The 213,502-nt window shown below is 46.3% G+C and overlaps 4 protein-coding genes and 1 pseudogene across 22 annotated transcripts; 2 read left to right on the forward strand and 3 right to left on the reverse strand.

Annotated features, from left to right (window-relative positions):
* Positions 1-7,283: 7,283 nt before the first annotated feature.
* TPX2 (TPX2 microtubule nucleation factor) lies at positions 7,284-75,055 on the reverse strand. 11 transcript variants are annotated; one of them, XM_078371144.1, is made up of 19 exons: positions 75,008-75,055; positions 74,735-74,804; positions 65,284-65,381; positions 60,794-60,966; positions 57,975-58,097; positions 48,652-48,763; positions 44,863-44,991; positions 43,661-43,783; positions 39,306-39,427; positions 38,076-38,227; positions 36,386-36,557; positions 33,099-33,240; positions 31,492-31,708; positions 20,451-20,546; positions 19,225-19,401; positions 18,714-18,860; positions 16,405-16,516; positions 14,757-14,944; positions 7,284-11,857 (listed from the first exon to the last, which is right to left on the reverse strand). In XM_078371144.1, exons 4-19 carry the CDS (start codon positions 60,894-60,896, stop codon positions 11,747-11,749), a joined length of 2,226 nt encoding a protein of 741 aa, XP_078227270.1. In that variant the 5' UTR covers positions 60,897-60,966; positions 65,284-65,381; positions 74,735-74,804; positions 75,008-75,055; the 3' UTR covers positions 7,284-11,746. The 11 variants fall into 11 exon arrangements, with proteins under 11 accessions (XP_078227270.1, XP_078227273.1, XP_054111121.2 ...); XM_078371147.1 differs by lacking the exon at positions 74,735-74,804 and having other exon boundaries at positions 14,757-14,923; XM_054255146.2 differs by lacking the exon at positions 74,735-74,804.
* A 15,250-nt stretch (positions 75,056-90,305) lies between these two features.
* On the forward strand, positions 90,306-149,047 carry BCL2L1 (BCL2 like 1). Of its 7 annotated transcripts, none has more exons than XM_035298176.3 (3): positions 90,306-90,534; positions 91,937-92,626; positions 147,433-149,047. In XM_035298176.3, the coding sequence occupies exons 2-3, from the start codon at positions 92,063-92,065 to the stop codon at positions 147,568-147,570; spliced, it is 702 nt and encodes a 233-aa protein (XP_035154067.1). In that variant the 5' UTR covers positions 90,306-90,534; positions 91,937-92,062; the 3' UTR covers positions 147,571-149,047. The 7 variants fall into 7 exon arrangements, with proteins under 7 accessions (XP_035154067.1, XP_035154068.1, XP_008993823.1 ...); XM_035298177.3 differs by having other exon boundaries at positions 91,955-92,626; XM_008995575.5 differs by having other exon boundaries at positions 90,306-90,405.
* Positions 149,048-159,273: 10,226 nt separating this feature from the next.
* On the forward strand, positions 159,274-165,391 carry LOC128932005 (keratin, type II cytoskeletal 8 pseudogene; annotated as a pseudogene). The gene has a single exon (XR_008481162.2). The product of XR_008481162.2 is annotated as a keratin, type II cytoskeletal 8 pseudogene (transcript).
* A 712-nt stretch (positions 165,392-166,103) lies between these two features.
* Positions 166,104-179,515, reverse strand: COX4I2 (cytochrome c oxidase subunit 4I2). Of its 2 annotated transcripts, none has more exons than XM_008995580.5 (5): positions 179,419-179,515; positions 177,928-178,009; positions 174,321-174,485; positions 168,453-168,584; positions 166,104-166,358 (listed from the first exon to the last, which is right to left on the reverse strand). In XM_008995580.5, exons 2-5 carry the CDS (start codon positions 178,007-178,009, stop codon positions 166,222-166,224), a joined length of 516 nt encoding a protein of 171 aa, XP_008993828.1. In that variant the 5' UTR covers positions 179,419-179,515; the 3' UTR covers positions 166,104-166,221. The 2 variants fall into 2 exon arrangements, with proteins under 2 accessions (XP_008993828.1, XP_035154070.1); XM_035298179.2 differs by lacking the exon at positions 179,419-179,515 and adding an exon at positions 179,073-179,131.
* Positions 179,516-203,932: 24,417 nt separating this feature from the next.
* ID1 (inhibitor of DNA binding 1) lies at positions 203,933-205,155 on the reverse strand. Its single transcript, XM_002747356.6, has 2 exons — positions 204,631-205,155; positions 203,933-204,391 (listed from the first exon to the last, which is right to left on the reverse strand). Exons 1-2 carry the CDS (start codon positions 205,054-205,056, stop codon positions 204,350-204,352), a joined length of 468 nt encoding a protein of 155 aa, XP_002747402.1. The 5' UTR covers positions 205,057-205,155; the 3' UTR covers positions 203,933-204,349.
* Positions 205,156-213,502: the final 8,347 nt, after the last annotated feature.

Raw genomic sequence — 213,502 nt, forward strand, 5'->3', positions numbered from 1 at the left:
AACAGCAAATCCAAAAATAGCTATCTAATGACGTCAGAGGAACAAGGTCATCTGAAAATTGCCCACAGCCACTGGACACCTCCCTATAGGATCAAGTAGCAGGAGGGTACCCCAGGCTGGTGCAGCTGTTCCAAGAACAGGAAATGTCCCAGGAGCAGACTTGGAAGCACCAGCAACCACACAAAGGCAGAGGCAGTCGGGGAGAACCACAGACATACCAAAGGGTAGAAGCAAGACCAAGTGCAGAGCATACGCCCAGGAGACAAGAGTAATTCGACTTCATCTGCACTAGAAGTCGCTCCCATCACCCGATCCCAGGAAATGGCTCAAGAAGCAGGGAATGCATGTTCTGTCCTCTTGCACAGGACAGCTTCCCGGCCTGCCATTGCGCTATTTATAAAACTTCAGGTCCATTTGCTAAACTGGGCTACCATAAGATCCAGAGGGTGCATGGCAAGCTCTGAGCGGCTGCTGGGGGAAGAAGACCCTGCCTGAGATGGGGAGGGGCCTCCAAATAAAGGATGAGGGGTGGGCTGGACAGGACACCTCCTGGCTGCAGTCCACTTGGCATGGTGACCACCTTGGCTCTCAATCAGGCCTGCTGAGGCTTGTGACTTAATTGACTGGCAGCTGCCACATCCCTGACAGGATCCAGCACAGTCTGAGATGCCTGCTCTGCTGACAGGGTGAAAGCAAGGAGAGGACCTGCCTCCCAGTGTCTGGGAAGCTTAGCTGGAGGTTCCCACAACAAGGTCAAGAGTTCAGTGAGGGCTCCAGCTCAAATCCAGAAAGAGCCAGGCCCTACCCTCCTGGAGCTGGTTCTGGCCAAGGGATGCAAGTTGCTGTGGTAGAAAGGACACCTGAGGGCAGATGGACCTGAGTCCAAATTCTGACCCTGCCACTTATTAGCAGCATGACTTTGGATGAGTAACTTAAACTCTGAGCCTTGGTTTCCTTATCTGTCATATGACTTGTTGGAAGAACATATAGAAAAGCATTCTTCCCTCCATCTTCATTCTGGGAATGCAGTCTTGGCTAAGAAGATAAATATCCACTCAACAAACTCAGGCAACTCTCCTGTGTAACTCAGACTGTACAAAGGTGACCCCCCAAGGGGCTGTGGAAGGAAAGAAGGTGTTCTCACCCTGAGATAGGCTTTTGACTGGCTGGGCACTAAGGTCACAGGAGAGAGTGGCTGCCAGTCCCTGGCCCATGGGTACCTGTGTTAGGAGACCTGTGGTCTATCGGGATTTGCAGGTCCCTCTCCTGGCACAGTGGTTCTCACACTTGGGCATGCATCACTGTCCCCTGGAGTGCTTGTCAAAATATACATTGCTGGGCCCCACCCTTAGTGTGCCTGACTCAGTAGGTCCAGTGTGGGAATAGAGAATTTGCATTTCTAGTCCCTGATGATGCTGACCACACTCTGAGGACCACTGTCTTGGAGAATCAAAGTCCCCACAGGCCAAGACGGTGACCTTCCAGTTCCTACCCATGTGCGTGAAGCCTCTGAATAGCTCACAAGAGTAGTGTTTTGGTATGTGTGGGGAAACACAGAACACTGAGACCCAGTCATCAGTACAGTGAATGTTCCCAGGAGAGAGAGATGCACAAAAAGTGAAGCTATGGCGGGGAGCGATGGCTCACGCCTGTAATCCCAGCACTTTGGGAGGCCAAGGTGGGTGGATCATTTGAGGTTAGGAGTTCAAGACCAGCCTGGCTGACATGGTGAAACCTTGTCTCTACAAAAAATACCAAAAAATTAGCTGGGTGTGGTGGCTAGCACCTGTAATGCCAGCTCCTCAGGAGGTTGAGGCTGGAGAATTGCTTGAACCTGGGAGGTGGAGGTTGCAACAAGCCAAGATGACGCCACTGCACTCCAGCCTGGGCGACAAAGAGAGACTCTGGCTCAAAAAAAATAAAATTAAAGTGATTTTGTGAAGGGGTGGCACACTGGCACCCCCTCCCAGCTCCTGAGTGACTGCTGCTTTATGTTGCTTCCAGCATTCATTTTCTATTGCTGCAGTAACAAACTGCCATGAGGGAGAAAAAGGCTCTTGCACAAACTCCCATGAGCGTCCTCCCCTGCAGAGATGTCTCCCAGCTTCTTTTGGCCAGCTCTTAACTAGAAGCTGCTGACCCTGTCCTGTCAGGTTGTTAGCTAGGGGTAAACAGCACGGGTTTCTGGCAATCCCTGGTGACACACCCACTGACAACACTGAATGTCACTCAAGCACAGCCACACTGAGTCGCACTGGCCAGCTGGGTGGGTCAACAGTCACCATTGCTGCCCAGAATGCCTTTGGGGCATGTTAAAGCTGGGGGAAAATTCCTCTCCACTGCACTGGAGGAAGGGTCCTTTCTACAAAGATCATTCTAACTTCTGTGAAGAGACTGAGACCCAGAGAACATGTTCAAAGTCACAAAGTGAGAGCAGCTCTCCCAGTTCCCAATCTAGAGTTTATTCCATGAAATAATTCTGTATTCCTCCTGAACCCTGTGCCAATTATCCAAAAATAACCCAGGTCTCCTTGACCATGAACACATAAAAACCGAATTGCAATGGAGAGAAATAGAAAAGGGAACAAGGTGAAGTGTCAGTTTTATGGTGACGTCCTTAAACCGCCTCCAGCAATAGAAGGACCACTTCCAAAATACTCAATCTTTGGGAGGAAAAAATCACATCTTGGCTTGGGAAGGACTCCTTTGTGGTAGTCTCTAAGAATTCATTGAACATTCTGTGCAGTCTTTAACCAGTTCCAAGGTCAAGAGAAACATCAGAAAATATGTGTGTGTCAAGGGACAACATTATTCAGGGATTAGTTCCCTGGAGTGATCTGGGCTAGATTTCCATTTCCAGAACAACGCTTGGAAAGTCCTCAAGAAGACAGAACACTGGTCTCCACCATACTTCATTGAAGTCCACACGGAAACCCAGGGACAGGAGAGTTTGCTAGAGGTGCCCTCTTGCAGGGATTAAGCAACTGGGTACAGAAGACATATAAATGCAAAAGTAGGGCTGGTTCAGCTTTAATAAAACTGCCTAGAAAAAGAAATCTAAAAATATTTAAGCTAAAAGGAGCCTTATTAATTGTTTCAGCTCAATCTTATTTGACAGATGTGGAAACTGAAGCCCCCTAAGGAGGAGTAACTTGTTAAAGGTCACCCATCATTTCACCGACAGGCGTTAGATTATAATCCCCACCCTTCTTCCCAAAAGACACATCACAGCTCCAGGTAGAGGTTTGGTTTTGTTTTGTTTTTTGAGATAGAGTCTTGCTCTGTCATCCAGGCTAGAGTGCAGTGGCGCAATCTTGGCTTACTGCAAACTCCACCTCCCAGGTTCAAGCAATTCTCCTGCCTCAGCCTGAGTAGCTGGGATTGCAGGTGCGTGCCACCACACCTGGCTAATTTTTGTAATTTTAGTAGCGATGTGGTTTCACCATGTTGAATCAGGCTGGTCTCGAACTCCTAACTTCGTGATCCACCCACCTCAGCTTCCCAATGTGCTGGGATTACAGGTGTGAGCCACCGCACCCAGCCTCTAGGTAGAGTTAAAGACAAAGAGCTTTCTGTTTTCAAATCTGATCTAAAGTAGAGACGACAAATCGACTTGAAAACGTGGCATCCAAGACTTTAGAGAACATAACCAGAATTATCTCCAGAAAGGCTTTGCTAAATGCCAACGAACGTTATCTCCAGGCATGGACATCAGTAACACTGACATCACATCAGCCAAAAACAGCCTTCCATTCAGCAAATGTGCAAGCCACGATAATGTTGTTCTATGCTTTTGGGAAGGGCTTCTATTCTCTCTCAAGCTTATATATTAATTACAAACATAGGCTGGTAAGTGGTTTGAGAACAACCATTTAAAGTTAAGAGATAGCAGGCACCAGGACCCCACAATGGCATCAGTCATACCAGTGAACAAGAAACTCATGGATGTCAAATTAAGGGAGCTGCCAAGCTGGATCTGGGTGCTGATTTTTACCACCAAAGGCATTGCTGAAGCGTTTCAAAAAGCTTTGCTGTATTTATTAGTGCTTATGGTACTATTAAGAAAGGGAGTGTCACCGGGTTTCTATGGTGCTCACAGCTTACATGCCTTTTGGCCACTGCCTTTCTTATAAGGAACTCAAACATAGGTACCACTGAAGAACGGCCAGTATGGAGAGCACACTCCACACTCCTGACCATGACCTCCTTGGCCCAGAACCCTTCCATGAGGAAGGTGATCATTGCTAAATCTTTTATATCCAAATGTAAATAAACCTCCAAATAAAAGATAACTAGTAAACAATAATAATAATAACGTTTAGAGACAAACATGATGTGTTAGGGGAAAGCAAACACAGACAATTCTGTCCCATAAATAGAGCTCAGAAAAATCCTTGAAAAACAAGCATTTTCAATGTAGAGAAGCAAACTCAGAACAATGGAATAGCATCCTGCTGTTAAAAATGGTATTTACAAAGTATGCAAAAATATAGGAAAAATGAGTTACTATTATGCTAAATGAAAAATAATACCAAATATATATATAGAGAAAGGCTCTACTATGCATAAAACCAGACAGAGTTTTACACAAAAGAAAATACCTACTCATCCGTGTGATAGGGTGTCCCCAAGTATGGTGATGGAGGTATGTCAGTGCAAGGCTAGAGCCTTCTCCTCTCTCTTTACCACTAAGCAAGCAGGCTGCCCCAGACTGCTTTTCACATTACAAGTTATGACCACTGACTAGTATCTTGACCCACTGGAAATTTCTCCCACCCTTGCTCCCAAAAGAAGATCTGAGACCATCAGTGCCAAAACAAGCTGGGCAATAGTACTTGGATGCAACTCTTCGCACCTTCACACACCTGCAATGTTCTGGGACACCAGTCCCATGCTACATGTGTCTCTTCAGATCTGACAGGTCTCTATTTCTTCTCTGTCCAATAAAGCTTAAATTTAAAAACATTAAAAAAAAAAAAAAGGCTGGCGTGGTGGCTCACGCCTGTAATCCAAGCACTTTGGAGGCCAAGGTGGGCGGATCACTTGAGGTCAGGAGTTCAAGACCAACCTGACCAACATGGTGAAACCCTGTTTTAATTAAAAACAACAACAACAAAAAACCCAGGGAGGGCAATTGAGGCCATCAGACCAGGTTTAGTCTGTTGAAATCATTCTTTCATGATAAAACCTAGTATTTGCTTAAGTCTTTCCCCTGCCCTCCTGGTCTGAGTGAAATGTCAGCATTTGTGAAGCTGTTTCAGGAAGCTGATACTTTTAGCACATTAGAGCCATGGTGTGGCCTGAGCCCAGACTCTTATTCATTTACAAGGAGAACAGCAAAAATCATCAGACATTTCCAATGTCAGCAACCTTTACTACAGCGCTAAGAAACAGTAGGTGTGCAAGATGACAAGGAAACAAGGAAAAAGCATGTTTTTGTCCCCAGGCTTTTTGTAGCAACTACACTGGCTTCAGCTGGATAACAAATTGTGCTGGAATTCTTGGCTTTGGAGCAAACATGTCAGCTCCCTGGTTACGCCTTCGTCATTGCCCAAAGTACCACACACTTTAACCTTCCTGCTCTTTCCATAGGCCTGGGTTTGTCCCGTATCCAGGAAACTTTATATGTTGTCTAAACTGAGCATCCCAGCAGGCTGCAAGGCAGATGGCAGCTCAGGATTCAGAATGTTGACCAATTCCTACCTGGATCCACACCACCGAGCTGTAACTCAGCCTGCCTGTGCAGAAATAGGAGCCCAGCCACGTGGCTAACAGCTTTTTTAACTGCTACTCTCAGCAATGAGGAACTTCCCCAGCAGACAAGATTCAGTAAGACGGCCTTCATCGAGAGAACTGAAAAGGAAGCAATATCAAGACTGACCCAATAGGAGACACAGGTTCAACCAAACACTCAAGACAATAAGCAAACCCCTAAAGCTCAACTGAGCCAGGAGATGAGGACCAGGTGCTATCTTGCCCTCTAGTCCTTGGGACCTTAGGTCACAAACCCAGGACATCATGCAGAAGTTTGCCTCCATGTTACTACATTGTCTGTCATAAGAAGCTTCATTCTTCAGTCAGGAAGGAAGCCAGGACATGCCTGAGGTAACACCTTAACATCTTTTTTTTTTCTGAGATGGAGTCTCGCTCTGTCGCCCAGGCTGGAGTGCGATGGCACGATCTCAGCTCACTGCAACCTCCACCTCCCAGGTTCAAGTGATTCTCCTGCCTCAGCCTCCTGAATAGCTGGGACTATAGGTGCATACCACCATGCCCAGCTAATTTTTGTATTTTTTAGTAGAGACAGGGTTTCACCATGTCGGTCAGACTGGTCTTGAACTCCTGACCTTGTGATCCACCCGCCTCAGCCTCCCAAAGTGCTGGGATTACAGGCATGAGCCACTGCACCCAACCTGAACTACATTTTTTTTTTTTTTTTTTTTTTGAGACAGAGTCTCACTGTCGCCCAGGCTGGAGTGCAGTGGTATAATCTCGGCTCACTGCAACCTCCACCTCCTGGGTGTAAGCAGTTCTCTGCCTCAGCCTCCGAGCAGCTGGGATTACAGGTGCGTGTTACCATGCTTGGCTAATTGTATTTTTTAGTAGAGACGGGGTTTCACCATGTCGGTCAGGCTGGTCTTGAACTCCTGACCTCGTGATCCACCCGCCTCAGCCTCCCAAAGTGCTGGGATTACAGGCGTGAGCCACCGCCCCCGGCCAGACTACATCTTTTAAATGCACAACACGTATGAAGAAACCAAGGTACAGAATGTAAAGTATGATGCTGTTTGTGTAAAAAAAAAAATAAGAGGAGGAGGGTAGGTGGAATGTATAGGAAGAAACCGTGTCTGCAAGGGAACTTAAGAAACTTGCAGCACTGTCTCTGGGGAGGGGAGCTGAGCAGCTGGGAGGAATAGGATGAAGACTTGATGTTTGTATCTTATCAGTTCAGAACCATGTGAATGTATAACTTTTCAAAGAACAAATTAAAATTTTTTAAAATGCAGAATGCGGCCGGGCGTAGTGGCTCACGCCTGTAATCCAAGCACTTTGGAGGCCAAGGCGGGAGGATCACCTGAGGTCGGGAATTCAAGACCAGCCTGACCAACATGGTGAAACCCTGTCTTTAGTTAAAAAAAAAAAAATGCAGAATGCTACTGTCTTATTTCTTCAAAAATGCTCTATAAATGTGTGTGCTCATAGACAACATTCTGGAAGAATCCTATTGTGAACTATGGGTTACTCTGGAACATGGGAGTTGGGGAAGAAAGGACACTTTCATGTTTTATTTCATACAGTTAGTAGCATTTTAATTGTATCCAAAAGGCAGTACTCCTTGGGCAAATTTTACTTTAAAAGAAAAAGAAAAAAACCTTCTTTAAACTGCAACCTCACTTTCAACAACAATCCCTAAACTCTCACAGCACTCTGTCTCACGCTACTGAATCACATCTCATCTTGTGTTACCATTATTCGTGTCCAGGTCTCATCTGTTAAATACTGGAGCAACTGCAACTGCGGTCTGTGTACCTCACTGGCTCCACTTCCCAGGGACAAGACTCTACAGAAAAGAACTGGTAAGGAATAAAACAAGCAAAATGGTAACCAAGCAATTACACAAGACAAAACAATCAACCAAAGTTAAGAGTGAGCAGTAATCTTATGTGTATGTTAATTAGTACAAGAATATCAGCAAGAAGAAATCATCGCCAAGTTAAAAATGCACTGAAAATAAAGCATGCTTCCCAGAATTGCAGGAATTCTGACCATCTGCATGTGTGCATGTGCTAGGAGCTTTGCAACATAGCCAAGCAAAGGCCAGGAATCCCAGCACTTTGAGAGGCCGAGGTGAGCAGGTCTCTTGAGGTCAGGAGTTTGAGACCAGCCCGGACAACATGGCAAAACCCCACCTCTACTAAAAATACAAAAAAATTAGCTGGGTGCAGTGACATGTGCTACTCGGAATGCTGAGGCAGGAGAATCACTTGAACCTAGGAGGCAGAGATTGCAGAGAGCCAAGATTATGCCTCTGTACTACAGCCTGGATGACAGAGCAAGACTCTATCTCCCAAGGGAAAAAAAAAAGGCAAGCGAAGAGTGGCAGTCAAATTTCTTAAAATTCAGTAAATTCTTATCTCAGGACATGTTCTCTATTTAGGAAAATTCCTGAGTGACCTATGAGTGCGGAAAGATGATGCTCCTATTAGCACATAGCCTGAAGGGATTAAAAAATAATTTTTCTGTAAAATGAAAGCAGAAAGTTTGAGTTTCTGGGGAAAATAGGAGAGTGTGCTAGAAAAATGAGTGATATGAGGTGGTCCAGAAAAAGAGGGCTGAGTACTAGGCAAGAGACCATGCGGTGCAGAAGCAGATCGCCACTGGGAAGCTGAGCAATTCTCGGAAGGAAGAGGCACTGAATGCTGATGTCTCAATGTTAAGCTACTTTCTCTAAAGTAATGGAACTCTTCTTTGTGGCTTCTAACAGACTGTCACTTATTACCACTGACATGAGTTTGCACCGGGGATTATCCAGAATGGAGCAAATGGGGCAGAAGAATCTCTCATGGCCATAATTCTCAGTAACACTCCCCAAACCCTCAATCTGAGGGCCGGATTTATTCCCCTACCTGAAGCGAGAACAAACAAAACTAGACAAGATATATGAAAAAATGATACCAGACAGAAATACATGAAAGATCGTGCTAGAGGAGAACTGCTGATACCAGTAGAGAGAAAATCTACATAGAACAGACACAGAGATCAAGAGATGAGCAGAAGCGGAAAAAAACAAAACAAGAGATAACCAGAAAAAAATGAATGCTGCTGTGAACCCACAAGAAATAAAAGAACTGGGGTAGAACTGACTTCTCACAGTACAAGAGACGGACCCTGTCTCTGTTTGGGGCTGACACCTGGGTGCCCTCTATAATTCCCTTTCTTTCACTGTCTACAACCAATCTGTTAGGAAGTCTTTCTAGTTACAACTTCAAAACATACTCAGGGCCAGGCATGGTGGCTCACGCCTATAATCCTAGCACTTTGGGAGGCTGAGGCGGGTGGATGGCCTGAAGTCAGGAGTTCGAGACCAGCCTGGCCAACATGATGAAACCATGTCTCTACTAAAAATACAAAAATTAGCTGGGCATGGTGGCAGGGGCCTGTAATCATAGCTACTCAGGAGGTTAAGGCAGGAGAATCATTTGAACCCAGGAGGCAGAGGTTGCAGTGAGCCAAGATCACACCATTGCACTCCAGCCTGGGCAACAAGTGAGACTTTGTCTCAAAAAAAAACCAAAAAAACACATTCAGAATCCAACCACTTCTCCTCTCTGCCACTGCTACCACCCTAATCCAAGTCACTGTCAACTCTTACCTGGACCACAACCAAGAACCTCCTCACCTTCCCAATTACAATCTCAAATGCCCCCCACACTCCCAACCCATCTATTCACACAGCAGTCAGCATATCTGTCACCTGACACAAGAGCTTAAATTATTTGCTTATTGTCTATCTCCCCTACTAAAATGTGAGCTCCATAAAGGCAAGGTCTTCTTTTTGTTGTTCACTGCTGTATTCCCAGATATGAGAACAGTGCCAAGGCAGTCATCCCTCAGTATCCATGGAGGATTGGTTCCAGGATACCCCCTCATTCTCTACCTCCACACATCCGTTTACAGGAAAGGACCTGCAAACCATACTGGGAGAAACACTATCTTGCTTTGTCAACTAATGCTGAGACTGCAACGGCTTGCACATAAGAGATTCATAAATGCTTACTGAATAAAAAAAGGAATATAAAATAAATTTCAGGTCATATATGGAACCTAGGACTAGCCTGGGCAGAACCTGGATGCTTTTGTATTTCCTAGCACAGGTGATAACTGATGGAGTCGATACTCAAAAATGATGTGAATTCTAAAAGAAAATACATTGTTTAACATGGATCTAGGCCAATTCTATGCCAGCCACAAGAAACACAAAGATGGTATGGCAATTCTTATCTTCAAGGGACTTACACATCTGTATCTCTATTAATTTGTGAACAAGTTCAAGTAACTCAGGTATAATTGCTCTACTAAAGATGTATATAAGAAACCTTTGGGAGTCACAAAGAAGGAAGTGACCATCTTTACCTGAGGAGGTCAGAGGGTCAAAGATTTCTAAAAAAGATTTAACTTAGACCGGGCGCAGTGGACCATCCTGGTCAACATGGTGAAACCCCGTCTCTACTAAAAATACAAAAAATTAGCTGGGCATGGTGGTGCATGCCTGTAATCCCAGCTACTCGGGAGGCTAAGGCAGGAGAATTGCCTGAACCCAGGAGGCGGAGGTTGTGGTGAGCTGAGATCGTGCCATTGCACTCCAGCCTGGGTAACAAGAGCAAAACTCCGTCTCAAAAAAAAAAAAAAAAAAAAAAAGATTTAACTTAGGCCAGGTGCGATGGCTCACATCTATAATCCCAGCACTTTGGGAGGCCAAGGCAGGTAAATCACTTGCGGTCAGGAGTTAGAGACCAGCCTGCCCAACATGGTGAAACGCTGTCTTTACTAAAAATACAAGGATTAGCCGGTGTGGTGGCACACACCTGTAATCCCAGCAACTCGGGAAGCTGAGGTGGGAGAAGCATTTGAATCCAGAAGACAGGAGGCTGCAGTGAGTGGAGATCGCACCATTACACTCCAGCCTGGGCAACAGAGCAAGACTCCATATCAAAATAAAAATTTAAAAAAAATTAACTTGAGCTGAGTCTTACAAGGAAGAATCTAACAGATGAGACTAAGCTCTTTTAGTGAAGATGGTACAGTCTGTGCAAAGGCACAACATATGATTAAGTGGTTACTGAGAGAGAGTTAACAGAACATGGAAAGATATTCTGACATAAGACAGAAAAAAATTACAAAGTACTTTAAGGAGAGAGCCTGTGCTTTTAAAAAAAATTCCTGGACCCACCTCTCCAACTATCCATTTCCCAAATAAGATGTGACCTCCAAAAGGGCTTAACAGGTTTAAAAACATCTAATAACAAAATCAGGGAGGGAAATACAAAACATATTTATTCCACACCAGGTCTTAAAATGAACACTGCACTGTGCCCTGTTGTTATCAGCACCAACAAGTTGAGAACGTGTGTTAATAGCAGCTCCACCCAGAGCTAGCTGCGTGGCTGCTATGAGGCTCCCCAAGAGTCCATGCAGTCTTCTTCCTCACTGGTACAGTCAGTGAGGTTTTCTACCCTCACAGCAAAGGGATCCTTAACTATAAATTCACTGTGTGCAGAGAAGAGGACAGATTCTGATGTGCTGATTGCTTCTCATTTAAACCATGACTTATTCTCTATCTCAGGATTTAACTATCTTTATTTTCTGATTAAAATTTAAAAAAAAAAAGGGAAGGGGGAGAGTGGTAAGGGGCAATGGCAATAGAAATACACTGTGCTGACACAGACTAAATTCTAGTCAGAGTGAAGACCCATATAAAGGGGCCAACTGATGGTTTAAAGGAAGTAACTACATGGAGTCTAATCGAGACATACGGGTTATGTCTCGTCATTAGCCTCAATAATGTAAGAAAACAATTCTCAACAAAACTGGAGTCCACAGTTGTCAAGTATGCTCTCTGAGGCATGGATAGGTAAAAGTCTGGAGAAATGGGTTCTCTCCACACAATGACAAAGCAAGACGGTCCCAGGTTTGACATCCAGAGGGGGTCCCATTGCCAGGTGGTGTCCGCAGCTCACAGCTGAGTTTAGCAGTGGAATCGAGTGGAGAATTTGGGAGATACAGGCACAGTCAGAGGCTGGTCACTTGACTTTATCTCCAGACCCTGGTACTTGCGTATTGGATTTGCCTTATGCACCTGCAAAGCAGGGAAAATAAAGTTAATAAAGTTACCCGTGAGAGGGATGTCAGAGAACTACCCTTATAGCTGCTGTGACTTTTTCTTCTTGAGGTAAAACACCTGTAGAGTTTTATAGATCCCAGTCACTAATTTAAGGTGTGGGGAATGGGGGCGGGGGCAACACAGTATAATGGAAAAGTGCATGTCCTTTGGAGCCCAAACAGGTTTCTATTCAGGTCTCTATTGGGTCCCTCAGCTTGCCATTAGGCCACTTAGTCAGTCTCCTCAAGTCCCTCAGCTTTCACTAAAGAATGCCAAACCTGGCCAGGCGCCGTGGCTCACCCCTATAATCCCAGCACACTGAGAAGCCTAGGCGGGTGAATCACCTGAGAGGTGCTTGAGACCAGCCTGGCCAACATGGTGAAACCCTGTCTCTACTAAAAATACAAAAATTAGCCAGGCATAGTGGCGCATGCCTGTAATTCCAGCTACTCAGGAGGCTGAGGCAGGAGAATTGCTTGAATCCAGGAGGCAGAGGTTGCAGTGAGCCAAGATAGCACCACTGCACTCCAGCCTACGCAACAGAATGAGACTCTGTCTCAAAAAAAAAAAAAGAATGCTAAACCTATTACCTGTGTGATTTACTAGGGTATAGCAGGGCTGTACTCAAGTGTAGGAGAGAAGTTACAAGTTAAGAATTTGCCAGAGTACAGTCTTAAGCTTACTACTATAAATATTCACCAAAAGCCTGAAGCCTAGGGGGAAAAAAACGAAACAACTATACCAGGAAGGATGGCTAGAGAAGGGCATGGTCCCATCCATCCTTCAGGGTAGTCTAAAATCAATCCTAAATCAAGCCAGATTAATAGAGAGGTAACCAGCATGGACTGAACTGTGCTTTAGAATGTTGCCATCAGCTACACTGAGAATTGCTACAACAAACAGTTCTATAATGGCAGCAAACACAAGAGGCAGGTACCAAGTGCCAAAGAAAAATCAAAGTTGAGGCCAGAAAAAAAGCTGATTGTATGAGTGTATACAGAGCGGGGATTACACTATTTTCTCATTCACTCAGCAAATGGTAGTTTAGATTTTGTCAAGAGGCTAGTCTCTTGAATAGTGCGTCCATGGAACCTTCCTATGGGCATGGTCACCTATGCCAATCGCTGTTTCAACTGCTAGCCTAGCACTTTATTTATTTATTTAAAATAGAGATGGGACCTTGCTATGCTGCCCAGGCTTTTCTTGAATTCCTGGCCTCACAAAATCCTCCCACCAAAGTGTGAGGATTATAGGTGTGAGCTGCCACACCCAGTAGTCTAGCACTTTTAGACAAAACCTCAACAACTTAAATGCTTCTTTCTTTTTTTATTTTTATTTTTTGAGACCGAGTCTCGCTCTGCCTCTCCTAGGCTGGACTGCAGTGGTGAGATCTCGGCTCACCACAACCTCTGCCTCCCAGGTTCAAGCAATTCACCTGCCTCAGCCTCTGGAGTAGCTGGGATTACAGGTGTGTGCCACCACGCCCAGCTAATTTTTGTATATTTAGTAGAGATGGGGTTTCACCATGTTGGCTAAGGCTGCTCTCAAACTCCTGATCTCAAGTGATCCACCAGCCTAGGCCTCCTAAAGTGCTGGAATTACAGGTGTGAGCGACCACTCCCAGCCTTCTTTCTTTTTAATTGTGTATGTGTGTGTGTGTATTTTTTTAAAGACAGGGTTGCACCATGTTGGTCAGGCTGGTCTTGAACTCATGACCTCAGGTGATTCACCTGCCTTGGCCTCCAAAGTGCTTGGATTATAGGCATGAGCCACCATGCCCGGCCACACTGTATATTTTTATTGTGTTCCATTGATGTTTTAAAGTAGACATACATAATGGAATAGTTACATCTTGCTAATTAACAAACACATTACCTCACATAGTTGTCTTTATTATAGTATCAGAACTTAACATCCACTTTCTTTACAGTTTTCAAGAATACAATATGTCATAACAGTCACCTTGTTATATAATAGATCTCTTGAAATTTACTCCTCCCATCTAACTGTAACTAAGTAACCTTTGACCAACATCTCCTTATACCCCTTTCTCTTTTTATTCATCATATGAAGTTCCATCTAAAACTGTCTTCTTGGCCAGGCGCCGTGGCTCAGGCTTGTAATCCCAGCACTTTGGGAGGCTGAGGCAGGTGGATCATCTCAGGTCAGGAGTTCAAGACCAGCCTGACCAACATGGTGAAACCCCCGTCTCTACTAAAAATACAAAAATCAGCCAGGCATGGTGGCACGCACCTATAATCCCAGCTACTCAGGAGGCTGAGGCAGGAGAATCGCTTGATCCTGGGAGGCGGAGATTGCAGTGAGCTGAGATCATGCCACTGCATTCCAGCCTGGTAGACAGAGGGAGACTCCGTCCTTCCCTATGTATTCTTGTCTAATTATAAAACTGAGAGGTGCTTCTTAAGCCCAGAAGTAAATAAAAATGTTACATAAATAAAATAAACAAATAAAAGAAGAGTCCTAGGAAAAACATCACTGTACATGGTGATACCACATGCTGTCCTCCTTATGAAAACTTCTGGAGGAAATTATGTCTAAAAATTCACCCTCACACAGCTAAATGTTATTTTCTGAACAACTATCTTACGTCTCATGAACACTGTAAGTTTTGTAACTGACAGGTTGGTTCTACAAAGGACCAAAATTACAGCTCCTACTTAGATCACAATGTATCCATCTTAAGCTTCATTCACAACTCAACTTCACCTCCACCCTCAGTCTGTGCAATTCCCCCTTTCGCTTTTTGTCGTTGGTACAGTCTTGGGGGCTACCTGACATCCTGTCTCGAACAAGGTAAGAAACAGGTAAAATAAAACAGAGGCAAGTCTGAGTTAGTACTCATACTCCCAATTACCAGTTCTTTCCGTAGCCTGGCCAGCTCCTCCTTTTCCTGCTCTTCCTCCAGTTGCCTGGCCTCCTCCAATTGCTGGGCTTTCTGGGCTTCTACCTCAGCCATTCTCTTCTCCAGCTCCTGACGCTCTTTAGCTCTCTTCTCAGTAGCCAGCTGGAAAGGTTCCTGAACTAGAGAACCAGAAAGGCCCTCTAAGTACAGAAACAGAAAGAATATTGATGCACAAGAAAGACTTGCATAGCCGGGCGTGGTGGCTCATGCCTGTAATCCCAGCACTTTGGGAGGCTGAGGCGGGTGGATCATGAGGTCAAGAGATGGAGACCACCTGGTCAACATGGTGAAACCCCATCTCTACTAAAAATACAAAAAATTAGCTGGGCGTGGTGGCACGTTCCTGTAATCCCAGCTCCTCAGGAGGCTGAGGCAGGAGAAATGCCTGAACCCAGGAGGCGGAGGTTGCGGTGAGCCGAGATCACGCCATTCCACTCCAGCCTGGGTAACAAGAGTGAAACTCCATCTCAAAAAAAAAAAAAAAAAGAAAGACTTGCATAAACCTATGCCCCTTGGAATAAGCAAGTGGCACAGAAATGCACACTAACTGGAAGACTGTGCTCTAAGCAAGCCCCCATTGGGAGAAAGGTACAACAAACCACATACAAAAGTTTTAATTTTTTTTTTTGAGATGGAGTCTCACTCTGTTGCCCGGGCTGGAGTGCAGTAGTGCAATCTCAGCTCACTGCAACCTCCACCTTCTGGGTTCAAGCAATTCTCCTGTCTCAGCCTCCCAAGTAGCTGGGACTACAGGTGCCTGCCACCATGCCCAGTTAATTTTTGTATTTTTAGTAGAGACGTGGTTTCACCATGTTGGTCAGGCTGGTCTCGAACTCCTGACCTCAGGTGATCCACCTGCCTCAGCTTCCCAAAGTGCTGGAATTACAGGCATGAGCCACTGCACCCGGCCAAAAAGTTTTAGAATTTTAAGAGTTCAAAGGGCCCCTGGAAATCATCTATAGTAAATGGGAAAAAAGCAAAGAGGTTAAGTAGCTTGCACAAAACTATACAGTGATTGATTTTGAGGCAGACATAGCAGAAAAATCCCAATATTCTTTTTATCCCTTTTTGGAAAGATTTTTTTGAAAAAGAGATGGGGTCTTGCTATGTTGCCCGTGCTGGTCTCAAATCTCTGGGCTCAAGCAATCCTCCCGCCTCAGCCTCCCAAAGTGCTGGGACTAGAGGCATGATACTGGCACACCCAGTGGAATCCCAGTATTCTAGCACACTGCCCACTATTTAAGGAATCAAATGTTTTATATCTAAAGTTTGCTTCAGAGTGAATTCCAGAAAGCCATACAGGCTCTCCCTTCCTCATTTACTTGTTTCTCCATGGGTGGGGAAAGCCTATCATTATTGTTGAAATACCAGCTGCTTCTACTAAGGTTCATCTTAAATGAATCTGGCACATCCTGGAACTCAACATAGCTGCTGGGTTCAATAAAGGCAAAAGACTGGGTCTAGGGGAAGAAAAGCTACCATCTGCTAAAGTCAAATGCTTCTAGTTGACACAGCATTGTGCTGACACACTGAGTCCCAGCATCCCACTGGGAAGTCCGACAATTCTCCCCCAGTCCCACCAGAGTACATATAATACTACCAGCAACTGATTTCTTCTCTTTCTTGGGAACAAAGGGCTCCTGAGAGATGACGGTGTTAGGACGAGCCTTGAAGCAAGCTGCTTCTTTCTGCTGTTTCAGTTCTTCTTCCAGCTATTAGAGAGAAAGTCTGTCAGATGAGCGATGCCACAACTTTACATGACTACTACCTCAATAACTTAAGTTCTAATGTCTGAACTGTTTCATCAATAAAAATAGCAGGTTTAATATAAAACTTAGTAAAATATCTCTCATGCAAACTTTATAATGAACAGATTAGTCTGACAACATTTGAACTGAGAACTAGAAAGTGTTATTATTTTTTGAAACACAGTTTCACCATGTTAGCCAGGATGGTCTCGATCTCTTGACCTCGTGATCCACCCACCTCAGCCCTGCCAAGTGTTGGGATTACAGGCGTGAGCCACCATGCCCAGCCAAGAACTAGGAAGTATTTTTAAGATACTTTTAAGATTCCCAACACAAAGAAATGATAAAAGTTTGAGATCATGTATATGTTAATTACCCTGATCAGATCACTATACTCTATATGTATTGAAATATCACTAGGTACCCCAAGAATATGTACAATTATTATTTGTAAATTAAAAAAACAAAAAGTTGGTTTTTCAGTTTTTTTCCGAGAAGGAGTCTTGCTCAGTTGTCCAGACTGGAGTGCAATGGCACGGTCTTGGCTCACTGCAACCTCTGCCTCCCAGGTTCAAGTGATTCTCCTGCCTCAGCCTCCCAAGTAGCTGGGACCACAGGCATGCGCCACCATGCCCAGCTAATTTTTGTATTTTTAGTAGAGACGGGGTTTCACCATGTTGACCAGGATGGTCTCGATCTCTTGACCTCGTGATCCACCCGTCTCCAGGCGTGAGCCACCAATTCAGTTTATTTAACAAATAAAATGCAGAGAGACTTGGCACAGTGGCTCACAAGATTTTTCAGGTTTTGATCATTAAAGAACCAGGTGATGGGTTCATGAAAATTAATTATACTATTCTACTTTTACATGTGTCTGAAAAACTTCTCAAAACAATTGTTTTTGTTGTTATTTGCAGAAAATGCCCTACACAGACATTCTGTGCCTTAATCATTGAGAAGGGGAAATTCACTATTTCCAAGTCAACAGTCCTAAGGTTTCCTAGAGAACCACACCAACAAGGGACCAACGTTCAGTCATGTAAGTCATTACATCTCTCAGGCTTCAAGAGGGGTAATTCCTTAAAAAAAAAAAAAAAAAAAAAAAAATAGCCTAGAGCTCCTTTTGGAAACAGTCCAAGATTAATGATGACATAAAAATCCCAATAAATTTAGAAATTCAGGGAAACTTTTTTCCAGCCTGGTAGAATTAGATCCCAATTAAATCAGCAAATAATCAATTAATTGTTTTAAATCACCTGTCACTTATAAAGAGCAAATAGCACATCATGCTGAGAAAATAGCATTCTATATTAACAATCTATTTTCCCATACTGTTTCTTACCAATGCATCAACAGAAAGGAATAAACACAATGAATGAGTCTAACAGATGGAATAGATAAGATCTTAAAGAGACTCCTGACTCCAGAAAAGCCTGTCCATTCCCACAACCCCCCATTAATCACTTGGAGCAGGGGACATTCCCCAGGTGATCACTTAGAGCAGGGGTCAGCAAACTCTGGCCCACAGGCTAAATCCAGCTTGCAACCTGTTTTAGTACAGCCCCTGACCTAAAAATGGTTTTTACATTTTTAAAGAATTGACTGGGCACAGTGGCTCATGCTTGTAATCCCAGCACTTTAGGAGGCCGAGGCCAGTGGATCACTTGAGATCAGGAGTTTGAGACCAGCCTGGCCAACATGGCAAAGCCCTATCTCTACTAAAAATACAAAAATTAGCCAGGCGTGGTAGTGTACACCTGTAATCCCAGCTACTCAGGAGGCTGAGATGGGAGAATCACCTGAACCTGGGAGACGGAGGTTGCAGTGAGCTGAGATCACACCACTGCATTCCAGCCTGGGTGAGAGAGTGAGACTCTGTCTCAAAAATAAAAAGTAGTTGAAAACATGTGTGTGTGCAAACACACACACAGACATGCACGCGCACACACACACTATGTGACAGAGACCATATGTAACTCACTAAACCTAAAATATTTCTTATCTGGCCCCTTTACAGAAATAATGTGTTGGCCCCTGATTTACAGTGAGAGCCCCTGAAACAATCTAGTATATTAACTCAGATGATTTCAGTGTAGTGGGTCTGCCTGTCCAACCAACCAACTAAGAAATTAACATTTTGGGTGCTCTCCCCATCCCCTACCTGGTGCTTCCAAATCTGTGCCTTCAAAGCACCTCTTTTGTCAGTCTCCAAGCAGAAAGGTTCAATCTGGGTCACATTCTTTACCTTCTTCTCTGGCAGGTTAATGGTGTCAAAATGAGGCAAGGGAAGTGCCTTGAACTTGGGTATCTAACAGAAAAAACAACCCATGAGACTAAAGATAAAGACTAGCTGGAAAGCAGTAGCTACTCCAGAATATTTGGATGAATCTGAAAAATAAGAAAGGACAATCAGTTTTCAAAGTAGCATTCTCTAGCAGAAAAGAATAATGGGTTCAAAAGGAAATCAAGGCTTTTCTCCTAATATTGCCTGTAACTGGCAGTGTGATCAGAGGCAAGTCACTTAACCTCCTTGTGCCAGAAGGATTAAATTACTTGTTCTTGTAAAGATCAAAAGAAGTCAGTGATTTTGTAGTTAAAAATACTATAGAAAAGACGATCTTTGAGGGATCAAAGAATAGTATTCTACTACTTGCAGAAATGGAAACACCTACCTCTCCTTTCTGCAGTTCTTTTATTTTCTTCTCCTTCTGCAACTGACGTTCTTTGTCTCGAGAATCAAAGGAGAAAGGGCATATTTCCACGGTTCTTGCCTCTGGGATTGGGGGCTTAAAAGGCACCCCAAAATATGGCACAGGTTGAGCTTTTATCACTACTGGTTCATCCTCTTCCTAAGGAAAAAACTGCAGTTTAGAAATAAGGTTCCTCACTCTCTTCTACTTCCCCAGAATGTGGACTCAGAAGACATCATATTAATATGTGGCATTAATTAAAACAAGTCACTCAGCCTTTTAGGTGTCTTAGCTTCCTTTTCTATCAAGAGAGCTGATGACTTAGGTAAGTCATCTACCACCTCACAGGGGTGAAACCAAGAGAAAGCATCTGGTAAATGATTAACACAATTACTCTGAAAAGATCTAGTTTTCCACAGGAATGTTGTAAAAACCAAATAAGATCTAACACTATGAATAAAATGACATCAGAAGATAGGTCCCAACCAAGCATATACCTTAGCCTCTTCTTTGGCCAGCCTCCAGACTTCCTTAAAACATGTGACTGGGACTTAATGATTGCCAAACCCAGAATAGTACCAAGTTGTTTGGGTTCAAACTGGTAACACAAGATTACTGCATATTTTAGTTTCAAATGAACCTATAAAAAGGCTTATGCTTGAGATCTGCTATAAAATTACCCTAACTCTGGATATTTATAGATAAAATGGGAGATGTAACAAGAAACTGGCCTGATCAATGACAGTTTATATATTACAGTTCCATAAACCACCACCACAGTCAACTTTGCAATTCCTGGGTTAATGGAGATAGGACAAAGTGGATGTAATTACTTAGTATGAATTTTCAAAGTCCCTCACTGAATAGTGACAATCTAAGGCAAAATCAAGTGCAGGACTTAGCAACTTTTGATCCATGTTACAAAGAGCAGCTGATTTTCAATGCTACAGCAGACAAGCCTCCAATGCTTAACTGTTCCTGTTTCCATAAATTAACTAGTTTTCACCAAGAACAGAAAATTCATACCCTTACCAATTATTGTGTTCTTGGAGGAACAAAAGAAATGAACAAATGTTCATACCCATTCTTAAAGACAAGTCCAGAAAAGAATGGTTGTCTCTGAGCTCCATTAAGATTAATAAATGGTAAGGCTTAGATTGACTGACTATATCGAAGGACAGAGAACGCCTCTACTCCCAGGGAATCACCTCATCTTCTTTGGTGGGCATTCGAATTCTGTTCTTCAATGCAAAGGCTGGTGACTTGGGGACGGTAATTGGAAGTATTTTCTTTTCAGGAACACCCTGAAAGAAGTAAGAAACTCAATTAGACGTCACAAAACCATCTCCACTAAGCTGTATGACAAGATTAAATCCTCTTTTTTCCCCTTTGGATAGAGACAGGGTCTCAAACTCCTGGGCTCAGGCAATCCTGTCTCGGCCTCCAAAGTGCTGGGATTACAGGCGTGAGCCACAGCACCTGGCCTAGAATGGTATTTTTGAGTTTTTAAAATATAATTAATCTAAGCACAGAAAATAAAAGAACATCAAAACTGGAAATACCAAATTGTCAACTCTCATATTTCTTTGAGGATGGATAAAGGAGTTTAATTTTCTACATCTCGTAATCCTTCTGTTTGTTTGGTTATTTGTTTGTTTTGAGACAGAGTCTCACTCTGTTGCCCACGCTGGAGTGCAATGGTGCAATCTCGGGTCACTGTAACCTCTGCCTCCTGGGCTCAAGCGATCCTCCCACCTCAGCCTCCTGAGTAGCTGGGACTACAGGCACTCACCACTATGCTCAGCTAATTATTTTTTGTAGAAATGGGTCTCAAATTCCTGGCCTCAAGCAATCTCCCGCCTTGGCCTCCCAAAGTGTGAGGATTACAGACATGAACCACTGCATCCAGACTTATATCTCATAATTTTAATACATCCAACTGCTCTGAAGATTTTTCCTTAATGATTTTAAAAAGTTACTAATATTTCAAATCATTGTGGAATAAATAACATGTGTCATACTGTGTACATAATTTAATACATTTTAGAAAGTTGTTCCATAGCATTTTTTGATTTGAACAGAATTTATATTCTATCACAAATCTGGCAATTAATCCTAACTGCAAAATGGTATTTCTTGGCTGCTGGGTTTTTTTTTTATTTTTTTGTTTTTTTTTCTTGAGACAGAGTCTTACTCTGCTGCCAAGCCGGAGTGCAGTGGCATGATCTCAGCTCATTCAATCGCTTGAATCCTGGGTTCAAGCAATTCTCCTGTCTCAGCCTCCCGAGTAGCTGAGTACAGGCAAGCACCACCACACTCAGCTAATTTTTGTATTTTTAGTAGAGACGGGGTTTCACCATGTTAGCCAAGATGGTCTCGATCTCCTGACCTTGTGATCCACCCGCCTCAGCCTCCCAAAGTGCTGCAATTACAGGCATGAGCCACCATGCCCGGCTGCTGCTATTTTGAATGACGTATATAACCAGATCAATTAAGAACAAAACAAAACCTCAGTAATTCCTTATTTGTTACATTCGTGTCCACATCCTGACCCCATTAGCTCTAGTCTCCTAATAGTATTTCAGCTCTGCATCCCATTCCTCCAATTCATTGTTTGCATATCGTCCAAATTATTACTCTAAAGCACATTTGATCTCATTACTTCCTGACTGAAAATTCTTTAACGGTTCCTACTGCCTACCTACAACAGCATAACAAACTGATTCCTGGGCATGAAATGCAAGGCACTTGCTTGAATCTCACTCATAAATACCTCCCCTTCACAGCCTGCTTAGTAGTAGCATTAATCTGGTACCCTGCCTGACTCTCCTGCCTTACCTCTCACCCGTTCTCACACATCACGTTCCAACCATGATGAACACTGGTCACTCTCCACATGGTTCCTCTCTTAGTGACTTTGCTTATGCTTTCTCTGTCTGAAATGCCCCAGCTGCTTGAGAAGCACCCAACTCATTAAGCATTTCCTTTTTCTTTCCTTTTTTTTTTTTTTTAAGACAAGTCTTGCTCTGTTGCCCAGGCTAAAGTGCAACGGCGCAATCTCAGCTCACTGCAATCTCCACCTCCCAGGTTCAAGCGATTCTCCTGCCTCAGCTTCCAGAGTAGCTGGGATTATAGGCATGCACCACCATGTCTGGCTAATTTTTGTATTTTTAGTAGAGATGGGGTTTCACCATGTTGGTCAGGCTGGTCTCAAACTTTTGACCTTGTGATCCACCCACCTCAGCCTCCCAAAAGTGTTGGAATTATAGGAGTAAGCCACTGTGCCTGGCCACATCTCTTCTATTATAAAGGCTTTAAATAGATCTCTCCACTCCCAGGATCTACAGAACTGACCCCTTTTTCCCACTGTAAATGGTTTTATCACAGTCTATACAAAATTTAATTGTACTTATTATTAATTGTCATTTCCCCCTCCTAGCCTGAGTGCTTCAAGGCTGTGGACTATTTTACTCCATCAATCTCAAGTAGCTAACATAGACCTTGGCAAGTATAAAGCATTCAGTAAATGTTTGTTGAATGAATGCAGAATGAATGGACACATCAGGAATAGAATTTATACCTTGGACTCTAGGAGGATACCTTGGGAGCCTTCTCTTTAATCCCAACAATGCTGCAACTGTTCGAAACATGTTTGGAATGACTTTCTTGGAGTGGCTTTCAAAGTCACTTTCTGGACCATGCAAAGACAGTTGCTCAACCTTTACTGTTCACTTAACAAATAGTTTCCACCTCTATTATGTTGGACTACTCAGAAGTTTTAGTTCCAAATAACCTTAAAGTAGATTCTAAAAGCAAATTAATGTTTAAAATACATGTGAAGAGTTGTCAACCTGGGAGGGATCTAAAAGGCTCATCTCAGGATTCAAGATGAATGGCTTTTCCAAAATGCTTTATGCAAAATCCCTTCAATCACTGGAAGGGATTTATAGTCTGTCAAGGTGACCAATGTGAAAGGAATGGTCATTTTGCTGTGAAATTTCTTAAGTTTTCTAAAGAACGCTAGAATCATTAGCATAATGAAATCTGATATAGATCTTGTAATGAGAGTGACAAAAGTCCAAGAATTGGGTTGTCAAATGATGTTTACCATAAAACAGCAACAACAACAACAAAATCTGCTCTTCTCTAGACAGGTGGACAAATAGCCACTTGCACGAGGGGCAAGTGAAGAGGGACAAACAGTGAGCAAGGAGCCAGGGGTCTGTCTGTTCTAGCCCAGCTCTGCTTTTAATCTGTATAACCTTGAACACATCAGATAGCCTTCTAGGCCTCAGGGATTTTTAATAAAATAAAGTAACTGAAATAAGTATCTGAGGATTAACTTAGATCTAAAATAATTCCCTCTCTCTGCATTCACCCAACAGAAATATCTGCATTTTAAAAGAGAAGCAAGGGAAACCTCTAGTAAGTAGGCCATAAAAGAGTTATTTATGAGTGAGATCAATCTCTTAATTAGTTGGGGGAGAGGAAGAGATGATTTATGAAAATCATCTTTGCAGCAACCATCCACTCAGACCTCACCTCCCCTGCCATCAAAGTTAACTAGAAGCTCGATTTGAAATAATAAAAAGAAAATTGGGTTTCCAGGAACAGAGAAGGCTTCTTTTTTTTTTTTTTTTTTTTTTTTTTTTGTCTATTTTAAGTTTTTCAAATTAGAAGCTCCTTGAGGACTGGAATATTGTCATTATTTGCATTCTTTTATCTTCCCACATCACCTACTAGAAGACCCAGTAGTAACTGTTCAATGAACATGTTAGTTAAAATTACTGTATTTACTCATTTACACGTCTATCTCCTCTACTGGACTATGAAAGCTTTGAGGACAAGGGCCCTATCTTATACCATCTTTGAATTCCCAAGTGTCTAACACAAGTTAGAAACACAGGCTGGTGCATGTCAGCTTATACTATTACTCACTCAGTTATCCAACATCAGAGTGCTTGTGCTATGGTGGTCACTGTGCCAGGTGCTGGGGATACAAAGTGAATAATATAGATATACAGGGTCCCTGCTCTCGGGGAGCTCACATTCTAGTGGAGGAAAGAGACAATGAAGAAGAAACAAATCAAATACTTCCAAATTTTCACAAAGTGCTCTAAAGAAACCCAGCAGAATATGGAGCTAATGGTTATTAGGAGGATGCTACCTCAATGAAGGGGAAGGTATCTCTGGAGGTAATATGCGGTTAGAATGGGGCAATGTGGGTGGACAGATGATGCACTGAGGAAAAACAGCCAGGACTGGGGATGGGGATGGGGAGGTGAATACTTCTCCCTAAGACAGGATATGTCCTCCAGGTACCCTGGAACAGGATCTCAGGCCTGTCCCAGGGCAGTTAGGAAATCACTCTGAAGCAATGTTACCTTGGGAAGTATGCAAAAAAAAAAAAAAGCCTGCTGGTCTCCCCAAGTTGCCCCCTAAAGTATCTCTGCTAAAATTGCTCACTGGCTTTGCTGACCCACATCCACCTCCATGGTGCCCTGGTTGCCAAACAGAAGTCAGCACTAAGTTCACATTTCACACCCTCATGCTCAAGGCTCTATCACTCCACCTCTGCCCCAAGAACCCTTTTCTTACTTCTGCCTCACTTGGGCCCACTGCTGCTTAAGCCCATCTTTCATCAACCCTATTGTCCCTTTGCTGGTTATCAACCACAAGTGGAAGTACACAGGAAACACCGTAAGGACACACAAAACAGCTTTAGCACTTGGGGGGGACATGGGTGGGGAACAACAGCATCAGACAGACAAGCTGTATCAGGCTCTGGAAGGTGGGCTCTTAAATTCTGCTATAAGAGTCCAAGGGAAAAAAAAAAAAAGGCTGGGCACGGTGGCTCACGCCTGTAATTTCAGCACATTAGGAGGCTGAGGCCGGTGGATCACGAGGTCAGGAGATCGAGACCATCGTAGCCAACGTGAAACCCCGTCTCTACAGAAAAAATAAAAATAAAAAATAAAGAGTCCAAGACTAGAAGTTCAAAGACTTACTCTCTCTCTTTTTTTTGAGACGGAGTCTTGCTCTATTGTCCAGACTAGAGTGCAGTAGAGCAATCTGCTCACTGCAACCTCCACATCCTGGGTTCAAGCGATTCTCCTGCCTCAGCCACCTGAGTAGCTGGGAGTACAGGCACCCACCACCATGCCCAGTTAATTTTTTTGTATTTTTAGTAGAGACAGGGTTTCACCATGTTGGCCAGGCTGGTCTCCAACTCCTGACCTCAGGTGATCCACCCACCTCAGCCTCCGAAAGTGTTGGGATTACAGGCATGAGCCACCACACTTGGTTGACTTACTCTCTTTTAAATGTTCTAAATGTTTTTTCTGTGGGCAAGCTACATTCCATTGTGAAAGGAAAATAAATTTCGGGACCCCCAAATTACTAACCCAAAGAGAAACGTCAAGCTAGGAACTTCAACATGCAAACCTATCTCCTGTTCAAAGATGAAAAAGCTACATATCTCCCTCACAATTTGCCCACTTGAAAATCTCTTGTGAGCGCCAAGATCTTCACTCTAAAATAGTTCTGTTGAATTTCACTCTGACAATATAAATTTATAGCTCATTTTCACAGGTACAGGACAAAGGACAGAACTCAAAGTCATCCCTTGGCTCACCTGAGACAAATGCATATCTGATTACATCATCTGCCCTAATAATCTTATGTAAAAATGCAGATTCGGTCACGCACGGTGGCTCACGCTTATATTCCCAGCATTTTGGGAGGCCGAGACGGGGGGATCATGAGTTCAGGAGTTTGAGGCCAGTCTGTCCAATATGGTGAAACCTGTCTCTACTAAAATTACAAAAATTAGCCAAGTGTGGTGGTGTGCACCTTGTAGTCCCAGCTACTAGGAAGGCTGAGGCAGAAGAATCGCTTGAACCTGGGAGGCAGAGGTGGCTATGCTTCTCTAGAAACCAAGAGTTGAAGTCAAATCACTGGAAATTGCAGTGAGCCAAGATTGTCCCCCTGCACTCCAGCTTGGGCGACAGAGTGAGATTCTGTCTCGGGAGGGCGGGGGAGAAGTAGATTCACTAAATTACAGGAATGCATAAGTGACTATTCCTCTACCTGCCTCTCACATGGGAACTACTCAAAGAATGTAACTATTTCCCTCTTATCTACTCACACCTTTTAAAAACTACTTCCTCTTTCCCCGGTATCCATACTTTTCCCTTAAAATACTGAAGCCCTCAAAATAAATCTTTGGAGAAAGGCACAGACCTGTCTCCTGGGCATGCGCCCTTAACCTTAGCAAAATAATATCTCTAAATTGAGTGAGACCTGTGTCATACATTTTGGTTTGCACCCCTTTCAAAGCCTCCCTTTCTGAAAAGTGAAGAAGAGGGTAGAAGAGAACATATCTAACATCTCTTCCTATGCTATGCTTCTCTAGAAACCAAGAGTTGAAGTTAAATCACTGGGGATTTCAGTAGGGAAACCTGCAATTGGCCAGTATCAAACTCAGAAACCTCACTTGCCAAAATAAATCATGATAACAGTAAGCACTGTGGGGCACAATAATCCAGTGTTTAAGGAGACGATGGGCTCAGATTCTGGTTCTGCATACTAGATACTTCTACGTTTATCTCCTTGTCTGAAAAATGGGGATAACAATAGAATCTACCTCTTAGAAATGTAATAAACAAGACAATCTACACAAAGTACTCAGGACAATGTAAGCACTCAATAAAATGACCATTCCTATTAACAATACCCCTGGCTTACTGTGTGTCAGGCACCATACTCAGTTCTTTACCTGGGCTCCCTCTATGCTGTACCCAACAAATCTGTTTATGTAATAAGAGCCCCAGAGTTTTCTGAGAACCAAATGGATTTGACAGACACTTTCATTCTGCAAACTGTATCAATTCGGTCACACCTTACCTAGTGCTTTGCAGATTGGTTTACACAGAATTCTCAACAGGTATAACCTGCCCAACTACTCTTAGATCTCAACTAACTCTTCATGAACTCTGGTCACCCTTCCCCACTTAAATACTTCACCCTAGCATTTCTAGAGTACATACAACTGACAAACCAATTTCCTAATCAGTGTTTTCAAAAAATGTAGTTCAGCTGGGCACGGTCGCTCATGCCTATATCCCAACACTTTGGGAGGCCAAGGCAGGTGGATTCCTTGAGGACAGGAGCTCGAGACCAGCTTGGGCAACATGGTGAAACCTAGTCACTACTAAAAATACAAACCTTAGCTGGGCATGTGCCTGTAGTCCCAGCTACTTGAGAGGCTGAGGCATGAGAATTGCTTGAACCTAGGAAGCAGAGGTTGCAGTGAGCTGAGATTACACCACTATACTCCTGCACTCTAGCCTAGGCAACAGAGCAATACCGTCTCAAAAAGAAAAAAAAAAAGCAATAGTTCAGGTGTGACTGATGCTATGGGAAAGGATCTTCGGTGAGATGTAGACTTTTTTTTTAACAAGCACTTATTTCCTAAGAACCTTCTATTTTTTTTTTTTTGAGAAGGAGTTTCGCTCTTTTTACCCAGTTGCTAGAGTGCAATGGCGCGATCTCGGCTCACCACAACCTCTGTCTCCTGGGTTCAAGCAATTCTCCTGCCTCAGCCTCCTGAGTAGCTGGGATTACAGGCACGCACCACCATGCCCAGGTAATTTCTGTATTTTTAGCAGAGACGGGGTTTCACCATGTTGACCAGGATGGTCTCGATCTCTTGACCTTGTGATCCACCCGTCTCACCTCCCAAAGTGCTGGGATTATAGGTGTGAGCCACTGCGCCTGGCAAGAAACTTCTATCTTAAAAAGTAACCTTAATCAGCTGTGGTGGTTCACACCTGTAATCCCAGCACTTTGGGAGGCTGAGGTGGGTAGATCACCTGAAGTCAGGAGTTCAAGACCAGCCTGACCAACATGAAGAAACCCTTTCTCTACTAAAAATACAAAATGAGTCTGGAGATAGCATCAGATAAAACTGAAAAAGGAAAAAGAAAAAAAAAAAAAACAAATTAGCCAGGCCACGCATGGTGGTACATGACTGTAATCCCAACTACTTGGGAGGCTGAGACAGGAGAATCGCTTGAACCCAGGAGGCGGAGGTTGCGGTGAACCAAGATCGCACCATTGTAGTCTGGGCCACAAGAGCAAAAATTCTGTCTCAAAAAAATAATAATAAGTAACCTCTATTTTCATGTAAGAGCATGTGCCCTGGAATCCTATCACCTAAGATTCATATGCTAGCTCTGCCACGCCCTAGTTTGTGATCTTGGGAAAATTATTTAACCTTTATATGTTTCCTAACTGTATAATGGAGTGATAAAGTACCTACGGTGCCTACCTTATAGGACTGTTGAGAATTAAATGCATTATTATATAAATGCAAAGAGCTTAGAATAAAAACCTGGCATATAATAAGCATTATATAAGTATTAGCTATTATTCCTATGTTATTTGTGGCAAAAGGTACTAGTCTTCCATTTACATAGTTATTTAAAAGTTCCCTTTAAATTTACATTATGTTACAAAGTGAGTTGATTTTTTAAATAATAAAGTCAATATTGGTATGCAAGGTTTTTAGAGAGTAGTACATGAATTAAATAAAAACAAAAACTTAGGTAGGGGGAAAAGCCAGGAGCTTAGAGGAAAAGATGTTATTAAAATCCAGGTGCAGTGGCTCACGCCTGTAATCCCAGCACTTTGGGAGGGTGAGGCAGGTGGATCACCTGAGGTCAGGAGTTTGAGACCAGCCTGGCCAACATGGTGAAACCCCATCTCTACTAAAAATATGAAAATAAGCCGTGCATCATACCTCACCCCTGTAATCCCAGTGATTAGGAGGGATTACAGGGGTAAACTATAACACACGGCTAATTTTTGTATTTTTACAAAATTAGGAGGCTGAGGTGGGAGAATTGCTTGAACCTGGGAGGCGGAGGTTGCCATGAGCCAAGAAGCAAGGTGCCAAAGGAGTGTTATAGAAGCCCTGAAAAAATAATTCCTCTTATTTGGGATTCTATTTTCTTGCGTATAAAACTAAATGTTAGCCCTCTGGCTCTAGGACTCTGAGGTTTGCACATAACCTATTTTTCCCTTATTGCATTCACAACATTGTTTCCTCAAGGGGTAAAGACAAAGAAGGCACAACCCTTGGAGATTAATCACTTGGGTGGGGGAAGATTTCTTAAAAGTTTGTTGTTACAGAGTTTGGCATATAGTACATGTGCTTCACAGCAAGAAAGAAAAAGCATTGTGAATAGAAGAGAGATCTCATGCAAAGAGCTCTCAATTGAACCATTTCTAAGCATAATCATGACTTTTTATAAAGCCTGGAAAATATAACTTCAATTGCTTCTGATTTATTGCTAAGAAAATAGAATAAACAAACTAGGTACTCAGTCAAAGGTAATACAGTAGTACAGTTTCCGCTAAAACCATGGTGACTCTAAAGCAAGCAAAAAGAAAGAAGATAGGAAGGGCTGGGCGCAGTGGCTCACGCCTGTAATCTCAGCACTTTGGAAGCCCAAGGCAGGCAGATCACCTGAGGTCAGGAGTTTGAGACCAGCCTGACCAACATGGAGAAACCCCATCTCTACTAAAAATGCAAACTTACGTAGTCCCAGCTACTCGGGAGGATGAGACAGGAGAACTGCTTGAACCCAGGAGGCAGAGGTTGCAGCAAGCCAAGATGGCGCCATTGCACTCCAGCCTGGGTAACAAGAGCGAAACTCCGCCTCAAAAAAAAAAAAAAATGCAAAATCATGGTGGCGTATGCCTGCAATTCCAGCTAATTGGGAGGCTGAGGCAGGAGAATCACTTGAACCCAGGAGGCAGAGGTTGCAGTGAGTGACCCAAGATCTCGCCATTGTACTCTAGCCTGGACAACGAGAGTAAAACTCCATCTCACAGAAAAGAAAAAAAGAAGATAGGAAAAGAGTGCTTCTGGTGTTATCCCGGACATACATCAGTCCAAACAATCTAAAGCAGTGGCAGCAGGTGAGGTCCCCATCTACACTGAAGTGTAACTAAAAGCCACTTTCCCATTTATGCAGGTGCTTAATTCCATTGCTTATTCTCTGACTGTAGCCTTGCTTTCTGATTACACATTTTCTCTAAAATTGTGGTTGTGACCCTATTATCAAACTATAACACATTTCTCTGAAAGTTTCTAGTGGCTCTTGATAAACTTTTCTCCAGCTTAACTGACCCACTAACAGCTCCCAGTAGATGCTTCATGTTTCCCACCATCAGGCTTTTGATCATGTAATTCCTACTGCCTGGAATGTTCTGCCAGTCCAGTGCATTTGCATTTCTGCAAGCCCAAATTCTGTCATATAATGGAGAAGCAATACAATGAACTATGAGGATCACAGACTCTGGAGCTAGAGTGCCTGAACTCTTACTTGCTCCACCACGTACTAGCTGAGTGCTCTAGGAATATTACATAACCTCTCTGTGCCTCAGTTCCCTCATCTGAAACAGGTGATAATTAAAGTAACCCACCTAAAGGGGTTGTTGTCAAAACTAATGGGCTAATATATGAAAAGGGCTTAGAATAGTGCTGGCAGATAGTAAAAAGTGTCAGCTATTATGACAACAATAGCAACACAATGACAATAATTATTATTACCCATTGTCAAGGCTCAGGTCAAATGGTGCCTCTTCACAAAGCATACCCTGAACTTTCTATCTGGAAGAAACCATTTTCTCCTCTGAATTCCTATTTTAACTGTCATCTCTCTCAGAACACTTCTGTCCATTTTCTATTAATTCACACATATATTGTCTCCCTCACTGGACTTTAATTAAGAGCAAAATCCACTTCTGACATGTCTCTTTTTTTTTTGAGATGGAGTCTTGCTCTGTCTCCAGGGTGGAGCACAGTGGCGCAGTCTCGGCTCACTGCAACCTCCGCCTCCCGGGTTCAAGCGATTCTTCCGCCTCAGCCTCCCAAGTAGCTGGGACTACAGGTGCATGCCAAACGCCTGACTAATTTTTGTATTTTTAGTAGAGACGGGGTTTCACCATGTTGACCAGGATGGTCTCGAACTCTTGACCTTGTGATCCACCCACCTCGGCTTCCCAAAGTGCTGGGATTACCGGAGTGAGCCACTGCGCCTGGCCCTCTGATATTTCTCTTTATCACCAGCAGCTCCTAATAGGATGCCCTGCTCATATCTGCCCAAACTTTTGTGTGAATGGGTGGATATTTGGCCCTGAGCAGAACGCTTCTGCCAACACACACAGCGTCAACCTTACCACAACATCTTCCAAAATCTTAGTAGGGCAAGGTCTGGAATGAAATTCAAACTGCTCATCCTCTGATTTCTTCTTTGACTCTCGCTCCTGGATTCTTTTCTCAATTTCCAAATCAAAGCCAATAGGCTGGGTGGGTGGCTTCACAGGTGGTTTCTTGGGCAAGATGGGCCCACCTTCAAGTATTCTGGGATCAAGTTCACGTGCTTTGAATTGGTATCTGTAAGGTGAAAATTTAAATAACCACAAAAAATATTTTAATAAAATAAAAATTTCACAAACAAAGTGAGCCAACAACAAAGAACAGTAAGCATTAAGATTACCCTCCCATTGACTGGACAACAGAATAAAATAAATAAAAATGAAAAACAATGTGCCAGGTACGGTGGCTCAGGCCTATAGTCCTTTGGGAAGCCAAGGCTAGGGATCACTTGAGGTCAAGAGTTCAAGATCCGCCTGGCCAACATGATGAAACCCCATCTCTACTAAAAATATAAAAATTAGCCCAGCATGGTCGTCTGCACCTGTACTCCCAGCTACTAGGGAGGCTGAGGCAGGTATGGACTCACCTGCCTGAGTGAGGTGAGTCACTCTGGCACTCAGGCAGGCTGAGAAACTCTTGAACCCAGGAGGTGGAGGTTGCAGTGAGCTGAGAGGAACCACTACACTCCAGCCTGGGCAACAAGAGCAAAACTCCATCTCAAAAAAATTAATAAATAAATAATAATAAAAGAAAAAAGGATTACCCATCACACAGTAAAATTTCAACTCTCCACAGCACTATCTTTACCTGTAGAACAAAGAATAAATGAGACAGTCCTAACATCCCCACTACTTTAAGAACTGGGGCTTCTCTTCAAAGAGGAAGCACACAAGGGAACGTGTGGTTCCCTCCTCAAAAGCAGCACACAAATGAATGGAAGGATACAGGAAATAAACTCCAATACTACAAACCACACTAAGTTTCCATTTCTCTCCACTAATAATAGCTGTAACAATCCCTTGGGGAGTCACAAAAGGGTGGGACCTACCTAACCTAACCTTAGAGGGCACTGTGTGTGTGTGTGTGTGTGTGTGTGTGTGTGTGTGAGAGAGAGAGAGAGAGAGGGAGTTAGTCTCGCTGTATGTGTGTGTGAAAGAGAGAGATTCGCTGGACTGTAGTGGCATGATCTTGGCTCACTGAAGGGTTGACCCCCTAGGTTCAGGCTGTCCCCCTCGTAGGTGGGGCTACAGACGTGTGCCACCATGCCCAGATCATTTTTTTTTTTTTGTATTTTTGTAGAGATGGGGTTTCACCATGTTGCCCAGGCTGGTCTCAGACTCCTGGACTCAAGCAATCCTCCTGCCTTGGCCTCTCAAAGTACTGGGATTACAGGGTGAGCCACCACACCCAGCCTGGATCGATTTTTACCAGTTTATACTCCAGGACATCTCCATATTCCCACTTTAGTCCTTTAATCATAGAGGCAGGGGTGTAGCTTGCTGAGCCTACTACTCAAATGCCATAAATTTTCATGGAAAAGAAAAATAGCAACTGTCACCCTTTAGAACTGAAAGGAAAGTAGGCAGGTTCTTGGAACTCTTCCTCAGATACTGCCAGTGGGACTTACTGTTGCAGTTTCTCGAGCTCCTCAGCCTCCAGCTCTGCTGTGCTTTTGCAGGTTACAGGCCGTGCACGCTGTTTAGTTAGCAGTACAGGAGTCTGTGGATCTCTGGAAATCTTGGTCACAGAAGATTTGGAAGGTAACAGGTCTGTAAACAGAGATGACAGCCATTCATCTAGCTCTCCAAGACCCAGTTTACTTTTAAGTGCCAATTCACCGAGGTAGCCCAGCGAGGGATAAACCAACCACAGAGTGGCAGGCCCACCACACTCAGCTCAGCTTACATCAGTTGAACCAACCAACATTCAGCTCCTTTTCTCCTATTCCTCTTTTATTGAGTGGTATGACTAAGGTAACCTTTGGGTAAACCCTACTATCATCTTCTGAACTGAAAATCCATCTATGTCTGATGGGCTCCTTATCACGGCATGGGCCTAGACTGACTGACATTTTTCTGAAACAGGGTCTCCCTCTGTTGCCCAAGCTAGAGTCCAGGGGCATGATAATGGCTCACTACAAATCTGACCTCCCTGGACTCAGGTGATCCTCTCACCTCAGCCTCCCAAGCAGCTGGGACTACAGGCAGGCACCATCATCCCCAGTGAATTTTTATATTCTTTTGTAAACACAGGGTTTCACTATGTTGCCCAGGCTGGTCTTGAACTACTGGGCTTAAGCAATCCACCCACCTCAGCCTCCCAAAGTGCTGGGATTACAGGCATTAAGCCACTGTGTCTAGCCAGGCCTAAACTTTCTGTTGACAATACCAATTACTGTGCTTTGTTATTAACACATAAAATGTTTGTTTATTCTACCTTTAAGATATAAGGCCTTTCTAATGACCAAGTAAAGCCTGAACAGAATGGCTCCCACCTGTAATTCTAACAATTTAGAAGGCCAACAAAGCAGAAGGACTGCTTGAGGCCAAGAGCTCAAGATCAGCCTGGGCAACATCATGAGAACCTGTCTCTTAAAAAAATATAAAAATTAGGTGAGCATGGTGGCATGCACCTAGAGTCCCAATTACTTGGGAGGCTAAGGCAGGAGGATCACTTGAGCCCAGGAGTTGGATGCTGAAGTGAGCCATAATCATGCCACTGTACTCCATCCTGGGTGACAGAGCAAGACCCTGTCTCTTTTAAAAAAAAAAAAGAAAGAAAGAAAGAAAGAAAAAAACAAAACAAAAAAAGTGAAGACTCCCAATTTTATGAAATCAATATAAAAGCATCAAGACCACCTCTTATAGAAAATCAAATGGAGAAAGTAAAGAACTATGTTAAAGCAACAATATTAAGGCATCATCACCACCACTCATTGAAAATACTAATTTAGGGCCAGGAACAGTGGCTCACACTGGTAATCCCAGCATTTTGGGAGGCTGAGCTGGGCAGATCACAAGGTCAAAAGTTCAAGACCAGCCTGGTCAATATGGTGAAACCTCATCTCTACTAAAAATACAAAAATTAGCCAGGCATGGTAGCAGACACCTGTAGTCCCAGCTACTCAAGAGGCCGAGGCAGGAGAATCACTTGAACCCGGGAGGCAGAGGATGCAGTGAGCCAAGATCAAGCTACTGCACTCCAGCCTGGGCAACAGAGCAAGACTTCGTCTCAAAAAATAAAAAGAAAGAAAATACTAATTTACATGGCCAATTAAACCTTGTCAATTTTCGTGATTATGTAGAATAAATCTTTCAATTTAGATCTTGTCACATAACAGTGGGAGATCAAAATCAAATCTATTTTACAAATAAGCCAAGTTTCAAAGATACATACAACCATTATTTAGCCATAACCGTACAAAGTTTTAAATAAAAATTGCATATCTTTCCATTTGCCAGGACTAGTTTTCTAAAAGCAGGACATATCAGAATCTGAGTCATATATTATTTGAAAAGTCATGTTTAAGATTTAAATTTCCATTAGAATAAAGAAGAATATTTCATTATTTTCACACTATAAAATGTAACAAAATCATTTTGGCTACTAGAACATAATAGCAATATTAAAAAATAATGTCCTTGGCCAAGTGCAGTGGTTCATGCCTATAACCCCAGCACTTTGGGAGGTCGAGGCAGGTGGCTGACTTGAGGCCAGGAGCTCAAGACCAGCCTGGCCAACACGGCAAAACTTGGTTTCTACTTAAAATAAAAAAAGTAGCTGGGCATGGTGGCACACACCTGTAATCCCAGCTAATCAGGGGGCTGAGGCACAAGAATCACTTGAATCCAGGAGGTGGATGTTGCAGGGAGCCAAGATCGTGCCACTGCACTCCAGCCTCAATAATGACAGCCAGAATGAGACTCTGTCTCAAAAAAAAAAAAAAAGCCTATTCGAGGATACAAAAATTTTAGAGATCCTCAGAGGTAAAACAATCACATTCTGCTTTATCCAGAATACTATCACGATACTCCCAACAACTATTTTATGCCACCCCCACCCCTCAAATTTTATCTTAAGACCTTGTCGTAGAAATTATTTCCATAAAGTTAGAAACTATTAAATTAGAATCCACTCATCTGTTCACCACCAAATCTACAAACCCCCGTATCTGCACCCATTCCTCCCACTTTTCCATCCTCCTTTTAAAGAACACTTCTCCACCTATGCTAAGTATTTCTCCAATACCTGCCTGCTCAGGGACTTAATCCATTAATTCTCTCCTCTCTCTCCTATACCTTCAGCTTCTTTATCTCTGACTCAACTCTTCAACCTTCAGACATGCTCTACCTATCTCTCACCTCCTTTGACTTTTGTATCTCCCTCCTCCTCAAAAGCCCTTACTATAATTTGTAGTGACCTATTTATCTCTGTCACCAAATTAGAAACTTGATGGTGAGTAGCACCAAGTCCATTTTATTTACCTCTACACCCCCGACACCTAACCAGTGTGCCTGGTTAGTAGTAGAAAAAGTTTTGGTGGACCACTGAATAAAAAGCACACGACCTTGAATGAATGAAATGCCTTCATTTTCTATAGGTAACTAAATGCAATGTGATACTTGGACACATGGCAAAAATGTCCATTAAGGATGTGTAAATGGCATCTGAGGTTACCTTAATTCATTCTCCTTGGCCAATTATTGATGAGGAAGATCAAGATGGTTGATGGGTATAAGAGATAGCTGGGTGGTTCGAAAAATTCTGAAGGATGCATTTGTTGTCTGTATAGTCACATGCCATACTTTAATTGAAAAACTAGCATTTCAACTAAAGACAAATCTGTGCCTAAGATGTAAGCAAAGGGAATATAGGTGGGGTTCCATCCAACTGTGATGCTGATAGGAAACTTACTAGTATCATCCTTCTTGCTCCTCAAATGGTATCTGTTAGGGGTTCGCTTATGGAAGTCTTCGATCTGCTGTGCAAGGGGCACATACGTAGAAACTGTTTCATCAAATGTTCTTTTCTTTCCTTGGGACAGGTTGAAAGGCTTAACAATGGTACATCCTTTAGTCACTCGGGCCTGTGAAGAGAAAAGTTGTTCCCCAAATGAAATGTCACGGAAGAGCTCATATCTACCATAAGCCACATATTCAGCACAGAGGATCCAAAAACAGGCCTGTGTAAAACAAAGATTATTATTCTGAAGTTTGTCAGTCTTTGAGCAAGGGTTATAACTAGTCTATTCTCATTTTTTAAAAAAGGAAAAAAGGATCTAGCACTTAACAAATCATCTGTTCTGGAACAGTACATAGGTACTTTTCCCCAATCATGTCAATGTTTTGAAAGAATCCAGAGTAAGCTAACTCAGAATTGAAGATGAAAAAAGCCGCAAAGGAATCTCACCCTCAACTCCATTTTACAAAAATTAATTGGGGCTATGGGTCTGCATCAGGTCAAGTACCTTCCTGAATCATCGGAATCTCCATACAGCCCCTAAAGTGACTAATGAAGAACCCTATTCCTATTCCCTGGACGACTAAGTTTAATAAAACTGGTCTCTAATTGGAAGCAAAACCCTTCAAGGACCTGCATCTCAAAGAAAGAAGCACAACCTCAGGGTTTAAGAATGCAAAGAACTAATTTCCAAAAAATGATGGGCCGGGTGTGGTGGCTCAAGCCTGTAATCCCAGCAATTTGGAAGGCTGAGGTGGGTGGATCACCTGAGATCAGGAGCTGGAGACCATCCCGACCAACATGATGAAACGCTGTCTCTATGAAAAATAATAATAATAAAAATTTTTAAATGATGATATGGACTACAAATGCAAGTGGAGATTATTACTACCAGAATTTTTACTTAAGATAGTTACTGATTTTGTTGGTGCTTTGGTAACAAAACTGCATGGGATATGACTGGTCTGCCCCAACCCTATTTTTCCTATAAGATCTGTTATATTGGCCGAGTGTGGTGGCTCATGTCTGTAATCCCAACACTTTGGGAGGCCAAGGCAGGTGGATTGCCTGAGGTCAGGAGTTCAAGACCAGCCTGGCTAGCATGGGGAAACCTTGTCTCTACTAAAAATATAAAAATTAGCTGGGTCTGGTGGCAGGTACCTGTAATCCCAGCTACTTGGGAGGCTGAGGCAGAAGAATCACTTGAACCCATGAGGCGGAGGTTGCAATGAGCCGAGATCGCGCCACTGCACTCCACCCTGAGCAACAAGAGCGAAACTGCATCTCAAAAAGAAAGATGTTATATTTTATATAACTTTATAGAGACAAGGTTTTTTTCAAGAATTTTGTAACAGTAGAAATACCTGTCCCTATAATTTGTCACACATATTAATAATTTCACGTGACTTATGTACATTCTCAATGCAGTTTTCATAATCACTTCATAAGGTGGTTCCCAGCGAGGTCGAGTGATTTGCCCAAGAACACACAGCTAACAGAAGGTAAAGTGAGGATTTAGATCTATCTTAATTTCAAACATATGCTTCTCTCAATTATGCTATTATAAACAGTGATCGCAAATGCTACACCTAAAATCCTAAATGAATATTAGTAACAGAAATGCTTATTTAGTCCATCAACTTACAGGAGATGAAGGATGCTTTCGTAGTTCAGACGTAAAGTTCACTTCCTTATACTCCTCCTGGCTCTTAGGATGTTGTTTGATCCGCTCATCTGTGCGGAAGTGGAAGTCAACTGATTTGGTGACCTGGCTCACTGTTTTCTTCACAGGTTGTCCTGAGTGAGGAACAGAGTAAAACACACAGATAACATTAACATAGGGAACACCAGTAAGTCCCCTTTATTCCAGTCCTTTTGCTATTTCTATTACCACGGGTCTAACTTTGTTCACTATCTACACATAAACCAAAACTTGAAGTAGTCCTCAGGGACACTAATATATTTGTCATATTCATTGAGTACTGTTACGTTTGAGGCCTTTCAGTCAGATGCAAACTATAAAAAGGTAGTAGCACAGGGAAGAAGAATCATCTCCCAGCTGTGGTCATACCCATGGAGAAAAAGAATAACTGCAATATTTTTGATAGGAAAAGCTATGGATTGACTTTGAAAGTACAGTTAACTCAGCATCTCTAAGGGGAAAATTCTAGAAACTCCAGGGGTACTTTTTCAATCCAGTAAGGAGAACTTTATAGTTACGGCCCAAGCAAAGCAGAACTGTGACCCCCCTCAGCTGTCTCAGTTATATTTTTACTTCATAGATGAATTGGATTTGACTCAGCTTTCTTTTCCTCTACCTTTAGGGAAAAATAGGAAAACACCATCAAACTGGCCTGCCCAATTACTTTATCTTCTGTCTCAATCCTAGTTCCCTTTTTTTCCCTAAGACCAAGATCAGACTTAAAGAAAGTACCAATGGGCCAGCACTTTGGGAAGCCAAGGTGGGTGGATTACTTGAGGTCAGGAGTTCAAGACCAGCCTGGCCAACATGATAAAACCTTGTCTCTACTGAAAATACAAAAGTTAGCCAGGTGTGCTGGTAGACACCTGTAATCCCAGCTACTTGAGAGGCTGAGGCAGGAGAATCGCTTGAACCCGGAGGCAGAGGTTGCAGTGAGCTGAGATCTTACCACTGCTCTCCAGCCTACGCAACAAGAGCAAAACTCTATCTAAAAAAAAAAAAAAAAGAAAGTAGTAATATATGTAAAAAAGTGCTAAGGAATAAACAAATCTTTTGTATGCTGACTGATAAATGAGAAAGCCTTTTTATTTGCTTTGAGACTTCAAAAAACCCTACCAAGAGTGTAAGAACCACCCCTCATGAATCAGACTCAACCATCACAGCCATGCTTACCTATTCCAGCCAGAGCAAGTTTCTTGAATTCTTCATTCTTTTTCCGCATCTCCACCACCTCTTGCTGCATTTTCATACTCTTCTCCAGCTCTTGCTCCTCAGTACTTTTTAGAACCTTCTGCCTAAAGAGAAAATCAGTAAATGAGAAGAGAGGAAAGGAGAAAGGGGCTCAGTGACTCAAAAGAATCTACAGGCATTATATATTTTTAGCTTGTGATAAAATAGTCATCAAAACCAAAAAATATCATCTAATAAACAGATACTAACTTAATTAGATTACAACATGAAAAAAAATGAAAATGCTCACTTTGGCTGGGTGAAGTGGCTCATGTCGGTGATCTCAGCACTTTGGGAGGCCTAGGCAGGTGGATTACCTGAGGTCAGGAGTTCAAGACCAGCTTGGCCAATATGGTAAAACCCTGTCTCTGCTACAAATGCAAAAATTAACCAGGTATGGTGGTGCACACCTGTTAATTCCAGCTACTCCGGAGGCTAAGGCAGGAGAATCACTTGAACCCAGAAAGTGAAGGTTGCAGTGGGCCGAGATCGCACCACCACACTCCAGCCTGGGTGACGGAGCAAGACTCCATCTCAACAAAAAAAAGGAGGTGGCACACTTTATACCAAAATACTGAAAAAATTTCAGAAGAAAATAAGTAAAATAGACTAGAATATATTACAAAAGATCCACAAATATGATCATAAATAACTAGATTGGGCTGGGTACAGTGGCTCATGCCTGTAATCCCAGCACTTTGGAAGGCTGAGGCAGGTGGATCACCTGAGGTCAGGAGTTCAAGACCAGCCCGGCCAACATGGTGAAACTCGGTCTTTACTAATACAAAAATTAGCTGGGCATGGTGGTGCACACCTGTAGTCCTAGCTACTCGGGAGGCTGAGGCAGGAGAATCGCTAGAACCCGGGAGGTGGAGGTTGCACTGAGCTAAGATTGTGCCACTGTACTTCAGCCTGGGCTACAGAGTAAGACTCGATCTCCAAAAACAACCACCACAACAACAACAAAAATTAGGTTTTACAACACAAGCAAAATTAAAAGACCAGTAGAAGCCTGGCGCAGTGACATGCACCTGTAATCCCAGCTACTTGGAAGGCTGAGGTGAAAAGATTGCTTGAGCCCAAGAGTTCAAGGTCAGCCTAGGCAACACAGCAAGGTTCTGTCTCAAAAACAAAGACCAGTAGAATGAGGAAAATATCTACAACATAGGGTTAATATACATAAAACACATGTAACAGAGGAAAGAAACTTAGAAGTAAAGCCAACTAAAATCCCAACCTGTCATTTCATTTGCTGACTATAATGACCTTGAGAGAACTATTTAACTTCCCTGAGCCTCAGTTTTCTCCACTGTGAAATGAGAGTGTAAATACTCATGCTCACATCCTATTTGTGACTGTTAAATTAAATAATGTCTCTGAAGTTCTTGACACATGGTAATGTTCAATACAGAGTGGCCATTCTTAGGAAAATATCACTAAGAACATTTATAGGCAAATAAAAAAGGTTACCAATAAGAAAAAAATTAAAATAAAAAAAAACAGATAAATCACCCAAGAGAAAACATGAAAAAAGTGTTTACAAAAATCACAGTAATACAATTTTGTCAGAAAATTACTAAAAATTAAAATAATTTGATGCTTAGGGAAATAATTTGACGGTTGGGGAAAAGAGGAGATGATGGTCAAGAGGAATAAGATTTTTCTTTTGAGCTACTGCACAGGGTGGAAGATATCATTAACAATAGAGAATAAATTCCATTCAGATGTAGTTGGCTCATGCCTGTAACCCCGTCAGGAGTTTGATACCAGCCTGGCCAACATGGTGAACCCCATGTTTATAAAAATACAATAATTAGCTGGGCATGGTGGCAAGTGCATGTAATCCCAGCTACTCAGGAGGCTGAGGTGGGAGAATCATTGAATGCAGGAGGCAGAGGCTGCAGTAAGCTGAGATGTCCCCACTGCACTGCAGCCTGAGCAACAAGAAACTCCATCTCAAAAAAAAAAAATACTCAAATGTTCCCCTACAAAAAGTCATAAGGATTTGAGGTGACAGATGTTAATTAACTGGATTTAATTATTCCAAATTGTGGTCATGAATCATAACATCACTTTCTATTGCATAAATATATACAACTATAAATTATCAATTTACAATTAAATTTTTAAAATAATAATTTGATACCATCAATATATGAATTTTAAAAACTGAAATAATATTAAAAGTTAATAAGCAATGGAGATGAGATCATAAGGAAATTAAAATATTCATTCAAAGCCAATGGCACTTCAGGCCAGGCATGGTTGGCTCACACCTGTAGTCCCAGCACTTTGGGAGGCTGAGGCAGACAGATCACTTGAGGTCAGGAGTTCAAGACCAGCCTGGCCAACATGGTGAAACCCTGTCTCTATTAAAAATACAAAAATCAGCTCGGTGTGGTGGCAGGTACCTGGGAGACTGAGCTACCTGGGAGACTGAGGCAGGAGAATCACTTGAATGTGGGAGGCAGAGGTTGTAGTGAGCTGAGATCACGTCACTGCATTCCAGTCTGGGCGACAGAGAGAGACTCCGTTTCAAAAAAAAAAAAATTTAGCTGGGCGTGGTAATGCATGCCTATAATCCCAGCTACTCAGGAGGCTGAGGTAGGAGAATCACTTGAACCCAGTAGGTGAAGGTTGCAGTGAGCCAAGATCACACCACTGCACTCCAGCCTGGGTGACAGAGTGAGTCCATTTAAAAAAAAAAAAAAAAAGCCCATGGCACTATAAATTGGTTTCATTTCAGAAGTAAAATTAGCAATAAATATCAACACTGACAAAACCGGTCATACTCTTTGGGGAATTTCTCTTTCTTTATTCTAAGATCACTCAAAGAAAAGGCTCTGCCTATAAAGTTGTTCACTGATTACTTATAATCATGAAAAACTGGAAACTACATTTTTTCACCAGAAAATAGTTAAATATAATTTGATAGAGTATTAACTATCTAAAAAGGATAAATGTGAAGATTTTGTAGCAGCACAGAAACAAAAAGTGAAATAGTTTCATGGCAAGTCAATAAAGCAGAATCCAAGGTTTTGTATTAACTGATTGTGAAAATATGTATGCTGGCTTGGGTAAAAGCCAGCAGGGAGGTTGGAAGAATAAAAAATGTTCAGTTTACATGGTGAGAACCATTGCTAACTTTCTTCTTTTATATTTCTTTAAATGTGCTTCAACAGTATATTTTTCACACTGTTTAAGATCTGAGCACCAGCCAGGCACTGTGGCTTGCACCTGTAATCCCAGCACTTTGGGAGACCAAGGCAGGAGAATTGCTTGAGGCCAGGAGTTTGAGACCAGCTTGGGCAACGTAGTGAAACCCCGTCTCTACAGAAAAATTTAATAGTTAGCCAGGTAGGCTGGGCATGGTGGCTCACGCCTGTAATCCCAGAGCTGTGGAAGGCCAAGGCAGGCAGATCACTTCAGGTCAGGAGTTCAAGACCAGCCTGGCCAACATGGTGAAACCCTATCTCTACTAAAAATACAAAAATTAGCCAGGTATGGGGGTGCACACCTGTAATCCCAGCTACTCGGGAGGCTGAGGCAGGACAATTGTTTGAACTTGGGAGGCAGAGGTTGCAGTAAGCCAAGATCACACCAGTTCACTCCAGCCTGGGCAACAGAGTAAGACTCCATCTCAAAAAACAAAAAAAAAGTTAGCCAGCCATGATAGTGTGTACCTGTAGTCCTAGCTACTTAGGAGGCTGAGATGGGAGGATCACGTAAGCCCAGGAGGTCAAAGATGCAGTGAGCCCGCCTGTAAATCCCAGCATTTTGGAAGGCCGAGGTAGGTGGATCAGGAGGTCAATAGATCAAGAACGTCCTGGCCAACACGGTGAAACTCTATCTCTACTAAAAATACAAAAAATTAGCCAGACATGGTGGCACATGCCTATTATCCCAGCTACTTGGGAGACTGAGACAGGAGAATCACTTGAACCCAGGAAGCGGAGGTTGTGGTGAGCCAAGAATGCACCATTGCACTCCAGCCTGGGCAACAAGAGGGAAACTCTGTCTCAAAAAAAAAAAAAAAAAAAAAAAAAAAAAGATGCAGTGAGCCATGTTTGCACCACTGCATGCCAACCTAGGCAACAGAACTAGACCCTGTCTTTAAAATTAATTGATTAATTAAAAATTTAAAACCCTGAGTACCCTCCAGGACACATGTAACAATTCACCTCACTGTGGTCAAAGCTTCAGGAGTTTCCCAACCTCCAGGTATACCAGATTGTAGATGTTAATCTGTAATTTTATACTATTCATTCTGAAGTTTAAATTCAGGAAAAAAAACTTACTTTATAGGTGGCATACAAGGCACAGTATGTCTACCCTTGGCTTTCTCTGGGGAAGATTCATTCTTCTCAGAAGTATCTTGATGAGCACTGCCTTCTTCCTCTGGCTTCTTTTTGTTGTTAGAACTTGAGTTCAAAAGGACGAAAAATATACTTTCAATTCCCTGAAGCATATCCCGCACCCTCCTCCCCAAATCTACTGCATACGAATTTAATTTTCTCATTCTATAGGATAACAAGCATACTTCAACCACATGATTCCTCCAATAGTATCATTAGATCATATATTACTAATGGCTTCAATGAGTAAACTTTAAGAAAGCCACAGCTATCCAGGTAAGAGTTACCTAATGGTGGTTCAGGAGAGTAAGGAGGGACTCTTAACCGCTCACCATCAAATGATCAAATGGCAGAGTTAATTGCCATCCCAATACCTATTCTGTCTCTTATTACTAAAACCCCAATTTCTGGAGGAGCAGCAATGCACTATGCTACAAGTATTGCACTTGCTTCAACAGCCTCTGCAACTGTAACTAGGGGATCCACGCGACACAAGTCTAGGGAAATGAAATAAAATTTAAGGGTTGCTGGGAAAGACTTAAGTTTCCTGATATAGATAGATGCTGTCCTTTTTCCTTTACCATATTCTTCTTCTCTTAAACATGGATATAACACTAGACATATAACAGCCATCTTGTGCCAATAAGGCAACAAGCAAAGAAAAAAGCTAAGAAACACAGAGCAGCATCTTGAATAGCAAGTATGAAAAAAAAAAGCTAAATATCAGCCACTGAACCAAAGTCAGCAGCAAACTACTTTTAGACCTCTGTGAAACAAGTAATTCATTGTTCTTTAAACCACTCCAGTTGAATGGACTATTACTTGCAGCAAAATACATTCTTAATAAAAATATGAACAAACATCATGTATGCAGCCTGTTATTAACCATAAAAACAAAAAAAAGTAAAACCTACACCAACTAAGATTTAAGTGCTTTCCGGCGAACATACAACAATTCACCTCACCACGATCACAGTTTTAGGCATTTCCCAAGCTTGAGGTGCACCAAACATATTGCTGATATAACATTTGTAATTTTTCTCTATTCACTCTGAAGTGTAAATTCAGAAAAGAAACTTACTTTACAAGTAGTATACAACGTACAATATGTCTGCCCTTGGCAGTAAGAAGTTGTGACTACTCACACTTTCATTTTCTTAGAGGGTAGAATTTCATCGATGATTACAGGAGTGGCACATCTCTTGGCTTTCATTTTTACATGATGCTTTTCTTTCTGTTCCAAATCCTTCTGAGCAGAAAGCCTAAGAGATTTTCTATGGTATAGAAATTGACAAAATTTATAATAAATATACATACTACAGATATCCAAATCTTCCTCAGAAATGTGAAAGGATGGTGGCCAGGCGCAGTGGCTCACACCTGTAATCCCAGGACTTTGGAAGGCCGAGGCAGGTGGATCACAAGATCAGGAGTTCAAGACCAGCCTGGCCAACATAGTAAAACCCTGTCTCTACTAAAAATACAAAAATTAGCCAGATGTGGTGGCAGGCACCTGTAGTCCCAACTACTTGGGAGGCTGAGGCAGGAGAATTGCTTGAACCCAGGAGGCTGTGGTGAGTGGAGACGGAAATGTGAAAAAATGTCAAACTACATAGGGCAAGAAAATGGAGTACTATCATCTCCACTCTAAAATCTAATCTTTCTTGTTGATAGTTTTTGAAATTCAACCATAACATTTTAGTATTTAAATACATTGGTGTCTGTAAATGGGACCTCAATAAAGTGATTAAAAAGGAAAACTTGGCTGGGCATGGTGGCTCATGCCCGTCATTCTAGCACTTTGGAAAGCTGAGACAGAAGGATTGCTTGATGCCAAGAGTTCAAACCCCCATGGGCAACATAGTAAAACCCTGTCTCTACAAAAAAATTTTAAAAATCAGCCCCACATGGTGGTGCATGTCTGTCATGCTAATACTTAGTAATCTTGGGCAAAAGAATCACTTGAGCCCAGGAGGTCAAGGCTGCAGTAAGCTGTGATTGTGCCACTGCAGGCCAGCCTGGGCAACAGAGTAAGACTTTGTCTAAAAATAAATAAATAAAATGAATTACAAAACAAAGCGCATAATGGCAGATCCAATACATGCCAAAAAGTGCACAAAACAAAAATAGTTAAATGACTACAAAGTGGAAGACCTTATGAAATCACCACCTAGGCCAAGATATAAAACACTGACAACCACTGCCGTCTTGACTTTTAAAGTGATCATTAGATAATTTCTTTATTGTTTTACTAAATGAGCATGTATTACACAAACATAGTATGCAGTTTTGAAGAAAAACAAAAATTTTATATAATGTAAATCAGACTACTGCAAGTATTCTTTTCTGTCTGGTTTATCTCACTCAACTTTGTTTCTGCGATTCAATTACATCAATTCACGTAGCTCTAATCACTGACTTCCATTGCTGTATAATATTCATTATAGGGATGTGCCACTGTTTATTCAGCCTATTGTTGACGGGTTATCTCCTCATTTTAGTTATTAAAAAAATAAGATTGCTGGGTCATAGGAAATTAATGTGCTCTTCTCTGATGATCAGTGAAACTGAGTACCTTTTCACATGTTTATTGGACATTTGGTTGCCCTTTTCCGTAAGCACTAGTTCAAACTGTTTGAGTGTTTTATACTGGCTTGTCAATTCTTTACTGATTTTTAATTCTCTGTATACTCTGGATATAAGCCCTTTATAGGACTTATGTGTTACAAACAGTCTTTACCACTCTAGGAGTTGGCTTTTCATCTCTTTTATCTTTTGATTAGATAAATGTGCTTGAATTTATCAACCTCTTCCACCCCCATTATGGTCAGTGCTTTTCTGTATGTTGTCCTGTAAAGAAATCTTTCCTGGGCTGGGCGCAATGGCTCACGCCTATAATCCCAGCACTTTGGGAGGCCGAGGTGGGTGGATCATGAGGTCAAGAGATCGAGACCATCCTGGTCAACAAGGTGAAACCCCGTCTCTACTAAAAATACAAAAATTAGCTGGGCATGGTGGTGCGCGCCTGTAGTCCCAGCTACTCGGGAGGCTGAGGCAGGAGAATTGCTTGAACCCAGTAGGCGGAGGTTACGGTGAGATGAGATCGTGCCATTGCACTCCAGCCTGGGTAACAGCAAAACTCCATCTCAAAAAAAAAAAAAGAAAGAAACCTTTCCCTACTGCAAGATCATGAAGATATTCTTCTATATTTACTTATACAAGTTTTATTACTTTAGCTTTCACATTGAGATCTACAATTCACCTAAAATTGACTGTTCTATATGGAGTGAGGTAGGTGTCAATTTTCACAAGTTTTCTGTTTGGATACCCATCGTCTAGGCATTGGTGATTGAAAGCAGAGGAGGGGGGAAAAAACCCCTCTCCCCATAGGTCTGTAGTGCTATCTTTGAAATATATTGTGTCAAAAAAACAAAAAAACTGGCCGGGTGTGGTGGCTCACACCTGTAATACCAGCACTTTGGGAGGCCGAGGTGGGTGGATCACCTGAGGTCGGGAGTTCGAGACCAGCCTGATCAACATGGAGAAACCTCATCTCTGTAAAAAAAATAAAAAACAAAAACAAAAAAAGGCAAGGCACATGCCTGTAATCCCAGCACTTTGGGAGGCCAAGGCAGGTAGATCACTTGAGGTCAGGAGTTCAAGACCAGCCTGGCAAACATAGTGAAACCTGTCTCTACTAAAAATACAAAATTAGCCAGGTATGGTGGTGGGCACCAGTAGTCCCAGCTACTCAGGAGATTGAGGTAGGAGGACTGCTTGAGCCCAGGAGGTTGAGGCTACAGTGAGCCATGATCATGCCACTGCACTCCAGCCTGGGCAACTGAGCAAGACTCTGTCTCAGGAATAAATTAAATAAAAATATGTCTACTGGCTGAATGCAGTGGCTTATGCCTATAGTCTCAGCACTTTGGGAGACTGAGGCAGGAGAATCACTTGAACCCAGGGGTTCAAGGCTGCAATGAACTATGAGCTTCTGCACTCCAGCTCCAGCCTGGGTGACAGAACAAGACTCTGTCTCAAAAAAAAAAAAAAAAAAAAAATGTAGATGAGCAAACTGAGAAAAAAACAGAAATTTTAAATAATACAGAAGAACAAAGAGAGACATTTGACATCAGAAAGATGTAACAATTCTATCCATACAAGGCCTTTGGAAACAGACTGATAAAGGTTTGAATCTTGGCTCTGAAATAAACTTCTCTTAGTATCTCTGAGCTCTTATCTATCAGTTAAACATATTACCTACAATTCATAAATGTTATAAGGATTTTTTTTCTTATTTACACCAACTACACGAACCCGTTATGAGGATTTTAAAGGATAACACAGCCAGGCATAGTGGCTCATGCCTGGAATCCTAACACTTTGGGAGGCAGAGGCGGGTGGATCATCTAAGACCAGGAATTCGAACCAGCCTATCCTTTTGGTCTCTACTAAAGCCTGGTCTTTTATTTGTTATTTATTTATTTATTTTTTAAGATGGGGTTTCACCATGATGGCCAGGCTGGTCTTGAACTCCTGACCTCAGGTGATTCACCCACCTCAGCCTCCCGAAGTGCTAGGATTACAGGCGTGAGCCACCACGCCCTGCTAAAGCCTGGTCTTTACTAAACCTTGTCTACTAAAAATGCAAAACTTAGCCAGACATGGTGGCGTGCACCTAAAATACCAGCTACTAGGGAGGCTGAGGCAGGAGAATCTCTTGTACCTGGGAGGTGGTGGAGGTTGCAGTGAGCTGAGAGGCACCACCACTGCACTACTCCACCCTGGGCAAAAGAGCGAAACTCCAAAAGAAAGGTAACCTAAAGGTGTCCATAAACACACGCAGTATGGATACATAATAGATGCTCTCTCCAGTAACTATCCTTTGAACATTATTATCATAACCACCATTTTGAGACTGCAAACAGTCTTACCTCTGAGGCTTGGCTGCAGTTTTTCTTGATATGGCTGCCTCAACTTCCAGAGCATTTGACAGAATGGATTGTTCCACAAGATTTTCCTTTTCTGCCTCTTTGTAATTGTCAACTGCGGGAGACCAAAAGCTAGTCAGCACTCAAATCCCAAGGAAAATAGTTGGAGTTGAGACAGACACAGACACACACACACACACACACACACACACACACACACACACACCGTCTAAGGCACAGAATCCTTAGTTCCAGTTAAATCTTATACAGAAGATCAGTCTATAAAAGTAATTTAGTTGAAACAGAAATGTTGTATCTGGGGACTTGCCTATTTGCCAGCTTAAGGCACTACCTTTAAAAAAAGCATCCCAAACACAGCCTCATGACATTTCAGAACACTGATAAATATACAATTCTAAAAGCTTCCATAGAAAAGAAAAAAATCACTTACAAAATAAGAAAAAGTAGATAAGCAATGAATTTTTCATCAGTCATACATAAAGATAGAAGATAAAGGAACAATGTCCTCAGCGATAAATATAATTTGCAATCTATAACGCTGTATTAAGATAAATTTTCAATTGTATATGATGGTAAAACAATGCCATTTTCAGATATGTGAGAACTCAAAGTTTTCCTCTCCTGCACTAATTTAAGAAAGTTTCCTGAGGATGCACTCCTGCATAATGAAGGCGTATACCCAGAAGAAAGACATAAGTCCAGGAAACAGGGCAGCAAAGATAGTAAGAATAATAATGTTCTCCCAAAAAAGTGGTAATAACTTCCAAGGATCATTGTCCAATATGAAGCAAGATAAAGTGTGGCAAAAATGTTAAGAAATTGATGAAGTTCAAAGAAAAGCAAATCCACTGATCGTGATGTCAGAATCATCTTTATGTGGCTTTAGTGTTTGTGACAAGGCAACCAAAGACAGCCAAAGAGAACCAAGAAGGAATGCAATTGCCTCGCACTTACTGACCTGGCATTGAACAACATTTACGTAGTCATAATATTGTAAATACTAATGATGTCATACTATCGGACATTATGAATGTAACCACAGCACAATTTAAAATAGTGAGTTAAAACAACTACTAGGAAGGCTGAGGTAGGAGGATGACTTAAGCCTAGGAGTTTTAGACCAGCTTGGGTAACACAGTGAGACCCTACCTGTAAATAACAACAACAAAACCAGTAAGAGTTTGACAAAGTGGACAGGGAATAGGGATGGGAAGAGGAAGGGGGTATTTTAACATAAACTCTTAAGTATTGTGATGTTACCATGGCCATGTCTTACTTTGATAAACTTTTTTTTTTTTTTTGCTGTTCAATATTATATAAATAGACATGGGGGTCTCATTATATTGCCCAGGCTGGTCTCAAACTCCTGGGCTCAAGCAATTCTCTCATCTTGGCATCCCAAAGTGCTGGGATTACAGGCATGAACTACCATGCCCATCCTTGATAAATATTTTTAATGAAATAGATAAATATTTTCTCAGTATTATGGGAACACTGAGAAAATTAGCCAGGCACAGCGGAATGCGCCTGTAGTTCCAGTTACTCAGGAGGCTGAGGCAGGAGGATCACTTGAGCCTAGAAGGTCAAGGTGGCAGGGAGCTGTGATCATGCCACTGCCCTATTGGATGGGGTGACACAGTGAGACCTGTCTGCAAAAAAACACACACAAAAAACCAAAAACAAAATTGAACAAAAAACCAGAATACTGAGAAAGAAACAATCAAGTAAAGGCTTTGTGGAAGAAATAGCATTTAATCACACAGCATATGAACTGACCCCTGATAAAGAATTAAACTGCAACAAGATGACAGGAAGAAAAGACAGGCCGTGAACACATATTTTAGGCATTATTCATTTCACAGAACAATCGTTTGGGTCATCTCCTAAAGAAATACTTTTGAGGGGGAAAGACACAGACACACACACACACAAAATGATAACATAGTATGTAAAGGCTAAAATAGATGTATTTATTCCAATTAAAATGCAGAGACAATAATGTTAAATAATAAAGCACGACACAATTATATGGTGCCTACAAAAAAATGCACTTTAAATATAGACACACCACGCTAACACCAATCAAAAGAAAACTGGAGAGGCTATATTAATATCAGGCAAAGCAGGTTTCAGAGCAAAGAATTTCACTGGGGATAAAGATCATTTCAAATTGTTAAAGTGGGGGCCAGGCACGATGCGTCACACCTGTAATCCCAGAACTCTGGAAGACTGAGGTGTCGGGGGCGGGGGGAGAGCACTTGAGCCCCAGGAATTCAAGACTAGCCTAGGCAACATGGCAAAAACCTTTCTCTACAAAAAATACAAAAACTAGCTGGGCATGGTAGTAGTATCTGTGGTCCCAGCTACTCAAGAGGCTGAGGCAAGAGGATCACCTGTGCCAGGAGGTAGAAGCTGCAGTGAGGTGTGACTGCACCACTGCAGTCCAGTCTGAGTAACAGAGTGAGACATTATCTCAAAAAGATTATATATATTAAAGTGGCCAATTCATCTAGAAAAGACAATAATCCTAAATATTTATGTATCTAATAGTAGCTTCAAAATATATGAAGCAAAAATTTTAAGGATAAAAGACAAATCCATAATTACAGTCTGAAATTTCACTACCTCTCTCTCTAATTGATGGAACGAATGGAAATAAAAATTAGTAAGACTATAACAGCCATAAATAATGTATAAGCAGGCCGGGTGCAACGGCTTACACCTGTAATCCCAGCACTTTGGGAGGCTGAGGCGGGTGGATCACCTGAGGTCGGAGTTCAAGACCTGCCTGAACAAAATGGTGAAACCTTGTCTCTACTAAAAATGCAAAAATTAGGTCAGGCGTGGTGGCTCATGCCTGTAATCCCAGCACTTTGGGAGGCCGAGGTGGGGGGGATCACCTGAGGTCAGGAGTTCGAAACCAGTCTGGCCAACATGGTGAAACCCCATCTCTACCAAAAATACGAACATTAGCTGGGCATGGTGGTATGTGTCTGTAATCCCAGCTACTTGGAAGGCTGAGGCAGGAGAATCGCTTGAACCCAGGAGGCAGAGATTGTAGTGATCCAAGATCACGCCACTGCACTCCAGCCTGGGCAACAGGGCAACACTCTACCTCAAAAATAAAAATTAAAAATTAAAAAATTAGCCAGGCGTGGTGGCAGATGTCTGTACTTGAACTTCTCAGGAGGCTGAGGCAGGAGAATTGCTTGAACCCAGGAAGCAGAGGTTGCAATGAGATTGTGCCACTGCACTCCAACCTGGGCAACAAGAGCAAGACTCCTCAAAAAAGAAAAAGAAAAAAAAATCCTAAAATTCACATGGAACCACAAAAAAAAAAAAATCCTATATAGCCAAACCAATCGTAAGCAGAAAGAACAAAGCGGGAGGCATCAAACTACCAGCCTTCAAAATACATTACAAAGCTATAGTAACCACAACAGCACGGTACTGGCATAAAAACAGACACACAAACAAATGGAATAGGATAGGGAACACAGAAACAAATCCATGTATTTATAGCCAACTGATTTTGGACAATGGCACCAAGAACATTCATTGGGGAAGGGACAGTCTTCAATAAATGGTGCTAGCTTTGGGAGGCTGAGGTGGTAGGATTGTTAAGGCCCAGGAATTCTGAGACAAGCCTGGGCAATAGAGTGAGACCTTGTATCTAAAAATAAAATTTAAATTTGAAAATTCAGTAAATATCAAACTAGATATTTATATGCAGAAAAATGAAACTAGACACCTATTTCTTACCATACACAAAAATCAACTCAAAATGGATTAAAGACTGATATGTAAGACTTTAAACTATGAAACAACTAAAAACATAGTGGAGGCCAGGTACAGTGGCTCAAGCCTGTAATTCTAGCACTTTGGGAAGCCGAGGTGGGCAAATCACTTGAGGTCAAAAGTCCGAGACCAACCTGGCCAACATGGCAAAACCCTATCTCTACTAAAAACATAAAAATTAGCTGGGTGTGGTGGTATGGGCCTGTAGTCCCAGCTACTCGGGAGGCTGGGGCAGGAGGATTGCTTGAACCCAGGAGACAGAGGTTGCAGTGAGCTGAGATCGCACCACTACACTCCAGCCTAGGCAACGGAGTGAGACTTTGTCTCAAAAATAAAAAAAGAAATAAAATAATAAAATAAAAACATATGGGAAACACTTTAGGACATGGTTCTGGGCAAAGACTCTATGAACAAGACCTCAAAAGCACAGACAACAAAAGCAAAAGTAGACAAATTGGAAGATATATATATATATGCATATATATATATATATATATATAAATAAATGTATTTTTTAGATTGAGTTTTGCTTCTCGCCCAGGCTGGAGTGCAATGGTGTGATCTCAACTCATTGCAACCTCCGCCTCCCAGGTTCAAGCGATTCTCTTGCCTCGGCCACCTGAGTAGCTGGGATTACAGGCACCCACCACCTCGCCCAGCTAATTTTTTTAAAAAATATTTTTAGTAGAGATAGGGTTTCACCACGTTGGCCAGGCTGGTCTCAAACTCCTGACCACAGGTGATCAGCCTCCCAAAGTGCTGGAATTAGAGGCATGAGCCACCATGCCCAGCCTGGCATTATATTAAAAACTTTCTGCAACTTTCTGCACTTTCTGTTGTAGCAATTTCTTTTCTGCACAGCAAAGGAAAACAATCAACGGAGTGAAGAGACAACCTAAAGACTGGGAGAAAATATTTGTTAACTACTATTCATTCAACAAGGGACTAATGTCCAGAATATACAAGGAACTCAAATAACTTAACGGCTGAACAAATAAGCTGAATAAACATCTTTCAAAAGAGCACATACAAATGGCAAACAGGTATGTAAAAAAAAGCTCAATATCACTAATACAAATTAAAAATCACAACGACATTTCCTTTCATTCCAGTTAGAATGAATACTCTAAAAAAAAGTTTAAAATTTCTCTGCATCTATGAGGATGCAGAGAAAGGGGAACCCTTACATATTGTTAGTAGTAAAGTAAATTAGTACAGCTATTATGGAAAACAGCATGGAGGCTCCTCAAAATATTAGAAATACAATTACCATACGATCCAGCAATCCCACTACTGGGTATATATCCAAAGTGAAGGAAATCAGTACATAAAAGAGATATCTATCGGCACTCCCATGTTTATTACAGCACTATTCACAATAGCCAAGATACAAAATCAACTGAAATGTCCATCAACAAATGAACAGATAAAATGTGACATATATGTACAATGGAATACTATTTTTTTTTTTTTTTACATGGAGTTTTGCTCTTATTGCCCAGGCAGGACTGCAATGGCCCAATCTCAGCTCACTGCAACCTCTGCCTCCTGGGTTCTAGCGATTCTCCTGCTTCAGCCTCCCAACTAGCTGAGATTACAGGTGCCCACCACCATGCTCAGCTAATTTTTTGTATTTTTAGGAGAGACAGGGTTTCAATATGTTGGCCAGGCTGGTCCCAAACTCCTGACCTCAGGCTATCTACCCGCCTCAGCCTCCTAAAGTGCTGGGGTTATAGGCATGAGCCACAGCTTCCAGCCTACAATGGAATACTATTTAGCCAGAAAAAAAGAAGGAAATTCTGTCATTCATGGCAACATGGATAAACCTGAAGGACATTATGTTAAGTGAAATAAGACAGGCATAGAAAGATAAATATTAGCCGGGCGTGGTGGCTCACGCCTGTAATCTCGGCACTTTTGGAGATCAAGGTGAGCAGACCACGAAGTCAGGAGTTCAAGACCAGCCTGGCCAATATGATGAAACCTTGTCTCTAAGAAGTACAAAAATTAGCCGGTGTGGTGGCACATGACAGTAGTCTAGCTACTAAGGAGGCTGAGGCAGGAGAATCGCTTGAAACCATGAGGCAGAGGTTGCAGTGAGACAGGATCGTACCACTGCACTCTAGCCTAGGTGACAGAGTGAGACTCCATCTCCCCCCCACCAAAAAAAGATAAATATCACAAGTACTTACTCCTATGTAGAAGCTAAAAAGTTTATTTCACAGAAGTAGAGAGCAGAATAGTGTTTACTAAAGGCAGAAAAGGGTAGGGAGGAAGGAAAGGTAGCCAAAGGTTAGTTAACAAATACAAGAAGTATAGCTAGATAGGAGGATTAAGTTTTAGTGTTTTATAGCACTATAAGATAGCCATAATTAATAACAATTTACAGTATATTTTCAAATACCTAAAAGAGCGAATTCTGAATGTTCCCCGGGCAAACAAATGATAAGTGTTTTTGAGGTGATGGATATACTAATTACCCTGATTTGATCACTTTCAAAATAGCACACTGCACCACATAAATATGTACAATTGTTAACATAACAGTTAAAAATAATAAAGCAGGCCAAGCGCTGTGGTACATACCTGTAATCCCAGCACTTTGGGAGGCCAAGGCAGGTGGATTGCCTGAGCCCAGGAGTTCAAGACCAACGTGGGCAACATGGCAAGACCCTGTCTCTACAAAAAAATACAAAATTTCATTGAGGTGGTACATGCCTGTGGTCCAGCTACTCAGGAAGCTGACACAGGAAGATTGCTTAAGCCCAGGAGGTGGAGGTTGCAGTGAGCCAAGATCATGCCATTGCACTACAGGTTGGGCAACAGAGCAAGACTCTGTCTCAAGAAAATGAAATAAAATAATAATAAAAGCAAAAAGGGCCAGGTGCAGTGGCTCACACCTGTAATCCCAGCACTTTGGGAGGCCGAGGCGGGTGGACCACGAGGTCAAGAGATTGAGACCATCCTGGTCAACTTAGTGAAACCCCGTCTCTACTAAAAATACAAAAAATTAGCTGGGCATGGTGGCGTGTGCCTGTAATCCCAGCTACTCAGGAGGGTGAGGCAGGAGAATTGCTTGAACCCAGGAGTCGGAGGTTGCGGTGAGCCGAGATCACGCCACTGCACTCCAGCCTGGGTAACAAGAGCGAAACTCCATCTCAAAATAATAATAATAATAATAATAAAAGCAAAAAAATTAATTGTATTTCTGTATACCAACAACTCAATGAGAAATTGAAATTAAAATAGACGCATGATAGGTGCTTTGAGAACAGAGATAAGGGGAATCAGTTACAGAAAAAAGGATATTTGAGCTGGACTTTGAACAATGAGTAGGTGAGTAGGTACTTCTCTGTTAAGGATATTCAAGGCATTGGGAATAGCATTAATGGAGAGGTGAGAATGTATAATAAGAATACAAAGACCAGGCACAGTGACTGACACCTGTAATCCCAGCACTTTGGGAGGCCAAGGCAGGTAGATCACTTGAGACCAGGAGTTCAAGACCCTGTCGCTACTAAAAATACAAAAATTAGCTAGGCATGGTGGTGCATACCTGCAATCCCCTCTACTTGGGAGGCTGAGACAGGAGAATCACTTGAACCTGGAAGGTGGAGATGGCAGTGAACTGAGATCATGTCACTGCACTCCATCTTGGGAAACAGAGTGAGACTGTCTCTCAAAAAAAAAAAAGAAGCCAAGCATGGTGGCTCATGCCTGTAATCCCAGCACTTTGGGAGGCCGAGGCGGGCGGATTATCTGAGGTCAGAAGTTCAAAACCAGCCTGACCAACACGGAGAAACCCTATCTCTAATAAAAATACAAAATTAGCCAGGTGTGGTGGTACATGTCTGTAATCCCAGCTACTTGGGAGGCTGAGACAGGAGAAGCACTCAAACCAGGGAGGTGGAAGTTGGCGGTGAGCTGAGCTTGTGCCACTGCACACCAGCCTGGGCAACAAAACTCCATCTCACCGAGAAAAAAAACAAAGACTTTGAGGGGCCTAAGGGGCATGCATATAAGTAGTGTACATGGTGTCTGCCACATCATGGTCCCAGCAAACTGCCACATCATGGTCCCAGCAAACTGCCACATCATGGTCCCAGCAAACTGCCACATCATGGTCCCAGCAAACGTCTCTTACTTTGATGCTTGCTGCTCTATTTGATGATAGAAACCACTGGATACAAACAGTCTTAAACTGAATGTAGTCCAGACAAACTAGGTAACATTGCATTCTCCTTCAATTCAAGAAGAGCGCAAATACCATCACAGCAACAAAAAATTCCCCACACGGAACGAACTAATAAAATGTGCCTGAAGATATAGCACTCTAGGCCACCAGCATTCCAAGTATGTCATGTGAATCATGCCACATAGTTATAACCCCTTGTGCAAGAAAGATAGACGCCAAAGTTCAGGTTCCTTGTCCAGATCCCAAATTTAATAGATAGCACCTATACTCATGAATTAATTATTTGAAACTCAGCCTAGTAGCTCAGACTCTGCCAACTAAACTAAGCTGAAAATACATCTACTTAGCTCTGACAAGGCCCTTCCAGTTAATGGTGTGATGGAGAACAGTTTCAGATTCACCCATGGAATATTTTTCAAATGTTCTAAACTGACAGGATGATGGTTGCACAACTCTGTGAATATACTTAAAAACACTGAAATGTTTGTCAAGTGAATCATATGATGTGTGAATTAGATCTAAATAGAGCTGTTTTCTTCAAAAGAATCATTTTCAAGAGGGATTTTATGACCACTTAAAAAATGCTTCTTATGTTCTGACCAAACAGATAATATTCTGCAGATTTAGTACCCACCAGTTTAAATGCCAATCATCTTTTAAAATCAGATACATAACTCAAAGAATTCTTGTAAAATGACAAGCAGCACACTCTTCTTTTTTGCTGTTTTATTTCCCAGCCAGACCCAGATTAGGTTACGTTAAATCTTGTCATAAAAGAAAGTATCTGGCATAACTGTATCTGGCAATAAAATTCTGTTAGCCTCTAGGCACAGTAGCTCACACCTATAATCCCAGCACTTTGGGAATCTGGGGTGGGAAGATCACTTGAAGCCAGGAAGTCAAGACCAGCTTGGCCAGCAAATATTCCATCTCTACTAAAATTTTTAAAAATTCAGCCAGGCATGGTGGTGAGTACCTATAATTCCAGCTGCTAAGGAGTCTGAGGCAGGAGAATCTCTTGAGCTCAGGAGTTTGAGGCTGCAGTGAGCTATGACTGTGCCACTGCACTCCAGCCTGAGTGACAGAACCAGACCCCATCTTAAAAAAAAAATTCTATGTTAGTTTTAGTTCCAAGAGTCTTTTTTAAGTGTAGCACATCATTAGTTTTACACTCATCATTCAATGAATTAGCCCGTTTCACCAATAATAAACAAAGTGATAGAGCATTTAGGTAATTTTCCCAAATCCTCAGGCTTCTAAAACACTGTCCCACCATTCTGCCAAGGAGCTTTTTTCTAAGATATTTTCTTACCTGGCTTCAAAGGTGTGACAATAGCTTGCTGAAGATGAGTCTTTCTCAAAGGAGTTTTGCCCTGAAAAAGCCCTCCAGTTCCATTCTTCCCCAGTAACTTATTCTCCAAATTGGCCTTCTCCTCTGAAAAGGGAAGATCATCATTGTCCAAACAATGAGCAAGGAAGCAAAACAAATCACTATCATGCACTTAAAATGCAAGCTAAAGCTCCCTACCAGTACACTTGGCAAGTACAAGCAAAGTTCTAGCAATCAAAACAAAAAGTACACATTACACGTCAGAGATAGACTATAAAAACAATCCCTAAAAAACTGCAACATTGAACAATGTATTATAAAAAGGAAAAGTACAAATTCTGCTCTGTGAATAACTCCTTATCTTTGTTCGGTACATATTTAGGGTCATACAAGCATGAACTGGCTTTATCTACCTCCTAAATACATCATGTTCCTCTTGAAGAAAACTGTAACCATCAGGAACTGTAGGGCTTACAAGAGATATCTGTATTTTTTTTTTTTTTTTTTTTTTTTAAAGACAGGGTTTCACCATGTTGGTCAGGCTGGTCTTGAACTCCCAACCTTGGGTGATCCACCTTGGCCTCCAAAGTGCTTGGATTACAGGCGTGAGCCACCACGCCTGGCCATCTGTATAGTCTTACAGAGTTTCCTCCTCACTGGGGTGGTGGGAGGAATAAGGGGTGTGTGAGGGTAGAGCAGAGCTAGGTTCTTTGAAGAAATTTTATCTTAGATTCTACTGTGCCCAGACATCAGTACAAAGAAGGGAAGGGTGTGTTCCACCAACAGCCTAGTGATAAGAGTTTCAGGAATGCAATGAGACACAGCAACAACCACCCTGTGCATATATACTCTGATTGCAACTGTGTAAAAAGATGTGACTATTTGGGGAAAAAAATGGAAAGTAATATATTAAAACTGAGGTCGTTTTGTTAGCCAAAAGAATTCTGGCAAAAACAAAAAGAAAAATAAAGGAAAAAAATTTTAAACTAAGGTGGTTTTGGAAAAATAGTGGGGTCATTTTTTTTCTCCCGAATTGTATTTAATTGTATACTTACACTAATTTTTTCTTTTCTTTTTTATTTTAAAGAAAAGCTTAAAAAAGAAATCTTGAGACAGCCCAGCCATTTCCTTAGGGTTCCAGTGAAGCAAGGGCACGGGGAAGATCTCTGCAGGACAGCTGGCCCTTGTATTGACCCTTCCTCCCACACCACCTCCAATGGACTCTTCCTCTCAGGATCCCCAGTGGATGCCATTAAAGTCCTTTTCCAAAAGAACGGTACCTGCCGTTGTTTGGCAGGTGTCATTTAGACAATGCATTATAGGGATAAGTGCACACATTTGGACAAAGCATTATACAGGTAAGCATAGCTGCAATGGACTCACTCCTGCTCCCCACCAAATATTGATAGTGATTTCTCTGGATAAGGAGGATGGAGACATGAGAAAGAATCAAAAGGGCCTCATCAGATAATATTCCAAAGTAACGTAAAAATATAACCACATTCTTATTTATTGTTGGCCAAGCAATGCTATCTCTTTCTGGGATTGGGTTCTTAATAGCATAATCCTTCCATTTAAAAATGAATTGAGAGCTGGGTGCAGTGGCTCACAGCTGTAATCCCAGCACTTTGGGAGGCTGAGGCGGGTGGATCTCCTGAGGTTGGGAGTTTGAAACCAGCCTAACCAACATGGAGAAACCCCTTCTCTACTAAAAATACAAAATTAGCCAGGTGTGGTAGCACATGCCTGTAATCCCAGCTACTTAGGAGGCTGAAGCAGGAGAATCACTTGAACTGGGAGGCAGACGTTGCAGTGTGCCAAGATCACACAATTGCACTCCAGCCTGGGCAACAAGAGTGAAACTATGCCTCAAAAAAGAAAAATGAATTGAGAGCTGATTACAACGAATCACTATTACAAATCACTATTTGTTTTGCTCACGCCTGTAATCCAGCACTTTGAAAGGCTGAGGCGGGCAGATCACCTGAGGTCAGGAGTTCAAGACTAGCCCGGCCAACATAGCGAAACATCGTCTCTACTAAAAATACAAAAATTACCCAGATATGCTGGTGGGTGCCTGTAATCCCAGCTACTTGAGAGGCTAAGGCAGGAGAATTGCTTGAAACCCAGAGGCGAAGGTTGCAGTGAGCCGAGACTGCACCACTGCACGTCAGCCTAGAAAACAGATCAAGACTCCATCTCAAAAAAAAAAAAAAAAAGAATTGAGGGAGGGGTGGCAGGAGGGAAGTGAGAGTAGTTATAAAAGGGCAATACAAGAGATCCTCGTAATACCAGAACTGTTCAGTATCTTGTCTGTGGTGGTAGATACATAAACTAATACAGATGATCAAACTGCAGAGAACTTAATACACATACCTTTTAAAAAAGTGAATACAAGTAAAACTGGAGAAATCTGAGTAAAACTGGGGGACTGTATGAAGGTCAATATCCTAGCTGTGATATAATCTATGCCCAATGATAACAGAGAAAGTTTTTATGTGGCTGCCATCACTACAGACATATTTGAGCATGGAGTTTTGCTGAACCCTGGTTCATCTGAATTTTCCCATACATCCACATAAAGCTTAAATCTGACATTCTGAACTACAAAATATTAATTTGCACTGATGGTTCCATTCCCCAAATACTGGGCATTTCAATTATTCCCATAATATCATGGATGACAAAATGTCTTGGTGCAGAAAGGAGTTGATATTTATTTTCTTACAATCCCTTCTATTTTTGAAAAGTCCTCAGCAAGCCACTAATCCTTAAAATTGCCAGAGAAAGCAGGCACTTACCAAACCATGAATCTACATTTTGAGTATCTCCCTCATCCAAAGATGAAAAATTGATGAAGTCCGAGGGGGCATCATAGGAATAAGAGCGTCTAACTTGTGACATTGTCTCCCACTTAGTGCAGAAGGGCAGGTTTTTCCCAGGATTCGTACCGCTTTTCTCAACAGGTCACCTTCTGAAGAAAGAAATGGTTGCACATAAATCTAAGTAAATTCCCCAGTAATTACTTTGGTTTTACCATCACGTTTGTAATTTTGCACACCACCTACAATTTGCTGAAAATAGTCTTACTCTGGGCTAGGCCCAGTGGCTCACGTCTGTAATCCCAGCACTTTGGGAGGCCAAGGTGGGTGGATCACCTAGGTTGGGAGTTCAAGACCAGCCTGACCAACAGGGAGAAACGCTGTCTCTTAAAAAAAAATAGCCTTACTTTGTCCAATCGATGTAAAAATTAGTTTCTCGGGTAACTTAAAGACACTCCTTGAGGTAAATATGTTTGGAATTAGAAAGAGGTGGGCCAGACACAGTGGCTTAGGTCTGTAAACCCAGCACTTTGGGAGGTGAGAAGACCACATGAGTCCAGGAGTCCAAGTCTAGCCTGAAAAACATAGAGAGACCCTGTCCCTAAAGAAATAAAAATTATCTGTAAGTATAATAGTTGATCTTGTCTCTAAAAGAATAAAAATCATCTGTAATTAGTTGACTCTGTCTCTATAAAAATTAAAATTAGCCAGGTGCAGTGGCTCACGCCTGTAATCCAGCACTTTGGGAGGCCAAGGCGGGCAGATCACGGGGTTAGGAGTTGAGACCAGCCAGCCCAATATGGTAAAACCCTGTCTCTACTAAAAATACAAAAATTAGCCAGGCATGGTGGCAAATGCCTGTAGTCCCAGATACTCAGGAGGCTGAGACAAAAGAATCACTTGAACCCGGGAGGTGGACATTGCAAAGAGCCAAGATCGCACCACTAACACTCCAGCTTGGGGGATGAAGCAAGCCTCCGTCTCAAATAATAATAATAAAAGAAAAAATAAAAAGTATCTGTGAGTAATCAGCAAATATAAAGAAAAATTAAAAATTAAAAATTAAAAATAAATAGCCAGGCGCAGTGGCTCACGCCTATAATCCCAGCACTTTGTGAGGTCGAGGCAGGTGGATCACAAGGTCAAGAGATCAAGACCATCCTGGCCAATATGGTGAAACCCCATCTCTACTCAAAGTACAAAAATTAGCCGGGCATGGTGGCAGGTGCCTATAGTCCCAGCTACTCAGGAGGCTGAGGCACGAACCTGGGAGGCAAAGGTTGCCATGAGCCAAGATCGGGCCACTGCACCCAGCCTGGTGAGAGAGTGAGACCCTGTCTCAAAAAAACAAAAAATATACTGCTAAAGCATCATCCTTGTAGCTAAATTTTTGTACACATCCATAACTCTTCCCTTAAGATAAATCCTAAGAAGGGGAATTGCTGGGTCAAAGGCTCTTGACACATACCGTGAAAATATCCCTCAGAAGTAAAACACCCACTTACATTACCAGGAGTGTGCCAGTTCCCCAAACCCTCCCCAACTCTGGGCACTGCGGTGCTCATTTTCTCTAAACTATAACACATAAGCTATCCACTGAGATAAATCATGAGATTAGTTATCCCCAACCTGCATCTCCACTCAGTGGTTTGCCCAGCATTTCACAGCTTCTCTCTGTGGACTAGGGTAATTCAGAATGTACTTCTGGGGGCCAGGCACGGTGGCTCACGCCTGTAATCCCAGCACTTTGAGAGGAGGCAACAGGGCAGGCAGATCACTTGAGGTCAGGAATTTGAGACCAGCCTGGCCAACATGGTGAAACTCCATCTCTACTAAAAATACAAAAGTTAGCCTGGCATCGAGGCATGCACAGCTACATGGTAAGAATCGCTTCAACCCTGGAGGTTGCAGTGAGCCAAGATCGTGCCACGGCACTACAGCCTGGGGGACAAAGCGAGACTGTCTCAAAAAAAAAAAAAAGTACTTCTGGTCCTTATAGTGTCTCAGAAACATACAGGCTTTTTTGTTTGTTTGTTTGTTTGTTTTAGAGACAGGGTCTCGCTATGTTGCCCAGGCTGCAGTGCAGTGGCTATTCACAGGTGCAATCCCACTACTGATCAGCATGGGAGTTTTGACCTGCTCCATTTCTGACCTGGGCTGGTTCACCCCTCCTTAGGCAACCTAGTGGTCTCCCGCTCCCTGGAGGTCTCCACACTGATGCCGGACACCCGATTGGCACAGCACACTACAGCCCAGAACTCCTGGGCTGAAGCAATCCTCCCACCTCAGCTTCCCAAATAGCTGGGACTACAGTCACGCACCACCATGCCCGACTGTTTGTTTTTTTGAGACCAAGTCTCACTCTGTCACCCAGGCTGAAGTGCAGGGTTTACCATGTCGGCCAGGCTGATCTTGAACCCCTGACATCAGGTGATACACCTGCCTCAGCCTCCCAAAGTGCTGGGATTACAGGTATGAGCCACTGCACCCGGCCAGAAACATTTGTTATAACAAATATTTGGTTTATACAGTGACATCTTTCAAGACACCAGAGAATGTCATCTTCCCATGGTCTCTCCTATGCTCACTGCAGCCAGAATTCCACAAGTTATCTTTATAACAATGCTCTAACTGAAGTACTTAGTGTAGAAACATGACATTTTAGAATTGAGAGGAAACTGAATAACACCTAACCTTTGCAGTCCATAGACACTAATTTAAAGCAAAAGGGATTGTCTAAGCTCACACAACAAATATCTTAAGGATCATAGTAAAAACAGTTACCAGAGGTGTTCATTACATGCCAGGTGCCATGATATACTAAATATATACTATTCTGATACTCAAAACAATCCCGTAAAGCAGCAATTATTCCCATCCTAGAAGCTGAAATCAGAAAGGTTAATGACTTGTCCAGTATCACACAGTTATGTGAAAACAGAGCCAGATCTAGACCCGAGGCTCCTGGCTTCAGCACAATGTTCTTTCCACATGCTTCTACCCTCTTACTGTGTGAATTAAAAAAGTGTGTGAGTGGACCAGGCGTGGTGGCTCACGCCTATAATCCCAGCACTTTGGGAGGCCGAGGCAGATGGATCACGAGGTCAAGAGATCGAGACCCTCCTGGTCGACAAGGTGAAACCCTGTCTCTACTAAAAATACAAAAATTAGCTGGGCATGGTGGTGTGCGCCTGTAGTCCCAACTACTCGGGAGGCTGAGGCAGAAGAATTGCTTGAACCCAGGAGGCGGAGGTTGTGGTGAGCCGAGATCCTGCCATTACACTCCAGTCTAGGTAACAACAGCGAAACTCCGTCTCAAAAAAAAAAAAAAAAAAAGTCTGTGAGTGAGGTTAAGCTCTCTATTTGCATGGAAAACAATACTATATTTATTTCCAAGTAAATCCATTCTCCACAGTCTTCTGTCTGAAATAAGGGTTCTTTAGTATTCCCATTCTAAATTTTTCTCTGTCCTCTGTTTCTACTTTCATTATTCTGCTTAACCCAATAAGCTTTTTGTTAGTGGTTCACAATAGTGTGTAATTTGCAAGGGACCATAAGCTGTGGACTTAAAGATACCTCGGTTCGTTTCTCCGTAACAAGGATGACACTCTATATCCTCACACAAAAAGTAGATCTAGTCCTGGACACAAAGGAACTTAACATTTACATAGATGCTAAAGTCCTATCATACACAATAAATAAGATAGTTTGTTTAAATTATACAGTATGAACTCTAAGAGAATTCGAAATTAACGTGGCTAAAGTCAAGGTATGATTAAATATTTTTCATTGACCATGACCTAAACAGTAGCGAGTACACTAAAATGGAAGTTACCTCCTTGACAGCCACTTTCCAAGCTTGGGGTAGCCAAGGGACAGTTTTGGCCAATGAAAACTAAGTAAGAATCTGCTGAGGGATTCCTAGAAAAATGATTTATTTCCTGATAACTGCTATTGCCCTTATTCTGCCCTTTACCTTTATCCTTCTTGCCTTGAAGGCAGATAGAGCTATGGCAGCCATCTTGTATATATGAGTAGCTGGCCCAGAGCATAACAAACATAGGCCTTAACATCAAAAATCAGCTACTATCTACCTTCAGACTTCTGGTGTTTTTTTTTTTCAATTTTCCATGACTTGCTAAACAGACTTCTTATATTAAAGAAAAAATAAATAAATAGGCCGGGTACAGTGACTCATGTCTGTAATCCCAGCACTTTGGGAGGCTAAGGCAGGCAGATTGCCTGAGGTCAGGAGTTTGAGACCAGCCCGGCCAACATGGTGAAACCTCGTCTCTACTAAAAATACAAAAATTAGGCTGGGCGCAGTGGCTCATGCCTGTAATCCCAGCGCTTTGGGAGGCTGAAGCAGGTGGATCACGAGGTAAGGAGTTCAAGACCAGCCTGGCCCACATGGTGAAACCCCAACTCTACTATAAATACAAAAATTAGCCAAGTGTGGTGGTGGGCACCTGTCATCTCAGCTACTCAGGAGCCTGAGGCAGGAGAATTGCTTGAACCCAGGAGGCAGAGGTTGCAGTGAGCCAGGATCACACCATTGCACTCCAGCCTAGACAATAAGAGCGAGACTTCATCTCAAAAATAATAATAGTAATAACAAAAAAAAAAAAGAAATAGCCAAAAATTATAAGAATAATAATAGTAATAACAATAATACTTTTTATATAAGTCATTATAGCCACATTTTCTGCCACTTGTAGTCAAAAGCAATTCCAACTAACAGAAGTCCAGAATGCCCTCTCTGGCAATTACCACATGTATATGACAATAGGCAAGTCACTAAACTCTCTGCCTACCTTCTTACCATAAACAAATAAGAAGGTACTTCATGTGCTATGAAATACACTATTGTAAGGTATGATCACTGCTGATACCTTTCCTCTCCTTGACCACATTTCTATTCAAAGGATTCTTAGTGAAAGATTCCTCAGTGACTGACAGTGGTTGAAAACGCCTTGCTGCAAGGAGGAAGTTTTTCTTTTCTTGTGAACAAATATACTAGAAGACATGGGAAAATCTTGGATTCCCATGATCTTAATGCCTAACTCAGGTCCTGGGAACACGTCCCAGGCATGAATGTAATGAAGGCAATGAAAGCTGGGGGAAGGAAGAGGCAGGAATGTAATATGTAGCCTCAAAACCATGATTTCACCAAAGCATGATGCTGAAAACTACCTACCTGGAAACTATTCCAATTTAACCCTTCACATACATCCTTTTTTTTCTTTCTTTTTCATCTCTGTTTTTTAAAGACATAAGGTCTTGCTATGTTGTTCAGGCTAGACTCGAACTCCTGGACCCAAAGAATACTCCCTCCTCAGCCTCCTAAGTATCTGGTGGTGTGTGTCTGCAGTCCAGCTAGTCAGGAGGCTGAGGTGGGAAGATCACTTGGGCCCAGGAATTCGAAGTTGCAGTGACCCACAATTATGCCACTACACTCCGGCATAGGCAACAGAGTAAGACTCTGTCTCTTAAAAGAGAACAACAACAACAAAAAAAACAAGTTAAGCAGTATTTATTTCCCTAGATCTATGTTTGCAGCCCAAAAGAAACTAAGCTTTCTGAAATTTTTATTAAATATTCTTAACAATATTTCTGAAAATCAACAGCAATGAGCATCTAATCTGTTGATTTTCGGAAATAATGCTTCCCATCACATGGCCTATAAACTAGCTATTAACTTACCCAAATGGGCCGGTGCAATGGCTCATGTCTGTAATCCCAGCAATCTGGGAGGCTGAGGCCGGCAGATCTCAAGGTCAGGAGTCCGAGATCAGCCTGGCCAATATGTTGAAACCCCGTCTCTACTAAAAATACAAAAACTAGCCCAGTGTGGTGGCATGCACCTGTAGTCCCAGCTACTCAGGAGGCTGGGGCACAAGAATCACTTGAACCCAGAAGGCAGAGGTTGCAGTGAGCTGAGATGGTACCACTGCACTCCAACCTGGGCAATAGAGAGAGACTCTGTCTCAAAAAAAAAAAAAAAAAATTTATCCAAATGTAATATATTCTCTTCCTAATATTTCTATACAGAACTACCAGCCTGGCCAACATGGTGAAACCCTGTCTCTACTGAAAATACATAAAGTAGCTCAGCATGGTGGCACATGCTTGTAATCCCAGCTACTTGGGAGGCTGAGGCAGGAGAATCGCTTGAATGCAGGAGGCAGAGGTCACAGTGAGCTGAGATCATGCCACTGCGCTCCAACCTAGGCAATAGAGTGAGACTTTGTCTCAAAAATAAATAAGTATATTTCTATGTAGAACTAAAAATGATTCCTGGGCAACTTAATAAAAGGGTATATACATTTGAAAAAGTAAAAATAACAACAGCTATTAATTTTTTTTTTGAGACAGAGTTTCACTCTTGTTGCCCAGGCTGGAATGCAGTGGCGCAATCTTGGGTCACTACAACCTCTGCCTCCCAGGTTCAAGCGATTCTCCTGCCTTGGCCTCCCGAGTAGCTGTGATTACAGGCGTCCGCCACCATGCCCAGGTAATTTTTTGTATTTTCAATAGAGACAGGGTTTCACCATGTTGGCCAGGCTGGTCTCTAATTTCTGACCTCAAGTGATCCACCCACCTCAGCCACCCAAAGTGCTGGGATTACAGGTGTGAGCCACCACGCCCAGCCAATATCTACTAATTAGCACTTAGGACATGAAAGACACTGTTGGCAGTGTCTTACTACATTGTATTATCTCACTAAAGCCTCACAATAATTCTATAAAGTAGGTACTGTTATTATCTTCATTCTATAGTGAGGGAACTGAGGCACAGAGAGATTTACTATTTATTTGCAGTCATGCAGCTAAAAAGAAGTCAAGTCAAGATTCCAAACTGAACAGACACTGAAGGTTGTGTTCTTATCCACTGCTTCTCATATTTATTTAAAAATAGACATTTAAATAGATAAATAACAAATGTCATGGAGTAAGAGACAAATTATAGATAATAACTACCAAATGCTATCTCCTGTAAGCCAGGCACCTTACCAGACACTTCACGTAAATCATCTCATTTAAACTGCATCAACAGCGTAGATGATAGATAGATGTCTTTATAAATAGATGCTACCACCATCATTTTATAAATAAGGAAACAAGCTCAGAGAAGTTACACTATTCCAAGATCACTGAATTAATACATAGCAGTGTTCAGTTTTAAAAGAGCAGGTCTGCAGGATTCCAAAATCAGGGGTCTCTCTAATACACAAGTTTTCCTGTAAACATAGCTTCAAAAAGGAGATAGGTAATCAAATCAGATGATCCTGTTCGACAAATACAAATTCTGTTCTTTACGAAAACTAAGCATCACTAATATGCTCATAATGAAAACTTTAGCAAATTACAAATCCTGTTCTAAATATATTTGGAAAGCTCTGATCTCAATCTTCCCATAAAATAAAATTTTAGAATCTCTTGTTTCCTCTTTTTTTAAGTGTGCTTTTACATATAAAGTTTTTCCTCTATGTAAGATGGAGGTTAGTGAAAACTTCTTAGTGATATTCTAGAGGAAAGAGACTATGAAGAGGATTTTCTTTTTTTTTTTTTAAGACGGGGTTTCACCATGTTGGTCAGGCTGGTCTTGAACTCCTGAACTCAGGTGATCCGCCCGCCTTGGCCTCCAAAGTGCTTGGATTACAGGCATGAGTCACCACGCCTGGCCTAGAAGAGGATTCAAGCAACAGAAAACAGGCTGTCCTCTGAGGTCTAAGACTACATTTGATTAGTGGGGGATAAAAGGTGACGGATATAAACCTAAGTACATGTAACCTTTAGGTGAAATTTTAAAAACAAAATCTTATTTTCCTAACATGATCTGTTTTTTGAAAAAGCTTCTTTTGAGCTATATTTTGGTATAGAACGGCCAACTCAGAAGACCATCCCCTCTCCCTGGAAAAAGAAAATAAATAAATACATATCCATTGAGAAGTCTGACTCTTTTTCACTCTTTTCAATGAAAGCTGATAGCACAAGTACATTAAGAAAATCAAAAGTTAACTACTGGGTTATTTCGGTTTCACGACACTACCTGCTCCAGAAACAATAAATATTAGGATGTGAAACCTTCAAAAATTAAAGTCCACAGGGCCTAATGGGAAATGGAACAGGCCAGAGCCAAAGGCAGCTGTTTAAATGAGAGAGCCCCAGGCACGGTGGGAACTGGATGCCTTCCTGCACCCCTTAATCAAGATTGAATTTCTGTCAACAGGTCTCACTAAAAAAAAAAAAAAAAAAGGCACATGCGTCAACCACATTCCCCCAAACAAATCAAGCTGCCAAGAGAGAGAATCAGCTTCTCATTTCAAAATTATCTGAATCTACCACAGCTTCAGATCCTTGCAAAACTTTAGAAATATTCTGGATAGAGAAATAGCTATTAATGACCAATAATCCTACAAAGATCCAAGAAAAAAGCCTATCTTGTATGCTATGAACCAGTTAGGTTTCTCTCAAAACTGCCTATTCAATACCATCCCTTATATCTTTTTTTTTTTTGGAGACAGAGTTTCGCTCTTGTTGCCCAGGCTGGAGTGCAATGGCGGAGCTCGGCTCACCACCACCTCCACCTCCAGGGTTCAAGCAATTCTCCACCACAGCCTTCCAAGTAGCTGGGATTACAGGCATGTGCCACCACGCCCAGCTAATTTTGTACTTTGAGTAGAATCTGGGTTTCTCCAAGTTGATTAGGCTGGTCTCCAACTCCTAACCTCAGGTGATCTGCCTGCCTTGGCCTCCAGAAGTGCTGGGATTACAGGCATGAGTCACCTCACCTGGCCCATCCCTCATATCTCATATCCCATTTTTGTTTACAAAAAGCGAAGACTAAAAGGATATATATATATATACATATCAGCCAGGCACGGTGGCTCATGTGTGTAATCCCAGCACTTTGGGAGGCCAAGGGTAGTGGATCACGAGGTCAGGAGTTCAAGACCATAGCCAACATGGTGAAACCCCATCTCTATCAAAAATACAAAAATTAGCTGAGCGTGGTGGCGCACACCTGTAATCTCAGCTACTCAGGAGGCTGAGGCAGAAGAGCTTGAACCCAGGAGGTAAAAGTTGCAGTGAGCAGAGATCCCACCACGGCACTCCAGCCTGGGACTGGGACAGAGCAAGATTCCATCTCAAAAAAAAATTTCTTCCCTCCAAGAACGCACAATTGAATGGGAGAATGCAAACAATTACAATACAGGGCTATCTGTGCTGCAAGAGGGCATAAACAGAGAGCACTCTGGAAGTGCAGAGAAGAACACGGTAAAGGAGGATCAGAGAAATTTTCCTGATGGAAGTCATACCTAAAAGATACAGACAGACCTTCGGCGTTCTACAGGCTAAGAATGAACATTGACTTTTTCTAGTGTAAGAGATAAATGGAAGGGGAAGACAAATACAAATTAGGAAGAGTGCAGACAAAGCAATGTAACCTATTCCCACATTCATCTGAAATTAACCTCCCATTGCCTCCCATCTTTCTTCACTCTCAAACCAAAAATAACTAGTCTTGACAAGCTCTATAAATCAAAAGGTACAGGTTCAGAGCGGGTGGGGGAAAGCTGCAAGGGGGTGCATTCTAAGCAGGGTAAAATAGTGGACTACAGCTCCTCAGGAAAACAAAGACTTTGGTGTGATAGATGCTCTCAAACACCCTGCTATTGAGCCTGTGAGATGTGACTTGCCTATTTCTATTAAAGTCATGGATTCTACTATTAATGTAATAAAATAAACAGAGTAAGTCAAGACTTCATTAGAAGTATAGTTAGTTAAGATGGTCCCATCCAGGCAGTGCCATTTCCCCAGGCACATCCTCTCCTGCTTTCACAAGGGAAAAGAGATCCTGTTACATTACCACAAGTAAAATGGAGTGGAGTTATTTTCATCTTACCCAGGGAGAAAACAGCTACATTTTTTTTTCTTGTATATAAGGGATTAGCAGCAGTCAGTAAATGGCAACATAATCCAGCATGCAATTTTAGCTGTTAATCAAAGTCACAAACTAAGTCTGAAAGAAGTTTAATGGACTGTGTTTCCACATTTATGTTTGCTAACTTCTGTGTTGAAATTGGATCTGTTTACAGAAACAGATCTATGAAGCTTCCAAAATTGGGTCAATTTAAAATCCAATGACAATCCCTCACTGTCCAACACTCAGAAGTCAGCACAGGACACGTGGACACTTGTTCTAATTCATCACTGCCCAAAAACTTCAAGCAAATATTTCCTATCATTTCTCTCCCAAACTTGTATGTTTCATTTTGCCCTTTTTTAAGGATTACAAACTCAATTCTGCTTTAATTTATCCATAGAACCCAACAAACCATAATCTACCTATAATTAATAGGACCTAGACAGAAATCAGTGATGCTGTTTACTTCTAGGACCAATAATGACACAGAGCTTTGCAGAATACTAAAAGGAAATCTCAGTAGAATCCCAAGTGATCTGATATTCCAATGGTATGAAGCTGAAAAAGTTTGTAATGGTTGACAATGGGGCTGCAGATTACAATCCTAGTCAAATACCAGTTATTTAATTTTATAGAGATATCTACCCTTCAAAAGGTATCTGGTTTGGGGAATACACACAAACACCCAAACCCAAGAACCTAATAAAAGTGTTTATTAGGTGGCTCATGCCTGTAATCCCAGCATTTTGAGAGGCCAAGGCAGGTGTATCATTTGAGGTCAGGAGTTAAAGACCAGCCTGGCCAACATGGCAAAATCCCACCTCTACTAAAAATACAAAAATTACAGCTGTGGTGATGCACCTGTAATCCCAGCTACTCAGGAGGCGGAGGCAGGAGAATCACTTGAACCAGGGAAGCAGAGGTTGCAGTGAGCTGAGATCATGCCACTGTACTCCAGCCTGGTCAACAGAGTAAGACTCTGTCTCAAAAAAAACAAAGTGTTTACCTATGGATGGTGAGAGTGAAGAAGAAAGTAACAGGGTTGGAGGAAGATTTTAAACTATGATGCTTTTTGTATTCTTTTGACTTTTGTACCATGTAAATATATTATCTATTTTAAGATTATACATTTGTGTCTATGTGAATATAAACTGTTTTAGTGGGTATGAAAATCAGCATAATCTTCCTATAAGGCACTTTGGTGTTATGTGTCAAGAGTCTTAAAAATATGCATTCTTGGGCCGGGCGCGGTGGCTCACGCCTGTAATCCCAGTGCTTTGGGAGGCCGAGGCAGGTGGATCACGACGTCAAGAGATCCAGACCATCCTGGTCAACATGGTGAAACCCCATCTCTACTAAAAATACAAAAAATTAGCTGGGCACGATGGCGCTTTTCTGTAATCCCAGCTACTCAGGAGGCTGAGGCAGGAGAATTGCCTGAACCCAGGAGGCGGAGGTTGCGGTGAGCCGACATCGCGCCATTGCACTCCAGCCTGGGTAACAAGAGCGAAACTCCATCTCAAAAAAAAAAAAATATGCATTTTTTTTTTTTTTGAGATTGAGTCTCATTCTGTCACCTAGATTGCAGTGCAATGGCGCAATCTCAGCTCATTGCAGCCTCCATCCTCCCAGGTTCAAGCAATTTAGCCAGGCTGGTGTTGAATTCCTGACCTCAGGTGATCCACTGGCCTTGGCCTCCCAGAGTACTGGGATTACAGGCATGAGCCACTGCATCCAGCCAAAAATATGCATTTTTTGACTAGCAATTGCACTGGATAAAATAATATAAAGAACCAAATAATGGAATACTATACAGCCATTAAAATTATGTTGTAGAAAAATTTAGCTGGGTACAGTGGCATGAACCTGTAGTTTCAGCAACTCAAGAGGCTGAGGCAGAAAGATGGCCTGCGTCCAAAAATAGAGGCTGCAGTGAGCTGTGATCACGCCACTGTTAAGTGGACACTCCAGCCTGGGTGACAGAGCAAGACTCCGTCTCAAAAAAAAAAAAAAAAAAAAAAAATCTGTCTATCTAGTCAATTCTGCTTCCTAACTTTACCCATAGCAAAGAAAATTAAGTATGTCAAAGGGTATTTAAATTTCCCCTCCTCTTTCTCCCAGGAATTCAAAGAGAAATAGGGAAGAGACCCAGAAAAGGCTGAAGGAAAATTAACCAGGAGATGTAGAAAATCCCTGTACATCTCCTGGTACCTAAACAAGAAATGACAGACTTTCACATAATCCTGGACAAACTTAATAAATCAATTATTTATTTATTTAATAATTAATTAATTAATTAATTTTATCAAGGTTGGAATACACAGTTTTAACCATAAGGTTGGCCAAATAAACCCTATTTAGATAATTTGAAAGTCTAAACAAATTTACCAACCTAGTTGAATACAGCCCAGTTTTTCATACCTGCAATTTTGTTGTCAATTCAGATAGTGCTTTCCTGCCTACTCAATTCAACAGGTATTTAGTGGGTGATTCCTATGCACCAGGATTGTTTTGGTCCCTGTCTAACCAAACTGTGCTTATCAAGATTCAGACAAGGGGGGTTTTGTGAAGCAGAGAAAGACAAACTGGCTCTTGATCTCCCTCACCTCTAAACTGTCAGGACACTTACAAAACAGTAGAGCACTCACATGGTGTCCTGTCTTGTTCTGATTCTCACTGTCGATTTCAAACCATCTTTTTGTCCCCAAACATACCAGTAAACCTTTGAGTACGTCACACATCTGTATACCCATAGTATCTCATGCCAATCTGAGCACACAGTACCCTCAAAGGTCAACTAAATGGCTGAGTTAGCTGGGAGCCACATAATTTTGATACAAGAATGCCAGCTTCATATTGAACTAACTCACCCAAACCAACCAGGGCAGGGGGTGGTAATAATACACTAAGGCTACAATACAAGAACATTCTTACCACAGCAGCAACCAGTCCTTTTTTTTGAGACGGAGTCTCGCTCTGTTGCCCAGGCTGCAGTGCAGTGGCACAATCTCGGTTCACTGCAACCTCCCTCTCCCAGGTTCAAGCCATCCTCCTGCCTCAGCCTCCCTCCCAAGTAATTAGGATTACTGGCACCCTCTACCACACCGAGCTAATTTCTGTATTTTTAGTAGAGACTGAGTTCACCATGTTGGCCAGGCTGGTCTCAAACTCCTGACCTCTGCCTTGCCTCCCAAAGTGCTGGAATTACAGTTGTGAGCCACCGCGCCCAGCCTAAATAGTCCTATTTTTGACAACATCTGATGAATGAGAGAAATTCAAAGAGAGGCCATAGGATGCCAAGACAAGGTAAGGGTGAACCAGGAAGTACGCCAAGAGTTGGCCTTAAAACAAAATCTAGGAGTCAAAAATCCTTTTCAATCCTAAGTAGGCCTGATCTGGGGGAGTCCCTGTTACTGAAGTACTAGAAAAAAAATTGTGTATATTTTTTCCACTACTGAAGTAGTGGAAAAAAAAAAAAAAGAAGAAGCTATATGTCAAGAAAACAGGGGTTAAACCAATTCTATAATATTATAACCTGGTTTGGTTTTCCTTCCCCCAGTCTATAAATGTTATGAGAAAGGAAATGATAAAGGGAATAATACCTGGTGATTCCATACAAAATGAGAGGGCTGGACAAATATGGATAACATCGAATCAACTTTAAATGCCAAATAGAAGACAACTCCAAGTGGAATTAAACTCTCCCTCAATTATGTTCTCACACCATCTAATTACCTTCCTGCTTTAGACAAAAGTTTTGAGATGTACTTGTTTGTGACTACCTCTGTTTTCCTCCATCAAACGCCACACTTCCTAAAGGCAGGGCTGCTATTTCACCCATTTCTCGAAATTTATCTAGATTCTAGGCCTCGGTTTCCTCCTCTGTAAAGTTGGAACAAGAATAGCACCAACTACATTGACTTTGCGAGGAAATGAAATGAGAGTTCAATGCTTATAAGATGTTAGCATGGTAATAATAATTATCGTTACCGTTATTAGCCGACAGCCTCCCGCAACTCCTTTCTCCCTCGGTTTCCCGGACGTCCTTCACAGCAAAACCCTGTTGCCAAGAGAAAGGCGGCCCTAATCCTCCGCTTGCACCCTGCCCTGCCTGGGCGGCGACCGAGCACCGCAACCGCCTCAGAGGCCAGGCCTAGCGGCGCGAACGGCACTAAAAGCTGGAAGGTGAACTCCAGCAGTTCCAAACTCCGGGATGAGGGAGACCCAAGCCCTACTGCTCCCTCTTTTCTTCCCAAGGCTCACCTAGAGTCGCCTCAGCTCTGACAACGACGCGCCAACCAACCCTCCACTGGATTCATTCACTATCGTTGAAATTTTGAACCCCGGCAGCCTAGTCGAATGCACCAATCAGAGCGCCGAGAAGGCAATTCCTGGCTCCCTATTGGCCCCACAGAGCGCGGCAATACCGGAAGTCAGAAGGAGGCCCAAGTGAACCACGCCGCCGGCTTCTCCTGGGAAATGTAGTCTCCTGCGCCTGCGTGAGCCCATTTGACCAGCCCTCAGGAGTACATTACTACAAAGACCGGAGTGCTCCGCCCGAAACTATTTGGGAAAGGTGGTACCAACTGAAAAAGTGGAGAGTCAACTTAGATCATAGAATGACGGGCATCCTGGAACTCCCCAAGCTTTCAGGGAAGAAAACTCTATTTTTTAAAATAATTCTCGCTATGGTTGTGCATTATGCCTTGAAGGTTCGTAGGAGTCCACTTCGTCTTAACATGGAGTCTCCTGCATGCAACATAGACTCGCCCGTAGCGTCCTTCCCATTCTTGCTTGAGTCTTGCAAACCCTTTACCCAGTCCCTGCCCTGACCTTATGAAACCCGCGGTTCGTTGGGTACTTTATCCGGTTTTATTCCCTACTGCATCTCAGGCTTTATGATCCCCATGTCGTAAAAAGAAAACAAAGGCTCGGAGAAGTTGAAAAAACATGTCCAAAAATCACATGATAGATGGAGAAGATGGGATTAGAATGAACTGTTCTTTTTATACATCACCAATAATTAATTAGAGGCCCTGCTTGGTGACGCTGTCCTGTAATCCCAGCTACTCTGGAGGCAAAAGCAGAAGGATCCCTTGAGACCAAGAGTTCCAAACCAGCGTAGATATTACAACAAGACCCCCCACACACACACAATCTTAATTTTTAAAAAATCAATTAGAAAATAACAACAAGAACAACAAAACAACCCCCTTTATAGTAGCAGCAAAAACTAAAGACCTCAAAAGCCTAGGCTGGGCGCGGTGGCTCACACATGTAATCCCAGCACTTTGGGAGGCCGAGGAGGGCAGATCACTTGAGGTGAGGAGTTCAAGACCAGCCTGACCAAAATGCCAAAACCCTGTCTCTACTAAAAATACAAAAATTAGCTGGGCATGGTGGTGCGTGCCTGGAATCCCAGATACTTGGGAGGCTGAGGCAGGAGAATCACTTGAATTCCGGAGGCGGAGGTTACGGTGAGCCAGGATTTTGCCACTGCACTCTAACCTGGTCAACAGAGTCAGACTCTGTCTCAAAACAAAAAAAAAAAGGTCAAGACAATTGCAATGAAAATCCCAGTGGGTTCTGTTCTGGAATTTGCCAAGTTAATTCTGAAGTTCATATGGAAGAGCAAAAGCACAATTAGTGACATCTTGAATTTTGAAAAAGATTGGGGGGAACTGACATACCAGATTTCACACATATTAACATGAAATTATAGTTTGTTTGTTTTTTTTTGAGACAGAGACAGGGTTTTGCTCTTGTTGCCCAGGCTGGAGTGTAATGGCTTGATCTCAACTCACCCCAACCTCCACCTCCCAGATTCAAGCAATTCTCCTGCCTCAGCCTCCCAAGTAGCTGGGATCACAGGCATGCAGCACCATACCCAACTAATTTTTTGTATTTTTACTAGAGATGGGGTTTCTCCATGCTGGTCAGGCTGGTCTCAAACTCCCAACCTCAGGTGATCCACCCACCTCAGCCTCCCAAAGTGCTGGGATTACAGGCGTGAGCCACCGCGCCCAGCCTGAAATTATAGTAATTTTTAAAGTACGATGCCAGGCGCGGTGGCTCATGCCTGTAATCCCAGCACTTTGGGAGGCTGAGGCGGGCAGATCACGAGGTCAAGAGATGGAGACCATCCTGGCCAACATGGTGAAACCCCGTCTCTACTAAAAATACAAAAAATTAGCTGGGCATGGTGGTGCGTGCCTGTAATCCCAGCTAGTCAGGAGGCTGAGGCAGGAGAATTGCTTGAACCCAGGAGGCGGAGGTTGCGGTGAGCCGAGATCGCACCATTGCACTCCAGCCTGGGTAACAAAGGCGAAACTCTGTCTCAAAAAATAATAGTAATAATAATAAAATAAAAATATAAATACAAAAATTAGCCGGGCATGGTGGCATGTGCCTGTGGTTCCAGCTACTCGGGAGGCTGAGGCAGAAGAATCACTTGAACCCAGGAGGCAGAGGTTGCAGTGAGCCGAGATTGTGCCACTGCACTCCAGCCTGGCGACAGAGCAAGATTCCATCTAAAAAAAAAAAAAAAAAAGGATTAAAGTATGGTTTAGTTAATTCACACCCATGGAGGTGCAGTCAGCGAAATCCAGTCACAAAAACCATAGGACAAAAGATTTAGTTTCTTCAAAACATAAACTGTCAGAGTTTTGTTTTCTTTTCTTTTCTGTTGGTTTTTGTTTGTTTGTTTGTTTTGTTTTTGAGATGGAGTTCCACTTGTCGCCCAGGCTGGAATGCAATGGAGCGATCTTGGCTCACTGCAACCTCTGCCTCCCAGGTTCAAGCGGGTCTCCTGCCTCAGCCTCCCAAGTAGGTGGGATTACAGGCACGAGCCACCAGACTCGACTAATTTTTTATATGTTTTGGTAGAGGCAGGCTTTCACCATGTTAGCCAGGCTGGTCTCAAACTCCTGACTTCAGGTGATCCTCTTGTCTTGGCCTCTCAAGTACTGGGATTACAGGCATGAGCCGCTGCAGCCAGCTTTTGTTTTCTTTTTTAAGAGTCCTTGTATTGTAGAGATACATATAGATATGGGAGGGAAGAAATTACTCTAGCACCTGCTTCCAAATAATTGGGAGTAGGCAGTGAAGAGAAGTAGGTGGGAATACATACATATACTCATGTATGAGTTTGAAATTTTCCACAATTGACAAGGAGTGGTTGCCAGGGTAGCGGGGAGGAGTGCCTCACACCTGTAATCCCAGCGCCTTGGGAGGACGAGGCAGGTGGATGATTTGAGGTCAGGAGTTCAAGACCAGCCTGGCCAATATGGTAAAAATCCATCTCTACTAAAAATACAAAAAAATTAGCCAGGCGTGGTGGCAGGCACCTGTAATCCCAGCTACTTGGGAGGCTGAGGCAGGAGAATTGTTTGAATCTGGGAGGTAGAGGTTGCAGTGAGCCGAGATCACCATTGTACTCCAGCCTGGGCAACAGAGCAAGACTCTGTCTCAAAAAAAAAAAAAAAAAAAAGCGGGGGAGGGGTTGTTGCTGTGGTGGTGGTTTTGTTGTTTTGAGATAGGGTCTTGCTGTCAACCAGGCTGAAGTGCAGTGGCAGGATCACGGCTCACTGCAACCCCAACCTCCCAGGCTCAAGCGATCTTCCTGCCTTAGCCTCCCAAATTGCTGGGACTACAAGCATCAGCCACTGCACGTTGTCTAAAAAGAGGTATTATTAAGTATGGTATTGTCGTGGAAGTTAAAGGTGGGGAAATCAGTAGAAGAGTTTAAGAGTGCAGAAACGGACTCAGCTGGTCGTGATTGCTCCTGCCTGTAATCGTAGCACTCTGGAAGGTGGAAGTGAGAAGATTGCATGAGCCAGGAGTTTGAAATCAGCCTGGACCACATGGCAAGATACAAAAAACTTTTAAAATTAGCCAGGTGTGGTGGCACATACCTGTAGTCCCAGCTACTCAAGAGGCTGAGGTGTGAAGATTACTTGAACCTGGGACATCAAGGCTGCAGGGAGCCATGATACTTCAGCCTGGGCAACAGAGCCGGATCCTGTCTCTAAAAACAAAAACAAACAAAACATTGCAGAACTCATGTATATCAGAATTTAGTAGGCCAGTGCAGTGGCTCATGCCTGTAATCCCAGCACTTCAAGAGGCCAAGGGGGGGCAGATCATTTGAGGTCAGGAGACCAGCCTGGGCAACATGGCAAAACCCCTTCTCTACAAAAAATACAAAAATTAGCTGGGCATAGTGGTGCTCACCTATAGTCCCAGCTACTCCGGAGGCTGAGGTGGGAACATCATCTGAACCTGGGAGACAGAGGTTGCAGTGAGCCTAGATCACACCACTACACTCTACCCAGGAGACCCCATCTGCCCCCAAAAAAGAGGAAGAAACAAAATTGTCCATCAAACACATGAAAAGGTGCTTAGCCTCACTATGATAAGGGAAATTTAAACAAGAAAGTACCATTTTTCACCCATTAGATTAACCAAAATTAAGAGTTTGATAGTATCAAAAATGTGTAAGGTAACTCAGCAGGTAGGAGTATAGATGGGTGCAGACAACTATTGACAACTTTTTTTTTTTGAGACAGAGTGTCTCTCTGTCACCCAGGCTGGAGTGCAGTGGCACAATCTGAGCTCACTGCAACTTCCACCTCCCAGGTTCAAGCAATTCTCACGCCTCAGCCTCCCTGTGTAACTGAGATTACAGGCACCTGCCACCATGCCCAGCTAATTTTTTAATTTTTAGTAGAGATGGGGTTTCACCATCTTGGTCAGGCTGATTTCCAACTCCTGACTGCAGGTGATCCACCTGCCTCAGCCTCCCAAAATGCTGGGATTACACACATGAGCCACTGCACTCAGCCTACTGACAACTATTAAAATGTCAAGTATTCCCTGTGCCATAGGACTTCCATTTCTAGGTTTCATTCCAAGAGATACGCTCATCCAGTCACACATCCCCAGTTGCTGCAGCATTTATTGAGCACCTGCTATGTGCCAAGTCACCATACTAAGTGTGGGGATACAGCAGTAAAAACACAGACAAAATTCCTGTCCTCGTGGAGCTGTCATCCTAAGGGAGAAGATGGATGCTAAATGAGATAAATAAGTCAATGACCTGGTGTATTAGCAGGTGATAAATGCAAAACCGTTTGCTTGCAAAGCCCTGAAGTGTGGATGGCAATAAAATGACAAAGGCAGAAGCTGGACAGAGGGCAGGGGTCTGCCTGGGCTGTGGCTGTCTCACTTTCAGTACCCACATCACCTGACCACCAGGCATGAGCCTGCCAGCCACGGGGTAGACAGGCTTGTGTCAAGGTGGGGGTGAAGGTAGTTTGCTTTATGTTAGGCAGGAAGAGGCATCAGGGCTATTGTCCTCTGAGGACTACTGGGCAGAAGGTAACTGACCGAATGAATAAATGAATGAATGAGGCAATGCCAGGAGGCCAGGATGTGTGCAAGAGCTTCCCAAGTCCTTCCAAATGAACAGGAGGTAAGCCTGATCCAAGAGTTTCCTGTCCTGTCATTTTATCTGCTCATTTTAGGCTGAGCTTCAAGTTCTCTTTCTCTGTGAATGGGAGATTATGTGGTCTGAATCACTGAAGCAGAATTTTAGAGCTGGAAGGAAGCACAGACACATCTGGCACACCCTAGCCACAATTTCAGTTATCACCGAGGGAAGGGGACAAGAGTGGAAATAGGGAAATCAATTAGTAGTTCATTGCAATGTAGTTGTGAGAAAATGGAAACCACCTAAATTTTCACAAATAGGGGAATATTTCAATCAGCTGCCTACAGAATGGAACACTAAGCAGCAGGTTTTTTGTTTCTTTTTTAAAGATGGGGTTTCATCATGTTGGCCAGGATGGTCTCGATGATTTCTTGACCTTGTGATCCGCCCGCCTTGGCCTCCCAAAGTGCTGGGATTACAGGCGTGAGCCACCACGCCCAGCCTAAGCAGCAGTTTTAAAAAGTTCCATTGATCTGGACTGACAGGAGATACATTTTTGAGTTAAAAAAAAGTGAATTGCATGGCCGAGTGCAGTGGCTCACATCTGTAATCCTACCACTTTGGGAGGCTGAGGCAGGCAGATCACCTGAGGTCAAGAGTTCGGGACCAGCCTGGCCAACATGGTAGAACCCTGTCTCTACTAAAAATACAACAATTAGCCAGGCGTGGTGGCTACTTGGGAGGCTGAAGCAGGAGAAGTGCTTGAACCTGGTGGGCAGAGGTTACAGTGAGCCAAGATCGCAGCATTTCACAAAAGCCTGGACAAAAGAGCGAAACTCCATTAAAAAAAAAAGAAAGAAAAGAAAGAATTATTGATTGACATAAATTCATTTTGACAACATTACGTTTTTTTAAATACTCAATGTTCCACTTTTCCCATGGGTGTGTATAAGTAATAACCATTAGCACTTACCACATGCCAGCCACCATTAAAAGTATTTTACATATATTAACTCATATATCCTAACAATAACTCTATGAGATAGTTAATGTTACCACACCCATTTTATAGATTGTAGAAATTGAGGCTTAGAAAGATTAGACCACTTCTCCAAGATCATACAGCTTTTGTATGACAAAATCAGAATTTGGCTGGGCCTGGTGGCTCATGCCTGTAATCCCAGCACTTTGGGAGGCCGAGGTGGGTGGATCATGAGGTCAGGAGTTCGAGAGCAGCCTGGCCAACATAGTGAAACACTTTCTCTACTAAAAATACAAAAATTAGCTGAGCATGGTGGCAGGTGCCTGTAATTCCAGCTACTTGGGAGGCTGAGGCAAGAGAATCACTTGAACACAGGAGGTGGAGGTTACAGTGAACCAAGATTACACCACTGCACTCCAGCCTGGGTGACAGAGCAAGATTCCGTCTCAAACAAACAAACAAACAAACAAACAAAATCAGGCTTTGAACCCAGGAAGGCCTACTCCAGAGACCAACCCCCTAACCACTGCTCTGTACTGCCTCTCCTACGTGGATGCATATATGGAAAGTTATGGAATGCATTGGAACCAAATTATTTTTAAAAATTCTAAAAATAAATAAAAGTTATGGGAGAATTCATAACAAATTAGCAAGAATGGGAAATTCAGAGGGGAGAAGGTTTTTTTTTTCCGAGACAGAGTTTCACTCTTGTTGCCCAGGCTGGAGCGAGTGCAATGGCTTGATCTTGGCTCACCACAACCTCTGCCTCCCAGGTTCAAGCGATTCTCCTGCCTCAGCCTCCTGAGTAGCTGGGATTACAGGCATGCACCACCACACCTGGCTAATTTTGTATTTTTAGTAGAGATGGGTTTCTCTATGTTGGTCAGGCTGGTCTCGAACTCCCGACCTCAGGTGATCCGCCCATCTCAGCCTCCCAAAGTGCTGGGATTATAGGCGTGAGCTATCGCGCCCAGCCAGAGGGGAGAAGTTAAACTGGATTTATACAGACAAAGGATAGATAATTTTAGTCTTTAATTAAAAAAAAATGTTTCTGGTTTTTTGTTGTTGTTGTTTTTGAGATGGAGTTTTGCTCATGTTGCCCAGGCTGCAGTGCGATGGCGCAATCTCTGTTCACCACAACCTCCGCCTCCGGGGTTCAAGCCATTCTCCTGCCTCAGCCTCCCGAGTAGCTGGGATTACAGGCACGCGCCACCATGCCCAGCTAATTTTGTATTTTTAGTAAAGATGGTGTTTCTCCATGTTGCTCAGGATGGTCTCAAACTCCTGACCTCAGGTGATCCGTCTGTCTTGGCCTCCCAAAGTGCTGAGATTACAGAGGAGAGTCACCTTGCCCAGCCAATTGCTGTGTATTATTTGGGTGATTTGAATTTATTATTTTGTAACAGTAAAATTGCAAAGGTGAGAGAAGGAGGAGCCAGTAAAGTAGAAAGTTATTTAAGCTTTTCAGGCCGGTCATAGTGGCTCATGCCTGTAATCCAAGCACTTTGGAGGTGAAGGCGGCAGATCACCTGAGGTCAGGAGTTCAAGACCAGCCTGACCAACATGGTGAAACCCCATCTTAAAAAATAAATAAATAAATAATAATAAAAGAAAGTTATTTAAGCTTTTCAAATTCTGGGTTTTTTTAAATTTTTTTGAGACAGAGTCTTGTTCTGTTGCCAGGCGCCAGGCTGGAGTACAGTGGCACAATCTTGGCTCACTGCAATCTCCACCTCCTGGGTTCAAGCAATTCTCCTGCCTCAGCCTCCCTAGTAGCTGGGACTACAGGCGCATGCCACCACGCCCAGCTAACTTTTGTATTTTTTTAATAGAGACGGGGTTTCACTATGTTGGCCAGAATGGTCTCAATCTCTTGACCTTGTGATCTGCTCACCTTGGACTCCCAAAGTGTTGGGATTACAGGCGTGAGCCTCAAACTCTGTTTTTAAAAAGTGAGAGATTAGCTGGGTGTGGTGGCACACTCCTGTAGTCCTGCCTACTCTAGAGGCTGTGACAAGAGGATTGCTTGAGCCCAGAAGGTTGTGGTTCAGTGAGCTGTGATTATGCCACCGTACTCCATCCTGGGTCAGAGAATGAGACCCTGTCTCAAAAAATAATAAATAGTGAGAGGGAAACAAAGAACCAGCCTCAGGCTGGGCAAGGTGGCTCATGCCTATAATCCCAGCACTTTGGGAGGCCGAGGTGGGCAGATTGCCTCAGTTCAGGAGTTTGAGACCGGCCAGGGCAACATGGTGAAAACTTGTCTCTACTAAAATACAAAAAATTAGCTAGGCGTGGTGGCATGCACCTGTAGTCCCAGCTACTCAAGAGGCTGAGGCAGGAGAATCGCTTGAACCTGGGAGATGGATGTTGCAGTGAGCCAAGATTGCACCATTGCACTCTAACTTGCGTGACAGAGTGAGACTCTAAAAATTAAAAAAAAAATCTTTAAAAAGGAAGAAGTAGCTTCTACCCCTGCCGCTAACAAATCTGATCCTTGACTCTGTCTATTAGTCCCTCCCCCATTTAACTAGTGGTCACTAGGCCAGAAATCTGGACCTGCCTTCCAGCTCATTGGAGGCCTCCTACTTCGTTGGCTCTGCATGATGACTTAACTTCCAGACACCTCCAAGCAAGGTGGCTTCAATCACCCAAAGACACTCCTCTGAAGAAGGCTGCAGGTATAAATCATTGGTGACAGCTGTCAAAAAGGATCCCCAGGATTGCTTGGACCCAGAAGGTCAAGGCTGCAGTGAGCTATGATTACACTCTGCTCTCTAGGCTGGGCAACAGAGTCATACCCTGTCTCCGAAAACAAACAAACAAAAGAGTTCCCTGGAAAAGTCGGCACTGTGGCACGGTTTTTTTTTTCCTTCCAGCCTTCTCTCCAACCAAGTGTTGGGGCTCAGAAGATGATACTCCAAAATATGGTGCTTTGAACAAAGGAGTTGAAAGACCTCAGAAACAAGCTTCAGAAACAAGGTCCCTCTCTGACCTTCTCCTGCTCCCTGTCCCCATCATTCCCTTCCAAAGAGCAAGAAGGGGCTTTTGCTAAATTTCTTTCCCTTATATGACTGAGGGAAGTTCTTCCAATTGTGTTAAATGCAATTGTCTTAAATTCTCTCCCTAGGAATCTCATCAAACACACAGGGAAGATTAGTCTCTGGAGAGGAGATTAAAAGTAACCACCACACCCAGACAGGCCATTGCCTATTCTTCCAGAGACTGTTCCAAAACATTTTTTTTTTTTTTTTTTTGAGGCAGAATCTCACTATGTCCCCCAGGCTGGAGTGCAATGGTGCAATCTTGGCTCACTGCAACCTCCATCTCCCAGGTTCAAGCAATTCTCCTGCCTCAGCCTCCTGAGTAGCTGGAACTACAGGTGCCTGCCACCACACCTGGCTAATTTTTGTATTTTTAGTAGAGACAGTGTTTCATCATGTTGGCCAGACTGGTCTTGAACTTCTGACCTCAGGTGATCTGCCCATTGCCTCCCAAAGGGCTGGGATTACAGGCATGAACTATCACACCTGGCCTAAACTTTTTTTTTTTTTTTAACCTGAGAGATTTTATCTGCATAATAAGACAACCTTTGTTTGTAATGCAGTTCTGCCCTTTCCCATAACTTGTTGCCACCTGCCCAGAGCCCAGAGGAACTTTTCCCCAGACTATTGTCTATTCTTCAGGCTTATTAATTACCCCTAAATATAATTTACTCTTCCTCTAAAATTGCCTACACCCCCACTTCCCTCTCCATATTGAGGATATTTAAATTCCAACCATCCAGCCCTTCTTTGAGTCTCATAGTTTGTATAGCTCTCCTGCATATGTTCACATTAACAAATTAGCATGTCTTTTCTCCTATTAATCTGTCTATGACCAGTTCATTGCAAAAAACTTTTCATATCAAACCTCCAGAGGCGAAGTCTAAACTTCCCTACACAAGTAAGAGAGATTTGAATGTTTCTTGGTCTCTTCCTTTATGGCTGATGTTGGATTCATGTTGGGGGAGAATTACGAAGACCTTAGCACACATATTAAAAACAATAGACTGTAAGAAACAACCCAAATCTCCACCAACTGATGAATGGATAAATAAAATGTGGTATATTCCAACGAAGTACGGCTATGTGTACAACACAGATGAATCTGAAACATTGTGTTAAAGAAGCTACAGTCAGAAGGAACGATAATGTACTATTTAATTCACATGAAATTTCAGAATAGGCAAATGTGTGGAAATAGAAAGTAGACTAGTGGTTACCAGGGGCTGGGCCATAGGGTTGTGGCGGGATGGGAGTGACTGTTAACGCAAGGGATTATATTCTTGTTTTTTTTTTTGAAACAGAGTTTTGCTCTTGTTGCCCAAACTGGAGCACAACGGCACAATCTTGGCTCACTGATGTAAGATTGGTGGTAGCACTTTGAGACCAGCCTGGGCAGCATAGTGAAGCCCCATTTCTATAAAAAATTTTTTTTAAAAATAGCCAAGTGTGGGGCCGGGTGCAGTGGCTCACACCTGTAATCCAAGCACTTTGGGAGGCTGAGGCGGGTAGATCACGAGGTCAAGAGATCGAGACCATCCTGGTCAACAAGGTGAAACCCCGTCTCTACTAAAAATACAAAAAATTAACTGGGCAGGTGGCGTGCGCCTGTAGTTCCAGTTACTCGAGAGGCTGAGGTAGGAGAATTGCTTGAACTCAGGAGGCGGAGGTTGCGGTGAGCCGAGATCGCGCCATTGCACTCCAGCCTGGGTAAAAAGAGTGAAACTCCATCTCAAAAAAAAAAAAAAAAAAAATGGCCAGTTGTGGTGTTGCACACCTGCAGTCCCAGCAACTCAGAAGGCTGAAGTGGAAGGATGGCTTGAGCCTGGGAGTTTGAGGATGCAGTGAACTATGATTGTGCCACCACATTCCAGCCTGGGGAACAGAGGGAGTCCTTGTCTCACTTAAAAAACAAAAGAAGGGGCCAGGCGCGGTGGCTCACGCTTGTAATCCCAGGACTTTGGGAGGCCAAGGTGGGAGGATCACCTAAGGTCAGCAGTTCCAAACCAACCTGGCCAACATGGGGAAACCCTGTCTCAAAAAAATAAATAAATAAACAAAAATAAAAAATAAACAACAACAGCAAAAAAAGGCTGGGCGCGGTGGCTCATACCTGTAATCCCAGCACTTTGGGAGGCCCAGGCGGGCAGATCACAAGGTCAGGAGATCGAGACCATCCTGGCCAACCTGGTGAAACCCTGTCTCTACTAAAAAATACAAAAATTAGCTGGGCATTGCACGGTATGCACCCGTAGTCTCAGCTACTTGGGAGGCTAAGGCAGGAGAATTGCTTGAACTCAGGAGGCAGAGGTTGAAGTGAGCCAAGATCGTGCCACTGCACTCCAGCCTGGCGCCTGGCGACAAAATGAGACTCTGTCTCAAAAAAAAACAACAAAAAAAGAGTGATGCTAATACAGATACCTCATATATCTATACCTACCCACACACGTTTTTATATACATGTCTGTGTGTGTTCATATGTTTTTCAAATTTCTCATTTAAAAAGTAGGCCCGGTATGGTGGCTTACACCTGTAATCTCAGCACTTTGGGAGGCTGAGGCGGGCAGATCTCCTCAGGTCAGGAGTTCAAGACCAGCCTGGCCAACATGGTGAAACCCTGTCTTAAAAAAATACAAAAATTAGGTGGGCCTAGTGGCACACACCTGTGGTCCCGGCTACTAGAGAGGCTGAGGTGGGAGGACTGCTTGGCCCCAGGAAGTCAAGGCTGATTGTGCCACTGCACTCCAGCCTGGGCAACAGGGGTACCCTGTCTCAAAAAAAAAAGAATCTCAGAAATAGACCAGGAGTGGTGGCTCACATCTGTAATTCCAGCACTTTAGGAGTCCAAGGCAGAAAGATGTTTGAGCCCAGGAGTTCAATACCAGCCTGGGTAGCATAATGAGACCTCCTCTCTACAAAACAAAACAAAAACAAAAACAAAAAAAGAAAAATTAGCCAGACACGGTGGTGCACACCTGTAGTCCCTAGCAATTCAATAGATTGAGGCGGGAGAGTCGCTTGAACCCGGGAGGCAGAGGTTGCAGTGAGCTGAGATTATGCCACTGCACTCCAGCCTGGGTGACAGATTGAGACACCATCTCAAAAAAATTAAAAATAAAATAAAATAAAACAAGACAAGAAAGAAAGGCCTGGTGCTGCAGCGGCTCACACCTGTAATCCCAGCACTTTAGGAGGCCTAGACAGGCAGATCATGAGGTCAGGAGGTTGAGATCAGCCTGGCCAACATGAGGAAACCCCGTCTCTACTAAAATACAAAACATAAGCTGGGCGTGGTGGCGTGCGCCTGTAGCTACTCAGGAGTCGGAGGCAGGGGAATCGCTTGAACCCAGGAGGTGGAGGATGCAGTGAGTTGGGATCTAGCCACTGCCAACCTGGTTGGCAAAGCGAGACTCCGTCTCAAAAGGAAAAAAACACACAGTCATGTGTAGACAGTACAGAGAAGCATAAAAAAGAAAACTTATTATCTTTAGATTTAAATAAAACTTTTCTTTTTTTTTTTTTTTTTAATAGAGCCAGGGTTTCTCCATGTTGGCCAGGCTGGTCTCGAACTCCTGACCTCAGGTGATCCACCTGCCTCAGCCTCCCAAAGTGCTGGGATTACAGGCATGAGCCACTGCGCCCAGCCCTAACTTATTTTTTTTTAAATTAGATTCCAGTCAAAGATCATTTGAGAGCCATTTTCCAGACTTTCAGAATTCCTTTCCCAAACTACTATATCCATCTGTAGAAATATAAAATTCTTCATGTTCTTTCTGGTTTAAAAAAGCCTCGCTGGCTCCTCTGGTGCCTGTTTGATGTGCTGCTCGCATTGATACGCATTTACATTTTACATTCCATCTCCTCTCCACCACTTCCCTCAGCCATCCCAATTTATTTCCAGGACACCACGGGCTCTCACGCTGGGCTGCCAGGCCTTCACTTAAGCAATATCTTCTGCTTAAAATGCTCCTATATCCTTTCTCTCCTCGGCAAAATTCTATCCTTCTTTTGAGGGCCAGTTCAGTAAAGCCCCTATCTGTGGACAGTTTATGTGCCCTCTCCTGGGCTCCCAAAACACACTGAGGCTTCCATAACGATACTTTTCACATTGAAATAATTGTGACACCATAGGTTCAAAAATGTAAATCAGGGCCAGGTGTGATGGTTCACGCCAGTAATCCCAGCACGCTGGGAGGCTGACACAGGTGGATCACTTGAGCCCAGGAGTTTGAGACCAGCCTGGACAACATGGTGAAACTCCAGTCTCTGCAAAAAATAAAAAAATTAGCTGGGTGTGGAGGTACAAGCCTGTATTAACAACTATTGGGGAGGCTGACGAGGGAGGATCACCTGGGCTGGGGAGGTTGAGGTTGCTGTGACCTGAGATCACACCACTGCACCCAGCCTCCTGTTTTACGTTCTTTGTGGCACTAGTTACCAAAATTACCTTGTGTAGGGTCAGGCACAGTGGTTCATGCCTGTAATCCCAGCACTTTGGGAGGCTGAGATGAGCAGATCACGTGAGGTCTGGAGTTCAAGACCAGCGTGACCAACGTGGTGAAATCCCGTCTCTACTAAAAATACAAAAATTAACTGGATGTGGTGGTGGATAGCTGTAATCCCAATTACTCAGGAGGCGGAGGCAGGAAAATCAATTGAACCAGGGAGGCGGAGGTTGTGGTTAGCGAAGATTGTGCCACTGTACTCCAGCCTGGGCGATAGAGCCAGACTCCGTCTCAAAAAAAAAAAAGATAAAATTACCTTTAATCCCAGCACTTTGGGAGGCCGAGGCAGGTGGACCATGAGGTCAAGAGATCGAGACCATCCTGGTCAACATGGTGAAACCCCGTCTCTACTCAAAATACAAAAAAAATTAGCTGGGCATGGTGGTGCGTACCTGTAATTAATCCCAGCTACTAAGGAGGGTGAGGCAGGAGAATTGCCTAAACCCACGAGGCGGAGGTTGTGGTGAGCCGAGATCGTGCCATTGCACTCCAGCCTGGGTAACGAGCAAAACTCTGTCTCAAAAAAAAAAAAAGAAAATTACCGTGTGTGTGTGTGTGTGTGTGTGTGTGTTTTGAGACAGGGCGATCATTGCTTATTGCAGCCTCTACTGCTCACTGTAGCCTTGACTTCTCAGGCTCTAGTGATCCTCCTACCTCAGCCACCCCAATAGTTGGGATAACCAGCACACACCACCGTGCCTGGCTAATTTTTTTTTTTTTTTTTTTTTTTGTAGAGATGGGGTCTAACTATGTTACCCAGGCTGGTATTTTCTTAGTTTACTATCTCTCTCCAACTCTAGGGCACAAATCTCCATGAAAACAGGGGCCATGTTGTTCCTCTTATCTTCAGCAACTTAAATATTTGTCGAATGAATTTATGCAGCCTATTCTATGGGCCATACACTGTCCTACGGACTTTTTTATTTCAGACGGAGTCTCGCTCTGTCACCCAGGCTGGAGTGCAGTAGCACGATCTCGGCTCTGCAACCTCTGCCTCCCGTGTTCAAGCGATTCTCCTGCCTCACCCTCCCGAGTAGCTGGGATTACAAGCATTCACCATCATACCAGGCTAATTTTTTGTATTTTTAGTAGAGATGGAATTTAGTAGAGTTGGGGTTTCACCACGTTGGCTAGGCAGGTCTGAACTCCTGACCTCAGGTGATTCGCCTGCCTTGGCTTCCCAAAGTGCTGGGATTACAGGCATGAGCCACCGCGCCCGGCCTGCCCTATAGACTTTGCAATTAATAACTATTTTAATCATAATAGCTCAACGAGAGAGGTTGGTACCATTGCCCATTTTACAGTTGAGGACATTAAAGCACAGAGCAATTGAGAAACTTGCCTAACTAGCAGAGTTAGAACCCAGACAAAGTGCTTAACCACAAAGCGATGCTTTTTCTATATATAAACCGACGGACAGATGAAATAGCCTGATTGTCTGATGACTGACTGAATGAATGAATAAATGAAAATCTGGTTATAAATGATTCTTTGCGTCTCTCGATTCCCTGGATCTACCGCAAGGAGGCGATCTCCCCCCGGTCCTGATGCCAGTCACTTTAGGCGCGCACTCCCTTTGCGTCTCGGGCTCGCGCGCGTTGCCGCGGCACCGGAAGTGACTGAGCTTGCAAGTTCCCCTGTCTCTTCAGGGGAAACTGAGGCCGGCTTGTTCGGGAGAGACGGCGCGAGCAGTCAGCCAGGTAGGCCGGCAGCTAGGTAGGCCGGCCCGGGTCCGCGGCGCGGAACTCGGCCGCGAAGAGCTCTAGCGTCTAAAAGTTACCAGGCCGACCAAGGGGGATGTGGTCCCCCACGGCTCGCGGGGCTCGCAGGTGAGAGCGCCGCCTCCCCTGTGCGTGACAGCCGCTACGCCCAATGGGAGCCTTCGCCGTTTCGCTTCCTTGCCGGCTGGGTTCGCTGATTGGCTGCACTGGGGCGGGCCGCCGGGGGTGAGACCCCTCCTCCCAGGAAGGTCTAGGGGGCGCCCCTGGGGGAGGGCGGTTGCCTAGCAACGGGGCGGTGGCTCCGCGGGTACCAGGCCTAGAGAGCGCGAGAAGCCGCGAGGCCGGAGCCCGCCCACCCTGGGCTCCGGAAAGGTGCAGCCCCCGGCCCCAGAGCCCTCCTGGGGGCGCTAGGAAGCCGCTTTGGGCCTGTCCCCAGGAAAACGTGGTCTCAGCTGTGGGGGCCGTCGAGCAGGCCTCGACCCCTCTTTCTGACCCGAGGAGAGGCCCAGCGCCTCATCCTCACCCCGTCTTTGTGCAGGGCGCCGGCAGCCATTGTGTCCGGGCGGGGAATGGAGGACCCGGCAATCCCCCACCGCCACGTTCAGGGCCTTTGGGGAATTCAAAGAAAACCAGCGGCATTTGTGGGGGGTCTCCGGCCTTCAGCCTCCCGGACACGCCTGGCGGTGGCCTTCCCGAAGTCAGATCGCAGATCCGAGGCAGTTTCCCCGTCCCTGCGTCCCTCATCGAAACCTTGAACCCCATTGAGAAGTCCCTTCAGGGTTTCGGACGTCTCCACCTCACCCTGGACTGGTGCTTAAATAGAAAAAGGAAAGAAAAAAAAGAAAGAAAGAAAACCTAGCTAAATTCTACCAGCCACCTCCAGGAGAGTTCTCCTGGCTCCCAGTAGGAGGCGGAGAGCCAAGGGGCGTGCAAGAGCGAGGGGGCTGGGCTCCCGGGTGGCAGGAGGCCGCGGCTGCAGAGCGGCCGCCCTCGATCCCGGCGATGGAGGAGGAAGCAAGCGAGGGGGCTGGTTCCTGAGCTTCGCAATTCCTGTGTCGCCTTCTGGGCTCCCAGCCTGCGGGTCGCATGATCCCTGTAGCCGGAGCTGGGTTTTTTGCCAGCCGCCGCGAGGCCGGCTGAGTTACCGGCATCCCGGCCGCCACCTCCTCTCCCGACCTGTGATACAAAAGATCTTCCGGGGGCTGCACCTGCCTGCCTTTGCTTAAGGCAGATTTGAATGTAGGTGGTGCGGGGGAGGGGGAGTCGCGGGGGACTGCCCAGGGGGTGACTTTCCGAGGAAGACATTTCGGAGAAGAGGGGGTGGCTGGGGTAGAAAAGGCTGGTGAGAGATTCAGAGCCCACTCTTGGTGTTTTCGATTTGACTTAATTGAAGTATCTTGGAACCTAGACTTCCTAAGAGCCACAAAGAAACCAGTTTTGGTACCTGGAGGGAGAATGGGATGTTTAGGGTAAATGGCATGCATATTAATTTTTTTTTTTTTTCCTGAAGCTCTTTCTCTCTCTTCAGAATCTTATCTTGGCTTTGGATCTTAGAAGAGAATCACTAACCAGAGACCAGACTCAGTGAGCAGGTGTTTTGGACAATGGACTGGTTGAGCCCATCCCTATTATAAAAATGTCTCAGAGCAACCGGGAGCTGGTGGTTGACTTTCTCTCCTACAAGCTTTCCCAGAAAGGATACAGCTGGAGTCAGTTTAGTGATGTGGAAGAGAACAGGACTGAGGCCCCAGAAGGGACTGATTCGGAGATGGAGACCCCCAGTGCCATCAATGGCAACCCATCCTGGCACCTGGCGGACAGCCCAGTGGTGAATGGAGCCACGGGCCACAGCAGCAGTTTGGATGCCCGGGAGGTGATCCCCATGGCAGCAGTAAAGCAAGCACTGAGGGAGGCAGGCGACGAGTTTGAACTGCGGTACCGGCGGGCATTTAGTGACCTGACATCCCAGCTCCACATCACCCCCGGGACAGCGTATCAGAGCTTTGAACAGGTAGTGAACGAACTCTTCCGGGATGGGGTAAACTGGGGTCGCATTGTGGCCTTTTTCTCCTTCGGCGGGGCACTGTGCGTGGAAAGCGTAGACAAGGAGATGCAGGTATTGGTGAGTCGGATCGCAGCTTGGATGGCCACTTACCTGAATGACCACCTAGAGCCTTGGATCCAGGAGAACGGCGGCTGGGTAAGAACCAAGCCCCTTGTGTGTCCTTTTTCTTTGGCCTCTGGTCAGAGATCCCCAACAGCCCTTCTTCTGTATCTCTTTCTGTTGTGTTGGGTGATTGTTGGAGATGTTGATAGTTGAGGAGACCTGACTGGTCTCATTTCACAAAATAATCCTGTGCTTCAAAGATCAGGCAGCTTTCACTCTGGTCACCCCCAGGACTCCACTCTTCCATACTTGTGTTCCAGTTTCTCAGCAAAGAAAACTATAGCCTATGTGTTCATTAAGTCCCTAACCTGTGAGACTAGGAAGTTAGGTCAGTGTTTCCCTTAACTTATACAATAGTTCACATGCAAAGGGGTGATGAGTATAATGCCTAGAGATGATGGGCATCAGTGACCCATAGACCTCTCCATCTGTTCCCCGCAGGGCATCTCAGTCCTATCCTGGGCTTCTCTCCCCCAAATCATGTTCCCTTTATTTCAAAGTTTGCATGTGTGGCACTCTCCCCGCAGACTAGGGCATGGCCAGGCAGGAGTTCCCACTGGGTTGAATGGGTGAGAATTGTCAGATTTTAGGGCAGTATAGGCTGTGCAGAAGTTCATTTCCCCCAAAGTGTGCGACTTTCTGCCTCGTTGCCTTGTTTGTGGAGCACTAGCTGTGTCACACATTAAGCCTGGGGACTTTGCACTTCACTGCCTGGGGTCGGTTGGGGAGCCCCAGCTGCTCTCCCTGTTACTTTCCGGCCAGAGCCTTGGGGGCCTTCTTCAAGCACTGTTTGCTGGCAAAGCAAGAACCCAGTCTTTGGGGCTCTGTGGGACATTGAGGTTTGGGTACAGACTTCAGATGCCGGTCTAAGTCCTAGCCCTGTCATGTAACCAGCTGTGTGACCTTGGACAGGCTGAGTTACTTTCTTGAGGCGTAGTTTCTTCCACTAAAAAATGTGGCAAGCCCTCCTTGCCTTACAGAGTCTTGTAAATCTTGGTGATAATGTGAGCACAGTGACCGACACCAGCCACATTCCTTTTCCAAGGAGGGAGAATTCTCTTGCCCATCACTGAGTCAGGATGAGATGGTGGTGGAAGCGTCTTTACCAGTGGTCACTATGGGCAGTTTTTGCTCTTCAGTGAACTCAGTCCTGTTTCCTTGCTTATCTCCCTACCTAGGGGAGTGCAGGGTTTATGAGAGGTAGTCTATCCTCTCAGAATATGCAGAAAAGCAACAAGCTGTGGAAAATAAGTCATCCATTGAAGGAGCTGAGGTGGAAGGGGCCATGCACCATGGACTCAGGAATGTCAAGAATGCAACTGTCTGTAGGCTGGGCCTAGGGCGTGGCAGGCACTTCACTTTACCACTGAAGAGAGACCTCCTGGTTGGCCCTGGAACCCCACCCCCTCTCTCATTTCCCATTTCTTTGCAATTTCTTCAGCTCTTCTCCTATGCTAGCTTTTGTAAAAGGCAAGGGGGTCAAGTCAATAGAGGTTAGATAACTGGGGTGGGGTCAGGGGAGGTAAAGGTGGTGGGCTCTCTTGAGCTAAGGCTGACTAGACTTGAAAGCCTTTCTGTAAATGAACTCCCTGGGGGGGATAAATGATTAAATAGTTCCTGTTGGTTTGTTCAGTGACCTCTCCTATTCTCTCCTGCTTTGATTCTCTTTTGGGGCAAATATTTGTTCAGCTGATTACAGGATGGACAGGATTCCAGTACTGCACACACACACACCCTCTGAGGCATCTCCTAGTAGGGACTGAGGCCACTTGCCCACTTTGCCTGACTATTATCTTTGGCCAGTGGTCCTAATACCAGGTGGGTGTTGCCAGCTGTAAACAAAAGGCAGTCTGGGAGAGGTGCCTGGTCGGCCAGCCAGCCTCTGCAGAGGGCTACCCCTACCAGAGAATTGCCAGCTGCCCCGTGGTACATGTGAAGGAGACCTCAGACACAGCAGCTCTGGGCAAGTTCATTAGATTGCCATTGGATTGAAATTTCATCTTCCATCTCTTTGCTTAAGAATTATCAGAGCCCATTGGACAACATACCACATGTCACTTCCTCTTGGTGAAGAGAGGGGTTGTGTGTGGAAGAGTCAGTTATGTTAGAACCATTTCTGAGCATACATTCTCTCCCTGAGGCCAGGGAGAAAACATTTGAGTCAAGATCCTTTGAGCCTGGGTAAAAGGTACTGCCCCCTTCCTCTCAGGTACTGTCCTGTTCTGAACTGTACACTGACTGGCTACTGCGGTGGCATCTCGTAACTATGATGGAGGCTGTGGTTGGGAGATCCTTGAGGGTAGGAGTTATGGGCTGTTCTACTCAGGGCTGTGTTGTAAGTTTAGCCTCCCTACAGAAAAGGGGAAGGAAATTAGCCTTTATTGAGTACCTGTTAAGTACTAGACACTGTGTTAGGTCCCCTACTTCTGCAACCAATATTTATTGAGCATCTGCTGTCAAGCTGGCAGTGTACTAGCTGCTGTCCGTAAGCCACACATGGTACAGCATGGAAATGGCATGCTGCTTCATATATTCCAAAGTAATCTTACAAGGTAGATGAGTTTATTCTCAGTTTACACGTGAAGCTCTTTGTGGCTAAGTGACTGACCCCCGGTATCCCTCAGCCAGTTAAGTGTCCGAATAAGAATTTACACCGAGGTTGGCGTAACTCTAAAGCCTAAATACTTTTCATCCTATCAAGTTGTCCAGGGAGTAATAAAGCGACCCTGACAGGCTGGCCCAGAAAGCCAGAGATGCTATTGGGCCAAGCAAACCAGCCTGTGAAGGTGCTCACTCTGGACTGATAACTGGCTTTGTTCAGGTAGCTGTGGGAAGGATAGTTGGCAGTAGCTGGTTCCCAGAGGCATATTGGTAGCCTCAGATTTTGACACTGGTAAAACTCAGACATGGCAAGTTTCATGTGGGCATCAGGGTTTTGCCCAGGGTGAGCTGTTTATTAATTTTTTTTTGAGACGGAGTCTCGCACTGTCGCCTGGCTGGAGTGCAGTGGCACAATCTTGGCTCACTGCAACCTCCGCCTCCCAGGTTCAAGCGATTCCCCTGCCTCAGCCTCCCGAGTAGCTGGGAGGGACTACAGGCGCGTGCCACCACGCCTGGCTAATTTTTTGTGTTTTAGACAGGATTTTACCACGTTGGCCAGGATGGTCCCCAATCTCCTGATCTCCCAAAGTGCTGGGATTATAGGGTGAGCCACTGCCCCCAGCCAATTTTTTCATTGTTAAAACCCTCTCAGGCCCTGCCAGTAGATGACAACTGTGTGCGAGTGGTGAGAAGGTGGCCTGCCCCAGGTTTCTCTACTTAAGGTGGAGTGATGCTTCAAGGACTGAAAGTCTAGACTCTCAACGAGATTACTGCCTGCCTGCAGTCACCTGATGAAGTGCTGAACCTGTTCGGCTCTCTTGTCCATCTCTTTCCAGCCTGTAAAGTGGAGTAATGACAGCCAGCTGCCATAGCTTGACTCTAGTAAAGGATCTAGAACAAAAGCCCTTCCCCTGCCTTAATTGTAGGGTAGAAACCCTTTAATGAATGGGCTTCTTCCCTCAGGGAACTGACTCTGCCCCCTAGAGTTTTTCTTTAAGAAACAAAGTCCCTGTGATACTCATCTGGAATGTTGTATGTATGACCTTCCCCAAAGGGACCAAGTGTTTCTGATGCTTTCCAATGGGAATGTGGGAAGGGACTCAGATAGGCCTGTCCACTTTGGAATTGCTGTCCCTTTAGCCTGATGGACACATCATTGTTGGAAGCAATGAAGTGTGTGAGGGAAGAAAACATACAGCCTTTTTTAAGCTGTATGGCTCAGTGGTCTGCGTTTCTATAGATCTCTTATTGCCTAATCTGGCTTCTTTGGATGGATATATGCTTAGTTGAAGCACCTCAGCTCGTGGTGGCAGTTCTGCGTTTTTTCTTGGGGAAACCCCATTAGAAACCCCAAAAGTGGAAATTTTTAGTAATCTTATTCAGGTCCCAAAATGAAATAGAAGTGTCTCGGGGGCTCCCCCTTGAAACACCTACTTCTTCTGAGTGTATGTTTGAGGTTGCTCTTAAAATTCTGTTACCATCACTGGGTTTTCCAGACTTCCTAGGAATAATTTCCCCAATAGCCCTGTGGAGCCCTTTAGCTTCTGTCAAAAATTACCTGGGTATTTTTTCAGGGGGCTCCAATGGAACCTGGAGAGTTTTCTTGACTTTTGTATGGATGTCCCCAGGTTTGTTTGGGCTGCATGAAGCAGAAGTTGTTATCTCTGTCCCTTCCCTCAGCAGATGTCTGTACTGAGGCCAGCGGGCTTGAATGTCCTCCTCCTGCGTCTGACCTTCCTGATTTTGCCAGTGCCCTCAGCCTTCTATCATGGGGCTTTCTTTCAGCAACTGGTTTTGCCTGAGTTTAATGTGGATAGACAAGGGGTAATTCCCAGTGTGCTGCTTTTCTACAGAAGCATAATCTCCTACTGCCTTAATTAAGCAGGGGCCCTATCCCCACCCAACCTCCAACCTAATTCCATAGAGTCCTCCCTAAGGACTCCCTCTCTTTTCTTTGAAGGAGTCACTCTGCTCCTGGATCCTCTTCTCTTCTGCCCCTCTAACTGGTAGTCTGTCTTCCTTGTTCCCAGTTGGCAGACCTGAGTCAGACAATCCCACTGGGTCTTTTTGTTTAGCCTTGGGAAGAGAAGACTAAGGAGAATATGATCACCGGCTTCAGATCTCTGAAGGAAGAGGGACTGAGTCTTTTTTTATTGGTATGGTACCTGGCAAAACTTGGATACATGAAAAGAAGTTAGCAGTTGTAGAGCTTAAATTAGTGCAGAGAAGACATTTCTAACAGATTTACCCTGTCCTAGATTTAGGAGCTCCTCAGGGTGGAGGCCACATCTTGTCCATGCTTGTTTTCTCACCACTGAGCAGAGGCCTTGGGCATAGTAGAGACCTAATGAAAGAGAAACCCACTGAATTTCTGAAGAAACAGACCCTTATCAAGCCAGAATAACAGTAATTTTACCTACCAATTCATTCATTGAGTCAAATAATGTTTATTGACCTCCTACTATGTACCAGGCAGTCTTAGGTACTGGGAATACAGCAGCAAACAAAACTAAGTTTCTGTCCTCATGGAGCTCACATTCCAATGAGGAGTGACAGGCAATAAATATATAATTACATGTTTACATCAGATGATTGCACATGCTATGAAGAAAATAAAGCAGGTTGGAGCATAGGGCATATCTGGCAAGGGAGGGTGGGGCTGCAGTTTTAATAGAGTGATCAAAGAAGGTGTAAGGGATAAAAAAATGGCTTCACCCTTCTAGGTTCTTCGGCTGGGCTGAGAATTAAATTGACAAAGACAGATTAACTGGAGGGAAAAAAATTTAATTACATAGGTATGCACAGAAGTCCTACTAAATATGAGGCTCAAAGAAGGGTCAGATAATGGAAGCTTATAATAGCATCCTGAGCTACAAAAAAGAATATAGGGTCCTCTTACAACTACATGAGAAGTTGCAGAAATAAAGAAAAAGAAAAAAGAAGGAATATGGGGCTTGGGACTTCTGTTAGGGGCTTGAGTGTTAGGGGCAACTCAAGTTATGGCAGGGTAAGGGAAAGTACTGGTGGTGGCGTGCGTCTGTGGTCCCAGCTACTGTGTAGGAGGGTGCTGAGGTGGGAGGATCACTTCAGCCTGGGAGGCGGAGGTTGCGGTGAGCCAAGATCATGCCACTGCACTCTAGCCTGGGTGACAGAGCAAGACCCTGTCTCAAAAAAAAAGTCTCTGTGGTAATAAAATTTGTGTGGAGCAGCCCTCTTCCTAATACAGATACTTTTACTAGTGGAGATTTCCTTTTTAGATGTGAATTTCTTTTACAAAAGGACAGCTTTTCAGAGCTACTCGTGTCTGCAGTTTCTCAGAATAACCAGCTTAAAATCTGCCAAAGAAGTTTATTTTTGGGATGGCCTATTCTGGTTTCCTACAGTCATATTTTCAGATGGTATGTCCTGAGTCCTGACAGAAGTATTACCTGAAGGTGATATTTGAGTCAAGAGCTGAATGAGGTGAGGTGGTACATGATGTAGGTACCAAAGGGTGTTTCAAACAGGGAATGGAATCAGGAAGGAGCATGGTTGACATTTTCAAGGATGAACAAGAAGGTCAATGTGGCTGAAGAAGAAATAGCAAAGGGGAAAAGGGTAGAAGATGAGGGGAGAGAATGGATGGGGAGGAGGGTAGAGATGTAGGTGGGGCCCAGATCACATAGAGCATTATAGACCATGATGAAGATTTGGCTTTGGTGGAATAAGAGGCCAAAAGATTTGGAGTGCGGAGATATGGTCTGAATTCTTAAGGGTGGCAGCAGGGAGCCCGGTGAAGAGACTGGTGCAATTGCCAGGTGAAAAAGAATGGTGGCTTAGACCTAGACGTGGAAGTGTGGCAAGGGGGTCTGGAGACTAAGACTAGGCTTGCACGTGGTGTATTGATGTATCCAGCTGTCCTGGAAACCATATTTTTCATCTACTTGGAGGTCCTAGCATCAGAGTTAAGTAAGCTAGATGTTCTTTGGGAATAGTTCTCTCCAAATGGGATACCTGATGAATGGTTTTCTTCCACTCCAACAGTATTTCTGTCTTGAGTCAGTACAATTTATCTGAGTTCAGTTCCCAACTCATCCATGTCTACCTATGCAAGCTCCTTTTACCTCTCTGAATCTTAGGACAAATAATACCTTCCTCACAGGTGGTGGTGGTAAAGACACAGTGAGGTATGCCTGAGATGCATAGAGCCTAGAGCCATGTTGGTATCATTATTCTTATTATCTTTACCACAGAACTCATGTCAGAGACCCAGTCACAGAATTTTAAGCATCCACTCTCCTTTTTACTTTTTTTTTGAGACAGAGTCTTGCTCTGTCACGAGGCTGGAGGCAGTGGCGCGATCTACGCTCACTGCAACCTCCGCCTCCCAGGTTCAAGTGATTCTTCTGCCTCAGCCTCCCAAGTAGCTGGGACTACCGGCACATGCCACCACACCCAGCTAATTTTTGTATTTTTAGTGGAGATGGGGTTTTACCATGTTGGCCAGGATGGTTTCAATCTCTTGACCTCTTGATCCTCATGCTTTGACCTCCCAAAATGGTGGGATTACAGGCATGCGCCACCACGCCTGGCCCACTCTTCTTTTTCTAAACACCATAGTGACTCATCAGCACATCTCAGAGCAGGCCCTTGCAGCATTTCTGTTGCAGCAGGAGCTCCATAGTATTTGTGTGCCATGGCGGTATAAGCACTGGTCTTGGAGTTGGAAACCCAGTTCTACTCTGTCTCACCTTGGTCAAGTCACTTTACCCCCAGGCCCCAGCTTCCCTTTCTGCAAGATGGAAGGTTTGCAGTAGACAATATAGGTATGCTGGCCCTCTCTATCCTAAGGCCCTGTGACAGATTCCACCATTATGGCATATTTCACATTAGTTATATTTTAAAATGGCTCTCTGCTGTTGAGAGATACGTCAGCACCTTAACTAAACCCAGTGTCAAGGCAGGCTACTTTATCACTGAGCCCACAATAGTAATACCTTACATTTATGTAACACCTTCCAGCTTCCAAAGCACTTTCAGATCCACCTTGCCTTTCTGATCCTTTTAACCTCCCAGAGAGGTGAGTAAAGGATACCATCTCCATTTCAAAGGAGATAAATCAAGGGAGAGATGAATTGACTTGCCCAAGGTTACCTCCAGAGGAAGAGGTAGTTTTTGGACTTTCAAATTGGAACTTGACTACTGGCTTGCTGTATGACCTTGGGCAAGTCTCTTAACTTGTAAATGCTATGATAATGGCACCTTTTTCTGAAGGTTTGGTTAATTCATGCCTTAAGGCTTTCATATCATCCTAAGGCTCTTTACTCACATCGTCTGGCTTCTCTTTTATTACATATTGATTTTTGAAATTGTGTTTTTGTATAAAGAAACTGCCTTTGGGACAGTCTGCTACTCGGTTTCATCCCTGATGAGACTCTTGGGCCAAGCTTGAGCCTTACAGTGAACTCTGAGCTACCGGGCTCTTTGAGCAGCCTCCAGTGCTCCGCTCGGAACTGGAGGTTTTTCTCCAGCTCTTCAGGAAATGCCATTACGATGACTTCCATGGACTGCTTCCTGTCCCAGCCCTGCCTGCAAGAGTGTGGAAACTGGAAAGCGATGTCCCTAGAGGTCCACCCTCCCCCATCAAAACTACTTTTTTTTTGGACATGTCCCTGCTTTTTTTCTTGTCAGTTGCTTTCTTTGCTCCCTACCGTTTCCTCCTTCACCTGGCTTCTCCCTCCAGCTGTGATCATCCCTTCAAGATTTAGAAAATGCCTTTCTGTTTGGTTCCGCCAGGCCATTTCCCCCTACCCTAGGCTAGGCTGTGAGGAGGGTCAGTTACAATTCCTGGGTTCTCTCCTTGGCTCCATCACCCATTAGCAGTTTCAGTCCTGGACATCTCCTGGAGGTGCATTAAACCTGTTGCAGTGCCCTGTGTCATCCATTAACACTGAGTTCCTCTAGGGGTTTCGACCCTCTAGGGTTTCCCATCCCTGCACAGGATGGGATTCTTAAGGGATATCTTGAGGTTTGGCACATATAAATCCTGCCTCTTGGAAATTGATGACAGAGGGTGGAGTGAAACACAGCCTGCCTTCCCCTCCCTCCCCCAGTCACCTTTGAGGAGGAAGCTAGAAGGTTGAAAACCTTGTTGGACAATCATCTGAGGAATGGGAGCTGGCCTGGGAGGGGATTGGAATGCACTCAACTATGCCTCAGATCCTTTGTTCCTCTCTTGAAAGGGAAACATTCCTCTCCCTCCTCCCTGGCCACACACACACAGACACACGTGCCTTTGTTCCCCTGAGTCAGGCAGGGATAGGAACACAGTGTCCCTTCCAAGGAGCCTGACTCGCCTCCCTAGAGGCTGGCCTTCTGGTCAGTGGGACTGGGATATTTGCCCAGGAGCCCCCAACCTTCGTGTCCTTTCCATAGAGTCTCGGAGGCTAAAAACTTGCCTATAAACAGCTGCTGAGACTTCTCTATAATTATTTCCTGGGATACCCATGTCCCAGGATAAACAGTCCCTCCCTCTTATTCCATTTGGTGATTAATATTATTGTTAACATTACTATTAATAGTATCTAACACTTACTGAGTGCTTACTCTACGCCAGCCATTGTTCAAAGTGCATTACATGTATTAATTGATTTCGTTCTCACAGCAGCACTCTGAAGTAGTGTCTGTTATCCCTGTTTCACACATGAGGAAACTGAGGTACAGCGAGGTTAAGCAGCTTATGCAAAGTAGTACAGTTAGTAAGTGGTAAAGCCTGAGATGGTAGCTTCCAGCCTCCCCCTTTAAACACGACACTGTTTCCTCCCCCAGTTCACTATTGTCTGGATGACTGTTGGCATGAGTCCAGTGCTCACTGTGTGACAGCCTTTACTGACACCATCTCCGTTACTACCCCAACAACCTTATCATTATAGGACACTGAGATTTGGGAGGGCTTATAGTTAGCAAGAGGCAGAGTCAGGATTTGAAACCAGGTCTCTCTTAATCTAACGCCTGTCCTTTTGATCTCCAGTCCTTAAAAATCTTGCAAAGTAGGTAGCATTACCTTCATTTTATGATTGAGAAAATTGAGGCTCAGAGAAAAGTGGTATGTCCAGAGCTTCACAGGCCTAGTACCAAGAAGAGCCTGAGATTCATACTGCCTCAGTAGTCTGGATTGTCATGATTATTCTTTATATGTGCATGATAATATTTTTAATTTACCAACCTCCTTTTATAAATTATTTCCCCAGTGAGGTAGGTGAGGTGGGTATGTTCAGCCCTGTTTCCAGAGAGGAAACTGAGATAAGGGGCTTGTCCCACAGTAATGGCAGTATCAGACTTAGAACTGGCTTTTAACACAGTGTTATCATTACTGTCTTCTGCTCCTAAAGCTGCATGTGTGGCTTGGAGCTGCCCTTGGAGTTTCATTTCTTTTGTTAAACCAGCAAATACTGACAAATGCTTTGTAATGTGCTAGATAGAGATACTGTGGTAAGTGGGAGTGAGTCCCATCCCTCAATGATCTGTTCCCATACCCCACACCTTGGGTCTTGCTGGTGTCCCTCTGCCATCAGAATCAGTCTGCATATGTCATCTATCCTTCTCCTCAGCTCCCAGACACACCAGGAAAGATGCATTATAGTTGATATGTATTAATCACCTTCAACACATACACAGACGAAACTCTGGCCTCACATTTGAGACAGCTTGACTCCTTGCTGGTGGCATAACACGAAGTAAATCAGCTTCAAATTCTCATCCATAAGCCGGAGAGAATAATGCCAAGCCACCACACTAAGTGAGGCATAAATGAGAAAGTGAAATGTAAATGTGTTTTTTAGTAATAATATCAGATACTATATGTTGAGTAGCTACTTGCTCTGTGCCAGGTGTTGTGTTTATGCCTTTGATATAATCATCTTATTTGGTTCTCATGCTTTCCTGCGAAGGTGGAGAATCTAGGTTCCCTAATGTGTCCACAGTAACACATCTTATAAGAGGCAGAGCTGGCTCTTACACTCAGATGCGTCTGATGCAAAAGCCTATAAGCGTCATTGCTTCTTTGCAAGCCCAGACTGGCTTATTTTCCCTGACTACCTGGCTCAGGGCCTGGGATTGGATAAGGGTTCGGCCAGGGCCTGCTCAATGAACATGAAGGGTTGTTATTAGATACAGGTTAGGCTACAAAAAAAGTCTCTGCCCCTAAGGAAGCAAACTCATTTGAAGCAGTAGGAATAGACCCCAAACACTTGGTGAATGGCTTGAGGCAGACTTTGCCAAATCTGTGCAGCAGACTCCAAAAGCGGAAGAGGTTGAGCCTACAAGCGCATTGCCCTGGGCCTCTGGCAAATGGGCCCACTTCCACCATCAGCTATCCAGTTGATTACTGGGCCCAGAGGCCTCCACCCTCATCCTGTATCATCAGCTGGCACCCATTCCCTAGCCAACTGCATTGCCAATCCAGGCTCTTTACTGTACCAACAGTGGAAAGGGTCAGGAAGGAGAGAGGTCACTGAGGGTTTTAATAATCATAGCTTTCTCAGCAACATGGCTTTGTACAATTCCCACTGAGGCCTCAGTTTCCTGGTCTGCTAAATGGAGATAATACTAATCTCTTAATGAAGATGATAGTAATCTCTTCCTCATAAGTTTGCTGTTTTTCCTCTGCCTGGATCATTCATCCTATAGATCTGATCAGGGCTCACGTTCTTCTTTTTTTTCCCACCCCCTTTAAAATAGAAATAAAGGGCTCTCTCTCTTCTTGTTTGGGTTATCAACTCAGATATCACCTCCCTAGAGGCCACCATGTTTACATGTTTACTCTTTGTCTCCTACAGTAAAACATAAGCTCTTAGAGTACAGGAGCTTTATCTTGTCTGTCATCCCCAGCATCTACCAGACTGCTTGGTACATAGGAGGCACTCAGCAAATATTTGTTGAATGAATAAGTGACTGTATAGACTACCTTGCACAGCGTTTGACATACAATATACTGTCAGTGTTAGGCATCGTTATGTATTGGGAAGATGTGGACCATGAAGGCTTTAAATAAGTGAAAAGGATTTAACAAGAGCAGGCTATGGCTGGGTGTGTTGGCTCACACCTGTAATCCCAGCATTTTGGGAGACTGAGGTGGGTGGATCACTTGAAATCAGGAGTTCAAGGCTAGCCTGGCAAATACGACAAAATCTTGTCTCTACTAAAAATTAGGCTGGTATGGTGGCACATGCCTGTAATCCCAGCTACTTGGGAGGCTGAGGCAAGAGAACTGCTTGAGGCCGGGAGGTGGAGGTTGCAGTGAGCTGAGATTGTGCCACTGACTTCAGCTTGGGTAACAGAGCAAGACTCTGCCACACACACACACACACACACACACACACACACACACGATCAGGCTAGTCACACGCCCACACACACGAGCAGGCCAGTTGGGTAAGAACCACCCAGACAGAACTAGAGGGTGGAGTATGTGTGAAGCATTTGGAAGATGATGAGGAGGCCGACTGGCAAGAGCTGACGATGGTCTGGGTCAGCGATAAAGCTGGTCAGGGAAAAAAGCAGGTGAATGATAACAGGCCTCTGGGCAGAGGGATGGCGATGGTTGATGGTAGAGGTGGGTCCAATGGAGAGAGGCCTGGAGCATCTGTGGGATGCAGTCAGGTCTCCAGTAACCCCTGGGAAAAAGAATCTCATGCCAGCCAGGGCTCAGCAGGCAGAGCTGCAGGGAGAGAAAAGCCAGAGGCACCTGCAACCTGCAGATCAGGTAAGCTGCCCTGGTTGTTATTTTGGGACTCAGGGCCAGGTGCAGATTCAAAGGATTGATTGAAGCCTTTTGGCAACTCTGGCCTCAGCAGGGTAAACATCACCTGTCTCCTGCCACCTGCAGTGACAATGCCAGGAAGGGTACACTAGGCAGGCCCAAAGGGGCCTAACTTTCTTGCTGCCCTGGTGGAGCAAGAAATATCTTCCAGGAGAGGCCATTCCTTCCCTGCCCCACAGCTCCTTCTCTGTAAAGCTCAGGTGGCAATCAGGTACCTCTTGCCCAAGAGGCCTCCATGGTTCCGGCCCAAGGAAGGTAGGGGTGGGGCATTGGGAGCCGTTGACAGCTGGGCTCAGCTGGGGGGAGGGGTCAGTTTGGGAGCAGGTGCAGATTTCAGGGAGGGTGGGGCCTAAAGGGAAGTAGGGATCTTGGTAGGCTGCAAAATTTTCCTCCCCATCCCCCAACCACAGCTGGCTTCTCCAAGAACCTGATGACCTAGTTACAATGCTTAGAAATTGTCAGCTTAGCTTGCAGTTCAGGGCTTTGCCAGTCTCCTTTCTCTGAGGCTTCTTGGGTCCAAAAGGTGCCTTGGCATTTTCCCAAGGGGGTTCCATATGAATGACACACACCATATCACATGTACAGGCTTCTTGCCCAGGGGAGGAAAAAGCCAGTAAGACTGCTGCTGCTTTCTTTCCTGGTGTGTGCCCCCCACCCCAGGGAGAAAAGACTCCCATGCCCTTGCCCCCTTCTCTTCCTCTCTAGAGGGTTAGTGAGTGACAAATGGGAGGTCATAAACTTCTTCCCCTGAGGGTCAACAAAGAGGGCTAGACCCTATTGTCCTAAGGACAGACTGAGTACCTGTAACCATTCTTTCCGTACCTCCCTGTCTCAGTGTGATGTTAAAACCTGATGGAAAGGGGTTAGGAAGACTCTACTGGAGGCTTTGGAGGCCCCCCCACCCTCTCAGGCAACAGCTGCTCCTGGTATTCCTGGTGTGTGCCTTGCCTCCTTGGGAGAAATTCCATCATTATTAAGAGTCAGGTATGAAATTTGACAAACCAGTGTTGAGTTGATGAGTCTCCCTTGCTTAATAGTTATCCTTGGTAAATTACTTAATCTTTCCCAGCCTTAGTTTCCTCATGTATAAAAAAAAAAAAGAGATAACAACATACAGTACTTTTCTTTCTCTTTTTTTTTTTTGAGACAGAATTTCACTCTCGTTGCCTGGGCTGGAGTGCAATGGCACAATCTCGGCTCACCACAACCTCAGCCTCCTGGGTTCAAGTGATTCTCCTGCCTCAGCCTCCCAAGTAGCTGGGATTACAGGCATGCACCACCATGCCCAGCTAATTTTGTATTTTTAGTAGAGACAGGGTTTCTCCATGTTGGTCAGGCTGATCTTGAACCCCCGACCTCAGGTGATCTGTCCGCCTCAGCCTCCCAAAGTACTGAGATTACAGGTGTGAGCCATCACCTGGCCTACGTTGCTTTTCTTGAAACACTCTTGAGAACATGAAAATAGTTGGTAAGATATGTGGAGCACTTACCACGGAGCCCAGCATACAGGAATTAATATAACAAGCTACTATTACTATTCTTGTCACATTGCAATTACTGGTAAACAAATTGTTGTGATTGCTATTGGATCTATTCTCCAGGAGTGAATTTTCAGGCTGATAGAATATGTGGGTATCTTTGGACCAAAAGTTTAGAGATTTTAAGGTACCTAAAGCTCGGGGCCTTGGCTCACAACCTTGCCCCCTACCTCCTTCACAAGGACCCCAAGTCGTACCTTGTACACAGTAGAGGTTTGGCCAGTGTTGTTGACTAGGCATTTGGTAATGGGGCATATTTTGTTTTATCTTGCCAGAGACCTCCTTGTTTGTTGACTGAGTGGAAGACTACTGGGTTAAATATTTAAAGTGTGTAGCAGCATGCCTGGCACATAGTAGGTACATGACACATGTTTTAATGATTAAACATGGCATGTGGGAACTCTGGAGTTTTTCCAGGATGGCCCCACTCCTTGTTTGCTCTGTGGCCTCAAGCCTCTTTCCCAAGCTCTGCCTGTTGGTTGCCTCATATGTTGAAGAAAGATAACACCCGCCTTGCCTCCTTCGTGGGCTAGCAGGGAGGCCCAAAGAGATGATAGATGAAAAAGCACTTTGAGAACTATAAATATTAGGTCTTGTTTCTACGCCTTGACTAAAGTCACAGCTATAGTTGTGTTATTCATTCCTTCAGTCAGTCAACAAGCATTTTTTGAGTGGAAGCAGTATCTTATCACTTAACTGGCTTCATGAATTTGGAAAAGTTACTTTCCCTCTGTGAGCCTAAAGATCTATAAAATGGAATTAATACTCATTTCAGAGGGTTGAAACGAAGTGTACTGAGCTTATTGAGGATAAAAACTGTGTCTTATTCTCTCTTAACAGCTACTGTTGGGCCTAGTACTAGGTGGCTGAGTGTTTAGTGACTGGGTCAACAAACATTCCTAACAATTAATGGTGTAAGTACAGTGCACTTATCACAGTACCTAGTGCAGAGGAAAAGCTCACCAAATGTTGAGTCTTTCCCTTTCCCCTTTCTATGAGGCTTGAGTTGCCTTGATTCAGCCATGGGTTTGCCTTCTACAGTCAAATTACCAGGCAAGGCCAGACTCTGTGATTCAGACTCATTTCAGAAATAGAAATGAGTATTAATGCCTGGCTGCAGGATGTCCTTACCTGCCTAGGCTGGAGTGCAGTTTAGGAGTCCTAACCTAGTCAGGATCAGTGCCGCTCAAACATAAAATCCAGTGTACTCTGAGTCTCATCCCATGCTTATCTCTGATCCAGAACAAGAACAACCACCCCTTGGTCTACCCACTCTGTCTGCTATTCAGTGAGAAGAATTTCCCTTTGCTCATAGTACCCACATTCAGTTGGAGCCCTAGGGGTTACCATGTCAGGGAAGTCCCAGGGAGTCACTCAGAAACAGCCCTTTGGGGCAAGGTCCAGAGAGGGAGCCCAAGTCTAAGGCTCAGTGTCTCCTGGGACTGGGTCAAGCAGCAGGTGCACACATGAGACCCAGGGCTGGTTGCTGAGTGATGAAACTGAGAGATGTGTAGGGCCAGACAAGAAGTCAACCTAGAGGAAACTGCCTGCCTGTTCATGCAGGTGTTTGGACACCTGGGGGAAGTTTCTGGGACTGATTTAGTGGTGCTAGTGTAGGTTCCATATTAGCATCCCAAGCCACAGTGAGGGAAACCATGGAACTCCCAAGCAAAGCCTGTGGTTGGCACCTAGTACCTTTAAAACCTTCTCACATCCCTTTAGAGCGAAAGAGAGGCCCCTTCTCTGGGTTCTACAGCATCTACAGCTGGAAACCCCAGGGACAATGGCATAATAACCATAGCTACCTTTATAAAGTCTGCTGTGTCTTGGGTACTGTGCTGGGGCTCTTTATGAAAAGGAGATTATTTTGCTATTGGAAGTATGGGCTCTGGAATCAGAGTTGAGCTTGAATCTGGTCTCTGTTATATATCAGCTGTTTGATCTTGGGTGCATTCCTTTCCATTTCTGAGCCTCAATTCCCCTATCTGAAAAATGGGGATAATAATACTTGATAGAGTTTTTATAAGGATTTCAGATCCTTTTGTAAGGATATATGTAAGATCACACAGCGCAGGTGTTAAGTAATTTGAGTAATAGTTAACATTACTGAGCACTTGCACTTAAGCATTTATATGAGATAATTCATTGAATTCTCAAAATAGTGCCACTCAGGTAGGTTCTCTTATTCCTATAGAGAAGTTAAGGAAGTTGTTCAAGGATGCACAGTGAGTAAGTGGTAAAACCATGATTTGAACCCAGGTAGTCTGGCTCCAAAGCCAACTTGTCCTACCTCTGGATGAGTAGGGGTCTAGTAGATGTCGCTGTTATAACTGTTGTATCCAGCATTGTAGCTGTCTGTGGTTTTCGGTCTGTCCACTGAATCCTGAGCTCAGTGAAGACCAGAAACCCATTTAATCACCTTGCGCCCCCAGAGACCAACGTAATACTCATAGAACTCATTAATATTTACTTAATGGCTAAGAATATTCTCTCTCCTCATTAATCAGTCAGTAGCTCTTTATCGACCACATCCTGTAGGCTAGCTTTGAACTAAATCCTAGGAGGAATACAGAGTACAGCTATGCCTGTGTAAATGGAAGACTGGGTGTGTACGTGTGCTGTGTGTTGTGGGGGCACATTCCAGAGCACTGTGTCATTTGCAGAAACTTCCACACAGGAGGCAGAAACAATACAGGTGGTTTGGGGATGTTTTCCAAGATGGGATTCCCACTCCTCCCTGAGGAAGTCACTTTCTTCATCTCCTGCAGAACAAGGTGACACAGATTCCCTACTCCGCCCAAGGGCCAGGAACCACTCTAAGCTCTTCAGTCACTCTAATCCAGAAACTGCCTTTATTGCTTAGGCAGCCAGTTCACCAGGAGCCCTGAATGACAGGGAAAAAGTCAGAAGATTGGAGCTAGGAATGGAACTTAGAAAATCACTCTTGTCCAATATTCCAGCCAAAGTGGTCTTTTAAAAACCAACGTCTGGCCGGGCGTTATTGGGAGTTCCATAGGTGGCTCATCCCTGTAATCCCAGCACTTTGGGACGCCAAGGTGAGCAGATCACCTGAGGTTGGGAGTTCAAGACCAGCCTGACCAACATGGAGAAACCCTGTCTCTACAAAAATACAAAACACAGGCGTGGTGGTGCACACCTGTAATCCTAGCTAAGCAGAAGGCTGAGGCAGGAGAATCGCTTGAATCCAGGAGGCAGAGGTTGCAGTGAGCCCAGATCATGCCACTGCACTCCAACCTGAGCAATAAGAGTGAAACTCCATCTCAAAAAAAAAAAAAAAAAAAGCCGGGCGTGGTGGGTGGCTCATGTCTGTAATCTCAACACTTTGGGAGGCCAAGGCGAGTGAATCACTTGAGGTCAGGAGTTCGAGACCAGCCTGGCTAACATGATGAAACCCTGTCTCTACTAAAAGTACAAAATTAGCTGGGTGTAGTGGCATATGCATGTAATCCTGGATACCAGGGAGGCAGAGGCAGGAGAATCACTTGAACCTGGAAGGTGGAGATTACAGTCAGCCAAGATGGCACCATTACACTCCAGCATGGGCAACAAGAGTGAAACTTCATCTAAAAAAATAAAAAATTTAAAAAATGAAATTAAATAAAAACCAAGTTCAGATCTTATCAGATTTTTGCTTATAACCCTCCAAATGGTCTTCCACTGTAGTTAGAATAAAACCCAGACTTTGGAAAAGAAAAAGAAAAAAAAAAAGAATAAAACCCAGACTTCTTATTTGTATTTTTATTTTTTTTTTGAGACAGAGTCTCACCCTGTTAGGCTGGAGTACAGTGGCACAATCTCTGCTCACTGCAACCTTGGCCTCCCTGGTTCAAGTAGTTGTCCTGCCTCAGCCTCCCAAGTAGCAGGGATTAAAGGCGCCTGCCACCATGCCCGGTTAATTTTTGTATTTTTAGTAGAGACAGCGTCTCACCATGTTGGCCAGGCTGGTCTCGAACTCCTGACCTCGTGATCCACATGCCTCAGCCTCCCAAAGTGCTGGGATTACAGGCTTGAGCCACCGCGCCCAGCAAAACCCAGACTTCTTACCAGCCTCTGAGGCATGTGTGATCTGGTCCTGGCCGCCTCTCCATCATTCCACAACTCCCTTACTCCACTCAAGCCACATGGGTTTCTTGCTGTTCCTGGGTCCTAGCATAAATTCTTGCTGCCTGGAATGTTCTGTCCTAGTGTTTCCTTTCTGAGTCCTATATTTGCTTCAGCTCACTGGTCACCTCCTTGGAGAGACTTTCCTTGACCTTCAGTTTAAAGTAGCCATGCTACTTCTAAATCACGCTCCAGTCTTCTTGTAGTTTTGCCATAGCAACAAACTCTATCTGGAATTGTCTTTTTGTTTGTTTGTTTGTTTTTGTCTGTCTCTTCTACTAGAATATAAGCCCCACGATTAGAGGGAGTTTGCTTTGTCCATCATTGTATCTCCAGTGTCTGTAGCTGTTCTTTGCAGGTAGTAAACATTCAGCGAATACTTTGTGAATAAATGATTAACAAATGAACAAAACCTAAGGCATAAAAAAACTAAGCCCCAGAGAAGAGAAGCTAATGAGAATTAATAGTGTTCTTTCATCCTACTTTTGAATGCTTATAAGTGCCAAGCACCGTATTCAGTGATTTACGTGCATTATTTTTGCCACTTACTCTTAATTATTGTAATGAGTTGTTTGAGATATCATTTTTTATATAATCCACTGTACCGTTTAAAAGAACACTGGACCAACTCTTATTTTTCATTGGAACCTTGCTCTGTTTTACAAAGAATTGGAAGCAACTTAGGAAAATTCATACAACCAAAAGGATAATGTAGCTAAGGCGGTCAGGTGAAAGGAAAATATGGGTAAGAAGATGAGACAAAACTAAAATTCGTTCACACAAATGTATATTACACAAGTCTTTTGAACTGAGCAGTTTTTCTACCATTCTTTATGATAACTAGATATTGCCCAGATTCATTTAAAATGATGGTTTTTGGTGACAACACAAATTGGGGAAAAAAAGGAAAATAAAAATATTTAAATAAATAAATTAATAAAATGCTGGTTTTAGGCCGGGCATGGTGGTGCATGCCTGTAATCTCACCACTTTGGGAGGCCAAAGCGGGTCGATCATCTGAGGTCAGGAGTTCGAGACCAGCCTGGCCAACATGGTGAAACCTCATTTCTACTAAAAATACAAAAATTAGCCAGGTGTGGTGGTAGGAGCCGGTAATTCTAGCTACTCGGGAGGCTAAAGCAGGAGAATTGCTTGAACCCAGGAGGCAGAGGTTGCAGTGAGCCGAGATTTCACCACGGCACTCCAGCCTGGGTGACAGAGCGAGACTATGTCTTGAGGGAAAAAAAAAAAATGATGGTTTTTAAAAAATCTAATTACATATATGACCTTCGGCTTATCCCAGACTGCACATAATAGTCTAGGATTTGCTGGCTCCCTTCCTGCCTCATCAGCTGGGCTCCTGGATTGAGGCAGCATGATCTTCTCTTTTTGCCAAAGGGACTGGTTCAGCAGGGAGGAGCCTAGATGCCTCCCCAGTCCTCTCTGGACCTAGCTAACCTTGTTTCAAGGAGTCTTTTCCCTAGAAGGTTTATTAATTGAGATATTGCCATTAGAAACCCAGTTCTGCTATCAAGATACTTCCAATTGAATTACAGAGAAAAGGCATAATAAACATCAAAAGAGATCTTGTAAAAAGCCAACAATAAATGCTAAATGCCAAATGAGGGAAGGATTTCGCAGAAGAGGTGAGATTTGCACCAAGCCTTACCACAAAGCAGGGAAAAGAGGGGCTGTAGCTCCCAGTAGGAGTGTCCACATGAGCTAAGATTTGCAGGCTGAGACCAACTCTTTCAAGAAGAGACCTGTGAGCAGTGGCAGTCACATTTGAGGTATGTGTGGAGGGATCTGTCTTAATAGGTAATAAAACCAAAAAAGTCAGCTAGAGCCAGGTTTGTAGTCTTCAAGTGCCAGGGGAAGATTCTAAGCGGTATCCCAATAGATAGGTGATGGCGAGGCAGTAATGCCCATCCTGGCCATTTGTTGGGCTGCTGATTCCCGGGAGGCAATGGCAGCTTCTGAAATGGGAGCCAGAGCCTTGAACTAACTAACAGTGAGCAGAGGAGTAAGTGTGGGGCTATTGTCCTTTTAGCGTTTGGCCATCCCAGGTGCTGTTCATTTGGTGATTCAGCAAATGTTTATTGAGCACCAACTGTGTGCCAGGCCCTGTGCTAGGTGCTGGAGATGCTAAGATGAACAAGACAAGGTCAAGGACGTTGCTCTTATAGAGATCTTACTTTAGTGGGAGAGACAGCTAGCCTAAGAAATAAATAAGATTATTTAGGAAGTGGGCTAAATGCTGTATAGAAAATGAAACTGAGTAATGGAATATCTAGGGAAGCAAATATATGCATGGGCTCACTCAGATACTCAGCTCTGACACTGGTGGGTCTAGTCAGTACCTTTGTTTCCTTTTGTGTTATAGATGAAGGTGATCTTTCAAATCTCCTCTGCAGAGATCCAATGGGATAATGGTGACTACCATTTATTGAGCATCTAGCCCACGTCAGGTACTCTACATGCATTTTCTCATTTAATTTTTTTTTTTTTTTTAATATTTAGAGATGGGGTGTCACCATGTTGGCCAGGCTGGTCTTGAACTCCTGACCTTAGGTGATCCACCCATCTCCGCCTCCCAGAGTGCTGGGATTACAGGCGTGAGCCACCTTGCCCAGCCCATTTTCTCATTTAATTCCCCCACCTAGACTGTGTTAGCCCTACTTCCTTTTCCAGTAAGGAAACTAAGGTTTAGAGAGGTGAAGTTGCATTCCAGGGTCCTGCAATTTTACATGGTGAATTCTGGATCTGGACCTAGATTGGGCTGGCTCTAAAGGCAGGGTTCTCTCCACTCCTCCACCCTTGGAATAAATGAAGCATTGTTGGTTCAGGATGTGCAGAAAGCTGCTTAGCAAAAGGAGAGTTGGAGAAGCATTTTGGTTTGTGGGTTTTGAAGGACACCTACTGTCCTCTCAACTGAGACTCTTTCTCTTCATCTTCAGGAGGATGCCTCCAGAGCCTGGGGTTACTGTAGGCCTTTCCCAGAGGCATGTTCAGACTTAGCCAGCTGAGTATCCCCTGTTTCCTGCTTTTACCATCTCAGCTGCTGGTCAGGAGGTTTGGGAAGGTGACATCATCTAGCTGAATCAGCTGCTGCTTCTAGATACATTATGGGAACTGAAAGTCATTGCCCCTTCCTTCCTGCTCTGCAAGTCTCTTCAGAATGAGGCTGGAGTATGGGTGTTCCACCTGTCTGCAGGGTCATGGCTGGAACAATGCTTGCTGCTTTTAAAGAGCTAAAAGGTTTTTAAAAGCTTGTTCATGGAAAAAGCTTTCCTCAAGGCTTCTCAAGCTAAGGGAACAGAGTGTCCTTGAGAAGCAGGAGGATTCACAGGCAGGCCCTCTCCTACTCCCTTTCTGCCACCTTCATTTAGCAATGTGACCCTTCTGATCTCCTTTACCTAAGTCCAAGGCTTAGGCCCAGCACTGCAGGATGGGTAAGCAAAAAGTTATTTGTGGACTTTTTGACCTTAAGACTTTTAGAGTCTGGTCAAGGGGATTAAAAAAACTACTTACATTTCAGAGCAGACCAGCCACCACACTATTGGAGATCTCCCCTTGACTCATTGATTGAAAAGCACAAAAGGGCCAGGTGTGGTTGCTCAGGCCTATAATCCCAGCACTTTAGGAGGCTGAGGGAGGCAGATTGCTTGAGCTCAGGAGTTTGAGACCAGCCTGGGCAACAAGACGAAACCCTGTCATCGCTACAAAAAAGACAAAACACAAACATTAACCAGGTGTGGTGGCGTGTGCCTATGGTCCCAGCTACTCGGGAGGCTGAGGTTGGAGAAACACTTGAGTCCAGGAGGTCAAGACTGCAGTGACCCATGTTCATGCCACTACAGTCTAGGTGACAGAGTGAGGTGGGTGGAACACTTGAGGTCAGGAGTTCAAAACCAGCCTGGCCAACATGGTGAACCCCATCTCTATTAAAAGTAACAAAAATTGGCTGGGCACAGTGACTCACGCCTATAATCTCAGCACTTTGGGAGTCCAAGGTGGGTGGATCACAAGGTCAAGAGATCAAATCAAGATCATCCTGGTCAACATGGTGAAACCCCGTCTCTACTAAAAATACAAAAATTAGCTGGGCATGGTGACACATGCCTGTGGTCCCAGCTACTCAGGAGGCTGAGGCAGGAGAATTGCTTGAACTCAGGAGGCGGAGGTTGTGGTGAGCCGAGATCGCGCCATTGCACTCCAGCTTGGGTAACAAGAGTGAAACTCCATCTCAAAAAAAAAAAAAATACGAAAATTGCTGGGTGTGGTGGGTCACACCTGTAATCCCAGCACTTTGGGAGGCTGAGGCAGGCAGATTGCCTGAGCTCAGGAGTTCAAGACCAGCCTGGGCAACATGGTGAAACCCCCTCTCTACTAAAATACAAAAAAATTCGCTGGGCATGGCAGCGTGCATTTGTAGTCCCAGCTGCTCAGGAGGCTGAGGCAGGAGAATTACAAGAACTCAGGAGGCAGGGGTTGCAGTGAGCCGAATCATGCCACTGCACTCCAGCCTGGAAGACAGAGCGAGACTCTGTCTCAAAAATATATATATATAAAAGTTAGCCAGGCATGATGGTGTGCACCTGTAATCCCAGTTACTCAGGAGGCTGAGGCAGGAAAATTGATTGAGCCTGGGAGGCGGAGGTTGCAGTGAGCTGACATCATGCCACTGTACTCCAGCCTGGGCAACAGAGCAAGACTCCATCTCAAAAATAATAAATAAATAAATAAAAAATAAAGGATCACCAGTAGCTAGGTAGATCACAGATTAGTGGAGGGCAAGGGCAAAAGCAGGGAGTTCAGGAAGGAGGCTGCTACAGTTGTCTAGGTCAGAGATGATGGCAGATGTGAGAAAAGAAATGAGTAATAGCTGTGCCCTCTTACATCCTATTTCCCAGCCTTTGCCCAGGCAATTTCTCCTGCCAAATAAGAAACAGCAACAGCACATGCTGGGGATTCTATTCAGTGGTGTTCTACTTATCAGTATAGCACCTCATTAGTCCTCCCAACGGTCCTGTGAGGTATGCTCTATCCACATTTTACAGAAAAGAAAACTGAGACGTTGATAGGTAAAGTCACCTGTTAAAGATTACACAGCAAACTGCCAGCATCCAAAGCCTGTCCTTTTCCATCTTCCATTTCAATAGATTCCTTCTAGCCAGCATTCATGTATGTCCTATCCAGGCTCCAAAGTCCAGTACCAAGCCAGTCTTTTCCAGGAAGCCTTCCCCAAGCTTATCTAATGGGCTGCCCCTCTATTGAGAACTGATCTACAGAGCTACCATCCATTGAGCACTCCATGGGTACGAAGTATACTGCTGAATGATTTAAATATGTTATCTCATGTAATATTCCAAGGAGCCATATACCCTGTGACATCTGTTTTACCTGTGAAAATAGTGAAGCTAAAATATAGGCACATGCCATCCATCATGCCTAGTTTTGTTTTTTTTTTTTTTTCTTTTGAGGGAGAGTCTTGCTGTGTTGCCCAGGCTGGAGTGCAGTGGTGTGATCTCGGCTCACTGCAGCCTCTGCCTCCTGGGTTCAAGCGATTCTCCTGCCTCAGCCTCCCAAGAAGCTAAGATTACACTTGCCCACCACTATACCCAGCTAATTTTTGTATTTTTAGTTGAGACAGGATTTCACCATGTTGGCCAGACTGGTCTCGAACTCCTGACCTCAGATATCTGCCCTCCTTGGCCTCCCAAAGTGCTGGGATTATAGGCGAGCCACCATGCCCAGCTGACTAGCTAATTTTTAAAGTTTTAGTAGTGACATGGTCTCACTGTGTCATCCAGACAGGTCTCAAACTCATGGGCTCAAGCAGTCCTCCCACCTTGACGTCCCAAATTGCTGTGAATACAGGTGTTAGCCAGCAGTGCCTGGCCTCTAATGATGCTTTATTCATGAGAATAAATGCCAAAATGTATACAGTGTAGGGGCAGATGCCTGGGAGACCTTGGTAGACCAGCAGTGGCAAAGATAGTCACCTAGAAACAAGTGCCCTACAGTTCACTGAACCTGGGCTCCAACTGCCCAGGTATACTCCTTCTCAAAACCAGCACTGTTCCAGCTTTGTGTCCCTGTGTGTGTGCATGGGTGCAGGCACAAGTAGATGACACATTGGTCATGCTATGCACCCAGGACGTTTCATAACCGGGAAGGACATTGACCACTGCCATGGGGCTACCAAAGGTCATCAGGGCTGAGAAAGCCAAGGACACTCAGGCAGCCTTCCTCCCCTCTGAGTGTGAGTCATCTCCTGAGGGCTATTGGTCATTCATTCATTTGTACATTAACAAGTATTTATTGAGTTCCTGCCATACATCATGGACTGAGCTAAAGGTTGGACATACAGTCTGAACAAACCAAAGTCCCTGTTCTCACCCAGTGGACATTCCAATGTGGGTGACAGAGTCTAAGTAAATTAACATGTCAGGGCTGGACATAGTGACTCATGCCTATAATCCTAGCACTATGGGAAGCTGAGGTGGAGTATTACTTGAGCTCAGGAGTTCGAGACCAGCTTGGGCAACATAGTGACACTCCACCTCTAAACAATAAATAACATGTGAGGTAGTATTTAGTGCTATAGGAAAAAATAAAGGGGAAAGGAGATTAGGGATGGAAAGAGGAAGGGTAGGGTAGTTAGGAAGGCCTCTCTGATAGTGACATTGGATCTGAATGCAGTGAGGGCATGATCTATGCAGATATTTGGGGGAATAGTGTTGTAAGTATAGAGAACAGCAAGCAGTAAAACAAGAAGGTGCAGTGACTCACACCTGTAATCCCAACATTTTGGGAGGTCGAGGCAGGAGGATCACTTGATGACAAGAATTTGAGACCAGCCAGGGCAACAAACCCAGAATTTAGCTGGGCGTGGTGGTGCATGTCTGTAGTCCCAGCTACTTGGGACACTGAGGTGGGAAGATGGCTTAAACCTGGGAGTTTGAGGCTGCAATGAACTGTGGTCCTATCACTCTACTCTAGTCTGGGTGACAGAGCAAGGCCCTATCTCAAAAAAATAAAAAATAAAGCAAGTACAAAAAAAGACTCTCCAACATATTTAAAGTATAGCAAGATGGCCAGTGTAGCCAGTGGTAGGCATCAAGTCTAAGAAGTCACCAGGGCCAGGTCTTGTAGGGCCACATTTGAGGGACCTTGCTTTGAGGGCAGTGGAAAGGCATGGAGGAATTTTCATTTTTAGATGGAGTCTGGCTCTGTCACCCAACTCGGAGTGCAGTGGTGTGATCTCAACTCACCACAATCTCCGCCTCCTGGGTTCAAGCGATTCTTCTGCCTCAGCCTCCCAAGTAGCTGGGGCTACAGGCATGTATCACCACACCTGGCTAATTTTTTTTGTATTTTTAGTAGAGATGGGGTTTCACTATGTTAGTCAAGATAGTCTCAATCTCCTGACCTTGTGATCTGCCCACCTCGGCCTCCCAAAGTGCTGGGATTACAAGTGCCAGCCGATGTGCCTAGCTAGTCATGGAGGATTTTTAAGCAAAAAAAGTCATAGGTTTTAGGATCTCTCTGGTGTGGAGAACAAACTCTACAGGTAAGAGCAGGAGCAGGAGACCAGTGAGAAGCTAGGTGGGTGATAACAGCAGTTTATACCAGGGTGGAGGGGTGGTGGAAGTGGCGTCGTCATCAGATCTTTGATATAATATGAAGGTTGGACCACCTGGATTTGCTGATGATTGCTGGGTAAGAGATGAAAGAAAGAGAGGAGTCCAGGGTTGTGGCTTAAGAAACTGGAAAGTCCTTACTGCCATTTAATAAGGGGAAGATGTTGGCCAGGCGCGGTGGCTCACTCCTATAATCCCAGCACTTTGGGAGGCTGAGGCGGGTGGATCACGAGGTCAAGAGATGGAGACCATCTTGGTCAAAAAGGTGAAACACCGTCTCTACTAAAAATACAAAAATTAGCTGGGCATGGTGGTGCGTGCCTGTAGTCCCAGCTACTTGGGAGGCTGAGGCAGGAGAATTGCTTGAACCCAGGAGACGGAGGTTGCGGTGAGCCGAGATCGCGCCATTGCACTCCAGCCTGGGTAACAAGAGCGAAACTCCATCTCAAAAACAAAACAAAACAAAAAAACAAAAATAAGGGGATGCCTTGGCTAATAGTGATTTCCTGCTAGGGCTGTGGAGTTGAACTGCCTGCATTCAAGTCCTACTTTACTTACTGTTTTGTTTTTGTTGTTGTTTTGAGATGAGATCTCACTATGTTGCCTATGCTTGTCTCAAACTCCTGGGCTCAAGTGATCCTCCCGCCACTATCTTCCAAGTAGCTGGGATTATAGATACACCACCAGGCCCTGCTTTACTTGGGCAAGTGTTTAACTTCACCAAACCTTAGTTTCCTTCAACATAAACCTATTAGCTAGATGATAGACAGTTGGGTTCTGTGAAAATTAATGGGGGTAACCTGTATGAAGAGTTTAAGACAGTGCCTGGCATACGGTAAACCTTCAGTAAGAGTTAGCTCTAATCCTTATTATTATTGTTGGAGAGCAGGAAGTCCCAGGGCCTAAAAGTCCTCTAGAAAGCAGGCAACAGGTTGAACCCCACCTTCCCCACCCCCTCAAGGAGCCCACCCTCCAAGAGGCAGCTCAGACACCATCTGTCCAGCAGAGAAAAGCCACAGGGAGACAGCTTTCAGGGAGCATTAGATTCTTCCCAAGAAACCTAATCTCATTCTCAGCAGGTGCTAATCCTACCACCCTCCCTTGGTATCTGAGCCCAGCCCACCCACTTCCTTCCCCACCCCCATCCTGTATCCTAGACCCTCTTCCCCTTCTCACCAGCTCCAAGCTGCCACCAGCAAACTTCCTTACTAGATGGAGGGGCTCTGACAGAAGGAAGCCCATCACCCATCCGACTGGGCCCAGCCTCTCACAAGTATCAGGTCAGCAAGGGCTACAGGTGCCACCTGTCCAGAAGCCCCCCCCCAACTACAGGTGCCAGTTCCTGGGCGTGGTGCTTGATCCAGGCTGGAGCCAGCTGGAGCCAGGAACTCCCACTGTGCCCCAGCTGCTGCCTGCCCTCCCACCCACAGGCAGAGAAACAGGCTTAACCCTTCCGACACTGCGTATGTTGAGTTAGTGGTTGTAGTTCTGGCTCAGAATATTGTACTGTTTCAGTACACCTTTTTTTTTTTTTTAAAGAAATTTATCACAAATACAACAAATATCTAATGCATACGTACAATTTCAAAAATAGGAAAAATCATACCTGTAAACTCATCATCTAGTTTAATAGTCAAACATATGTCTGTCTTGCATGGTGGCTTATGCCTGTAATCCCAGCACTTTGGGAGACTGAGGTAGGAGGACTGCTTGAAGCCAGGAGTTTGAGACCAGCTGAGCAACATAGTGAGACCACCATCTCTACAAAAATTAAAATGAAAAATTAGCTGAGCATGGTGGTGCACTCCTGTAACTCCTGCTACTCAGAAGGTTGAGTCGGGGATCGCTTAAGCCCGGAAGTTTAAGGCTGCAGTAAGCTATGATTGTGCCACTGTACTCCAGTGTAGGTAACAGAGGGAGACCTTGTTTCTAAAAACAAACCTGAGTACCTTAGAGCCCTCTGGGTACTCCTCCCCTAATCACAGCTACCCCACCAACCATAATCCTGAGTTCTGTGTTTTGTTTTGTGACATCTCGCTATAGTCATCCAGGCTAGAGTGCAGTGGTATGATCATACCTTACTTCAACCTCAAAGCCCTGGGCTCCAGCAATCCTCCTGCCTCAGCCCCCCAAGTACCTGGGACTGCAGGCACATACCACCACATGTATTTTGTTGTTTTTTTTTTAAGAGATGGGGTCTCACTGTGTTGCCTGGGCTGGTCTAGAACTCCTGGCTTCAAGTGATCCTTCCATCTCAGCCTCTCAAAGCACTGGGATTACAGGTGTAAGCCACCACACCTGGCTGCCTTTTTTTTTTTTTTTTTTTTTTTTAGGTTTTACTAAATAGGTATATATTCCTAAACAATATAGGATATTCTTCTGCATGGTTTTTTTTTGAGACAGTCTCGTTCTGTTGCTCAGGCTGGAGTGCAATGGTGCAGTCTTGACTCACTGCAACCTCCAATTCCCAGGTTCAAGCTGAGTCTCACTGTGGTTCTTCTGCCACAGTCTCCCGAGTAGCTGGGACTACAGGTGCGCACTACCATGCCTGACTATTTTTTTTCTCTTGAGATGGAGTCTGGTCTCCATCTCAGCGCACTGCAACCTCTGCCACCTGGATTCAAGCGATTCTCCTGCCTCAGCCTACCTAGTAGCTGGGATTACAGGCTTCTGCCATCATGCTTGGCTAATTTTTGTAATTTAGTAGAGACAGGGTTTCACTGTCTTGACCACGCTGGTCTTGAACTCCTGACCTTGTGACCCACCTGCCTCAGCCTCCCAAAGTGTTGGGCTTACAGGCGTGAGCCACCATGCCTGGCCTCTGCGTGCTTTTAAACTTCATTTAGGTATTATACTGTGTTTATTCTTCTGGAGTTTGGTTTTTTCATTCAAGATTGAGATTCTTCCATGTTACTTACATAGCATAATTTGTTCATTTTCATATCCCTTTCAATGATTATGTCTCAAGCTGTGTATCCATTCTACTGTCAATGGTTATTTGGGTTGTTCTCTTGTTTTTGCTATTTCAGACAATGCTGTTATGAAAACTGTTTGTGTCTCCTGCACATGCACATGTTTAAGAGTTTCTCCCAGGCAGTGGTTCCCAAACTTTAGCTACCTATCAGAATCACCTGGAAGGCTTGTTAAACCTCAGATTGCTGGGCTCCACCCCCAAAGTATTTGATTGTGTTGGGGCCCTCAGAATTTTCACTTCTAACAACTTCTCAGCTGATGCTGCCTGTCTTGGTCCTGGGACCTCACTGAGAATCATTGCTGTAGGGTTTACACAGAAGTGGAATTGCTTGATCAGAAGGTAATGCCAGATTGTTTTCCTATGTTTGTATAAATTTACACAGCCACTAACAGAATATGGGTTTTCTGTTACTTTACCTCTTTGTTAATTCTTGATATGGTCAGACTTAAATTTTTATGGCACTGGTGGGTATGAGATGCTATCTTGTGGTTTTAATTTGCATTTCTCAGATTACAAGTAGGGCTATGAATCTTTTCTTACATCTGTTGGCCATTCAGCTTTCCTCCTTGTAAAATGTTCAAGTCTTTGCTCCATTTCCTTTTGATTTGGCTTTTTCTTTATGGATTTGTAGGCTTTTAAAATATATTTTGAATACTAATATTTTGTCTACGCATGTTACAAATATAGTCTTTCAGTTTGTGTTTTGTCCTTTCACTTTGTATATGATGTCTTTTGATGACTTGAATTTCTTAATTTTAATGTAGCTGAGTTTTTTCTTCTATGATTTATACCTATGATGTCTTGTTGAATAAATCCATTCTTCCTTAACTTGTCCTATAGACATTTGTGTATAGTACTTTCTTCTAGAAGTTTTGTTTTTCACATTTAATCCCTTAATAGAGCTGGAAGTGACTGTCATGTCACCTTAGTGTTTTTGTTTTTTTTTCTTTGAGTGGAGTCTTGCTGTCGTCCAGTCTGGGGTACAGTGGCATAATCTCAGCTCACTGCAACCTCCTCCTCCCAAGTTCAAGCAATTCTCCTGCCTCAGCCTCCCAAGTAGCTGGAATTACAAGCATGTGCCACCACGCCCGGCTGATTTTTAAATTTTTTTTAAGTTAGAAACGAGGTTTCACTGTGTTGGCCAGTCTGGTCTCGAACTCCTGACCTTAAATAATCCACCTGCCTTGGCCTCCCAAAGTGCTGGGATTACAGGCATGAGCCACCTCGCCCGGCCCCTATTTTTAAATAAAGGTGGAATGCCTTTATTTCCATAGGGTTTGGTTTGGTTTGTTTTGTTTTTGAGACGGAGTCTCACACTGTTGCCCAGACTGGAGTGCAGTGGTACAGTCTTGGCTCACTGCAACCTCTGCCTCCTGGGCTGAAGCAATTCTACCTCAGCCCCTCTGAGTAATTGGGATTACAGGTACCCACCAACACAACTGGCTAATTTTATTTGTATTTTTAGTAGAGACAGGGTTTCACCATGTTGGCCAGGCTGGTTTTGAACTCCTGACTTCAAGTGATCCACCCACCTCGGCCTCCCAAAGTGCTAGGATTACAGGTGTGAGCCACTGCACGTGGCCTGGCCTATTTATTTTATTTTATTTTTGAGACAGAGTCTCGTTCTGTCACCAAGGATGGAGTATGGTGGCATGGTCTTGGCTCACTGCAGCCTCCGCCTTCCAGGTTCAAATGATTCTCCTGCCTCAGCCTTCCGAATAGCTGGAATTACAGGCACGCACCACCACACCCGGCTAATTTTTGTATTTTTAGTAGAGACAGTATTTCACCATGTTGGCCAGGCTGGTCTTGAACTCCTGACCTCAGGTGATCCACCCACCTCGGCCTCCCAAAGTGTTGGGATTACAGGCATGAGCCACTGCGCCTGGCCTCCATAGGGTTTTAAAGGCTGCAAATTCGATTTATGATTTAAGTTGTACCTAGAGCTTATGGTATATACTGCGTTAATATTTCATAATAGCCAAAGGTACCCTCTTTGGGAAAAAGTAGGGGCTTTCTTTCTTTTTTAACTTTTCAGTTGATTCTCAAAGCCAGCATGTGGGAGAGTTTATCAAAACTTAGCCAGGCATGGTGAAGCATGCCTGTGATCACAGCTGCTCGGGAGGCTGAGACATGAGAATTGCTTGAACCCAGGAGACGGAGGTTGCAGTGAGCTGAGATCAAGCTCATTGAACTCCAGCCTGGGCAACAGAATGAGACCCTGTATTAAAAAATAAAAATAAAAGAAGAAACACATACTGACCTGTGTGGGATTTGCTTCAAAATAATACAGGAATGAGAGAGATAGTGGTTGGGGAACAGATGAAATCATATTGGCACCAAGTTGATAATTGTTAAATGATGGGTTTGTTTTATCATTCTGTTTATTTTTGTACATGATTAAATATTCTCATAAGAACAAGTTTAAAATTGGCCAGGTGCAGTGGCTCACACCTGTAATCCCAGCAGTTTGGGAGGCCGAGGTGGAAGGATGGCTTGAGTCCAGGAGTTTAAGACCAGCCTGGACAACATAGTGAGACCCTGGCTCTAAAAAAAAAAAAAAAAAAAAAAAATTAGTTGTTCGTGGTGGTACACACCTGTAGTCCTAGCTACCTGGAAAGCTGAAGTGGGAGGATCTCTTGAGTCTGGGAGGTTGAAGCTGCAGTGAGTCATGATTGTGCCACCGTACTCCAGCCTGGGTGACAGAGTAAGACCCTGTCATGGGGAAAAAAAGTTAAAAATATCCAAGGACTGTTTCCAGAGTTATTTGTGAGGGGGAACATCTTTTTGTAACGTTTTGTTAGCCATTTGTATTCTTTCAGAGCCAGTTTAGTCTCCTACTTTCAGGAGTTCCTGATAAAGTAGACTTAGCAGGCATGGAAGAAACTGATTTTAAAGAAAACAGGAGAGGGAGTGGTAAGGAACGATCAGGGAGGGGATTTTCAGGCCATTGTCAGCCCTTCTTGTAGAGCCTGACTACTACTACTACTGCTAGGATTAAGTTAGTTTCCTACCTTTCCTTTTTTCTTAAAGGGCCACCATGGGATAATTTTCATTTTCTTTCTTTCTTTTTTTTTTTTTTTTTTTAGAAACGGGGTCTCACTATGTCACCCAGGATAGTTTCGAACTCCTGGGCTCAAGCAATCCACCCATCTTAGCGTCCTAAATTGTTAGCAGGATTACCGGCGTAAGCCACCACACCCAGCTTTCTTCCTTCCTCTTCTCCCTTCCCCTCCCTTTCTCCCTGCTTGCTTTCTTTCCTTTTCTTCTTTGATTATAGAGATGAGGTCTTGCTGAGTTGTCCAGACTACTCCTGAACTCCTGGCCTCAAACAGTCCTCCTGCCTTGACCTCCCAAAGTGTTGAGATTACAGGCATGAACCACTGTGCCCAGCCAATTTTTATTTTAATGGTATGCTTCTTTCCCTATTATTTTACTTGTACAGACTTAACCCAGAGGATAGAGGAACCTCATCATGGATCCTGGTCCACTTTTAGCTTAACAGCATCCAAAGACAAAGGGTCAGAGATGGTAGCAACCCTAATGTTATTACACAGTAGTGGTATTTTGTTGTCATAGGATGCAAATACGAGAGTTATATCTCTTACGATCTTTCTGTGTCAGTCCATAAAAGCTTTCTCGTTCTTTTAATGCTGCATGCTATTCTACACAGGGCTCTATTCTATGCTTTATTTAACCAGTTCCCATTGATAGACACATTTTTTTCCCAGTCTTTTGTAGCTATCTATAGTGACACTCAATTGATAGCCCTGTATATTTGTCATTTGGCCCATATGTGAATACAGTATATATGGGGAGGTGATTGAATCCCTAAAAGTGGAATTGCTGGGGCAAAGGATATGTGTACTTGGGATTTTAATAGGTATAGTTAGCCTGGGCCCATAGCAGTGGTTACCAGGGTACCAGTTTACAGGAGTATCTTTTTTTTTTTTTTTTTTTTTTAGATGGAGTCTGACTCTGTCGCCCAGGCTGGAGTGCAGTGGCGCGATCTCGGCTCACTGCAACCTCTGCCTCCCAGGTTCAAGCGATTCTCCTGCTCAGCCTCCTGAATAGCGGGGATTACAGGCACATCGCACCACACCCGGCTAACTTTTGTATTTCTAGTAGAGATGGAGTTTCACCATGTTAATCAGACTGGTCTTGAACTTCTGACCTCATGATCCGCCTGCCTTGGCCTCCCAAAGTGCTGGGATTACAGGGGTGAACCACCTCGCCCAGCCCAGGAGTATCATTTTTCTGAACACATCTCTACCCAGGTGGAGAGTTTGGTTCAGCATTTTTTTTTGAGACGGAGTCTCATTCTGTTGCCCAGGCTGGAGTGCAGTGGCACAATTTTGGCTCACTGCAACCTCCACCTCCTGGGTTTAAGCAATTCTTCTGCCTCAGCCTCCCGCCTATTGCCTTGCCCAGCTAATTTTTGTACTTTTAGTAGAGATGGGGTTTTACCATGTTGGCCAGATTGGAACTCCAGACCTCAGGTGATCCGCCCACCTCAGCCTCCCAGAGTGTTGGGATTTATAGGTGTGAGCCACCACACCAGCCATCAGCACATTTCTTGAGTGCCTTCTAGTACCTGGCCCTGATTACAAGATAAACACTTTCATGTATCAAGTGAAATTGTTACTGTGTGCTAAGCACAGGCATATTATCCGATAATCCTCATAGCCACTCAAAAAGGAAGGCTTTTAGATAAGAAAACTGAATCTCAGAAGGGTTAAATAGGGTGCCATGGTTATGGTCCAGCTATTAAGTGGCAGAGCTAGGATTAAGCCCAGGTTTCAATCCCCTGATGCCTGTGCTCTTACTGTACACCCTCACCTGCCTCTCAGGAGGAGTAACATGGTCTTATTGTCTAATACAGATAAGGAATCAGGCTCTGAGGGGGTAACTGGCCACAAAACACCCAACCTGGAAGCTATGAGGAACCCACGTATATCTGATTGGAGGCCTCTGGTATACACTGAGCTGCCTGCTTCTCTCCCAGGGAAAGAATTTGAGAATTTTCTCCATTTAGAGCTTCACTTGCTATAGAGAGCCTCAAGTCACTGGTTCTCAGTGTGCATCTACTGGCCATCAGAGGGTCCTTTAGGGATGACCCATCTGTGCTTAATGTACTAATGACAGTATAGTTGCTGCTATTTATTGAGTGCCTGCCATGTGCAAGATGCTATAAGGTACACTGTGTAATTTGTTGTGTTTTTTCATAGAGACAGAGGTCTTGTTATCTTGACCAGATTGGTTTCAAACTCCTGACTTCAAATGATCCTCCCGCCTGGGCCTCCAGAAGTTCTGGGATTACAGGTGTGAGCCACCACACTCAGCCAGTGTAGGATTTTTAATCTTCTCAATAATCCTTCTTGGGAAGCATGTTATTGTCCTCATTGTCAAGATTAGAAAACTTGAGTATAAAATAAGTTAAATTATAGTTCTAAGGTCGAATGCTAAGAAGGACAGAATACAAATCCAATATATTGGACTCAGAAGCCCTCACTTAACTGTGGTTTCCATGGGCTTCCCTTGGCTCGCTCTCAGCCTTTTTTCACTTTTCCTTATTGTTTGAGGCCTTTTCTGGATGGTAAGTCTGGATTCTCTACTTCACACTGTTTTAGAAGAGAAGACTTATAGTTTCCATTTACCCCTTATTCCCTACCTGTACTCTCAGTAGTTGGCACAGAGTAGCCAAAGATGAGCAGCCACATGATGCCTGAGGATTGGTGGCTGATTATCGGATATGGCCCACACTGTTACCACACCACTTCAAAAAGGACCCATTTTCCACGCATGTAATAGGTGCTCTTCAGACACCTGTCATGTGCTCACTGTGGCAGTGGGAGAGAAGTATAAAGTATAGAGCTAGCTCTCAGCAACTTAGATCATGAAACTGAAAGTGTCAGAGTGAATGGAAAAGACTACAAGGGTTAGAGAAATTCAGAGAAGAAAGGAGGCATAACATAATTAAAACAGCTAGCACACATTTATTGAGCATTATGAGATAGGTCTTATGTCCATTTTATAAATGTGGATCCTGAGACTCAGAATGAGTCATCATCCCTGAGGTGCCCAACAAATAAGTGAGGAAGTTGAGACTCTGAACCCCTCTGCTCCATGACCTTTTAGGGAGCGCACTGTGGGTATAGTGCTGGGTGGCCTGGAGATTCCAAGTAATGGGAATCTGAAAGGATGGACCAGATGTGAACAAAAGGAAGCCTGAGATACTGTAGGACACAAGACAGAGAAGTGGGGCTGTACTAGCTCTAAGATACTACAGCATGCTACATCTACTCTCTTTTCAAATGTGGTGAAAGCCAGGCTGGAGTCATAAAATAATAGCATAACATCATTAACTAACGTTTGTCTAGTGCTTCCTTGTGTTCACACATCATCTCATTGAGCCTCTGACAATGCTAGGAGGAGGTAAATAGGGTTTTCATCTTACCTTAGGTGAACTGAGATCTTCTGACTTTAAGTCCCAAGTCTTTTCTCTCATTTGTGCTGCATCCAGATCTCTACTGGGGAGAACACAGGCTCTGCGGTCAGACACACCTGGCTTTGAACCACCTCCATTTTGTGTCTGTTGGATCTGGAGCAAGTAAATTCACCTTTGTGAACGTCCATGTCTTTATCCCTAAAATAAGTGTTTTAAACACACATGAGGGCCTGGCATATATAAAACATTGAATGAATAGGAGTGATCTTTTTATTGACATCAGAAGGGGGTTAAGGACCCCGAGGCTATTCTGGCTACTTTGGCGTAGCTCTTGGAACCTGTTAATTTTCAAGGGCAGGGGTTTGCAAGTCAGAGCAATGTCAAGTAAAGAACAGGTTCTTAAAAAAAAAAAAAAAAAAGAACAGGTTCTTAAAAAAAAAAAAAAGAACAGGTTCTTAAAAAAAAAAAAAGAACAGGTTCTTTTGGAAGCCAGGATATGCTAATGGGTGAACAACATAAGGGAGGCATAAAAAAGAGCGCTTTTTGCTTTTTGCTTTTTTTTTTGTTCCCCACCCCACCCCCGAACACTTTTTTCAATGTACTTTTGGGTCTTTGGTTTATATATGAAGAAAATGAGGCGCTGCCAGAAGTGAAGTGAGTTGCCAGCGTTACACAGTAAGCTAATAAATGGCATTCCTGAGACTGGAACTCAGTCTTTTGTCTGCTAAGAAAGCTTACTTTTCCCTTACACTCCACTGCTCCCTTTAGGGGTAAAAAAAAAAAAAAGGCCTGGGGATAGGGTCTTAGTGCTTTGGAGCTGGAGAGAAAGCCCGAGAGATCATCTGGTCTATCCTCCACACTTGTCAGAGGAGAAAAGTGAGGCCCATAGTGCTTAATTGACAGGACCATAGCCAAATAGAGCCACCACAAAGCAGTAGTAAGCTTATGTTTCTTGAACCTGACCATGTGGAACTTTCAAATTGCCTCTTTTCTGTGGGGAACTAGAGCCTCACTGTAAATGCTAGTGGTTTACAATAAGAACAACTGTTTAGTTTGGGGAACTTTTTCCCAAATAGAGTCTTCTTTCTCTCTCTTTCTCAATTCTTAATAAAAACATGATAGAAAAAGAAAAACAAAGCTTTAATGGAGGACCTTGATAGAAAGCAGGTGAAAATTATATAGAGACTCTAAAATCTAGGGAAGCTTCCAGAGCCAGGGGATAATTTAGAGGCCAGCCTTCTCACCTATCCCAGCCGGCTTGTCTCGCCCTATTCATATCAGGCCTTCAGAAGGCCCAGCCTTCTCTTGGCAGCTGCATCTGGTGAACACCAACGGAAATCCCTGGTATTTTTCTTTGCATGCAACCAACCATGGAGATGTAGGTCAGGCATTGCTGGCCTGACAGTTACAACAGCTCTAGCTTCGCCCCCTGCACCTGCAGCCATACTCACTAAGCTCCACAAAGATGAGAAATGGATGGTCCCTTCTAAATAGGGTTTGGATCCCAAGGGCCCATATGGGTGGAGCTGGCTGAGACTGGAGCGGGTTTGGGAGGAGACAGACCATCTGGAATGTGGAGATGAGAAGGATGGCTCTGGCTCTTCCCTCCTTCATATCTGATGTCTGTGACTATAGCTGGATTGGTGGTGCTTCTGCTCAGCTCAGCTTAGAGTCATCATCACTGATGATGGGGAGGAGACTGGGGAGGACCCTTCCTTCCCCTGGGCTCAGCTGGGTCCCCAGACCTATACCTGAACCCCACACTTGTCTGGTGTTTACGGGATTGAAGCTGCCACCCTTTGGGACCTATCGTGTTTTCATTTCTGCTCTCAGCTGTCTGGTCTCCATGGACCTCACTTACAGGTTTGTACTTGCCTGTCGCCCATGATGCAGCCCCATGAGGCTCTCCTGGCCTGGCACTCACGCCTCTTTGGCCTTTGTTCTCTTCAGCAAAACTGCTAGCTCTGTGCCTTGCTTGGGGGTGTTTTCCTGGCCCCCCAGATAGGTTCTGTTGGTCCAACCTAGCTACATCTTTACTGGGATTCAGTCTCTCTGTTCATACCATGGGGGACAGGACTGTGGTTCCAAGGCATGTTGTGGGGTATCTGTGTGGCTGTTCTGGACTGGCTTCCAGTCGGCTGGCTGACTCTGCCCTGGACCTCACATATCTCCTCTGTAAAGGCGTTAGACCAAGATCTTCAAGATAACTAGAGGCAATATGCAGATGGCCATTTTCTGTTTTAATAGTCAATGTATTTTATGTTGATTTCCATCAGGCGAATGATACTGTTTACAGTAGGAAAAATAAGTTGCCTTTTCATTGAAGTTATTTATTTAGCAAATACTTACTGAGTGTCTGCTATCTGCCAACCACTATTCTAGCTACTGGGGATACCTGCCTTTATGAAGTTTACATTCTTTTTTTTTTTTTTGAGATGGAGTTTTGCTCTTGTTACCCAGGCTGGAGTGCAATGGCTCAATCTTGGCTCACTGCAACCTCTGACTCCCGGGTTCAAGCGCTTCTCTTGCCTTTGACTCCTGAGTAGTTGGGATTACAGGTGCCTAGTAGGATGCCCAGCTAGTTTTTGTATTTTTAGTAGAGACAGAGTTTCAGCATGTTGGCCAAGCTGGTCTCAAACTCCTGACCTCAGGTGATCCACCTGCGGGATTACAGGCCGCCCTGGCTGTCATGAAGTTTACATTCTAAGAGGACAGAGAGTGATTGGGGGGGGTGGCAGCAGGCAGCTTTTGGTATCTATTTGCCTTTTTAAAAAAGGGTAATTAAGGAAGGCCTCTGAGGAGGAGGCATGTGAGCAGAGATCTGCATGATCTGAGGGAGGAAACCATGCAACAGCCTATGGAAAAAAAACATTCCAGACAGAAGGAACAACTGCCTCAGGGTGGGAATGGTGTGCCTGGCATGTCTGAGGAAGAGCACAGGAGACGAGAGTGGCTAGAACAGAGTAAGCAGGGGAGAAGTGTTTGAAAAGCAAGGTTTGTGTGAGCAGTGGTGAGATACTTTGGTTCTTCTGGGTAAGATGGGAAGGGAGTGGAGGGTTTTGAGCAGACAGGAAACTGACTTTGCTGACCCCTCTGGCTGCCACGTGGTAAAGGAACTATGGGGTCGATAAGAAGCTGGAAGTCCAGTAAGGAGGCTGTTAGGACAATACAGGCAAGAAATGATGCTGGCTTGGACCAAGTTATAGCAATGAAGATGGTGGGAAGTGGTGGGACTCTAGATAAATTTGGGATATAGATCCATCAGGATATATAGACAGATGAATGCTAGAAGGGATTTAGGATGAGAAAGATGCAGAAAGAACAGGTTTGTGGAAGAAATTAAGGATTTTTTAATACATTTATTTAAATTTATAAAAAGTAAGTCAATTGATAGAATAATGTTAAGTAGGCCAAGCACAGTGGCATATACCTATAAAAAAATCCCAGCATTTTGGGAGGCTGAGGCAAGAGGATCGCTTGAGCTCAGTAGTTTGAGACCAGCCTGGGCAACATTGTGAGACCTTATCTCTACAAAAAAAGAAAAAGAAAAAAAATTAGCTAGGTGTGGTGATGCACACCTGTAGTCCCAGCTAATTGGGAACCTGAGGCCGGAGGATTATGTGAGCCTGGAAAGTTGAGGCTACAATGAGCCTTGATCACACCACTGCACTCCATCCAGCCTGGGCAACAGTGAGACCCTGTCTTGAAAAATGTTAAGTAAATAGTAACAGAATTACAGATAAAATCAAAATAGTGATGGCTGAAATTGTGGATAGAGTGGACCAGATGTGTCTGTGCTTCCTTCCAGCTCTAAAATTCTGCTTTTGTGATTCAGACCACATAGTCTCCCATTCACAGAACGGGAACTTGAAGCTCAGCCTAGAATAAACAGATAAAGTGGCGGGAGAGCAATCCTTTGGGCCAGGCTTACCTCCTGTTAATTTGGAAGGACTTGGGAAGTTCTTGCACATGTATTGGCCTTCTGGCATTACCTCATTTATTCATTCAGTCAGTCAGCCAGTCAGTCAGTCACTGAGCACCTTCTGCCTAGCAGGCCCTGGACAACCACAGCTCTGATGCCTTTTCCCTCCTAATATAAAGCAAGCTATCCCAACCCCCACTCCCACTGCAGCCTGTCTACTCTGTGACCTGGCATATGCCTGGCAATGGTCGAGTCATGTGTGTGCTGAAAGTGGGACAGCCACAGCCTTGGCAGAGCCCTGCCCTCCCTTTGCTGCACTGTCTCTGTCCATCCTCTGCCTTCCTCATCTTATTGCCATCCACTCTGGGGCCTGGTGAACAGATGATTTTGCTTCCATGAGAGCGGCAGAAATAGTTGCTTTATCTCTCTTCATCAAGGTCCTCATAGTTATCAAGTTGATAAGAAATCCTTTTGGTGTCAAGGGTCTCTTCCCCTGCCTTTTATAAATGGGAAACAGAGGGCCAAAGGGGCAGGCAACTCCCACAGTCCACATCTAATTCATCAGCAAATCCTTTCAGCTCTACTTTTATTGATTGATCGATTGAGAACAGGGTCTTGCTGTGTCACCCAGGCTGAAGTGCAGTGGAGCCATCATGGTTCACTGTAGCCTCAACCTCCTGAACTCCAGCAGTCCTCTCACATCAACCTCCGGAGTAGCTGGAACATGCCACCACGCCCAGCTAATTTGTAGCATTTTTTTTTTTTAAATAGGGTTTTTGCCATGTTGCCCAGCGTGCTCTGAAACTCCTAAGCTCAAGCAATCTTCTCACCTCAGCCTCTCAAAGTGCTGGGATTATAGACATGAGCCATTGCTTCTGGCCCAGCTGTACTTTAAAAAATAAATTCCAAAATTGACTGCTTCTCACCAACTTCCCTGGCACCATTGTGGCTAAGCCACCATCGTATTTTCCTGGTTAACTTACCAGACCCCTGGAGATCTCCACTCAGCAGCCAGAGGGATGCTGTTTAACACCAAAGTCAGGTCATGTCCTTTCCCTGCTCGAAACCCTGCAGTGCTTCCACAGGGCAAGCCCAAGTCCTTAAATGGCCTGCCAGGCCCTACACAGTCGGGCCCTTAGCTACCTCCAGATCTCATCACTACCAGTCTCCTCACATTCACTGGACTGCAGCCACACTGGCATCTTTCCTGTTCCTGGAGCACCTCCAGCACGTTCCTGCCTCTGGGCCTTTGCACTTGTTCCCACAGCCTTTTCTCAGATTTTTGCAATGCCTGTTCCCTCACTTCATTCAGTTCTCTAATCAAATGCACCTCCTCAAGAGGTTTTCCCTGACCATGAATTCTAATCTGACCGTCTTCCATGTTTCTCTCTACCCCCTTTCTCACATTTATTCCTTTTTAGCACATCACCATCTGACATGTTTAGTGCCTGTCTCTTCCCATTTGATTATAAACTCATACAGGTACGAATTTTCATTCTATTTAGTCGCTGCTTTATCCTCAGCACTTAGCACAGTGCCTGACACTTAGTGGGCACTTAATGAAGCTTTGTTGAATGAATGAGTGTCCAAAGCTAGGTAGGGCAGCCTGTCTGGGCCTTCCTACAACTCCATAGGTGAGCCTGGCTTACAGATAGATCGTGTCCTAGTTAGAAAACTCATCTAATAGCTTCACCAAAGCTATTTGGCATCACTTTTGTTTCCAAGATAAAGACCAGACGGAGAGAGGAACTCTTTCTGCAAGTAGTATCCTCAGAGAGCTGGCTTGGAGGGAAAGTGGGTTTATCACTGAGTAGCCTCAGCACATTCTTCCCTTTCTTTCTCTTTGAGGCACCCAGGGAACTGGGGGGGAATGCTACTTCCATGTACTCAAAGTGGTCTCTGACTTTCAAGGCCGAACAATAGCAGATTCTCAGTAAATATTGGGTAGGTGAAAGGATGAAGGAAAGGTCTTAGTAAAACCTCTACATGTATCCTGCTGCACTGGCAAATGTAACATGCTGTGATGTTAAATGCCCTGACTAGTAACCAGTGACTTCAGGCAAAGTCTCATCACCTGTCTGAGTTTGAGTTTCCTCATTGGTAAAATGGGGACAGCACCTACCTACTTGCAAGATTTTGAGAATTCAGACAGTAAATATTAGCTCAGCAAATACTAGCTGTTACTTTTATTTGTTTGTTTATAGCTACAAATAAGAGAGGCACTCTGAGAAGTACAAATGGAGCCACTCATTTTTAGCTATAAAAAAAATAGGCCAGGGCCGCATGCAGTAGCTCACAGCTGTAATCCCAGCACTTTGGGAGGCCAAGGTGGGTGGATCACCTGAGGTCAGGAGTTCCAGACAAGCCTGGCCAACATGGTGAAACCCCATCTCTACTAAAAATACAAAAATTAGCTTGGCGTGGTGGCGGGTACCTGTAATTTCAGCTACTCGGGAGGCTGAGACAGGAGAATCACTTGAATTCAGGAGGCAGAGGTTGCAGTGAGCCGAGATTGCGCCATTGCACTCCAGCCTGGGCAACAAGAGTGAAACTCCATCAAAAAAAAAAAACAAAAAAAAAGTCCAGGCAAGTTGGTTCATGCTTGTAATAGGAGGCTAAGGCAGGTGGATAACCTGAGGTCAGGAGTTCGAGACCAGCCTGATCAACCTGGAGAAACCCCGTCTCTACTAAAAATACAAAATTAGCCGGGTATGGTGGCACATGCCTGTAATTCCAGCTACTCAGGAGGCTGAGGCAGGAGAATGGCTTGAACCTGGGAGGCGGAGGTTGCGGTGAACTGAGATCATGCCATTGCACTCCAGCCTGGGCAACAAGAACAAAACTCTGTCTCAAAAAAAAAAAAAAAAAAATAGTCCAGGTGCAGTGGCTCATGCCTGTAATCCCAGCACTTTGGGAGGCTAAGGCAGGTGGATCACTTGAGGTCACGAGTTCAAGACCAGCCTGACCAACATAGCAAAAACCCATCTCTACTAAAAATACCAAAATTAGTCTACAAAAATACAAAAATTAGTGTGGTGGCACATCCCTGTAATTGCAGCTACTTGGGAGGCTGAGGCATAAGAATCTCTTGAACATGGGAGGCAGAGGTTACAGTGAGCAGAGATTATGCCACTGCACTCCAGCCTGGGTGACAGAGTGAGACCCTGTTTCAAGTAATGATAATCATGATAACAACAGCAGCAGCAACAGCTACATTTACGGAACACTTACCATGGATCATTTAATTCTGCTGCTGGGCTTGGGAATAGATACAGCTGTTTTCATTTTGCAGCCGGAACACCAAGCTTGGAGGGGTAAAGTGTCTTGCTCCAGGTCCTGCAGCCAGGCAGTCATAGAGCTAGGGTTGGAAGCCACACACACTGTCTCCCTCCACGGTAAGGAGGCCTGAGGCCAGGCTCTGCTGTGTCCCTGTATGAAGCCTTGGAGGTGTCCCTTCACCTCCTCTGGGCCTCAGTTTCTCACCTGCTCAGGGTTGAATCACATATCTCTGTGATACTCTGAAATTTCTGGGTGGTCCATAGGCCGTATCAGGTGGGACAGTGAGTTGCTTCTGGGCCTCCTGGTGGTGGTGCTCCGGGTATTGACTATGAACAGCACAGTTCTGGGTTGCCCTTCTCTCGACATCAGGCAAGGTGCCCAAGCCCTCTTCCCACCATCTCAGGCATCTTACTGTTCTACACCTTAAAGGGGTGGTGGACCGGGGCAGAAATGAATAGGGCAGAAAACTAGAAGGAACCTACTCCCTTGTCTGGTACCGATCAATGCAGGATGCTGTGGAGAAGAGTACTAGGCTGACAGTCAGTGGATATGGGTATTGTTTCCCAGTTCCGTCACATCACAGAATGGAAGGAAATACAACCCCGTGGGCGCCTTCAGCCCTGAGTTTTTGGTTACAGGGTGTGAGCATTCATCTGTACAGTGGGGAGGGAAGGGTGTTGGTTATGGGATTTGCTCCCTTCCCCAAATCCTCCAGAGCTGTTGCCTTCTGCTGTGGAATTCCAAACATTTCCGATCAGATAAAGGTGGCTGAAAATACCCGGGACTTGTCTGGACTAGTTGGAGGCGGTGCTGGGGTGAAGAGGTCGAGGCCACAGGAACTAGAGCATAGAAAGATCTAGCCTTGCCCAGGAGTCTGCCCTGGGTCATAGATATGCCTATTGCTCTCTTCCCCTGGAATCCTGCAGATTTCAGAGCAATGCCCAGCAGGCTTTGAGGTGGGGAAGGATCAAACTGTTTTGTGGCAACAAGTCCTACTTCAGAATGCTGCCTCTCACCTTTTACACTAATTACTGGATCTTTCGGATACCCCTGAGAGAGACAACCCTAGTAGTCACTCTTTTCATTTGTCTTTATAAGTTACTTTCATTCTCCTTATACTGCCACCCTAGTAGGAGTCCTTTGAGATGATCCCTACTTTGTTTTACAGTTGGGGAAAGCCCCAGACTCCACTGGAATTTCAGACAGGGAAAGGACTCACCTGCAAATCAGTGATGGAACTGGAAAACAAAACCCACACTGACTGTCAGCCCAGTACGCTTTTCTTCACAGCATCCAGTACAAGAGAGTCGCCATAGCTTTGCGGGGAGAGAAGGAAGGAGAAGCTGCTTTGGACCATGGAGCACTTGGAGTCAGAGCTTAGAAGGAAGTCCTAGTCTTTGGAGATTGCTACTCCATTCCCACCTGTTGCCTCAGCACAATGCAGAAGATGCCTTTTCTAGAATCTTTCCATAAGCTTCTTGTTCCCCTTCCTTAGCCTGGGAGATAGGTTCTGGAGAATACTGGATGCCCTGCCTAGTCACCTGCTATATCAGGGCTTCTTTTTAGTTTTGCCAGGCAGTGAGAAAAGGGATGAAGAGAGAGGGAACTGGCCTTGCTTCTCTTCCCTCCTCTCTGTCCACCACTTAGCATACTCTTCAGCACCTTCCTGGGCCCAGCACTGGGCAAGGCCTAGGGGACAGAGCCCGTAGTCAAATGTGAGAGGAAGTGAGCAGCTAGGCTCCTTGAGGAGGTGACCTGTGGATTAAGACCTCAGAGGTAAATGGGAGAGGGCTTGGCAGAAGCACCAGTATGGGCAAAGGTCTTGAGTCTGAACAGAACATGGCACGTGAGAAATGAGGCATCCTGGCCCTAGGTGAAGCTGAGAAAACCCTGCAGGCCATTGTAGGCCATAGAGAAGGCTCTGAGATGCAAGTTGAGCCATGATCCACTAGTAAGAACAATAATAGCTGACGTTTACTCAAAGTTAACTGTGTGCCATGTGCGGTTCTAAGACCTTTACATGTATTACTGTTTGAATCCTCATGGTTCAAACAGTAATACATCCTCACGGTTCAAACAGGAATACAATCCTTATTCTTTTGAAATAAGGACATTTTAGGCCAAGCACAGTGGCTCATGCCTATAATCCTAGCACTTTGGGAGGCTGAGGCAGGTGGATCATTTGAGGTCAGGAGTTCAAGACCAGTCCGACCAACATAGTGAAATCCAGGCTCTACCAAAAATACAAAAAAATGGCTGGGCACGGTGGCTCATGACTGTAATCCAAGCACTTTGGAGACCAAGGCAGGTGGATCACCTGAGGTTACGGGTTCGAGACCGGCCCGACCAACATGGTGAATCCCCGTCTTTAAAACAAAAACAAAAATTAGGTTGGGCTCGGTGGCTCATGCCTGTAATCCTAGCACTTTGGAAGGCCGAGGTGAGCAGATCATGAGGTCAGAGGTTCGAGACTGGCCTGAATGACATAGTGCAACCCATTCCATATTAAAAAAATACAAAATACAAAAAAATTAGCCAGGCGTGATGGTACATGCCTGTAGTCCCAGCTACTCAGAAGGCTGAGGCAGGAGAATCACCTGAATATGGGAGGTGAAAGTTACAGCGAGCCAAGATCATGCCACTGCACTCCAGTCTGGGCAACAGAGTGAGACTCTATCTCAAAAAAAAAAAAAAGAAAGAAGGGCATTTTTAAATCCCCATTTTTACAGATGAGGTCAAAAGCAAAATGTCTTAATCTAGTTTTCAAGACTTACTGGTTCCCTGCCTGCTCTGTGCTCTGCAGCTCAACTTGGTAGGGAAGTACAAGTTGAATGTCTTCATCCAGATAGCACCTCCATTTCACAAATGAGGAAACTGATACTTGGAGGAGAGTGGCAGAGGAGAGAGATCAGAACTAAGACCAGCCAGTCAAGGGAGGTAGAGGGAAACAAGCATCAGCTTCCTGATAGGGAAGAATTTTCCAATGGGGGCTGTCCATAGATGAAATGCTCCATCCAGTAAGGAGGGAGCTGTCTATCACAAGTAGGTAAGGAGAGGATGCCCTAGAGATGACTAGGAACTCCCATGGGTGTGGACCATCAGGATGAAAGAGACCCTCTGTGTGAATTCAGCACTCTACCTTTCTCAACCTTGTCTGTGAAATGGGGGTGTTCATGGTGATTTTGAGTATTACATGGAAGGTTAGATGGGTATGCTGTAAGGTCACTTGGAGTCTCCGACTCTGTTCCAAGGGTGAGTATTGGTCTTTCTCACCGTAGACACTGGGAGAGGAATGGAGGGCTCTGGTCACCTACCTATGAAAGAATAGAGAGTCACCAGGGTCAAAATGAGAGGGTTGAGATGAGGGGGGGCCTCGGAATCCCAGGGGATGAACTCATATGAGCACATAGCAGCCACCCAGGAATGGTTCAGTGTTTAGACTCTAGAGACAGACTACCTGTATTCAAATCACAACTCTACCACTTAATGCTTCTGTGACCTTGGGAGGGTGACTTATCCTGTCTGCTTCTGTTTCCTCATCTGTAAGCTGGAGAGTACTAACAGCACGTACTCAGTGGGGTTATTGTGAGGATTAAGCAAATTCTTATACATGAAGCACTTAGCACCATGCCTGGTACCTAGTAAAACTTCAGCTGTTTTATCACCATCACTTCCAGGGAAGGAGGTTGTGAGCCCCGAAATAAGCATCTTTGTCCCCAGTAAATGCTTTTCTGAATTCTTTCCCTTTGCCCCCAAGCCCATCACCCCAGTTCTGAGGTAGAAAGATGGAGAGCCCACACTCGCACTGCCGGGCCTGATAGCTTTCTCGATTCCCCAGCAGAGGTGTTATCTCCTCCCGGCACAACCGCTTCCTTTTCTGAGAAGTGCAAGTGCATCTGTCAGGCACGGCTTCTTAGAACTAATGGTGGGGGAGGCGGTGGAGGAGGTGAGGCTGGCAGCTGAACTGAACGGGTGAGAGTTGGAGGAAGATTAACATGAAGTTTCTTGTGAGGATGCCACCAGTATTCCTATAGCCCAGATGGCTTGATCCCTCTCTGACACCCCCTGGTCTCACCACTACTGTTGTGGAGCTCAAGGCAGGAGAAACTGAGGCTCAGAAGCTGAAAGGCTTGCTGTGGCACCCATAGCTAGGCTGGCTGGACTGAGGTGTTGACCCCAGCACAGTCTCACCACCCCTGTCTTTGCCCCTGTCCCCACTGAGCTGCTTTTCCAAGTTGCCCACCTCCAGGCCTCTGCTTCCATGGGGTAGAGGAGAAAGGCTGTGTCTTCTCACATCTCGGGAGCCAACAGCTCCCCTGGGAAAACCAGAGGAAGTGGATTCCAACCACAAACCTCACTTCTTCCGAGTCTCCGCCTGCAACTCCCTGCCAAGAGAGTGATAAGGCCTCTCCATCTGCCCTACCGCCCTTCCTACCATCTCCCCAGGGAACTTATAGCAAGGCCTTGTTTGTTTATTCAGCAAGCATTTATCAGTCTCTCCGTCGGAGAAACTGAGGCCAGGAGCAGAAGGTGACTCTGCAGGTGACTCACAGCCTGCCAATGCAGGGATGTGAGGAGGACAGGACAAGGTACAGTCCTGGTGTCCCTGGCACTTTCCCTGGCTGCTAGTACCCCCTTCCTCTTCTCCACCTACCTCTTTCCTGAAATAACTAGGCAGGAAGGAAGCAGTGGGCCTGGGCTCTCCAGAGTCACCCAAGAGGAAGGAAGGGTTCGTCTGGCACAGGGATGCTTGTTCCTCACTGAAGCCGGGACGGAAGGGTTTCACTTTCCCTCCTGGTCTTCGTCACATCCTTTTCCTGTGGTACCAGCTCCCCTCAGCTGGCAGGAGCCAGTGCTTATTCATTCAGCTGATGACCTCAGGCTACTTTACCCTCCTAGACAGACCCAGGGCCGTGGCCCTGGCCCAGAATATGGGGTTTGCTGCCAAACATACTGGGGCTTAAAAGTGGCTTCCTTTTGTTTTTGGTTTTTTTCTTGAGACAGGGTCTCATTCTGTCACCCAGGCCAGAATGCAGTGGTGCAATCACAGCTCGCTGCAGTTTCAACCTCCCAGCCTCAAGTAATTCTCCCACGTCAGTCTCCCGAATAGCTGGAACTATAGGTGCACGCCAACACACCCAGCTACATTTTTAAGATTTTTCTTGTAGAGATGGAGTCTCACCATGTTGCCCAGGCTGGTCTTCAAGTTCTGAGCTCAACCAGTCCACCCACCTTGACTCTCAAAGATGCTGGGATTACAGGTGTGAGCCACCACACCTGGCTGCCACTTAGCCACTTTAACTAGGTCTCAGTATTTCTGAGCCTCAGGTTACCTGGACTTAGAATGAAGGCCTCTTTCAGCCACAGAAGTACACGGACCTGGCCCATGATTGTCCTTTTGAAACTGAGCAGAGTGCTGCATCAAGGTTAGGAGTAAAGGCACTGGAACTGGACTGCTGGTGTAGGCATCCCAGTTAGGTCACCAGCTCACTGCATGGCCTTGAGCAAGTCACATATCATCTGGGGGTCACATGTCCATCAGCTATGTGATGGGTTAATGGTAGTACCCACTGACAGAGTGTGGAGACAATTAATGAACGAATCTACAGAAAAGGCCAGGAAGGGTACCTTACAGGGTAAGTGCTCAGGAAGTGTCTGCTGCTGCTGCAGTCACTAAGGAAGTCAGGTTTTCTGTGGGTAGAAATAGCAGGGCCTAAGACGGCAAGATTGGATGTCAGAATGAGTGTGAATGAAGTACTGTCTTGGATAGATTAAAAGGAAAACAGAATCATGAGAGTCCAGAATGCAGAGAGATCTCACTCTTGCCACTTCCTAGATAGGGATCTTGGGTAAACTCTGGAGCCTCCATTTGCCATCTGAAAATGGGGCTATTGATAAATGTTATAAGGATCAAATGAAAGCATTCATTTGTTTTTCTAAAATAGGTTCCTTTAGAATGGCATCAGCTTCAGGAATTCAAGACCAGCCTGACCAATATGGTGAAACCCCGTCTCTACTAAAAAATACAAAAAATTAGCCAGGCGTGGTGGCACGCCCCTGTAGTCCCAGCTACTCAGGAGGCTGAGGCAAGAGAATTGCTTGAACCCAGGAGGCAGAGGTTGCGTTGAGCCGAGGTCACACCACTGCACTCCAGCCTGGGTGACAGCGAGACTCCATCTCAAAAAGGAAAAAAAAGAAAGTCACCTGCTGTGTTCCAGGTATAGCACCGGGTTCTAGAGAGGCAGGTGGCAAAGCTACACCCAGTCAAGGCAGGGAGGCAGGACAAAAGTAATCTCTCCAGTGAATATGATGACTGTACATGCAGTTGGGAAATATGGCCTAGAGGGCACAGAGTGCTTTAGCTCAGTGCGCAGCACAGGTGAAACATTAAAATGTTTGATAATGGTCAGCTGTCATAATAATCGTTTTTGTCTTTTGTTTTGTTTGAGACAGGGTCTCACTCTGTTGCCCAGGTTGGAATGCAGTGGCCTAAACACAGTTCATTGCAGCCCTGACCTCCCAGCCTCAAGTGATCCGCCTTAGCCTCCCAAGTAGCTGGGACTACACACCACCACACCTGGCTACTTTTTTATTTTTTTAAGTTTTTTTTTAGAGACAGGGTCTTGCTATGTTACCCAGGCTGGTCTCAGACTCTTGGGCTCAAGAAATCCTCCTGCCTCAGCCTCCTGTTTTATTACTGTTAACAAGTAGGGCTGGGTATGGTGACTTAAACCTTTAGTCCTAGCACTTTAGGAGGCCAAGGCAGGTGGAGAACCTGAAGTCAGGAGTTTGAGACCAGCCTGGCCAACATGGTAGAACCCTGTCTCTACTAAAAATACAAAAAACTAGCCAGGCATGGTGGCATGGACCTGTAATCCCAGCTACTTGGGAGACTGAGGCAGAATTGTTTTAACCCAGAGGTGGAGGTTGCAGTGAGCCAAGCTCACACCACTGTACTTCAGCCTGGGTGACAAAGTAGGAGGCCAAAAAGAAAAAAAAAGGGCTGGGCACGGTGGCTCATGCCTGTAATCCTAGCACTTTGGGAGGCTGAGGTGGGTGGATCACCTGAGGTCAGGAGTTCAAGACCAGCCTGGCCATCATGGTGAAACCCCATCTTAAAAAAAGAAAGGGGGAAAAAAAAAAAAAAACAAGGACACCATGGGCCAGAGAGGTGAAGTAACCTACTCAAAATCACACTACTAGGAAGAAGTGGGAAGTGGGAAGACCAGGCATAGTTGCTCATGCCCGTAATCCCAACACTTTGGAAGGCCAAGCCAGGAGGATTGCTTGAGACCAGGAGTTTGAGACCACCCTGGGCAACTTAGTGAGATCCCAACTCTACAGAAAAAAAAAAAAAAGATAGAAGAAAAAAACAAACAGGGAAATGTGGGTAATGAAGCCAGGATGGGAACAGAAAAATCAGATTCAAGTAGGACTATATTTCAGCCTCTGGCTGGTTCCTGGCATTTGGGCCCCTTTCCTCAGGGCCTCATGCCAACCTTTTCACCTGACTTCTGCAGGGTCACAGGCAGCTACAAGGTGACCTGCATCATTCAGTTGGCTGTGTCTGGGCAGAGATCTAGCTGAAGTCAGTCTGTGCCTGTCTGAGTGGGTCCTGGGCCAGACTTGGTCCCTGCCTGCACTGAGTCCCCAGACTGTTGGGAAAAATCGGCACACAGCGGGCAACAACCCAGGAATACCCCTCCTCTCCCTCCCACCTCAGGGCCTTTGCACTTATTATCTCTGCTGAAACAGGCTCTCTCTCTGTTTTTTGAGACAGAGTCTTGCTCTTGTTGTCCAGACTGGAGTATAGTTGTGCAATCTCAGCTCACTGCAACCTCCATCTCCTGGGTTCAAGCAGTTCTCCTGCCTGGGGAGGAGAAGTAGCTGGGGTTATAGGTGCCTGCCACCACGCCTGGCTAATTTTGTATTTTTAGTAAAGACAGTGTTTTGCTATGTTGGTCAGGCTGGTCTTGAACTCCTGACCTCAGGTGATTCGCCTGCCTTGGCCTCCCAAAGTGCTGGGATTACAGGTGTGAGCACCTGGTCCAAGCGCTGTCTTATCCAAGATTTTTTTTTTTTAATCTCTCATAACTGCTATCATCTTGTTATTCAGGTCTTAGTTGTCCGGGCTAGAGTGCTGTGGCACAATCTTGACTTACTGCAACCTCTGCTTCCCAGGTTCAAGCAGTTCTTGTGCCTGAGCCTCCCAAGAAGCTGGGATTAGAGGTGTGCGCCACCACGCCCAGCTAATTTTTGTATTTTTAGTAGAGACAGGTTTCGACATGCTGGCCAGGCTGATATTTAACTCCTGGCCTCAAGTGATCTGCCCACCTCAGCCTCCCAGAGTGTTGGGATTACAGGCATGAGCCACTGCCTGGCTCTCTCAGGTACTTGCTATAACCTCCCCAGGACTTACAACTCTATCATCTCTTAAAGTATCTTTTTTTTTTTTCCTTTCTTGTTATCTTCTCTGCTTCCCAGTAAGACAGTATTTCTCAACTTTTTTTTTTTTTTAAATAATCCATCCCTGCAAGGAGTCTTTTCAGATTTTTTTGTCTTAACTGCCCTCCCATGAAATTTGAATACCTCAGCTATGCTTATATCTCTTTATGTGCTGTGGCCCTGTGGAGAGCAATGATATATTAGAGGAAGGACCTGGAAAGTGGTACCAGCCTGGCCATCTCCTAGGGGCCAAGTCAGGAGACCCAGTTTTCTAGTGTTGGCTCTACCAGAAACCAGCAGTAGAAACTAGAATGAGCAAGTGGGTTGGCCTTGCTAACTTCGTGGGTCTGCCTGGCTAGGAATCCATGACTCTCCTGTGGAGGTCATTAGCCATTGCCTGTCCCCAGTGGCCCTTCAAACCCCCACATGGAAGTCAGCTACAAAGAAAAACTTCCCCGACTTTCTTCTAAATCAAGCAGAGGACGGGATGCAGACAGGCAGGCCCTTGGGCCTGGGTCTCCTAGAAACCTTTGTGAACATCAGAGACTTCTCTGCAACCTACTCTTAAACCTCATATCCTGCCTACCATGCCAGCCTGGCTAAAACCAGTGGGAGCCACCCAAGGAGTAGTCGGGGCTTATCTCTGCTTTTCCAGACCAGGGCTGCTCTGCAATACTGTTTATTTATCCAGAGCAGCCGCCCACTGAGAAAATGGCTCTGTTTGTTTCCAAGTGTGTCGTGTGAACCATGGGCTAAATATACCCACGCCACCGCCTCTCCAGCACCCGCCCTGGAACAACACGCCCCATTTTGCTCATGTTCTCTCTGCAAAAGCAATCCTTAGAATCCACACCCCTTGGAAATCCTACTCCCCTTCCCCAGGAGAAGAAGCTAAAGTGGAGATGACGGTTGTCCTGGCCAGGAACCCATGAGTCGGGGCAAGGGCGGGTGAAATGAGAATGTTTCTGTAGCACTGAAATGAGAATATTCCCTCCACCCAGGAATGACTGTTCCTGGACAGTGAATGCTTTGTGCCCTGTGGGGACAGCGCCTGTTTACTCCAACCCAGCCCCAGAGCTGAAAATTTCCTGTGGCTCTCAGCCCTCTACTTAGGAAAGTTCCCATCAAGAGAGCCAGGCCTCTCCCATTTTGGCTGCAACCCAGTGTCCCTAGTTTCTTGAGAGATATTTGGCCTCTTGGGATAACCAGGACCTTCTCCCATGCTCTTCATAGTCTGGAACTCTCCCCCATCACAGATAAGCCTGTTTTGTGACTCCACCTGGGCGAACTTGGGAGCAACAAAATCAAACCTCTGTTGAGAATATTTTTGTCTGCCAAGACCCGCAGAGGCTGGCTAGATGGAGTGGGAGACAGGGAAGCATAGCCATGTCCCTACTGTCCTCCTTTCCCCAGATCCTCTACCTCAATCCTGCTCCCGCATTCCTTTCAGCACTGCTGGCAGGACAGGTCCCTCCAGCCTCCCACGTAAGGGAAGTTGCCTTAGCAGCACTCCCTTTGAAGCTAGGCAGTCTTGCAGTCTGATCCCGACTCTGCCATCTGTTTGCTGAGTGTTCCCTACTTTGAACCTCAGGATTTTATTTGTGAAATGTGGCTCAGATCTCTATGTCTGAGGATTCTGATAAAGGTAAAGTGGGATAACAATGCCTGACACATAGTAGACATGCAATACATTCGTTAACTCATGCATTTACTGAGCACCAGTTATGTGCACGACACTGTTCTGAGCACTGGGTATATAGGAACAAGACAGGACCTCTGCCCTCATCAAGACACGTTTAGGAGCCACTGCCCCTGGCCTATAGTAAACATGTCTTGATGAGGGCAGCACTTTGAGTAATCCCAGCACTTTGGGGCTGAGGTAGGTGGATAACCTAAAGTCAGGAGTTTGAGACCAGCCTGACTAACATGGTGAAACCCGTCTCTACTAAAAATGCAAAAATTAGCTGGGCGGGCACTACTTGGGGGCTGAGGCAGGAGAATGGCTAATACAAAGTTCAGAATCTAGTTATGAAAAGTTCTGGGAGTATGTGCAGCTTAAGGGGAAAAACGGTGGTGAGGTGGTGAGGCCAGGCATGGTGGCTCACACCTGTAATCCCAACACTTGGGAGGCTGAGGCAGGAGGATCCCTTGAGCCCAGGAGTTTGAGACCAGCCTAGGCAACAAAGTGAGACCCTGTCTCTACAAAAAATACAAAAATTAGCCAGGCATCGTAGTGCATACCTGTAGTCCCAGCTATTTGGGAGGCTGAGGTGGGAGGATCACCTGAACCCTGAGGTCAAGGCTGCAAGTGAGCTGTGACAGTAAGAGTCTCCTCCTAATCTTGTGCCTCCTTCCAGAGAAAGAGAGATTGTACATATTCAAACAAATATACATAATATATATATATATAATGTTTTATATATATATATATATATATATATATTTTTTTTTTTTTTAGACAGAGTCTCACTCTGTCGCCAGGCTGAGAGTGCAGTGGCGTGATGTCAGCTCACTGCAACCTCCGCCTCCCAAGTTCAAGTGATTCTCCTGCCTCAGCCTCTCAAGTAGCTGGGATTACAGGCGCCTGCCACAACGCCCAGTTAATTTTTGTATTTTTAGTAGAGACAGGGTTTCACCATATTGGCTATGATGGTCTCAATCTCCTGACCTCATGATCTGCCTCAGCCTCCCAAAGTGCTGAGATTAACAGGTGTCAGCCACCTCGCCCAGCCTGAACTTACTTTTTTCTTACTTATTTCTAGGTGCCAGACACAGGTTTGGATTCTGGCTCCACCACTGACATAGCTGGGTGACTTTGATCTAGTCCCTGCGCCCTCAGAGGCACAGCTTCTTGGTCTGTAAATGGAGAGAGACAGCCTGCATCGCAGCACTGTTGGGAGGATTACAGGACAAATTGGGCACAACACTTACTCATTAAAGTACGCTCTAGGTTGGGAGGGGTGGCTCACGCTTGTAATTCCAGCACTTGGGAGGCTGAGCCGGGCGGATCACCTGAGGTTGAGAGTTCAAGACCAGGCTGACCAATGTGGAGAAACCCCATCTCTACTAAAAATACAAAAGTAGTGAGGTGTGGTGATGCATGCCTGTAATCCCAGCTACTCAGAAAGCTGAGGCAGGAGAATCACTTAAACCCGGGAGGCAGAGGTTGCAGTGAGCCAAGGTTGCGCCATTGTACTCCAGCCTGGGCAACGAGAGCAAAACTCGGTCTCAAAAAAAACAAAACAAAACGAAGTATGCTCTAAGCATCTCTCTCCCTGCCCCACAGGCTGCTGCACCCTGGGCTGGGTAATTTAACCCACAGCTCCTCCTTCCCCCTGTCATGTGCTTCCCTTCTGACTTAGCTTCAGGGCAGAGGGCTGTTGATCAAGAACGACCTCCTGGGCCCAGAGTCACAGTCCCTGGAGTGGAGGACAGGGACAGGGCCTCACAGACCCCATCATGGAGGCCTCTCAGTACTCCATCGTTGTTACCCTCTCTCCACTGAACTGCTCTTCCCGTCACCAACTTGACCCAATCTACCCCTGAATTGGCCCCAAATGACCCTGGGGATTTAGCCCTATGCTTTCTTGTCCCTCCCTCTGGTGCAACAGTAGAAAGTCTGAGGCCTAGTGGCTTTACACTCCACACTACCCTCAGACTCAACTCCAGGCTCCTCACAGCTTCCAGGCCACACATGGTTTGGCTCTGGCTCAGCCCTGCACCATTATCTTCCCCATGCCCTCCTCTCCTGCACTCTGGTCCAGCCACCCAGCTTCAGTCAGTTCCCTGACCCTGCCTGTTTCACTCCCACCTTGGATTCTAGAATAAGTGCTGCTTCCTGACTGACCTCGGACAGCATACTTTCCTCCTCTCTGCCTGCTTTCTCAGCGGGAGCATGGGTTAATTATGACCCACTGAGGGGCAAGAAAGAGGATCACCCTTGGCCCAGAGTGGCTACAGTTTTTCACATCACCGAGGCCATAGCATGCAGATGGCCCCCTTTCCGCACCCACCTATGTTACTGTCTGATGACTCAAACTGCGCCTTCCTTCTCTCTCCCTGCAGGACACTTTTGTGGAACTCTATGGAAACAATGCGGCAGCCGAGAGCCGAAAGGGCCAGGAGCGCTTCAACCGCTGGTTCCTGACGGGCATGACTGTGGCCGGCGTGGTTCTGCTGGGCTCACTCTTTAGTCGGAAATGACCAGACACTGACCATCCACTCTACCCTCCCACCCCTGCCCTGCCCTACCACATCCCTCCGTCCAGCCGCCATTGCCACCAGGAGAACCACTACATGCAGCCCGTGCCCACCTGCCCTCCACAGGGTTGGGCCTTGATCTGGTCCCCTGCAGTTAGTTTTCTAGAATTTACCACACTTCTGTGAGACCCCCACACCTCAGTTCCCTTGGCCTCAGAATCCACAAAAATCTGTCCCAAGGAGGCTGGCAGGTATGGAAGGGTTTGTGGCTGGGGGCAGGAGGGCCCTACCTGATTGGTGCAACCTTTACCCCTTAGCCTCCTGAAAATGTTTTTCTACCAGGGAGCTTGAAAGTTTTCAGAACCTCTTCCCCAGAAAGGAGAGTAGATTGCCTTTGTTTTGATGTTTGTGGCCTCAGAATTGATCATTTTCCCCCCTCTCCCCACACTAACCTGGATTCTCTTTCCTTCCATCCCTATCCCCCAAGAGCCATTTAGGGGCCACTTTTGACTAATTAGGGATTCCCGCTGCTTAGGATAAAGAAGCAAGGACCAGGACTCCCTTCCCACCTCTGGACTGGCAGAGTCCTCACTCGAAGTCCAAATGTCCTCCAGAAGCCTCTGGCTAGAGGCCAGCCCCATCCAGGAGGGAGGGGCTATAGCTGCAGGAAGCACCCTATGCCAAAGCTGGGGTGGCTCTTGCAGTTCAGCACCACCCTAGTCCCTTCCCCTCCCTGGCTCCCATGACCATGACTGAGGGACCAACTGGGCCCAAGACAGGTGCCCCAGAGCTGTTTATGGCCTCAGCTGCCTCACTTCGTATAAGAGCAGCCTGTGGCATCTTTACCTTGGGCTGCTCCTCATGGGGCTTCAGGGGACTCAGCCCTGAGGTGAAGGGGAGCTATCAGGAAAAGCTATGGGAGCCCCAGGGTCTTCCCTACCTCAGGCAGGAAGGGCAGGAAGGAGAGCCTGCTGCATGGGGTGGGGTAGGGCTGACTAGAAGGGCCAGTCCTGCCTGGCCAGGCAGATCTGTGCCCCACACCTGTCCAACCTGGGCAGCCGGGCTGCCAAGGTCAGAGTGGCCTGGCCAGGAGCTCTTCAGGCCTCCCTCTCTCTTCTGCTCCACCCTTGGCCTGTCTCATCCCCAGGGGTCCCAGCCACCCCGGGCTCTCTGCTGTACATATTCGAAACTAGTTTTTATTCCTTGTGAAGATGATATACTATTTTTGTTAAGCGTGTCTGTATTTATGTGTGAGGAGCTGCTGGCTTGCAGTGCGCGTGCACGTGGAGAGCTGGTGCCCGGAGATTGGACGGCCTGATGCTCCCTCCCCTGCCCTGGTCCAGGGAAGCCGGCCGAGGGTCCTGGCTCCTGAGGGTCCCTCCCCCAACCCCCACCCCACACTTGTTCCAGCTCTTTGAAATAGTCTGTGTGAAGGTGAAAGTGCAGTTCAGTAATAAACTGTGTTTACTCAGTGAACAAAGAGCCTGGGCTCTTGTGTGCTCTGGGATGGGGAAAGGTGGGGCCCCTGGAGAGCTGGGTACTGGTCCTGGCTCTGCCGCCCTCAGGGGAGGGCCTTAGACCAGTCTTTGCTTCCTTCTGGGCCCGAATTTTTCCACCTGTAGGTTGACAGGGTTTTACTGAGCACATGCTGTGTGCTGGGCACTAGGGCTGCATGTGAACAGGACAGACACAGTCTCTGCCCTCAGGAGCTGACCTTCTAGTGGGAGACACAGTCAGCCACTGGGCAAGTGTTTACTGAGCTCTGCTCTACATGGACATAGTCCTGCACACTGGGGACTTCTTCAAACAAAACCTTTGCCTTTACATAGCATTCATTCTAGGGGAGGAGACAGATACGGGCACTGCTCTGGCTCTGTAGGGTGTGGGGAAAGGTGTGATGCGGTTTAGTTACATTCCTATAACAAAAGATGGATTCACAAAAGAAAAAGTGGTGCTTCACACCCTGTAATCTCAATACTTTGAGGGTAGAGGATGGATTGCTTGAGGTCAAGAGTTCAAGATCAGCCTAGGCAACAAAATGAGACCCTGTCTACAAAAAAAATTTTTTTTTGAGACAGACACTTGCTATGTCACCCAGGCTGGAGTGCAGTGGTGCAATCTCAGCTCACCACAACCTCTGTCTCCCAGGTTCAAGCAATTCTCCTGCCTCAGCCTCCCAAACAGCCGGGATTACAGGCACACACTACCACCCCTGGCTCATTTTTGTATTTTTAGTAGAGATGGGGTTTCACCATATTGGTCAGGCTGGTCTTGAACCGTTGACTTCGTGATCCACCTGCCTCGACCTGCTAAAGTCCTGGGATTATAGGCGTAAGCCACAGCGCCCAACCAAAAATATTTTTAAATTAGCCAACGCAGCAAGGCCAGTCCAGATTCTTCTGCCCAGTACAGGAGACAAGACATAGGTCAGAATATTTGTTTATTTTTTAGGAGAGTCTCACCCTGTCACCCAGACTGGAATGCAGTGGTGTGATAGATCACTGCAGCTTCAAATTCCTGGGCTCAAGCAATCCTCCTGCCTCAGTCTCCTGAGCAGCTGAAACTACATGAAGGTGCCACCAAGCCTGGCTAATGTTTAATTTTTTTTTAAAGATGGGGGTCTCGTTATGTTGCCCAGGCTGGTCTTGAACACCTGGCCTCCAGTGATCCCCACACCCAGCCGAGAAGTGGCCAGCTTCTACACAGTAGAGCAAAGGAAGGTTACCGTAATATTTCTGTGTTTTTATGGCTTGCTTTGGGGAGAAGAGTTCTAGTTTTTATGACCCACCTTGGGGAAGAAGAATGAATGCTAATTTCTGTTACTTGCTTCGGCGGAGAAAGAGGAATGGAAGACAGCAAGCCAGGAGAAAGTCAGAGAGATCCTGCTTCTGAGGCTATTTCTGAGGCCTTCCAGCCTCCTTTAGTTCAAAGAATTCAGCATGCCAAAGTGCCATACTTTGGGGTATTGTTTTCTAAGCCCCAATAAGGGCAAAGAAGGAAGAGCAACAACCATGAGAAAGCTGTTTGGTCTTCTACCAAGACGTGAAGCTTAGTGGGGAAGGAGGTAAGAAGGGGTCAGACTTGAGATTTTTAAGGTAGATCCCACAGGATTTTAGATGGAATAGAGATAGCTTCAGAGAGACTCGAGGATGACACATTTTTGGAATAGTGATGCCATTATAAATAGAAAAATGAAGCGCGTGTCTGAAGCCAGGGCAACCCAAGAGACTCATAGTGCAATCTGAGCTTGTCTGGGAATCAAGTCAGGGAGGGCTCCCTGGAGGAAGTGACACAAGAGCTAGGGCCTAAAGAGTGCATCACAGATAACTTAAAATTAAGTGGGGAGGCAGGAGAGTGGGCCTGGGGAAGAAGCAGTAAATGCCCCAGATGAACAGGCTTTGTCGTCAGGCTGAAGGCAAGCTGGTGTGTCCAGAGCTAAGAGAGAGGACCCTCTTGGGTTTAAGATGATGACAGAGGGATGGCGTGAGGGGACTGAACTTGATCCTGAGGGCAGCGAGAGCCAGAGAAAGGTGGTAAGTTAGGGAGTGATACAGCCCCTGAGAGCCCCCAAACTGGCTGATGTGTGGAGAAGGTGTTGGAGTGGGGAGCGAAGTGGAAGCACGAAGATGAGTGAGGAAGCCGTGGTTTTGTAAACGCTCCGGTTTTGAGGGTGGACAGCCAGATGTGTGTCCTGGGTCGTCATTCCTCGAGCCATGGCTGCGAACGGGTTACCTACTCTCCCTGTGCCCCAGGAGTCCCGCATGGCCCCGACCAGCGGCCAAGGAGGGGTCTGGGAAAAGAGGTCAGGAGCTCCAGCCGCAGGACCGGCCTGAAGGTGGGACCTGCCCCGGGCGCCCCGCCCCGCCAGCTTTCCGGAGTGGGCGTGACTGCCCCCTGGTGGCCGCAGGATGCGACCTGAGAGCCAGCCCCAGCCCAAGCTGCTACCGCTCAGGGCGCACGACCTCTCTCTCGCCGGGCCGCCTTTCCCCAATGTCTTCCATCCTCTACCCTACTCACCAGGACAGCTACACTTCCAACCCTTAGGTACCGGATTCAGAGCTTGTACGGACTCTCGGGGGCTCAGAATCACCATCCTGTTTGGTTCAAGACAAAAGCCTCCAGCCTCCCACCATGATGTGTCCCCAGCTCCTGCCCCTAGCCAGAGCCGTTCAAGTCCCTTCCTCAAATTCTCCATGTGCTACCAGAAATGTCTTCACTATTTTTGTGTGTGTGTGTGTGTGAAGGAGTCTTGCTCTGTCGCCCAGGCTGGAGTACACAATGGCGCAGTCTTGGCTCACTGCAACCTCCGGCGACCCGCGATCAAGCGATTCTCCTGCAGCAGCCTCCCGAGTAGCTGGGATTACAGGCGTGCACCACCACGCCCGGCTAATTTTTCTATTTTTAGTAGAGACGGGGTTTCACCATGTTGGCCAGGCTGGTCTGGATCTCCTGACCTCAGGTGATCCACCTGCCTCAGCCTCCCAAAGTGCTGGGATTGCAGGCGTGAGTCACCACTCCTGGCCGGATTTTTAATTAATATGCACGCACTCGTGAGAATTCTGACCATGTTCAGTATTTATTCTCTCCTAAGTTATTTAAGCCATCTCATTGCAGTAAATTCACACATAAACGATGTTTTAATAATTTTTTTTAATAAAAAGTCTTGTGAATTCTTGAAGTTCTCAAATTAAATGGCCAAAAGAAAGACAAAAAAAGAAAAAAACAAGAAAAAAAGGATAAATGGCCATATTACAAACTGTTAACAAGTCAATGTTAAAATTCGAGGAAGTCAGCTGGTCACGGTGACTCACGCCTGTAATCCCAGCACTGTGGGAGGCCGAGGGGGCGGATCACCTGAGGTCGGGAGTTCGAGACCAGCCTGACCAACATGGAGACTCCTATCTCTACTAAAAATACAAAAAATTAGCTGGGCGAGGTGGCGCGCACCTGTAATCCCACCTACTCAGAGTGCTGAGGGAGAATCGCTTGAACCCGTGAGGCAGAGGTTGCGGTGAGCTAAGAACACGCCATTGCACTTCAGCCTGAGCAAGGGTGAAAACTCCATCTCAAAAATTTAAAAATTGAGGAAATCATTTTAAAAACACTAAGGTACCAAGAATGTGGACATAAAACAAGAAAAAGTTATTAGGAAAATGAAATAGAAAATAATGTAAATATAACAGTTACCTGGCCAATGAGATGGTTTGTGAATTTGTTTCTGAATAGGAAATGACCAGTACCCATGTCAGCAAGTCCCCACGTCAGGCTCTAATTTCACTGATGTGAAAAACAAGCCAGGCAAGGTAGCCCATGCCTGTAATCCCAGCACTTAGGGAGGCCAAGGCAGGTGAATCACCTGAAGTCAGGAGTTCCAGATCAGGCTGGCCAACATGGTGAAACCCCATCTCTGCTAAAAATACAAAAATTAGCCGGGCGTGGTGGCAGGCGCCTGTAGTTCCAGCTACTCAGGAGGCTGAGGCAGGAGAATCACTTGACCCCAGGAGGCAGAGGTTGCAGTGAGCTGAGATCGCACCATTGCACTCCAGCCTGAGCAACAAGAGCAAAACTTTGTCTCCCCGCCCCCCCCAAAAAAAACAGCTGGATGTGGTGCCTCACACCTGTAATCCCAGCAGCACTTTAGGAGGCTGATGCAGGAGGATTGCTTGAGCCCAGGAGTTCGAGAACAGCCTAGGCAACATACCAAGACTCCATCTCTACAGAAAAAAATTTAAATAATGATAGGGCTGTAGGTTACAAATCATCATGGGGTGAAACATCCCTCTGCTGCCGGTTGGCTGTCCCCAAAAGGGCATATGAATCTTACTCGGACTTTGTGCCAAGCTCTCTGGGCACCTGGAAAACAAACTGTAGAGGGTAGGTAGATGGCCACTCTCCACCGCTGACCACTATGGTAGATGTCTACAAGCTAAGCGGCCAACCTTGGCCAAGCTCACCTGATGCCGGTGGAGCAGTAGGGGGCCAGAGGAAGGAGAGTGTAGTGGTTTAGAACAGGACTCTGAAACCGACTGCCCAGGGGAGGCAGTTGCCCTTGGACAAGTGACTTCACCTCTCTGTGCCTGAGTTTCTTTGCCTGAAAAATAGGGTTGATAATCCTACCTACTTCATGGGGTAGTTACGCAGATTTAATGCTTTGTAAAGTGCTTAAGGACAGTGTCTGGCATTGAAGTACTATTTTTTATAGTAAGTACTATAAATTGTATCAGACTGGGCTGCCAAACCACCACCAGGCTCTGCCTTAGTGTAGATTTCCCCCCAAAACAAAGCCTAGAATGAAGATTCAGGGGCAAGGCAAGGCGCAGTGGCTCACATGTGTAATCCCAGCTAAGGCAGGTGGATCACAAGGTCAGGTGTTCAATACCAGCCTGGCCAACATAGTGAAATCTCGTCTCTACTAAAATTACAAAAAATTAGCCGAGCATGGTGGCCGGCGCTTGTAATCCCAGCCACTCGGGAGGCTGAGGCAGGAGAATCGCTTGAACCTGGGAAGTGGAGGTTGCAGTGAGCTGAGATGGCGCCACTGCACTCCAGCCCTGGTGACAGTGTGAGACTCCATCTCGGAAAATAAATAAATAAAGATTCAGGGGCAAATGGTTTAAGTGGGGAAGTGACACAGGGAAGGGCAGGGAGCCAGTACAGGGTGTGATGATGAGTGAGCTACCACTCCAGGCAGTGGGACTCCTCCACAATCATCCTTTGGAAAACCCATGGAACACTACTCAAAATTCTCTCTCACTGAGGAACAAGAACACCAACGTGCTTATCCACCAGCTCGTCCCTCATTGGCTGGGGGCTGCGCCAAGATTTTCTCCTTGGCATTTGGCATTTCCTGCCTGCCCCATAGTTGGTCAAAAACACACAGATGGTTGTTTCCTTTAATGAGAACTATCCACCAAAGCTTCAGGGGGCATCCTGCAGGCACACTGCCCACAGGGTCTGCCACAACTTGTGACAACGTTGTATGTAGCACTCCAGGTGGAACAATTTGGTAGTTCTCAACTTTTGTTGTTACTGTTTTTGTTTTTGTTTTTGGAGACAGGGTCTGTTCTGTTGCCCAGGCTGGAGTGCAGTGCTGTGATCTCAACTCACTGCAGCCGTGACCTCCAAATTCGAGGATCTTCCCACCTCAGCCTCCCGAGTAGCTGGGATCACAGTTGTGCACCACCATGCCTGGCTAATTTTTTTTTTTTTTTTTTTTTAGTAGAGTCAAGGTCTCACTATGTTGCCCAGGCTTCCACTCTTGCTAATCCAAACAATACTGCAATTCATCATTTTGCACATGTGCACGTGTATCGACAGGGTATATTCCTAATATGGGCCAAAGGGTGTATGCATTTGTCATTTTGACGGATACACTCAAATCCGGCAGCCTGTGAAGTTGGCTGTCCTCTGCACTTTTGCCAACGTTCGTGTTAACAGTCTCTGATCCTTGTCAGTCTGGTAGATGAAAAAATAGTACTCATACTTTAAAATTTCATTTTTTAAAATTCTAATTGAGGTTGGCATCTTTTCACGTATTTGAAAGCCATCTGTACTCCTAATACGTTAATGAATCTACGCAATAACCAGTGACAGCTGGTAATAGTACACAAAGACAGCCAGGCATCCTGTGCCGCCTGCCAAGAGAACACAGCACACCCATGAAATAGTCTTGCCAAAAAAATCAAGCATGAGTCTGACCAAGCCTCTAAATGTAATCACCATTTATGGAAAACACAGGGGACGGAGGGGCATAGTACGTGACACATGGGATTGCAATTACCAAAATACAGACTCGGGGAAATCCTCAGGACAAATGATTCTATTTATTCAACAAATGAAATGGAAGGGGAAGGAGAGGTAGAGAAAGAGACAGAGATTGTACATTAAAAGAGACTTTAAAGAGAGATCCAAGATGGCCGTCTAGCAGCAGCTCAGGGTTGCAGCTCCCAGTGAAGGCACAGGGAGTGAGTGGACGCCAGACTTCCAGACGAATTTTTGTTGCTGACGGACCAGGAGATTCCCAGCGGAGGAGCCCCACGGGTTGCCAGTGCAACTCTTTTGGCCAGTGCAGCTGTTTTGCCGGCATCCTGGCGCAGTTCTCAGTGCAGAGTATGCGGGACTGGGTGCCCTTTTAGTTGGCGTTTGGAGCTCTGAGAAGGCAGTCACCCATTCAGCTGATTGGGAGGCGGACTGAAGCCGGGAGCCAGACCGGGAGATTCCTCGGCAGAAAAGCGCCACGATTCTCAGCACTGCTGTTTCAGCCGGTGCGGTCGCCGCATGGGAAACTGCATAGATCCTGGAGCCTTTTCGGTGGCAGAACGTGGCACCTAGGAGATAATCGACCATTCAATTAGGAAAAGATAAAAAAGGGGGCTCTGAGGCAGGGAGCCAGGTGATTGGGCTTGGCTGGTCCCACCCCCACAAAACAACAGCAATTGGAAACGCTGACGGTTGATTGAGAGTTTCACAGCAAGCACAGCTGAACCCAGGAAGGTCCAGCTCTGTGGGGGAGGGGCGTCTGCCAAAGAAAAACAAAGAAACAGAAATAACATCACCACCAACAAACTGGACATCCACTCAGAGACCCAATCTGAAAGTCAGCAATTACAAAGAAGACAGGTGGATAAATCCACAAAGATGGGAAGAAACCAGTGCAAAAAGGCTGAAAACATCCAAAATCAGAATGCCTCTCCTCTTTCAGGGGATCTTAGCTCCTCATCAGCAAGAGAACAAGGCCTGATGGAGAATGCGTGTGATGAATTGTCAGAATCAGGCTTCAGAAGGTGGGTAATAAGAAACTTCTGGGCCAGGCGCAGTGGCTCAAGCCTGTAATTTCAGCACTTTGGGAGGCCGAGGTGGGTGGATCATGAGGTCAAGAGATGGAGACCATCCTGGTTAACATGGTGAAACCCCATCTCTACTAAAAATACAAAAGATTAGCTGGGCATGGTGGCACATGCCTGTAATCCCAGCTACTCAGGAGGCTGAGGCAGGAGAATTGCCTGAACCCAGGAGGCAGAGGTTGTGGTGAGCCGAGATTGTGCCATTGCACTCCAGTCTGGGTAACAAAAGCAAAACTCTTGTCTAAAAAAAAGAAAAAAAAAAAAAACCAGAAAAAAAGAAAGTTCTATGAGCTGAAAAAACATGTTCTAATCCAATGCAGCGAAACTAAGAACCTCAAAAAAGGGTTTGACGAAATGCTAACGAGATAGACAATTTAGAGAAGAATATAAGTGAATTAATGGAGCTGAAAAACACACAACTTGAGAACTTCGTGGAGTATGCACAAGTTTCTCTTTTTTTTTTTTTTTTTTTGAGACAGAGTTTTGCTCTTGTTACCCAGGCTGGAGTACAATGGCTTGATCTCAGCTTACCGAAACCTCTGCCTCCTGGGTTCAAGCAAGTCTCCTGCCTCAGCCTCCCGAGTAGCTGGGACTATGGGCATGCACTACCATGCCCAGCTAATTTTTGTATTTTTTAGTAGAGACAGGGTTTCACCATGTTGACCAGGATGGTCTCAATCTCTTGACTTCATGATCTACCCATCTCGGCCTCCCAAAGTGCTGGGATTATAGGCATGAGCCACCGCGCCCAGCTGTATGCAAGAGTTTTAACTGTTGAATTGATCAAGCAGAAGAAAGGATATCAGAGGTCAAAAACTAGCTCAATGAAATAAAATGAGAAGACAAGATTAGAGAAAAAAGGATAAAAAGGAATGAGCAAAGTCTCCAAGAAATATGGGACTATGTGATAGGTGTACCTAAATGTGACAAAGAGAATGAATCCAAGCTGGAAAATATTCTTCAGGATATTATCCAGGAAGGACAATATCCAACCCCAGGTAATACAGAGAACACCACAAAGATATTCCTCAAGAGCAACCCCAAGGCACATAATTGTCAGATTCACCAGGGTTGAAATGAAGGAGAAAATGCTAAGGGCAGCCAGAGACAAAGGTCAGGTTACCCATAAAGGGAAGCCTATCACACTCACAGCAGATCTCTCAGCAGAAACCCTACAAGCCAGAAGAGAGTGGGGGCCAATATTCAACATCCTCAAAGAACAGAAACTTCAGCCCAGAATTTCATATCCAGCCAAACTGAGCTTCACAAGCAAAGGAAAAATAAAATATTTTGTGAACAAGCAAGTACTCAGAGATTTTATTACCACCAGGCCTGCTTTACAAGAGCTTCTGAAAGAAGCATTACACATAGAAAGGAACAACCAGTATCAGCCTTTCCAAAAATACACCAAAAAGTAAAAAGCATCAACATAACGAAAAATTTATATCAACTAATGGGCAAAACAGCCAGCTAGCATCAAATGGCAGTATTAAACTTACATATATTATTATTAATCCTAAATTTAAATCAACGAAATCCCCCAATCAAAAGAAACAGACAGGCAAATTGGATAAAAAGCCAAAACCCATTTGTATGCTGCATCCAGACCCATCTCACATGCTAGGATACACAAAGACTCAAAACAAAGGGATGGAGGAAGATTTACCAACCAAATGGAGAGCAAAAATAAATAAATAAATAAAAAGCAGGAGTTGCAATTCTCGCCTCTGATAAAATAGACTTTAAAGCAACAAAGATCAAAAGAGGCAAAGAAGGACATTACATAATTGTAAAAGGATCAATGCAACAAGAAGAGCTATCGATCCTAAATATTACGCACCCACTACAGGAGCTCCCAGATACATAAGACAAGTTCTTAATGACTTATAAAGAGACTTAGACTCCCACACAATAATAGTGGGAGACTTTAACATCACATTGTCAATATTAGACAGATCAACGAGACAGAAAATTAACAAGGATATCCAGGACTTGAACTCAGACCCGGAACAAGTAAACCTAAGAAACATTATAGAACTCTCCACCCCAAATACACAAACCATACATTCTTATCAGTATCACATCACACCTACTCTCAAAGTGACTACATAATTGGAAGTAAATCACTCCTCAGCAATTGCATAGCATTTCACAGGTTTAAATGAAATATTGGTTGGCTGCTTGTTTGTTATTTTCCTCCCTTATTCCTCCCCGTCTCTATTGTTAAGCACAATTATTGGCATAAAAGAGGTTTCAGTACCCATTTTTAGACTGCATTCTAGCCTGGGCAATAGGGCAAGATTCCTGTTCTCTCTCCCTCTTTTTCTCTTTCATTCTTATTTTTATTCTTTTTTTCTGTCTTTCTTCCTTTCTTTTTTCCTCTAAAAAAAAAAGAGAGAGACTTTAATATACAGTAGGATGAACCCCTGGACTTCCACATCCAGGAAAATGGAGCAGATGTACTTTTCCCTATTTCTCCTGCTAAGTAAAACTAAGAACCTTTGACACTGTATTTAAAATAAGAATAAGAGGCCAGGCACAGTGGCTCACACCTGTAATCCCAGCACCTTGGGAGGCCAAGGCGGGCAGATTACAAGGTCAGGAGTTCAAGACCAGCCTGACCAACATGGTGAAACCCTCATCTCTACCAAAAATACAAAAATTAGCTGGGCATGTTGGCACATGCCTATAATCCCAGCTACTCAGGAGACTGAGGCAGGAGAATTGCTTGAACCCAGGAGGCGGAGGTTGCGGTGAGCCGAGATGTAGCCACTGCACTCCAGCCTGGACGACAGAGGGAGACTCCATCTCAAAAATAAATAAATAAAATAAGAATAAGAAAACTCAGGCTGGGCATGGTAGCTCACGCCTATAGTCCTAGCACTTTGGGAGGCTGAGGCAGGCAGATCTCTTGAGGCCAGGAGTTTGAGAGCAGCCTGGCCAACACGACAAAACCCTGTATCTACCAAAAATACAAAAATTAGCTGGGCATGGGGGCTTATGCCTGTGATCCCAGCTGCTCAGGAGGCTGAGGCATGAGAATCACTTGAACCCAGGAGGCAGAGGTGGTAGTGAGCCAAGATCGTGCCATTGTGAGACCCTGTCTCAAGGAACTTGAGACTCAAGGAACTCTGTAGTTCCTTGACCATTGGGCTCCAGCAGAAGTGATGCTTTTTGTCTTCTGAAGCTGGGTCATAAAAAGACAATGCAGGCCAGATGCAGTAGCTCCCACCACTTTGGGAGGCCAAGGAGGGCAGATCACCTGAGGTCAGGAATTTGAGACCATCCTGGCCAACATGGTGAAACCCCATCTCTTCTAAAAATACAAAAAAAAAAAAAAAAAAAAAGCCAGGTGTTGGCATACGCCTCTAATCCCAGCTACTTGGGTGGCTGAGGCATGAGAATCCTTGAACCCAGGAGGCAGAAGTTGCAATGAGCCAAGATCACACCAGTGCACTCCAGCCTGGGTGACAGAGCAAGACTCTATCTAAAAAAAAAGACAAGGCACTTCCCCTTTGCTCTCCTGGGACCCTTGCTCTTGGAACACAGCCACCATGGTGCGTGTTTGTTTCTTGAGACAGTCTTGCTCTGTTGCTAGGCTGGAGTGCAGTGGCACGATCTTGGTTCACTGCAACCTCTGCCTCCTGGGTTCAAGCGATTCTCCTGTCTCAGCCTCCCTAGTAATTGGGACTACAGGCGTGTGCCACCACGCGCTGCTAATTTTTGAATTTTGAGTAGAGACGGGGTTTCACTGTGTTGGCCAGGATGGTCTCAATCTCTTGACTTCGTGATCTGCCCGCCTTGACCTCCCAAAGTGCACCACATTCCACCAGCCACGGTGCCCGGTCCCCAGCCACCATGTTTTAAGAAATACCAAACTAGTCCACACCAAGAGACCAGGGAGGGAGACCATAAGAAGTGTTCCAGTTCATCTTAGGTCCACCTGCGCTCCCAGCATCAAGCACCAGATATGTGAGTGAAAACACCTCCAGCCAATCCTGGCCACAGCCCTTGAGTGTTTCCAGCTGAGGCCCCAGATGTTCTAGAGCAGAAGCAAGTGGTTTTCACTATACCTGGCCCGAATCCCTGATTCACAGACTCTCTGAGCACAATGAAATAATTGTTTTATGCCATTCTGTTTTGGGGTGAAATTGTAAGTGGAACACCATGGCCAGTGGAATGTGGTGCAGTTTTGTGCGTGCTTGTTTTCAGCCTTGAGTGTCCCCACCCATCCCTCTGCCCCACCAAAGTCTCAGACTTCTGCCATGAGAACATGCCCTAGGAGTCCACTGGTCCCAGAACAAACAGACACACAGAATAAACCTCAGTCCAAGTTTTTGTTTATTTTTTTCTGAGACAGAGACTCCCTCTGTCACCCAGGCTAGAGCGGAGTAGCACAATCTCGGCTTACTGCAACATCCACCTCCCCAGTTCACGCGATTCTTGTGTCAGCCTCCCAAGTAGCTGGGAATATAAGCATGCGCCAACACGTCCAACTAATTTTTGTGTTTTTAGTAGAGACGGAGTTTCTCCATGTTGGCTGGGCTGGTCTCGAACACCTGACCTCAAGTAATCTGCCCGCCTTGGCCTCCCAAAGTGCTGGGATTACAGGTGTGAACCACCGTGCCCAGCCCTAAGTCCAACTATTACGGTCTGAATCGTGTCCCCCAGATTCATACAAGGATGTTCTAACCCCAGCACCTCAAAATGGGACTGCATTTGGAGACAAGACCTTTTATTATTATTTTTATTATTTATTTATTTTGAGACGAAGTTTTGCTCTTCTTGCCCAGGCTGGAGTGCAGTGGCACGGTGAGGCAGAGGGTGCGGTGAGCCGACCCCGTGCCACTGCACTCCAGCCTGGGATACAGAGTGAAAAAGAGGGAGGGAGGGAGGGAGGGACGGAGAGAGAGAGAGAGAGAGAGAGAGAGAGGAGGTAAGGAGGGAGGAATCAGACAGAAGAAGGTGGAAGGACTAGACTGGCTAAATCTTCTGGCCCCCATCTTTCTCCTGTGCTGGATGCTTCCTGCCCTCGAACATCAGACTCTTAAGTTCTTCAGCTTCTGGACTCTTGGACTTACACCAGTGATTTGCCAGGGCCTCTCGGGCCTTCAACCACACACTAAAGGCTGCACTATCATCTGCCCTACTTTTGAGGTCTGGGGACTCAGACTGGTTTCTCGCCCCTCAGCTTGCAGACGGTCTATTGTGGGACTTCACCTTGTGATCCTGAGTCGATTCTCCTTAATAAACTCCCTTTCATATATACAGCTATCCTATTAGTCCTGCCCCTCTAGAGAACCCTGACTAACACACTAGGGATGCGTTAATGTTGCCCAATACAGGACTCCTCTAGTGGGCATTACTTGCTCTGGGACTTCCCACTGACCTAGCGAAGGCTTTCTGAAAGATGCTGGGCCAGTCATCAATGTGCTACCGCTCAGCTCCAGATACGTTCTGCTCTGCACGCTGGAGATGAACTGTGCTCCTTTGCAGTGAGATGCTGAGCTTTGACAGGAGTCAGTGCTGGAAGATACTTTCAGGAGGAGAGGAGGTTTCTGTGTGTATGTGTATGTCTGTGCACACACACACGCACACGCTGTTCTTGCTGCTGTGTCATGGTTGCTTAGCCTTGAGCCCAGTGTGCATAGCCTAGACCAACACTGCAGCCCTCAGGCCTGGGGACCATCTTCCAGCAATTCTGCTGATGCAGATGCCTTAAGTTTTAGGCCTCACATCTGTAAATGTGCCCCAATTCTACCTGCCCACAAGTCTCAGCTCCCTTGGCCGTCTGAGGGTTGTTCCTGCTTACCCGGTGACTATGGACCAGCTCTGCCTATAGGCAACCCCCCGACTTCTTGCCATCCAGTGGGCTGCAACCAACCACACCTTCTCCAGTGAGGGCTGAACCCCACTTGGGGAGGGCACCCCCTTCTAGCTGTATCTTTCCTTGGGGACTCTCCTTGGATACCTTTTAAAGGTCTCTTTGCATCTTTATTTTTGTTTTGATCTTTTTGAGACAAGGTTTTGCTCTGTTGCTCAGACTGTAGTGCAGTGGCAAGATCTTGGCTCACTGAAGACGCCACCTCCGGAGTTCAAGCGAGTCTTCTGCCTCAGCCTCCCTAGTAGCTGGGGTTACAGGGTGTGCCACCAAGCCTGGCTAATTTTTGTATTTTTAGTAGAGACTGGGTTTCCATGTTGGCCAAGCTGGTCTTGTACTCCTGACCTTGGGTGATCTGCCCACCTCAGTCTCCCAAAGTGCTGGGATTACAGATATGATCCACACACCCGGCCTTTGCGTCTTTATAGTTACTCTCCTGTGTCACATTAATAATTTTTTAATATTAAAAAACCCCTGTTCAAATTGCTTTATGGTTTCTGTCTCCTGATGGGACTCAGTGATCTGGAGGCCGTGAAGTCTGTTTTTTCCTGTGCAGTTCTTCCCTTCCCTTCTTCCACGGGTGTCCGACTTGCCCTGCAGTCTGAAGCTTCTCCCAGCCTACTCCTGCTTCCTCTCTCATCTCTCACAGGCATTACCTGCAAAACATCTCTTCACATGGTTAATTCCTTCTTGGCAGTTGCTTCTCAAAGAACCCAAATGGACGGCCAGGCACAGCGGCTCACACCTGTAATCCCAGTACTTTGGGAGGCCAAGACGTGTGGATCACCTGAGAAGTTTGAGACCAGCCTGACCAACATGGAGAAACGCTGTCTGTACTAAAAATACAAAAAAATTAACTAGGCATGGTGGCACATCCCTGTAATCCCAGCTACTCAGGAGACTGAGGTAGGAGAATCTCTTGAACCCGAGAGGCAGAGGTTGCTATAAGCTGAGAGCACACCATTGCACTCCAGCCTGGGCAAAAAGAGCGAAACGCTGTCTCAAAAAACAAACAAAAAAAAAAAAAAGAAGAAGAAGAACCCAGAGGGACACAGGTTCCCACCACACTTAGAATAAAATCCCCTGCAAGAAGCAGCTTCTCTGCTCCTCCTGGAATCTCTCCCTGGTTCAGCCCGCCTGCCTCCACTCCTGCCTCCACCATGTCCACCAGGGTGACCCAAAAGTCCTACAAGGTGTCCACCTCTGGCCCCGGGGCCTTCAGCAACCGCTCCTGCATGAGTGGGCCCAGTGCCCACTTGAGCTCCTCGAGCTTCTCCCGAGTGAGCAGCAGCGGCTTCCGGGGTGGCCTGGGTGCAGGCTATGCTGGGGCCAGCGGCATAGGCATGGGAGGCATCACCGCCGTCACCATCAGCCAGAGCCTGCTGAACCCCATTAAGGTGGATGTGGACCCCAACATCCAGGCCGTGCGTACCCAGGAGAAGGAGCAGATCAAGACCCTCAACAACAAGTTTGCTTCCTTCATGGACAAGGTGCGGTTCCTGGAGCAGCAGAACAAGATGCTGGAGACCACGTGGAGCCTCCTGCAGCAGCAGAAAACGGCTGGGAGCAACATGGACAACATGTGTGAGAACTACATCAACAACCTGAGGCGGCAGCTGGAGACTCTGGGCCAGGAGAAGCTGAAGCTGGAGGCGGAGCTTGGCAACATGCAGGGGCTGGTGGAGGACTTCAAGAAGAAGTATGAGGAAGAGATCAATAAGCGTACAGAGATGGAGAATGAATTTGTCCTCAAGAAGGATGTGGATGAAGCTTACATGAACAAGGTGGAGCTGGAGTCTCGCCTGGAAGGACTGACTGATGAGATCAACTTCCTCAGGCAGCTGTATGAAGAGGAGATCCAGGGGCTGCAGTCCCAGATCTCCGACACGTCTGTGGTGCTGTCCATGGACAACAGCCGCTCCTGGACATGGACAGCACCATCGCTGAGGTCAAGGCGCAGTACGAGGAGATCGCCAACCGCAGCTGGGCTCAAGCGGAGAGCGTGTACCAGATCAAGTATGAGGAGCTGCAGAGGCTGGCTGGGAAGCACGGGCACGACCTGCGGCATACGAAGACTTAAATCTCCGAGATGAACCGGAACATCAGCCGGCTCCAGGCTGAGATCAAGGGCCTCAAAGGCCAGAGGTCTTCCCTAGAGACCACCATTGTTGAGGCTGACCGTCGCGGAGAGCTGGCACTCAAGGATGCTCATGCCAAGCAAAAGGAGCTGGAGGCCGCCCTGCAGCAGGCCAAGCAGGGCATGGCACAGCAGCTTCGTGAGTACCAGGAGCTGATGAACGTCAAACTGGCCCTGGACATCGAGATCGCCACTTACCGCAAGGTGAGGAGAGCCGGCTGGAGTCCAGGATACAGAACATGAGTATCCATACAAAGACCACCAGCGGCTATGCAGGTGGTCTGAGCTCTGCCTGTGGGGGCCTCACAAGCCCCGGCCTCAGCTACGGCCTGGGCTCCAGCTTTGGCTCTGTCACGGGCTCCAGCTCCTTCAGCCGCACCAGCTCCACCAAGGCTGTGGTTGTGAAGAAGATTGAGACCCGCGATGCGAGGCTGGTGTCCGAGTCCTCTGACGTCCTGCCCAAGTGAACAGCTGCAACAGCCCCTTCCAGCCTGCCCCTCCTGAGGCTGCCCCAGAGCCCAGGAGGGAGGCTGCTGTACAGGGGAGCACAGGGAACAGGAGACCCACCTGATGCTCAGCCCTAGCCTTCAGCCCACCCTCGGGGAGTTTACTGCCTGGGGACCCCCCTTGCTCATGCCGCCAGCTGCAAAACAATTCAATTGCTTTTTTTTTTTGGTCCAAAATAAAATCTCAGCTAGCTCGGGGAAAAAAAAAAATCCTCCAGCACTTTGAGAGGCTGAGGCAGGAGGATCACTTGAGGCCAGGAGTTCCAGACCAGCCTGGGCACCTAGCACTTTGAGAGGCCAAGGCACGAGACGGGCAAATGAAGTGCCACCTCTTCCTAGAGGCCTTCACCTGTCACCCCCCAATCCCCTTTAGCCTGTCCCCTCATGCTGCTTCATTTTGTTTCTTCGTGGCACTTATTACCATGTAACAAACAACTTACTACTCTTATTTTTTCATTTTTCTTTTTTTTTTTTTTAATTTTTTATTGGATTATAGGTTTTGGGGTACATGAGCAGAGCATGCAAGACAGTTGCGTAGGTACACACATGGTAGTGTGCTTTGCTTTTCTTCTCCCCTTCACCCACATTTGGCATTTCTCCCCAGGCTATCCCTCCCCACCTCCCCCTCCCACTGGCCCTCCCCTTTTCCCCCCAATAGACCCCAGTGTTTAGTACTCCCCTTTCTGTGTCCATGTGTTCTCATTTTTCATCACCCACCTATGAGTGAGAATATGCGGTGTTTCATTTTCTGTTCTTGTGTCAGTTTGCTGAGGATGATGTTTTCCAGATTCATCCATGTCCCTACAAACTATTTTTTCATTTTTCTATCTCCCTGCATAGAGGAATGTCTCCTCCAAAGGTCAAGGTCTTTGCCTGCCTTGTTCACTGCTGCATCCCCGGGGCCTGGATTAGAAGCTGGCACACAGTAGGTGCTCAATAAGTATTTGTTAATTAGCTGAATAAAAGAGTATCCTCACCTTTGATTAAGCCACTTCCTCTACCCCAATGCCTTCCCTTCTTCTTGCCTTTCCTAATCCTACCTAAGCTTTGGCCGTAGCCCCTCCACTCCTCCAGGAAGCCCTCCCTGACTATCTGAGTTCTAAGCCCTTCTTGCCCCTCACCTGTTACCATGCTTAATTTTAGGTGCCAGGTAAAGTCTGAAGTGGAGGTTAGAGGCAGAAAAGAACAAACCAGCTTTATTGGGTTAAGGGCAAGGGAGGGGAGAGGAGGGGCTGCCAGAGGCTCCCAGCCAGGGTGGAGCCGCTGGGAGACAGCTGGGGATGCAAGTCACTTCTTCCACTCCTTCTTCTCGTAGTCCCAGTGGGAGGCCAGGCCGTGCACAGGATTGACCTTCATGTCCAGCATGCGCTGCAGCTGCTGGGCTTTCCACTCATCCGTCAAGGTGATAGGCTTTGGAGGATATACTGCAGGGAGTGCATGGGGTGGGGGAACAAGGGTGGCTCAGGATCCTGCCAGCCTTCCTCCACCAGCCAGGGTCTCTAGCCACAGGGTTGGGGTATCTTGCACTGAGGAGCTCCCTCCACCCTGTCTAGCCCCGCACCAGACTCTCTCCTAAAGCTTCATCCAGGCACCGCTGGGTTCTGATCCCAGCTTTGCCTTAGACTCCAAGGACTGTGGGTGCTGGGCCAACGTCCCTCCCAACTCAGTCGCCCCACCTACCTCTGTGGCCCGTGGTAATAAGAGCACTGATTTGAAGACTGCAAATCCCAGCTCCACCACTCCCTTGCTCTGTGACCTTCAACAAGTCACTTCACCTCTCTGAGCCTGTTTCCTTACCTGTCAAAAGCAGGTCCTATCCACTAGGATTGTGGGGACTGAGTATTTCTAAAGCTGTCGGCACAATGTTAGCTGTTGGCACATGTATCCCAAGCACCCGATACATGTTACCTACTGTAATTATATAACTACTGAGTTTGTTCCCACTCACTGTGCAGGGTCCAGGACGAAACAGTTCTTTATACTTTCTAAGGGGGTTGAGAGTAGGAAGTAAGTAAGACTGTTCACTTTAAAAATATGGTAACAGGCTGGGCACAATGGCTTACACCTGTAATCCCAGCACTTTGGGATGCCGAGGTGGGTGGATCACGAGGTAAAGAGTTTAAGACCAGCCTGGCCAACATGGTGCAACCCCATCTCTACTAAGAATACAAAAATTACCTGAGTGTGGTGGTGGGCACCTGTAATCCCAGCAACTTGGGAGGCTGAGGCAGGAGAATTGCTTGAACCCGGGAGGCAGAGGTTGCAGTGAGCTGAGATTGTGCCACTGCACTCCAGCCTGGGTGACAGAGCAAGACTCCTTCTCAAAAATCTATATACATATATCCCTTCCAAGATGCACAGGAGGTGTTGAGCCTTCCACTGGTCCACCAGAGGGATGGGCAGTTAAAATAAAAATTGTTGGAATCTATCCCCAGGGTGTCTGACTAGTGGGGGTGAGAATGTGCATTTCTAGCAAGTTCCTAGGTGGTGCTTATTGGTACACAGAGAACACTTTGAGAACCACTCTTCAGAGGTAATAAAAGTTTAGCTGTACGTGTAACTACCCAGCTAAAGACTACATTTCCCAGCTTCCCTTGTAGCCAGATGTGGTCATGTGATCATTTCTCAGCCTATACCATGTAAGGAGAAGTGGTATGAGCAACTTCTAGGCCTCAAAGAGGAGCGTATCTTCCCTTTCCCTCTTTTCCTTGGCTGGAATATAGGCTTGATGGCAGTAGCTGGAGCAGCCATCTTGCGTGTCAAGGATGCAGAGCAACAAAACAGAAGGAGCCTGCATTGAGGAGTCCCTACATTTGTCTGGATTGCATCTCTGCATTTTGTTGTGAGAAAGCAATACACCACTATCTCATTTAAGCTCCCGTAAGTTGGGGACTCTTTGTTACAGCAGCTGAAACAATATACTGAAAAACAGCCCACGCATGGTGGCTCATGTCTGTAATCTTAGCCTTTGGGAGTCCAAAGAGGGTAGATCACTTGAGGCCAGGAGTTCAAGACCAGTGTGGTGAAGCCTCATCTCTACTAACAATACAAAAATTAGCCAGGTGTGGTGGTGCACTCCTGTAGTCTCAGCTACACAGGAGGCTAAGGCAGGGGAATCACTTGAACTTGGGAGACAGAGGTTCAGTATGTGTGTGTGTGTATATATATATATATATACACACTGAAAAACACACAGTTCATACACAACAATCTAACACCACCATTCATGACTATGAGCCAAACACTGACCTACAACCCTCTCTCATTAAATCCTCTTAAGTACCCTGAGATGAACCATTACTATTCCCATCTTACAGATGAGGAAACTGAGGCCTAGAGAGGTAGCATTCCTATATTCAAACCTAGACAGCCATGCTCTGCCCTTCACCCTACACCTCTTCAGGAAATTTTCAACTCTTCAGACGAGTGCCAGAATGGTTCCTTTAAGAAACTGGTTGGTGGCTGTGACCACAAGGGCACAGCCCAGGACTGCTGCCAGATGAGGTGTTGCCACTCACCGTAGACCCGCTGCCACCAAATCAGCAGAGCTGTGAATCCACAGAAGAAGAAGACACAGCCCATCACTGTCTTCCACTCATTGGAGCGACGGTTCATCTCCGCAAAGGTCTGATGGTACTGGAGCCGGTACACTGGAGGCAGGTGGGTGTGGGGAAGGGCCTCAGGTGCGTCCACTCTAAGTGATCCCTGTCTCCCACTCCCTGGAGCAGATGCTGTTCGTTCAGCAGATTCTTACTGAGCATGTACTATACGTACACATGGTCAGGAACAGGTGACAGCAGTGAATGAGCCAGATGAAAATCCCTGCCCTTGTGGAGCTTAGATGGGGAGATGATGGCAAATGCCAGACAAACTGTTGGGTGGCTAGGGAAGGTGTCTCAGAGGAGGTGGCATTGGAGCTGAGCCTTGAAAAATCAGTGGGAGAAAGCTGGTGAAAGCTGGAAGGAAGTGCAAAGACCCTGAAGCAGGAAGTGGGTAGGGAAAGGCTGAAGTGAGGACCACCATGGCTGGAGTGAAATAGCAAAAAAGACAGAATTTAGCTGGGCGCAGTGGCTCACGCCTGTAATCCCAGCGCTTTGGAAGGCCAAGGCGGGTGGATCACAGGGTCAAGGGTTTCAGACCAGCCTGACCAACGTGGTGAAACCCTGTCTTCACTTAAAAATACAAAAATTAGCTGGGTGTGATGGCACACACCTGTAATCCCAGCTACTTGGGAGGCTGAGGTGAATCGCTTGAACCTGGGAGGCAGAGGTTGTGGTGAGCCGAGAGTGCGCCATTGCACTCCAGCCTGGGCGACAGAGCGAGACTTCATCTCAAAAAAATTTTTTTTTAAAGAGAGAGAGAATTTAGCAAATGAGAGGCTGGCCAGAACCAGTTCACACAAGACCTTGTCAGAATCCAAGGAGAAGAATTTGGATTTCATTCTAACAGAATTAGGGAGGGGATCGAAGGTGGTGGCTGACGCCTATAATCCCAGAATTTTGGGAGACCAAGACAGATGGATTGCTTGAGTCCGGGAGTTCAGCCCATCCTGGGCAACAGAGTGATACCCTGTCTCTACAAAAAATTAAAATATTAGCCAGGTACAGTGGCACATGCCTTGCTCTCAGCCACTGCAGAAGCTGAGGGAAGAGGATTGCTTGACCTTTGGAGTTTGAAGCTACAGTGAGCCAGGATCCCGCTACAGTAATCTCGTAGCTGGGGCAACAGAGTGAGACTGTTTCTTTTTTCTTTCTTTCTTTTTTTTTTTTTGAGACTGAGTCTCTGCTGCTGAGGTTGGAGTGTGTGATCTCGGCTCGCTGCAGCCTCTGCCTACTGGATTCAAGCAATTCTCCTTCCTCAGTCTCCTGAGTAGCTGAGATTACAGGCACCTGCCACCACAGCCAGCTAATTTTTTGTATTTTTAGTAGAGAAGGGGTTTCACCATGTTGGCCAGGCTGGTCTCAAACTCCTAACTTTAAGTAATCTGCCTGCCTTGGTCTACCAAAGTGCTGGGATTACTGATGTGAGCCACCACACCCAGCCGAGACCCTGTTTGTAAATAAATAAGTAAAATAAAAGAATTGGTACATTCGGCCAGGCACAGTGGCTCATGCCTATAATCCCAGCACTTGGGGAGGCTAAGGCGGGCGAATCACACGTCTGGAGTTCAAGACCAGCCTGGCCAAGATGGTGAAACCCCGTCTCTACTAAAAAACACAAAAATTAGCCAAGCGCAGTGGTGGGCACTTGTAATCCCAGCTACTTGGGAGGCTGAGGCAGGAGAGTCACTTAAACCTGGGAGGTGGAGGTTGCAGTGAGCCAAGATCACACCACTGCACTCCAACCTGGGTGACAGAGCAAGACTCCATTTCAAACAAACAAAGAAATAGTATTGAGAAGAGTGAATTTGAGGCAAGGAAGTGACAAGATTGTGCTTTTATTTGACTCAGTTTTTTTTTAATTTTTAATTTTTTGTTAGAGCCGGGGTTTTAACATGACCAGGATGGTTTCAATCTCCTGACCTCATGATCCGCCCACCTTGGCCTCCCAAAGTGCTGGGATTACAGGCGTGAGCCACCTCGCCCAGCCTGCCTCAAACTTTTAACAGAACCGTTCCTGACTTTCTCTTCCTTCATACTAATATTTGTATTCCTTTTATTTATTGCTTATCTTTTCTTCTAGGCTTCAGTGCACTGTTACATTGTTCATATGATGTAAGTTCACCGTTACCTTCCCAACACCTAGAACAGTGTTTGGCTCAAAGCAGGCCTCGAATGGTTATTCCCAGGATGAATGAGTGAATGAGAGTGCCCCTGGAGAAGCCTGAAAAATCAGGCAGGCTCACTGCCCTCAGAGACATCAGACTTCCTGGTGACAGGCTTTCCAGTCTGAGGGAGTTGCTAATGGAAGGGAGGGAGAGAAGTGGGGCTGGAGTTTAGAGGAGTTTTCTTAGAGGAGAGTAGGCAGAACTAAAGATGGCACACTAAGAAATACACATTTGGTACAAAAATTAGCTGGGCATGGTGTCAGGTGCCTGTAGCCCCAGCTACTCGGGAGGCTGAGGTAGAAGAATCACTTGAACCCAGGAGGCGGAGGTTGCAGCCAGCCAAGATTGCACCACTGCACTCCAGACTGGGCAACAGAAGGAAGACTGTATCTCAAAAAAAGAAAGAAAGAAAGAAAAGAAAAGAAAAGAAAAGAGAGAGAGAGAAAGAAAGGAAGGAAGGAAGGAAGGAAAGAAAGAAAGAAAGAAAGAAAGAAAGAAAGAAAGAAAGAAAGAAAGAAAGAAAGAAAGAAAGAAAAGAAAGACAGACACATTTGGTCTCTGCCCCTTCCTGCACAAGAGCTTCTGAAACCCTTGGAACTCAGTTGACAGAGGTGAGAGGAGCATCTCTTTAAAACATTAAAAAAAAAAAATTTTTTTTTTGAGACAGGGCCTCACTCTGTCACTCAGGCTAGGGTGCAATGGCACAATCATAGCTCACCACAGCCTTGACATCTCAGGCTCAGGTGATCCTCCCACCTCAGCCCAACTAGTAGCTGGGAACACAGGTGCACGCCACCACACCCAGCTTATTTTTGCATTTTGTGTAGGGATGAGGTTTCACCATGTTGTCCAGGCTGATCTTGAATTCCTGGGCCCAATCCATCTGCCTGCCTCGGCATCCCAAAGTGCTGGAATAATAGGCATGAACCACCACACAAGGCCTTTTAAAAAAAGTATTTTTTTTTTGAGATGGAATCTGGCTCTGTTCCCCAAGCTAGAGTGCCGTGGCATGATCTCAGTCACTCCAACCTTTACTTCCTGGGTTCGAGTGATTCTCCTGCCTCAGCCTCCCAAGTAGCTGGGACTACAGGTGTGCACCACCACACCCAGCTAAATAGCCTAGCATGGTGGCTCACACCTGTAATCTTAACACTTTGGGAGGCTGAGGTGGGCAGATCACGAGGTCAGGAGGTCGAGACCAGTCTGGCCAATATGGTGAAACACTGTCTCTATAAAAAATACAAAAATGTCTGGGTGCAGTGGCTCATGCCTGTCATCCCAGCACTTTGGGAGGCTGAGGCGGGCGGATCACTTGAGGTAAGGAGTTCGAGACCAGTCTGACCAACATAGTGAAACACTGTCTCTACTAAAAAAATATAAAATTAGCCAGGTATGGTGGTGCACACCTGTAATCCCAGCTACTTGGGAGGCTGAGGCAGGAGAATCATTTGAACCCAGGAGGTGGAGTTGCAGTGAGTCCAGATCGTGCCATTGCACTCCAGCCTGGGCAACAAGAGCAAAACTCTGTCTCAAAACAAACAAACAAACAAAATATTAGCTAGGTGTGGTGGGGCCCACCTATAGTCCCAGCTACTCGGGAGGCCAAAACGGGAGGATTGCTTGAGCCCAGGAGGCAGAGGTTGCAGTGAGTTGAAATGGCGCCACTATACTCCAGCCTGGGTGACAGAGATCTTGTCTCAAAAAAAAAAAAGAAAAAGAACTTGTTAACTCAGCTGTGAGACTTCACTGCAACTCACCAAGCATCCCATCACACCTTCAGTTTACCTAATGTGGTACAGCAGCTAAGGGTGAAACCCTGGTGCCTGTGTGGTTCAAATCTTGCCTCCACCACTCTCTAGCCATGCGACCATTTTAAGTGACTGCGCCTCGGTGAGCCTCAATCTCTCAAATGTGAGTTAACAAGAGCACCTACCTCCACAGTGGTGCCTGCTACATGTAAGTGTACAGTACATACTAGGGATGGCGTGCATCACCATCTTGCTTGGGGAATGCCTTCCTTCCTTCCTTCCTTCCTTCCTTCCTTCCTTCCTGCCTTCCTTCCTTCTTCCTTCCTTCCTTCCTTCCTTCCTTCCTTCCTTCTTCCTTCTTCCTTTCCCTCCCTCTCTCCCTCCCTCCCTCCCTCCTTCCTTCCCTTTCCCTCCCTCCCTCCTTCCTTCCTTCCCTTCTTTCTCTCTCGTTTCTTTCTTTCTCTCTCTCTCTTTATTTTTTCCCCCTTTTTTTTTTTGAGACAGGCTCTCACTCTGTTACCCAGGCTGGAGCGCAATGCAGTAGCACAATCGCAGCTCACTACAGCCTCAGCTCGCCTGGGCTCAAGCGATCCTCCTGCCTCAGCCTCCCAAACAGCTGGGACCACAGGCGTGTGCCACCATGCTCAGATAAAGAGTGTCAATTTCTGGAATGGATGAAAAGAAGACCAAGATTGTGTGTGTGTGTGTGTGTGTGTGTGTGAGAGAGAGAGAGAGAGAGAGAGAGGAGCTGAGAGAGGGCTGGAAATGCAAGCTCACAGGCAGGAACGGAGCCTGGCTGGCTCACAGCTGCATTCCCAGTGCATGGTATTGTAGTAAGTGCTCAGTAAGATGCTGACTGAATGAATGAATGTGAGAAGCATGAGCCTCTCCCTACTGGGAATTCCCTGAAATGCTGGATGTTAGGCTGAGTATTCCCATTCATGGAATGAGAATCAGGTGCTCCAAATATCAAAGGGTCAGTCCAGGGGCACTCTGGTGGGCATGACAAGGGCCACACATCCTTCCAGCCTCAGGGTCAGAGGGCTCCTCCCCAACCACCTTATCTGCCTCTCTGTCCCATCTCCCCCACACCACTCAATGCCAGGACCCTCCACAGTCTGCTGCTCTGACACCCTTCCCCATGCAGTTCCCACTCCCTGGCAGTGCCCTCCTCTTCACCCTTCAAGGCCAGCTGGAATGTGCCCTCCTCTAAGAGGCCCACCAGGATTTCACCTCACAGTTCTTGAACACATCTCACCCTAGCCACATATTCTGTATTATAATTATTGGGTCTGTGTTGGTTTTCCCCACAGGACTGGGAGCACCGTGGGGGTAGGAACGAGCCAGGTGATTCGCCTCGTGTCCCCAGCAATGCCTAGCATCAGGCTGTGCACAAATAGGTGAGTGAATAAAAAAATGAACAAGGGCTGGACGTGGTGGCTCACGCCTGTAATCCCAGTACCTTGGGAGGCCGAGGCGGTGGATCACAAGGTCAGGAGATTGAGACCATCCTGGCCAACATGGTGAAACCCCGTCTCTACTAAAATACAAAAAGTTAGCCGTGCGTGGTGGCACACGCCTGTAGTCACAGCTACTCAGGAGGCTGAGACGGGGAACCTCTTGAATCCAGGCGACAGAGGTTGCAGTGAGCCGAGACAGCACCACTCCACTCCAGCTTGGTGTCAGAGCAAGACTCCGTTTCAAAAAAAAAAAAAAAAGAAATGGGCAAATGCATCACCTTCACCCCTCAGGTGTTTGGAGGTTTCTCGGTGTACTGGGGCCTCTCTCTGCCCTCTGATCCCTGACAGGCCCTAATTTCCAAAGTCAGCCCGCAGCCCACTCTCTCCAGCCAGCTCCACCCTGACACCTACAGGCCACCTTTTCAGCATGGCTCAGCTGGGTCCAGCTTCCTTTCTCCTTCTCCTTCAGGGCCTGCTGCTCAGCACTGAGCTCTGTGCAGAAGGGCTCTTCTGGCATGGGGTAGGAGCGCTGGGCATACCAGTTGGCATAGGGGGGCATCTTCCCCTCACCACGGGCTGCAGACACAAAGAAGGGAGCTGAGTCCAGGCTGCCCCTGGGACACCCTTTCTCTAACCATATTAATAAAGAAGGCATTTATTGAGCACCTACTTGTGCCAGGAGCCATTCTAAAGCCTTCAGGTGAGTGGACTCATTTACTCCATGTCACTCGGAGCCAGGTGATATTTTCATCTCCATTTTACAGATAAAGAAACTGAGGATCCCATGTGGCTAACATGGTGAGACCCTGTCTCTACTAAAAATACAAAAATTTGCCTGTAATCCAAGCTCCTTAGGAGGCAGAGACAGGAGAATTGCTTGAACCCAGGAGGCAGAGGCTGCAGGGAGCCAAAAATGATGCCATTGCACTCCAGCCTGGGGACAGAGCTAGACTCATCTCAAAAGAAAAGAAAAAAACAGAGCAGTTAAGTGACTTGCTGAAAATCACAGAGCAAGAATGAGCAGGCCGGCACAGTCACTCACTCCTGTGATCCCAGCACTTTGGGAAACTGAGGTGGGTGGCTCACCCGGGGTTAGGAGATTGAGACCAGCTTGGCCAACACGGTGAAACCCTGTCTCTACTAAAAATACAAAACAATTAGCTGGGGCTGGTGGTGCATGTCTGAATCCAGCTACTTGGGAGGCTGAAGCAGAACTGCTTGAACACAGGAGGCGGAGGCTGCAGTGAGCTGAGATAGAGCCACTGGACTCTGGCCTGGGTACCGAGAGTGAAACTCCATCTCACAAACAAAGATCAAATAAAGCCAGGTGCGGTGGCTTATGCCTGTAATCCCAGCACTTTGGGAGGCCAAGGCTGGTGGATCACCTGAGGTCAGGAGTTCAAGATCAGCCTGGTCAACATGGTGAAACCCCGTGTCTACTAAAAATTCAAAAATTAGCTGGGCATGGTGGTGGGCGCCTGTAATCCCAGCTACTCGGGAGGCTGAGGTAGGAGAATCACTTGAACTCAGGAGGCGGAGGTTGCAGTGGGCTGAAATCACGCCACTGCGCTCCAGTCTGGGTGACAGAGCAAGACTCTGTCTCAAAAAAAAAAAAAGGAGGGCCAGAGCTCCAATTCACTCCCTCTGGTTTCAAATTCCACACGTTCTTTGGAAATACCTGAGGTGAGGAGGTCATGTCAGGCAGAGGCAATGGGTGGGTAGAGATTCAGTGACAGAAACCTGAGATGCCAGGTGTGAAATTGCCCAGCAAACTGTGAAGCACTCTGCACATCCCTTTAATGAATGGCCAAGGACCCAGCTTTGGAGTCAGCTGGTTTTAAACTTCAGTTCCACTTTCTCCCAGATCCAACAAGCCCCTTTACCTTGCTGTACTTCAATATCCTTGTCGGGAAAGTGGGGAAAACAAGAGAACCTAACTCATTAATGTGGGAAGCTTCAAGAGAATACACTCAGGCCGGGCCGGGAATGGTGGCTCACACCTGTAATCCCAGCACTTTGGGAGGCTGAGGTAGGCAGATCCCTTGTGCCCAGGAGTTCAAGACCAGCCTGGGCAACATGGGGAGACCCTATATCTACAGAGTTTTTAAAAATAAGCCGAGCATGGTGGCACTTGCCTATAGTTCCAGCTACTGAGGAGGCTGAGGTGGAAGGCTTGCCTGAGCCTGAGTAGTTGAGTCTGCATTGAGCTGTGATGGCGCCACTGCCCTCCAGCCTGGGCAACAGAGTGAGACTCTGTCTTAAAAAAAAAAAGAGCTGAGCGCAGTGGCTCAAGCTTGTAATTCCAGCACTTTGGGAGGCCAAAGTGGGCAGATCACGAGGTCAGGAGTTTGAGACCAGCCTGTCCAATATGATGAAACCCCATTTCTACTAAAAAATACAAAAATGAGCTGGGTGTGGTGGTGCACCATGCCTATAGTTCCAGCTTCTCGGGAGGCTAAGGTGGGGAATCACTTGAACCCGGGAGGCAGAGGATGCAGTGAGCAGAGACCCTGCCACTGCACTCCAGCCTGGGCAACATAGTGGGAAAAAAAAAAAAAAAAAAAAGAATACACTTAAGGCCGGGTGCAGTGGCTCAAGCCTGTAATCCCACTACTTTGGGAGGCCGAGGTGGGTAGATCACAAGGTCAAGAGATCGAGACCATCCTGGTCAACATGGTGAAACCCCGTCTCTACTAAAAATAAAAAAATTAGCCGGGCATGGTGGCACGTGCCTGTAATCCCAGCTACTCGGGAGGCTGAGGCAGGAGAATTGCCTGAACCCAGGAGGCGGAGCTTGCGGTGAGCCGAGATTGGGCCATTGCACTCCAGCCTGGGTAACAAGAGCAAAACTCCGTCTTAAAAAAAAAAAAAAAAAAAAGAATACACTTAAAAGGCTTCCTGAGGCCGAGTGCGGTGACCCACACCTGTAATCTCAGCACTTTGGGAGGCCGAGGCTGGCAGATCATGAGGTCAGGAGATAGAGACCATCCTGGCTAACATGGCGAAACCCTCTCTCTACTAAAAAAATACAAAAATATTAGCCAGGCATGGTGGCATGCTCCTATAGTCCCAGCTACTTGAGAGGCTGAGGCAGAAAAATCACTTGAACCCAGGAGGCCGAGGTTGCAGTGAGCCGAGATTGCACCTGCACACTCCAGCCTGGATGACCAAGAGAGACCCTGTCTCAAAACAAACAAACAAACAAAAAGGCTTCCTTCGGTGCCTGGCACACAGCAGATGCTCAGTAAATCATTCTGTTTAATGGAGGTTGGTTTTACTACTGGTCTCCACTTCTGGAAGCTCTCCATGACGGCTCTGCCCTCAAACGCTCCCTATGGGTGCCCAGAATATGGCTGGACATTAGGCTCGGTCTCAACAAAGCTTCTCTTCACAGCAGAGGTGCCCACAAGGAGGGCACTGGTACCCCCTTAATGGGAGAGTGTTGGAGCTGCCTAGGGCAAGGAATCCTGCCTCTTCTAATATTCAGATCTTTGGGCCTGAGTTTCTTCATCCACGAAAGGGAGATAACACCACGTCCACCTCACATGATCGTTGTGAAGTCCATACGTTAATCCACATAAAATGTTTAGCATAGCTCGGGGTACTAGTAAGGGCTCAGTGACAAAATTATCTTTTTTATTCTCCACCAGTCAGCAAGGCCCTTCTGCTCTCTGGCTGAAGTCTCTCCTGCTTCAGGTCTGTTTCTTCTGACTAGCATTGAAGCTAGGGTCTGGGTAGGAGGAGCCAGGGTTGGCATCCTTCACCTCAGGGCACAAGGCCTAGGGGCCTGAGTCAGGGGCTGGCTCCTAAGGAAGCTTGGCATGGAGACGGGCACTGTCGGCTTACCCGTGGGCTCCATTTCCTGGAGAAATTTGGCCTTGGACCAAGGAATGGGATCATGGGAAGTGTGGTAGGGACAGGCCCAGGGTGGCATGGAAGGGCAAAGGGGACAGCCTGCAGAGGGGAGCCCTGCCCCTAGCTCTGGAGTTAGGCTGAGAGGCAGGAGTCCAGGTCTCACCCGGGGCTTCTGGGCTGTGCATCTCTCGTCTTCCACGTCCACCTTTCCTCAGCATCAAGCTCCAAGCAGCTCTGGAGAGCATCTGGGGGCACGGAGGTATAGATGAGCTCTGTCCCCATATTACCCTTGGCCCCCACACCGCAGGGCCAGATGGAGAAACCCTTTCCACTGGTATGGTAGTGGCAGGGGTCCCAGGGTTTCAAGGTTACCCTCATGCCCTTGACCCTTCTCATTCTGTCTGATAGCCCTGGGGATGGGGTGGTCAATGTGGGTCCTAGACCTTTGGAACCCCTTCTTGGGACCTCAATTCACCATCTGAGAAGTGGGAGGAGGCCTAACTCTTGGGGCAGGGTCTCAGGCATGTGAGGCTGAGGGCTTGGGTTCTGGTGCCAGCCCCAGCTCAGTCTGGCCAGATTGGAGAATCCCCCTGAGTTATTTGCTTCCCAGACGAAACTGGGTGGGGGGCCAGGTGGAGAGGGAGCAGGTCCTGAGGCTCTCTTCCCCGCAGGGCCATCTGCAGAGGCTCTAGCACCAGCAGGACAGATAGACGCCCCACCCCTTCCCCCCTAATTGGGTGCCTACGTGCACATAGAGCCTGCTCTGCTGGATCTGTTGGTTGGAGGGGGGCGCGGGGGGCTGAGCTCAGCCAGACTGGCTCAACCCAGTGCCCCAGCCCCAGGGAAGACTCGGGGTTTGGCAACCATGTAGGTGGGGAGGGGCTTTAGAGGACGGGGACTTAACTGGGTCAGAGGGAGGGAAACACACACCTGGGGAGAAGGGGGTCCCACATCTAGGGAGAGAGAGGGGCACTCAATAAACAGAGTGGGGGAGGGGGCACACCACAGGTGATAAGTGGGAGGAGGCAGTCCGCACTTCTGGGAAGGAGGGGCTCTGGCCAGTGATTATGATGAGTGGGTGGGAGAGCCCCACATAGCGAGAGAGGGAGGGTGTAATCTGTATTTGGGGAAAGAGGTGGCACTCATAAGCAGAGGATAACTCCCAAGGAGTCCTCAGCTCCCACCTGCAAGAAGCCCTCCTATGACAGAGACCACTCGGGGCATGACCCCGCGGCGAGGGCAGGAGACCGAGCCACGACTCCAACCCGCGCAGGCTTGGGTAACGGGGTCCACCCCCAGCTCACTCACCTCGCCGGCTCCGCAGCAGTAATGCGACCTGGGTCTGCCCAGCGAGCGACGGAGAACCCGCTCCGGAGGGACCTGAGCGCGGGCGCCCGCCCCCGGCCCGCCCCACAGCCTTTCCCAGAGCCGCCCCCGCGTGGGAACGTCCTGCTTCAGCCGGGCGTGGGAGCGCCCAGCTTGCGTCCCTGGGGGCACCTCGGCTTACAGCGTTGGGGGAAGGACTGCAGAGCGACTCCTGAATCAGCGTCCCTACCCCTGGGGGTCCTGCCTCTGGAGACCCTCTGCAGACAGTAGTCGCATGAACAGGGTGTCCCTGCCTCCTCCACCCACCCCTCCTTGCAGTTTCTCCCACCTGGGATGTTCTCTTCAGGCCTCTGCAGACTCAAATCTTGCCAACCTTCCAGCCAGGCGCAAGGCCTCCTACTCCAGAAGCATCTATTAGGCAGGTCGCGGTGGCTTACACCACCCAGCACTTTGGGAGGCAGAGGTGGGTGGATCACCTGAGGTCAGGAGTTTGAGACGAGCCTGGCCAGAATGGTGAAACCCCATCTCTACTAAAAATACAAAAGTTGGCAGGGCGCAGTGGCTTACGCCTGTAATCCCAGCAATTTGGGAGGCTGAGGTGGGCAGATCAGGAGGTCAGGAATTTGAGACCACCCTGACCAACATGGTGAAACCCTGTCTCTACTAAAAATACAAAAAATTAGCCAGGCATGGTGGCAGATGCCTGTAATCCCAGCTACTCGGGAGGCTGAGGCAGGAGAATGGCTTGAACCTGGAAGGCAGAGGTTGCGGTGAGCCGAGATCACGCCACTGCACTCCAGCCTGGGCAACGGAGTGAGACTCTCTTGTTCTCAAAAAAACAAAAGAAGAAGAAGAAGCATCTATTAATATTTCAAGCACCCGGGAGCTGGCCTGGGGTGTGCTACCTCTACCTTGCCCCTACACCCAGTGACAGGTAGTGAAAAAGCCTGTCTCTGGGGTTTTAATCTTAGCTGTGTGACTTTCAACAAATGGCCTAACCTCTCTGAGCTCCTCTTACCTTTCCCGTGAAAGGAAGCTCATGATAGTTCCTACTTAACAAGCTGTGATCAAGACTGTCAGTTAATAGACAAGACTCGGCCGAGACCCACCATTGCACTCCAGCCTGGGCAACAAGAGCAAAAATTCCATCTCAAAATAACAACAAAAGAGAGGCCATCTTGGCCAGCATGCCATGCATGGTTAGAGGGGAGGCTGGATGGAGGGAGAGGTGGGCTGGACCACCAAAAAGGACCTATAGGCCTGGTGAGGAGCTTGGATTTTATTCTAAAGGTGATTAAGCTGGCATGGTGGCACACCCCTGTAGCTACTCAGAAGGCTGGGGTGGGAGGTAGAGGTTGCAGTGAGCTGAGATCGCACCACTGCACTCCAACCTGGGCGACAGAGTGAGACCCTGTCTCAATCAATCAATCAATCAATAGGGCCAGGTGCAGTGGCTCTTACCTGTAATCCCAGCACTTTGGGAGGCCAAGGTGGGTCTCAGAGATCGAGACCATCCTGACCAACTTGGTGCAACCCCATCTCCACTAAAAATACAAAAAAATTAGCCGGGCATGGTGGTAGGCCTCTGTGGTCCCAGCTACTCGGGAGGCTGAAGCAAAAGAATCCCTGAACCAGGGAGGCAAAGGTTGCAGTGAGCTGAGATTGAGCCACTGCACTCCAGCCTGCATGACAGAGCGAGACTCTGCTCAAAAAAATAAAATAAAAAGAAGGTGGGAGGCAATCAAAGAAGAGGAGTGATGTGTTCCAATGAAGCAGAGCATGAGTTCAGTAAATGTGGCCTGAAACTGTTAGTATACAGATGGTGGACGAATGGGTGAGGGCTGGAAGTCCCCTCGGTGGCCTGAAGACCAAAGCTTTCCAGGTCTCCTGGCTCTGGGACCATGAGGTATGCCCAGCCCTCATGCCTTCCATCAGGGTTCCTACAGGCTAGTGAGGCCATAGGGGCCTGCTCCAGACAGTTGCTAAAGTGAGGGGCTGGCCAGGTGCAGTGGCTCATGCCTGTAATCCCTGCAGTTTGGGAGGCAACACAGGCAGATCACTTGAGGTCAGAAGTTCGAGACTAACCTGGCCAACATGGTGAAAACCCGTCTCTACTAAAATACAAAAATTAGCTGGGCATGGCAGCGGGCACCTGTAATCCCAGCTACTCAGGAGGCTGAGGCAGGAAAATCGCTTGAACGAGGTGGAGGTTGCAGTGAGCCGAGATCACACCACTGCACTCCAGCCTGAGCCACAGAGTAAGACTTCATCTCAAAAAATAAAAAATATCTGGCCGGGCGCGGTGACTTACACCTGTAATCCCAGCACTTTGGGAGGCCGAGGTGGGCGGATCATGAGGTCAAGAGATTGAAACCATCCTGGCCAACATGGTGAAACCCCGTGTCTACTAAAAATACAAAAATTAGCTGGCTGTGGTGGCACACGCCTGTGGTCCCAGCTACTTGTCAGGCTGAGGTGGAAGAATTGCTTGAACCCAGGAGGTGAAGGTGGCAGTGAGCCGAGATTTTGCCACTGCACTCCAGCCTGGCAACACAGCAAGACTCTAGTCTCAAAAAAATAAATAAACAAAAATAAAATAAAAAAGAACCACCCCTGCCAGGCGCAGTGGCTCACACCTATAATCCCAGCTCTTTGGGAGGCCAAGGAGGGTGGATCACGAGGTCAAGAGATCGAGACCATCCTGTTCAACAAGGTAAAACCCCGTCTCTACTAAAAATACAAAAATTAGCTGGGCATGGTAGCGCGTGCCTGTAGTCCCAGCTACTTGGGAGGCTGAGGTAGGAGAATTGCTTGAACCCAGGAGGCGGAGGTTGCGGTGAGCTGAGATCGCGCCATTGCACTCCAGCCTGGGTAACAAGAGTGAAACTCCATCTCAAAAAAAGAACCACCCCTTACCTCTTGGTTGCTGACCAGGGTATTCTATAGAGTAGTCCTGTGAACAGAGGACAGGGGAAGACACTCCTTCAAGAACCTGGAGGAGATCGTGCCTTGTCTTTTTTTTCCTCTCTTTCTTTAAGCTTTGTAGAGACAGGGTCTCACTATGTTGCCCAGGATGGTCTTGAACTCCTGAGCTCATGACATCCTTCCGACTTGGTCTCCCAAAGTGCTGGGATTATAGGCGTGAGCCACCACACCAGGCCTAAGGTCATGAGTCTTGCCAGACCTTTTTCAGGATGGCTGGGAGCGTGGTGGGTGCACTGGAGTGAGTGGCCTATGTCTATACATGGCTCTACTGCAGCCACTCTGAGTGGCCAAGTGGCACCACTTGTGGGCCTCAGTTTCCCCGTGTCCTCAAGTTTCATAGAGCCTCCCAAGGGAAGGCATCTGGGGAAGGCGACCCTCTGTTCTTCCCTGTGCTCTTCCGTCCCCGCCTCTGTGGGAACTTCAGGCTCCCAAATTTGAGTGATGCTGTGATGAGGAACATCTGTGGGGACAGCCCACCCCCGGCTGAGGGCCATGGGGTGGAGGCAGGCCCTGAGCGGCTCGCAGGGACTATAGCCTGCAGGGCGATCGTGGAGCCTCCTTTCGACGTCCTGAACCTGGGAAGAGACAGACTGTCCCTTAAGGCTGGCCACTCGGGGTCCCAGAGCCAAGGAATAAGGGTCTTCTCCTGGAGCCATGGTACGTCCAATGGTGGAGGGGGCTCTGGACGGGGGATTTCAGGCCACTCCTCGGGATAGGCCCAACATGCGAGAGCCCTGGGATGGGACAGGCTGAGACCTGCCAACAGCAGGGATGGCAGCTCGAGCTCACTCTAGGGAGGCCCTAGATTCTGCCCAGAAGCAAAGACCTGAGCCACAGGAGCCCCCAAATTCTGCCCAGAAACTAAGACCTGAGCCACAGCCTCAGATCGCCCTGCCAGCGGGACCCCACCCGCCTCAGCCTCCCAAAGTGCTAGGATTACAGACATGAGCCACCGCACGTGGGCCGTTGGTGCAATTGTTAATCATACTTTTGAAAAACCTCAAGCCAAACATAGTGGTACGTGCCTGTACTACTCAGGAGGCCGAGGTGCTTGAACCTAGGAGTTTGAGCCCAGCCTGGATAACATAGCAAGAACCTGTTTCTAAAAAATAAAAAATTTCACCAGCTGTGGTGGCTCACTCCTGTAATCCCAGCACTTTGGGAGGCTGAGGCAGGTGGATCATGAGGTCAGGAGTTCAAGACCAGCTTGGCCAAGGTGGTGAAACCTGGTTTCTACTAAAAATACAAAAAAAAAAAAAAAAAAAAAATTAGCTGAGCATGGTGGCAGACGCCTATAATCCCAGCTACGCAGGAGGCTGAGGCAGAGAATTGCTTGAACCCGGGAGACGGAGGCTGCAGTGAGCTGAGATTGTGTCACTGCACTCCAGCCTGGGCAACAGAGCGAGTCTTGGTCTCAAAAAATAAAAATAAATAAATAAATAATTCAATTTCCTGTTGTTTATTGATATTATATAGAAATTTGGCTGGACGCAGGGGCTCATGCCTATAATCCCAGCACTTTGGGAGGCCGAGGCAGGCAGTTCACTTGAGGTAAGGAGTTCAATACCAGCCTGACCAACATGGCAAAACCCCATCTCCACTAAAGATACAAAGATGAACTGGGTGTGGTGATGCGAGACTGTAGTCCCCGATACTTGGGAGGTTGAGACATGAGAATCGCTTGAACAGGGGAGGCGGAGTTTGCAGTGAGCCAAGATGATGCCACTGCACTTCAGCCTTGGTGACAAAGTGAGACTCTGTCTCAAAAGAAAAAAAAAGAGCCAGGTGAAGTGGCTCACGCCTGTTATCCCAGCATTTTGGGAAGCTGAGGCTGGCAGATCACCTGAGGTCGAGAGTTCGAGACCAGCCTGACCAACACGGAGAAGCCCTGTCTCTACTAAAAATACAAAATTAGCTGGGTATGGTGGTCCATGCCTGTAATCCCAGGTACTCAGGAGGCTGAAACAGGAGAACTGCTTGAACCCCACAGGCAGAGGTTGCAGGGAGCTGAGATCACGCCACTTCACTCCAGCCTGAGTGAAAGAGCGTGACTGCATCACACACAAAAATAAATGTATGTACTTATTTATTTATTTTCTATCTAATTTCTCTTGAGACTTATTTCTGGCCCATGATTTATTTAGAAGTGTGTTGCTTCATTTCCAAATATTTAAGGGTTTTCCAGACATTTTTCAGTTCTTTTTTTTTTTTTTTGAGACAGAGAGTGTCTCCCTCTATCGCCCAGGCTGAAGTGAAGTGGTGCTATCATGGCTCACTGCACCCTCCACCTCCCTGGTTCAAGTGATTCTCGAGCCTCAGCCTCTTGAGTAGCAGGGACTACAGGTGCCCCACACCATGCCCAGCTAACTTTTACACTTTGAGTAGAGACAGGGTTTCACCATGTTGGTCGGGCTGGTAACTTTTTAATTTTTCTGTAGACATGGAATCTCTATGTTCCCCAGGCTTGATTTATTGATTTCTAGTGTGATTCCATTATGATCAGAGAAATATCACCTAAATTTTTAAACATTTGTTAAATGTAAAGGCCCAGAATATGGTCTGTCTTGGTGAATATTCCATGTGCACTTGAAAAGAATGTTTTGTGCCACTGTTTGGTGGTGCTCTTTAGAAATATCAGTTAAATCACAGGCTGGGCAATGTGGCTCACGCCTATAATCCCAGCATTTTGGGAGGTTGAGACAGGCGGATCATGAGGTCAGGAGTTCAAGATCAGCCTGACCAATGGTGAAACTATGTCTTTACTAAAATTACAAAAATTAGCCGGGTATGGTGGCACGTGCCTGTAATCCCAGCTAGTTGGGAAGCTGAGGCAGGAGAACTGCTAGAACCTGGGAGGCAGAGGTGGCTGTGAGCCAAGACCGTGCTACTGCACTCCAGCCTGGGTGACAGAACAAGACTCCATCTCAAATTTTAAAAAATGAATAATAATTAAAACAACAACAAAAATACTCAGAATTCTCCTCACGCTGTCGGCTCACAGGGGCCCATTTTCCTGGTTCTCTGGCCAGAATATTAAACTTGTCTGTGGAAGGTTTTTGCTGCTGGTGTCAAACACAGAGTTTCCTGATTCAGATTGCCTTGGTGAAGGCCAGAAGATACAGAAAGAAAATTCACCAGGAAACTTTCCACACTACCAGACTGGCTGTTCAGATGCTGACTTCCCATGCCAATCTACTTTCTATTGTTTACTTTTCAGAGCTCTTCCTTAAGTAGTTGTTTTCTGTATTTGTGCAGAGGTTCCTTTGTTTGTCGCAATCTTGGTTCACTGCAACCTCCGCCTCCTGGGTACAAGTGCTTCTGCTTCAGCCTCCCGAGTAGCTGGGATTACAGGTGCCCGCCACTATGACCGGCTAATTTTTGTATTTTTAGTAGAGATGAGGTTTCACCGTGTTGACCCGACTGGTCTCGAACTCCTGACCTCAAGTGATCCTCCTGCCTTGGCCTCCCAAAGTGCTGGGATTACAGGCGTGAGCCACATGCCCAGCCCGTCACAGTTTTCTGTTGTAATCAGAGGGAGAGAGGGCTATGATAGGCTTACTCCAGTTTAGCCTTCATTCTCTCTCTCTCTCTCTCTCTCTCTCTCTCTCTCTCTCTGGGGTGGCGGGGAACAGGGTCTCAGATGGAGTGCAATGGCATGCAATTATGGTTCACTGTAGCTTTAACCTTCTGGGCTCAAGCAATCCTCCCACCTTAGCCTCCCAAGTAACTGGGAGTATAGGCTCGTGTCACCATGCTCAGCTATTTTTTTTTTACTTTTTTTGAGACATGACCTCACTTTGTGGCCCAGGCTGGTCTTGAACTCCTGGGATCAAGCAATCCTCATGTTTTGGCCTCACAAAGTGCTGGGATTACAGATGTGAGCCACCACACCCAGCCTTTCTCTTTGATTTTAACGTTTTTTTTTTCCTTTGAGATAATTTTAGCCTTACGGAAGATGTAAAAGCAGTACAGAGATCCTTCCAAACCACAGTTTAAAATAGTTTTTTTTTTAAAAGAGCTGGGCTCAGTGGCACGTGCCTGTAGTCCCAGCTACTTGGAAGGCCCAGGAGTTCTGGGCTGTAGTGCACTATGCCAACTGGGTGTCCGCACTAAGTTCAGCATCAATATGCTGACCTCCCAGGAGCGGGGGACCACCAGGTTGCCTAAGGAGGGGTGAACCGGCCCATGTTGGAAACAGAGCAGGTCAAAACTCCCTTGCTGATAGGTAGTGGGATTGCGCCTGTGAACAGCCACTGCACTCCAGCCTGGGCAACATAGTGAGACCCTGTCTCATTAAAAAAAAAAAAAAAAAAAAGAGGCTGGGCGCGGTGGCTCAGGCCTGTAATCCCAGCACTTTGGGAGGCCGAGGTGGGTGGATCACAAGGTCAAGAGATCTAGACCATCCTGGCCAATATGGTGAAACCCTATCTCTACTAAAAGTACAAAAAATTAGCCAGGCATGGTGGTGTGTGAGCCTGTAGTCCCAGCTACTTGGGAGGCTGAGGCAAGAAAATTGCTTGAAACGGGAACATGGAAGTTGCAGTGAGCCGGGATCGCACCACTGCACTCCAGCCTGGCGATAGAGTGAGACTCTGTCTCAAAAAAAGAAAAAAATAGTCAAGGGAGCTCCTGTATACCCTTCACCTGGCTTCCCCTTCTGTCAACATTTCAAACGGCATCAGAACATTTATCAAAACTAAGAAATTAACCATGGTACATTACTATGAACTAAAGTACAGAAGTTTTTCATATTTCATCTATTTTCCTACTTGTATCCTTTTCTGTTCTGGGATCTAAACTAGGATCTTGTTATTTTCTTGTTTTTTATTTTCAGATGGGTCTCACTCTAAAGGCCCAGGCTCCATGGTCCACTTCAGCCTCCTGAGTAGCTGGGACTACAGGAGAGAGCCCACCACACCTGGCTAATTTCTTGTATTTTTTTCATAGAGACAGGGTTTCACCATGTATCCCAGGCTGGTCTCGAACTCCTGGACTCAAGCAATCCACCCACCTCAGCCTCCTAAAGTGCTGGGATTACAGGTGTGAACCACCGCACCCAGCCCTGGCAGTCTTTTTCAGTCTGTGACAGTGCCTCAGTCTTCCTTCTTTTTTGTGACCTTGACACTTTTGAAGAGTGCTACCAGCTGTTTGGTAGAATGTCTTTCAAGTAAGGTCTCAGGCCATACCACTCTGGTTTTTTTTTCTTGTTTTGAGACGGAGTTTCACTCTTTGTTACCCAGGCTGGAGTGCAATGGCGCTATCTCAGCTCACCGCAACCTCCGTCTTCTGGATTCAGGCAATTCTCCTGCCTCAGCCTCCCGAGTAGCTGGGACTACAGGCACGCGCCACCATGCCCAGCTAATTTTTTTGTATTTTTAGTAGAGACGGTGTTTCACCTTGTTGACCAGGATGGCCTCGATCTCTTGACCTCGTGATCCACCCGCCTCGGCCTCCCAAAGTGCTGGGATTATAGGCGTGAGCCACCACGCCCAGCTGGCCATACCACTCTGAACATGCCCAATCTCGTCTGATCAAGTTGGATTTGTCTGAGATTTTCCTGTGATCAAACTGAAGTCACAAATTACGGGGAAAATGTCACAGAAGTGGTGCCATGCCTTTCTCAGTGCATCCTTGCCGAGGTGTCTTATGTTGATACGTATGACCTCTGATGTCAACCTTGATCATTTGTCTAGGGCAGTATCTACTGGACTTCTCCAGTGTAAAATCGTCATTTTACTCTGTGTACCTATTAAATGTACTTAGGGAGATACTTTGAAACTATGAAAATATCCTGTTTCTGCTTAAAATGTAACCCCTTGAATTGAGGATCCTTTGGTAGACCATTGTCTTCACAGTCAGTGCTTAGTAAGTTATAGTTATGCTGCTGCTGAACTGGACCCAGAAGAGCACTTAGCAGCCAGGTACCTGGAACTAGATTTTCCTCTTGGAGCCTCACCTTTCTCATTCATAAGCTGGGGCAACCATGGATCTGACCTCACCGAATGATGCAGGTGTGTTGAACTGAGATCCTGGCAGCAAACACCCAGCACAGGATCTGACATAGCAGGTATTTTGGGTTGGGAATGTCTTTGCTAGGGGACTGAATTGTGCAGGGTGGGAGGTGGCCGTGTGGGGCACCTGTGGGCTCTGGGCGGGAATGATCCTAAAGCAATCCCTGCAATCATCTGTGGTCAACGAGCAGGGAGGAGGGCTGTCTCTGGAGGTCAGGAAGGGAAGCTGAGAGTTTCCAAACTGAACCAGCTTTCTGGAGGAGGTGAATTCAGATGAACGAGGCTTGGAAGACATCGCTGGACTAGTCATTTGTGCTAAGCCCAGAGGTTGGAACACAAAAAAGAGGTAGGTTGTGGCAGGTAGGCACTAACTGAGCCCTCATACGACAATAGGTTTTAGTAACCGAAGCCACTCTCAGTACCCACTTCTGGGGCTGGGGACTAGGCTGCCAGGGGATGGCAGGTGCCTGAGTGCCCCTCTTCCCAATGCCAAGGCATATGCGGGATTATCCCAGAAACTCTACCCAGCTGGATGAACGGAGTTGAACCCGAGTGTGGTGGGCATACGTCTATTCATCCACTCTCTCATTTATTCAACAAATATTTACTAAGCACAAACTATGTGCCAGGCTCCGGGCTGGACAGTGAGCACATAGCAGAGAACAAAGCGGTTCATGGAGCACCCATTCTAGAGACAGAAAACAAGGTGGGTAATCAAATAAACATGATGGTTCTGGTTACAACAAATTACCCCAAAACTTAGTGGCTTAAATCAGCTATTTTATTATATCTCATAGATTCTGTGGGTCAGAAATTGAGGGGGGGCATGCTTGAATAATTTTTCTGTTCCCTGTTTTTGTTTGCTTGTTTTTTGAGTCAGTCTCGCTCTGGTGCCCAGGATAGAGTGTAGTGGCATGATCTCAGCTCACTGCAACCTCAGCCTTCCTGGGTTCAAGCAGTTCTGCGTCGGCCTCCCAAGGACCTGGGATTACGGGCATGCAGCACTACGCCTGGCTTTTTTTTTTTTTTTTTAGACTGAGTTTCTCTCTTGTTGCTCAGCCTGGAGTACAGTGGTACAATTTCAGCTTACTGAAACCTCCTAGGTTCAAGCGATTCTCCTGCCTCAGCCTCCTGAGTAGCTGGTGTCTGCGGCTGGATTACAGGTGTCTGCGGCTCTGCCCAGCTATTTGTGTGTGTGTGTGTATTTTTAGTAGAGATGGGGTTTCACCATGTTGGCCAAGCTGATCTTGAACTCCTGACCTCAGGTGATTCACCCGCCTTGTCCTACCAAAGTGCTAGGATTACAGGTGTGAGCCATTGCACCCTGTCAGCTATTTTTTGTTTGTTTGTTGTTTGTATTTTTAGTAGGAACGGGGTTTTGCCATGTTGGCCAGGGCTGGTCACCAACTCCTGACCTCAGGTGATCCACCCACCTCAGCCCCGAAAGTGCTGGGATTACAGATATGAGCCACCGCGCCCGGCCCCCATCTCCTTTCGATCTGTGTCTTTTGTTTCCTTCTTTATCACCATTCACATCTACAATTGTCCTTGGGGAAAGAAACTGAACCTCTCTGAACATACTGCCCTTAGAACAGTTTATGATCCTCATGACAGTTTTTGTTTTTATAATTAGAGACAGAGTCTTATAATGTTACCTACTCCTGGGCTCAAGTGATGCTCCTGCCTTAGCCTCCGCAGTAGCTGGGACTATATACTAGGTCAGTGTTTTTGTTTTTGAGACAAGGTCTTACTATGTTGCCCAGCCTGAACTCCTGGGCTCAAGCGATCCTCTCGCCTCAGCCTCCCAAATACCTGGGACTACAGATGCACACTAGAACCCCCGGCTCACTTTCATTTTTCTTTGCTCTGTTTTTCTTTTTCTTTTTTTTTGAGACGGAGTTTCGCTCTTGTTACCCAGGCTGGAGTGCAATGGCGCGATCTCGGCTCACTGCAACCTCCGCCTCCTGGGTTCAGGCAATTCTCCTGCCTCAGCCTCCTGAGTAGCTGGGATTACAGGAACGCGCCACCACGCCCAGCTGGTTTTTTGTATTTTTAGTAGAGACGGGGTTTCACCATGTTGACCAGGATGGTCTCGATATCTTGACCTGGTGATCCACCTGCCTCGGCCTCCCAAAGTGCTGGGATTACAGGCTTGAGCCACCGCACCCGGCCTGCTTTTCTTTTTCTTTTCTTTCTTTTTTTTTGACAAGGTCTCACTCTGTCACCCAGGCTGGTGTACAGTGGCACGAACTTGGCTCACCGCAATCTCCACCTCCCAGGTTCAAGCAATTCTCCTGCCTCAGCCTCCTGAGTAGCTGGGATTACAAGCCTGAGCCACCATGACCAGCCTTATTTTATTGTTTAATGGCCTCAAATTTTTTACACTGTTCCTATCAAAATGGGGGTGTATGTCTCCTCCCCGTGAACCTAGGAGGGCTTCTGTGATTGCTTGAACCAATAGATTACAGCAAAGTGATGCCATAATTCCAGCACTTTGGGAGGCCAAGGCAGGTGGATCAATTGAGCCCAGGAGTTTGAGACCAGCCTGGGCAACATGGTGACACAAAAAATCCAAAAATTAGCTAGGCATGGCAGTGCACACCTGTAGTCCCAGCTACTGGAAGCTGAGGTGGGAGGATCACTTGAGCACTTTAAGAGGCCCTACGCAGAAGGACTGCTTGAGTCCAGGAGTTCGAGACCAGCCTGGACAACAAAGTCTCTATAAAAATGAAAAATCAAAAAATGATTTAGGCATGATGCCACACACCTGTGGTCCCAGCTACATGGGAGGCTGAGGTGAGAGGATCACTTCAGCCCAGAGTTCAAGGCTGAAGTGAGTCATGATCACATCACAGTACTCCAGCCTACAGAGTGAAACCCTGTCTCAAAAAAAAAAAAAAGACTCAGGCCTGTAATCCCAACACTTTCGGAGGCTAAAGTGGGTGGATCACCTGAGGTCGGGAGTTAGAGACCAGCCTGACCAACATGGAGAAACCCCATCTCTACTAAAAATACAAAATTAGCCGGGGGTGGCGGCTCATGCCTGTAATCCCAGCTACTCTGGAGGCTGAAGCAGTAAGACTCTGTCTTTGGGCAGGGGTGGGGTGGGGGGTGGGGAAGAGTCAGAGTTGTCAGAACTTGGAGATGGAGTGAGTGTGAATGTGTGCTTGTCTTGGGATGGTTTTCAAAGAGCATCCTGTGTTTCTACTTTGACAAGATCCTAAAACCAGCCTAGAAGAAAATACTTTATTTTTATTTATTTATTTATTTTATTTTTGAGACAGAGTTTCGCTCTTGTTACCCAGGCTGGAGTGCAATGGTGCGATCTTGGCTCACTGCAGCCTCTGCCTCCTGGGTTCAGGCAATTCTCCTGCCTCAGCCTCCTGAATAGCTGGGATTACAGGCACGCGCCACCATGCCCAGCTAATTTTTTGTATTTTTAGTAGAGACGGGGTTTCACCATGTTGACGAGGATGGTCTTGATCTCTCTCTCTCTCTTTTTTTTTTTGAGACGGAGTTTTGCTGTTGTTACCCAGCTGGAGTGCAATGGCACGATCTCGGCTCACCTCAACCTCCACCTTCTGAGTTCAAGCAATTCTCCTGCCTCAGCCTCTTGAGTAGCTGGGACTACAGGCACGCACTACCATGCCCAGCTCATTTTTGTATTTTTAGTAGAGACAGGGTTTCACCTTGTTGACCAGGATGGTCTTGATCTCTTGACCTCGTGATCCACCCGCCTCGGCCTCCCAAAGTGCTGGGATCATAGGCATGAGCCACCGCGCCCGGCTATTTTTTTTTTTTTTTACTTTTATTATTATTTTATTTATTTTTTCTTTTTTTTGAGATGGAGTTTCTCTGTTGATACCCAGACTAGAGTGTAATGGCGCTATCTCAGCTCACCGCAACCTCCGTCTTCTGGATTCAGGCAATTCTCCTGCCTCAGCCTCCTGAGTAGCTGGGACTACAGGCGCGCGCCACCATGCCCAACTAATTTTTTGTATTTTTAATTGAGACGGGGTTTCACCATGTTGACCAGGATGGTCTCGATCTCCTGACCTCGTGATCCACCCGCCTCGGCCTCCCAAAGTGCTGGGATTACAGGCGTGAGCCACTGCGCCCACGGGTGTGGTGGTTCGTGCCTGTAATCCCAGCTACTTGGGACGCTGAGTCAGGAAGATCGCTTGAATCCAGGAGGTGGACATTGCAGTGGGCCAAGATTGTACCATTGTACCCCACCCTGGGCAATAAGAGCAAAACTCTGTCTCAAAACAAACAAACTGGGCACAGTGGCACATGCCTAGTCCCAGCTACTCAGGAGGCTGAGGTAGGAGGATCGCTTGAGCCCAGGAGTTCTGGGCTGTAGTGCGATATGCTGATCAGGTGTCTACACTAAATTCGGCAGCAATATGGAGACCTCCTGGGAGCTGGGGACAGCGAGGTTGCCTACAGAGGAGTGAGCCAGCCCAGCTCGGAAATGGAGCAGGTCAAAACTCCTGTGCTGATCAGTAATGGGATCGCACCTGTGAATAGCCACTGCAGTCCAGCCTGGGCTGTTAGAGAGACCCCGTCTCTTAAAAAAAATTAAATAGTCGGGCGCGGTGGCTCACTCCTGTAATCCCAGCACTTTGGGAGGCCGAGGCGGGTGGATCACAAGGTCAAGAGATCCAGACTTGGGAGGCTGAGGTAGGAGAATTGCCTGAATCCAGGAGGTGGAGGTTGCGGTGAGCTGAGATCGCGCCATTGCACTCCAGCCTGGGTAACAAGAGCGAAAATCCGTCTCAAAAAATAAATAAATAAAAATAAAATAAAATAATAAGGCCGGGTGCGGTGGCTCATGCCTATAATCCCAGCACTTTGGGAGGCAGAGGCAGATGGATCACAAGGTCAAGAGATCAAGACCATCCTGGTCAACAAGGTGAAACCCTGTCTCTACTAAAAATACAAAAAAATTAGCTGGGCATGGTGGTGCGTGCCTGTAGTCCCAGCTACTCGGGAGGCTGAAGCAGAATTGCTTGAACCCAGAAGGTGGAGGTTGCGGTGAGCCGAGATCGTGCCATTGCACTCCAGCCTGGGTAACAACAGCAAAACTCCGTCTCAAAAAAAAAAAAGATCAAGACCACCCTCGTCAACATGGTGAAACCCCATCTCTACTAAAAATACAAAAAATTAGCTGGGCATGGTGGCGCGTGCCTGTAATCTCAGCTACTCAGGAGGCTGAGGCAGGAGAATTGCCTGAACCCAGGAGGCGGAGGCTGTGGTGAGCCAAGATCGTGCCATTGCACTCTAGTCTGGGTATCAACAGAGAAACTCCATCTCAAAAAAAAGAAAAAATAAATAAAATAATAATAAAAGTAAAAAAGAAAAAAAAATAGCTGGGCTCGGTGGCTCACGCCTGTAATCCCAGCACTTTGGGAGGCCGAGGTGGGTGGATCACGAGGTCAGGAGATCGAGACCATCCTGGTCAACATGGTGAAACCCCGTCTCAATTAAAAATACAAAAAATTAGCTGGGCATGGTGGCGCACGCCTGTAGTCCCAGCTACTCAGGAGGCTGAGGCAGGAGAATTGCCTGAACCCAGGAGGCGGAGGTTGTGGTGAGCCGAGATCGCGCCATTGCACTCCAGCCTGGGTAACAAGAGCGAAACTCTGTCTCAAAAAAAAAAAAAAATTTTTTTTTAAGGGTAAAATATAGTCTTGATAATCTTCAAAATGGGAAGGAAATATATTCTCATGCCTCACTCCCAGAATCACTGCCAAGGCTTTGACCTTAGCCCAAGAGGCCAGGTCTGAGGAATTCTGAGCAAGTCACTCAACTCTGGGCTTTCCTTTTCTTATCTCTACAATGAGTGTGCTGGATTAAATTGTGTGTAAGGGACCTCCCAATTCTGATTATTCTGTTTAACCCAAATAGACTCCAGTCCAACCTAGTAATATTCAAATTGTGCATCACCTAGGATGCAGCCATCCTACTCCTATCTGTGGCTCAGGCTGGAGTGAACCTCCACCTCCGGGGTTGAAGGGATCCTGCCTCAGCCTCCCAATTACCTGGGACTACAAGTGTACACCACCACAGGCTAATTTTTGTATTTTTTAGTATAAGCGAAGTTTCACCATATTGGACGGGCTGCTCTCGAACTCCTGACCTTGTGATCCACCTGCCTCGGACTCCCAAAGTGCTGGGATTACAATGGTGAGCCACTGTGCCCTGCCCATCGTACTCCTTTTAACGCATATTCACTGGAGACATGTGCCAGGCCATTCAGAGCAGCACTGTTAATAACAGCAAAACCCATGAAACAATCCAAAAGTTAATCACAGGAGATTGGGGAAATAAATCACATATTAGAATACTACAAAGTGGTAAAAATAATGAATGAAGCCAAGAAATATTAACATGGATGACTCTCATGTAATTCACGTTGCATGAGAAAATCAGGTTGCAGAAAATTGCATATAGTATGATTTTATTCATATACAAGGCAGGCCGGGCGCGGTGGCTCACGCCTGTAATCCCAGCACTTTGCGAGGCCGAGGCGGGTGGATCACCCGAGGTCAGGACTTCAAGACCAGCATGGCCAGCATGATGAAACCCCCGCCTCTACCAAAAATACAAAAGTTAGCCGGGAGTGGTGGTGAACGCCTGTAATCCCAGCCACTCGGCAGGCTGAGGCAAGAATCGCTTGAACCCAGGAGGCGGAGGTGGCAGTGAACCGAGATCGCGCCACTGAACTAAAAAAAGAAAAGAAATAACCAAGATTAGCCCAAGATCTCCTTTTTTAAAAGCGAGGGAATGAGACTCACAGGGGTTGTCACATGCAAGTAAGAGGAAAGAGGATGAGAGAGTGGGGGAAACGGCAGCGAAGGGAAGCCTGAGAGAGGATCTGAGGGTGCAGATATGCACAGAACTACTCACTCTCCTAATACGCCTGCAGCAAGTTCCCAAGGTGTCCACTAGAGGCCACCAAGGCATCAGCCTCCGCCCCTGTCAGCAACCAGGCCTCCTTCCTCGCCCGCGTTGGCACAGCCCCGGCTCTGCCCGGAAGGGGGCGCTGGTGGCCGGAGAAAAACGGGAACGGGCACAGCGCCTGCATTTGCCTCTGTGTGAATGAGCCCAGCTGCTCTGGCGCGCTGGTCCGCCTCCCAGCTCTTCTCTGCCGCCCAGAGATTTTAGGGTCTCAAACCGAAAAACCAGGCTGGGCAAGGTGGCTCATGCCTGTAATCCCAGGATTTTGATAGACCAAGGCCAGTGGATCACCTGAGGTCAGGAGTTGGAGACCAGCCTGGCCAACATGGTGAAACCCCATCTCTACTAAAAATTGAAAAATTTGCCGGGCATGGTGGCAGGTGCCTGTAATCCCAGCTATTCTGGAGGCTGAAGCAGGAGAATTGCCTGATCCCAGGAGGCGAAGGTTGCAGTGAGCAGAGATCGCACCATTGCACTGCAGCCTGGGTAACAAAAGAAAACTCCGTCCCAAAAAATAAACTAGGGCCGGGCGCGGTGGCTCACGCCTATAATCCCAGCACTTTGGGAGGCCGAGGCGGGTGGATCACAAGGTCAAGAGATCAAGACCATCCTGGTCAACATGGTGAAACCCCGTCTCTACTAAAAATACAAAAAAATTAGCTGGGCATGGTGACGCGTGCCTGTAATCCCAGCTACTCAGGAGGCTGAGGCAGGAGAATTGCCTGAACCCAGGAGGCGGAGGTTTCAGTGAGCCGAGATCGCGCCATTGCACTCCAGCCTGGGTAACAAGAGCGAAACTCTGTCTCAAAATAAATAAATAATAAACTAGGCCTGGCCGGTGTTTCGAATCTGTAATCCCAGCATTTTCGGAGGCTGAGGCGGGTGGATCACCTGAGGTCAGGAGTTTGAGACCAGCCTAGCCAACACAATGAAACCCCATCTCTACCAAAAATACAAAAATTGGCTGGGCGCAGTGGCTCACGCCTGTAATCCCAACACTTTGAGAGACTGAGGTGGTTGGATCACAAGGTCAAGAGATTGAGACCATCTTGGCCAACATGGTGTAACCCCACTTCTACCAAAAATACAAAAATTAGCTGGTTGGCTGGGCGCAGTGGCGCACGCCTATAATCCTAGCTCTTTGGGAGGCTGAGGTGGGTGGATCACCTGAAATCAGGCGTTCAAGACCAGCCTGGCCAACATGATGAAACCTCATCTCTACTAAAAATACAAAAATTAGCTGGGTGTGGTGGCAGGTACCCGTAATTCCAGGTACTTGGGAGGCTAAGGCAGGAGAATCACTTGAACCTGTGGGGGCGGATGTTGCAGTGAGCAGAGATTGCACCACTTCACTCCAGCCTGGGTGTAAGAGCAAAACTCCGTCTAGGGGGGAAAAAAATAATAATAATAATTAGGTGGGCTAGGTGTCACGTGCCTGTAGTCCCAGCTACTCTGGAGGCTGAGGTGGGAGAATCGCTTGAACCCTGGGAGGCGGAGTTTACAGTGAGCCAAGATCCTGCCGCTGCACTCCAGCCTGGGCAATAGAGTGAGACTTAATCTCAAAATAAATAAATAAAATAAAACAACAATAACAAAACAAACAGGACCCACAGACACGATTCTTCTCCATCTTCAGCAGCTATGCCTGCAAACCTGGGCCTTGCTCTGTCCCTCTACATAACAGGAGAAGATCTAGGTTTTGTAGGGCCTCTAAGAAAAAGAATACAACATTTTGGAAATTTTGCAAAACACACAGAAACAATGTGAACCTATGGCTGATACACTTTCCAGGTGAGGAGGCTTGAAATTTAAGCTTCAGTAATTTCCAGGTAATGCACCTCCGATTACACATATGCACACTTATCTACTGTGTGTCTCCCACTAAAATCTAAGTTCTAAGAGGGCAATAATTTGTATCTGAATTGTTAACTCCTGGGCCCCTTCCTAGCATATCGTAGAAGCTTTATAAACTGTTTGCTGAAAGAACCAGTTGGGGCAAGTCGTTTTCTAGGTAGAAATACAATGGCCTAGCCTGTGGCTTGAGGCGTGCAAAGGTTTGGGATCATATCACTGAAACCTCAAAACAAGTGAGTATAACACCCATTTAAAGGCTGGGGATGGCAGGGTGCAGTGGCTCACATTTGTAATCCCAACACTCTGGGAGGCTGAGGCAGGTGGATCACCTAAGGTTAGTAGTTCGAGACCAACCTGGCCAATATGGAGAAACCCTGTCTCTACCAAAAATACAAAATTAGCTGGGCATTATGGTATACACTCGTAGACTCAGTTACTCAGGAGGCTGAGACAGGAGAATCGCTTGAACCAGGGAGGTGGAGGTTGGCAACAGAGTGAGACTCCGTCTCAAAAAAAAAGAAAAAGGGCCGGGCACGGTGGCTTGCGCCTGTAATCGCAGCACTTTGGGAGGCCGAGGCGGCTGGATCATGAGGTCAAGAGATGGAGACCATCCTGGTCAATATGGTGAAACCCCATCTCTACTAAAAATACAAAAAATTAGCTGGGCATGGTGGCATGTGCCTGTAATCCCAGCTACTCAGGAGGCTGAGGCAGGAGAATTGCCTGAACCCAGGAGGTAGAGGCTGCGGTGAGCTGAGATTGCGCCATTGCACTCCAGCCTGGGTAACAAGAGCGAAACTCTGTCTCAAAAAAAAAAAAAAAAGAAAATTGCTGGGGATGCTGAGAGCCCAGGAGGTGAAGCAGATGGCCAACCAGAAGTGGCATCGGGCCTAGAACTGGCATTTGCCTTGCCTCGCCCTGCCTTTGCTCCCAGCCACTGTCCTCCCTTTAATGCCCCTTGCACAAGTCCTTGATGCAACCCTGTACTGGCCTGGGGCACCCCGGCTGAGGGCCACGTTGGGAAGGAGGTTTTGCAAGAGTTGAAGCAGGAAGATCCGCCAGCCAGGGCGGGTCCAGGGAGATAAGGGCACCCCTGCCCCTCCCTGTGCTCCTCTTGGCCTTCTGGTTTCCTCTTCCCTTCTCTTTCCTGGAAAGTGGCGCCCGCCTGGACCCTGGCTCCAGCCTCGCCCAGCTTCCGGCCTGGCCCTGTGACTCACCTTCTTTCTTTCTGGCAGCCATGCTGGGATCTGAGGCCTGCCTGCCACGGGGAAGCCCTGCTGTGTGTGACCCTGAGCAGCAGGGAGCTCTCTCTGGCTGGCAGTTCCTGGTGCTCAATAAGAGTGACGGGCATGAAGAAAAGTTCTACGGCTAGGACTCAGTCTTTGGAGGCAAAATTAGGGATCCAGTGGCACCCCCCCATCAGGCCAACTTTGAGGTCCAGTGACTCAAACTGGCAGGTATACAGTTGGGTTGGTATACAAGGTATTCAAGGATGTGTGAATCATCCTTAACTCCTGGGGATGGGGGCATCTCCAGAAGTCAGGGCGTGGTGATCCCTCAGCCTCCAGGGTGGTATCAGACCTTCCCACAGAGTTTGGTTGGTTACCAGTCCTCTCAGAACCAGGTAATAATAGAGGACTGCTCACAGGACTTTCTGCCTTCCAGGCTCCAGTTAGATTTTTTTTTTTTTTTAAGAGAAAGCGTTTTACCATATTGGTGAGGCTGGTCTCGAACTCCTAACCTCAGGTGATTCACCTGCCTTGGCCTCCCAAAATGCTGGGATTACCGACATGAGCCACCACGCTCGGCCTCCAGTTAGATATTTTTAATTTAGACATGCCGCAGGCTGGGCACGGTGGCTCACGCCTGTAATCCTAGCACTTTGGGAGGCCAAGGTGGGTGGATCACCTGAGGTCAGGAGTTCGAGACCAGCCTGACCAACAAGGTGAAACCCCACCTCTAAAAAAAAAAAAAAAAAAAAACACATCCCACAATGTGGGTTACAAAAATTATGATACATGTATATTTCTTGCATTTATCTGGTTTATGCTTTTAAAACAAATAAATATAATGAAGTATGATTTCAGTTGGAAATAAGATAAATGACTAAACTGGACATACTGTGGGAACATGAGACCCCTCATAAGCCTGATTTGAACAAGTCTCATTTCTGGTAAGTCCTCTAAGTCAATGTGCAATGTGGCCTTGCGGGGGTTACCTCACTGCTTTGATGCCCCTGTTTTCTCAACTGAGAAGTGAACACAGGCTGGGTGCAGTGGCTCCTGTCTGTAATCCCAGAACTTTGGGAAGGCAGGCAGATCCCTCGAGGTCAGGAGTTCAAGACCAGCCTGGCCAAAATGGGGAAAACCCTTTTCTACAAAAAATACAAAAATTAGCTGGGCATGGTGGCAAGTGCCTGTAATCCCAGCTACTCAGAAGGCTGAGGCAGGAGGATCGCTTGAACCTGGGAGGTAGAAGTTGCAGTGAGCCAAGATGGTGCCACTATACTCCAGCCTAGGCGACAGAGAGAGACTGTCTAAAAAAAAGAAAAAAAAAAAAAAACAGGCTGGTTGAGGTGGCTCATGTCTGTAATTCCAGCACTTTGGGAGGGTGGATCGCTAGGTCAAGAGATCAAGACCACCTTGGCCAACATAGTGAAACCCTGTCTCTACTAAAAAAAAAAAAAAAAATTAGCTGGGTGTGGTGGTGCACACCTGTAGTCCCAGCTACTTGAGAGGCTAAGAATTGCTTGAACCCGGGAGGCAAAGATATTGCAGTAAGCAAAGATTGCACCACCTCACCACTGCACCACTGCACCACAGCCTGGGTGACAGTTTGAGACTCTGCCTCAGAAAATATATAAATATATACGTGTGTGTGTGTGTATATATATATACATATATACATATACATATATATATACATATATACATATACATATATACGTGTGTATATATATATATATATACACACACACACTCACGTATATATATATGTAGTATATATCAGTAAGTACAGTGGCTCACGCCTGTAATCCCAGCACTTTGGGAGGCCGAGGCAGGTGGGCCACCTGAGGTCGGGAGTTCACCTGACCAACATGGAGAAACCCTGTCTCTACTAAAAATACAAAATTAGCTGGGTGTGGTGGTGCACACCTGTAATCCCAGCTACTTGGGAGGCTGAGGTAGGAGAATCACTTGAACTTGGGAGGCAGAGGTTGTGATGAGCCAAGATCTCGCCATCGCACTTCAGCCTGGGCAACAAGAGTGAAACTCCCGTCTCAAAAAAAAAAGTGTCTACTATGAGCCTCTGTTATGCTTTTTAGGTGCATTGGTTCAATTAATCCTTGAGGCCCAGGTTTTGAAATCCATTTTCCAAATAAGAAAAGAGGCTCTGGCTGGGCGCTGTGGCTCACGCCTCTAATCCCAGCACTTTGGGAGGCCGAGGCGGGTGGATCACGAAGTCAAGAGATCGAGACCATCCTGGTCAACATGGTGAAACCCCGTCTCTCCTAAAAATACAAAAATTAGCTGGGCATGGTGGTGCACACCTGTAGTCCCAGCTACTTGGGAGGCTGAGGCAGGAGAATTGCTTGAACCCAGGAGGTGGAGGTTGCGGTGAGCTGAGATCATGCCATTGCACTCCAGTCTGGGTAACAACAGCGAAACTCTGCCTCAAAAAGGAAGAAAGAAAGAAAAGAAAGGGAGAGAGAGAGAGAGAAAGAAAAGAAAAGAAAGAGAAAGAGGAAGAAAGAGAGAAAGAAAGAACGGCTCTGACAGGTGAAGTGATGAGCATCAAGGTTGATTCTGGGCCTGTGTTGTACCTGCCTCCCTACTAGAATGTTAGCCTATTACTCTTTTTTTTTTTTTGAGACAGAGTTTCGCTCTTGTTACCCAAGCTGGAGTGCAAATGGCGCGATCACGGCTCACCGCAACCTCCGCCTCCTGGGTTCAGGCAATTCTCCCGCCTCAGCCTCCTGAGTAGCTGGGATTACAGGCACGCGCCACCATGCCCAGCTAATTTTTTTTGTATTTTCAGTAGAGACGGGGTTTCACCTTGTTGACCAGGATGGTCTCGATCTCTTGACCTTGTGATCCACCCGCCTCGGCCTCCCAAAGTGCTGGGATTACAGGCGTGAGCCACCGCGCCCGGCAGCCTATTACTCTTGTGGTGGTGGCGGTTGTTACTGAAATGAGCCTAGATGATAGCACTGGCCTCGTTACAGTTCTGACAACGGAACTGATATCGTAAAGAGTTTAGTATGGTGCCTAGCACACATTCCGTTCTCCGTGATTGTTAAATAAAATAAAAAGTACATCCCCGAAAAGGCAGAGTCCAGTCCCCAAGAAACTTGGTCCTGGGGTTTCTCTTCTCTGCATCTTCCACCCCAGCTCCTGGCTAAATCCTGTCTTCGAGGGGTTAAGGAATTAACGATTTCCGAAGGTGCAGGGTTTTGTGTGCTACACACACACACTCACACGCCAACACACACCGGTGGCCTCTGTCCCCCTCCCTCCCTCTGCGAGGCCCAGAGCCTCTTATGCAAGCCGCCGGCGCCCGCCGGTTCCCAGGCCCGGCTGCAGCTGCGGGCGGAGGGGCAGGGCGGGGGCGGCGCGCTGTTTGTCTAGCGCGGCGGTGCCAAAGACTGCGAGCCCCAGACAGCCAGGCGCCTCCGTACACCTGGGGATGCTCAGGTTAAATAGCTCCGCATTCCTCGGGCCCAGCTGATGGAAACGCTCCCAGGCCGCCGCCGAGCCGGCCTCCAGATGGGCTGGGCCCGGGCCAAAGGGGAAAAGAAGGAAACGTGGAAACCAGAGTGTGCCTGAATGGCGGGGGGAGGTGGCCCAGGCCCCCGCCGCAGCCCCTTCCTCTCCTGGAAGAAGGCTGTGCATGTCGGAATACGCCAGGGGGGACCCACCCACGTCCCCGTGGGTGGGCTTGCAGGCTGGGGGCCCACACGTGGGAGGGAGTGCGTGCACACGTGTGCCTCCGAGGACACACAGGCGACAATTAATAATGATAATTTATAACTATGGACCGTTCTGTGCCAAGCACTGTGCTAAACGTTTTACCTGCTTACTTTATTCATTCTGTACTACATTCCGTGAGGTTAGTACTATATCACAGCAGCCAGCAGGGAGGGGGTAGCAAAGAACATAATTTGCCTGCAAATACTGTGTTCTTTGATAAAAATCCATAAAATGCTTGTGGGGGGGGTGTACCTTTATATATAAATAAGACAGAGTTTCACCATGCTGGTCAGGCTGGTCTTGAACTCCCCACTTCAGGTGATCCACCTGCCTTGGCCTCCAAAGTGCATGGATTACAGGCGTGAGCCACCCCGCCCAGCCGAGGTGTACCTGTCTTAATATCAGTGTTCAAGAAATCATAATCTTTCATTTGATTTTTTTGTTCATCCCCTCTCAGCTTTTTTTATTTAATTTTTTATAGAGATGAGGTTTCACCATTTTGGTCAGGATGGGTCTCCATCTCTTAACCTGGTGAGCCACTGGCCTCGGCCTCCCAAAGTGCTGGGATTACAGTCACCGCGCCTGGCCTCTGAGCTTGTTTCTTCTGCTACAAAACTGGGATCACAATCCTGACTTTAGCCCCACAGGGATCCATGAAATCATTTATGTAAAGACATTTATGTTGAGCAGAGACAGGACTCTGGTGCTAGGGGCCATTTATTTTCTTCTATTTATTGACAAAATGTATTAATAGCCCTTTCCTGTCTGGGACAAGTTCTTTGCCCTTCCCGGGACTCAGTTTCTCCACATGTAATCCATGGAATTTTACCTGGCAGCAATCCTTGAGGGTTGGTGTCTCCGGGGCCTAATGATAGCCCAGGGAGTTGTCACGTGAACTTTTGAGGACCGATTTGCCCAAACACAGCCGTCCCCACGTTCACTCCAGACCCGCAGAGGCCCAGGAATACCAACCAATTTACAGAACAATCATACACACAGAAACCCAGTGTGTTTCTGTGGCCCCAGACACCTCCAGCTCATCCATCATCGCAGACCCATGCAGAGTTGCCACAATGCATTTAGGCAGAACACACAAGCCCAAACAGCTGGAGGTTGCACACTTATCTGTGGAACACATGTGGTCTCATTTGCCCTTCTGCACACAGCCCCGAGCATATCCCTACTTACACCCCTAGGCCTATACGTGAACAGATTGCCCAGTTCCACCGTGGGAGTAGGGGGAAGACCAGCTCACTGGTTACATACACAGGTATAAACACTCACATGTGCTACCCCCAGTAGAAATCCACATACATGTCCAGGCAGATAGGCCCTTGCCAATGACGTTTTTCCTGCTCTGGAGCTGGGGAAACGAGACTCGCCCACTCCAGATCCCACGCAGGAGCCCTGGGGTGGGGGTGGGGGGATTTGTTTGAGCTGCTGTCAAGAGCCAGGCCAGGGTGAGGGGGTTGAGTCTGGACCCAGAGCAGGTGTCCCAGCAGCTGTGCCTAGCTTGGCCTTGCCAACTTGCTCACCCACTTGGATGAGCCAGGAGCCCCAGGGCGGCCTGCTGGGACCCAGAAATAGGCTGTTGGGGAAGGCACCTCCTACTGGGGAATGGGGTGATAGAATCACTGCTTCTGAGCAAGTCCCTTTCCACTGGGTCTCTTTCCCCACATCTTGGCAAGGAAGTTGGTGGTCCCGACACTAGGTTTTCCAACTGAAATGGCTTGCTCAATACTCCCCAAGACAGAGGGGGTCTTGGCAGGTTAATCTGCATTTTAACAACCTCCCCAGGTGATCCAGATGGCCCAGTGATGACTTTGAGAAACCCCAGAGGCCTAGAGTATTTAGTTTTATAGCACTGGGGAGCAGGGAAATGGCCAGGGATGGTGGGGGAGGAATAGACTTTAAAGACACCGGAAACACTCATTCAGGCCAGTAAGAGCGACAGTCCAGATGTGGCCCTCCAGTTCTCCTCCCAGAACCAGCTGTGAAGAGGGTCAGAGGTCAACCCTCAGCCCAGGCCCCTCCCCTCAATCCAAGAAGTCACTGCAACTTTACCACCATCTAAATTATTTGTTTAATAACAAAAAAAAAAGCCCCACAGAACTATTGTAAAACAATATTATCAGTCGGTGATCATTGTAATATACAATACAAAGCAATTTCCTCAGAAATCTGAGAAGCACCAAACGTGACCATTTTTTAAAATGTTTGCTTTTCAAAAAATAGAAACACACGAGGGGAATCCCACCCTCTAAAGTCTCTGGTGACTGGTAGGTGTGGAGAGAGGGTCGGCCTCTCCTCGCCAGTCCCTCAGCCCTGGGCTGGATGCCGTTAAGGGAGCGGTGGCAGCCGACCTGTCTCGTTCGCCCCCAGATCTGGCGAGGCGCGTTGGGGAGACACACAGAGCAACTTAATTCCTCTTGCCCCACTGGAGGGCTGGGGTCCGCCGGTCCCTGGGGGAGGCACTTCAGCGACACAAAATGCGATCGTCCGCAGGAACGCATGCCGCCTGTGAAAACGAGAGAAGAGGTGAGACGCGCGGGTGGGAGGGGATGCCGCTCCAAGCACAACAGACGCCCCCTTCCCCAGGAGACACGATGGGGAAGCGCTTTTTCCAGGCTCCTTGGGCACCCCGGCGTAGCCAGGTGCCCGCAAGGATGGGATGGAAGTGGTGCTAGCGCCCACTCCCTCTGGCTTCAGTTTCCCCGTCGATATAAGGGTGATCCAGTGGTCGGATCCGGACCTCACCTCGGCCGTCAGGGCGCTGATCTCGCCGTTAAGGGTGCTGAGCGGAGCCCGGACTGGCAGCCCTCGGCCCCCGGCGGTCCCGACTTCGGATTCTGAGTTCAGCTCCAACTGCAGGTCCCTGATGTAGTCGATGACGTGCTGGAGGATCTCCACCTTGCTCACCTTGCGGTTCTGGGGCAGGGTGGGCACCAGCTCCTTGAGGCGCGAGTAGCAGCCGTTCATGTCGTAGAGCAGCACGTTCACCTGCTGCTCGTCCAGCAGGGCAGGCAGGCGCGCCCCGGCGCCACCGGCGCACCGCGAGATGGCCACGCTCTGCTCCGACAGGCAGCGCACTACCTCGCCCGCGCCGCCCGCAGTCTTGCCGGCCTTCAGCGCGCAACTGGGGCCCGCGGCGGCGGCGGCGGCGCTACCACTGGCGACCTTCATGATTCTGGTGACTGGCTGTAACCGAATGCGCGAAGCGAACGGAGGAGCTAGGAGCCTGGAAATGCGGTAGAAAAAGAAGTAGCTAACAACGTGGAATGCGAGCGGAGAGCCACAGCCGGTCTTTTATGAACACGCCGCTGCCCCCCGCAGGGGCGGGCTCAGAACGTTCAAAAGCAACCAATGGGAGGCACGGGGGCGTGGTCCGCGCTCCTGGGTCCCGCCTCCCGCTCCTCTAGTGCGCCCTTGCGGGGTGGAAAGAAGACCTGAGGTCAGAACAGCAAGAGTGGGTGGGTGGCAGGGCACCTGGCAGGGTAATGGGTGGAGGCGAGGGCTACAGTGGGCTCCTCGGTAAGGGAGCAGGGAAGCTAAGCCGGCATTGCCTTATAATGAAAAGGCCTCGGGAATCAGTTTTTCCCATGTTCACTTTCTCACTTCTCCAGCTCCATTTCACAGATGAGAGAAATTGAGGCCCTAACGGAGAAGCTGCTGGCTCTGGATAGCGCAGAGATCCTGGGTTTCCGGACCCTCTTGGAAGATTACCTCTCGGACCCTGATCTACAAATATCAGGACCGAAATTTAAAGCGGGCGCTCGCTCATTCACATCTGCTCCCCTGGGCTTTCTCAATTCCTAGATAATGTTGCTGTTCATGTTCCTGGGACCCGGAGAGCCTAACCAGATCCCCCACCCCCCAGGTGGGAGGAATTAATTCGGGAAAGTCTAATAAGGTTGGGGCTGGGTGGCTGGGACGTGAACTAGATAGAGCGCAGTGGAGTGGGACTGCATCCGATTCCACCTTGAATTTACAGCTCCTTGCAAAAATTCCCAAAACCTGCAGCAACTTGTGATTTTTATTTTTTTTCCCCATTTTTGGCTACATTTAAAAATTTTTTTCTCAAAGACTTCAGAGCAGGGTGCCCCTCCCACGGCGCGGCAGCTGCGGAGATACAGCCTCCCCCCTCCCCTTCCCGGGCCGGTCTGTGTCAGCGTCTGAACAAGCGGCTCAGACCGTTAGACGCCAGGGCCGTGACGTCACCCATTCATAAAACCCGGACGGACTGTCAGGCTGGCGCCGCGCGGGCGGTCACCATGGAGACGACAAACTGGGCTAGCGCGTTCCCTCGCCTCCCCCAGCCGGTCACCTGCGGACCCCGGGCGGGAGGCCTGGGAATGTGTTCCTCGCGGTCGTGGAGCAAGGGTCACCTTACCTCCCAGCCCCACACCTGCGAGTCTCCCCACCCAGACCCACAGCCTGGGCCGCTTGGGAGGTTTCTTCACCGCCCCCCCCACCTCTGCCCCAGCTTCCCCGTCCAGCGTGGGGAAAAAGGCCTGAGTTTCCTTTCTAGCCCTGCAGCTAGATGAACTCAAGCGGGTCGTATGCCCTCTCTGAGCCCTAAGATTTAATATCTGCCTGGTATTTAGATAATAATCACAAATGTGACCATTATTGCGTTCTTTGTACCAGGCATTGTGTGAAGAGTTTGTCTTGGTGGTCTTTTTTCATTTATTTCTTTTCTTAAAAAATGATAACAGAGCGGCGGTGGCTCAAGCCTGTAATCCCAGCACTTTAGGAGGCCGAGGCGGGTGGATCACGAGGTCAAGAGATTGAGACCATCCTAGTCAACATGGTGAAACCCCATCCCTACTAAAAATACAAAAAATTAGCTGGGCATGGTGGCGCGTGCCTGTAATCCCAGCTACTCAGGAGGCTGAGGCAGGAGAATTGCCTGAACCCAGGAGGCGGAGGTTGTGGTGAGCCGAGATGGCGCCATTGCTCTCCAGCCTGGGTAACAAGAGCGAAACTCCGTCTAAAAAAAAAAAAAAAGATACAGTCTTGCTCTGTTGCCCAGGCTGGATCAAGTTCAGTAGTCTTTTTCCACAACTCTAAGGAGAGGAGCTGTTTGGTTTCTTGACACAAAGGAGGAAACTGAGGCTCCAGAAGACACCTGGGAGTCATAACCATAGCTGCATTATTATAAGGAGGGTACAGTATTGTAATGCAGCCGCTTCCTGCTGACAGCAGGCAGGCTGACTCCAGAGTCCTGGACATCCCACAGGTGGGCAAACTGAAGCTCAAATTAATCACCCAAGGCAACACAACATTAGCAGGGGTAAAAATCTGTGCTCACCTAGTGGAGGGGTGATAAGGTCTCTCCCTGCCCACCTCACCGAACAGCAGTTAATTCACTGGATATCTGCAGGTTCTGCTTTCCCACAGAAGTTTGCAGGAGGGAAAAGTAAAGGAGCCTTCTGCCTCCACATCAGGAAACCAGGAAAACCAAACCTATCAGTGAGACCAGCCTCCAAAGAGAGCAATCATCAATAAATTAGACTCTGCTTACCACACACTCCAAAACCCTCTAAACTCCCTTCGCCTTGTTTAGCAATCCTAAATTGATGGGAGAGAATATTTTGCTGCTCAAAATAATTCCCAAAACATTGGAAGGACAGGGCCGGGCGCAGTGGCTCACGCCTGTAATCCCAGCACTTTGGGAGGCCGAGGCGGGTGGATCACGAGGTCAAGAGATCGAGACCATTCTGGTCAACATGGTGAAACCCCGTCTCTACTAAAAATACAAAAAAAAAAAAATTAGCTGGGCATGGGGGCACGTGCCTGTAATTCCAGCTACTCAGGAGGCTGAGGCAGGAGAATTGCCTGAACCCAGGAGGTGGAGGTTGCGGTGAGCCGAGATCATGCCATTGCACTCCAGCCTGGGTAACAAGAGCAAAACTCCATCTCAAAAGAAAAAAAAAAAAAAGGAAGGACAATGGTCAACCAGAGAAAATTAGAATATTAATGTTTATTTTTATTTTATTTATTTATTTTTGAGACAGAGTTTCCTTCTGCTGCCCAGGCTGCAGTGGTGTGATCTCGGCTCACCGCAACCTCCGCCTCCTGGGTTCAGGCAATTCTCCTGCCTCCGCCTCCTGAGTAGCTGGGATTACAGGCACGCGCCACCATGCCCAGCTAATTTTTTGTATTTTTAGTAGAGACGGGGTTTCACCATGTTGACCTGGATGGTCTCAATCTCTTGACCTCGCGATCCACCCGCCTCGGCCTCCCAAAGTGCTGGGATTATAGGCGTGAGCCACCGCACCTGGAATCTTTTACATTTTTAAGGACTGACAAAAGTTTAAATAAAGATTGCCTGCTTAGCTTGTTGTCAGATGGGCATTTTCCTGGCCTAGTTGATAGTGTGTATTGAGTGTGCATTTTCTTCCCAGTACTCCTTCCCTGAGTCAGTTTAGGAAAACAGACCCTTCGGTGGGGTGCCGTGGCTCACACCTGTAATCCCAGCAGTTTGGGAGGCCTAGGCGTGCGGATCACCTGAGGTCAGGAGTTCGAGACAAGCCTGACCAACATGGAGAAACCCCATCTCTACTAAAAATACAAAATTAGATGGGCATGGTGGCACATGCCTCTATCCCAGCTACTCAGGAGGCTGAGGCAGGAGAATCACTTGAACCCAGGAGGTAGAGTTTGTGGTGAGCTGACATTGCACCATTGCACTCCAGCCTGGGCAACAAAAGCGGAACTCCGTCTCACACACATATACACACACACAAAAAGCCCCTTCTTCTGGTGGCCAGGAAGTTTGGATGAACCCCCATATTCCCAACCCAGCATTCATGGTCGTAGTCCCTTAGGAAGCCCTTTTCACATACCTGGCACATCTGATTTCACAACTGCTCCCTGGAGCTGGTGCAGCTGTATTATTTCAACACCCCACTTCACAGATGGGAATATCGAGGCCTAGAGAGGAAAAGGGACCAGCCCTTCAATGCCTGAAATCCTGGCTGGACCACTGACAAACTGGGCCTCAGTTTCCTCATCTGTAAATTGGAGCTAATGCTCATCCATATTCCTGGAGTGGTTGTGAAAGTGAAATGAGTCATGCCCAGAGCCAACCGCAGCACCTCGTGATGAAAGAGAGTGTCTTTTCTTTTCTTTTCTTTTTGAGTTGGAGTTTCGCTCTTGTTACCCAGGCTGGAGTGCAATGGGGGGATCTCGGCTCACCGCAACCTCCACCTCCTGGGTTCAGGCAATTCTCCTGCCTCAGCCTCCCGAGTAGCTGGGATTACAGGCACACACCACCATGCCCAGCTAATTTTTTGTATTTTTTAATAGAGACAGGGTTTCATCACGTTGACCAGGATGGTCTCAATCTCTTGACCTCGTAATCCACCCGCCTCGGCCTCCCAAAGTGCTGGGATTACAGGTGTGAGCCACCGCGCCCGGCCGAGAGTGTCTTTTCTTTATGATTTTCCTGTCACCACACCTCCATCTCTGTCTTCCAGAGTGCCTCCTCTGGCCTCCAGCACTCTAGGCAAATGGCTCACATTTACTAAGAACTTCCTCAATGCCAGGCCTGGGTTTAAGTATCAGTTCTGTGCTTAGAAGGAAAGGGACCATGGTGGTCCTGTTCCCTGCTGTCACAAGAGCCTAGTACAGTGCCTGGCATATGGAAGTGCTCAATGAATACTTGTTGAATTAGAAATAAACAGCCTGGGCCAGGCTTGGTGGCTCATGCCTATAATCCCAGCATATTGGGAGACCAAGGTGAGCGGATCACCTGTGGTCGGGAGTTTGAGACCAGCCTGACCAACATGGAGAAACCCTCTCTACTAAAAATACAAAATTAGCCCAGCATGGTGGCGCATGCCTATAATCTCAGCAACTCAAGAGGCTGAGGCAAGAGAATCGACTGAACCTGGGAGGCGGAGGTTGCTGTGAACCGAGATTGCGCCATTGCACTCCTGGGCAAGAAGATCGAATCTCCATCTCAAAAAGAAAAAAAAATAATAGACTGGGAGCCTGGGAGCTTTGGGAGGCCTAGGTGGGCAGTTCACCTGAGGTCAGGAGTTTGAGACCAACCTGGCCAACATGGTGAAACCCTGTCTTCACTAAAAATACAAAAAAATTAGCCAGGCGTGGTGGCATAAGCCATAATCCCAGCTACTAGGGAAGCTAAGCGAGAATTGCTTGAACCCAGGAGGCAGAGGTTGCAGTGAGCTGAGATGGCGCCGCTGCACTCCAGCCTGGGCAACAGAGTGAGACTATGTCTCAAAAAAAAAAAAAAAAAAACTTATGGAACAGGTAGTATCATGTCCCCTTCATAGCTGAGGCCATGAGGCCTAGAAAGGTTGAGTGACTTGTTTCAGATCTCACAGCTGGGAGGTGGCACTGGACCCGGGCGCTCTGTCCTGAGGCAGGAGCTGTGTGCGCTGCAGGGAGCCGTGTGCCTGGACGTCTACACCACACAGTTCCTCCTTGTTGACGCACGTTCTTGTCCAGAGTGTTCTCCACTGCCCCTCCTAGGAGTCTTGGCCTTGTAGGCTCCAGGGCGGGCCTGCCCTGTGCCACGTGACCCACTCTGGCCCTGGCCCGGCAGCTGCTCCCCAGATGTGCCCACAGTGCAGTCTTCCAGCCGCCAGGCCGGCGCCTCTGGGCTGGGACTGCCGGGGCTGCCGGGGCTGCCGGGGCTGTAGGGGAGAGACCTTTGGCTCTGGCTGCCCCGCCCCACAGCCCTAGTAACGGGATACTGCAAGATCCCCCCCCACCCCACCAGCGCATCGCACGGAGAATAAGATCCAAACTCCTCCCCTACTTTGCGGCCCCTGCCCACCACCCAGCTGGACCCCTTCCCTTTCTCTCACCAGCCCCAAGGCCTCCCTCCCTAAAGTATTAATAGCTCCGTTCTGCCTCAGGGCCCTTGCCCTTGCGGTTCCTTGATTCTAGAACACTTATCAACCCAGGTCTTCGCCAGACTCCTCATCCTTCAAGTCTCAGGTCAAAAGTCGCCTCCCCAGAGGCCTTCTCAGAGTCCCCTCAGCTTTCTTTCACATTCTCCTGCTCTTATTCGCTGAATTCTTTACCATCTGAAATGATCTTTGTTTTCTTGTGTATTTCCCATACCTGGTCTCCTCTTCCCTGCCCAGGCTATGCGCTCTAAGAGAGCGGGAACCATGGCTCCTTGGTCACTGCTGTGCCCCAGAGCTGAACTAGGGCTTGATCCAGAGAAGGTAAGCAACTTGCCCAAGGTCACACAGCATACTACTTGAAATACAAGAATTTGTATTGTATTTGAAGAATAAATTGTCGTCTTTTTCTTTTTTTTTTTTTTTGAGACGGAGTTTCGCTCTTGTTACCCAGGCTGGAGTGCAATGGCGTGATCTCGGCTCACCACAACCTCCGCCTCCTGGGTTCAGGCAATTCTCCTGCCTCAGCCTCCTGAGTAGCTGGGATTACAGGCACGCGCCACCATGCCCAGCTAATTTTTTGTATCTTTAGTAGAGACGGGGTTTCACCATGTTGACCAGGATGGTCTCGATCTCTTGACCTCGTGATCCACCCGCCTCGGCCTCCCAAAGTGCTGGGATCACAGGCGTGAGCCACCGCGCCCGGCCCAAATTGTCATCTTATAGTTCATGGTTTCTTCCTGTGCAAATTGGGTACAAAATAGGAACTTTTTTTTTTTTGAGACAGAGTTTCGCTCTTGTTACCCAGGCTGGAGTGCAATGGCGCAGTCTCGGCTCACCGCAATCTCCGCCTCCTGGGTTCAGGCAATTCTCCTGCCTCAGCCTCCCGAGTAGCTGGGATTACAGGCATGCGCCACCATGCCCAGCTAATTTTTTGTATTTTGAGTAGAGACGGGGTTTCACCATGTTGACCAGGATGGTCTCGATCTCTTGACCTCGTGATCTACCCGCCTCGGCCTCCCAAAGTGCTGGGATTACAGGCTTGAGCCACCGCGCCCAGCCAAAATATGAATTTAACCAGCAGAGTAATGACACTTCAGCACTTAGCACATGGCGAGCATTCAGAAATGGAAACCACGATGGACCCTTGTGTGGAGTGTCATCTTCCATCCCCTAAACCCAGCAGGAGGCTCTGAGTGGGCACATGAATGGTATGGGGGTTTAGGCTCCCTACTGTTTAACAGGAATGAAATACCTCAGTTTCCTCATCCACAAAATGGGGACTGTCGCCAGGCTCCCCCTCCTAAGGATTCTGTGCTGTGCCCTTGGGTTGTTTCAGAGAGTGTGGTGGTCCAGGCATGTGTCCACCTTTCACCTCCCATCCTGTTTTCCAGAGAGGCCTCAGAACAATGGACTGGAGGCTGGAGCCTGCCAGTCTGGGCCCCTCCCAGGTCCCCTGCTGATGGAGGGGGTGGGGCCTTCCTGTGGGTGGACAAAGGGCTGCTGCTGCCCAGGGTCTCCAGAGCCAAGGCCAAACCTGCAGGCTTACACACCCACAGAGCAATATACGAATGCACAAACTCACACGCCCAACGTGGTACGGATATGTACGATGGACACAACAGACAAACCCAACAGCCACATCCCAAAAGACACAAAGGCACAATGCACAGTACCCCATAATATACAACAAACACACTGACCTCAGCACACCAAAACACCCCATTATCACATCTGACAGAACCACAACACACCGCAATGATCCCCTCAACAAACACGACACACAGACACATGCATCCATGCTACAACATTGCAAACACAACACATACTTACATCTATACAGTATTGCTTACACCACAACACCTGCGACTCCAAGATACTAACACACATGCCGACAGCCTTTGAGAAAACAACCACCTGCAAAAGGAAGAACTAGCTTCCTTCAGGCACCTACCTGCTCAGTGTGCAGACCCAACCCACCCCCACCTGCACCGGGTCAGAGACCTCCCCCAAAAGCCTTTCAATAGCCTTTCCTTTTTTTTTTTTTTTGGGACGGAGTTTCGCTGTTGTTATCCAGACTGGAGTGCAATGGCTCTCTACAACCTCCGCCTTCTGGGTTCAAGCAATTCTCCTGCCTCAGCTCCCGAGTAGCTGGGACTACAGGCACGCACCACCATGCCCAGCTAATTTTTGTTGTTTTTTTTTTTTTCTTTTTGAGACAGAGTTTCGCTCTTGTTACCCAGGCTGTAGTGCAATGGCGCGATCTCAGCTCACTGCAACCTCCGCCTCCTGAGTTCAGGCAATTCTCCTGCCTCAGCCTCCTGAGTAGCTGGGATTACAGGCACGCGCCACCATGCCCAGCTAATTGTATTTTTAATAGAGACGGGGTTTCACCATGTTGACCAGGATGGTCTTGATCTCTTGACCTCGTGATCCACCCGCCTCGGCCTCCCACAGTGCTGGGATTACAGGCTTGAGGCACTGCGAATGGCCAATTTTTGTATTTTTAGTAGAGACGGGGTTTCACATTGTTGACCAGGATGGTCTCAATCTCTTGACCTTGTGATCCACCCACCTTGGCCTCCCAAAGTGCTGGGATTATAGGCGTGAGCCACTGCGCCCGGCCCTCTTTTTTTTTTTGAGACAGAGTCTCACTCTGTTACCCAGGCTGGAGTGCAGTAGCACGATCTCGGCTCACTGCAACCTCCACCTCCTTGGTTCAAGCAATTCTCCTGCCTCAGCCTCCC

Source organism: Callithrix jacchus, chromosome 5, assembly GCF_049354715.1.
Source record: "Callithrix jacchus isolate 240 chromosome 5, calJac240_pri, whole genome shotgun sequence".
Classification (NCBI taxonomy): domain Eukaryota; kingdom Metazoa; phylum Chordata; class Mammalia; order Primates; family Cebidae; genus Callithrix; species Callithrix jacchus.

Bases quoted from the DNA above. Each gene is read 5' to 3' on its own strand.
- TPX2 (XM_035298171.3), bottom strand. From the start codon at position 60,896: ATGTCACAAGTTAGACGCTCTTATTCCTATGATGCCCCCTCGGACTTC. The intron at 48,764-57,974 runs GTAAGAAAATAT...GGTCTCCCGCAG, and splicing joins TGTCACACCTTTGAAGCCAG to TTGACAATTACAAAGAGGCA. The intron at 19,402-20,450 runs GTGATTCCCTGG...TTTTTTCCTTAG, and splicing joins TGCCCACCAAAGAAGATGAG to GAAGAGGATGAACCAGTAGT.
- BCL2L1 (XM_035298176.3), top strand. From the start codon at position 92,063: ATGTCTCAGAGCAACCGGGAGCTGGTGGTTGACTTTCTCTCCTACAAG. The intron at 92,627-147,432 runs GTAAGAACCAAG...CTCTCCCTGCAG, and splicing joins TCCAGGAGAACGGCGGCTGG to GACACTTTTGTGGAACTCTA.
- COX4I2 (XM_008995580.5), bottom strand. From the start codon at position 178,009: ATGCTCTCCAGAGCTGCTTGGAGCTTGATGCTGAGGAAAGGTGGACGT. The intron at 174,486-177,927 runs GTGAGACCTGGA...TTGTGTCTGCAG, and splicing joins GCACAGCCCAGAAGCCCCGG to CCCGTGGTGAGGGGAAGATG. The intron at 168,585-174,320 runs GTAGGTGTCAGG...ACCTGCCTCCAG, and splicing joins CCATGCTGAAAAGGTGGCCT to TGTACCGGCTCCAGTACCAT.
- ID1 (XM_002747356.6), bottom strand. From the start codon at position 205,056: ATGAAGGTCGCCAGTGGTAGCGCCGCCGCCGCCGCCGCGGGCCCCAGT. The intron at 204,392-204,630 runs GTGAGGTCCGGA...TCGTTTTCACAG, and splicing joins TCAGCGCCCTGACGGCCGAG to GCGGCATGCGTTCCTGCGGA.